This window comes from Acomys minous, assembly GCF_964271855.1.
Source record: "Acomys minous genome assembly, chromosome: 11".
Lineage (NCBI taxonomy): Eukaryota > Metazoa > Chordata > Mammalia > Rodentia > Muridae > Acomys > Acomys minous.
Genome location: NC_140492.1, coordinates 30,643,656 through 30,855,678, shown reverse-complemented (window position 1 = coordinate 30,855,678; position 212,023 = coordinate 30,643,656). Strand labels below are relative to the sequence as shown.

The window sequence follows — 212,023 nt, the reverse complement described above, 5'->3', positions numbered from 1 at the left end:
GAAGATCTCACATGCAGTCAATCGATAGACCCCCATCTTTATGGAAGATGTCCCTTGTCCTTTGCAAAGACGGGAGGTAGTCATGTTTTAAACTTTATTGTTCACATGAGATTGGGTTAATTATCATCAGGAAAGTTTACACTAAATTGTGTTGTGCTTACATGTGCCAAAAATAAACTACTCGGGGTGAAACTCTTGAAGTTCGAACCAACACAGGTTACTTAGCTGTGTTGAACTGAACTTTTTGCCCCTGAAAGATCATTACTCTCTCTGCTGGTTGAGGGGATGGCAGAGAACCCCACATTTACAGGATCATGGGTTCTCACCATGTTTGTTTATAGGAGCATGGGCATCTTATTAGTGTCTGAGGAAAATGTCTCTCTCCCATCAACCCTCAATTGCAGGTAAATCATCAGAGAGGAGCAGGGTCCCTCCAAGTCCTCTTCTTTCTATGGATGTTGATGGGGAATCTTGTGCAGATAGTTATAGTTTCTAGGAGTTCAAGAGTATAAGGGCCATGCCCTGCCAGGAAGTCTGCATTCCCTAAAGCTCTCCTCTCTTCCACCGACTCCTGCATTCTTTCTGCCCCTTCCATGATGTCCTTTGAGCCTTGGAAGAATGACATTGATGTCCTATTGGTGGGCTGGACATTTAATAATCACTTAATTTTGGTACTTTGTCTAATTGTGAATCTCTACAGTTGCTGCTGACCATTGTAAAAAGAAGTCTTTGTAAGCAAAGCTCCCAACGGCAGTACTCTGTGGTCATAAAGAGTGCTTTAGAACTCTGTTTGACTAGTATATCCTGTCCATTTACCAGTACAACAGTCGCAGCTTACCACTAGGGCTCCAGCCCCAGCCACAGGCTTTTGATGGGGTGCACAGTACCAAGAGGGAAATCACGTGTTGTATAGGTGGCATTAAATCCATCCAGAAATGGTTGCTTATCTTCTAGAGTCAATATTTCTTTGGGACAACTATCTTTTTCTAACAGAAATTTTTATTCTGTATTTTTTTTCCATCTTTATCCCAAAGTGGATCAACAAACTTAACTCTGTCTGTTTAGGTACAAAACTTGTTAGATTCTAAGACATTTCTTTTTCCAAAATCTGGCATTTAGACAAGGCAGCATCCCCTAAAAGACTTAAGCAGATAGTTCCTAGGCAGGTAGGAGTGGCACACACTTTTTTAAAATTTATTTTTATTTTTATTTTATTTATTTATTTATTTATTATTTATTTATTTATTTTTGGTTTTTTGAGACAGGGTTTCTCTGTGTCCCCGTGCCTGTCCTAGACTCACTTTATAGACCAGGATGGCCTTGAACTCACAGTGACCCACCTGCCTCTGCCTCCCCGAGTGCTGGGATTAAAGGCTTGCACCACCACGCCCAGAGGCACACACCTTTAATCTCAGCACTCAGGAGGCAAAGGCAGGTGGATCCCTGAGTTTGAGGCTACTCTGGTCTACAAAGCAAAATCCTGCCTCAAAACAAAACAAAACAAACAAACAAGCAAGCAAAATACTTCCTAGAGTCATTCTCCTTAGCTCTGGCAAAAAAAAAAAAAAAAAAAAAAAAAAAAGACCACATGGCTCCTTCAGTAAACTCTGCCTGTGACCCTCAGATGCTATGGAGCTCTATGCTGTCATCTAGGTCTATGTTAGCCCCTAGGCTACATAGTAGCCTACTCACTACTCACAAGTATTCATTATAAAGCCTCCTGGCTGACATACCCTGCTCCCTACCCTAAAACTAAACAGCCCCTGAACTTCCCTTCCCTTCCCCCCAGCTTCTGATTCCTATATAACTCAGCCATTTGGGTTACGCTCTTTCGTGGTACTTTTGCCCCCCTTTCTTCTCCTCCTCTCTCATTCCCTGGCCTTATGGTGTATGTAGCTCAATCTGGATCCTTCTAGATGCCTCTGGTTGTTTTCTTCCTTGTCTTAGTTAGGGTCCTTTTAAAAACTTGAAATTATAGCTGGGTGTTGGTGGTGTATGCCTTTAATCCCAGCACTCAGGAGACAGAGGCAGGAGGATCAATGTGAGTTCGAGGCCAGCCTGGTCTACTGAGAAAGTTCCAGGACAGCCAAGGCTACACAGAGAAACCCTATCTCAAAAAACCAACACACACACACACACACACACACACACACACACACACACACACACACACCACACACACAAAAAAAACCAACTGAGATTATCTGGGCCCAGCGGCACACACCTTTAATCCCAACACTCAGAGAGGCAGAGGAAGGCAGGATGCTATCATTATTAGCAGAGCCTGTTGGGTCTCAAGGAAGCCAGGAACAAATAGCTACTGAGGTGCCTATTGACATATTAAAGCTGACTGAAGCTGACCTCTGACTGCCAGGCCCTCGCCACACTCCTCACCTCCTATCCCATGGCAAACCTTTCCAGCCATTGAGCTTCGCTTCCCCAGCTTCTCTTTGCTGTATAACCCAACCATTTGGGCCATGCGTGCGCTCTCTTGGCTTCTTTGTCCTTCTTCTTCACTTGGTTCTTCTTGTGGTCCTCAGCTCCTCTCTTGGTCCACTTCCTCCCACCTCCCCCTCCCCATGTCATAGCCTGGCCTGTTATGCTGGTCATGTTCAGTTCTAGACTCTTCCAGATATTTCCGACTCGTCTCTTCCCTCATGTCTATAATAGAAACCTTCTTCCCAACCACACTTTGGATGGGTCACATCCTCAGTTTCACTCAGCCCTTCTCTTGTTTGTTTTTTTCCTCACCCAATTTTTATTTCTTTGTTCTTCATGTCCTCTTAACTCCTGCATTTGTTCTATCCCCACCCCCAATTTAAAGTATGTCTGAGAAGTATAAAAAAACAAAACCAAAAAACCTTAGTGTTTCATTGCTCTCATGGTAATTTACCCAAGTGATACTATACTAATTTTGTTTCTTCATCGCATGTTTGTAGGAGGTGTCTAGAGACACTGTTTCTAGCTCATTTTTTCCCTACTTCATAAGATTCTATAATAAATGTCATCAGATTTTACCTGTCTCTTATCTGGGTGATGAACAAAATGAGCACTGTACCTGTCTCTCGTTTGGGTGATGAACAAGTCAGCTGTCACCTCAAAGAATGTGATAAACTTGTATTGTTCCTTTATCGACCTAGTAAGATTGTCTTGGACTCTGAACAAGGAAACAGCTTATGTATTTGCCCGTTTTTATTACCTTTCCAAAGAAGCAGCTTTGCTTTGTTGATTTCTGCTTTATCCTTTGGTTTTTATTTACTTTTCATTGCTGTTTTCTGTTTGATCTATACTGCTTTGTTGTTGTTGTTGTTGTTGTTGTTGTTAACACCTTCGCCCCACCCTTTCCTCCTTTCCTATCACATTTACTCTATTCTTCCTTTTCTAGCTTCTTGGATTAAACTCAGCCTGTCTTTTTTTTTTTTTTTTCCTCCCTTTGGTTTTTCGAGACAGGGTCTCTCTGTGTTAGCCTTGGCTGTCCTGGACTCACTTTGTAGACCAGGCTGGCCTTGAACTCACAACGATCCGCCTGCCTCTGCCTCCCGAGTGCTGGGATTAAAGGCGTGCGCCACCACGCCCGGTAGCCTGTTATTTTTTAATTGTTCAAGTTTTCTGAAATGTATGTCCAAACTATAATGTTTCCTTTAAGCATTCGTTCAATAGTATTCCAAAGAGAACTAAGTGTTTCAAGTCCCCTGTAGTTTCTCTCTCCCTCTCTCTCTTTCTCTCTCTCTCTCTCTGTCTCTCTTTCTGTCTCTCACTCTGTCTGTCTCTCTGTCTCTCTGTCTCTCTCTCTCTGTCTTCCCAACCCTCCCACCCCTTTATGTTTCACCAACAGGCTAGTGATTGCAGGCCAGTGAAAGTCCTCCAGTGCACTGGCGTTCTAAGGTATTCCCATAGGCCTGATCATAAAGATAAACCAACACAATATGCTAGAGGGCTGTTGGGCTGTTGCTACTGCACTGAACCTACTCAGATGTGGTCCTGAAGGAGCATGCAGAAGGGAGGAGCCTCCCACAGGGCGAGGCTCCAACCAGAAAAAGGCCTTACGACCTGTGTAAATAGTGAAGTAATCTGAACGAAAGCTACAGATAAGATTTGAAAAGCTACTGAACTGTTTCCAGCCCCTCCAGTAAGTGTTTGTTGTGCCAGTCTCTGCCGCTGGTAGATCTGGAATTCCCCAGCACCAGCCAACTGCGGTTTGTCAGCTTGTTTTTCTATTGTGAGAACTCTTTCTCATTCTATTTCACTGCAATTAAGAATAATGACTAGACAACAGATTTTAATGTAGCATGAATAATAGTTCTGTGTTTTGCACGGGTTGATATGTTACAGAAATTTTAGTCACATCCCCTGTGCAAATTTCACATATGCTGTAGATCGGATATGATTTAAGTATTTGCCTCCAGTGTCCATGTCCTAAAGCCTTGGTCCCAGCATGACAATGTTTAAGAGGTAGAGTCTAGTAGAAGTGGTCATGGAGGTATTCCTAGATGGCATTAATGGAATATCTTTGGGACTTTCATTGGTTCTTGGGAGAATTTTTTGGAGACAAGGTCTCACTGTGTATCCCTGGCTGGCCTAGAATTTGTTTTATAGACTAGACTGGCCTTGAACTCACAGAGATCTGCCTTTCTTTGCCTACCACATGTTGAGACTAAAGAAAAACATATGCCTCCATGCCTGGCTGAGAGTGAGTTCTTATAGAGTCAGAAGCGAGCCTTTGAGTCTTCCTACTTTTTCTGTCTTACCACATGACCACTTTCAGTATGATGTCACTTGTCTGTATAGGCAGTTACTTTAGGTGCTAATACTAGAGACTATTTGACCTTGGACTTTCCGTCCTCAAACTACGAGCTACAGTAATAAGGAATAGGCAGTCTAGATTTTAGGGGACTCACTGGGTAACACAGCAGCAGAAAGCAGGGTAAGGAAACCACATGTGGTAATAACTGCTAATTTGGAGCATCCATAGCCTTTAACCAGAGGACTTCTAGTTTCTCAGTAGGCCGTGTGGCATAAGTGAGCATAGGTGGCATACTGAAATCTCCACAGAGTAACTGTCCATGGAAGAAGCTCTTCATCAATAAGGGATACATGGCCATGATTGTCCCAGCCTAGAACAAATCTGAAACATGCTCTGTGTCTCCCAGAGGACCCCAGGGAGAGTTATTTCCAAGTGATAACTTGCTCACAGTTACAGTTTGGCATGATTGTCACTTAAATGTATTGAAAGCAGTTGGTAGATCTGAGTGGTGACTGGCTCATGAAAGCTCTGACCTAAATCAGTGAATCACCACATGGAGAGAGTCAGGATTGGATGGCATACTTAGGAGGAAGGGGTGGGGCCAAGATAGAGGAGTAGGCCGTGGAAAACAGGTCCTTATAGTGTTATACCACGTTCATTGTGTGCCACAAGGAAATGGGCTTGTGAAACAACAAAATCGATGATGATGATGATGATGATGCAGAGTCACTAATCTATCAGGGCCACCAGACAGGGACTTGGGAGCCTTGTTTTTCTGGCAGCACTGAGCAGGGGCTGGGCTAGAGTTTATATGTCTAAAGGCTGCAAACATCTGAGCCAATTTACAGTTATAATTTTTACCAATTAGAACTCAGGGCTTAGGGACTTTCCAAGTGTTCCATCATTGCTAACTGAGTGAGTGGTTTTGACCAACCAATCAAATTCACTTGTTCTTTCTGATGTCAGAAAAAGCCATTATATTTGGGTGACTATTGTTGCTTACAGAGGGGGGTGGTAATAGGTATGTTTGGGGGTACTATTGTTGCTTAGGTAAAATGGAGTCTGAAGTCAAAATGGCAAGTTCCTTTTCTCTGCTCCCAACAACAGCAGCGTTCTCTTCAACCTAGGCTCTTCTCTGTGTTTCTGCTTCCCAGCTGCCACGAAATGACCAGGTCAGCTACACTGTGATGCTCTGCCTACATAAGTTCAAAGCAATCAAAGACTGAAACCCTTTAAACAGTGAGCACAAATAGATTGTGCCCACCCTTTAAGTTGGTGATGGGAGGTATTTTGTCACAGTGACTAACAAACTCATTAGCATGCTCTGAGTCTTTCTTCCTTTCGGCACCTCTCACTTCAGCCAGTCCTTTGTACATGTTCTTGGAATCAGCCACAAATTTAAATGTCTATATTCAAATTCTAAGCTCAGATTGTATTTCTGGGAAAATCCAGCCGAATCCCAAGTGAGTATGTTCTCTTCATAGAAGATCCCCATCCTAGCCTCTTCCAGCACCCACCAATGTTTCCTTCCTTTCCTTGTGGGGCTGTCTACCTCAGAATCATTACTGTCATTACTTCTATTTTGTATTGTCCTTCCAGAACGGGCTCTGTTCAGTCCTAGCATGGCAAATGTGGCTCTGGCAGGCTTTGCCTTTCTCCCCATTTCCTCTGCCTTGCCTTTTTTCTGTTTTTCAAGACAGTGTTTCTCTGTGTAAACTTGGCTGTCCTAGACTCACTTTGTAGACCAGGCTAGCCTCGAACCTCCTGTGATCCACTTGCCTCTGCTTCCCAAGTGCTGGGTGGGATTAAAGGTGTGGGCCACGACCGCCAGGCTTGTTACATTACATTCTAAAGCTAGCCACCAAGGTCTATTCTCTTATTTGACTACTTCCTTTTCTTGAGGCTGACTATCAAGGTACAGCTATCAAAGTATTGAAGTCCAACAATCAGAAACCCGTTTTGGCTCACATAATTAACACGCCCAATTAAAATTAACCGCTGCATCCTTACATGGGGTTTCTCCATTTACCTTTATAAAGCACCATTTTACTGTGGTCTACATCTACCTCTTGTCTATGCAGTTTCAGTCCTTTGTCCCACTCCAGGACAAATATCCCTTCCCCCTCTTGCTTGTTCCCCTCCCTTTCTCTTTTGTCCCTATCTCCTGTCTTTGTCCCTCTGGGGAAAAGAACTCTCCTTTGTGCTGAGATCTTGGTCTTGGGGGTCTTGAGCAGATACCATTCTTTTACACCGCCCCCTTTGATATTGTTTATATAAAATAGTCATGTTATTGCTTACTACCTTCTCTTCTTTTTGGAATGCATCTGAGTGAAAAAATGAAATAAAAGGAGGAGGACATGACTACTCCTAAAGGATGGGGAAGATTTTTTTATTGTAGAGAAGGAAGAAAGCAAAGGTGGGAGGGGTGGGCAGAAAGGAAGGGAAGAGTCCAGACTAAACACGGCCAGCAGATAAGACCTGACCAGGAGAGGAGCCAAGAGACTAAGAGAGCAGGGTAGCCCAAAGGGCTGAGTTATATAAGGATTGGGCTAGGGGGAAGGGAAGCCCTTGGGAGGGAGAGGGTTAGAGTAGGTGGAGAGGGGTGGTGGAAAGTTGCTGGGAGAAGCAACTGGTACTCTGTGATGCTGGGAGAACTGGAAGGAGCCATAGGTACTGATCAATAGATGCTTGGAGAGATCTGCCTGTCTCTGCTTGCCAAGACAGGGCTTCTCTGTGTAACAGCCCTGGATGTCCTGGAACTCCCTCCGTAGAACAAGCTGGACTCCAAGTCACAGAGCTCCTCCTGTCTCTGCCTCCAGAGTGCTAGGATCCACGCCCAGTGGAATGACTATAGTCTAAAGAGACACTTAAGTTCACACTTTGGCTAAAATAGAGTATAAAAATTATAATTTCCCCAAGAATCTCCTGCTAGGAGAGGAAATGGCTGGAGCCCTGGAGGGCATCCAAGAGGTAAAACTTAACCTTCTGGAGAACCATTTAGAACCAGTCAGACGCTCTTGCAGCTGGGGACTGACCTTGAAGGGGAGAATTGGAACACATATTTGTGGGCAGGACGCTGTACTTCATTATAGTTATGTAGATCTCTTCCTGTCTATTTAAACCCTACTCTTCCAGGACCTTGCAAATGACTTTAGGGAGTTGTTGGATGCCTATGTCATTCTTCTCGATGTGGCCATTTGAATAGTAATCTCCCTTCTCTTCCTTTCTCTCCCTCCCTCCCTCTCTTTCTCCCCTCCCCTCCCCCCCCCTCTCTCTCTCTCTCTCTCTCTCTCTCTCTCTCTCTCTCTCTCTCGCCTTTAAACCACGTGGTATAGAGGCAGAGGCAGGGAGGTCTCTATGGGTTCAAGGACAGCCTGATCAGTGCCTTGCTCACCCCTCCCCCAAAGGGGAAAATACCAAAATTATATCAGTGTTCTAGGAGTAGTTTGGGAAAGGTGATAGCAAGTATGTTGAACATGAACTCATGGCTTTTTTTATAAGATTTTTTTTTTCAAGACAGGGTTTCTCTGTGTCGCCTTGATTGTCCTGGACTCTCATTATAGACCAGGCCGGCCTTGAACTCATAGCAATCCAACTGCCTCTGCTTCTCAAGAGGGTTTTTTTTTTTTTTTTTTGAGATGAGTGTTTGCCTGCATATATGTGTGCCTGATGTGCATTTCTGGTGCCTATATTGGCCAGAAGAGGGCATTAGATCCCCTGAGAACTGAAATTACAGATGGTTGTTAGTTATGATGTGGATCCTGGGAACTGCAGCCACGTCCTCTGAAAGAGAATTGAGTGCTCTTAACCTCTGAACCTTCTCTTCGGGCCTACCTAAATCCTTTTCAGATTCATTGTGGCATTGAGTGGAAGTATTAAAGGACTAATGGGGCATACTCCTTTTCTTGTTATTTTTGTTTGGTTTTTAGTATTTTGTTTTTGTTTTTATGATACAGGGTTTCTCTGTGTAGCCTTTGCTGTCCTGGACTCACTTTATAGACCAGGCTGGCCTCTGCCTCTGAGTGCTGGGATTAAAGGCTTGCACCGCCACACCCAGCTTGTTTGTTTGTTTGGTTTTTTGAGACAAAGTTTCTCTGTGTACCCTTGACTGTCCTGGACTGGCTTTGTAGACCAGGCTGGTCTAGAACTCACAGGGATCCTCCTGCTTCTGCTTCCCAAGTGCTGGGAATAAAGGTGTGCGCCACCACGTCTGGCCTCCAATTTTTTCTTTTCTTTTCTTTTTTCTTTTTCTTTTCTTTCTTTCTTTCTTTCTTTTTTTTTAAGATTTTTGAGACAGGGTTTCAGAGTTTCTCTGTGTAACCTTGGCTGGCCTAGACTCACTTTGTAGACCAGGCTGGCCTCAAACTCACAGTGATCCTCCTGCCTCTGCCTCCCGAGTGCGCCTGGCCTGGCTTCCATCTTAAAAAAAAAAAAAACAGGAAGAAGTGTCTGTACTATTGTTTCAGTATAGTACTCTAACAAAACAGAATTGTTTTCTAATTATTCCCTACAATGTTTATTTTAGAACTATGGTAGGTTGCAAGCTAAGAAGAAAGAAAGAAATAGAGGGAAAAATGGCATAATGAGCTACTTTAGTTTCTATTGCTGTGATAAGCACCATCACCAGAAGAAACTCTGGGAGGGAAGCATTTGTTTAGCTTGTGTTTCCAAGTCACTCATTGAGGGCAGCCAAGGGAGGAACCTGGAGGCAGAAACTAAGGGCAGAGACCACGGAGAAACGCTGTCTCCCAGCTTGCTCCCCATAATTTGCTTGGCTACATTTATTAAATATCCCAGGGCTCCCTGTGACATTACCACTGTCCCTCACAGTGGGCTGGGACCTCCTACATCAATTAGGAATCAAGAGGATGGTCTCCTCCCCCAGACATACTCAAGGGCCAATCTGATGGAGGTAGTTCTCCATGGAAGTTTGGTTCCCTCTTCCCATGTGGTTTGATTTGTGTCACATTGATAAAAACTAAACAACACACATACAGTGTAGTATTAAGGAGTAAGGAAGTCTAGAGATGAGGTGGCACACACCAGTAATCCTAGCACTGGGTGGATGAGGTGCAGAGGCAGGCAGATCTCTGTGAGTTCAAGGTTAACCTGGTCTACAAAGTGAGTCCAGGATAGCCAGAGCTACACGAGGAAACCCTGTCTCAAAAAACAAAACTAACCAACCAACCAAACAAACAAGCAAAAAAATGAGCTATATGAGAAGGTGCCGTGTTGAAGGGAAAAAAAGACTTTAGAAGGAGAGCCAGGTAATCATTTGGAGGGAGCCAAAAGAGATTTATAGAGTAAGTATTGTGGAATTTACTGGCCCCATCCCACCCTACTTGGAATTTACCACCTCAGACCCCCATTCACCTAAAAGGTCACCTATTGTTAGCCTAACCACAGTTGCTGAGTTCTGCTTCTGTAAAGGGTATTTTCTTCTTCTTTTTTTATTTTATTAATTTATTCATATTACATCTTAATTGTCAGCCTATGCCTTATATCCTCTCATTCTTCTCTCCCTCCCACTTTCCCCCTACTCCCCTCCCCTATGTCTGTGACTGGGAGGGACTTCCTCCCCCTGTATATGCTCATAGGGTATGAAGTCTCTTCTTGGTAGCCTGCTATCCTTCCTCTGAGTACCACCAGGCCTCCCATCCAGGGGATGTGGTCAAATATGAGGCACTAGAGTTCTTGTGAAAGTTAGTCCCCATTCTCTACTCAATTGTGGAGAATGTCCTGTCTATTGGCTAGATCTGGGTAGGGGTTCGAAGTTTACTTCACGTATTGTCCTTGGCTGGTGCCATAGTTTGAGCAGGACCCCTGGGCCCGGTTCCGACTGAGTGAGTTCACCCAGAAGCAGAAAGAGTCAAATGGTATATACTCACTTATATCTGGACACTAGCCCAAGGGGCATGTCCCATGAAAGTCTTCAATTCCCAGGAAAGTGGGTCAGAGGGGAGGACATCCTATTGGGACTCTAGGTGAGAGTAGCATGGGAGAACGTGTAAAAGGTATTTAAACCCTCCGCTTTTACAGAATAGTGTCTTCCATGTCCTCGGGGCTTGGTAGACCCCAGCGTGTCGGCTCAATAAAATTCCTTTGCTTTTGCATCAACTCTGGATTCTGGCTCTCAATTGGGCTTCCAGGAATAGACTCTGGCGATCAGAGCCTAGTAGTATCACTTCAGCTGAGTGCAAGACAACCACAAAAACTGAACAGGGACTCTGAAAATGTAATTGACTGGAGTATTAAGTGTAGGAATTAATTTCACCATATGAAAATGAAGTTGGAGAGCAAGGTGGGACTAGCATTTTATACCTTGCTGAACAGTGAAGATGCCTCACAGTGATGGGAGCCAGTAAAGGATATAAACCAGAGAAGGACTGGATTCACACCGAAGTTTAAAAGGTAACTTCAATAGTTGTGGAGGACAGGCTGCATTTAGATGAAACCCAATGGAGAAAGAACACACCAGAGAAGAGAAGAGAAGAGAAGAGAAGAGGAGAGGAGAGGAGAGGAGAGGAGAGGAGGGAAGAGTGCCGCACTGAGCCGTCATTAAGCAGGGTTTTTATTGTCCTTACAGAAAGGAATAAGGGTTTCCAGTCTGGCAGTTATAGGACTGGGTTGGAACTAGGGGATTGGTTGAGCCTACCCTAAAATTCTTTTTTTTTGTTTTTTGTTTTGTTTTTTTGTGTAGCCTTAGCTTTGTAGACCAGGCTGGCCTCGAACTCACAGCGATTCGCCTGCCTCTGCCTCCTGAGTGCACCCTAAAATTCTTAAGCGATCTATCTATAACATCTGAGGATGTTAGGTACTTTCCTGCTGTCCCCTGATTGGCTCAGGCCTAGGGTGTTGTTTTTTTTTTTTTCCTGGAAAAGTTTGTGTTTTTCCCAGCAATAGAGGTGAATTTAGGGACAGGCTCATGAGGTGCCTAGTGACAAGACGGAGTCTCATTAGAAAGGGCTCTTCATTGGGAGCCATTGTCACAACAGCAACGGGACTGTTGTCCTCTTGTCTATGCAGAGGACAACCTGTTCTCCACATGAGAGTTGTACATCTACAGTTGCAGACAGGGAATGAAAAGTTCACTTTTACCAGCAGTTTCTCATTTTCGAGACAGGGTTTCTTTGTGTGGCCTTGGCTGTCCTGGACTCCCTTTGTAGACCCTTTGTAGACCAGGCTGGCCTTGAACTCACAAGGATCCACCTGTCTCTGCCTCCCTAGTGATGGGATTAAAGGCATGGGCCACCACACCCAGTTTTTTTATCAGCAATTTGAAAGTCCATGATTATATACACATAGTAGATTGATAGATTTGTTTTATCCTTGTGTCCTATAGGTTTGGGGGATTACTATCTAGATTTTGATCAATGTCTAATTAAGAAAATTGAGCTGAGTGTGGTGGCGTGTGCCTTTAATCCCAGCACTTGGGAGACAGAGGCAGGAGGATTGCTGTGAGTTCAAGGCCAGCCTGATCTACAAAGCAACTCCAGGACAGCCAATGCTACATAGAGAAACTCTGTCTCGAAAAACCAGGAAATAAAAAAACAACAAAACAAAACAAACAAAACAGAACAAATGAAGAAGAAAATTGTATTCTCTTTTCAAACCATCTTTTTTTCGTTCCTTCTTCTTTTCTTTCTTTCTCTTTTGGTTTTTTGAGACAGGGTTTCTCTGTTTAACAAATCCTGACTGTCCAGGCTTCCTTTGTAGACCAGGCTGGCCTCAAACTCACAGAGACTCGGCTGCCTCTGCCTTCCAAGTGCTGGGATTAAAGGTATGTGCCATCATGCCTGGCCCTCCATGCTCCTTAAAAAAAAAAAATATTTTTTTTCTTGACATTTTATATTGGCCAGAACTTTTAGTACAGTGGTCAAAAGAAGTTCTGATTCTATATCTTTGGTATTATTTTATTTTCGGATCCTAGATGGTTGGCATTTGATAATTAACCTTTAAGAGTCTTGCTAACTGGAGGTTTTTCACACATCTTTATTGTTAGCTGAAGATGTCCCATCTCCATTTGACTAAAACTTTTTGTTTTGAATTGATAGTGGTGTTGGATTTTGTTAAATAGTTATTCCATCTCTACTGAGGCAATACAGCTTTTTTTTTTTAGTTTATCAATATAGTAACTGCTTGACATTTGAATGTTAAATAAACTTGATATACCTGGAATAAGCTATACTTAAGGAAATAAGATACACATTCAGTACAAAATAATTGTTGCTTTTCTTCAGGTTTCTTTGACTTAAATTATTTAGAAGCCCACCAATTAGTTTCTAAATGCTTGGGGATCTTTAAAATAGTTTTTGACCTGGACTTTCTATTTCACTGTGATTAGGGAACTCACTGTGTATAAATATGAGTGCTTCTGAATCAAATGAGAGTCCTTTACAGTTCAGAAAATGGCTAAGTATTCCTCATGTGCTTAGTAGAGCTGTGAATTATGCTGGCGTTGAAGGTAAACTTCTGTATCTGCACCTCAAACTGGTCATGCTCTTCTGACCCGTATCACGTGTCAGCGAACTTGAAACAGAAAAATAGCATATATCCTGGGCCCCAGTGCCTCTGTCATAATTACACAACTCTCAAGGCAGAAACATTTATAGAGTTTTTTTCCTTAAATTTCCTGTTAAGTTGTTTTAGTGGTGTTTGTTCTTGTCTTTATTCAGCAAAAGCTGGTTCATCGCACTGCCGGTTTCCTCCTGAACTCTTCCATGGCAGCGTGAAAGCTTTCACGTTACCTAAGCGGGCCCGCCTCTTTCTGCTTCAATAAAATATTTACAAAGACAGGTGGGAACTGGAGAGGGATAGATTCCGCTTTCCGCCTGTAGCTGGCTGATCCTTGCTCTAATTCTTCACCGATTTTTCCATCCACCTATTCATCAGTGACTTCTAGAGCAGCATTAGCAATGGCCCCGACATCTGTGGATGTGGTCAGTAATCTTCTGGTAGTTCTATGAACTTTGTCTCATATATTTGAAAGCTTTGCCACTGGATAAATAATCACATAGAGAAAAGTACGTTTACTAACCTTGATAAAAGGACCATTGTGAAAGAGCATTCTTTGTTGTAGATCCTTTTGCTTGGAAGCCTAATTGAGATGTTAGAGCAACCATCTCCACTTCTGGTGATGAGGGATAACAAGACAGTCATCTGTATTAGTTATCTCCCTAGTTGCTGTGAATAATTGTCTGACCAGAGGCAACTTGAAGGGGGAAAGACCGACTCTGGTACAGTCTGAGGGCATGACCCATTGTGGATGGGAACTCCTGGCAACCGGGGTGGGAATAATAGGTGGCTGGTCACGCTGAGTTTTTAAGCAGAGGATGGGCAGACACTGGGGTCAGGTTCTCAACCCTCGAGTCCTGTTCTCAGGGACTCGCTTCTTTCAGCAAGACTCCACTTCCCAAAGGTTCCACAAACTTTCAAAACAGTGACACCAACTGGAAACAACTTGTGTGTCCCAGCTGCTCTGGAATTCACTCTGTAGACAAGACTAGCCTTGAACTCAGAGATCCCCTGTGTCTCCTGAGTACTGGGATTAAAGACATGTGTCACCACTGCCTGATGGGACTTGAATTTTTAATCCAATCTGAAAAAATTTTTTTTTGCTTAGATTACTTGAAAAATGTAGATTGAGTATGTTTATTAACAAGGCTAAGCAACAGACACACACACACACACACACACACACACACACACACACACACACGGATACTACTCTGCTCAAATGTCTTTTTTTCCCCCCGAGACAGCTCTAACAGCTTTCCTGAACTCACTCTGTAGACTAGACTGGCCTCAAACTCACAGAGATCTGCCTGCCTCTACCTCCCAAGTGCTGGGATTAAAGACATTCACCACCATTGCCCGGCTCAAATGTCATCTTATTAATATTTCTTTTTTTTTTTTTTTTTTTTTTTTTGGTTTTTTGAGACAGGGTCTCTCTGTGTTAGCCTTGGCCGTCCTGGACTCACTTTGTAGACCAGGCTGGCCTCGAGCTCACAGCGATCTGCCTGCCTCTGCCTCCCAAGTGCTGGGATTAAAGCATGTGCCACCATGCCCGGCTTTAATATTTATTTCTATTTGCCAATGTATTTTTATTTTATTTGTTTTGTCTTTATTTTTTCTTCAATTTGGCTGAGGGTTTATGTGATTTTCTTTTACCTCTCCTCTTTAAATGATGACATGCCTGTTTTTCATCTTAGTGAGTGTTTTAAGGTTTACACTATGAACCTTTGCATTGTCATGCCTGCCTTTAAATAACATGCTACTTCAAGTACAGCATAAACCCTCCCAGTTTTATGTTATCAACTTCACATTACGCTGTGATTATTTTTGTTTAAAACCATTTATATTAAATCTTAAACACTTTCAATGATAGGAAAACACATATTCTGTAGCATACTTGTTATTTCTAGGGCTCTTTAGGTCTTGGGGAAGAATTTATTGCCATTTTTCTGTTCTAACTGAAAGGTTTCCTTTAATAACTCTGACAGTGTGAGCATATTGACATCTTTTAGCTTTTTGTATGTTGAAACATGTCTTTATTATTTTAAAAAAAGATTTACTTATTTATTTACTATGTATACAGTGTTCAGCCTGCATGCCAGAAGAGGGCACCAGATCTCATTATAGATGGTTGTGAGCCACCATGTGATTGCTGGGAATTGAACTCAGGACAAGAAACCAGGGCTTTTAACTACTGAGAAATCTCTCCAACCCTAAACATGTCTTTATCCTTATTTTAATAATAATTTTATTTAGCATATAATTAATTTTTTGTTCCTTCAAAGATTTAAAATTGTTGCTCTTTTGTCCTCTAGCTAGCTTGTCTTGTTTCTACCATTATGCGATTTTTTTTTTACCTCTATAAATACATTTATATATTTATTTGAGGGCAAGTCTGCCTGTGTAGCCTGGGTTGTCCTGAAGTTCTTCACATACCAAGCTGGCATTCAACTTGTCATAGGCATGTGTCGCCATATGCAGCTATTATTATGTCCTTTTTGTCTGCTCATTTAAGTCTGTCCTGGCCAGGGGCACTTTGATTATGATGTGCCTTGGTGTAGTTTTTATTCTGCTTCTTGTGTTTGAGTTTGTTGAGCTTCCTAGATTTGGGGCTTTATAATCTGTATCCAGTCTGGAAAACAAAATCAGCACTATTTCTTTAAAACAATTTTTCTTCCCTCCTCTTCTTCCTTCAGTGACTTAAAAGTATGTACAGATTAACCTGTGTTCCCTCAGCAATAATTTATATTTACATTTACTTTACATTTTAAAAGTATTCTGGGGTTAGAGAGGTGGCCCAGTGATTATGAGCATTCACTGCACCCATGTCTGGTAGCTCACACTGCCTCTAGGCTTTAGGAGGTTTGCTGCCCTCTTCTGACCTCTGTAATATACTACTATGCTATACTATACTATGCCATGCTATGCTTTGTTATGCTATGCATATATATATATATATATATATATATATATATATATATATATATATATATACTAATACCACCACCACTACTATTACACACACATCTAAAAAAATTTCACTCTTCTCTATGTGTATATTTTTAACAGTCTTCTAATTTCTTGTTCAGAATATTAATGATTCTATCTGTAAGTTTACTCAGTATGCTCATTTCACACACTAGGTTTTGTTGTTGTTGTTGTTGTTGTGTTGTTTTTTTGAGACAGGGTTTTACCGTGTAGCCTTGGCTGCCCTGGACTCACTATGTACACCAGGCTGGCCTCGAACTCACAGCAATCAGCTTGCCTCTGCCTCCCAAGTGCTGGAATTAAAAGCGTGTGCCACTACCGCCCGGCTCTCACACACTATTTTTAATCTCTAAAATCTCAGTGTAGTTCTTTCAAGTATTCTTCGTGTTCCTACTGATGGTTTTGAATGCACGGCACACAGTTGCATTTTAAAAAGTGACTTTGCTTATTAATTCTAACTTGTTTGTTCTTTGAAGGTTCATATCGGGCCACACTTTCTGCTTCCTTACAGGCTGGATCATTTGTGTCGGTGCATTTTACTTTGCTGGGTGGTGGATACATCTACAGTCCTATAAACATTTTCTGAGCTTTATGTTGCTCCAAAGAGTTTGGTCTTTATGCTCTTAAATTTAAGCTTACAGAGGATTTCGTAGCAGCTCAACACTTTGGAGAGTGTTGGGTAGTCCCTGTTGTTGAAATGAAAGCCCTGTTTCTACAACTCTGGGTGTTTATTGTGTTACTGGGTTTCTAATACCGCTCATGGGGACTACACTATTTCTGGGATTCTGTGAGTGTGGGTGGAACACTGCAGACTCAAGTATTTGAATTTACCCATAATAGAAACCCCAAAGGCATAATGCTGGGAAACATAGCAGAGTGGCAGTGAATATTTCAGTTACTATGGTCAGAACAAGTTGTTCTTATGATGGGGCTTTGAAAAAAAGTCTCAGTGGAAATAAGGTAGCAACATGAGGCCTCAAATAATTAAGTTTATAGCATGCTTCAGTTAGGAAGTCACTGATGACCTTTTCTATTTTCAGTAGGATGCAGTTGATGAAACTGGAGACCAAAAAAAAAAAAATGAGGAAGTGTATTTTCAATCACTTATTGTTAAGCACCAGGAAAGATAGGAGCCCCTCTAGGCTCTCAGACAGCAATGGATGCTGTACGATGCTAAAAGTGGGGGATTTGAAATGTATCTAAATGGAGTTGTTGGACTGCAGCTCCCTTCCCAGAGCCACCCTTTCTGATCCTGCTGGTTGTAGTGTGTGTGTGTGTGTGTGTGTGTGTGTGTAGTGTGTGTGTGTAAGAGAGAGGGAAGCGGTGATGGAGAGAGAGAGACAGAGAGCCCCTATTTGCTTGTTCTTTTAAATGTTGCACTTCAGGGAGCCAACACAAAGCTTCAAAGCATCCTGTTGCTGGTCAAAGTTCTCATTTCTTAAATTTTCACTCACACACACACACACACACACACACACACACACACACACTCACACACACACTTTCCTCCATTTTTTGTCTTACGTACTCTCTGCTCTTCCTAGTTTTTTTCATAGCTCACTTCCATTTCAATCTTGTCTTGTTTTCTAGATTTTCACCATTGTTTTCTTATCTGTAGTGTTTCTGCTTTTTTTTTTAAAGCAAAAATCAGGCCCTTTATGTATGCTTCCTAAGAGAACCCTAGGACCTGCCTTTTTCACTGATCTACACACTTTATGGAGCCCATCCACAGTGCTGTTTATGCACTATTCTGTGTCCCTTTCTGGGTAAAGCCATGGCCATTTCATTCCCAAATTCATGCCTTCCTGTAGTTAAACTGGAAGGCAGGAAGAGGTCCAGTACTTGATAGCCAGAATTCCCGACTCATAACCGAGGCCAATGTTATCCATTCACACCCAAATCAAACCCAGGAGCCTGGGAACCCTCCAGTGAGGTCATTCTCCCACACCTGTTGAGGCATTTTCCCTTGCCACTTCTCTTCCTTTCTGATGCTCTGCACCATGAAAAGTGAGTACGAAGCGCCTTTGCTTAATAATATATAGGTTAGAAAATGACCCGTCCTCCTGTTCTACCTGCAACTGAGCTAGCTTCTGCTCAGCATGGATCACCGTTTTATATTTGACCGAGTGACTGGCAGCCAAGCCACGAGAACTCAATGACAGTACCTGGCAGACAGTTGCTCAAAGATGAGTAAAGCAAGGTTGTCACGTCAAGAAATGTAGTTGACAACATTTACTGCCAGTATCAACTTCTAGGTTTTTGAGCAAAAGAGGCCAGGAGCCTTATATGGGACTTGCCTTTCAGGGCTTGTCTAAAGTAAACGTTCACGATGGTTATCTGGTCAGGGCCTTCCCCGAGTGACTCTTCTTAGATGGCCTTCGGTTACTTGAGACGACCTTTTATAATTCTCATAGTGGTTAATGATGTATTTCCATTAAAGTGAGATGTTAGTGCTAAGAACTGCACTTTGAGTATGTGATGTAGCAGTTTTACTGTTTTACCAGTAAGGGGCAGCAAATAACAGTGTTTGCTTGAAATATAAAAGCATTACTCTATGTAATGCTTTAATACTTCTTTCCGTGTTCTCTCTCCTTCTCTCCCTTCTCCCTCTCCCTCCCTTCTCCATTTCTTCCTTTTTTTCTTCTGCATTTCCTCAATGTGGCTCTGATTTTCCTGCTGTCTTTCTGTTTGGCTTTTCTATTCTTCCTAGCGATGTTAAGCCAGAACGACTGAGAATGACAACACTGTTCAAAAGGGAAAAGGATACATGGAAATGTTTACAAATACAACACCAAACAGGGCAAGGCCTACTGAAAAGAGATTGGTGTTGACAAGTGATAATTTGGAATTTCATTTGGGTCTTAGTAGGCACCACATAGCAAGTACTCCTTAAAATCAGCTGGAGTTCCGTCATGGTAAAGAACAGTTGACAGTACTGCCTGCCTTCAGGCTTGCATTCCTTTTAAGACACTGGCCTCTCATTTGAGTGTCTTCAGAGTGTCTTAATTGGCTGTCTCACATTTGTTTTGTTTTATGTTAATGAGCCTGGGTAGCTCAGCCACCGGAAGTCAGGGACTGCTACAGTGCTGGACCAGTGAGAACCAAAGTCAACACAATACTGTTATCCTGGTGCTAGTTTATAGTGGGGAAACTGTCTAACCAAAAAGCAGTGCTTGGAGTTACAGAGGAGCTGAGACATTACAACACTCAGTGCGAGCAGAGAGGAAGCTCCGTAAGGAGGTGGGTAGATGGCAGCATCTAGCTATGGCAGGGCGTCTCCAGAAACTTCTGAATTTTCCACTGTTTTTTCCCCCTTTATTTCTTTTTTTTGCCCCCTAGCCACTGGTGCTACTGTGGAAAATGTAACACACTTTCTCTTGTGTCTAGGTGAAATCTTTGTTTCCGTTTGAAGGCATAAAGCTTATTTTTTTTCAGATAATCATTATTCTTCAAAGATTCTTCAAATTCACAAATCGAAGATCTACTCCCCACCCACCCACCCCTCCCCCAAGACTTTTCCATTCTAGATTCTGGGAAAAGGCTCATTTTTATTATTTGAACTGCCTCTGTTTGGTGTAAGCTTTGACAGGTAGTTCATTTCACATGGTGCCAAGGGATTCTCTTTTCATCCTGACATCAGTATCAAGATGTGTTTGAGACCAGGATGTGACCCAGTGTAGTGACTTTCGCTTGTATCTCAAATGGCTCTTCCAGGGCAGCTGGTGTACATGCCCTTTGACCTCTCTCAGCTGTGCTCCTGTTGTGATCACTGTATCCTTTCCTGCTGCTGTAGACAGGAATACTCACTGGAGCTGTATCAGCACTGTCTGCTTTCAACACAGTACTCAGCTATAGTTCAGCTCGCACATTCTTCCTAAATAGAAAATTCTGTCTAGTACAAGATTTTTGGATGCTCAGGGTCTCAGAAAGAAAGATGCTCACTAACTCCATTTTCATGGCCAGCAATCCTTCTGAAGTTTTCCATTATCTGTCCTCAACACAATTTGATTTCTCAGCTGTTGGAGAATTTGAATCAGAAAAATGTTTCCTTACATTTCTACTGTGTCATTCTTGTATCATGGATTTTTTTTTTAACTTGAAAAATCAATGTTTATCGGGCTGGTGTGCACATCTAATTGCAGAATTTGGGAGGCAGAACCAGGCGTATATCGGTGAGTTTGAGGCCAGCCTGGTCTACAAAGGAAGTCCGGGAGAGCCAGAGCCTCACAGAGAAACTTTATCTCCAACAAAACAAAAGGAAGTCAATGTTTGCATTTGTTCTGGGGGAAATTACCTTAACTGAAAGATAATCAGCTAAAGATGACAGAGTGAAATTGTAATGAAGGGGGAACTAGATCTTATAGTGCATTAAATTGTTATTTAAAAATGAAAACTGGGGCTGGAGAGATGGCTCAGTGGTTAAGAGTACTGCCTGCTCTTCCAAAGGACCAGGGTACAATTCCCAGCAGCTACATGGCAGCTTACAACTGTCTGTAACACCAAGATCTGACACTCTCACACCAACGCACATAAATTAAAATAAAAAAAAAAAATTAAAACGAGGTCAATGCTTAACTTCTATCTCAATTGCAGTATAAATTTCCTTTTATTTCTCAACTACTAAAAAGGGAGAGGTCTCCATTTCTTAATCATCAAACACAGTATGTTTGAGTCACATGACATTAATGCAGAAGAAATAGAAAATTCTTTGCAGTTTCATACTATATTTCTGCTTCAAGTTTACAAGCACACATCTGCATTGTAGCATTATCACATGCCACACCATGAGGCTCCAGTCAGCAATGGGCCACATGTTCAAACGTGCCTTCATAGGGTTACAATGGAGTTGACACATTCTTATCCCTGAGTGAATGGCCTATATTCTGTTCTTCACTTTCTATGTTTAGGAGTGTTTAAATGTGAGCTTATCATGTGTTGCAGCTGCCTCTAGTTCTCACACTGTGCCTATTTTGTAGTGTAAAAGCAGTAGGTTGTACCACAGTCTCTCTCTGTAGTAGGATATACCACTGAGGTGTGTGTAGGTGCCCTCTGATAGCTGAGTGATGAAATTGTCTATATCTTACTTAGACCGGTTCCTCACTATTATACAGTGCATGTCTTCACACATGACATTCCCCCCGTGAATCTCCATGTGAGTTTTAGATTCGTCTGTAGAGGGCGGCAAATGCAGCTCAATTCCCCACTTAAAGCTTAAACCTTTAAGTATTAATGTTTGCATTATCTGAAATCAACAAGAAAGATTTGCTTAACACAAGGAAGATTTTTCTTTTTCTTTGTAGTGTGGCTGCTTTTTGTTATAGATAAAAATAAGTGTGAGACTGACAGGGAAAATAAAGTAGCTAAATTTATTTTTGTAGCTCTTACTCCTTGACACTTCTAGAGCTTTCTTCTAGACAAATAGAACTTGCTGCCTTTGAGTATGAGGCAATCTGGTTCTCCTCATGGACTGTCACATTAGCGCAACACTCAGAATTATATTCTCCTCTGAGGAAAACAATTGCTCAGCTTTCCACATTCCTACCTCTGTTCTCATCCCTAAATAATGATGATTTAAACAATAGCCGCGTTTGCCATGGTTACTTTCTCCTCCACAAATAGAACTATAGAGACATAATTATCTAAAATGAAACTACCCATGAAAAAGAGCAGGATGGTTGCCTTTGTTTCTTTGGTTTTGGTCTTCAGAGACAGGTTCTGGCCGTGCAGCCCAGGCTAGTTTTTTTTTTTTTGGTTTGTTTTTTCCAAGACAGGGGTTTCTCTGTGTAGCCTTGGCTGCCCTGGGCTGGCTTTGTAGACCAAACTGGCCTCAAACTCCCTCTGCCTTCTTGAGTGCTGGTATCAGCTCAGATTTGCTTTGACCTTGTCACTTTCCTGTCTTAGGTTCTGAGGGCTAGGATTAAGGCATGTCTCACCACACTTGGAGGCAGTATGATAATCTTTATCCCTTCATAAAAACATAAGAATTTAATGATTTTAGAATATTCATATTTGTGCAATGTTAGATTTTTTTTCTGCTCATTTCCGAAAGAAACCACTGACTGTTAGCTATTTCTACTTATGCTCTCTGACCTTACACTTTCTCTCTGTACAGATATTTTTCTTTTCTTTTCTTTCTTTTTTTTTTTTTTTTTTTTTTTTTTTTGGTTTTTCGAGTCAGAGTCTCTTTGTAGCCTTGGCTGTTCTGGACTCACTTTGTAGACCAGGCTGGCCTCGAACTCACAGCGATCCGCCCAACTCTGCCTCCCGAGTGCTGGGATTAAAGGCGTGCGCCACCACGCCCGGCCCAGATATTTTTCTTTATAGAAATTTCTAAATTACATAAAACATGAACATTTGATAATGACAATATTTTAGCATTCATTCATGTTAAGGCAGTTATCATTTCTTTTTTATTAATTTCATTTCTAGATACTACACAGTTTCATATATGGATGCAATGCATTCTGATTACTTTTCCTTCCAATTGTTCTGTGTTTCATCAGCTTATCAGTGAGGTAGATGTTGGGGTGGCCCAATTCAGAGCCTTTGATCTGGGCCTAAGAGGTGTCTGAGCTGGTCAGCCCACCAGCTTTCCCACTCTCCTGCCCTTGGGGCAGCTCATCAGCAAAGTCCAGCTAGCTACCAGGGCCAGCTCTCCTGTGCTGCCCAGGCAAATTGCAGGACCTATTCTCCCAATAGGTGCTACAGCAGATGAAGGCCAAGGTCAGCTCTCCCAGGATGCCCAGGAGAAGAGTGGGGACAGTTCTGCTGACAACAGCATGTCCCCTGGCAGCAGTCCTGATCAGGGATGTTCACCTGGCCTTTGGTAGTAATAGACCCCTGCTGCTCCAGGGCCACAGACCGAGACACGCACCCCCCACCCGACCCCACCCCACCCCACCCCAGCAGCACAGACCAGGATCCCACCATGGTCCCAGGTGACATCTCTGGCTACTCTCACATCAGGCTGTTCCTCACTACCCTCAAGTCTCCAGCTCCGCCTCTTTTCACTGTGCCTATTATCCATCCTTCCATTTTCTTTCTCTTCCATTTCTCCACCACTTACTTGCTCCTCTCAGTGGCACCCAGGACCAGGAGTGGGTCTCAGGAGCGCCACGCTTCCTTTGAGCCTTAATGGCACCAGGCAGGGGCTATCTCGGACATAGTCTACCTACTTCCTCCCAGGCCTGTGCTGCGCCTGCCTGGTGGTTGTCTCAGGCTGCCTCCTTGTCTGGCCCTCCCTGGTGGCCACATGTGAGAGGTGTTTGTCTTGGGCTTAGTCCTGCCTCAGGGCCTTTAGTCTCAGGCACGGTTCTTCTAGTCTTAGGCTTGCTCTCAGGGCCTGCATAGCACCAGACTGACTGGTGGTCATCTCAGGCTCCCCTTTTTTCAGGGAATGTTAGGCTACTAGTCATTCAGAAATTCATAGGTCAGGACACTGAGCATAGACATAGCCTATCTCCTCTCTGCCACCTGCTGATGCACATGTGACACAGCAGCCACACCTGCAACACATCTAGGGGCAGGGATTTTTTTTTTTTAAAGGAAAACTTTATCCAAATACCATTTCTTGGTTTGCTGGTGAGAAGTACTTTATCTTTTTCTTTCCCCAAATAGTTGGAAAAGCACAAGAAATATCCATCCCGTATATCCTATTTCTGAATAAAAGGAAATGACAGCTTTCTTGGGAGTGGGTTCCACTGGAAAAGTTTCACTTTGACAACTGTGCTGAAGAGTTTTCTATCACCTTAACGCGATGTAAAGTCATCTGGGAGGAGGGAGAAAAATGCCTCCATAAGATCTGGCTGAAGGCAAGCCTGTAGGACATTTTCTTAGCGATCGATGAGGGAGTGAGTGCCCAGTTCATTATGTGTGAGGCCTCCATTGGTCCTGGTTTTTTATTTATTTATTTATTTATTAACACACATTTTTGTTGAAAAATAAAATAATTCGTATTACATCTTATTTTCTATCCCATGCCATGCATCTTCCCATTCCTCCCTCCCTCCCACTTTTACCCCAATCCCCCTTCCCTATGACTGTGACCCATATTTGGTCCTGGGTTTTATATTTTATAAGAAAGCAGGCTTAGCAAGCCACGGAGGGAGCAAGCCAGTGTGCAGCAGCATACCTTCATGGCCTCGCCATCAGCTTCCTGTTTCTGATTCCACTTAACATGGTGGCAGTGAGGTGACTGAAATTGGCAATGAGTCCCTCTCTACAGCACAGCTGTGCATTATAGTGGAATGCGAGAGGGAAGAGGAGAAGGCGGGGGTGGGGGGGGGGGGAGCCAACCAACCAAACACCTGTGAAATTTTCCTCCAGAAAGTCCAATCACTTGTTCACAAATATGTGAGAATAGGTGCAAACGTCTGATCCAAATTTTTTCCTCCAGAACATGTAGTTCTCTCAAGAACTAATGAAAACATTTCTTCTTCATGGGATGTGTGAAAACATACTTGAAGGATAATAGAACACACACACACACACACACACACACACACACACACACACACACACAAATGCCAATATTCTTCCCTCTTTTAAAAAAAGATGTATTATTTATGCAGCATTACGCCTCATGTGTGCCTGCACACCGGAAGAGGGCACCAGATCACATTATAGAAGGTTGTGAGCCACTACGTGGTTGCTGGGAATTGAACTCAGGACCTTTGGAAAAGCAGCCAGTGCCATCTCTCCAGCATCCCCCTGCCTTTTTTTTTTTTTTTTTTAAATCAAGATTTATTTTGGGGAAAGGATGTCAAAAGGTTTTTTTGGTTTGTTTGTTTGTTTAATATACATTACAGTCAAAAATGCTTTTGAAAGCCTGGCTCTCAGAATACATCATATCTCAGCTTGAACATTATCTAGTAATTATTTCAAAACCCAATTTTACTGATGTATATTTTGTGGTTGTTTAGCAAAACTGATTGTGCTTGTCCTGAATTGAGATTTCAAAATTCAAATTCCAGGTCTTTAATTTTGTTGAGGTAAGAGGGAGAACCAGAGAGTGGTAAAGTGATTATAGGTTTTACAGGTAATTAAGGAAGATTCCCTTACACCTGGATCACCACAGATACGATGGAAAATATCAGATGCTTAAAACATATATTAGCTGCACATTGGGTTTTTTATCTGTAGGTTTCTATGTTAATTTTCAAAGCAATTCAATTTAAATAGTGGTTTTTACTGTGTGCATAGGCATATATGATGTCTGCATGTGGTTATGCAAAAGGAGAGGGGGAGTTGAGGGTTGCATGTATCGCACGACATGTGTGGAGATCAGAGGCAACTTTGTAGATTTAGTTTTCTTTTTCTATGTTTTCATGGGTTTAGAGATGAAACTCTGAACTCAGAGATGAAAGGTCATCAGGCTTGCACCATCAGGCATCATACACTTTGCCTGCTGAGCCATTTTGCTGTTCCACATTTCTTTTAAAAAAAAAAAACCCAATATATATATATATATTTATATATGTTTGTGTGTGTGTGTGTGTGTGTGTGTGTGTGTGTGTGTGTGTGTGTGTGTACAGGAGCACATGTACATGTGTACCTGAAAATGTGTGTGTGTGTGTGTAGATACCAGAGGCCAGTTCCCTGGGGGTTGTCCACTTTGATTTTTGGCAGAGTCTCTTACCAGAACCTGGGTTTCACAGGCTGATCTAGGCTATCTTTTCAGAAAACCCCAGAGATCCCTCCTTTCCGCCCCTCCAGCACGGTGATTACAGATGGGTCTCGCCATGCCTGATGGCTCATGTGGGCACTGAGACTTGAACTCGGGTCCTCAAGCTTCTGCAGCAAGCACTTTATTGACTGAGCCATCTCGCCTCCCTCTTCAGATAGTCTTTAGTAGAATGATATAGGATATCATTAATGAAATCATTAAGTGAAACCCAGCGCAAATTATTTAAAGAATATGGTTTTTATTTCACATTTTTGTATGTGTTCTGCTAAGTAGCATCAGATTACAGCATATGTTTATTTAACGTTGTTTTTAATAACAGCAACAAATCAAGCAGATTTTTGTATTTGGTGTGTTGTTACAAGTTGATTACAATAGTGAAACATTTTTCATGTCTTTTAAAAAAAAATCAAAGTAGCCATTGCATAGGGACATTATATTCCTGTGTTTGCAAGTATTTACGACTGTGGGTTTTAAACATATAAGTATAATAAATAGCATGGACAGGATTTAAACCTTTAAACTTATAAAGATATTAAAAAAAGAAAAATCAAGCTTAACATAAAAAGATACTGTTCAATTCAGTTTCCTATTTCTAAAAATAAGTAAAATTAGAAATATAGTAGATTATTAATTTGTAATTAATCATTTTCTCCATCTTTTTAGGGGCACACAATTAATACTTAAGTTTGAGGGTTAGTGGACAGCTAAGGCATTTGAAGAATAAGAAGAAAGCAATTTGGTAGTCAGAGTTAAAACATTGTACCTTCCCCGAGATTGGCCAGATTTTTCAGGTGCTTGTAGAGGAGTTGGGCGGGTTTTTGTTTGTATGTTTGATTTTGTTTTTTGAGACAGGGTTTCTCTGTGTAGCTTTGGCTGTCCTAGATTCACTTTGTAGACCAAGCTGGCCTCGAGCTCACACCAATACCTCAAGGCTGTACCACCACGCCTAGCTGAGCCGGGGGGCAGGGTGTGTGTGCAGTTTTAAGAGTTGCCACGTTTGTATTTGGGCAGCTGTTTATCTCTCAGACCATAAGCATGTAAAATGGGGAAGTGGGCTGGGCGGTGGTGGCACACGCCTTTAATCCCAGCACTTGAGAGGCAAAGGCAGGCAGATTACTATGAGTTCGAGGCCAGCCTGGTCTACAAAGTAAGTCTAAGACAGCCAAGGATACACAGAGAAACCCTATCTCAAAAACCAAAAAGAAGAAGAGGAAGAGGAAGAAGAAGATGAAGAAGAAGAAGAAGAAGAAGAAGAAGAAGAAGAAGAAGAAGAAGAAGAAGAAGAAAGATGGGGAAGTGGCCGCAGACCTCAAGGGTTATCTGTGTTAAGATGGTTGAGCTAAGTAAAACTGATGAAGTTCTTCCTCCTTGAGTTTTAAAGCTAGTGACGTCACTTCTAGAATTCCCGTGGAGAGAACTATTTCCTTCAAAACTGAAGAACTCTTGGTATCCTCGACGTCACGCCAGAGGTCGCTCCTCCTGTAAGAAACCGTTGCCACTGAAAAGAAGGTGTGATGCGTGATTTCATGTGAATTGGGCGGATGTCAATACCTTAATTTTGAGATAACAAGTGTATTTATTTATTTATTTATTTATTTTTGTTTGTTTTTTAAGACAGGTTTTCTCTGTGCATACTCGGCTGTCCTGGATTCACTTTGTAGACCACGCTGGCCTTGAACTCACAGAAACCACCTGCCTTTGCCTCCTGAGTGCTGGGATTAAAGGGGTGGGCCACCATGTCCTGCTGTATATTTATTTTTTTACATCCATTTCAAAGTAGTAATAAAAATATTACATTTAGGAATAGGCAATTTGTACTTACATATTGAATATATAATTAATAATGATTCCCAGTGGTAAATAATAAATACCATTGACATCATCATGTGTTAGAAAATTGTTGTCCTTTGAATTTCACATATTTCATTGTCAGTAAGATATCCCCTAATAACTGAAAAATGGAGACTCCCTTTCTAATGTTAGTCAACTTTTAGCCTCTTCCTTGTAATAACATACTTGTATTTCTTTATTAAACACAAATGTAAAGCAAAACCAGCAGTTTAAGTCAGTTATGTAAGTCAGAACACAGCGCAATGGACCGGGCTTACGTAGAAAGGAGGTTGCCGTTGATGTTTATTTGGGACCATGTGGATATGGTTAGAAACACGAACAGTTCCAACACCCAGGAATCTCAGGCAGGAGGATCTCCAGTTTGTGGCCCACAGTTTTTGTTTTTTGGTTTTTTGAGCCAGGGTTTCTCTGTGTAGCCTTGGCTGTCCTGGCCTCGCTTTGTAGACCAGGCTGGCCTCGAACTCACAGAGATCACCTGCCTCTGCCTCCTAGTGTGGGGATTACAGGTGTGCGCCACCACTCTCTGCAAACCATGGGGTTTTTATAGTGAGACCATGTTCCAAAACAAAAGCTAAGTAAGATGGCCCAGGTGTGGTGGGACATGCCTTTGCTCTTAGCCCTGGGAAAGCAGAGGCAGACAGGTCTCTGAGTTTGAGGCCAGCCTGGTCTACAAAGCACGTTCCAGAACATCCAGGGCCACATAGAGAGATTTTGTCTCAAAAAAAGCAAACAGCCAGTAGGGCAGTGGTGGCACAGGGCAGGAGGAGGCAGAGGCAGGAGGATCTTTGTGAGTTTAAGGCCAAAGCAAACACAAGCTCACGTGTCCCCAAAACCTTCAAAGAAACAAGCACACATCTTTTAAGTAACTTAAAATTACCATTTTAGTAATTATGAAAACTAAATATTCATAAAGAAAGTTGGAATATTTAATGGGAATAAGGAGTAAATGGAAATAATGCTCTGTGTCACTGACTTAAGTACAAAAGGAAGTCCAGGTTCAAACAGTAAAATGTGATCTGTGCTTAACAGCAAGGAATGGAAGGTATTTGAGGAGGAAGATGAAGGCTGGAAAAGCTATGTTCATGATATAAGGGCATGGGAGAGAGGGACCAGACCTGAGCAGACAGCATTCATTAGGACCAAGGACGATAGTGGGAGGTGACATTTTCCAGAGTTTTCTTTTCTTATTAATACCAAGACTAAAAGCCACAGTAGAGTCTGTATGTACTGGAATCAGCAATAGAGATACAATACGACTTTCTTCAAAAATTAATCTATTTGGGCTGGAGAGATGGCCCAGAGGTTAAGAGCACTGTTGGTTCTTCCAAAGGTCCTGAGTTCAATTCCCAGTAACCACATGGTGCCTGACAACCATCTGTAATGTGATCTGGTTCCTCTTCTGGTGTGCAGGCATACATGTGGGCAGAATGCTGTATAAATAATAAATAAATATTAAAAAATCAATCTATTTATATAATTTAGTAGTAATTTAATCTTTGTAAACCTAAAATCTGGGATTCTGGTTCAGTTTTGTTTGTTTTTTGGTTTTGGTTATTTTGAGACAGGGTTTCTCTATGTAGTCTTGGCTGTCCTAGACTAACTTTGTAGACCAGGCTGGCCTCGAACTCACAGCGATCCATTTGCCTCTGCCTCCAGAGTGCTGGGATTAAAGACATGTGCCACCATGCCAGCTCCCGGTTCTGTTTTAATCATCAGAATTTTCATTTCACATGAAAATTCTTTTAACCATTTAATGGATAAAAGCAAAGCCACAATCCTAAAACATATGGGAAATCAGCTCTGAATGCACCAACATTGAGAATTAATGCAGGAGTTGGGTGGGGGAGTGCTTGATTACAAGTTTAATAGGGCAGACAAATTGTATTACATCTTTCTACAAAGATAAATGAGATAGCCGCAGGTGTGTGGGGGGCATGGGTGGTGGCGTATGCCTTTAATCCCAGCACTCGGGAGCAGAGGCAGGCGGATCTCTGTGAGTTCTAGGCCAGCCTGGTCTTTCTGCTTTGCTGGGCATGGCGCTTCCAGGAGAGGGAGGAGTTTCCCAGTGCTGTTGACTTGCTTCTCTCCAGACTCAAAGACTCCCACCGAGGGTCTGCAAGTTCAAAGTGTGGCCTTACTCATTTGTTACATTAAAACTGTTTTGGTTAGGCCTAAGAAGCAAATAACTGACATTGGGAGACTGAAACGTATTTTAAGGCTGCCAGCACTACGAGCTGGGCAGAATCTAAACTGATTCTAATCTACTTTTGACCTAACATAAACTACTCTAAACCTCATAACATACATACATCCCAAGCACTTGCCACTATGATACTTGGGCCATTTGTCTCCTCCTCGTTGTCCACCTTCAACTCTGCCAAATTTGCTCTTCCTCTCCCAGCTAGCCCCGCCTTCCACTTCCTGTCCTTCTGCCCAGCTGATTGGCTAACCAGCGCTTTATTGACCATTGATATATCCACTCAGCATTCCTCCACACATTCCAGACTTACGGATCCAAGGAATAATTATGGTGACTTAACATTTCGTAGCCTTTTTAGCCTTTGAATGTGTTTGCCTGCTCTCACTATCTCCTTATTCTTTCAACCCTACTCTGAGGGAAGGAGGATTGCACGGTATTAAGTTAATGGTTGTCAGAAGAATGGAGACTCCAATTTTGCCTTTTCAGATTTTAAATGTGGAACATCATATGTCCAAAAAGCTATTTCCTATGTCATGAAGAATTTTCTCTATGCCGTAGAGAATTTAAACAACATTGTCACTGAGAATAGAATATATTTTATTTTGATTTATTTTTAACTAAATGTGTTATCCTTTACAATGCTTTTGGTTTTGACCTCAACTTGGGCAGTTTTACTTTTGTAGTAGTGGCAAGTCTTTTACTAAACTGTTAGACTAATCTCACTTTCAGTTCCTATAGCCACAGTGCCACACTTAACTACTAGGGTCTTTTACAGCACTGCTGTCCAGAACTGAAGCCCCAGGCTCCACCTTCATTGGAATAATCTAAGAGAAGTGCTGAGTGCTTGGGATGAGGGCTGAATTCATAGACCTACATGCCTGTGTATGTAACAAGCACCAAAGGTGATGTTTACTCACTCAGATTTTAAAAAATCTGAAATCAAATGTTCTCCTGAAAGAAATTCTCTTCTTCTTACTTCATCTTCAAACTCAGTGGTGTTTTAAGCTAAGATGATTTTTCCTCCTAGTTTACTTCTTAACAACTCTTTGCTTTGCAAAAGATAAAAGGGCGTGTGTTTGCACATTCCTGTCCCCTCTGCTAGGGTTAGAGTTGACTCATAGCCAAGCCCAACAGTACTAGGCAAACATTGTTATTATGTGTGTATGCAGAGGGAGAGGGAAGAGAAGATAAATACTATGTGTGCATGTAGAGGGAGGGGAGTGGATACAGTGGTTTTTACATTAATTGTGTTAAGGTGGGAGAACCTCACAGCACATCTTCAGCCACAGAGGAGAATTACATAATAACAATACACCACATCAACTGTAAGTTTGATTTTGGCATACATATTGAGTGTACATGTTTTAGGAATATTAATACGATGTGAAGCTACTGGGGACAAATCTAGCTTCACTGTGTCCACATAGGACAGAAGTTCCTGCGGAAGTGGGAGAGTCCATGGAAAAAACTAGAACCAACACTGCACACAAGCTTTAGTGAGAAACTACTTGAACATGATTTGTGGTTCTTTTTGATAAAAAGAATAGTATACATTTTTCTTAAAGAGGAGATTTTATGATTACTATCCTTTTTATTTTTTAAGACAGAGTTTCTCCTTGTAGCCTCATTTATTGTTTTTTTTTTTTTTAATTTTTGTTTGTTTGCTTTTTTTTTTTGAGACTGGGTTTCCCTGTGTAGCCTTGACTGTCCTATACTGGTTTTGTAGACCAAGCTAGCCTTCAACTCACAGAGATCCACCTGCCTCTGCTTCTCTGACTGCTGGGATTACAGGCGTGGGCTACCATGCTCAGCATTATTTATTTATTTATCTATCTATTTATTTATTTATTTTTTGGTTTTTGAGACAGGGTTTCTCTGTGTAGCCTTGGCTGCCCTGGACTCATTTTGTAGACAAGGCTGGCCTTGAACTCACAGCGATCCTCCTGCCTCTGCCTCCCAAGTGCTGGGATTAAAGGCGTGCGCCACCACGCCCAGCCTATTTATTTATTTTTTTATGCCACTCTTTCTAGGTAGATTTTAAACACTTCTATGCTTTGGAGAAGATGTTCCATATCAATAGCCAGACATTATTGCAATGTTAGCTGATGTTTCTCTCAGTAACAAGTTCTTCATTTTAAATAATGGAAGGAAGTCAACTGATTCAAAAGACCAAGACAAGTCATTATAAAATATGAACTTTATTCATGACAAAATATCAGTTTGGTTTTAGAGACATTTAATGGCAAGTTAAGGGTGTAAGCATGATGAATTGTTACTAGGAAGACACTAGAAGCACATCTGTGACAGATCACTTTAGTAGGGTTGCATCTTAAAGCGAGCACTATTGTTTTTGAAGGACTTTGGGATGTATTAGGAAAAAAATCTTTCTTGTTCCTACTGCATAATTTAGGAAATTCTGACCTAGAATTCAAAAATAGTCTATAAATTCATGACAAAATGGTGTTTTACTTGAAGTAGAGATGCATACCAATGATGAGTTTATGATTATGTCTGCCTTCGTGACATATGAGGGAAATCAATACATTTCGTAACAACTGGTTTAAACACTTTCCCACTGATTTCTATTTAAAGAATCTTGGTAAAAGGCACAAGATTAGAATGAAAGGTGTGACTATGGGGTTTAGGCTATGGCAAGGGGATGAATTTGTTACTGGCATAGTAAGCAAGAAAGATGCTTAGCCTAGGTAGGTCAGGTGCACATAGCTGGGGAATCAAACTCTTCAGTGAATCAAAAGTAAGAATGATCTTTCTAAATTCATAAGGAAGGCTGCTCTTTAGCATGGGCTCATCACTTTCTACTTACTGGATATTTGTAACAGGCCTTGTAAAACAAAATAAAAACAAAACAAAACAAAGCAAAACACATTGGCTGAGGCAGTTCATTTTCTTAAACTAAACTGAAAGCTCACATTTCATAAGCATGTGACACTTAAACACAGTCTGTATGTAGCTGTGTGTATGGACATATTGAACTAATGTTGATATCCACTCATTTAACTTTCTTATTTCCCTAGTCTCTTGTTTTTGTTTTTAATATAACTTTTACTTGAAGAGATTTAGATGTATAATAAAATAAAGCCTTTGATTGATTTTATGGTACCACTGTATTAAGATTGTAATAGGAAGTAACCTTAATCTTGTATTTAATCACCTCTGATGATACTTAATGTTTTCATCTTCTGTCTTATTTGCTTAAAAAAGAAGCCACTACCTTGTATTATTTTTCCTTTGTGACAGCTCTTAGCTACACAGAAATTTTTTATTCTAAGGATAAAGTGTTTACATTTTGAGAAGCTGGTCTTGTCAACTGTAATGTGTTCTCCACACATTTCAAAGAAAATGCAAATTTGAGGTTTCAAGCTCCTACATTGCCACCATTTAAAGACATTGAGGGGGTATCACTGACACTTATTCATTAGTGATGGCAACGCTTGCGGGGCAGATGAGGATGAGCTGATACTGCTCTGTGTTGCAGCAGCTTTCAATCAAATGATGATGCTACAACACGGACAAGGGGAATTTGCTTCTCCTCTGAGCTCTCAAGGGAGATTGGTGCAACTCCTTTGTCACTTGTGACACTATTTTTCTTGATCTGAAATTTGGTCTAACTCAGATCCAAGGGCAATATTTGTACTCGGGGTTATTTCGCTTGAAATTGTTAGTGGTTTGCATCTCTTGAGAGTTTTCCCAGCAAGGCAGAGGTGGCACACAGCCATAATTCCAATGCTTGGGAGGCAGGGGCAGGCAGTGGAAAGGTGTTTGGTTGAATAAGTCACAGAATCAAACGTTGTCAAGTGAGAGGCTAAAGGGGAAGAGAGCAGAGAATGTTAGGGGAGACACAAGGCATGAGAGTGGAGTATAGTGGAGTGAGGACAAAACACATGCCTGGGAGCCTCGTTTGCTTAAAAATACTGAGGACAGAGAGCAATCTAATCTCATCTATACGTCAGTTTTGCTTAGTCCGGAAGTGGTCAGTAGTGCCTATGCATGTGGGCACATCTGAACTTTGCATACTTCAGGAAAAAGTCCTGTCAGTTAGTCGCCTTATTTCTGGTAAAGGTCCTTTTAGGAGCTCAGCCCATCCTACTGTCTTGTTGCAGTACATGTTGTAATCTACAGACTCCATTTTCACGTCATCTCTTACCTTTTCCTTACTTTTATTTCCACTGCCAGAACCAAGTGCAGCATTTCACCACCCATTACGTGGACTATTGGCTTGGTTTCTGGTAAGAAGCCAGCATCTTGTGTATTCTCCCTGTTTTTCAGATCTCTTCAGAGAAGCTTTTCCTCTGTACCCCTTTGCTTCAGATTTTCCCCAAGCTTGTAATACTTTGAAAATCATCATTGAGAATTCAACGGTAGTAACAGAATCGACAGCACATTACTTTTCTTGGCATTAAAGTCAGTCTTATTTCCTTTGTTGCCGTAAATGGCTAGCAACTCTTGGCATGTCCCACAACCCTAGAGTGATAAAGCCTGAGCTCTTTATGTTGTCACCACACGGACCACGCCCCTTTATTTACACATGCTCTAATACGGCTTTATTTGATACACATTTGAGATATACTGCTTATGAAAATGTTATTTAGCTAGATGTCATCAGTTTTATTTATGTACAACCACAACTATGTAAATAACTCACTTGCTAGATCCTTGTTTATTATCTTCCAGTTTAATTTTAATTCTGTATTGTTTTTCCTTTACATTGATGGAATAATTTGTGTTTCATTTCCTCTGTATCTTCTGTCTAGTACATGTCTCATTGCCATATATATACAAATATATATATATATATATATATGTATGTATGTATATATATATAATCACACCTCTAGATATCTGTTACACCAAGGGCAGTGCCTCACAGACATATAAAAAGTGATGTAATGTACTCTTAAACACTCCACAAAGAAAGAATATTTTATAATGTACACAAAGTTGCAACTTAAGGAAGCGTGTTTTTCTTCAAATATATTGTTTTTTAAAATGGTCTTGATTTGTAAAAGTTGTCCTAGTCATAATAAACAGATTTTTCATGAAGTCAAAGTTTTAATAATTCCTATTATATTCTCTACAATAAAAAGGAAATAACGTTCAGTTCTTAAGATATGGAGATATATTATAAAAACTGGGCTTACTAACATTAGTAGAGGGGAAATAAATTTTATGTTAGTATGTTAGGTTTAGTAAGTAACTTAAGGTACTTAGTGTTTAAAGTTTGATTCCTAAACAATGGACAATGTATATTACACTTATACAATAATTGTATAATAAACCTTTCTAAGCTTGGGAATTTGATATCAAATACTGATATTATGAACAAAATAATATTATTCTAAAACTTGATAATAAACAAAGTGAAGATAGCAAATGTGCAGAACATTCGGGATGTTGAAATATTTTTCCATATTTAGCCCACTGTATATGATGCTTTTGACTGTCCAAATAGGAGGACCATATCAAAGCCCCTGAGTTTAGTTTCTGTTGCCTTCTCTTCAGCTTTGCTAAGATAAGATGGGGAAGCAGTAAGAGTAGTATTGTAGTGAATAATATTTCTTATATGAATTAATAAGCAATGAGATGACATATAAATTATCCATGGAAGTGTGTTAATTGAGAGATCCTCTAGTTGTAAAATATACACCAGAAAAACATTGTAATTAGTAGTATGTGTATACATATATATATTTCCAGTTAGGTTTTTAGGTATATTGCATAGAAAAAATATTACTTATAAGCTGCATAAATTATTTCCTAATTTTGATAACACTAGAATGATGATCAAATTAATACATCTTCTTCTTTTGTGCTATTAAAAATAAATTTATGTTTAGCAGTCTTAATATATTTTCTCTAAAAATTTAAATGTTTTATTACTTTACATTCATTTAGCTATTTCCCCCTAAACACATAGGGCCTCCACCTTTTAAAAATAGGCTTCTTTTAACCTAATATCGACACCGTACAAGTTTTTGGAAGGCTTTCTTGAAATCTTCATTAAAGATGGTATAAATCATTGGATTTATAAGGGAATTCAGGTAACCAAGCCATGCCAAAAAATTTGACATTTCTTCAGAAATTTTACATTTGTCACAGACATTAACAACCAATTCTTTTACAAAAAAGGGCAGCCAACATATTACAAACGCACCCAGGATCAACCCTAGGGTAGTGGCTGCTTTGCGTTCTCTAGTGCCTGAGATTTTCTGTCTTCTCCAAGATTTCTCATGCTTCAACTCAGATCTGGGGCTCTTCACTGTGCTATGAATTCTATCGAAGTCTGTTGACGGATCAGATAAGGATTTTTCTAGCATGTACGATGTGGAGACCAGTTTAAAGCTCCTCTCACTACTCTCCAAAAGGACTTGGCCATTCAGTTCCTCCTTCACCATGCGGCTGGCTTGTCTCTTGTGGTACAGTGTCCTTGCTGCCCTATATATTTTGTAGTAGAGAATCAGTATCAATACAAGTGGGATGTAGAAAGCTCCAAACGTGGAGTAAATCGTGGAAACAATGTGGTCATGCTTGATGACGCACTCATCATCTCGGTTGGTTCCTTGGTGCCTCCAGAAGAGAGGAGGCATAGAGATGAAGACAGATATAACCCACACTATTGTAATCATGATGCCAGCATGCCTGGGAGTCCTCTTCCTGGCATATTCAACAGCGTCTGTGATTGCTCGGTACCTATCCAAGGCTATAGCTGACAGATGCAAAATGGAACATGTACAGCAGATGATGTCAACGCTCAGCCAAATGTCACAGAATACTTGTCCCATAATCCAACTCTCTCTTACAATGTACACAATGCTGAAGGGCATCACCAGGACAGCTACAAGAAAATCGGTAACTGCCAAAGAACAAATTAAATAGTTGGCTGGGTGGTGCAGCTTCCGTGTCACAATGATTGCAGCTATCACGAGGGAGTTGATGGTGGTTGTCATCAGTGCCAGCCCGGACAGTGTGAGGGATACCAGAATTTTGGATGGCATTCGGTTTAACAGTTCCTCGGAGGTCAAATTTTGATCTGATGAGTTTAAAAAATCCATTTTTTTTGTTTAAAAGATTAATATAGTTGAAAAGATGAATACCTGTAACAAAGGAGGGGGAAACACAGTTCAGAGAAGGTTTTAAGAAATTTTCTCTGTTTTGTTGAACACTTTAAAGAATATGTGCATGTTTTTCTAGAGCATTCAATGGACTAAATATTGGAGTTCAGATTTTTCCCCTAACTTAATTTCTTAAGAAATTACAATGAGAACACTAACAAATAGTAACTTTTGAAACATTTATTAAAGTGGTCTCACATAAGGCAGTTTTTATGAGTAAACTAACCAATTATCCAATAAATTCTCCATGATTATGAAATTGTTTTAAAAAACTCTATTAGTTCTATCTTTATGTTAATATTTTGTATATGCATATTTAGTAATGTGACAACATTAGAGGCAGCACTTAAAAATGGTAAATGTATTTGTATTTAATTTAAAGTTACTTGAGAACATCATCACTGGGTATTTATAATGTATTTCATGCTATGATATAGAGGCTACATAGAGAGAAATAAAAATATTATATGTAGCATTTTATAAAATTTTAAAAAATGTTAGTAGTCTTTGGGAATGAAGTAGTTAATTTGGTTTGAAAAGATAAAATAAGATTAGTTGGAGTCACATAACCTGACATTATCTATTATAACTATGGTATACACGAACAAATAGCCCTTTTACCAAGCGAACTGCCAGTTAGGAGAGCTCATAATGGCAGTCACCCTGACAGTAATGTTGTTTTCTTTGTAAATCACTCTTACATTGATTACATTACATTGCTGCTTAAGGAGGACCCTGTATCCGTGGTTTATAATTGTTGTTTTAGTCTGTTATTTAATTTAGCTGGAAGTCAAATAAGGGCTGAGAATGTATGTAGCTAGCTCAATGGTAAAACTCTTGCCTAGCATGTGTAAAGCATTTGAGTCTCAGTATGAAAAGAGTCAAAGAACAGTAATTGGAGTATACTCAACTCAGATATTTGTAAACCAGGCACCCAGTTCAGCTCAGGTAATTGTAATATATATATATTTTTCATAAGATGTTTCTTTATTTCCCATTAATTCCCTTCTTTTTCTTCCATAAGTTTTAGTGACTACTTGGATCTCAGTGAAGGATGGTCAGGAAGTAGAAATTGAGATTTTTATTATTTAGTTGTAATTGCTACTTTATAAGCATATCTTAACATTATATTTACTTAAAGGTGAAAATACTTCTGTTGTTAGAACTGGACTGATAACATAGCTTTAAAATCTTAATATTTGTATGTTCAGTATTTCATAAGGATATGAAAGATCATGTATTTCTCTTGCTGTTTTAAATCTGTCTGTGTTTGGGTACCAGAACAAAATTTAATTTTGATTTTCAGGTACTCGTGAAGCCAACTGCAGTGAAGCAAATTGGATGCCAGAAAATACATGCATACCCACCACCTAGATTAGTGATAGGCCATTTTGTAGTTGAGAAATTGTCTCCTTTCTACAGAATGCCCATCCCTATAGAGAAACTAAGGTCTACATATCTACATAACGCTTACTGTATAGGGCAACACAGACAAGTCCAGAGAAACAATGACATATAAGTCCTCCCTAGAAATTCTAACCCAAAAGTTATTAAATCCAGCAGCTCTCAGAATAGCACTGAAGGCTTTTTAGGCCCTATTCCAGGGTCTAAGCTTTGGAGTCTGATTCAGTACGTCCTGTGTGAGGCTCTAAGATCCACATTTCAGACATGTTTCCAGGTGACAGGGATGCTAAAGCAGCAGAGTCTGTCTCTGGGTTTAATCATCCTGGCTGTTTTCCATAATTGTCTATTTTTTTATAAAATTTCTCTCAAGTGATAGCATCTACAATATTTCAAAATTTCTTCAACCCATTTTTTTCCCCTCACATTCTTACCCATTCAAGACTCTCAAATAAATGACATCACTATTTTCATTGCTGTATCAGTGGAGCCTTTGGACTTCCTGGTCTAGGGCTATTATGTCCTCTTCCCCCACATTCTCCCCATGTCCTCCATTCTTTCCTGAGAGAATATTGGCTCAGATGACCTGAGATGTACAGAACTCACAGGCACCATCAGGATAGGCACAAAACACTTGCATGCATTTTTCATAACACAGGACCTCCTATTCTTTCTTTTTTGTGTGTCATTTTGTTTATTATTTTCAACTTTTCAAAAATTTTATTCTTTTTTTTTTAACATTTGTTTGGTGTGTGTGTGTGTGTGTGTACATGCATATCAAGGTGTATCTATGGAGGGCAACTTTGAGGAGTCAATTCTTTCCTTCCACCATGTGAGCTTCAGCGATCAAACTCTTGTTGACAGCCTTGCTGGCAAGAGCCTTTACTTGCTAAGCTTTCTTGCTCGCCCTCCATTTCAGTTCGTATGTATTCTCCCTGCAACCATTTTCAGTAAGGTCAGTGATCTTTTATGAAAAGCTCATTCAAAATCCAGTGACACATTTGGGAAATACGACAGATTAATTAATTTCTGCTTTCCTTCCAATTCCCTCTATTCTCTCATCATATGTTTTATGCTATGGATTCAATTAAAAAACTCAAAACTCTGCCGGGAATGGTGGCACATGCTTTTAAACCCAGCACTTGGGAGGCAGAGGCAGGCGGATCTCTGTGAGTTCAAAGCCAGTCTGGTCTACAAAGTGAATCCCAGGACAGCCAGGGCTACACAGAGAAATCCTGTCTTTTTTTGTTTGTTTGTTTTTCGAGACAGGGTTTCTCTGTGTAGCCTTGACTGTCCTGGACTCGCTTTGTAGACCAGGCTGGCCTCGAACTCACAGAGACCCGCCTGCCTCTGCCTCCCGAGTGCTGGGATTAAAGGCGTGCGCCACCATAGCCAGGCAAGAAACCCTGTCTTGAAAAACCAAAAGCAAAGCAAAGCAAACCAAACCCTCAAAACACTCTCTCTCTCTCTCTCTCTCTCTCTCTCTCTCTCTCTCTCTCTCCCTCTCTCTCTCTCGTGTGTGTGTGTGTGTGTGTGTGTGTGTGTGTGTGTGTGTGCATGTCTGTCTACATGTTATCTCATAGTGGGCTCGGAGACCAGAGGAGGTATCCTGTTGTATAACTCTCCTTATTCCTTTGAGACAGAGTCTCTCCCTGAACTTGGAGCTTACTGTTTTTTGACTTGGCTGGTGGCCAGCAAACCACCACTAACCTTTTGTTTCTGCCTCCCACAGTGTTGGAGTTATTCATACGTACAGCCATCGCTGGCTTTCTATATAAGTGCTGAGACTTGAACTCAGGGCTGCCTGCATATGCAGCAAGTGAGCCATCTTCAGTAAGAGCCAAGGCCTTGCCCACTGAGTCATCTCTCTAGCCCTCTGCATAGTTTCTTAATGGGTTATTTTTTGCAATGCTGTTTACTTAGTCTTATGAGAATAGATTTAAAAGTACTAACATTTACTATATTTTAAACTAAAATAACTTTCCACTTTAGTTTGCCTGATTTTGGCATAAGAAATTGTCCTGAAATTTCATTTTGAGTAGAGTATAAAATGAGACAAACTGTCTGGAAGTAGCTACATGGGCTTTCATAATAAAAGTAAATGCCATAGGAAAGAGGACCAGCTAAAAATTAGGAGAGTTATTGAATAATTCAACTGATTTCTCTCCATGTCACCCTGTGGCATTTAAATGACCCTTAACAAAATGGTACTTAATGATAAAAAAAATCCTCTCAAAATTTAATCATATTTTATAACTACATGACATTTAAATATGAATTATAAATATATCAAGTAAACTATATTTCAGTTTACCAGAACCCTGCCCAATATGAATTTAGAAAGCTAATTAATCTTCCACAGTTATATTCACAGACAACAAAGAAGACAGGAAAACAAATAGAGCCAATCACAGTAGGGTTTTAATTTTATTATTTTTTTCTTGCCACCTATATGCAGAAGTTCAACAAATCATTTACTCTGCCCAATTTAGACATGGCCTTTCACTAGACTCTTCACCCTCACTCTTATTCACGTTGCCAGCGTATGACCTTGTTGAGCTAGGGGCATCTATCGGTTACCTGACACAGACCTCACATCGGATGCCTCTTCTATCCTAGAATACATGCTGCTTTCTGTATTTCAAATATTTTTCCTGGGAAAATTAGTCTAGCAAGACCTTCAATCTCATCAGTAAAAGACCAAAAGCTTCTCACACTTCAGTCAGCATAAAAATTGGACAACTTGTTGTTGATCTAGTCACGTGATGCATTAAAAAACTCCTGATTACAAACAATATTTTTAATCTAATGATTATTTATATTTTGTTTGGCCATGTTTTCATAACTTTATTGTCCTCAGGCTAAACTATCAGCTCCTAGGGGAATAGTTTATTTTTTCATGTAAATAATATTAATGAGGGACGAGCTGGGTCATAGTGGAACTCTGTTGGATAAGGTTGAACTCTGACATCTGTGCACCGCCATTTGCACTTGGTCTATGTTGTTGGTGGACTCCCTTTTCTCATCGAGGGTTCTCACTCCACCTGATCTGGTAACCCCAGATCTTGTAAGAAGTTTCACATAGCCCTCAGGGGAGATTGCAGGCCTGACCCTTTTCTGATAAGAAACCAGTTTTTAGCAAACACCTGGGTATTCCTGGAGTACTCCACCCTACGCTAAGAAGAACCTAGCCTTAAGCAAATGGCCTTTAATTGTAAGAAGTTCTTCCCCTACCCATTGGATAATTAATACTATGTTTTCCTTCTTGTGATAGGAGCCTTTGCTACTACATGTAAATGAGGTACTGTACCGCTGTCTGTAGATTAAGTATCCTGGTAACGTAGCCACCGCAAATCAGAGGTTTATAAATAAAGGCTGGCTGGTATGCTCTCTCTTGAGTGCTCACCATCTCCGCCATGACTGTCTGAGACTCCATTAATTCTGGGGGAGAGCTGCTGCTGGATGCCCTGGGGGTCAAGTAGCAATGCCAGAACTGTCATGGCAGCTGAGAAACCACTACTGCCAGCTCAGTCAGTGCTGACCACCTGGTGAAGCATCTGCTGGAGCCTACATCTCACCAGACCTGCCTGCTGGAAGGGTTGTAACACTTTGGTATCATCTCTGGCTTGTGGAACTCCAGAGTCTCCATGGCCATCTGACACCAGCAATCTCATTCTAAAAGAGCTAAATTGTAACACTTGGTGGTGGAAAGTAATTTCCGATCCCCACCCCCTCACCTCCTAACCCCTGTGACCCCCAGTAGCCTGTCCTAGTGCCCAGGCCCAGGGCCCTCATCTTGAGTGCTCTGAGCCTTAGACTGAGTGAGAAATGGGAACTTGGGACCTCTTGGGACCTTTGATCTTAAGTCTCATCAGTTCTCGTTTGTACAAGAGCAGCACCTGGACCCACCCTCCAGATGTGGAACCCAAGACACCACCAGCCTCTGAATATCGTACACAGCTTTCTTAAATAGACAAGATTCCAAATTCAATTCTATCAAGACCTTATGAAAACCTTCATGTTGGATATTTAAGTTAGATTAATAACAACAATATCTTTTTTGAGTCTTTGTTTTGTAGGTGCTGAATTATTTTATGCATATCAAGGCATTTATTGCTTAAAGTTGCTCCATGAGATAAGAGCAGTCACTATGTTTCTTCATAGATAAGGAAACAGAGGCACAGAAACATCACAAACATCCCTATAATGAAACACAGCAAGCAAGTGATGGGAACAAACGCACATTCTTAACTACCATTCACTCTGAGCGACATGAGTTCATTCCCAGCTGCATGCCAGTATTTGTCTCTGAAATAAAGAATTTGTTATGTAGCACATGTGAGTTCAGATGGTTGCAAATAGCCCATAGGATGAATGCTTAAGATGTGGGTGTGGGCCAGGTCTACGTGCGGGAATTGAAATAGCTGCAATTATTCACACCACTTGCTAATTTCTCTTATTGTCAGGACAATGCAGAGCCTTTATTTCTTTGCTCTTATTTCTCTGTTCCTGCTTATTCCTTTAAGAACCATTTGTTGGGTGCTTTTTTTTTTTTTTAAAAAAAAGCCCCGATTAAACTCTTTTACATAAATAATATATAATTCACACATATAAGACATTTATAAAATAGTAGGTTTCTGTAAGTTTTTTTTCAAACATCCTCAATGTTACTTATCCCCCCCACCAGCCCCTCCTCCCGCCTCAGTCCTGCCCCCTCCATTCCTCCCTCTGCCTAAACCCTCTCCCCATTTTTTCCCTTTTACCTTCATATCACTTGTGCTTTACGGTTCCCCCTCCTTTAAGGTCTCTCTTCCTTCTCCCAACCAACAATCCCTTTTTAGTTTCCTGGATTGTACAGATATTGCAAATCAGATATTCATATTTGGAGACACATGAGTGAGAGCATGCAGCGTCTGCCTTTCTGGGTCTGGGTCATTTCGCTCAGTATGTTTTCCAGTCCCATCCATTTACCTGCAAAGTCCCTGATTTCATTTTTCTTTGAGCTGAATAAAATTGCACTGTCTGTAGGTACCACACCATAAGCTTCATATAGGTATTTGTATGCATATATGTATCGCATGCACACACACACACACACACACACACACACACACACACACACACACTCACACACACACACACACACGTATTTATCTGCTTGTTCTTTTTCCAGTTTTCTCATGCTACCTGGTCCCCCACGCCAATGTGTGATCCAGTACCCGGCAGGCGGACCTGGCAGAGGTGCGGTCAGGTGTGGACTGCAGCCCAGCAGTGTGTGTGAGCCTCTGGGAAACACCTCCCCTGAGGATCTGGGGGCAAGTTTTTCAGAGTGCGCTTCTTTGACTTTTGGTGGCAGACTGCGCGTAAGTTTTAACTTCCCCGGTCTTTACATTTTAGCTTAAAAACTGATATTAACTCTAACACCTTAATTAAACCTCTTTAATCCGGCGATATTCTGAGTGATTCATTCCCTAACCAGTCCCCGATGCCAGCAAGCGTGCTTGAAGAGCCTACTTGAAATTATTTCCTCATCCTTCTTTTCTCTTTGTGACTTATTATTAGAGGGGAGATGCTAATGTTTGAGGAGGATTTATGTAATCAGCCGCGGCAATGGCTTTTGTTCCGCACTGAACACTTGTCTCGATCTATCAAGAGGCAAAATGAGTCATTGAAAAATGACTTTCCCCAAAATAAATATGGCTGCACAGAGGACTGTGCTCTGAGAACACTGCCATTCTCTGCTGGTTACTGATACCAACTTGTTGATTCATCAGACAGACCTAGCCAAAATTTAAAAAACATTAACAACACGTTTTTTTTTTAATCGTATTCCATCTGTTTATTATTTATTTATTTATGTGTATGTATATGTGTATGTGTGTGGGAGCACATGTGCCGTGCTGTGCATGTGGAGGTATGGAGACAGCTTGTGGGAGTAAGTGCTCTATTTCAACCACATAGGTCTCAAGAGGTTGAACTGAGGTGACCAGCCTTCATGGCGGGTCCTTTTAACCACTGAGCCATTTCATCACCCCCTAAATTTGTAAGTATTTAGAAGGAAGATACTAAAGAGGTCTTTACACATTATGCACATTACATCGCTCAAATTGTTCCGAGTATTATTTTCAAGGGACACCCACTTACTGGTCTGATGTACTAGTTAGTGTGTGGGGGATTAACTTGCAAGTCTGTTGGGGAAAACTTTAGCACAGACACTAGATGTGGAAGCGTTTGCTGCAGGAAAGAAGGAGAACAGGCACATTTCCACAGAGCACAATGTGTACTGTTGCTTTGACTCTTGCTGAAACTCAAAGGAGGAGGAAGCTAAGCGTGTGGGAGGCTGGAGGAGAAGGAGGAAGGTAGGACAGAGGTAGGGGTGTGGAGGCAGTAAGGGCCCCTGTTTATGCCTAAGACCGGGACTTCAGCTCATTACGGCACTGTTGTTATAGTCTGTTCTGTGCTCCTATAACAGAATGCGGCAGAGTAGGCAATTTTAATCACGTGTATCTGTATCTCTCTATCATCTCTGTCTATCATCTATCTATCTATCTATCTATCTATCTATCGCTATCATTTATCTGTCATCTATTATCATGAACATATCTGAGAAATCTAAGGTCAAAGGGCTGTTGTCTCTCAGGAGCCTGTTACTGCATCATCCTGTGGCAGAAGACAGAAAGGCCAAACTGAGTGAGTGGACAAAATTCACTTTTATAACAACCTGTTCTGGCAATTGTGCCATTAATACTTTCATGAGAGCAGGAAAACCACAACCAACATACTTTTTTCTAGGACCCACTTCCCAGCATTGTTCCACTGGGGATTAAGCTTCTAACATAAAACTTTATGAGACCCATTCAAACCGCAGCAACGCCAAGGACAACACTGTGAGATGAACCCAAAGTTCGACAGAACTTCCTCATTTACTGGTACAAGCTCAGGGAAGTTCCACAACTTTCAAAGACCCAGCTTCATTATTTTAATGCAGAGATAACACACCGCACAAATTGTTGCTGACGATTTATTATAAATCCTTTAGAAACCACCTCCCCCAGTAAAGTTTATGTATAGATGGTGTAGTATAAGGCTAGACACCCCTATTTTTAGACTTGGGATATGCATTGGAGAGGTGATATTGTGAGTCTTAACAGGCAAGCAGTGGTATTTATTTTTACTGCATCTCTCATTTTAGTATTCTCATTGCTTCATATTGCATGTAAGGAGGTGTTGAGATGCAATAATGTACAGTTGCCATGGATGAGCAATGTTGCATTTCCCTAGTAGCCAAGGTAAAATGGAGACCACCGTACACTTGGCAAGTTAGGAATGGAAATTTTGGAAGAACACACTCAAAGACCCTGTCCTCTGCATGTTTAACACTCCCTCTTGTTGAGGGCTTGAGAAATCAAACAGTTCACTACATATGACAATTGAGTTAAGGCCACCTTATGTATGCAGAACCCGAAAATGCCATACCTTTTCTAGAATGTTGTTGAAAAGTTGTCATTTAACTAAATGCATATATGAAGAGTATTTTTAAAAATCTAGGATTAATTACTAACAATCTAGTATGTATCTTAATCTAGGTAATAAAGTATTTGATTGAACAAAGTCCACTTTTTTTTCTTTTGTTTTTTTGAGACAGGGTAACCTTGGCTGTCTTGGACTCACTTTGTAGACCAGGCTGGCCTTGAACTCAGAGAGATACGCCTGCCTCTGCCTCCTAAGTGCTGGGAATAAAGGCGTGCACCACCTCACCCAGCTGAACAAGGTCTACTTTTAAAAGGAGTGTCAATAATGAAAAATATTTTTTTCTGTGAATAAACATCATGGTAAAACATTTTTTAGGCTATAATGAATAGCCTCCAAGTGAGTGATTGGAAAATAAATAGTGGTTTTTTTGCTTGGGGACAATTTAATGAAACTTTTAAATGAATGTTTGGGAACGGGATGTGGTAAGGGGCTTACTCATTATTTAGATCTTGGCTTCATAAATAAAATAAACACAGATGCATCTTGACTTACTCTACATAGAGGGCTTCTTTTAAAAATTATGTGAAAATTAGCATGGAAGAGCTCTCACATATGGGAAGTTTTCTCTTATTTTGGTTTTTCGAGACAAGAGTTTCTCTGTGTAGCCTTGGCTGTCATGGCCTCACTTGATAGACCAGGCTGGTCTTGAACTCTCAGAGATCTGCCTGCTTCTGCTTTCTTAGTGCTGGGATCGAATGTGTATGCCACCACCCCTGGCTTCCATATGGGAATTTGTAAAGAAGTCCATCTTGGAGCTTGGTATGGTGGCACATTCCTTTAATCCCAGTACTTGGGAAGTAGAAGCAAGCAGATCTCTGTGAGTTCAAGACCACCCTAATCTGAAAGGAAGTTACAGAACACCCAGGGCTGATACATAGAGAAACCCTTTCTCAAAACAAAACAACAACAACAACAACAACATCCATCTTATAGTTGAGTGGAGAATAGTGAACACCAGAGGCCACTGAGAGTAGTAAGGGGTGGGAAGGAAAGAGAAGATTAGCCAGTGGTTACTACGTTATAGTTAGATAAGAGCAAGAGGCTGGTAGACTGTAGTATTTCACAACAGGGCAACCAAATGCAACAGTGACATCTATTTAATCCTTGGCATTTTGTGTTAAGTCTTTGCCTATTCAGTGTCTTCAAAGTGTCTTGCAAAAGTGATTATTCATAGGTGTGCTTTTCAATATTCTAAAAAATTATCATTATCTGGTGGTCTTGACATATACCAATTGAATTTATTTTAAGGAATGCTGTATATTATCAAAATGCTTTTTAAAAAAATCTATGCAGAGTAAAATATGAAATAACACATCTCCCAAAATTTTCTGTGGTTTTATCTGAGCAACTTCAGTCCTCTAACTTCCATTGTTTTATTTATAATTTGGTATAGTTTTTTTTTCTTTTGGATAGAAGTTAAGTATCATCTGTCCAATTTTATTGCTTATTTCCCATTAATTCTCTCTAAAATGTTTCAACTCTTTCCTTTATTTATTTATGTTTGTGTGTGTATTATTGGGAGGAAGCATAACTATTAGAAACAATTCTAAAAAAAGTCATATGTTCACATGATTTTTTGAAGCTTCCTAAACACACCACACACACCACACACACACACACACACACACACACACACACACACACACACACACACACACACAGAGACAAGCTCAATTTAATTGGAGGCGCCTTACACAGGGGATAATGCTCTTTTCTGAAGTTGCCAAATAAAACCCCAGTGCCCAGTATGTGATACTTGGGATACCTGTCATATATATACTGTGAACCCTCAAACAATACTCTGGATTGCACACAAGAACATGACAAGTTCCTGTTGCTAAACATGCCACATACTTCAGACATAGGATATAGAAGAATCAAACAGGTACTGGCTACGAATCTTCATCACCACTCCCTACCTTTATTTTATTTTTTTAATGTTCCAAAAGGTGCTATGCGAGTTGCTGAGGGATAACTAAAAAAATAGCATAACTATTACTGTTTATTGGAAGCCATTTTCATTGGGTATCCTCTATATGTTAATTCCAAGTGGATGAAACATGAAGACATTCCATCTTGCCCAGCTAATGGCCGTCTGTGACAAGCAGATCTGGATAACAAGGATGCTTTAGTGAATACAGACAATGATTCATTCATGGGGATTCACTTGGATAGCAATGTCAAATGTGGTGCTAACCCATGACTAAGATATTAATTTTCTGCTTATGACAGTTTAACTAAGTATCAGTATCAGAGTATAACTAAGTGGTTTTTAAAAATTTATTTATTTATTTTATTTGCATTGGTGTTTTGCCTACATGTATGCCTGTGAGACGTTGTCAGATCCTCTGCAACTGGGGTTCTAGACAGCTGTGAGCTGCCATGTGATTGCTGGGACTTGAACTCAGCACCTCTGGAAGACTACCAGTGCTCTTAACCTCTGAGCCATCTCTCCAGCTCCCCTAAGTGTTTTTAAATCTTGGGCAAATGACAGAAGTTTAAATTACATAGCGCTATACAGCATATTAGGAATTTATCAAGAAAGGAAAAAGATCATAAGTCAAACATAAAGGAAAAAAAGTAATTGGCAGAGCCAGAGTGGCTCCTAGCGCCAACTTCCAGCAGCTATGACTGTCTGTAACTCTAGCTCCAGCATATAACAGCTTGTTCTGGACTCTATGGCACCTGCACTTTGTGTATACACTCACATCTATATACACATATTCACCTTTAAAAATATATATATTATATGTAATAGGTTTACATAGCTATTGTATGTTAGGATCAGTAGGTTAAATTATAGATCTGGAGAGATAATTGAAGATGGTTGCCTGAATTGTCTCAGGAGGTAGCAAAGGTTAAGTAACAAAGTTTGCTTGTTTTCAAAATGACCTCTCAAAGACAAACACATTTTCAGTTGTATCTGTGTTTTTGTTTTATTGTTGTTGTTGTTGTTATTGTGTGTGAGTGTGATGTATGCATGTGGCCGTGACTGTGGGTACAGGCGCACCGTGTGTATAGAAATTAGAGGAAAGTTTTCACTGGTTCATTTTCTTCTTCACCTTGTTGAGGCAGCATCTCTCTTGCTTCTGCTGCTGTGTGGTGTGCTCCAGGGTAGCAGCAGGGTTGATGTCTGCTTCACAGTGTTGCCTTAGGATTGTGGGGATCATAGGTGTGTGCCACTGCATCTGGCTAGCTTTGCTTTAATGTGTGTTTCAGAAATCCAATTATCAGTCTTGCATGGCAGATTTTTTAGTCAATGGCCTGGTATGTATGTATGTATGTATGTATGTATGTATGTATGTATGTATGTATGTATTTTTATTAGATATGTTAAAATTTTGAGTATATAAAACAACAGACAAATACTGAAATAAATTGCTAAGCTATGCTACAGATATAGCTTAGTTTCTGCAGCATTTCTGATTATTTTATATTTTGCTGATGTAAACAGAAAATCCCTGTTTTATAATGAATGAACTCATAGTACACATATTCTTTTCGTTTCCTTTTTGTTTTTGGAAGTAGCCCTCTGACTTTAGTTTTGTAATTATTGATTAAAACATTCACGTTTTCTTTTTGCTCATGAATTTTAATCTTGGATCATCTTTAGTTTTATGGTGAAGACAGTTTAAATTTGTTTGAATCACTGTTGTCTGCATTTTTTAAGGCTGAAAAATGAGCTGTAGTTTAAAATAATGAGTGGCCACTTGAATTCTATCCATCTTCATTTTCCACAGTTGTTAATACAAAGTATAAGGAGGCATCCTTATAGGATTTGCATCCTTATTGGAGTTGGATATTCTCCTCAAATGTCATTAATGATCCTAAGACACTACCAACCAGCTATCATGACTTCTTAGACAGGCTCTAATTTTTATCTTTTTACAAAAACCCCAAGTTGCCTCCTGTGGTTTCTCCTTTTCTTTTTGTCACTGTGGCATGTTAATATCTAAAAGGGAAAAATATCACCATTCATACTTACATTAAATGTATGTCTTTTTAATGCAATTTGTATATTCAGCATATTGAGCCTGCATATCTAACATGCTAAAGTCATTCAGAGTGTTAAGTTAAAAGTGAATTTCTTATAAACAACAAACAAAGTCATAGATAAATTGTTGCACAGGTTATGTCTATACTGATAAAAATAATATTGCTAGCATAAAATTCAGTGATAACTTGGTATCTTTTAAGAATTCTAGCATGCTTAATGTCTATTAGCATAATTGGTAGGATCTGGATATATTTTACCTTCCTTCTCTGGCTTTACCTCCTTATTATGCAATTTGTTCTATTCCCTATTTTTACATAAAAACACAAATAATAGTGCATTTAATGATATAATTATATGAAATGCAAAGAACATTTTTGTTTCATAATATACTAGATAATGTGTTTACATTAACTTATATAAAACAATTCATAAGCAGCCACAATTGTATTGGCAATTCTCAATAATAATGTTCTAATTTATCATGTCATCTCAGAATTTTCTTTAAAATTTGTGTGATGGCTTTTAGATGCTCTCTATTGTTGAGGGTTTGTCTAGTGACAGGCTTTCTTCCAGTGGTAAAAAAAAGAACAGGTATGTTGTTTATTTACTGTGTTGTATTTTGTTGAGACGAAGTTTAACTCTGTAGCTCAAGCTGCCCTGTAACTCACAATGTAGCAGTTGGCCTCGAACCTGGGGAAATAGGAAGAACATGTCAAACTCGACTAGTTTGAGGCTCTCAACAAATTTAGGCTGTTTTTTTTTTTTTTTTAGAGGGGAGGGACAGGGTTTCCCTGTGTAGACCAGGCTTGAACTCACAGAACCTTGCCTGCCTCTGCCTCCAAACCTGGTTTAGAGTAGTGTGTGTGTAGAAGAAGAAAAAGTCGATTATTATTCAGATGGCTACATTGCGAAGAATGACAAAGGCATCCAACAACTCCCCAAAGTCATCTGCAGGGGTCCTGGAAGAGTAAAGTTTAAATAGGAAGAGATCTACACAACTATAATTAAGTGCAGCATCCTGCCCACAAATATGTGTTCCAATTCTCCCTTTCAAGGTCAGTCCCCAGCTGCAAGACCTTCTGTCTGACAGGTTCTAAATGTTTCTCCAGAAGGTTAAGTTTTACCTCTTGGATGCCCTCCAGGGCTCCAGCCACTTTCTCATCTAGCAGGAGATTCCTGAGAAAATTCTAAGTTTTAAGACACTATTTTTTTAATAGCCTGATAGCCAAAGCGAGAACTTGTCATTCCTTGGCCAGGCAGTGGCGGCCTTCCATCTCAGCATTCTGGAAGCACAGGCAGCATCCTCCAGCATCAGTACCTGTGGCTCCTCTCAGCACTCCCGCACCACGCCCCCCCCCCCCCATCCAAGCACCTCCCTCCCAAGGCCTTCTCTTCTCCCTAGCCCAATCCTTTATATAACTCAGCCCTTTGGCTACCCTGCTCTCTTAGTCTCTTGGGCCAGGCTGCTTCTCTTGATCAGTGGCTCCTCTCCTGGTCCAGTCGTATCTGCTGGCCGTGTTTAGTTTGGACTGTTCCCTTCCTTTTTGGCCCCCTGCTTTCTTCCTTCTCTACAATAAAAATCTTCTCCATGCTTTAGGAGTAGTCATGCCCTTCTCCTTTTATTTCATTTTTTTCATTCGGATGCATTCCACAAAGAAGAGAAGGGAGTAAGTAATGACATTATCGTTTTATATAAACAATATCAAAAAGGGGCAGTGTGAAAGAATGATACCTGCTCAGAACCTACAAGACCAAGATCTCAGCACAAAGGAGATTTCTTTTTCTCAGAGGGACAAACACAGGAGATAGAGGACAAGGGAGAAGGGGAGGGGAACAAGGAAGAGGGGCTGGAGTGGGACAAAGTACTGTGTCTGGATGGACAGGAGGCAGATGTAAAATGGTGGGTTATAAAGGTAAAGGGGGAAACCCCGTGTTAGGATGCGGTATTTCATTTTAATTTAATTCATTTAATTGGGCGTGTTAATTTAGATGAGCCAAAGGGGACTTTTGATCGCTGGACTTCAATACTTTGATAGCTGCGCCTTGGTAGTCAGCATCAGAAGCAGGAAGTGGCCTTAACCAACCCTTGTGTCTATGCGCGGTCACACTGACTGGAAAGAGGCTTCCCTCCATCCTCCCGCCTGCTTCCAGAGCCTTCCTCCGCAAGTTGGAACATTCCTCTCTCCTGGCGCTGGCGCTATCTCTCAGCCGTGGACGGAAGCATCCGTTTAGTCCTAAGCTTGTGCAACTAGGAGACATAATGCGTGATCTCAAGAGAAGTGTGAAGAGTGAACCTTGCTTACTAGCTTAGTGATCCCTGTGGGGCATTCAGGTCGTTAAGAAATGTCACCCATAGCAGGATATCTACACGGGTCGGGAATCCCATCTCAGTCCCTCCAACCTATCAGTTCCGGGGGAAGAATAGGTCTGATTTAATATTTGAGCTTCCTTTTGAAACCGTTCTTAAATTCATTTACTAGTGAGGCTAAGAACTCCAATAGCCCCCCACCCCCGCAACTTCCAAGGTAACAGCCACGGTGTATTATTTTTCTCTGGGTTTTTCAGAGGGGATTCGTCACCCTGCCTTTCTGTAATTGATGAGACCATACACATTTGTCCTGCTGGTTCCTATAATGGGACCCTGGAGTTCTAGAAAACAACGTTTGGGGATGCTTAGGAAGGTTCCAGGTCCTTCTGGTTTAGTATCAGCATTACCTGGTGACAATGAGGAACTGCCTACCCCAGTATCAGGGACGCCACATCAGAAGCACAGATTTCAAACAGTCCACTCTGTTTATGCATGCGGTAATTTAAACTTAATAAAACGTGGGCCCAAGAAATCGACAGAGGAAGGGGACACTGGAAATAACCTGTCACGTGGTTGCACTAGAACGGCAAGAGGAATCACACAGAGGCTTTATAGACATTACTCACATGCCTTTTTCATAATGTCCTCATAAAAAAAATATTATAGCCGTTTACAGCTGAGGAAAGAGAGGCCCAGAGAGGTCTCGTGATTTCATTTATTGGTCCATAGACAGTTAAGGTGGCACAATTGGGATTCAGTACTGGTTGGGTCTTCAGGCTTCTGCCTAAACCCATATTCTTTATTCAGAAGAAGGCATTTAAAATCAGTTTCGTTACCTCTCTAAACCAGAAATGCTCTTTTTCTTTATTTCCCACAGGGATGCCTATTGTTGCTTAATACTTGAACCACTGCTTTCTCTCCTGCATCTAGGATGTTTTCGAAACTGCCACTTGGTAACCACGCACAGGGGTATGGAGCCTCAGGAAGGGTGGGTGGCAGCCTCTCAATTTGCGGCCTGATCCTAGGACTCCCCGTGGACCTCTAAAAAGGTTAGTGCTTGCTCCTCAGCTCTGGAAATTCCACTGTAATTAATCCGGGGGCATGGTGAGGACACAGAGGTTTTGTTTTTGTTTTCTTGTTTTTTGGTTCTACCTTAAGTGAAGGATGCTGGGAACACCTAAAACAGACACATAGACATTTCCATAGAGAAGTGACACAGATGTGTCGGTGCTGGTTCTTTGACGAATTTACTTTGTGAAAATAGCTGCTGAATCAGAGACATTTTTTTCAGATGGAACCTGAGCAAGTTAAAACTTGCTCATGTCTCCTATTTAAAGGATGTTTGTAATCAGCCAGGGTACCGTGCTGTAAAATATGTACTTCCTTCCTTAGTTAGGTTACTCAAGCTTTCCTATTATGTAAAACTCATAATCCATGCAGAAACTGTGGTGGTCTCACGTCACACTGCAGTATAGATTTAATTATTCTACTAGAAAGCCATATTATCAAAAACAGCATGACATATCCTCAAATCAGTATCTTAATCCTTTCACTAATGCTTTTTTATTTTTTACGTTTGCTTCTCTTGTCACTAACACTATTGATGTCTCATAACATGAACCTCAGCAGGCTCTTGTTGCCACTGCAATATTCTTTATTTTGGAAAATTAACTTTTTGAAATATGCAAAGTAGAAGGAAAAAAGGCTTTACTAAATTTGTTCTAGAAACAATATATTATAATCCTATTTAAAAAAAAACATTAAAATGACAGAGGAGAAAATAGCAGTGCTCAAGTTGTTAGGCATCAGCACTGAAGGCATGCAGGAAACCAAGATACATTTACATGTGACAGAGCTGGTAAAACTTAACAATATATGTGTATATATATGTACACACACACACATAACTATAGTGACAGTCTTGTTGAATCCTCTTGATACTAGAGTTTCAGCACTATTGCTGTCCCACCCTACCCATAGAGATGGAAGAATCAGCACACGGCAGACATTAAACACTAGACCTAATCAGAATGCAGAGTTTGCAGTAGCAACCATGACACACTGTTGCCTTCTTTGTAAGGGTAATATTTTCAGTTTGAGTTCCTAAGAGATTGGTTATGTGAGACTACACAACACACACATAGCTAAACTAACTCCTACACTGCCCTACACATATCTCAAGTCAGTACTCAGGGTGAGGTATCAAGTTAATAAGTTTGCCCCTAGAGAGCTCATTTGGGGAATTAGAATTAGGTGGAGGAAATGTTTGTCTGACAGAATATGAACCTGAGATTTTGCAGACAGTTTAGAGCTAGAAATATTTGGATATCAAATCCTTGGAGACATTGTAAAATAAGTAATTATAGCTAAAATGAAGGAGGAAATAAAAAAGCAAGAAGTTTTAACACTGTGTGCTACGAGGATACCTATCTGTCTGCAAAGCAGATAGTGCTCACACTGATTACACAGAGAGAAAGCAAAAACCAAAGAATGTGTCACTGAAACCCAGGGAAGGAAAATGTTGGTCTTGACTAGCAGCATCAACCACTGTGGAAATGTAATAGAATGTGGTAGTGGTGAAGAGACTGTGGGTTTGTCATTAGCAGTCTTCATAGGAATGACTTTAGTATCATCTTCGGGCTGAGATTCAGTTTGTATGAGCTCATTGCATAATGAAAAGTGTTTAGAGGAAGTATAGTGTGTTGAAATGCTTCCTAGGGGCCCTGCACTATATTTTAAAATGGAAGTGCTTCTACTTGGTGACTCAGTGTTCTCAAGGGCACACAGAAATAAAGGAGATAAGAGTGTCTCAAATACAGTAGAATTTTAAAATTTGTTTCAGCAAGTGATAATACAATTAGACAAATGAAGGAAATTGACAAGGAAGTTTCTTAAAATAGATCAATAGAAGGGATAAAATTATTTTAAAATGGTCAATTAAGAAGATAAAAGTTGAGTGAGACTAAATTAGAAGACTCATCAATATAGACTGGGTTTCCATATACATCATGCCTATACCAGCAAAGCAGGTCGTGTCCACACCATCAGGATGCTAGAAGAGTGATAGGTGCATATCAAAGCAGGTTGTGTCCACACCATCAGGATGATAAGAGAGAGTTAGGAAGAGGAGTGAACACCAACAAATTAAGTAACATATAAAAAACAGACAATTTTCTTGAATAACACAAATGACCATAGTTTTCTAAAACATACAAACAAATCCCAACCATCCCGAAATACAATAGATGACAAGAAGAGTCTTATTACAATGAAAGAAATTGAGTTAGTTATTATTACTTTCTCATAAGGAAGATTGTAGCTACATATGATCTCAATGATAAATTCTACCAAATATTTCAAAAGAGAAAAATCATAAATTTAAAATCAAACCTTATATGAATGCTTTGAGTAGAAGAAGTAAATATTTTAAACTAATTTAATTTAACATGGGGGTAATTCAACATTATCCTCCTACCCAAACCAGAAAAGACAACAAAGAAAAGAAATTCCTATTAATATCCTTTCCAAAATGTTACTGGCCAAACCCTACAATGTTTATAAAGACTGACACACTAGAACCAATTGAAATTTTTGTATGTGTGACTATGTGTATATGTATGTGTGTGTGTTGTGTGTATGTGTGTGTCTCTCTAAGTGTATATATTCCTGGAAGCCAGAAGAAGGAATCACTCTTTGCTTCAGTCCTTTGAGACAGGATCTCTCCCTGAACCTAGAGCTTGCATTTCTTTCTTTCTTTTTTTATTCAAGACAGGGGTTCGCTGTGTAGCCTTGACTGTCCTGGACTCACTTTGTAGACCAGGCTGGTCTCAAACTCACAGCGATCTGCCTGGCTATCTCCCAAGTGCTGAGATTAAAGGTGTGCGCCACCACTGCCTGGCTGCATTTCTCATTTCTTTTTTTAAAACTAGTCTGGCAACAGTCTCTGGTATTTCCATTAGTGGTGTATGTATGTAGGACTATGCTGACTTGTTACATGGGTGCTAGAATTCAAACTCTGGTCCATATGCTTCATGTTAGAACTCTTAACTTCTGAGCTAAGTCTCTAGTCCTCAACGTGACAATAACATCACAAAATCACTCTAGGTAATTTAACATTAATAGAAGAAAGGAGAAAAAGCATGTCACCATTTTAGTAGCCTCAGAAATAAATATTTGCCAGAACTTAACATTCGTTTATGACAACAAGAGTTGGGCTAGAAGATGCAGTCCATTTGAGAAGAGGCATATAGAAGCTGAGCATGGTGGCACATGCCTTTAATCCCATCACTCTGGAGGCAGAGGCAGACAGATCTCTCAGTTCAAGGTCAGCCTGGTCTACATAGTGAGTTCTAGGACAGCCAGGACTACACAGAGAAATTCTGTCTTGAAAAACGAACAAACAAACAAGCAAGCAAACAAACAAACCAAACCTAACTCACTCCAACAACAAAAATGGAGGCATCTATAAAAATATGTGTACTAAACATCCGACTTCTCTGGTAAAGTCTCAGTGTTATATCCCTAAGACTGAGAACAAGAAGGGACCCTTATCCCTATTGCATGTCACAGATGTTGGGGAAATACACACCTAATAGGCAGAGATAAAGCTATCTGTATTCGCTGATGACATATTTATTTACAGAGCACCTCTATAAGAATCAGAAAGTGACTTAAAATTGGTGAATTTTGCCACACTTTTAAAAAGATCAAGTTTAGTGTCCTATACTAACATCAAGTGACTGATAAAACACAATTTAAAAGTCCTATCTAAGAACACAAACAACATAAAGTACTTGGAAATTAATTTCACAAGACATATGCAGATAATCTGCTTTGAAAATTATAGAACATTCTAGAGAGAAATTTGAAGATGACCTAAAAAATGGAGAGACATGTTTTTGAAGACTGAGTGAAAAATTAAGATGTCAACTATTCCAAAATTTATTTCTGGTGTCAATATAGTCCCAGGCAAGATATAAGAGAGTCTATTTTTAGAAACTGTTAAGTTGGCTCTAAAACTTGCATGAAGAGATGAACCTGTTTTTAGAAGAACAGTTTCAGAATGTTAAGTTTGACTCTAAGACTTACCCTAGAGTTATTGTACTGAAGGCTGTGTGGCATTGGTAGCAGACTATATATATGAATTATGTTTTATAGCTAAATAAGAGACATGCAAATGGTTATTTTAGAGTCTAGAAATAGAGCCCTGCTTGTCTTCAGTTTATTTTTTTGAAGATGTTAGTGTAATCCTACAAGAGACTAGAGAGTCTTTGAAATGTCAGATTATCCATGTGAAAGCATTGGCAGGTGACCCTTCAGGTACGTGGACAAATTTGTCATATGAATGACAGGGCGTGAAAACAAAGTCAAAGCTACAAAACGTCTTATGTGGAACACAGAAGAAAGTCCTAGCCACTGCAGGCAAAGCAAAGTTTTCTTAGGCTAAAAAATTCAAGCTACAGAAGGGAAAAATTAGGACATTTAATTTAATCAAAGATTAAATCCTCGTATGGAAGAATGAGGGAAAGGAAGGACCCAGAAGGTTCAGGAGCTATACAAGGAGACTATCAAGCTGGAGGATCTGGACCCATGGGGGCCTGCACAGACTATTACACCAACCAAGGACAATGCATGCAGCAAACCTAGACCCCCTATTCAGATCTAGCCAATGGACAGTTCATTCTCCAAGGTTGTGGGGAGAACAGATACTGCCTCTAACATGAACTCTGGTGGCCCCAATTTGATGGACTCCCCTAGTTGGGGAGGCCTGGTGGCACACAGAGGAAGGGGAAACAGGCTATGTGGATGAGACCTGATAGGCTGTAGTCATATAGTAGGGGAGGAAGTCCCCTTCTGTCAGAGGTCTAGGGGAGGGAAATAAGGCAGAAGAGGGAGGGAGGGTGGGAACTGGAAGATACAAGCGAAGGAATAACAATTGGGACATAATCTGAATAAATTATAGTAAAATTTTAAAAATCACTATTAAGGTAGAAAAAGCCAAACTACAGAATGGCAATGGGAGGAAATACTTATGGCATATTAATGATGGTGATGTAAATCGTTGAAGGAAGACTCCAGACTCAAATAGTATTTTTGACTCAAACAAAGCGTTTATTCTGCAGAAACAGCCTGCATGCAGGGGTCAGCCATCCATACAAAATGGTGGTGACCCGGAGGAAGAGCCTGCAGGCTCTGTTTAAAGGCTGCTAGGGGAATCCTATCTGTGGCTATGTGATTCTAACTGGAATTGACCAGAGTCCAGGGAGGTTAGGTGACTCCAGCTGGGATTGGCCAGTGACTAGAGAGGCTACTTGGTGCTTGGGGGAGGCTATATGACTCTAGCTATGCTTGCCATGGGTCTTTTTAGCAATGTCCAGTCCCCTCAGAGGACTTTTAGCTAGAGTAGGCAAAGGCCTTTTTTGTTTTGTTTTGATTTTTTGTTTTTCTTTTTCTTTTTGAGTTTCTTTGTGTAGCCTGGGTTGCCCTGGACTTGCTTTGTAAACCAGGCTGGCCTCAACCATCTGCCTCTGTCTCCTCAAGAACAAGGATTACAGGCATGTGCCACCATGACCAGGATAGTATAGGACTTCTACAAGTCAAAATTAAGGAAATGAACATTTTTAAAATATAAAATTCAAATTGATATCTCTCTCTGTCTCTGTCTGTCTGTCTGTCTGTCTCTCTCTCTGTCTCTGTCTCTGTCTCTCTGTCTCTCTGTCTCTCTCTCTCATACACACACACACACACACACACACACACACACACACACACAATGCTTGACCAGGCAGAATCTAAGAGTGTATGGTTAACATCAAGGTTATCATGGAAATCTAACATAAAATGACAAAATGCTATCCACACATTAAAATGGCTAATATTAAAAGTATGGAAAATACTAGTTTTTAGTGAGGATATAGAACAATTGTATTCCTCCTGTGTAATTAATGGAGGTATAAAATGTCAATTATATTGGAAAATAATTCAGCAGTGTGAAATAAAAGATTAAGGTTGAGGTGTAGCTCAGTGGTAGAATACTTGTGTAGCATAATCAAAGCCCTTGGTTTGATCAAGCACCAATGAGAAATAGAAACTGATGTCCACATAGAGCCAAACACGTGTATGCCAAATCTGTTTAACTCATGATAATCTCAGGTTACAAACAAGCAAGATATGCACCCATAGACAAAATGGATCAGCTTGCTCTGCCATTCATGCAGTTGTCTGCCACTTATCAATATAAAAGCAGGAAGCAGATACATGCGACATGGATGAATCTCAAAATTCATTATCAAATAAGAGGCTCCAGGCATAATGTGGGTATTTTGTCTTACAGTGTTAGCACAAAATGCTGACTCATTTAGATGTCACAAACAGATTAGCGCCTGCCTGGGTACAGGGACAAAGGAAAGGGACTGCAAAGAGGCACGAGAAATCTTCTGAATGTGGATTACATGTGCCTTTTGATGCTGGTTGTGGTTTCAAGGGGGCACACAGCCATTAAAATCAGAGGGTTTGCATTTTAAATCAATGTCTTATTCAATTTGTTCCTTAAGAAAATAGATGAAACAAATCCTCCCCTAACACACACACACACACACACACACACACACACACACACACACACACACAAAGACACATGTTAATAACTGGGACCAGGTTGAGGACCTTCAACCCAGGAGAATGGTCCAGAAGAACATAACATAGACAAGAGCTGCTCTCTGAAACCCTAGAGAGAGAGACTGAAGATCTGAAAGTACTGAAAGTAGTGTGGAATGGGGCCCAAAAGGAGAAACCAAATGGAATAGTCAATAAACGCCATTTCACTGCTCTTGGGAACATTTCTGAAACCATCTTGTATAATTTACAAAAACTTGGGAAAAGGTGATATCTCAGCTTGTCACCAGGTAGCTCTGATAAGAGCTAGGCCTCAGAAGCAGGACGCCCAGCTGCTCCGCTAGTAGCCTAGCCTAGGACAGGACTTAATAAGCTGATCCACTAATCACCTTGGGGTTGTGAGCCCCAGTAGTGCAAAGCTCATGCCAATGAAATTACTCAGAAATTGGAACTTTGGGAACAGTCACCAGAATCCCACTGTCACGTTCCCAAGACACAGCTGGCTTGAGGACCCGAGACTGTGCATGGCTCCGGCTTTAGTGGCCTTTGGACTTCCAGCACTGTCTCTGAGCTCATACAGGCCTGTTTGACAGTCTTAGCTGATGGCCAGTGCTCTCACTGGACCTCCATCAGTGTCATCCCTACAGCCTGTCACATCTGAAGGCCTTCACAGTGCACGTGGATCAAGCATGCAAGTTTCTGAAGCACCCTCATCCATCCTAAGGGAAGAGTCTCCAGTGGAACCCTGCAGAAGTGATTGCGCCCGAACAGATGCTCCCTGCTTGGTGGGATGGCTGTTTAACTTTTATATTAGCATAGAATTATCAGGAATGTTTGTGTATGATAAACTGGGCATATTTGAAAGATAAGTCCTGTGGACATCCTAATTACTGACTGCCTTATAGCCCATAGGTTATGCCCTGTGCAACCGATTCAAAGAACTTCAGTCTTTAGTTAATGATTGATGACTTAAGGATATAGATTATTTTTTCTCAGAAGCTAAGTTCAAAGTTCCCTATATATCTATATCAGGATTTAAAATGTTAAAATATTACTTTTAATGCTTCCATTTGGTTGGTTTTTTAGCTTTTGTAATAGAATATAATATCACTAACAATAAACAACTGTTGTTAACACCCTACTATGTAAAAGGAATTTTCAACTCCTGATAACTTAGATTTCTCTTGCCATGTGCTTCTGAATTTCTTCTTTCATATTTTTGAACTTAATACCATTTTAACTTCACTTAAAATTATTAATTTGACTAGAGTAAGGTGATTTTATTTATTTATTTATCTATCTATATCATCTATGTATTTATTATCTATCTATCTATCTATCTATCTATCTATCTATCTATCTATCTATGCATCTTTCTACCTATCTATTTACAGGGTTTCCCTTTGTAGCCCTGGCTGTCCTGGAACTAGCTTTATAGACCAAGCTGGCCTCGGACTCAGAGATGTGTCTTCCGCTGCTTCCAGAGTGCTAGAATTAAAGATGTGCACACTACGGTAGGAAAGAGTAGGTTGATTTAAAAAGCTGTAAATCAAACAAACAACTGTGGCTGTAAAAATATCTTTTGCATCATTAGCTGACACTGCATGTGTTTTTTTCTTTCCTTTCTTTTAAAAAATTTTCAGTTTTTGCTTCTGAAATTGGATTCCCTATGTTTAGCTTATAAAATTTATTGTATGATAGCCTTCTGTTTTGGGACCTATCCATATAATCAAGTTTTTGTGCTACATCATTTTGTTCCTGCACTGAGACATCTATGAATTACACATCCACAAGCTCCAGTTGGGCATATTTGTCCATTAATTTTGCTATAAATTGTTACTACAGGCCTTCCAGTAACTGCTTCTAAAGCTTGCTTATATGGTTTCTGCTGACTTTGGTGGAGAGTATACTCAAATAATAAGAAAATACACATGAGAGGCAATTTTTATGTGTAACTAGAAATGTCCTCTGGTGATATTTGCAGGATATTAGTTAGCAAAATCTGCAAATGCTCAGGCCCTGTATATCACATAAGTGGCTGGCAATAACCCAAGCACATTATTCCATCAACTTGAAAGCATTGCTATATTTCTTATGTACCTATAATGCTTATGTACAATATAATGCTATGGAATGGTTATTACATTGCATTGTTTAGATAATAAAAATAAGAAATGTTTGCATATGTTTGGTACAGATTTGTCATCCCCCCTTTCCCGCCCCACCATGTGGCTGATTGAATCTGTGGGTATGGAATATATGGCTATGGAAGGCCAATTCTATACCACAACCATTCAATCCCTCTCTCTCTCTCTCTCTCTCTCTCTCTCTCTCTCTCTCTCTCCCTCCCTCTCTCTCTCTCTCTCTCTCTCTCTCTCTCTCTCTCTCTCTCTCTCTCTCTCTCACACACACACACACACACACACACATACGTGTTGTGTCCAGCTTTGTTTCTGTTTCTCTGATAAAACATCCTAACCAACAGCAACTTTGGGTAGAAAGGATTTATTTTACTTGCCAATTCCAGGCTACATGTGGAGCTAGTAAGATGACAAGAGTTTGAGGGAACTGGTCATACCCACAGTTAAAAGCAGAGAGAAAATGAATGCATCATATCTGTTTGCTTGTTCTTGATCCCTCCACAAGTGCCTTGGGAATGGTGCCACCCACAGTGGGCTGGATCTTTCCACACCAATTATCTTAATTAAGGCATTTCTGACAGACGCACCCATAGTCTAATCCAATGTAGACAATTGTTCATTGAGAATCTCTTTGTGGGCAGTTGATTTTAGATTGTGTGTCAACTTGACAAAGCTATCGCATGTTGGGTGTGGTGGTACATGCCTGTAATCCCAGCACTCGGTGAGACAGAGGCAGGTAGATCTTTCTGAGTTTGAGGCCAGCCTGGTCTACAAAGTGAGTCCAGGACAGCCAAGGCTACACAGAGAAACCTTCTTGCCAAAAAAACCCAAAAAGAACAAAAGAACAACAAACTGAAAAAAGTAATTGGGATTGAGAAGACAGGTGATAATCAGTGATTTTCACTCTGCTTCCATTTGCTTTAGGCTGATTATAAGTTTAAAAAGCAATTCTTGGTACCTGGCTCTTTTTTTTTTTTTTTTTTTTTTTTTTTTTTTTTTTAGCAGCTCATCAGAGACTGCATGAAAAATGCAAAATATGCAAAATAAATTCAGAAATAGTTTTAACCTTTTATTTGGAAATATTAGGGGAGCTAAAGAGATGGCCACATAAGAGCATGCTGTCTGTAAGCATACAGGTCTGAATTAAATTCTACAACACCCACTAAAAATCTGGACATGGGCGATTGTCTATAACCCCAGCATTAAGGTTGAAGGCAGGTCAATCCTGAAAGCTTTGTGATCAGTCTAACTTAAATACTAAACCCTGTCTCAAGGCAATAAAGCAGAGCCCAACAGAAGACACAAAATATCTTATTCTGCTCCTCATGTGTGCTCATGTGTGCTCATGCTCCTGCACACTCATATGCATACCCACACCTGTGTGCACATGCGCGCACACACACACATTCACAAATAAATAAACAGAAGAAAGTATTATTAATAATAGCAGCTGCTGGTGGGCTGACCAGGTCAGATACCACTCAGGCCCAGATTCACAGCTTTGTATTGGCCCACAGCAACAACTACCCCACCAATAACAGCTGTAGTAGATGAAAGGGCCAATCTTACAGATCCAAAACTACAGGATTGCCATGACACAGGAGAACAACAGGCTATCTGAGAAGAGTTCCAGTTAGGTTCCGTTATTGATAGAGTAGTGGAAGCCACTCTCATACCAGACCAAGAAGTCATTGCGATGAACATTGACAAACAAAGACATGTGGACAAAAGGGACAAGAATATTGTGGGTCACACTGTGACACACTATGGCTTCCATAGCCACATTCTTTTCCTCTGTTGTGGGGGAGGTTGCAAGGCTGAAGGGTGGGTATGAAAGGATGGAGAAAGGAGTGCTGATGGGGTGCATGATGGGAAATTCACAAAGAACTAATAAAAAGTTTAAAAAAAAAAGCAAAAGCAACTACAAAGTATGAATCGGAGTCTCAAAAAACCAGTCATTTAAAAAACATAAACCCATGTTTCTTCCAGCCAGCCCATTGAGAAAGAGAACTCTTACTTTGTCATAGAGAGTTGTTGGAGGATTAATTAAAACAATACATCTTAATAGGAGAGTGCCCAGCACAGCACGGATTTTAATATGTTGTTGTTCGTGATGGTGTTATAAATTTAGTACTGTGATGTATGTCTTAGAAAAAAGTTATCTGTGATGCTTGTAGTCTACGATCAGGAGAGTGTTGTATGAAATAATTCCTTTTGCCAAAAGTAGCAGCAGCAGCAGCAGCACAGACAATTGGTAGCATTTCCAGATCAGGGCTTCCCTGGCCAGGGGGGATCTGAAGACGGTGGCAGTTTGTGAAATTATAACTCACATGACTGACTCTTGGGTCACTTCTTTCTGGAAGAAAGTGAAACCAGAGGCATCTTGGTGACCTGAAAGCCAAGAGCAGGTTATTGAAGAAAAACGAGATGAAAAAGGAAAGGAAATGTGGGTCAGAGGACCAGCTTTTGGAATTAGGATTTCCAGTGGATTTGGTTGACCAAGTATGAGAAGTGAAAGGTGTGGCAGGATTTGTGAGAGTTGATCGTCCCTCAAGAAATCAAACAAGAGTCATCCCAACTGGACACTGTGAGGCTGCAGGGCCTTATGTTTGGAAACCCAAAGGCCCTTGATGAGGAAGAAGAAAAAAGACCCAACTTAAAATCTATGGCCCATCACTAGGGTAGAACTGCTAGTGTTATTTTGCTTAATAGTCACGCTGTCAAGTTGTGTTCTAAATGTTTATCCTTATGCCCATAAACGTTAGCTGCTCTCAGTGTTCATCAGAGAAGCTTCCCCTGCGGTGGGTAACAGTAAATGAAATGAGCGACAACTGCTCACAGGACTGAGGACAACAGAGGGCGTGTTCATCCCTAAACAAGATCTATATTGGTAATGTCCCCCTCCCTACAAGGCTCAGGGAGAATTGTGGGAGAGGAAGTGGAGAGCATGTAAAAGTTGGATGATAGTAAGGAATGCTATGAAATACAGTCTCTGGACATGGCACAGCTATCACATACATGAAGTTGTAGTAGCTATAGTTACAGCTATCACATACATGAAGTTGTAGTAGCTGTAGTTACCGGCACAAGACCTGCACAAGATCAGGCCCATCAAAACTCCACAATGGATAAGAACTATAGGCAGTGGGTAGTTGCTGGAATAGAAAGAATACTTTTTCTTTCTTTTCTTTTTTATTTTTTTTCGAGAATTTGACCACTTTTTAGATTTCCTATGCTCCAGTGCATGGCTCTATTCTGATCCACATATGGACAACACTAACTAGATTTTTATTTTAAAAAGACATGAATATTTCATGTTGGGGCATTTTTTAAAATAGAGAGGCACACTGGGGGATATAGGGAAAGATGAAATGGGGAAAGGAGTTAAATATTATTATACTTCACTGTATACACGTGTGAAGTGTTCAAAAATAAAGAAAAAGAATTTTAAAAATCTATGGCAGTCAAACACAGTATCAGAGATAACAATGCTGTGGTCTTCAGAAAAGGTGAATCAGGTGGTGTAGATTTCAAGGCAGGAGTTCTGAAGTCACAGTGGGAAAGAAAAGTCTAGAAGTCTGGATGTGCCCATAAAAAACTAGGAGAATGTTGTCTGGCTTTCATGGATGTGTGAGTTTCAGAGGAGAGATGACTAAAGCTCTCATGGGGATGTTATAACCTGTCTTGAGACTCTTTCCCCTCCTCAATGTCAGTTCTTTCCCTGAGATGCTAGACTGGCCTTGAAGGAACCTGGCAGTCCTCCACAGAGCAAAACTTCCCGAAGGAGTCATTTCCTGAAGCCTGTGTGATGGAAGCATGGAATTATATCCCCAAATGACCTTCTTTTCTCAAGAAGGAAACTCATCCTTTGAAGCTGCTATCAGTAATTGAACGAGTTGTCAGAGGTAGAGGCACTTAAGTGATGAATCATTCCCTAAATAATTAGAATGGGATTATTAGTAGGGCAGTGTTAATAATAGCCCTATAAAGGATATTTCGTCTCCATGGGGTATGATCAACTGTGTGTGTGTGTGTGTGTGTGTGTGTGTGTGTGTGTGTGTGTGGTGTGTGTGTATGTGTGTGTGGTGTGTGTATGTGTGTGTGTCTGTGTCTGAAGGACAAATATACTCACATTCTATCAAGCTGGAAAGTTGGTTTGAAAATTCCCTTTAAAAATTATTGTTTTCACCCGGGTGTAGTGGCGCACGCCTTTAATCCCAGCACTCAGAGGCAGAGGCAGGTGGATCTCTGTGAGTTCAAGGCCAGCCGGGTCTACAAAGACAGTCCAGGGCAGCCAGAGCTCTGTTACACAGAGAAACTCTGTCTCGAAAAACCAAAAAGAAAAAAAAAGTGTCATTTTCATTTTTGAGCTGATATTGCTTTCTTGAACGTGGTGAACGATCCTAAGACCTGCTGGACATTCTGCACATGTGACAAGCACTAAACCCACAAAGTGACCCAGTACAAGAAAGGCAAGGATCCTTTGTATGCCCAGGGAAAGTGGCGTTATGACTAAGCCTGTTTTCCTCAAAAAGGCTAACACTACAAAGAAGATTGTGCTGAGACTGGAGTGTCTCGAGCCCAACTGCAGATCTAAGAGAATGCTGGCTATTAAGAGATGCGAGCATTTTGAACTGGGAGACAATAAGAAGAGAAAGGGCCAAGCGATCCAGTTCTAAGGTGATGTCGTTATGAAGACAATAAATCATGAGCTTTGATTCACCTCATTTGATTGCAGTTGGTCTTTTGGGAGGGAATAAAACTGAAGCTTTCAAGAAAAAAAAATATGTCAGTTTCTAAACCTAAGCTGTGTGGAGATAAACAGGCATAGAATCTAAATAAATATGTTTCTTTTTGCAGATCTTAGTAAATTTACTCAGTTTTAAGTTTTAGAGTTTAGCATTGCCGAAAAGTTTGATGTTGTAGTTTAGTTTAGTCATGATTCAAGCACAGTTCTAAAGTACTGCTATCTGTGTGGATACTATGGTACTGCTATTGAAAAGCACAAATAATGTTAAAAATTAAAATCTTTCTGGAATGGTACCCAAATAGTAATATGAAAAGAATAATACAAAAAGGAAGATACTGGCTGCCAAGAGAATGAAAATTTAACTTCTCTAAATCCAAAGCTTCCTTCAGTGTTTCAATTTATATATAAACAGATGTAATGAATAAGTAATTTGGACAAAGACAAAAATTCTAGGTTACAATGCAATATCCTGGATCATCTTTATTTTAGTGACTAGTTCCTTACTGAAGAGGGGTCAAACTGCTTTTTTCCTTTCAGTTTCATTTGGATCACAATAAGTATTATAACCATACAATGCTGAAAATTAGAGGCAGGATTGCTGAATGAGCCAGTGGAAGTAGTCACGCTAAAACTGAACCTTGAGGTGGGCGGTGGTGGCTGCCTCTGCCTCCTGAATCCTGGGATTTAAGATGTGTGCCACCATGCCTGGCTTAAAGTATGATTTTTCAATGAAATAAAGATCTACAAATATTAATAATATCAGGTAGAAATCTTCATTTTGACAAAACATTTTATCTTCATGATAGTAAAAATTTAAAAATAGCAGCTTTGGGCCTGCAAGATGGCTCAGAGGGTGAAGACACACACTGTGTAAGCCTAGTGATCTGAGTTCAATTCCTGGAAGTTGAGGAAATGAAAGGAGTGAGCCAACTGCCCAGTGCTGTCCTCTGGCGGGTGGTGGGTGATTCACACAGACAACATGCAAACACAGAAGATAAATAAACAAGCATGATAAAAATACCACATTTGGTTTTGACATTCTCAAACCTTACACCAAGGCGAATTTACTTTGTCATTTGTTCTACATAAATCTTATTACGTATGGATTTATTTGAGGAAGACATTATCATTTTATTTATGAAGTACAACCATTCTTGCTGATAAGCATAATAATGATGTTAGTACAAATTTGTGTAAGATATTTTTGAACAGTTACTTCATGTCAAAGTTTAATTTTCATGTACATTAGCGTAACTAATCTTTATCAAAATCCCAGATAGTAATACAATTATTAACCTTCGTTGTCAACTGGATTTGGACTCTCCTTGGAGACATACCTTTGGGCTTGTCTGGGAGGACATTTCCAGAAAGATTTAATTAAAGAAGGTAGATTCTTCCTTGATATGAACAGCGCCATTCACAGCCTGGGCCTGGGCTGAATAAAGGAACAAAGGAGACAGTAAGTTGCACACCAGTGTTTATGTCTTTGGCTTTCTGCCTGAGAATGCACTGTGTCCAGCTGCCTCATGCTCCTGTGCCATGCTTCCTGCCATAGTGGTCTTGTCCCCTCACAGCATGTGGCAAACAAGCCCTTCCTTCATTAAGTTGCTCTTAACAGGAATTTTGTCAAAGCAAAGAGAAAATAACTAACATAATAAGTAGGTATTATTACCGTATGTTAGACAAACATAAACATCTTTAAATAGGAGGTAACAACTGATGGCTTTCTTGGCTTCAAATTTTAATTTAAAAATAAATAAAATTACATTTGTTTATTTATTTCTCATATGCTCGGGCAAGAGCACTACAGGGCCGGTGTTATAGAGGTCCAAGATAACTTTTGAAAACTGGTCCTCTGTTTATACTATGTGGGTTCTGGAGAACAAACTAAGGTTGTCAGGCTTGGTGACAGGTCCCCTGATAAAATGGGCTATTTCATCATCCCCAAAAGTTAAGCTAAGAAATTAGAAAGTATTTTGTGTATATACTTGGCGAGGCCAAGAGCTCGGGTGCACTGTTTAACAAAGTTCCTTTTACTGCCCTTGGTTCGTATTTCTTACTGTTAAAGGCCTCTCTCTCTCACCCTAAAGGCTAGGGTGGGAGTTAGTGTAACAAAAGCTGGCATTAATACAAAAATAATAAAACTAATGGAAGTTCCCTGGGAAAAAACACTATGTGAAAAATTGTTTTCCGTAGAACGTATTTAGATTTACTTTTAGATTATTAATAAATGATATTAGTAAGCATGATATAGAGAATTGAGAAACATTGTTAAAGAAGAAAAACTTAGGGAAATTTTAGAAGCTGACAAACTGTAATTGGATCATTAGGTTTTCATGTTCAGCTTCAGAAATAAAAAAACTAGCATGGACAGGAAAGGATTTTGATCAGGCTGCTGTTGACAGACCGTGGTACCTTCCTGAGGGCAAAGTAAAAGGCTTTAAGAATCCTGATGTTCTTCTACTCTTTACAGAATCATAATAAAGATAGGAATCATATTGAAACCAGGGTTCATGGCAGAGACACAGAGGAAACCAGTGAACTGCCTGCTTTCCTGAACAGACTTGTCAGATGAGTACTTTTCTAATATTGTGGGAAAACAAAGAACAGACTGCCTTTGCTTAAACAAGGGCCTGCATGATATTTTAACAAAGAATAAGAATGGTGGACTTATGTCAAATATAAAAGAAAAATAGAGGAAGGAGAGGAAGAATTAACAAGGGTCAGAGAGATTAGACTTCTCTAGAGAGATAAGTTTGATGGAGCAGGGAGTAGGGACTAACTTCTGATTCTATTAGTGCTGTGCCCAACTGAAGCAGGATCAAACTCACATAGCCCATCCTGTGAGCCCAGCAGTTCTGTAACCAGTCTTCAGGAAGAAAACTTTGAGTCAAGAGAAAACTGACTTTATCATAATGTTAATTTTTAGTTCTTATGAAATGTGCTATCTGCTCACTTTCTTTCCCTGGTTCCTATATACTAAAGTAACCAAGGAAAATGTAAGGCTGTGTAATCAATAATGAAAGTTTCTGAGGAAATGATTTTGTGTATGAACAAGGCTCGCAGGAGACACAGGTCGTCAGAGCAGGTAAAGCCACACCGAGGTGTGCTTCCTCTCCGTCTGCCTCTCATGAAATGAAACAGAACGGAGTCCGTGTCTGATCCTTCCCTTGCCGTTCTTGCTCCACCCTCTTCAAGCCCTTCCCTCGTCCCGGGCCAGGACTCTGGCATATACTCATATACATGAGTGGGTATATGCACCTTTTCCCCTCTGCATGTGTGTCTGTGCACTATGCGCATGCCTGATACACTCATAGGCCAGAAGAGGCCATCGAATCCTCTGGGACTGGAGTTGGAGACAATTGTGGGCCACCGTGGGTGCTGGAAATTGAATCTGAGTCCTCAGGGAAGAGATTTTTTTTTTAAACAAAAGGATTTATTTATTTATTTAATGTATTATGAGTACTTATTTGCATGTACACACACATGCCAGAAGAGGGCATCAGATCCCAGTAGAGACGGCCTGGAATTGAACTCAGGATTTCTGGAAGAGGAGACAGGGCTTTTAACCACTGAGCCATTTCTCCAGCCCCCACCCAGTGAGTCATTTTAATTCATTTACCCAAGTGACCCATCTCTCCAGTTTCCACAGCTAAGGTTGTAAACGCTATGCTCTAAAGTTTCCTTTATAATGCTTATTCCTTTCACAGTGTGGCTATGGATAACACAAATATTTCTCCTTCTAAAGATTATTTTACACAATAGCATCTCTGGAAATTGTTATAATTTACTGAATGGAAAGCAATTGTAAATAGCCAGGCTTGACCTTTAATGTCAGTATTTGGGAGGTAGAGACACGCGGATCTCTGTGAGTTTGAGGCCAGCATGGCCTATAGTGAATTCCAGGATAGTCAGGACTACATAGAAACCCTGTCTCAACTCCTGTACTAAAAAGAAAAAAAAAAGCAAGAAAATTGACAGTTTTCTTTTAATCTTGCAGTTATAACTTAAGGCTCTCATAGAATAGATTCATTTGTTAATAAAATGAAAGATTCATCTGAAAAATTTGTATGTCATTGTGCCATCTCAGATTATCTACTCAACCCTCCCCCCACTATTTTAAAGACATTTTGAGAGTAAAATATTTCCATTTATCATGGTTCTTCCTGTAATTAAAAATCAAATTAATCTCAGTGAATGGCATGGAGACAACATGATGTCATTTGCATCTCTGTAAATGCAGAGGTAACTGTATAGGCCGGACATGTGCTCAGTCTTAGGCTGGCTTGTCCAAGGCTCTGGCTTCAACACCAGCACCATCAAATACACACACACACACACACATACACACACACACACACACACACACACACACACACACACACACACACTCACTACCAAGCTGAAACTACTGTACGAACGCCCTTGAACACCTACTGAAAGTTGTGGTTGGGCATTAATTGGCTGTTTAACCTATGAGTAAGTGACTTATTGGGAAGTGTTTGCTCTTCTCTGCCCCTTAGTGTCACAAGAGGGTGTTGTATGTCGATGAGCAAAGATCACCATCCTACATTTTGAGAAGGATTCCTACTGAATGTGTATCGTATTATTTCCATTGTAAAGGAAAGCAACAGCAGCAACAAATCCCAAACAGTCGTCATAAGCATGTTGGAACCATTTGGGTTACACAATATTGTAAACTGCCAACTTAAAAACACTGATTTGCTTTCTAAAAGTTAAGAAGTACTTAGAGAAATGTTTGAAAACAAAGACAAAAATATGCTCCTTGGCACAAATACATCCACAATAATTTTCTTTCTTTTAAAAAATTTTTTATTTAATTAATTTATTCAGATTACAACTCAGTTGCTATCCCTTCACTTGTATCCACAGTAATTTTCATTGTAGCCATTTTATTTAATAAAATAATAAATATATAGCAGTATCTAGGGATAGAATTATTTGTTTCTTTTAACCTCCTTCCACAGGAATATGTGTATGTATACTTGTAAGTTGTATCTTGTCTTTTTATTCACATATAGTTTCAATAAGAAGGACCCCATTGGCTCATATATTTGAATATATGCTTAGGGAGTGGTCCTATTTGAAAAGGATTAGGAGGTGTGGCCTTGTTGAAGGAGACAGGGCCTTGTTGGAGGAAGTGTGTCACTTGGGGAGGGCTTTGGAGTTTCAAAAGGACATGCCAGACTCAGTCTCTCTTAATGAAGATGAAATGGAGCTCTCAGCTATGGCTCCAATGCCATGCACCCCACCATGAAGATAATGGGATAAGCTCCTGAAACTGTAAGCAATGCACCAATTTAATGCTTTTTTTTTTTTTAAATAATAGTTGCCTTGGTCATGTTGTCTCTTCTTAGCAGTATAACAGTGACAATGACAAAGTAAAACCAACTTTTACTTCACAGTATGTATTAACACCCAACATTAGAAAAATGACAGTCTTAGGTTTATTCTTGTCAGGCAATAATCAACTACTTTTAATTACTTTTCTCTTATACTCATTGGGTGACAAGGCTACAAGTCCTTTACTTGATTGTACTTCCTTATTACTAAAATTTTTTCTTGAAACTTAAATTAAGAATAAAGAAAAACAATGGACAGGAAAAGTGAAATATTGTCGTTTTAGTAAATAGCATGTTTATAATAATAGCCAGAGGCATTTCCAAAGTCTAAGGAGATCATTAAACAGTGTATTTATTGTGTTGGACTAATGATAACCCACTGAATCCCTCTGAGGCTAATTTCAAGTTTCATTTTCCATATATAGTCTACTTTTATTAAAATGTCAATACTTGCATAATTTATATGTACAAATATATGCCAGTACTGACCCAAATACTAATAAATTAAGGTGCTATGAGGCCTTTTTTGAGTCATGTTTTACATTTTTGAAACATTTTTTCTGGTTATTAAAGACACTTATTACAAAAATATGGAAACCAGAGGTCATGTAGAAGAAATATAAACTACATAATACCATCTTTTATTGCATGATGTATTTCACTGGGCAGATTGACTGTGTGCTGAGGTAAATGCAAGATCAGTTTTTCACCTCTGTGAAACTGCATGCATGCTGCCCACTTTATGTACTTCTGTGAAAACTACATGCATGCTGCTTATTTTGTGCACTTCCATGAAAACTGCATACATGCTGCCCACTTTATGCACTTCCATGAAAACTGCATACATGCTGCCCACCTTATGCACTTCCATGAAAACTGCATACATGCTGCCCACTTTATGTACATCTGTGAAAACTACATGCATGCTGCCCACTTTATGCACTTCCATGAAAACTGCATACATACTGCCCACCTTATGCACTTCTTGTGCTTTGAGATTTCCCATGGGGTTTATTTATTTTGCACAGTGTTTTGTAACCTGCTAATTTTTGGGAAAATTTGTGGCAACATTGGTCAGAACCATTATAGATTCGAACTCCAGTTTGTGACTAGAATTTTGCTAAAAAATTTTTTTAGTAGAAAAGATAAAAATTAATTTATTTAAAAATAAATTCCATTGTATATTATGGTCACATTACTGAGTAGATAATTTTTTTGATTCTTTGTTTGTTTGTTTGTTTGTTTGTTTTGAGATAGGGCTTTTCCGTGCCTTGGCTGTCCTGGCACTCACTCTGTAGGCCAGGCTGACCTTGAACTCACAAAGATCCACATGCTTCTGCCTCTGAGAGTACTGGGATTAAAGGTGTGCACCACCTGTGCCCTGCTCAATTTTGAGAGGTTCCAATGTTGAAATTCCACAAGTGAGAACTCATGGAAATTTAGGCTTATGAAACGAAGAAAGATAATTAATTGTTTGTCAAAATTCAGTATATTTTATATTATTTGCATGTTATTGTTGTTTGAGTTGGTGTCTCACGATGTAGCCCAGGCTAGCCTATTAATTTGTTTTTATTTAGTTACATTTTCACATTAAAATCTATAATATAGATTGTGGCATGTTGCATTTACAACTGTATTTAAAAGTCTCCTGCCGGAAGGTGGTAGCGTACGCCTTTAATCCTAGCACTCAGGACGCAGAGGCACATGGATATCTGTAAGTTCGAGGCCAGCCTGGTCTACAAAATGAGTTCAGGACAGCCAAGGCTACACAGAAAAACTCTGTCTATAAAAAAAAAACCAACCAAACAAACAAACCCAAAAATCTTAACATAGTTGATCTCTCTGCTCCTACCTCCTGGTGTCTGATATTACATATGGCTGTGTAGTTCTACATTTTAACTTGATTTAGTTATTGTCTTACAGGACAAAAAAGCACATGATAAAAGATAAAACTTTTAGTAGAAGAATGAAATTTTACAAGATCCATGCCAGTCAAGAGAAGAGAGTCGTGTGGGGCGTGGGAAGCTGTGGTGCATGGGTCAGTGCACTAATGTTCCTACTGGGTGGTGAGCTGTAAAACTGGGCTCTTATTTCTGGTCCATGGGGTAGTGACTCTTTCATTTCAAGTGACAATGGTTATTTTGGGAGTAGATTTCAATTTTAGTCAGGAAATTAAAAAAATGTCAAATAATAGAAGAACAACCTATATTATTATTATTTTAAAATAGTTATAGTCACTCAATAGAGCATTTCTGATTTATAAATTTCACCACATAGATAAAAATGTATACATACTTTTCAATTAAAAGTTAATGAAGATTATTTAAATTACTGATATTTGTACACACAATGTAAGGCACTGCATATAATTAATAAAGTCATTTATTAAGGAGCTAGTGGAAATTATTTATACATTTCATAATCATCTGTGATATGAACTTTCAAAATAAGCATCTGAATTTCATTAATGCATTGTGAAATCACATTAAATATTAATTATTTAATAGATACAATAATATCTACTCTGGATGTACTGTTTTTTGTGTGAGCAATGATCTATGTACTTTGTTTACTTGAGCATCTCTAGTATGCTTTCATGAGGTAGGCAAAAATAAATATTTGTTTCATATACAAAAATAAATGCAATCATTAAGTTGAAATACCTAAAACTTTTGGCTTATATGTCTAGAAATGCATAAGTTATTTATTATAAAGAAAATCAGAACAAATTCACATAACACTAATTCACATTCCTTTTTCTTTCACTATTAAAAGATCAGGCAGTTCACTGGATCGTGGTGGTGCACACTTGTAACACCAGTCTTTGGGTAGTGAAGGTAGAAGGATTCCTGTGATTTCAAGGCCAGCCTTGTCTACAGAGTGAGTTCTAGGGCAACCAAGGCCACATAAAGACATAAAAAGGCTCTGTTCCTAAAACAAAAACAAAAACAAAAACAAACAAACAAACAAACAAACCCACAAAAACCCTCAGAACCAGTAGTTGTAGAAAATACATTATTTAAGGTCTCCAAACAGCAGAGATATTATTTGTGGCTTCTACATGCTGTAGATTGTTTTTCCAATCTACATGCTGTAGATTGTAGATTGTAGATTGTTTTCTACATGCTACAGATTGTTTTTGCCTTTGTGACTATAGCGGACACACACAATGTTCTAGTTAGCTTCTGTGTTGCTGTGGTAAACACCACAACTAAAAATCAACTTGGGGGGAAAGGGCATTTTCATCGTACAGCTTGCAGTTCACAATGAGGGGAAGCTAACATAGGAGTTCAAAACAGGACATTTACGGCAAGAGCTGAGGCAGGGGTCCTGTAGGGAGTCTGCTAACTGTCTTGCTCTCCAGGGCTTGTTCAGCCTGCTTGCTCATACACCACAGGGCCATCTGCCCAAGGATGGCCCGACCCCACAGTGGGCTGAGTCCTTTGACATCGACCATTAATCAAAAAAATGTCCCAAAGACATGCCCAGCGGCCAACCTGGTGGGGGCTATTTCTTGATTGAGTTTTCCTCTTTCCAGGTGACTCTAGTTTCTGTCATGTTGTAAAAAAAACAACTAATTAGCAATAATGCCTAGTTTTTTTTTCAGTTGCAATTTTGGGCCTCAAACACAAGGCTTTACATGCTAGGTAATCGACTATGTCTGTAACTCAAAACCTGATAATTCTGTGTTGGAAAATTGGGAGTGTTCACAATGTAGACCAGTGAATGCGGTTTAAAATTTTCAATAATCTGTTTTTATATATAGAAGCAAGGCATGTAAGTATTTTCCCGTAACTATCATAAAGGATAGTTTTCCTTTCTTTCAATCTTCTGTGTACCAGATAATGCTACAGTTAACTTGGAAATGCAGTGATCCCCCGATACTGATTTCATTAACTTCTGCCATATATCTCAGTGATATTGGTAAATAATAGATGGCTTATAGTTAACGTTTTCAGGTACCCTATATCATTTCTTAGGATGACTGTATTAGTTGATGTTCCCCAAAATAGTGGGCCCAAATTCCCTTTGCTCTACAGTCTCACCAAACACATTTAAAAAATTTTTTTTAAAACATAAAAGCTGTAATTATATAGTATTTTGAAGGAGGAATTCCTCCATAGGCTCAAGTATTTGAACACTTGCTCCCCAGTTGATGGTGCTATCTGGGGAGGTTTAGGAGGTGCAACCTTGCTGGATGTCACTGGAATGAGGCTGTGAGATTAAAAGCCTTGCACCAATTTGAGTTTGCACTCTCTGCTTCTTGCTTATAGTTGTGAATGTGAGTTTTCAGCTTCCTGTTTCTGACGCCATACCTGCTGCTGCTTCCTACCGTACTTTCGCACCATGATTGAATCCTATCTCTCTAGAACCATAAGCCCAAACAGATTTTTTTCTATAAGTTGCTTGATCATGTGTTTTACCACAGCAACAGAAAAGCATCTAGACTGTGACACAATAAACCAAATGTTAGTATGTATATATATGCATATATATTGTGTAGTTTATATATATGTATATGTGTATATATATATTAGTTTAATTATTACCTGTCTTTTCCCATGAAAAGACATCTGTTTATAAATCTTTTTGTAAACTGTGAAAGATAAACGTACTCAGTTGAGTATGTTATGGATACGATTACACCAAAGACCAAGTATTGAGCTTTGGAGGATCCCAAAGAAGACAGGAAAACATTAAATTAAAGCACAAAGCATAATCAGTAAGGAAGAGAAGAAACAGGTGGGCATAGTATAATTTCCTTGTGGAAGCATTTAAAGTTATAATTACTAAAATGATCTAGAAGATAAAAGAATCATAAAAATGATCAAATAAAGAGAAATGTGTGTGCTTTAAGAGAATGTCAATATGTATTCAAGGAATAAGAAGAAATGGAAGTTAACTTTCAAAGAAGTCTAAAGAATACTTACACTAAAAGTTACCAAGCAACATAGGACAGTTGCCAGGGCAGGGAGCATAGGAAAAAATGTCTTTGCCTCTATGCTCATCTCCCTCTTACTCTAGCTTCTGAAAGGCAACATTTCTAAAGCACATTTGCAGGTCTGTGAGGTTGAGTTCTAGCTAATGAAGCGCTGATTGGAGTTTCAAGGGCAGTTTCCAGGAAGAAGAAAGTGTGTGTTTAGTTATCTCTTGGAGTTTTTCTTTCTCTGACTGTGGGCCTGGATACCAATAACAAACAGAATGGCTGAAGTGACAGAAACTATTTAGTCAAATTCGATGATCTTAAAGATAAAGTAATGGACTATGTATGGAAGGAAAAAGAGAAAGAAAGATAGATTTCTGCAGATACTGTGGAGTTGACCATATTAGGCCTCTGTTCTAAGCTCAGCTTCTTCTTTTTAAACTTTTTTTTATTTATTATAATTTATTGACATTATATCCCAATTGTTATCTCCTCACTCTTATTTTCCGGTTACCACCCTCCTTCCCTCTTTCTCCCTATTCCCCTCCCCTAGATCTCTGACAGAAGGGGACCTCCTCCTGCACCATAGGACCACAGCCTATCAAGTCTCATTAGGATAGCCTGCTTCCCCTTCCTTTGTGTGCCCACAAGGCAGTCCTGCCAATGGGCAGTGATCAAATCGGGGACACCAGAGTTCATTAATATCAGAAGAAGTCCCCTGTTCACCCCTTCTCTCCATGGGGAGAGTGAGCTGTCCATCAGGGTCTAGGTTTTCTGCTTGCAATGTCCTTCGTTGGTGCATCAGTTTGTGCAGGCCCCCTAAGTTCAGCTTTTTTAGAGAAAAAGAAAACCAAGCTTATATAATGTTTAAAAAAAGTTCTTCTGTTTTATACAGATGAACTTGCTCCTTCCAAGCGATGGCAATTCTGTATCCCCAGGGTCCCTTAAGCTCCAAACTGATCTAGTAAGCCTCTAAAAGCAAAGAGCAGGAGAAGAACAGTTTGGTGCAGCCTTTTAAGCATGTACCAAGCCAGGCTTTGTGGCACAGGCCTTTAACCCCACCATTCTGGGAGGCAGAGGCAGGTGTATCTCTGTGAGTTCGAGGCCAGCCTCATCTAAATACAAAGCGAGTCCAGGACAGCCAAGGCTAGACAGAGAAACACTGTCTCAAAAACAAACAAACAAACAAACAGAATCATATCATGAGCATACATTTGGCTGTTACTTTCCCCATTGTTAGTGAAAGTCAGTGCAATCTTACACATCTTGTAAATAGCATCTAGTCGGATATCTATAGAAGCATATGGATTTGGTTATACTATGGCAACAGGCAATACCATGAAGGGATAAAGTTTATTGTTTATTAACATTTAACACAGGCTAACTTAGGCTCTGTTCTGTGTAACCACTTCATATCACATGACAATTCATTTGCACAGGATGAGCGGTTTGAACAGGTTGCATGATCAACCTTGCTGCTCTTGTCCTCATTCACAGAAGCAGGAGGAAGCAAGACAGTAGAGAAAACAGACTCTGCTACTAGACAGAATCTATGTGAACAGCTTCAAGGTGCAATAATATTTTTACTTTTTGGATAGGAAGTTTCACTTAATTAATTTTGTTTCTTTAGCAAAGCTTTCTCTTTAAAGGACAAAATAAAATATTTCCTGATGATAGTTTCCAGGAGACTAATTTCTTCTTAGCAAGTGAAAGGTAATTTAGCTGAGAGATAAGTCTCTGCTTGAAGAGGATTGTACTTCCATTTAAAGATTCATGAACACCCACACACGTTTACTCATGCACTCTCCTGCAGACACTGGCTGAGCATCTGCTAAGCGCCATTTACGTGAGGCCCACTGAAGTCAAGGCACAGGGGGAGGAAGCAGAGAGAACCAGACGTTACTCTGAGCACTTCTAAAATTCTTTCTCAATCTATACTTTTATTCTGAACACAGCAACCATGTTATAGATAGTTGTTGGAAACTAATGACATAGTTATGATTAATATGTCTCTGTGACATGTATCTCAGTGCGAAATGGCAAAACAAAATCTATTGTATTACTCTGGGGTCTAGAGACAAAGTGCCCTGTGAAGATCTGATGGGAAGATGGCAGTGGCGATGGTTTTGGAAAACTGAAGCATCATGTGAGGACCAGCAGCTTTAGGACTTCTGGGATGCTACAGGATTGCTGTGACCCCTAGCTGTGATTAGCAACTACCTGGATCTTTGCTCTACAGTGACATAGAAAAATTCAAGAGCTCATTGGAAACATGCATCATAGTTTATAAAACCTGTACATTCTAAACTTGGGGGATTTTGCCAGTAGGACAATAAATCTAGAAGAAAAAGTGTCCGGCTACCACTGCTGACTAAGAGGATTTAAGATGACTCAGCTAACCATAGCAGCATTTAGACACATTAAGAACAGAGCTTTAGGTTTGTTCCCAAGCACATGTCTCAATATTGATGTTAATGTTCCTAGCCTTTGTTAGATTTCCAACAGCAGAACTTATGAACAATACAGTAGAGCAAAGATGGCAAGCTAACATCATGATGAGAATGGTTCTGCCCAGAAACCAGTAAGGGCAGCTCTTGATGTTTTCTTTAACAGCTTTAATTGCTTATTAGACCTGTCCTAACACTCCCAGTGACCAGCACTTAGGCAATCTGACCTATTATGTCCCTTCCTGGATGTATTAGTTACTTTTTTGTTGATGTGATAAGATACCATGACCAAAAGCATCTTAAGGAAGTTGTCAGTGTTTTGTTGCTATGAAGAGACACCATGACCATGGCAACTCATAAAGGAAAACGTTTAATTGAGGCTGGCTTACACTTTCAGAAGTCCATTATTATCATGGTGGAAAGCATGGCAGCACACAGGTAGACATGGTGTCAGAGAAGGAGCTGAGAGTTCCACATCTGGATCTTGAGGCAGCAGGGGAGAGAGAGAGAGAGAGAGAGAGAGAGAGAGAGAGAGAGAGAGAGAGAGAGAGAGAGAGAGAGAGAGAGAGAGAGAGAGACAGACAGAGAGAGACAGACAGAGAGAGACAGAGAGAGAGAGAGACAGAGAGAGACAGAGACAGAGACAGAGACAGAGACAGAGAGACAGAGAGAGAGAGACAGAGAGAGACAGAGACAGAGACAGAGAGACAGACAGAGAGAGAGAGACACAGAGACAGAGAGACAGAGAGAGAGAGACAGAGAGAGAGAGAGACAGAGAGAGAGAGAGACAGAGAGAGAGAGAGAGACAGACAGACAGACATAGACACAGAGAGAGACAGAGAGGAGAGAGACAGAGAGAGATAGAGAGAGACAGAGACAGACACACACACAGAGACAGAGACACAGAGAGAGACAAAGACAGAGGAGACAGACAGAGGCAGAGAGACAGACCTCAAAGCCCATCCCTCAGTGACATACTTCCTTAACTAATGCCCTTCTTATGAGTCTACAGGGGCCATTTTCATTCAAACCAGCACAGAAGTGAAAGAGTTTATTTTTACTTATGCTTCCAAAGGGATGGTCCATCAATGTGGAGGCAGGGGCAGGAAGCCTGGCTGATCACATTTTTATCCACATACAGGAAACAGAGTGAGAGTACCCAAGTAAGGGAAAGATACAAACTTTCAAAGCATTCCTTCAGTGACATACTTTTCCAGCAAGATCTCACCTCCTAAAGGTTCCATAACTTTCTCTGGTGTTCAAATATGTTTACTCCTATACATAAAATAGGAAAGTGAGCTTTTGCTCATAGATCATTTAGAGTATAACCTGAAAATAGTGGAAATCAGTGGATGAGTCCAGCTGTGATAACAAATACAGCTCCATAGCACATAATGGAAATAGGCAACTACATAATATGTGTCATGAAAGGCAATATCAAGTGAAGAATTTGATAATAATTTCCGGTTTTTCTTTACAGGGAACATTTATCATTTACAGCACAATACTTGGCAACTGAACTACTACCTTGAGTTTAACGTTCAACTCAGAAAATCCTCTACACAGACATGTACAGAAATATGAAGTTGTTTCTTCCATTTTACTGGATGGATTAAGTACTTCACACTTTTATAAAATATGTGATAAGATACATATACAGTATGGAGTATATCTATGTCTATATGTTTACATTAATTTTCATAAACATATAAAATAAGTAAGAACCTCCTTATGGAGGTGACTTCAAATGTGGCAAACAAGCCACTGGGAAAAATGTCCTCATTTCTACCACAGATAGAATTCTGCTTAAAAAAGGACAAACTTGGATGCAGGCAGAGTTGATGGCCAAATTCTGCCAAGACAGGGTAAGCAAGTCCTCAATAGTTCCTGCTTCACAAATATGTCTGTCAAATATATTGGGCCAGAAGGCTGAAGAAGATGCTCCAATGTTGTAGAGAATTTTGGGCAACTGTTCAGGTTGCAAACTGTCTCTTTCATGTTTTCATTTGGAAAGCTACTAATCTGCACTGCTGGCAAAGTCAGGAGTTCCTTCTCAAGTCTCTGATGGGGTTGAAGACAAGATAAGTTCAATTTTACAATGAAGCTTGGTTGTTTAGGAGTTAAGAACTTTTTAGGTCTAGATAGAAGTTTTAAGTTGATAATGATGAGATATGATAGGTATTGGTTTACAGTCAGAATTTTAGATGCACGGAGATAGGAAAGATGTTGTCTTCAAGGCTGCCAAATACAAATAGCCAAAACTCTAAGAATGTAACACTTATATAATTCCTGACTGTTTCATGGTTCTTCTTGCTGTAGGTATTTTGTTGTATATATGTGTAATAATATAAATGTATATGTGAAAAATAAGAAGTATTTAATAAAAAAAGAAAATAAATAAGTTAGAGGTTACCTGCCTTCCATGCAATGACAAGTGAAATGGATTTTGAGAAACTGATGCCCAAGATTAGGTAAGTGTGGACATTAGGATGGGTTAATGTGTGAGTTCTGAGGAAGGAATTAAAGCTAAAGTGCACTGACAATGCTGATGACACAGAAGCACTGGAGGCATTTCCCCTTAGTGTCTCAGACTCAGGAAATCAGTTGCTTTGCTTGCGTAACATATTTGGCTTGCTTGGTGCTGCCAAAGGGCAACGTTTGCCAGCTATTTATATTAGTTTAGAGAAATGAAGAATTCAGAATGCTGAAATCAGGCCACAGAAGATACAAATTAGTTCTGTTACAGAAAGCTTAATGTCAGTGCTCATTTCCTGGAACACGGCAAATATATCCAACCATTTGTTTCTCGTAGGAGAATATTGCCACAGCTTCAGAGCAAATGGGAAACATCTTTGTGAGCAGCCTGAGTAGACTTCTTGGTGCAGAAAAACACGCACAAAAGTAACCGTTATGCCTCAGAAGTAACTTCTGAATCAGGCTTCTAATATTCAATCATCTAATTTTAAAAACAGAATCAGAATTTCCTTGAGTTATTTGCAATCAACTTTTTTCTTTTCTCTCTTCTTCCGTCCCCTCCTTTCTCTTCTTTTTCCTCCCTCTTCCCTTTCTCTTCCCTTCTCTCTACTCTCCTTCTCTTCCTTCCCCTTCCCTTCCCTTCCTTACTTTCCCTCCATCTATATTTCCTTCCTGCTTTTCACTTTTTTGGGGGTTGGGGAGGTGACAGGGACTTATGTCCCCATGCCAAGGCTGAGCTTATTATGTAGCTGAGGTGAGGCTTGACCTCCTGATACTCCCGTTTCTATGAAAAGTGCTAGGATGTCATCCATCTGCCACCATACTTGGCCTAAGCAAATTTTCTAATGGGAATCATTTCAGGAGACAAATAACTGTCCTCCCAATAAATAAAATAGTATGCAAATCAAAAGTATTAAAAATAGGTAATTAGGGGCTGGAGAGATGGCTCAGAGGTTTGTCTGCTCTTCCAGAGGTTCTGAGTTCACTTCCCAGCAACCACATGGTGGCTCACAACCACCTATAATGTGATCTGATGCCCCCTTCTGGCCTGCAGGTGTACATGCAGGCAGAGCACTGTATACATAATGATAAATAAATAAATCTTTTTAAAAAAATAGGTAAACAGAAGGTTGGAGAGATGGCTCAGTAGTTAAGAGCACTGGCTGGTCTTGTAGGACACCAGGGTTCGATTTCTAGCACTAATCTGGTAGCTCACAACTTTCTGTTGGCTACAGTTTCAAGGTATCCTATGCTTTCTTGCCCTCTTCCGGCTTCTGTGGGCAACAGGTACTCAAATGTTGCACAGACACACATGCAGACAAAATAGGTGCACACATAAAATAAAGTAAGAGTAAAAAATAGATAACTAAGCCATTCTACTTTCATCTTTACAACACTGTCACGAGCCATGAATTATTACCGAGTTTCAGGAGGTATGCCAGCTTACCTATGTCCGTTCTTTCTGTGCTTATAGGAAAAACATTATGTTGAGGTGAAGGCTCTAAAGGTCACATGGATCACTAAATGCCTTCAGCCATTTTAGACTTTTTTTGCTTCATTTCCTATACCTATAACGCATGTGGCTAAAACTAGAAGAAGTAACATGAGTGACTGCTTTACCCTTCCACAACCCTGAGACTGCACCCCCAAACCAGCTGCTGTAGGTCTGTAAACAAGAGACTCTGTGTCACCATCCCACGACTCTGAGATTGTACTCCCAAATCAATTGGAATAGATCTGTAAACGAGAGACTATTTCACTATTCCACAATCCTGAGCATCTCAAAGTCAACTGGGGCAGATCTGTAGTATTTTCTGTCAAAGCCCTGTCACACCATCCTGTAACTTGCGCTCTTACCATATTTAACACTTTTTTTGTTCCCTTGGTAAAAATTTTAGACAATTCCTTCACCTTATCTATACACCCACCAACTTTCGACCTACTCACCCGGGCACCGATTTTCATCTATTGAGCTATCCACCTATCAGCATCTACTGATCTGCCCACGTACTCACTCATTCTTCAACTCATTTAATCTGTGCCAGGCTTGCAGTGATGAAGAAACATACATACAATCCCACCATAACCCACTAAGTCACAGAAAGTTTCATACAAGTGTACACAACATATTAAAATGTTGGTTTGTGGAACAGAGAGGGAAATGTTTCCAATATGCAGTAAAGGAAGATTGTCAGGGTGGAGACAAATGGGATGAAAAGATGGAATCTAAGAGACAAAATGACACCTGCTCAGAGTAAAAGAACATAAGGAGTGGGGAAAGAAACGTGTTTGCTTCTGATGAAGTTTCCGTGTGTGCCTCTCCCTTCCTTAAGTGGTGGTTAGGGAGAGGGAGGACAGAAAAATGTATGCCTGGACAATTGTGTTCATAAATGGTTCTATATATTATATGAAGTATGTCAAAGTTTGGGCAAAGCTGTTATAGAGAATAAATGGGTTGGTGTGTTTGAATGTAATAAATGAAGATTAAAAAGTGTTTCATTCTTTGTAAATTTTATTCGTGTGTCTAATATATTCTACTTAGCCCCTTCCCACCCTTTCTAATCTCTCTTTCCCATTCTATCACTCCTCTTTCACATCTATCATTACCTTTTCAAGATTCACGATGTCTGGGTTTGTTTTGTGACCCATTTAACTTTACCAGGGCATTTGTATGATGATAGGATTTGAACTGTCCATTGGAGCCTGGTGAGGTCACCTGTGAGTGCACACAAATCGATCCATAGCAAATAGCTCAGTCGTTATAGATAGGACCCTTAGGGCCAGTCCTCATCCACGCCTGACTATTGACAAGCCACTATTGTGTAGACTATGCATATATCTCTAAATGCTGTGAGTTTGTGATATCAATGGCTGTGTCATGTGCAGAGGATGACATTTAGTTTGACATTCCAGCTCTTAACATTCTTTCTGCCCCCTCTTCTGCAACCTTTCCCAAGTCTCAGAGGGGGTGGTGTAAATGCCTTGTTAAGGATGCATAGTCATCTCTCACTTATCCTTAGCACTTTGTGCAATGCAGCTAGGAGTGTCTTCATTTACTGCAAAGAGGTTTCTCTGATTAAGGTTAAGAGTTAAGCTAATATTTTTATGGGGCCATTGTATCTATTATGACCTACAAATGCCAGGCAGTGGTGGCCCACTAGCATTTGAGAGACAGAGGCAGGATCTTTGAGTACAATGCCAACTTTGTCTACAGAGCAAGTACCAGGACATCCAAAGACTACATAAAGAAACCTTGTGTTGAAAAACAAACAAACAAGCTTACTGCCACCTCCACCATCATGAACAAAAGACTCCAAGAAATAAAAAGACATGAAAGGTGTCCTCAACTTTTTAAACAATTATTTAAAATGTTTATGAGTGAGTGTAGGTGCCCAAGGAGGTCAGAGGCGTTGCGTCCCTTGGATCTGAAGTTACAGGCTGTTATGAGCTGCCCAGCATGCGAACTGGGAATTGAACTTGGGTTTACTGGAAGAACAGTGTGTGTGTATACTCTTAGCCATGGAGCCCTCTCATCTTGTCTGAAAAGATGACATTGACATGTGATATAAAACTTGAAAAAGATTATTTAAAATACAATTCACATACTAAGTTGAGAGATTTAAGTAATAGAAAGAAATTCTGTGACTATTAAGTAAAAAAGATTGATTAACAATGATTATTTCTCTGGGGGTAGTCTGTCACATATTCTTATGCACACATCTATACAACATTCATATTTTATGCCTACATACTATTATTTTGATTTATAATTCAAGAAATGAAAAATACTCTCATTTGAAGAAAATCTTAAAAGAAAAATGATAGTACCACACAGCAATATGCTAAAATAAAAAATGCCAACATAGGCAAATTTTAAAGAAAGTGGCTTGCTGACTTCTGACCTCCTCACAGCTTTCCTCAGTTTCAGCGGCATCATGTCCAGGAGGATCCTCTTTGCAATTGAGCAAGGCTCAAGCAAATTCATTAACATTCGCTGTGGAGAACATTCAATGTTATTTGGCTATCGAGATAACTTGAGAATCTAAAGGCGCAACATAAATCCTTAACTTAATTAAATGATGTCTATAAACAGCCCTGATATTATGAGCAGCACAGACACAAGCAACTTAAGCAAAATTCTTGCTTGTTTCATGGGAAACAGGCTGCCATCTAAATCCTGTTCAGATGAATAACCCTCTCCATGACAGGCTGTTCTAAAATAGATGTGTAATGAAGTGGGGGACACATTCCAGTTTTATCCTTACAATTTTCAGGCCACAGAGTTTTATACCATTCCCAAAATGAAGTTAAGGAGATGTGCTCCTCACTTTTGCAATAGTGTTTGGCTCATAAAAATAGTGAGAGTGGTGTGGAAGAATGGGGAGATGGAAGGTCCCACAGGGCTCAGGAGACCATCAAGGCTACTGGCCTGAGGGTGCCCTGCACAAACTGTTGCACCAACCAAGGGCAGTGTTTGTAGTAAACCCAACCTCTCTGTTCATATCTACCCAGTGGACAGCTCATTCTCTGCAATTGTTGGGGGAGCAGGGAACTGCCTCTGACATGAACTCTGGGGGTCCCGCCTCCCCATTTGACCACTTCTCCTTGGCGGGGAGGCCAAGCAGGCACACAGAGGAAGGAGAAGCAGGCTATCCAGGTGAGACCTGATAGGCTGTGGTCCTATGGTGGGGAAGGAGGTCTCATTCTGTCAGAGGTCTAGGGGAGGGGAAAAAGGCAGAAGAGGGAGGGAGGGTAAGATACAAGTGAGGGGATAACAACTGGGATGTAATCTGAATAAATTATAATACATTAAAATAAAAACTTCACTGCATATATTTAAGGTGTACAACAGGATGTTGAGATAAAGATAAAATGAGGGGGTTATTAAAGGATGAACATATCATCTCACACGATCACCTACTTTATGCCATTATTGTCTAGAACAGATAGATTTAATCTACTCATGTCATAGAAATTGTGAGCACACAACACTGCCATGAACTCTAATATTCAATTTGTCTCAAGGTCTTTTAGACTTCTTTATCCTGTATATCTGCTATTTTGTATCCTTTGGCCCATATAGTCCCATTTCCTCCCATTCACTATTATCTGCGTATTTGTACTTTTTTGCTTTGGTTTTTTAGATTTTGCATATCACTATGATCATGCTAGCTTTTTTTGTTCTTTTTCTTTTCTGATCTGCTACTGCACTTAGCATAAAATTCTTCTTGCATACCTTTTGATTGGAACATTTACCATTCATTTTCCTGCCTTAAAAAAAAAAAAAGCCCTGAATAATACCCCAGTATATTTTCTTTCTCTCAGTCTGTCTCTCTCCTCACAGTTTGTTTACCCACCTATTGATGGACACCTGGGTGACTTTATCTTGACTATTGTGAGTCACACTGCAATGAACTGGGGAGTGTTGTTATCGCTCCCAGATAACTGACTTCGTTTCCTTAGGGCGAGTCCTCAGAAAAGGACATTTTAATTTCTTCAGGAACTTCTGCACTCTTTTGCATCATGTTTGTCTCTGTCTAGCTCCTTCCAGTAGCGTGCAAGGGCCCTTGTTCTCTGTGTCCTCACCAACACGTAGCTCCCATTTTCTGTGTGGTGACAGCCACCCTAATGCCTGTGAGGTTGTATGGTGATTTGGATTTACATTTCTCTGAGTTTGAATGATGAGGTTATGTTCATATACTCCTTGGCCATTTTTATAACATCTTCCAAGCGATGTCTACCCATGGCCTTTGTCTACGTTTTAATTGTACTGTATATTATCTTGATGTTGTGTTTATGAATTCCTTATATACTTTGGGTGCTGATACTCTATTAGATAATGCAGTTAGCAGACATTTATCTCGGTCGGTAAGCTGGCATTTCATTCCATTCCTTGATTATCTTATTAACAAATTAGTATTAACTAAAATCCCATGTTTGATTTTTGTCATGCTGATTTTACTTTGATGTAGCCTTCTTATTTATTTTTGATGTTTTAGCCAGAGCTCTTGCCATATGTAAGTAATCCTTGTGAAGGACAGAAAAAAAAAAGCCATTTTTAAAAGTAAATAACTTGTATTCATTCAGTGAACCAATATGAATAAGGATGCAGGGACTGTTTTATCTCAGGCATCGCAGGCAATAGAGTGATAGAAAGATAAATGCCTGACATAGGCCGTGTGAGGAGAAACTCCAGTAAAAGGCCAGCTGGATTCTGTAAGCCCTATCTCAGTACTACAGAGGTATGTCAAGCCATATGCGGGTAGCAGGCAAAGGCTCTTGCAGTTTACATCCCAGCCTGAAGTTTCATAGGTTAGCTGGGAAATAGTCAGAGGGTTCAGCTGAGCTGTGCAGGGGAAGAACACTGCTCTCAGACAAGGGAAGCATCTATAGCTCCCAGCAATGTCATTGACCCAACATGGAGGAAACTGATGATTCCGGGAGTTTCTCTGTCCTGTTTTACTTGAAAAAGTATTTATAATTTAGCATTAAAGGTGGCATTTTAAGACACTCTCCTTGGAGATTCGCCTTTGGAAGGGCTTCAGTTCATCACTACCATAATTCAGTTACTCGTTACTCCACCTGTCAGCGTTTCTCCTCCAGTGTTTCCTGCTGTCAGTACAATTAACCCCCATCTTACTGTTAGCACCTGTTGTAAATTCTTTGAAAGATGTCAAAAATTCACCAACGCCAATTTCCTTATGAGGAACAAAAAAACACACAAATGCGCACTAAAAAAAGGTTCAAAAATTATACATGTAATCTGTTAAATAACAATCAATTTAAAGATAAATCTGTGCTTAGAAATGTTTAGGAAGAATGACTTAGCTTAGCTGGACTCAGTTCCTATGAAATGAATTTACTATTATTCTTTTTTTCTTTTTTCATGTTGTCCCTCCGCCAACCCCCTCCAGATTTTCAAGACAGGATTTTTCTGTGCAGCCCTGGTTGTCCTGGAACTCACTCTGTAGACAGGGTTGGCTTTGAACTAAGGAACTCTGAATGTTGGGATTAAAAGTATGTGCCACTCCACTTAGCTATGCTGTTATTTCAGTAAAATCCAAGTGTACTTCTCATAGTAGGGAAAACAGCTTCAATAGTCAAATAACTTTTGTTAGAATTCGATCTGATTGGAAATAATTTAATTAATAGTTAAGGAAAATGAAGATGGGAGCTGGAGAGACGCGTCAGCTGTTAAGAGCACTGGCTGCCCTTCCGTGTTTGATTTCCAACAACCAAAGCACTGCTCACAACAGTCTGCAACTCCAGTTCCAGGAGATCTACTGGCTTTTCCTGGCCTCTCAGCCAATATTGCGGGTGGTTGGAACAGTCTAAGGAGATTGAACAGGGCTGCAGATTGATGTGTATGCTCACTGTAGTGTTTATCTGGTGCAAGAATGCTTGAACAAAATGGTGTGAAGTATCATTCAGTGTTCACAGCAGGGGAATGCCTCCGGAGGCTTATTATTTTTAAATAAAAATGAGAACATGAGATGCCACTTTCAACTCAATTAGCGCTTTCTGTTTGTCTTTGTTGCATACTGTCTGAACAAGTTAGAGAAGACTGTTTCTAAAGTCAAACCAAATTACAGATAAATCTGAAATTAGACATAGGGCTTGATCTGTGTTCTTGAATACACGAGTATTTAAAAAAGAACAGTCAGGTTTAATAAGAGCTGGAGTTAAAAGGTCTGCTAGTTAGACACTGATCAGCACAGTTCTAGTCTGACGAAAGCATTTTTATCAAGATTGTGTGGCTTAATCCAGTTGAAGCCAGAAAACTCCTACTGATCATTGGAAATAGAAGTGCTACTTTAAAGGATTTATGTACTTAAATATTCTAGGGAAAGTACTGATAACAAACTTAGATAAACTTTGGATGTTCACAGAATATTGTATTACATCCATATGTATGTACATATGTATGCACATATGTATGTATGTATGTATGTACACACACGTATTACTGTTTTTCAAAACTTTTCATCTATTGTAACAACATTTCCCCTGGTCATAAATCTTTGGTTTACTCGTAATTAAATAAAATTTTATGAATTAAATAAAATTTATTCCTTTCCAGTCATCAGTTATACAAGCTGAAGTCACAGTTCTATTGATGAATTCTGATGTCAATGAAGGGGTTGAAACACCTACGTGAGTTCAATGTCATTCTTCCCCTTTCAATTTCTACAGGATTTAGGAAGAAGCTAAGATACTGTGTGGGATACTGAAAATATTTTGAGCTGGTAGCCTGACAGGAACATGGGCTTGATGTAAATTGTCTCTCCCTGCCCTTGAATCATCCCCACCCAGGTATTTTATAGCAGTCAGAGAGATTGATTGCAGTCAGAATTGTAAAGTTGACAAGTGACTTGGAAATATCCCTGAAATAATTATGTCTGAATGAAGTGAACAAGAAATTTGACATTCATGGCAAAAGTGACTAATTGGAGACTGGAACAGCTGACATTATGGTCATTCTTTCATAAGAAAGGTCTAAAGAGTGAGACATGTTAAGAGAGGAAGATACCATTCAAATGACCTAAATGGTGTGTCTAACAGAGGAGAGTCGTGTGCAGGAGTTCAGAAGCCAAGTAGGTAAGAAGCTGGTTGTTTTCAGTCCGTGTAAGGATACTGACTTCAATTCTACTCAGGTAGTTAAAGTCATGTGAGGCTTTTGCAAGAAAAGGACAGCGTTTGGCAAGTTTCTTCACTGTAAGAAATGATTCACAAACGAGTTCTAGGTGAACGATCTTGAAGAAAACTCAAATTTCCCTCGTGCTTATGACATTAGTCATCCTTAGTCTTGTTTGAGACACCATTTTGCTTCACAAGTCATTTTGCAAGAAAGAAATATTAGTACATCAGTAAGAGAAAACATGGAAACCAGGATTAGGGTGTGCAATGTTTAGCAATGCACCCAACCATGTTTATGCTCACTTAGGTGTGTTTGTGTACCAAGTTTGTAGGTGCTAAAGGTAATTTGACAAGATGATTTATCATTTCAAAAGTGTCTAAGCAGTCTGATACTAAACTTGGAAGCTTTAATTTGGAGGCTCAAGATTAGTTGATGTTGATATGGTGATGCTAAAATGAAATGATACAGTGACATGTTTTGTACTTGTAATGTTAAGTGGATGACTTGAGAGAGGAAAGGTTTTCTCTGTGTCATACAAGATGATTTGAAATAAAGCCTTACCATTCTGGAATCAGCCTTTTCAGGCTCCTAAGTACTTGGTTGACTGTCGAAGGAGCTTGTTGTTTGTTAGATTTGTAAATTATTCTTAGTAGCTATTTGAAATGCTTGAGAAATTAGATTGTGTTAAATTTGCAATTGTCATTTGAAGTGTCTAAGGGAATTGAATTAATTGTGTTTATAGGTGGTGGTAAATGCTTAGGGAAAATTAATCTGTCAAAATTATGAGTCAATTGAGGACCTAATCAAAGATGAAAGAAGTAAAAATTTGCATTTCAACAAAATATTAGCCTAGACAGACATTGATTACATAGAATTTATGTGAAGATTTGAGGATGAAAATATAATTTTGAAAAATTAAGATGTCAATAAGTAGACATTCTTGTGTGTATGTTTCTCTGTGTGTGAATATATAGACACAACATTTTCCTCTCGGACATTAAAGAAAGATTTGAGAAAGATTTTTGAACTTTTGCTCAAGGTATATTCCTATACTACCATCAATGTAAGTGTGTTTTTAAAAATAATGTGGGTGTGTTGTGTTGTAGATGCATGTGTGCACATGTGCTTATCGATTCATTATTTAGTCTGTGCATACACATGTAGAGGCCAGAGTCATCATTAGATGACAATCTTCTTCTATTGCTCACCATCAAGAAGGTGATTTCATTAAACCCAGAGATGATGACTTAGTTTTGACTGGTTGACCTGCAAACCCCAAGGGACCTTCCTGTCATTGTCCACTTACCACTGGTGTTATAGACACTGCCGCTTTGCTCAGCTTCTTAGGAGGCATTCAAGCTCAGGTCTTTATGTTTGTGGGACAAACCCTTTGCCCACTGGACCGTCTCCATAGCCTTATGGTGTGTGTATTTTAAGATGTAGTAGTATTTTTAAAAACTGTGTGTGTATGTGTGAGTGCCTGCATGTTTACCATATGTGTGCTGGGGCCCTCAAAGTCCAGAAGAGGGAGACTAGTACTATGGAACTGGAGTCACAGGAGATTGTAAGCTGCTGTGTGGTTTCTGGAAACCAAACTGGGATCCAATGAAGGAACAGGCAGTGTTCTTAAGTGCTGAGCCATCACTCCAGCTCCTATATGTCTCTTAAAAAATTTTTTTTAATGATTATTTGGGAATCTCACATCAATGCATCCTGATCATGCTCACCTCCCAGTCCTCCCATGTCAGCCTCCAAACCCCGCCTTGTGACCCCACCCTCAAGAAAATGGAAAAAAATCAAGTCCATTTTGTGATGTTCATATACTCACTGGAGCATGGTCAAATTCCTAGTGGCTATTCCACCCAAGGAGGTTGTCTTCCTCTGTCTGTATTCAGGACAGAAATCTTTGCTGAGAAGAGTCCTCTGGTGGCCAGAGAGGGACAGGGTCAGCTCTCCTTCCCCCACAGCACCATGAGGATCCCTACTCTCTATTTTATGTATGTAAGTGTTTCGTATGTCTTTTTATCACATTCATGCTTGATGCCCTAGGAGATGTTGAGCCTCTGTGTGGGTGCTGGTAATCTATCTCTGGTCTTTTACAACAACAAGAAATTCCCTTAACAACTGAGCCAACTCTCCAGCTGAAAGAAGTACCTTTCTTATCACTTTAAGAGGTACATGATAGCCCTAGAATGCGGCTATTATCCTGGATTCTTTAAGGTATTTTTGGAAAATTTCCCCTTGTATAAAGGCTATCCTTTCCTTTTGGTATTTCTCCCCTTATTGTTGAACACAGTCCAGTCCATACTCAGAGAAAGAGGGGAGGGGGTCAGCAGCCAAGCCCCTCCTTTACCTGCATATGCAGTTATAAATCTTTCTAGAAAGAATGTTTGTGTCCTTTCCCATTTATTGGATCTCGTAAAAATTCCAGCCTCCAAAATTCCTTGTTTATGATTTAACAGTAATTTGGACATGATAGCTGTTAAATCCAGGGCACAGATCTTACACCAGGCACCTTTGTTGAAACTATAATTTGCATTCCGATAAACTAAGAAATATAATTAAAAATAACTGGTCTTTTTTTTTCTGGTTTTGAGAATTTGATACCAGGAAAATGTTTATATAGGACTTTATGATATTTATATAGTATTTTTAGACAAAATTGTATTCACTATTCCCTGAAAACTAAAGAGATCTTTGCAGTAGAATCGTATGATTTGTAATCAAAATCCAAAAGCTACCATGTCTGAACCACTGTTGAGTTGCTGAGTTCATTTTTCCTTGTCAGGCAGCAAATTAGCAAGTATAGGAAGAAATTTTTTTCTAGTCATTAATGATCAGGTGGCAAATGCCAAATTCAACATGGTTCACTTAAAGAAGACAAGAAGGCAAGTTTTTTGGTAGTCTGTACCATGAGACAGGACAGTCTTCATCCGAAAGGACCTTTTAAATCCTCTGTATTTGTTGTCTTTGTAGCTTCTCAAAGTTTGATAGATAATTTTTGTTTGTTTGTTTGTTTGTTTTGGTTTTTTGAGACAGGGTTTCTCTGTGTAGCCTTGGCTGTCCTAGACTCACTTTGTAGACCAGGCTGGCCTTGAATTCACAGTGATCTACCTGCCTCTGCCTCCTGAGTGCTGGGATTAAAGGCGTGTGCCACCATGCATGGCTAGGCAAGTTTATTTATTTCTATTTATTTATTTATTTTTTAAAGAACCTTCAAATCATAGTGAAAACTTTCCATAATTTGGGGGAAAAAAGATGTATTTTAAGCTCAGGATGATAAAATTAGGTCTTTTGTGTTTTAGAAACCTGAGACTGTTCTCTGAGCATCCTAAACTCGACAAATCAGCCTTCCATTATAATTGAGAAATGGCAGGTGGTTAGAAGGAAAATATGAATTTTTTTGTATTGTAACATCAGTCATCTAAACTTTTATGAATGCACCTTCTGTTCTTTCTAAAATAATAGTAATTATAGTGCTTACTGTGAAGATGTGCTATGCTAGGGACTGAAAGCTCAGCCCCTTATTTATCTTATTGAAACTTTGTAACACTCTTGAAGCACAGTACTTTTATTGTCCTAATTTTACATAAAAGATGCTTGAGATTAGTATAAATCAGGAACGGACATGAAGAGATACGCAAAGCCTTTTCTCCCAGTTACATTTATGTGGTCTGCTTCTAACATAATCCAGCAGCCAGGTTTCTTGATATGAACAATTTTGAGATTATATATAATTTTTGACAATCCACTGAATTCACATCCTTTGCCTCTCAGTGTTCTCTCCATACTGGAAGGACACTTCACTTCTTTTTTTTTTTTTAATGGCCTGTAAAGTCTATACCCACACCAATGCTACTGTTCAGGCAATTCAGTTTCAATGGATTTTATTTTCAAATTTAATGTCTTTGGTTAAATTTTCCCTCAGTTTGTTTGCTTTGGAAATTTCAAAACTAAAGTAGAATTGGAAATATAGTCAAATGCAAACCAATATATGCTTAGTTTTTCTCTTTTTTTTTCTGTTCCCTTTATCCATGCCATCCTCATGTCTCTCCTTTTGTGTCATCTCTGAAATCTTCTGCAATATGTATGAGTGTACATGGGTGTGCTTTGTACCTGAGCTATCTAAGATAGCCTGGAATTTTAGGTACCAATGAATAAGCTACATGCTTTGCTGAGTTTATTTGTAATAGTAGAGTAACCCAGGTAAGTTATTTCTGAATTTTTTGTCAGGTTTTCTTTTCCTTTCTTTCTTTCTTTTTGATTGTAATTTTTATTGAGAAATACCTACCTAGTCCTTATTTGGGGAGTAGTTACACATTCCTCAGAGGTCACGTCTAAATTATCTTTATATCTCTAGTGAATGTGCTACCGTAGACTACCTTGTTACTGAACATTTACTGGGAAACAGCACAGGAGTGTTTATGACTCTCCAGGTCTGGGAGTTTAGTCCTTTTATATCTTAGCCTCCACCACTTTCTCTTTCCTTTCTTTGAATCTGGGTTTATTTGTGATCCTGTCACTTTAGTGATTCTAAAATTGAGACTTATATAAAGCCCTTTACAAATGCATCCTCTTCCTCCTGTCCCATGTGCTTCCTCAACCTTTGAAATTATTAGTATGTGTTCTCTAAAATTTATCACTTCAAAAATTATCACAGCAATGCTATTACAGAGATTTTAACTTTCTGGTTTCTATCTTTCTTTTAAAAATATTTTATTATGTTTCTTTTTTAACATGTATATTTATATTACTACACATGAGTAAAATATACTACATACAGCAGGAAGAACCATGAGATAATCAGGAATTTATAAATGTTATGTTCATAGTGATTTGGCTATTTGAATTTGGCAAAATTGAAGTAAAGATCTTTCCTATCTTGTTAGGTCTAAATTTTTGAATGGAGATTAATATCTATCATATCTCATATCTATTAACTTAAACCATCTATCTTGATCTAAAAACATCTTAACCCCTAACCTACTAAGCTTAATTGAAAGACTAAACTATCTGGTCTCCAAAGCCATCAGAGACTTGAGAAGGGATAAAACTTAAATGCCTTTCTCCCACAACTCCATTCCTGATCTCAAACTGTACTATAGAGCAATAGTAATCAAAACAACATGGTACTGGCACAGCAATAGGCTGGTTGATCAATGGAGTTGAATTGAAGACACAGAAATGAATCCACACACATATAGTCACTTGATTTTTGACAAAGAAGCCAAATCTATTCAATGGAAAAAGGATAGGATCTTCAACAAATGGTGCTGGTCCAACAAATGTCTACATGTAGAAAGATGCAATTAGACCCATCTTTGTCACCATGCACAAAACTCAAGTCCAAGTGGATTAAAGACATCAACATAAAACCAGAGACACTAAATTGGTTAGAAGAAACAGTGGGGAAGAGCCTGGAACACATAGGCACAGGAGAAAACTTCCTGAACAGAACTCCAACAGCCCAGGCCTTAAGGTCAATAATTAATAAATGGGACCTCATGAGGCTGAGAAGCTTCTGTAAGGCAGGAGACACTGTCAACAGGACAAAGTGACAACCTACAGACTAGGAAAATCTTCACCAACCCTTAATCTGACAAAGGTCTAATATCCAAAATATATAAAGAACTCAAGAAATTAAACACCACAAAACCAAACCAACCAATTGAGAAATGGGGCTCAGAATTAAACAGAGAATTCTTTTTTTTTTTTGAAGTTAAGAAAAAGTACATTCTTTATTTTTTTTTTTAAAACAGAGAATTCTTAACAAAGGAATATTGAATGGCTGAGAAACACTTAAAGAAATGCTCAACATCTTTAGCCATCAGAGAAATGCAAATCAAAATGACTCTGAGATTCCATCTTATACCCATCAGAATGGCTAAGATCAAAAATTCAAGTGACACCACATGCTAGCGAGGATGTGGAGAAAGAGGAACTTTTTATTTTTTACACTTTTAATTGTGTGTGTGTACAGAAGTTTGAAGACAATGTCAGTTCATTTGGCACTGGACTTAGAAGCACCAGTGAGCTGTGGTGTGGCTGTTGGGATTTGAATGTAGGTCCTCTGGAAAAATAGCAAGTGCCTTTAACTGTCCATCTTTCTTTTCTCTTTCTTTTAATCAACTTTATTAAGCTGTGGTTTATATGTTATATAACAAAGCACATTCATTTAAAGTGTTCAATCTTTTCTTAAAACAAAATTAGTTTACAGATTAATACGTTTCCACATGAATTTACTTTCTTTTTAAAATTAAATTAAATTAAAATTATTTTTTATATTTAATTAATTTATTCAGATTAAAACTCAATTGTTATCTCATCACTTGTATCCTCCAATTCTTCCCTCCCTCCTGTTTTTACCCCATTCCCCTCCCTTAGGTCTATGTCTGAGGGGGACCTCCTCCCCCTCCTTATGGTCATAGGCTATCAAGTCTCATCTTGGTAGTTTGCTTATTCTTTCTTTGAGTGCCACCAGGCTTCCCCACCAAGGGGAGGTCATCAAATATGGGGCACCCAAGTTCATGTCTGAGTCAGTCCCTGCTCTCCACATAACTGTGGAGAATTTCCTGTCCATTGGGTAGATCAGGGTAGGGGTTCGATGTTTACTACTTGTATTGTCCTAAATTAGTGAAATAGTTTGAACAGACACCCCTGTGCCTTGATCCACCCATTATGATCTTCCTCTTGTAGGTTTCTAAGACCCTCTGGATCCTTCTATTTCCCCATCTCCTATAGTTCTCTTATCTAGAGTCCCAGTAGGATGTCCTCACATCTATCCCAATCTCTTGGTAAGTGGAGACTTTCATGGGACATGTCTTTTGGGCTAGTGCTCAATTATAAGTGAGTATATATCATGTGAGTCTTTCTGCTTTTGGGTTAACTCACTCAGTATGATCGTTTGTAGTTTCTTTCATTTGTCCATAAGTTTTGGGATGTCCTTGTTTTTTATAGCTGAATAGTATTCCATAGTGTAAATGTACCACAGTTTCTTCATCCATTCTCTAACTGAGGGACATTTAGGCTGTTTTCAGGTTCCGGCTATTATGAATAAGGCTGCTATGAACATGGTTGAGCATATGTCCTTGTTGTGTGGTGGAACATTTTATGGGTATATTCCAAGGAATGGAACAGCTGGGTCTTGAGGAAGCCCTACTCCCAGTTTTCTGAGATAGCACCATATAGATTTCCAAAGTGGTTGAACAAGTTTGCATTTCCACCAGCAATGAAGGAGTGTTCCTCAACAAATGGTACTAGTCTAACTGGATGTCTACATGTAGAAAAATACAGTTAGACCCATATTTGTCACCATGTACAAAACTCAACATAAAACCAGAGACACTAAAAAGGTTAGAAGAAAAAGTAGAGAAGAGCCTGGAACACATTGGCACAGGAGATAACTTCCTGAACAGAACACCAACAGCCCAGGCCTTAAGGTCAACAATTCATAAATGGGACCTCATGAGGCTGAAAAGCTTCTGTAAGGCAGGAGACACTGTCAACAGAACAAAGCGACAGCCTACAGACTGGAAAAAGATCTTCACCAACCCTTCATCTGACAAAGGTCTAATATCCAAAATTTATAAAGAACTTACGAAATTAAACATGACCAAACCAAATAACCCAATTAAGAAATGGAGCTCATAACTAAACAGAATTCTCAACAGAGGAATATCGAATGGCTCAGAAACACTTAAAGAAATGTTCAATGTCTTTAGTCATCAGAGAAATGCAAATCAAAATGATTCTGGGATTCCATCTTACACCCATCAGAATAGCTAAGATCAAAATTCAAGTGACACCACATGCTAGTGAGGATGTGGAGAGAGAGGAACACTCCTTCATGGCTGGTGGGAATGAATTTACTTTCACATGCAGTTTTTAATAGTCATTTGACTGAAAATCATGCTACAAAAAGAATCTTAGATTGAAATGCTTTTCTATGAGTCTTTCAAGTTCCTTCCTATCATTTTGCAGTTCATCGGGCCTTTTCCCTGGACTTAAAAAGCAATTCACTTTTTATCATCACTGCCATTTACATCTTTTATAATTTATAAATAGTTTCATACTGTATCAAAATTTGGTGCCAACTTCTGCACTAGAAAGAAAAGTTAATCTTAACTGGCCTTAATTCCTATTTTGCATTTTATCTTTTGTTTTACACGCTCGATTCCCGTCTCTTTCAAACAGGAAAGAAGTCAGTAGAATCACTAAGAAGAGATTTTTTTTAATGGAAACTAAAGAAAATAATACCAGGCATTATCACCATTGGCTAGAAACATGAAATGGTCATGTACAAGACTGAAGACAGAGTAGGGGAGAATGAGGAGTTCTTACACACATGAAGACATAGCCTTGGTAAAAGCTAATTCTGAGGGATGTGGTATTTTTTCTAAACTATAGGTCATTCATGAAAGGTAGTAATTATTTGATTATTAAATCTTGGTTAACACACATTTATGTATTTTACATTTGCATGACTAGAAATTTGATGACTAATGGAAATTGTTAAATGATTTCAGTCTTGTCTATTAAAAGGACCAATCTCTCTCCCTCTCTCCCTCCCCCTCCCTCCCTCCCTCCCTCTCTCTCTCTCTCTCTCTCTCTCTCTCTCTCTCTCTCTCTCTCTCTCTCTCTCTGTCTCTGTCTCTCCCCCTCTCATGTGTGTGTGTGTGTGTGTGTGTGTGTGTGTGTGTGTGTGTGTGTGTGTATGCCTGCAGGCACAAACACAAAACAAAGCATGCAACTGACCAGTGTTAAGTCTGGAAACAGAAAAATATAAGGGCATGATTAAAAACATACTTCTTCTGTCACATGCTATACTTAGAAGTGAAATAAGAGTAGGAGGAGAATCCAGGCGTGGTGCACACCTTTAATTCCAGCACTCAGGAAGCAGAAAGCAGAGGCAGGCAGAGCACTGTGAGTTCGAGGCCAGCCTGGTCTACAAAGTGAGTCCAGGACAGCCAAGGCTACACAGGGAAACCCTGTCTCAGAAAAAAAAAAGAGCAATTTAGCTGAGGGTGGACAGAAATTCTCTTTGCTATCACTTTTCTGGTGGAAATCATCATGAATGTTGTACAACTACGTATCTCATACATAGGTCAGATGATTTATTATCTATTTCCCAGATCTTCATGGTCCTTCTGAGACTGTTACTCATGAAACTTGAAGCTAGGACAAAAGTCTTAAGCAATATCTATCCTTCTCCAAGGTGATTTGACAGTTAATGATCTGGGTCATGAGTGGCCTAAATTTGTACCCTGGACTCTTTCCATATTTCAATTTAGTATTTCAAAACCCAACCTCTGTTCTAGAAAGTCAAATTTTATTATCGTTCATACAGCAATTCTCCTCTGTCTACCGCAGAGCCCACACTTACATGCTCAGTCTATTTAAACTCAAGTCATTTCTCAGGACCCACTTTATTTCCATTCTTCAGTAAAGCCAATATCAATAACTCAACCTATGCTTGCTTCCTTCTGAGAGAATCTTTTAAAGTCCTAAGTATTAAGGTATCATAATTGAGAGAAAAATGAGAAATATTATTTATACCCTGAAACAAGGTGACAATGCCGCAATATATAGGAGAAGAAGGATCCTTGCTAAGCATCTGTTTTTCCATTTCTTTTCTTGCCATCTCCCCTGAGAAAGATAAGCTCACTCTGAAGTTTAGTGATTGCCTGCTCTGTGTAAGCCTGCTTTACACATGTAAGCTCAGCTTCCATGCACCGTATAGCACAGGGGTTAGTTATAAGTTTGTGCCATTTGTGCATTTACTAGCCGGGTCCTTGGTTGTTATTTGGGTTCCCAATCTCAGATAGCTCATTGGAAGTAGAAAGAGCAGCGACGCTCTCCTCATGTCTGATATCAAGGATATATCACATAAGAATATGACACGTCTGACACGCACAGCACATCGTAATAGCTTTACCACTATTACTTTTTACATTAAAATTAATATTTTGAAACCCTTTGCTAAGTAATTAAGAAAACCTTCTCTTAAGAGTTCTGGAGTGATTTTCTGGTACCTGCATCATGGGGATGCAAACAATGTTTAGTGAATTGATAGGAGAAAAAAAAGCATTGCCTATCATCAGGTGAGACAACTCAGAGATCTCATCTCATGTGGAGGTAAACACCATCCTATCTATTATAGAAACAAAACGACCATACCACCCCTATCATCATCAACATTATCATCAACAACCAATGTGAAATGACCTTGGAAAAGTGATGTCAATTGATTAATGTTATAGAACTTGTGTGTGGCACAATTTTGATTTGAGACTGTATGTTGCTTGGGCATTGTAGACATTTCAACAGTATAGATACAGCTCCTGATTGACTGGGATAGGACGTCTTTCCATATTTACAGCTTAGAAATGCCTTTAGAAATATTTTGTAGTTTTCTTTGTACAAGTCTGTTGCCTTTCAAAGATATGCTTGTTAAATTGTATTTTATTCTTTTGTGATGCTGTTGTGGGACTGTTTTCTTAATTTCAGCTTCAGATTGCTAGTGTTGTTAAATTTCTTTGTATGTAGAATTTGTATCTCATAATTTTGTTGAATTCAACATTTTAAAAAATGGTATATTTTAACTCATGTATATGTAATCACGTTATCTGTGGAAAAATATGTTACATCTTCTCTCCAGTTTGGTTGCTTTTTTTCCTTGCCTAATTGCTCTGGTTCATTAATCTGCTATAATACTGAGTAAAAGCAGCAAGAGTGCATATTTCTTGCATTGGACACAATATCCATGAATTTACTTTCTACTTTATTTAATGTTTTTATAACACAAGATTACTGAAGTTAGTCACCTGCACTTTTTGTGTCTACTGACATGTAGTATTTTTATTTAGCATTATGTATTACATTGATTAAAATTTGTGTTGAATCATCCATGCATTCTAGGAAGAAAGCCAACTTGTGATGGTATATAATAATTTTAATATGCTGGTAAATCCAGCTTGCAGTATTTTGTTGAGATTTTTTGCATCAATATTTATGATGATTAATTTTTATGTGTCAACCTGATGGGATAAAAGATGCTCACATAACTGCGAAAATCCTATCCCTCAGTATTTCTGTGAGGATAATATGGTCCAGATGAACATCGGAATTGAGGAACTGACTGTAGTAAATTGCTTTAGTCAATGTAGGCAGGCACAATCCATTCATGGTTAAATGAAACAAAAAAATGGAAGAAAATAAAAATAATAAGAAAGTAAAAGAAAAAAATGGAGCAATCTTTCTATACCTTGGACATTCCTATTCAATCAGCTTCTATAAGGTGAGCTAAATACATAGCTTTAATTTTTTTTTAGTTTAAAAGTTTTAAAAAATAGCTTTTATTTTTGAGATTCCATATACTTCTTTTTACCCTCTTTCAGATTCGTGGCCACTGTTATAACTGAATATATATGTATATATATAATTTATATGTACATATATTCCTAAATACATAAATATAACCTGTTCAGTCTGCATCATGTTTCTTGCATGTATGTTTTCATAGGTCAACATTTGCTGTGCTCTTTCCTGGGTAAGAACATTCCTGCCATCTCTGAGCAGTTCTCAGTTGCCTTAGTTCTTTGTACATGGCTGAGGCCCCTGGTCTTTCTCATGCCCACTTTGGCATGTCTCTTGTTGTCCTTAATCAGCTCATGTTTTAATCTTAAACTATGAACATTTGACGAGAGAGAGAGAGAGAGAGAGAGAGAGAGAGAGAGAGAGAGAGAGAGAGAGAGTGTCTATGTGCTGCTTAAAGCAGCCAATAGGTTGTAAACAACCCTAAACCAAACAACTCATGTTAGATATAGGTTGATAACATATGTGTGTGGCTTTGAGTGTTGTTCTGGGTTAGTTGAGGTCGGAAAGTAACTCCTTCCCTTGAGAAAGAGAATGTTTCCTTATATTCCTCTCACACACAGCCACTCTAAGGCATTGAACTGCATTCTCTTTCATGTCAAGTTTCTGATTTTCATTGTATAGAGGGCTGATTGTCTAGATTTGCTTTAGGAGTTTTTATGTATTCTCAAATAACGAACATTAAAAAACTTCCATAGAAATACAGATTACTGACTAAAATGAGAGAAAAATTCTGGATTAAAGACAGTAGAATAAGAAAACAAATGAAAATAAATCTCTTGGTTTTCCTCTTAAAATAAAAAAATAAATTAAAAAAAAAGATGCCATATCTGAACACACATGTGGCTTGATGTCAGAATTGAAAAAATTCACAAAGCAAAGTGGAAAAAATTTTAAACTCATCTCATTCTACAGAGTTTGTCACAGTTATATTTGCTATGTCTCACTTAAATAACAAAAAGGTAGCCTTGTTCTCCAATGTAACGTGTGGACCTATGTATTTTAGACATATCCTTATACTTATTGACTGGTAGTGTAAATTAAAAAGTGTGGCTATTGTTTTCAATCTTGATGAAAGAATGATAAGTTCCTTTACAATTGTCTGCTTTAAACTGTTATAAAGACAAGCTACCTAAAATATTTCTAATGCTAAATAATAATAGTCATATTATTATGAGACAATTCTTAACAAAGTTTTATTTAATAAACATTTTGAAGTATTTTTAAGTGACTACTGTGTATTTTTCCTAAGCAGTCAATTTTGAAAGGTTATGTCTTTATGGATTACATTTTTACTGAACATTTATATGAAAATATTTATATTCTTTCTGTTATTGTCATCTTTGGAGTTTTGGCCTGGAATCTATTGGCTTTTTCATGGGGCACCAATACAGGCATGATATAAATATTCATAATTTTGATGGCAGTATGAGAACACACAGAATGAAATATTTACTCCCAACCCCCACTATGAGCTTTGAATTTGAATTGAGTTTATCGCAGATACAATCCAGCATCTGCTTGTATTCATCAGGATATGGCTGAGGTGGGTGGAATATAAGCTCAGTGGTGCTTGTCTGTGTAAAGATGTGAGGGGGAGGCAGAACTCCAGTGGGGGGCTGGGGAACAGCCAGCCTGCTCTGCTGGGTAGCTACTTCTTGGCGCACGGTAGATGTCACCTCTCCAGCATGCTGAATCACAGGCCATATGCTGGACTGTTGCAGCCTGTTCATGGTGTACAAAGACATCAAATTTCTTCTCTGAGACACTTACAGTTTTTTTCCTAAACATGCTTTTCATTGAATGGTAATACAAATTATACTTGGGATATATTAAGTGCATTAGTATGGCCAAAGCATGAAGCAGTATTTAAAGATGAAAGTTATGGACGTCCTTCCTAACGAGCTGCCAAACCACTGAGAACTGTTACACAAGGTGAGCTTGTGAAAGTTAGTGACATGGCCAGCAAGATGGATCAGTAGGCAAAAGCAATCTCTGTGCAAGCCTGGCGACTGTAGTTCAAGCTCCATGATACACAAGTGATGGGAGAGATCAATTCCTCAAAGCTGCTCTCTGATAGCAATAGATGTGCATGAGCACCCCCAACCCCCACACAATGATTAAAATGTTTAAAAAGAAAAAAAAGATGCAAGTTACAGCAGAGTTTAAAAGCAGTATAAACTTAGCTTCATGTGAATTAGATCGCTAATTGTATAGTTCATTAATACTGTCTAACTAATATAATTTATGCAGTATCTTTGAGAAATTATGTCAGTTTTTAAAAACAGGTGTATATGAAAGATGTAAAAATAGCAGAATAGCATGCAAGGGACTTACAAAATTAATTGTGCACAAAATAACTAAAAAATAGAACTTTAAAGAAAGGTGTATTCTTTTGGGACAAGTACAAGTGACACAATGCTTGTTTTCTCTGGTGGAACAACATGGAGTGTATGTCCAGATTTTCCAATACAGGTCATCAGTTTTTAATGTACATATAATTGTATATATTTAAAGAGTTCAATGTGACATTTCAGTGTGTGTGTGTATGTGTGTGTGTGTTTGTGTGATAATCAGATCAGAGTAATAACATATGTGTCGCCTCAGATATATCACTTTTTATATTGGGCTAATTTAAATGGACCAAACAGACAGAACTCTCGGGGATCTTGTGATAACATAGATTCTGATTTCATATATCTGCATTGCTACAGAGATCTCAACTCTAAAGAGCTCCAGCTGATATCAATGGTGTGTGACCCACACATCACACTGTAAGCAACTCCTCTGAAAGCAGTCCCCGTCCCTGGACTTCACAACGTGTCTAGAGTATTGATGATGTTTTAGGTAGGAACTTTTCACTTAGGGGTAAATAAAAAGGCAGCAGGTGACCTTGACTACTGCAATGACTTTGATCGACAATGGTGACCTGCCTGAAATGATATGCTGGGGAAACAGTGGCACAAACAATGTGGGAACAACAGGCACTATTTGACTAGACTTAAGGCCTATTCCATGAGATGGAACCTATATCTGGTACTACTTAGTGGCCAAGAATCTTGAGAGTAGATAGGGGAACATCAAATGCTATTATTCTGCTAAAGGAAATAAGCAATAGAATGACTCCCAGTGGCATTCTTCTATGGCCGCAGATCACTCAGCCATCATGAGAGAAGCTTTCTCGTACAGTAGTTAGGAACTAATACAGAGACCCACAGCTAAGCAACGTGCTTGGAACAATTTGTCCCAAATGGGAAGACTTTATCAATCTCTTTCCTCAGGTCTCCAGAAACTCTGTGGAAAAGGAGGCAGGGGGTGGAGGGGATGGATGATACCCAGGAAACCATGTCTTCCATTGCACCAGAACTGATGCACATATGAACTCACAGAGGCCATGGCAGCAAGCCTGAACAGATCCAACCTAGACAGGCTCCCAGCACTGAGGAGGGAAGTGAACATGAGCTCCTTTCCTAACTAAGAAGCTATCTTCTATCAACAACCACTCACAAAGGGAAAACTAGTCTCCTCAAGGGAGTCTCACTGGGTATTCAAACTATACTTAAGGGCTGGCCCCATGTCCTGCAGATGAGGAATACAAACTGTACTCAAAGAGCTTTTTTTTTTTTTTTTTTGAGATTGCATTTTTTAGTTTTGTAATGGTTTGGAGGAATGGCTCGCATAGCCTCATAGGGAGTAGTGCTATTAGGAGGAAGTGTGTTTCACTCTCTTCCTGCTGCCTGCAGATCAGATTGTAGATTTCTGAGCTGCCTCTCCAGCACCATGTCTGCCTGGGTACCATCATGATTCCTGCCATCAAGATAATGGACTAAGCCTCTAAACTATAAGCCAGCCCCAATGAAATGTTTTCCTTTATCAGGGTTGCTGTAGTGACGGTGTCTCATCACAGCAATAAAACCCTAAGATAGTTTCTGTTTCATGTTACTTAAAACTCTTTACTGGCATTTTGCTCGTATATTATGACTTTCGATTTTGTATTTTCTGGGTTGTGTGTATGTGTCTGCATATCTCATGCTCTTTCGTTGTTTTCCTTCTTTCTTTCTTTGTTAGTTTATTCAGTTATTATTTCTTTGTTAGTTTATTGTTATGTTATATTCTTGTGCATTTTTTTTTGTTTTTATTTGGCTGTTTATTTACTTGAGAGGAAAAGAAGGTGTGGAGTTGGAAGGGTGGTGAGGTGGAGAGGATGTGAGAAGAGATGAAGGAGAGGAAACTATGATTAGAATATATTGCTTGAAAATAACCTTATTTTTGATACAAGTAAAATAAAATAAAGCATTAGGAGAAACAGTGCCTCACTTGCTGAACACAAGGGAGAGTTTCCACCCCCCCCCTTTGAATTTATAACACCAGTGATCACTTAGGATCTTGGCTGAAAACAACCAGTCACCGTCGCATGTCTTTAAAGGAAGAATTTTGTGGTTCCACTGCAGAAGTAGCATTCTATTAGTATCTCATTCGTATTGGTGTCTGTGAAATGACATCCTGCAGACTAAGAAACCATCTGGCCTGATTGGCCTGTCTCCAGAAATCTGGTTCAAGCTAATTTAGTAGTGTGCGGTACCCTTTTAGACTGATTGACCATTTAGTCAGGACTAATGTGCTACTGTGATGAGCAGCGGTAATAAACTCTTGTGCCAGAATTTCTTGAACTCAGTGAAAGAAATGCATTGTTGGAGAAAGTGGCTCACAAAAATCTATTTTGTTACTGCTTGTGTCAGATCCATGATTTTTTTTTTTTTTTGCAGTCCAGGCAAAGGAACTAGATACAGTTAGCTATCAAATTTAGTTTTAGTAAAAAAAGGCTATAAATGAAGGCTACTCAAAATCACCATTGAGGAAAACAAAAGATGCCTGTATAAAAACACAAGATGTCTGTATTTCTCAGATAAATATTAACTGTGGAAATAAGTATGGATGCTTGCAAAAACCAAACCACATCTACAAATATGGGTAACATTATTTGGTATTTGAAGATATATGTTATAGTATTCAATAAAGAGCTCAAGGAACATAGGGCTGGAGAGATGGCTCAGCTGTTAAAGAGCTGATGGAACACATGACACTGGTATGAATCTTTCAGAAAAAATACAAACCACTATTGTTATTATTATTATTACTTTCTGCATTAGTAAGCCATATAGTGAATTGATATGAAAGGTCTATGAAGCTGATAGAACAAGCTGATGAAGCAGAAAATCACTGGTCAAACCAATATGGCTTTTTGGCTGACACTGAAGTTCTATTGACCTTCATTGGCAATCATGTCTCTTCAGACACATAAAACATCATAGCAGCTCCCCAAAACTAATTAGAATAGGGTCTGAGTTAGGAGCAGGATGGGGCATGATAGGTTATATGCCCCTTTCTCCTTTTACAACCTCACACTATTGCAGAGTTTAGATCAAGTAGACACTTCATTACTTGTAAATATTATTGTTGTTATTTTATTTCACAGCATTAGTTCACGCAAGAAATTTATTTGGATAATAAGAACAGTAGTGATATTATTACTGGAATTTGAGTAGCAATCACATTTATCTTAAGCTAGTCTAGCATTTGGTGGATTTCATCAATGTGTAGACTATCCTGACCAAATAAGTTGAAGGTCAGTGGTCCCTGCCTGTGTAAATGTACCTTGTAGTAGGAGAGCAGTACCTCTCTCCAATGACAAGTCCATGTGTTGTATCTTATGACATAAGAGATTTGCATAATGGATAGGATAGTGGTATAAGTTACAAATCTTGAGATGGGACAGCTATGATGTGTTACCTAAGTGGGCCCAGATTTATTAAATATTTTTTGTCATTGTGATACAAAAGGCAGGAGGAGAAAGTTGGGTGTGGAAAGGCTACTGCCTGCTGTTGCCTTGTAGATGCAGGAAGAAGGACACAAAGCAGATGACTTTTATCATGTGGAAAAGTTGAGGATACGGACATATGTTCTCTCCTAGAATCTTCAGAGGTCAAGCAGCTCCAAATATTACTTTAGTTTAGTGAAACTTAAAATTCTGAGTTTTGTGTAAAAGGATTTTAATCCAGCAACATGGCTGCTCAGGCAAGGGATCACATCCAAAGGCCTTGTAGATCTATGTGATCTGCTGGAGTGCATTCACCCTAGGTTACTGTATGATCTGGCTAGAACGCTGACAAACCCTTAGTACACACCTTTATTCCCAAACAGTAATGAAAGTAAGGCTCATTTTTAGAAGGAAGCAGCCGTATTTAAAAGTGATGTCTAATTGAGGGGCAGAGAAAGTGACAAATCAGAGAAAGATTTGACAGACCAAGAAGAGAGAGGATATACCTAACTCTCACGAGAACAGGACAGGAAAGAGAGGCTATTTAAAAACAGTGCAGAGAGAGAGAGAGAGAGAGAGAGAGAGAGAGAGAGAGAGAGAGAGAGAGAGAGAGAGAGAGAGAGAAGAGTTTTGTTTTGTTTTTTAACCACGAATTTTTTCCCAAGAAAGTTTTACAGAGGCAGGTTGAAGAAAAAACAAGCTAGACAAAGGTGAAGACAGAACAAAGCAGAGAATGAGAACATTAAACATATTTCCAGAATTAGTTTGAGCCAAGACAGAGCAATTCAATCAGAATCCAAGAGAAGGCACTTTGAATCAGTCAATTTGGAGAGGAGTTTAGGCCAGAAAGTTGAGTTGAACCAATCAGCAAGAGATCAGAAAGCACTAGGAAGGTTGGGGAATGACTCTTATCTCATCCTCTTATCCGAGGAAAGAAAAACAACTGTAGTAACAACTCCCATAGATAGTCTAAAAAGAATAAATTTATATTCTTCCAAAATTATATTTTCTTAAAGATATTTAATTTTATGTGTGTGTTTGTCTGCATGTAAGTACGTGTAGCACATGCGTTCTTGGTGCTCATGGAGATTTGAAGACAGTTCTGAATGACAACAGAAGCTTGTTAACTGCCATGTGGGTGTTGAGAATAGAAGTTAGGTTCTGAGTGAGAGTTACAAGTGCTTTTAACATCTGAGCTGTATCTCCAGTCTCTAAAATTGTATTTTCTTAACTATGCCCTTTACTCTGACCTTTTTATAGTGATCCTACAAGATATATATTAAGAACTATAATTTAAAGATTAAATATGCTAGTAATTTGTCTAGCTTTCATCTGCCAATTCATTTATTCATTTACTCCATAAAATTAATAGTCTATAATCTATAAGATGCTCTGCTAAGTATTTCAGAAATATAGCAGCATTGTTTCTTCTCATTGCCATTGAATTTTCTGGTAAAGAAGTGCCCTGAACATGTGATAAAGCAAGAAGACAAGGAGAAGAAACAAAAAGTTTTGGCTTTTTCCACAGATGACTTGTTATCCCATGTAAACAATCTGAAACTTTTAAAAACTTTTAAAAAATGCAAGGTTGTAAGACACAGGTTATGTACATAAATTAATAACTTTCTTGTACAAGAGCAATGAACTAGTTTAACTCAAAATTTAAAGCAAAATGAGATTTATATTAATGCCACCCTAGTTTAAATAGTTTTGGTATAATTCTAACAGAATATGCATGAGGTAGATATGACTTAAACTTCAAATCTATGATGAAGAAAATTAAATAAAAAGTAGAGATACTTTATATTCACAAACAGGAAGTTTCTTTATTGACAAGTTTTATTTCATTTCAAATTATTTATTAAGTCAATACAATCCCAGAAAATAATTTTTGTTGTTGGTGACAAACTGATTCTAAAGTGTATGTGGGTACATAAAAGTCACAAAGGAGCTAACAGAATACTGAATAAGAGTTCCATTGAAGGGATAACACTACTTGACTTCCATGTTTATTATAATCAACAGTAGAAAAACAATGTGGTATTAGTAAAACAACAACAACAACAACAACAACAACAGCAATGGATGAATAATTTTCTTTTAAAAATATTTATCTTGGGCTGGGGAATAACTCAGTTAGGCCACTGTCTGTTCTTCATAAGTCCTGAGTTCAATTCCCAGCACCTATATGGAGGCTTACAACCATGGGCTCCAATGTCCTCTTCTATTGTACATACATGTAGACAAAATGCCCATATACATAAAATATCTAAGTTAATAAATCTTTAGAAATATTTATCTTAATCTCTCTCTCTCTCTGTCTCTCTGTGTTCTCTCTCTCTCTCTCTCTCTCTCTCTCTCTCTCTCTCTCTCTCTCTCTCTCTGTGTGTGTGTGTGTGTGTGTGTGTGCTTGTGCATATGGGTGTTGGTAGAGGCCATAAGAACATCTCTGAATTCCTGGAGTCACAGTTACAGGTGGTTGTGAGAAGTCTTCTAAAGATGCTGAGACACCTTTTATAGGGTAGAATTTGAACTCTAGGCTTTGAGGGTAATATTTGGGAGTCACTGGCAAATAAGGCAATGCTGTGCCTGTGAGAAACCCAGAGGAACGGCATTTCAGGGACAGTTGCGTGGAGGGGATGCTGTCAGTTTAACAAAACAGCGCCTTACAGATTGAGAAAAGATCTTCACCAACCCTACATCTGACAGATGGCTAACATCCAAAATATATAAAGAACTCAAGAAATTAAACACCAACAAACCAAACAATCCAATAATAATTTAAAAGAAAAAAGGGATACACAGCTAAACAGAATTCTCAAAAGAGGAAACTCAAAGGGTGAAGAAGGACTTAAAGAAATGCTCAACATCTTTAGCCATCAGGGAAATGTAAATCAAAATGACTCTGAGATTCCATCTTACACCCATCAGAATGTCTAAGATTAAAAACTCAAGTGACAGCACATGCTGGCAAGGATGTGGAGAAAGGGGAACACTCCTCCAGTGCTTGTGGGAGAGCAAACTTGTACAACCACTTTGGAAATCAATCTGGCACTTTCTCAGAAAATTGGGAATAATTCTACCTCAAGACCCAGCCATACCACTCCTAGGCATATACCTGAAAGATGCTCCATCATATAACAACGACATTTGCTCAACTATATTCATAGGAGCTTTATTCATAATAGCAAGCATCTGGAAACAGACTAGATATCCCTCAACTGGAAAATGGATAAAGAAAATGTGGTACATTTTCACAACGAAACACTTCTCTGCTACTAAAAACAAAGAAATCATGAAATTTGCAACCAAATGGATGGAACTAGAAAAGTTCATCCTGAGTGAGGTAACCCAGTCCCAGAAAGACACACATGGTGTGTACACACTTTTAAGCAGGTTTTAGCCATATAGTACAGAATAAGCACACTACAACCCACAGACTCAAAGAATATTAAGTAACAAGGTTGACCCAAGGGAAGATGCTTAAATCTCATTCAGAAAGGGAAGTAGAATAGACAGCCTCTGAATTCCATGAATAATTTGTTATAAACTGTTATAAACTCAACTCCTGCACTCTCAACTCACTTACTGAACCAAATTGACTGAACCTATCTGACTAGAACTCCAAGATGTGCATGCCTTTGTCTCCTCAGTGCTGGGAATAAAGGCGTGTGTCACCACACCTACACCTAAGCTGTTCTTTACCTGAACTTGCTCTATACAAGGCTGGGCTTGAACTCAGAGATCTGCTTGCCTCTGTCTCTTGGTATTAGAGGAGTGTCTGTCTGTATTCCAGCTAGAGTAGCCACGCTGCTGGATTAAGATTCCTCTCCACACAAACATCTAGATTTACAACACAGAGTGTAGAATTCTCAACTGCAGAATTCCATGTCTAACTATTACCCTGTTTAACGTTCTGGAAGGCTTTCAGAGATTCTGTGTGGAATGACATAGACATCATGGGCATTTAAAATATCATTTGAAATTTTGATATGTGTTTGATATTTTAAAATATCAAAATACTTTCTTCCACAAAGATTCCTCACTTTTCTGTTTTTGGTTTATCTATTATTGTGGGTAATAAATTAGCATTGGAGTCATTTTTAGAAGGTATTTACCAGATGCGATGACCTTTTTTTATTTTTATTTTATTTATTTATTTATTTTTTTTAGCTTTGCTAGGGAAATGTCAATTTAAAAAACTGGACTTATCCTACACAGCACAGTCAGCATTTTCAACTAGAACTCCAGTGACTTAGTCATCTGTGGCCGTCCCTTTCCGTAACCACAAAACTTTCCTTGGGCTTTTCTCACTGTACTGGAAAACATTTTAATTTGGCACAACATCAAGTGGTTTGCTGGTTTGTTTTTTCTTCTCATAATCTACAATCTTCTCCTCTTGTCTCATATCTGACTGATATTAATTGTTCTCTTTAAGAAATAAGAGTTAGAACGGGGAAATAATTGCTTCATTTCACAAAATAGTTCCCAATAGAGCAATATCATGAAAAATAGCATAAGACATAAAAATGCTAATGAGTGTGGAGAGACATAGGGTAAGACAGACGGTATATCTAGTGGAGTCAGTATCCGTCGAAACTGATACATCAGCCCCATAACTGTGTTCTGAGACCTTTTCAGGGTAAAAGCTAATGAGGAGACATACAGGTCAAATTCCACAAGAGCAGTCTATGGGACTTCTATTCTATTCTTGGAGGAAGGGGTGGGTGAAGGCTGAATCGTTTTCTACCACATAACATCTGTCTAAATACAAATATTTGTATTGCACATGTTTAGGGGAAAATGCTTAGTTGCATATTATGAATATTTCTTTTAAAAATATGTGTTTTGGTTTATTATTAGCAATTGATTTAAGATTTGCCTTTTTTAGTAAGCACTGGAAGAAATTCTTTGCTGAAAGCAGTTTTGTGCATGTTCTAAGGACAGATATAAATCTGTGCTATACAGACCAACTAATGATTATAATTGACAAATGAATGGAAAAGATAATTTTAAAGATGTGGAAGCCTAATATACTCTGTTTTTCTTCCATTTTGTCTATCAAAACAGATTCACTCTCTTTTCTGAATTCCCCACACAGACTGTGGACAGTGGGTAATTCACTTCTTCTGGGGAAAGTCTTGTGTGTCTGTGGAGGGATGAGCTGATCAGAGTGGTTTTAGGAAGTGTTTGATGCATCTGTGTTCCTGAACAGAAGAGTGATGTTTGAGGAAAGAAATAATCAGATGTCTAAAGTTTTGTTTGCCCAGAGAGCGAAAAGGATGCTAGGCAGTGTCCTTTGTGCCTAAGACTGGGTAAACTCATGGGGGAATAGACAACCATCTCTAGATGCTGAGGAAAAAAATTCAAGCTGGTCGCTGGACTGTTGATGTAACGTTGTTTAGGACTGACCAGCCAGCCAATCAAGTGTGTGAGATTTCAGCACTGGGGTGGATGTTTTGTGGTGTGTAAAAAGTACTTGTGATAGGCCTGGAGAGATGACTCAGAGGTTAAGAGCTGGCTGCTCTTCCAAAGGTCCTGAGTTCAATTTCCAGCAACCACATAATGGCTCACAACCATGTATAATGGGTTGAACTGGGGCCTGCTGAATGCCTGAGAAAATATAGCAACATACTAAAGAAAAGAGCAGGGCGTGAAGGAGTGAGAGGAGGAAGGGATAGAGAGCCCACCCAAAGAGTGAGGAGGAGGTAGGGATAGAGAGTCCACCCAAAGAGTGAGGAGGAGGTAGGGATAGAGAGTCCACCCAAAGAGTGAGGAGGAGGTAGGGATAGAGAGTCCACCCAAAGAGTGAGGAGGAGGTAGGGATAGAGAGTCCACCCAAAGAGTGAGGAGGAGGTAGGGATAGAGAGTCCACCCAAAGAGTGAGGAGGAGGTAGGGATAGAGAGTCCACCCAAAGAGTGAGGAGGAGGTAGGGATAGAGAGTCCACCCAAAGAGTGAGGAGGAGGTAGGGATAGAGAGTCCACCCAAAGAGTGAGGAGGAGGTAGGGATAGAGAGCCCACCCAAAGAGTGAGGAGGAGGTAGGGATAGAGAGTCCACCTAAAGAGTGAGGAGGAGGTAGGGATAGAGAGTCCACCCAAAGAACAGCAATGCAGGAAAAAGCATAGTTTTTTGTTTTGTTTTGTTTTGTTTTTTGCTTTTTGTTTGAGTGCAAGAAAATTAGTCATTGGTTGAATAGTAAGTAGTGGGATAATTAGCTAATTTGGTGGGTAGAATTTCAGGAGGAAGATGGTGCTAAGCCACAAAAAAAAAAAATAAAAAATGATGTATTTAATAGTTAAATTCCATTTTTAAATAAATGTTTATTTTTTCATATTACAAATAAGAAAATTTGAAAATTGTTTTTTCCAAATCTTTGCTACTTAGAACATAAGAGTCATCATTGAGGATTACTTGGGGCACTAGTGGAATTAATGAAATACTTAACCCTTTACATAAAAATGAAACCAAATTTGGAATCCAAAGACGAAAACAAAGCTGTACCCAGAAAAGAGATAAGGATATGTTTATTCTACTTAAGAAAAGATGAACAAACAAAGAATGATGGATTTCAAGAAGAATGATAAAACAAATAATCAGTAAAAAGAAGAAAATGAATAGAAAAAGAAGTTCTAAAAATGAAGACTGAATGCTAAATGTGATTCTTAAAAGTAAAAGTTAAAGTACATAAACATTAATAAATATCTCTAAGAATAGAGACATTAGAATATTGCTCAAATCATGTCGTAGTATAGAAAATTAGACCAATAAAGAATATAAAAATATGAATAATTTTAAAAATGCATTTTTGAAGGAAATTACAATTTGGACCAAGGGTTTAAGTTTTTGCTGTTTAAAACACCTAAATAAAAAAATAAAATTCTTAAAGAAATTTTTCTTCAACAAACAGCTCTTTATAAAAAATAGATCAACTGTGCAGTAAGACTGAGAGAAAAAGGCCGGGTGTGGTGGCACATGCCTTTAATTCCAGCACTCAGGAGGCAGAGGGAAGTGGATTGCTGTGGTTTCGAGGCCAGCCTTGTCTACAGTGTGAATCCAGGACAGCCAAGGCTACACACAGAGAAACTCTGTTTCAAAAAACCAAAAAAGAAAAAAAAAAGATTGAGAGAAAGATCAATACAATAATAATAATCCTACAGATTTGATAACACACAAAGATTTAATGTATTATATATGTAACATCAATTTGGTGGGGGAATATATGACTTATTTAATAGAGATAGTTGATTATTATATTAGGAGGAAATCTAGCTTGCCCTCTACTTCACATCATGGACAAAACAAATTCCAGATGTCTTAACAAATTGACAGAAGTCCAACAAGTCCCAGGAAGAATGGGAGGATGTAAGGACTCAGAAGGTTCAGGAGCCAGACAAGGAGACCATCAAGGCTGAAGGATCCAGACCCAGGGTGGCTGCACAAATTGTTACAGCAGCCAAGGACAATGCACGCAGTAAACCTAGATAGACCCCTGCCCAGAGCTAGCCAATGGACGATCATTCTTCACATTTGTGTGGAGAGCAGGGACTGCCTCTGACATGAACTCTGGTGCTAACTGCCCCCCTGCCCTTCTCCTCTTTGATCACTTCTCCTTAATGGGGAGGCCCTGCAGGCACATGGAGGAAGGGAAAGCAGGCCATCTGGATGAGACCTTATAGGCTGTGGTCATATGGTGGGGGAGGATGTCCCCTTCTGTCAGAGGTCTAGGGGAGGGGATTAGGGCAGAAGAGGGAGGAAGGGAGGGAACAGGGAGATAAGAGCAAGCAGATAACAATCAGGATGTAATGTGAATAAATTACAATATATAAAAATTTGAAAAGAAAAGAAATTGACAGAAGCATTGACCTACCAAAGGCACAAGCAGTAATGGGGGACAAGAAGCAAGAAGAACAAACAAAAAAAGAAACAACCCAGGGCTAGAATGCTATGTCAAGAGAATGGAATCACTCTGTAACCCAGCAGGAAACTCAGGGGCTTGAAGATAGATCTTCTGAAACAAACAACCAAACAAACAGCCAGGTTTTATTTTGAAAAAAAAAAAAAAAGAAAGAAAAGAATTTTAAAAGATCATTCAAGACAGATGGTATAGTATTAAGCTCATTACAAAGTGAAAAAAAAAAAGAAAAGAAAAGAAAAGAAAAGAGATAAGGGAGCAAATGTCTGAAACAAAGTAGTTTTAGTTCTAACAGAAAGGACAAACTCTAGCATAATAATATTTGGGGACTCCAGCCTCCTATTTTCATCAATGGACAGAATGTTGCTGACAGAAAGTCCAGTTTGCACTCCCACCAGCGATGGAGGAGTGTTCTCCTTTCTCCACATCCTCGCCAGCATGTGCTGTCACTTGAGTTTTTGATCTTAGCTATTCTGACAGGTGTAAGATGGAATCTCAGAGTCATTTTGATTTGCGTTTCCCTGATGGCTATGGACTTTGAACATTTCTTTAAGTGTTTCTCAACCATTCAATATTCCTCTGTTAAGAATTTTCTGTTTAGCTCTGTACCCCCATTTTTAATTAGGTTATTTGGTTTGGTCGTGTTTAATTATCAACTTTCCCTCCCAGAGCTCCTCCCTTACACAGTCGTATGAGATGCCACAAGGGTTAGCTGTGGCTGCCCATGCTTCTGTGTCATGACTACCCCCACCCACACCCGCAATTTCCCCTCTTCTGTCTTTTTTCTTTTGAATCCTAACTGGAGTCTAAGCATTCCTTCCCTAGTTCTCTGGTCATCCTTTCTCTACTTAAGTGCTTCCTCATGTGACTGCACACCTCAGTGTGCCTAACTTTTACAGTTTTTCTGTCTTTTTTTCTTTATTAAAACTACTAAGAACCCCAAGAGTTCTGATTCCTGAGTATCAATGGGACTCTCCAACAGGACTTCCCCAAATTTCCAGTAACTATTCATTTTTGCACTTTTATTTGTGGAGACAAAGAACCCTTTCTTTCACCACAAGGCGGCATCAGTACCATCTTCAATAAGATTAGGAAAGATACTCTCTATTCCATTCAGGTTACAGTATGTACACTCTCCTCTGGAAACTGAGTAGTCCTTAAATATTAACTATTCAAAATAAAAACTGAAATGATTCAACAAATTATAAAATACCTTTAATTTCACATGGAGTTTTTTCCTCCTAGGAAAAAATACATGTTTAGAAGCGAGTCTTCATTCCAATCTGTGAACATTTTAAGATATGTGGCTATGTAGTGTAAGGTAAAAAAAAAATCTAATAAATTTGTGCCAATTAACCCACTGGTTAACAAAAGCTTTAAAATCAAAGCGCCTGTCTCAAGTCATTGTTTCCTTCTCTAAATTCTTTTTTTCCTTTTTTTATTAATTTATTTTTGTTACATCTCAATGGTTATCCCATCCCTTGTATCCTCCCCTTCTTCCCTCCCTCCCATTTTCCTCTTATTCCCCTCCCCTATGACTGTTCCTGAGGGGGATTACCTCCCCCTCTATATGCTCATAGGGTATCAAGTCTCTTCTCGGTAACCTGCTGTCCTTCCTCTGAGTGCCACCAGGTCTCCCCCTCCAGGGGACATGGTCAAAGGTGAGGCACCAGAGTACGTGAGAAAGTAATATCCCACTCTCCACTCTACTGTGGAGAATGTTCTGACCATTGGCTAGATCTGGGTAGGGGTTTAAAGTTTTACGGCCTGCAAGGACAATACAGGCGGTAAACCTTAAGCCCCTACCCAGATCTAGCCAATGGACAGAACACTCCCCATAGTAGAGTGGGGAGTGGGATATGACTTTCTCACATACTCTGGTGCCTCACCTTTGACCATGTCCCCTGGACGGGGAGACCTGGTGGCAATCAGAGGAAGGACAGCAAGTTACCAAGAAGAGACTTGATACCCTATGAGCATATAGAGGGGGAGGTAATCCCCCTCAGGAACAGTCATAGGGGAGTGGAATAAGGGGAAATTGGGAGGGAGGGAAGAATGGGAGGATTCAAGGGATGGGATAACCATTGAGATGTAACAAGAATAAATTAATAAAGGAGGAAAAAAAATAAAAAATTAAAAAAAAAACCTAAATAAATAAAAAATAAAAAATAAAGTTTTACGGCCTGTATTGTCCTTGGCTGGTGCCTTAGTTTGAGCAATTCAACAACAACAGAAATAACAAAAAGCCTACACGTATGTGGAAACTAAACAACTCTCTGCTAAATGACACCTGGGTCAGGGAAGAAATAAAGAAAGAAATCAAGGAGTTTCTGAAATTCAATGAAAATGAGGGAGCAACATACCCAAATTTGTGGGATACAGTGAAAGCAGTGCTAAGAGAAAAATTCATAGCACTAAGTGCCTTTAAAAAGAAATTGGAAGCATCGCACATAAGCACCTTAACGACACAACTGGAAGCCCTAGAAAAAAAAAGAAGAAGCAGAAACAACCAAAAGGAGTAGACGTCTGGAAATAATCAAACTCAGAGGTGAAATTAACAAATTAGAAACTAATAAAACAGTTCAAAGAATCAACAAAACCAAGAGCTCGTTCTTTGAGAAAATCTAAATTCTTGTTTATGTTTTTTCCTTTTGTTTATTTTACTTTTTAAAATATTTTATTAATTTATTCATATTACATCTCAATGGTTATCCCATCCCTTGTATCCTCCCATTCCTCCCTCCCTCCCATTTTTCTCCTTACTCTCTTCCCCTATGACTGTGACTGAGGGGGACTTCCTCCCTCTGTATATGCTCATAGGGTATCAAGTCTCTTCTTGGTAGCCTGCTCTGGGACAGAGGGGAGGACATCCTATTGGGACTCTAGATGAGAGAAGCATGGGAGGATGGCAAAGTAAAAGGATCCAGAGGGTCCTAGAAACCTACAAGGAGAACATTATGATAGGCAGATTTGGGCCCAGGGGTCCTGCTCAAACTATGGCACCAGCCAAGGACAATACATGCAGTAAACTTTAAACCCCTACCCAGATCTAGCCAATGGACAGGACATTCTCCACAGTTGAGTGGAGAGTGGGGTCTGACTTTCACACGAACTCTGGTGCCCCATATTTGACCATATCCTCTGGATGGGGAGACCTGGTAGCACTCAGAGAATTTTTGTTAATGTTAATGACTAATCCCAAAATGTAGTTAATTAATATATGAATGGTAATTTCTTTGATTTTGATTGACATTTTAAATATTTTACAAGTTAAACGACTGGTCTTATTTTATCTATTTTGTATTCTTGTGTTTCCTCCATTTTGTTAAACACTGTGCTGTTTTTTTCTTGTGGTTTTTTTTTTGTCTGCTATATACAGAATAACAACAATTATTTGGAAAGTTGACATTTTTGAATATAGCAACTAACGAGCCATTTTAAATTTAATGACAAGAAAGTAGCAGAGCAATTGGTAATAAAATGACTTTTCATTATCTGTTAGAAGTTCCTGTACAATCACTTTAAAATTAGAGCTGTGCCAGGAAACCATGGAAGTTTCTTGCAAAGGCTGTACATCTTCATATGTAATTAAGACATGGTTATTGCCCTTAAAGAATTTGAATCAAAACAAGGTCATATTCACAAACATTACGCCTAAGTGGAATTTATGATTGCTGCTGGGCAGTTGTCTTTCATTTCTACCATCAAAAGCCCGTACTGAATTGTGAAAACAACACTGGATCTATTACTCAAAAAACAAATCGAAGGCTGATAATGTGGCCCTTTAATTGAGTGCCTTGGGAAAGTCACTTGCCAGGTTTGCGGCTTCTTCATGCCATTTATTAAACCGCAATGTTGTATAAAGTTAGGACTCTCTGTCCTTTGTCCTCTTACCATTTTAATATGACACAATATCTGTTTACTGTCCAGTACCCTGGAGAATATTACCTTGTCTAGAAGAAGGCTAGAACATGCTAAGCCCTCCCTTTGAAAAGGCCCAATGAACCAGTTGCCTATTTTAGCCAGGTGCTAGCATTTTGATGGATAAACATGTGTTTTCTGAGGATATAACCATGAGGTAATATTTTCTGATCAAAACTGTCAATATAATATAATTTTCTGAGGGTATATATCTCATGCCATGTAAAAATTAGTATTTTAAAAGCAGAAGTAAAAAGATATTTAAAAATATGAGAAAAGTATATTTATGCAAGTATCAGTGACTTGGAAACACCTAATTTACAAAGCAAGCATGAATGAAGAAGGCCAGTGATTTGCAGGGCAAGATACTGATTACACTTTGTCACAACACACGGCAAGATGACATGAGGAATATAAACACCGGAAATTCTGTAAAATATACTCAGGGGAATCACATATACTATCCTAGAATGCAAAACATGAAATATTAAATAATAGCACACCAAACAAGAAAACATATAAACATACCAACGTATCATCAAAGGACAAAAGTAGCTCTAGTCTCTGTGACTGAGACAACAAAAAGAGTTTTCAAGTTATTTTCACTTTTGTTTTTTAAACAGGGTTTCACTAGGTAGCCTAACTGGCCAGAATTTTTCCATCAAATAGAATTCTAGATTTATATAAAGTAATTCTTACTATTAATTATTTCCATACTCCATGTGAACAGCTCGATTGCTTTTTATTTTAGTTCATCAGTCATATAGCAACAATATCAATGTAAAACTCTTGAACTACAAAGCCACGAGTAGTCACCCAGCAACAAAAATAGGTGCACCCTATTGATGCAAACAAAACCTTGGCTGGATCTGAAATACACTATGCTGAGTGAGAAAACCTAACCTCAAATTCTTACATGCAGCACTGTTCCTGTTAGAGAGCCCTGATGAACTGGAGAAAGCTATGAGATGGAAGACAGAGCAGGGTTCATGGCTTGGGGAGGGGGGCAGAAGAACAGGTGTCATTGCGAATGGGAGGGCAACACCGGCTCATGCTGATGTAGCAGCTCTGTGTCCCATGAGCAGGGGTTACATGTGCCCACACACCTGAAAGAGACGGCAGAACTCTGAAAGCACACTTGATGGAAGCTCACCTTCTGCTTCTGCTACTGCCCTGTAGCTTCACAGTGCACAGTTGTCAAGGGAGCCTGGTAAGATGTGCAAGAAACCTCCTTCGCATTATTTTGCAACTTTCATGAAAATTTTTTATTTTAAAGTTTGAAAGAGAATAGCAGTATTAACAAACCATCATTGTCTTTTCATCACGTGTAACTCTCTCCAGTGAATGCCATCCATTTTAAGGAAGATTTTTAATTTAATTTAACTTTTTTGTACATGTTCTTTCACTTATCAAAGATACCAAATAAAGATACCACACTTATTAAAGATACTCAAATTGGAAGTCTTGTATTATAGTTTTCTTTCATAAAAGCCTTCACTGTTCAATAACCTCCCATATAAATTATATTCTTGTAACAAATAAAAAATTAAAAATGCAAAAGACATAAAGTGCATAGTTGTTTCCAACAAATGCACTAGTTACCATGGTGTGAGGAACTGTGGGAACAGGAAAGAAGGAAAGGACGCGGTTGTATTATGACTTCTGTAAGACTTCCTGCTTAGCCATAAGTGTCTCTGTGTCAGGAAGGGACCAATAGAGCATTTCTTTTAATGCCTCTATACAGACTGAAGGTGTGGGATGATGAATATGATAACAGATTTCCTATAGATGACGTAATAGAGCAGCATCCATCCTGGATGAGAAAACCTGTGCTCTGCTTCTGTCTGTGTGATGTGCTAGCTGGAAAATTCAGCTGGACATATCACGTAGAAATCCCTTCAGAGTGGATGGAGGGCATTAGGACATAAACAAACAAACAAACAAAACAAAACTAGTGCGTTAGAGTTAGTAATTCCATTTCTATGGAAATCGGTAATGAAAATACATGAGTGGACCAAGAAAATGTAACACACACACACACACACACACACACACACACACACACACACACACAGTGGAGTTCAAATCAGCCATAAAGAATGAAATCATGCTTTTTTTTTTTTCTTCCTCCCTGGCCATCTTGGTGGCTGATCTTGGTTGGGGATTTTCCCACACCTAAGACAGGAAGATGGTGGCTGCAAAGAAGACAAAAAAGTCTCTGGAGTTGAAAACTCTAGGCTCCAGCTTGTCATGAAAAATGGAAAGTATGTCCTGGGATACAAACAGACTCTGAAGATGATCAGACCAAGCAAAGCAAAATTGGTTATCCTCACCAACTACTGCCCAGCTGTGAGGAAATCTGAAATAGAATACTCTGCCATGTTGGCTAAAACTGATGTCCATCACTACAGTGGCAATAATATTGAATTGGGCATGGCATGTGGAAAATACTAGAGTACGCACACTGGGTGTCATTGACCTAAGGGATTCTGATATTATTGGAAGCATGCCAGAACAGACTAGTGAAAAGTAAACCAGGAAAGTTTTCCTTTAATAAAACTTTGCCAGAGCTCCTTTTGAAAAACATTGTGTCTATATGGGTTGTTTTCTTCCGTTTGGTTCTCTTACACTTGAAAGTAGGATTAAAGTCCTTGAAACCATGTTTAAAAAAAAGAGAGAATGGAATCATGCCATTTGTAGAAAATTGGATGTAATTGGACAGTGCCATACTAAGTGAAATAAGTCAGACTCCAAAAAGCAAGTATGTTTTTTTTGTAACTTGTGGATCCTAGAGATATTGTGTAGTTGCATAAAATCATATCTGTATGTAGGACATGCAAGGAGAGGTGAGATAAAAGGAGGCAATAAACAGGAGTAATGGGAAGGGGAAAGGGGAAAAACTGAGTGGGAATGAATATGATCAAAGTGATGTCAAAATATAACAAACAGTGTAAAAAAGGCCTCTGTGAAACCCATGACTGTGCACAGCATATATGCTGTTTTAATATTAAGAGTACATCAGGAACAAGGACGAAGAGTCGTGTATCTGAGGAGTTCAAATGGTTCACGGACTCAGCATCTGCAGCCACTGGCAAATTTATAATTTGTAACCAGAGTTGTTATTTTGATTAAAGTGATTTGATTTTAATAGTGATAAAAACTGGTTAACAATAAATGAACGATGAAAAAGTGAACTACATTCCATGAAACCACTCTTATGGCTATAGATGCCAATGAAAGGAGACACATTGGGAAGAATTTGCACAATGCTAGGCATGGTGGCATGTACCTTTAATCTGAACACTGGGTAAGCAGAGGCAGCAAGATCACTGAACTGGGAGGCCAGCGTGGTCTGTAGAGTGCGTTCTGTGCCAGCCAAGGTTCTATAGTGAGGCTCAGTGTTAAAAACAAAAAGTGTAAATGTATCTATTTTTGCCTATCTTTTCTACAAGGCTTGTGTGTAGTTCATCACAGTCCATCAATGAATATTACCCTAAAAATGTAAAGGTGTGCTTGCTTCGGTAGCACATATACTAAAATTGGAATGATACAGAGAAGATTAGCGTGGCCCCTGTGCAAGAGTGACATGCAAATTCGTGAAGTGTTCCACATTTTTTTGGACAGATGGATTGAACTAGAAATGATCATAATGAGTGAGCTAACCCAGAAGCAGAGAGTCTTAAATAGTATATACTCACTTATAACTGGACACTAGCCCAAGGGGTATGTCTCATGAAAGTCTTCACTTACCAGGAAAATGGGATAGAGGTGAGGACATCCTACTGGGACTCTAGGTGACAGAAATATAGGAGATAGGGAAATAGATTGATCCAGAGGGTCCTAGAAACTTACAAGAAGAACACTATGATGGGTGGAATTGGGCCCAGGGGTTCTGCTAGATCTATGGCACCAACCAAGGACAATACGTGCAGTCATCATCAAACCCCTACCCAGATCTAGCCAAGGGACAGAACATGCTCCACAGTTAAGTGGAGACTGGGGACTGACTTTCACATGATATCTGGTGTCCCATATTTGGCCATGTCCCCTTGATGGGGAGGCCCAATGGCACTCGGAGGAAGGATAGCAGGCTATCAAGAGGAGACTTGATACCCTAGCATCATATTCAGGGGGCAGAGGTCCCACTCAGTCACAGTCATAGCGAAGTGGAATTGGTTGAAAGTGGGAGGCAGGGAGGAATGGGAGGATGCATGGGATGGGATAGCAAATGAGATGTAATATGAATGATTTTATTTTTCAATAAAAATAAATAAAAATGTAAAGGTACAGCAATTCGACTAGAAAATGTCACTCTAACAGCAAAGAGAACAAAGCATTGGCATAAACAATAACTGGGATGCTCTTATGGGCATTGCATTGAGTTAAAAAAATCTCAAAATTTATGTCCTGTGCTATTTACTCCATATAAATGTATTTGAATGAAAAAAAAAAAGGATAAGGCTTGAAACAGGAACAGTTTTCAGTAGCAAGGAAAATTCATGCAGGGAGACCAAATGCAGAGATGGGGGACAGAAAGAAGACTAAGTGCTGCCGTGGCTAGAAGGGTCTGGCTTCAAAGCCAAGGAGCTACAAGGATCTCTGCCAGTGAGAGAGACAGAAAACTGGAAGGACGGTGTTCTGACCAGAAGTGTCTTGCTCTGTCATTTATCCCAGCTAACTCAGCCATTCCCCTTGAATGGACAGACTGATGAGGAATTGCTACATCACCAAGCATCTTTGAAACTGGGTTACATCTGGCCGTTTCATGAGGGTAGATTATGTACTCTCTGCGTCGCTTCTTCCCCTTTCTCGCCACTTGTGCCCATTAGTCTCCTTTGATCCCTAAGATAAATTCCACTTTCATGTCCTGCGCACATATGTAAGTGTATGTGGCTTATAAAATCTAGTTGCAAGAGGCAGAGGGTCAGGGATTTGGCTGGCAGGTTGTGTCTTCTAGTCACATCCCACCAACATGATTACCCGAACGTGAGCTGAACAAAAAAGACGTCAGCAAACAGGCTAGACTGTAGGGGGGAAGCCCACGGGCCCCCAGCTGCACAGCAGGAACTGTAGGAAACCGAGTAAAGCTGGGAGTGGGAGAGGTGGTGCTCCCCAGAGAGGAGCACACCAATTGGTTATACTGTGCCAAATGGTCAGCCATGAAAACGTACATGCAAATAACATTGTGTAAACCCAACGGGGGTTGGATTTGAGAATATAAATGTGCATACAAATACACGTATGCATACGGTAACAACTAATAAAAAGAGAGCCAGGAATTTGAAGGAGAGCAGGGAGGGGCTCATGGGAGGGTTTGGAAAGAGGGAAAAAAGGGAGAAATGTTATAATTAAAATACAATCTTAAAATGAAACAAACAAACAAACAAAGGATCTAGTACGTATAACATGTTATGACTGTCTTTCTGAGAGTGATTTAATTCAACTAATATGAATATCTCGTATTGAATCCACTTTCCTGAAAATAATTTCATTCTTCACTCCTTTTAGGGCTGAAAAACACTCCATTGTGTATACATATCAGATTTTCTTTATTAGTTTTATTTGGTGAGGGACATAGCTGCATTCTTTACTGAGGGAACCTTTTTTGAAGTTTGAATCCAGAGATTTCAGGTGAATATATTTCTTTTTTTTTCTCCTTTATTAATTTATTCTTGTTACATCTCAATGGTTATCCCATCCCTTGTATCCTCCCATTCTTCCCTCCCTCCCAATTTCCCCTTATTCCACTCCCCTATGACTGTTCCTGAGGGGGATTACCTCCCCCTCTATATGCTCATAGGGTATCAAGTCTCTTCTTGGTAACTTGCTGTCCTTCCTCTGATTGCCACCAGGTCTCCCCGTCCAGGGGACATGGTCAAAGGTGAGGCACCAGAGTATGTGAGAAAGTCATATCCCACTCTCCACTCTACTGTGGAGAGTATTCTGTCCATTGGCTAGATCTGGGTAGGGGCTTAAGGTTTACAGCCTGTATTGTCCTTGGCTGGCGCCTTAGTTTGAGCGGGACCCCTGGGCCCAAATCTGCCTATCATAATGTTCTACTTGTAGGCTTCTAGGACCCTCTGGATCCTTCTACTTTGCCTTTCTCCCATGATTCTCTCATCTAGAGTCCCACTAGAATGTTCTCTCCTCTGTCTCAGTTTCCTGGTAAGTGAAGGCTTTCGTGGGACATGCCCCTTGGGCTAATATGCAGATATAAGTGAGTATATACCATTTGAGTCTTTCTGCTTCTGGGTTAACTCACTCATTATGATCATTTCTAGCTCAATCCATTTATCCACAAATTTCGGGAATTCCTTGTTTTTAATAGCTGAATAGTATTCCATAGTGTATATGTACCACAGTTTCTTTATCCATTCTTCTATTGAGGGACACTTAGGCTATTTCCATGTTCTGGCTATTATGAATAAGGCTGCTATGAACATGGTTGAGCAAATTTTCTTGCTGTGTGCTGGAGCATCTTCTGGGTATATTCCAAGGAGTGGAATAGCTGGGTCTTGAGGAAGCCGTATTCCCATTTTTCTGAGATAGCACCAGATAGATTTCCAAAGTGGTTGTACTAGTTTGCATTCCCACCAGCAATGAAGGAGTGTTCCTCTCTCCCCACATCCTCGCCAGCATGTGGTGTCGCTTGAATTTTTGATCTTAGCCATCCTGATGGGTGTAAGATGGAATCTCAGCGTTGTTTTGATTTGCATTTCCCTGGTGAATATATTTCTTACTGTCTCAAGGAAATGTCCCACAGTCTGAATCAGTTTTGTGAAAATATTAATAATCAAACAGAAATGCACAGTTAATTCTGGCTTGGAGATAAAGCATTTTCTAATAGTAATAACTATAATGTGATAAAATAATATTTAATCTCCTTTAAGTCACAGAGGTATAAATTCAGAATAGTTTAATAAAAGTTAAGGTAAGTATCAGTTAAAGGAAAGATATGCAGCATTTCCAAAGGAAATTAGAAGGCAAAGTTGTATAAATAGTTATACAACATGTAACATGTTTTCAACAAGAAAAAAAAAAATAAAAATAAGTTATCTAGATGGGTTGGGTCCTTTTAGAGTCATTATTTTCTGCTGTTAAATTTAAGAGGCCAAGTCACTGTCCTTCTCTGTGCACAGTTCAGTTTCCTCCCTACCAGTGACATGCTCAGATTTCCCTCAGGGAGCTGTGTCCTCTTTCATCCTTTTCCCCAGAGCCTGACCTTGCACTCCTGGCTTCTGGGCGGTGAACATGCCACGGGCTGACCAATCAGGAAGACTCAATCATGCTCACTTGCAGGTCTTTGTTTTCTCTGTTGGAAAAGACGTTTCTCTCCTCTTGGCATTGCTAAACTGTAGTTCAAAGAGAACAAAGGGCTGTAATTTGATGGAGAATGTCAAGCGGCCTTGACTTGTTGCTGTGATGTGATCGGCAATGTTATGAAAGCCTGACTTGCCGGGAACTGCCTTATTTCTACAAAGACAATGAAGCTTTGATCACAAAACTCATGTAGAAGCATAGATAAAAAGACTGTGATATTGTGGGCGATTCTAAAACTCTTTTTCAAATTAATTAATTTTTTTTTTTTTTTTTTTTTACAATTTCCTAAGATATTTAATGGGCTGTGATTGCATTTGCCATTGGCTACCCTTGTTGGGAGCAGATAAATGGGAACTTGTCACAAGTACTGCCGTTTTGACTTCAGACTCCGTTTTACGTAAGCAGACCAACTCCCTCCCTAAGGCACAGTAGTCATCCAAAACACAATCCCTGTTCCTAACAACAGTCTTCCTTGTTCTTCCACAAGTGAATTTGGCTGGGAAAAACCATTTACACTCAATGCCGGTTGGCAATGATTGAACACTTTGAAAAGTCCCTAAGCCCAGAGTTACCATTGGTAAAAATTATGATTGTAACTTGGCTCTGATACTTGCAGTTTTTATGCATACAAAGCCCACTTCAGCCCTTGCTGGGGCTGCCCGTGGAAACAAGGCCCCTGAGTCAAGTCCTTGTCTGGTGGCCCCAATCCATCAGTAACTATGCTTACATGGTGAGAATAATAAAAAATGTTGTTGCTTCATGAGCCCACTGGTGTTTTCTCTCCCCTTCCCCTTGGGGCACCACTACCTGGGTGTAACACCCTCCTCTACCCTTTCCCTTGGTCTCTGAAGCTTTTCTTCTTCCTAGCCACAGACTCTTGTGCAGTGCAGTTGCTAAAGTCAAATCCCTTTCCTTCTTTCTTAAAACAAGATAATTTGATTGGTTAGAATTTATAACTAAAATTCTATTGGTATTTAATACCATAGGAAGTGAATATCCAATTATGAATTACTAAAACTTATAATCTGTGCTAAGGAACCCATGCCATGCTGAATTCTTTAGAAATATGATAAACCTGAAAAAGGGTTTTGTGTTACAAAATAAATGAAGCCACACATTCCACTGATTTAGTATGACTTTCTCCTAGTAAAAATTCTTTTATTGTAGTGATTCTGCATTAAAAATGTAAATGTAAAACTTAAGATGGGCATGGTGATGCAGCCCTTGGGTGTTGCCTAGTCACTGCCAACTCCAGAGGCAGGCTCCAGCAGTGGGCTCTCTTTGAATGTAAACCCTCAAGACAGGAAAATGACCAGGTCTCCAACTTGAGGAGTTTCAGTGGCCAGCCCTCTCCAATACTTTGCTAATGGCCCTAATGGTAGTTTTCTAAAAGCTGTAACAGCTGTTCCCAGCCCCTAGATAGGAGAGTCGCTAGGCCCCGCCCTACAAGAAAAAAAACTCCCTCCAATCCCTGAACAATACACCAATCTCTGAGTTCCTTCAGGCTCAGGACTTGAAGTCCTACTAATACTTATCCTGGAAATCTTAACCCTTCAAGAAAACCTATGTAAAGCCTGTGTCTGCTCAGTTCCCTGCTGTTTCTCACCCCGGCAGAGGCAGCCATCTTCCTGTGTTTTTACCATCCTAATAAATCTCTTGTGTGAGGTTTGTTGTATGGTGTGACTTTGTGAGATATTCTTTGGCTCTGACTGCAAGGATACCTTTCTCTTCAGAGCTACAACACTTATATTGGGTGGCAGAGGCAGGTGGATCTCTGTGAGCTTCAGGCAGTCTAGTGTATGTGGTGGCGTGTAGGACAGCCAGGGCTATGTAGAGAGACATTGTATCTAAACAGTTAACCAATTAACAAACAAACACACTCTTAAAATAGCATCATTAACATATGAATACAGAATTGGAGACAGAAATAGGTAGATACTGAAGTACAAAAAGAATAAATGAACCCCAAGGGGCTTTGTTTTCTTCTTCTTTTTTTAAAATAGACACCTATTTGAGGCCCTTTGCCTTTCAGCTGTAGAAGCTATAAGGTAGAATTGATTCACATACTGAATTGGTTTTTAATCAGAGATGTATCTAGGAGATCAGAGGATTGCTTCTGTACAGCTGTTGTTTTCTTTGCAATGGGGCATCACTAAGAGAACTTGGAGTTATAATCTGATAGGAGATGTTGGCAGTCCTAAATACCAGTCCTTGATAAGTTCCAAAGTAATTAAAATTAAAATGTTAAAGGATTCCATATGTTCACTTTAAATACTTTTGCCTCTATTCTTTTACTTCTATTACTTACAACAAATGACAGGGATATATATATATATAAAATAATATACCTCTTGTAGAAAATAAATCACTTTCTAAATAATTGATATTGATTCCAAGTGCAGAAAAATATAATCTTCTGGGAGATCATTATTCACCAGGATCCATTATTATGTAACTCTTAAAGCAAAATGCAAAGGCAGAAATCCCATCCGTAAATAAAATATAACTACAATTTCAATGAGTAAAATCTAATCTGCAACAGGGGTTCCGATTACTTAGTGTTTATTTCCAATATTATTTCTTTGTTAGCAGAACTATTGACCTCTCTATCCAAGCTGTGAATTGGCTGCCCAGAATCACAACTACCCTCCCAAGAAGCTGAACTTGAATATTAAAAAACCTTGCAAAGTGGTCAGTATATTCTTTGCAGGGAATGCATGTAGCAGAATATTTTCTTTTTTTTTTTCAGAATATTTTCTAAAGTGATAGGGATATTGGATACCACCTTTACTGATGGCAGAGTCCTGGAAAGCGATTTCTATGAATATCATAGGTTCTAAGAAGTTTCTGTGTATATTTGGTGTAGCCTTGGTGCGTCGATCACAAAATTATCAAGCCAGGATCCTTTGCCCAGTCAACAGAACAAGCAATATGAGGCTCTGAAAGTGCCTTGAGTATCGCCTCTATTTTTGCAAGGTGCAGAGCAGGAGGGCGCATGCTAGCTAGTGAGCGCTCTGGCAAAGACTTAATTCTGAAGAAGCCACATGACTGTGTCTGATATGGCTCTTTTTATGATAGGAATAGCAATGCCTGACTTACTCCTGGAAGGATGAGCACTGATAATTGCTATGTTTGTAAGGTCTTCTGGGATTTGAAGTCTTTGTTGTTTGTTCACTTAGAATATTTATTTTTAATTGGCATATATTCATTGTGCGTGGTAGTCGGTTTCATAGCAATGTTTATAGACAACTACATAATACACCTTGACCATGTTTCTCTCTGTGCCCCTCCCCCTATCCCCTTTCTTCCTTTCCTCTATTTAGTCTTGCTTGTTCTCATTTCACTTTGCTTTTCAGGTCATGCATACATAAACGGTTTTATGTATCATCATCAAGTCTACAGACAGTGAAAATATTTGTCTTGCGGGGCCTGATTTGCTTTCCTTATTCTGATATGCATCCGTCCAACTGGAAGCTGTTTGAAGGAGACGTTCCTAGCTCCTGTGTTTAATTGTGTAAACAGGGGCTCATACCCCACTATGAAGGCATCATACTCCAGCACGTCGTGGCCAAGGCTGCCTTCATAGGATGCATTACCGGTGCAATCAAACACAAAGAAGCCCTAGAGCTTGGATTTATTGCTCTGTAGTTGTTGTCCTGAGATTCTCGGCTATTTTGTCTTTGAACAAGGGACCTGGGGCTTAGTCTCTTCAGTGCTACTTAAACCTTCCAGGCTACTTACCTCTCCCTCCCTTCTTGGTTACTGCTGCCCTCTGCTGGTGACTATAATCTGGTATGTAAGTGAACATGTACATATATAGACACACAGGACGTCTTACAGTGCCTCTGTTTATATAGTAATGTACATAGGAAGTCACATTTTGTAGAGGAATCCCAACCTGAGTTTTAAATTCAAATACAGTTGTCCCTTGGAATGTAGAGGGGGTGAGTTCTAATACTCCCATAGATACCAAAATTCCCAGATGTTCCAGCCTTTTAGTAAATGGAATTATATATGTCTATGACCTACACATATTCTCCTATGCATTAATCATCTTTAGGATATGTATAATACTTCATAAAATATAAATGCTTTGTAAATATTTGTTATACAGTATTGCGTAAAGAATGACAGGAAGAGTCTGTACATATTTACTACAGATGCATTTTGTTTGTTCGTTTTTGGGAGAAATTCTCATGATTTTCTCAGGCGATCCTGGAACTCATTATGTAGACCAGGCTGTCCTTGAAATCACAGAGATCCACCTGCCTCTGTCTCACCAGTGCTGGGATTAAAGGGGTGTGCCACCATGCCTGGCTACAGATGTAATTTTAAAGGAGTATTTTCAGTCTACAGACACAAAACCTATGGATGCAGAATCTAGACCATAGATTGCATTTGTTTGAGAATTACAGTTACTGAAATAAATGAGGAAGGTGGCTATCAGGTACTCTGCAACATTTAGCATATTAATTTAAGGCAGTTTTTTGCATATATAAAACAAGATAATACTCCCAAGTAAAGCAGCCAATCTGTAAAGTTAGAAGATAGAATAAAATATTTTTCCTTCTTCGATCATAATCGTTAAACACATAAATATCAATTCTAAACTTATTTAGTGAAATGAAAAGTATGCTTTGTTCAGAGTAAGAAATTAAGTCAGTGTCCAAGTATCAATTACATAAAAATTCAAAGAGGATTCTATTTAAAAGTGCTTTATAATAAGTAGGAGTCACTTGAGTTACTTTTTAAAATCCCATTTTCCTGGATCCAGGGCTATAATTCAGAAGGCTGGGAGCAAAGCTAAGAATTCTGGTTTTTGGAGCATAAATTAGGCTATTTTGCTCTGGCAGGCTCAGGGACAGCACTTGTAAAATCTCTTCACGAAGAAAACAGTTAAAGATTTAATCTTTCTAGTTTCAGTACGGGAGCAGTCTATGCAGTTAAGGGAGGCAGGAGCGCCCGGCCTATCCTCCTTTACTGAAAATAACCTGCAAAGGAAGCAAAGGAAGCTAGCAGCAACGGTAGTGAAACTGCAGGCAGACTTGGGGCCAGAAAGGAAGATTGCAGACGAAGACAAATGGGTCTCCTTTTCAGCTTAAGAATTCTAAACAAGAGGCCCAAATCCATGTATCTGATTACTCCTGGACAGCTGGAGAGGCCGCAGCTGCTGGGACCTCCCAGTGAAAAGAAGCTCTCAATAAGGAAATGGTGTCCAGACACTGAGCCCAGTCAGTTTGAAGATAACAAAGCGCTGAAGAAATATTTGCTCTGTTCACCCAGGATTCAGAGGGTTATTTGTTTCTGGAGCTCTATTAGCATATATTGATTATAAATAATGGGCTTCGTTATGATATTTTTGTATATGTATATAAAGCATTCTTATCATAGATACCCTATTAACCTCTCTGGTACCCTCATTTTTGGGTCGATGTCACATGTCTTCTTCTATCATTCTGTATCATCATCACCACTACCACCAGTCATGATCTTTTTTGTTTCGTTTTGTTTTTTTGAGACAGGGTCTCTCATTGAGCCTGGTGCTCACTGATTGGCTAGACTGGCTGGGTAGTGAGCTCACCTCCATCCCCTGGACTTTCCTTTTCCTGCTCCCCTGTCCTGGGTTTACAGCCATATGCTGTCACACTATGTAAAATCAGTGGTTTACGTCAGAGCCTGGCCTCCCAGCATAGACCTGCATACATATAGAACAAACATTTTAGCCACGGAGCTACCCCTCAAACCCTCAAAGCTATCATTTAAGTAGCAGTATTTTATTAACATGGTTTCTTCATATTGTCGATGGCAAAGCAAGGCTGACAGAGATGCAGCTCGATTCTCACGAAGAGGCGATGCTCTCTTGCCATTATTATGGATTCAATAATGGAACACGCAATACGCCTTGTATTTCATTCTGTCTTAGAATGACTAGGACTATGGTAAAAACTCAAGGGAAGGTTTACTTGTAGATGAGTCATGTCTTTGGTTTTTGGTGGCACACTTTCAGCTACTTGCTACTTAGTGTTTACTTCACTGGTGATCATTCAGGGAAGAGTTACCATAAGTGCAAAGGACAGAAAAAAGCTCAAATGAATTCTCCACTCTAAGGAAAGTTAAGAAGGTCATTCAGAACAAACGTTTAATATGCTTCTAAAGTAGAATTTTAGATTATCTGTAGATCCTAATTTTCTATTCTCCATTGTTATAGATAATTAAGCGATGTATTTATCTATAATCTGAATTTGTGAGAAAATTCATCTTTTAAAGCAATGGAAAGAAGCTAAAAATACTCTTATCTTCCCCCAGGGCACGATAGTAATATATTTTTATGCTTAGCTAATAGAACCTGAATGACACTCCCTGCTCAGGTTGTCAGGAGGTACAAGTTCCAACTTTGTCAGTTTTTTTTAAAAACAAGGTTAGGGTTTGAAAAGTCATATATAAGACATAGAGTGAGAAGACATATTTCATACCACCAGATTATTGAGAGCAGGACGTAAGATATGAGGCTGTTCTAGTGATGTGAATAATAAGGACACATCATAAGCGAGGAAGGAAATCAGTCAGTTACATTCCTCTTCCCAGAAAGAACCATAGGAAAGCCTAACTCACCACAGAAGCCAACTGCTTAGCCTCTACCTGCTGTGCTGGCCCCTGGCCTTATCTCAGAGTGGTGGGTCCTGTGCAGGCTGCAGTAGCTCAAAGTGAATCCATGCTGCCCTTTTGCCTGGTTTTACCAAAGTTAAATACCACATATCAGCTGGATGCCAAATACACTTAGATTGCTCAGGTTTTTCCAAATGGGGGAGTCTTTCTCAGGGCCATGATGCTGGATGTATTTATTTTTATTTATTTATTTAATTTGGTCACCAACTGGGGATACAAAAGAACACTGGGAAGAAATTGTAAGGTTTATTTTGAAAATTGTTCTTATGATTGATTGCTTTTCAATTTATTTATTCAACAAACTTGCAAAATATGATTAATTCTGCTAAGATCTTTCATTCTACAAGGGCTTTGAAATTTCTCAACTTTGAAATATCAATTACAGAGTGCTATTTTCATGCAAATAAGAGTATGTATACTCAAGTATTCCTCCTGGTTTTTAAGCCTTGGTATTCAGGAATATGTGAAAACAGTGCTTTGCATAAAAATCAAAGTTGTTCATGAAACAGAATACAAAGCAATAACAGTGTGACAAAGACAACTCAGATGAGAACGTGACTGTCTAGAAAAAGAAAAATAGTTAAGGGCAAAAAGGATAACGATGACCCCACCCATGATTTATTACTTACTACAGACCTTCAAACACACTCTTAACCATTCAGGAAATTTATGTGGCAGAGACTCAGGCAGATGTATGAAGACATATCAGTATGCACTGGTTAACACTAAGACAGGAAACACAAACTTCCGGAGAGGACGGCAAGTTTCGCAGTTTCTGAAGAGGGATTCTTTTAGAAAATTGAAAATTTACTGAAATTGCAGGCAGGAAAAGGTATTCTAATAAAAGAAATTGGCCATTGGGAACTTTATGAGAAGACCAAGTAAGCATATAGGAGAAAAGATGGGGAAAGCTAAGTAAGAAACACATCTTTAGTTTTACTTATGAACCAAGGGGTTTTGTTCAATAAAAATGACATGATGGAAAGCAGATTACTGTATTGGAGAATTAGGATCTGGAGAAGAGTGGAGGCAAACAGATACCATAAGACACAGCATAAAGCCTCATCAACAGTACAAGGTGTCCTTGTACTGTTTGAGAAATATGGAAATCCTTGGTCCCCACATAATGGTAGTGCCAGAGGGCTAGGAGAGCATGCAAGGTTCTGAGTTGCATTTGCTGCTGCCCAGAAGTGGTAAGAGACTCCAAGAAGGACACAATGTTCTTTTGCGCGTCCAAACAAGTCAGGTAGCATCTCCTAGGCGTATGACCCTCATTAGTCCTCACAACCACTCTATGTCATCTGAATTATTACCTCCAAGTCAAATGTGATTTATGTGTAGTTCTAGAAAGGTGAATTCCCCCAGGGTCATGCCACTAGAACAAACCAAGGAGAAACCCAAACCTCTGCCTGCCTGGCATCACCAGCTAATTCTTTTTTGCTTGCATCCCCGACCACAAGTAGTTCCCCTGTGGCCCAGTACACATCAACAAGATGACTATGTCCATTTCCCAGTACCTTTCAGAGACAAGACGTTGGGACCTGCCTCTGGGCTGACCCCTCTCTGGTTTTACATCAGAGGAAAATGCATTCAGAAGCCAAGACTATGTACCTCTTTGAGGCTAAATGTCCTCCACCTGAACATGAAGATATGATGCTAAAACAAGGAGATTGGATGCCAGGGACACTTTGTATGCAGAACTGAGAGGATGCAGTGACTCATTTGATATATGACATGAAGCAAAGCAGGCATTAAGGAGTGACTCTTCTGGCATGAAAGAATGGATGCAAGAAGGAGCTGTCAACAGCATAGAAAATATGAGAGGAGGAGCAACTGTCACGAGAATAAATCTCGCCTGGAAATAATGAGATGCGTTTTAGTAATCATTAGATGCAGTAGCAAGAAACCAAAATATTACTATAGCTCATTTTTTTTTGTCATTAACTTGTTGTAGGACCAACTAACACAGCGGGCTACAAATTCATGACTGGTCAAGCAAGATTGTTTCTGAGAACTATAATTTAAAATCATTTAAATATTTCAAACAGTACTTTGAGTTGTAAAAGAGATTCCACTTTTCTGCTGAGAGATGTAAATTACACCAGAGAGTTCATTTATTATGTCTAAGGGTCAAATAGTTAGTTGTTTGGGCAAACAAGAAGCAACTCAGAAGGATAGTGGATCTAATACTGTGACAGATTTTCACCTTCTCTTGCCATGACACAATTTGAAATCATTTGAGGTGTTGATACTTATACTGCTCACTATTATGAATCTGAACATCATTGTTTCAGTGTTGGGGGAAACAACAAAAAATATCTCCAAGCATTAGATTTCAGAAGGGTGATTAGAGTGGATAGCTCAAAACAGAAGCAAAGGCACTGCCTTGCTTTGCTGACCAATGCACTTGCTTCTATACAGCTAACTTTTCAGTGACAACAGGCAGACTGGCTTATTTGAATCAATATAACAGGCCATTTGTAGCAGTCGCAGCAACAACAACAACAACAACAGTGGATAACAGTGTGTTTTACAAACATGGAATCTATTTGCTAAAACACCTGCATACACCTCCTCAGCTAGCCCACTGATAGCCACACACAGTTGCAAGCCTGAGTCCCCACAGGTTCCAGGCCTGTTTCTGTTTGAGGAATTTTGTTAAAGCTATACATTCACTCATTTACCACTTTTACTGAGTTTTTCATTGTATATTTATACTTATCTAGGCATGGATCTGAAAAGAGAACCCAAAACCATTCTTTAGGAGCAAGAGAGTGAGAATAGATTAAAAGACAAATGTGATTTGTTAGAGGGTTGTGTTCTACAAGGGAACATATGTATGTTTTGTGAGATAAAGTTGAAATAGGGGCCAGAGGTCCAAGTAGATACTTTATAAAGGTGATGGGCAATGTACATTGGTGCAACACCACTGGGCCTTGCTGACGGGCTGAAGGTTCAGGAAGCAGAGAAACAAGTGGCAAAAATTGTGCTTAATTTTGAGCAATAAAGAGTTGAGATGGAAGACGGAGAAGTTGATTTGGTACATATTTATTTGGATGTATTGATTAGACATACAAAAGGAGCTGCCTATATGTTTTAATATATAAGTCCAGAAGTTTTGACAGCTTGAGGGATGGAGGTATAAATCTCATGGATATCTCCATTTTTAATTTATAACCATTAGTCCAATTAGGAAAACTTCAGTGTGGAGAATGAAGTGAGAGAGTGGAAAATGAACTCAAGTGTCCAACATGCAGAGGTCTTTGGACATGAGGTAAGATGAGAGGCCGGCTGCACAGGACCTTCTAGAATCAGGAACATCATATCTGCCACAATGAGGAGCAACGCAGTATGAAAAGGAAAATGTGTGTAAACTGTCTCAAGGAGAATGCTGCCCACTGGGCTTTTCCAAATTTGTTATCTAGAACTGTGATGGTGGAAACTGTTGAAGATATTTGTCACAGACAACACAATATGGCCATCCACTTGAGTAGACATCATTTAAGTGTAATGTGAGTTTACATAATATGGCATGTATTAAAATATGTACAGGACAGCGTGAATATTCTAAGGTTGCACTAATTTTTAAGTTAATTTTTGTTATTTGACGATTTCATACACGTATATAGTGTATTACGGTTACTCTCTACTTGGCCCACTCTTATCTCCCACACCTTCTCTACAACCCCACCCCCCTCCTTTTGCTAGCAGATGCTTTCTGAGATTCGTGACTTTGCTTTTGTTTTGTGACATATTTGCTTTAACCAGGGCCATCTGTGGCCCTTGGATTCAAATGAACTGGTTTTTTTTCTTTAATTAGTTTATTTACTTACTTTACATCCTGATTGCAGCCCTTTCCCTCCTCTCCTCCCAATCTCACCCTCCCCACTTCCCTCATTCTCTCCTCCTCTTCTTCTCAGAGAAGGGAATCCCCCACTCCTGGAAGCACTATTATTATTATTATTATTATTATTATTATTATTATTATTATTATTATATAATTAATAATAATGTACATAATTGTAGATATGGCTTAATAAATCTCTAACTCCCATTCAAGGCCAGCCTAGGTGACATACTGAGTTCTTGGCTATCCTGAACTATATTGTGAGATCTTGCTATAATGTAATGTAATACACACATACATAAAACTTTTTTTTTTTTTACAAAGAATTATTCAGTGAATCCAGACAACTGTGTATGGTTTGGTAGGTGAATGTTCTCTTCACTATTTTGCTAATAAATACAACAGATACTGAAAAGCTTATTTGATTTGAATAACATCATCCATCAGGGTGTCTAACAGACCTGAACAATAGGACTCCTAAACTCTACTGCTTCCCAAGCTAAGGATGTGCCATGAGGCTAGAATTCTAATGCACATTTAGATTTACAGGCGGTGTAAAGAGGTTGCACTGGCTGTACATTAGAGAGGCTCTGAATCATCTCTTTACAATGTGCAGTATGCAACATGAGCAACACATACATGGCTGGGTTTAGTGCAGTTGTTTGAAAAGTCCTGTGAGGATATGAGCTATGAACTATAATTGAGATTTAATTCCACCAGGGGTAACTATCATCTTTCAAAATGATGTCAAACTAACAGTTTCTAAATCATGATTATTATTGATGACTCTTAAATTAAATTTTCAGTAGTCTTTCTTCCTCACACTGTATGCTGTCACTTTTCATCTTCTATAAATATTTCACAAAATATACACACTCTTTATGTCCATTCACCCAAATGTTCCCATAGCCTCATTTCCAAGTTTCTCCCATTTTCTTCTGATAGGCTCCAGCTGACGTGTTTTTGTTTACTGTTAAAGACTACTGAAATTGAACAGTAACCTGAGGTTCTTGGATGGAGCCCCATCTACTTCATTTTCTCGTATTTTTGGAAGTGGGAACTCCCTCTGTAAACCAGACTCATTTGGACTCACTATGTAGCCCCAGCTGGTTTTAATCTCAAGTCAATTCTCTTGTCCCAAGCCCCTAAGTCCTGGGGTTACAGATATGAGCCACCTCTCTTTCTAAAGCATATTTTAATATACTATTAAAAACTTTTTAAATATTTATTTTTAAGTGTGTGTGTGTGTGTGTGTGTATGTGTGTGTGTGTGTGTAAAGGTCTCTGATATTCTTGATCTGGAGTTACAGGCAGTTGTGAGCCATGTGATGTGGGTTCTGCAAACCAAATTTTTGTCCTCTACAAGAAGAGTAAACACTGGTAGCTGTAGAGCCGTCTTTCCAGCCCCATTGTAATTTTTTTGGTTGTTTGGTGTTTTCTTTTTCGAGACAGGGTTTCTCTATATAGTCTTGGGTGTCCTGGACTCACTTTGTTGTCCAGGCTGGCCTTGAACTCACAGAGAACTGCCTGCTTCTGCCGCCCCTAGAGCTGGGATTACAGGTGTGCGTTACCATTCCTGGCTTCCCTTTGCAATTTTTTAAAAACAAAAGTACTTGTTTATCTATTTTTACTTTTTTGCTATGCTTGGTATGGAAGTCAGGGTTTTTACATCCATGGAAAGCACACTATCACTGAGCCACATTCCCTGTCCTTTGCATTTGTATCAAAGATCGTGTAAGACTGATTAACTTTGGAGAAGCAGAACATCACAGCTATGTAGTGAAGAAATGTTGCAAGTAGAGATTCAGAATGATCTCGGCTATTGTTAAGCTCCCAAACACCTGTGTATCTTAACTTTTGTGTCTGGTTTAACATTCTCATGACTGTTGTGTAAACTTCCAGAAATGTACAACTAAGTCCAGCTGCCCTATAGGTTACAACAACCCTAACTATGAGTATAAGGAGCCAAAGATGACACCTGAGACCTGTGGAAGAGACCCCATTTTGCATTGACCTGCCCACTTGAGGCTCCTACCAGTGAGATCAATAAGATATTGAATTATGACTTTGTATGTATGGCTTTGTTTGTGTGGCTTTGTTCTCTGGTATTTTACAAGTTCACAGAACATGGTGAGCTTGTATGGTGAAATATGTCATTCAACATCACTTGAGTCTTTGGAAAACTCACATTTGACTCAGAATAAAGTATTTATATTTCCTTCTCATGCTTTTTAAAACTGTAATAGAACCCATTAATGAATAGGCAGGCCTCACAGCTCTTCTCGCCCCTTTCCTGTCAATTCGCTCTGGTTTCTTGATCTGCTAGTTTTTATTCCTCATTCTCCAGCAATTCATAGCTTCCCCCCTAATTTACTTCTGCGAATGCTTACCATGGTGTGGAGGGTTCAACTGCTAGTTTCCATCCTCATTTCACTTCCTGATCTTGTAAGAAATGAGTGAGCTGTTTACAATCCAACTCCATCTCAACTCAGCTTCCTCTAAAATTAAATATACACACAAACAAACAACAAAAAGAAACAATTTCCTTTTTATTCTCCTGAAAATTTTCCACCCACAATAAATTGTTGCCTTCTTTGTCCTTTCCAATAAACATCCTTTAAAGTGAAATATAATATCAATTTGAGAAGTAAAAAATATAATAAACACATAGATATTATCTTCAATCATAAGACAATTAGTTTATTGCACATAGCCATAAATGCTTACAATGAATTTTGACTTAGTCACACTTGCTATATTTTGAGTTAAATTTAAATTACAGTTTTAAATTAAATTAAATTAAATTAAATCAAACCTGAGTTAGTATGCAAACAAACTTCACAATACCTAAATGGATAATAAATATAGCTTTTCAAGTCTATAAATCTTAGCCATTCCTCTGAGTTGGTAATAATGTAAATATAATACTAATTAAAATTTTCATCATGATATGCCTAGGCCTGCTTGCAACTTGATGTGCCATGGTGGGTTGGTACCCATGGAGGAGGGTGTCTCTCCTTCTCTGAGAAGAATGAAAGATACTGTGGAGGGAGGGGGTGTGATGTTAGGACTGGGAGGAGAGGAGGGTCACAATCAGGATGCAAAATGAGTAACTGAATGAATTAATGAAAAACAAACAAACAAATTGCATCATGATGATACTGAAGAATAGCCAAACAAGAAGAGACAATCAAAGGCAGAATAATTAACATGATTCAGTTTACTAAAAGTTCTAGCCTTTTTCCATGAATGTATTTCACAGACATGAGGTTAGGTTGTAGAGGCTTTGCTTGACAAAGTTCCAGAGACCTCCGACTGTCCAGCATGATCTCTAGACATCCAGAGCAGATGTTCAGGTGTTGCTTGACAAAGTTCCAAAGATCTCTGGCTGATCACCACTGCCATAAAAATATTATGTATGGTCCAGGTGTAGTGTTGTTTAGAAATCTGCTATTTCTCCTAAAACTGTTTTTTCTCTCTATTTCTCAGCCCTTAGGAAATTCATACAGGGAAAACTTTTTTTTCCCCCACAGAGAGTGTTGAAGGAGGGCATCTGGTCAAAGGCTTGAGACAATGATAAAGTTTTTTGCTCTGATTGTGAGCACCCAAGCAGAACCTGCATGAAAGAAAGCTAAGACCTTGACATAGCAGTACCTGGCTAGATACTATTAGCCGTCGAAAAGTTTCTTTAGAATCTGCTTTAAGAGCAATAGAAGGTGGGCTTGGAACATCACGCTTTATAGAAATTTTACAATAGAGACAGTTAGTTTAGGCTTGGATAAGACACCTCTTGCTTTGGAACTGGAAATAGGTCAAGTTTTTTTTCTTTAGAGAACATTTAGCTCAAACTATGTTGCTATGACCACCTTGTAAACACATTGGCTTTAGCCTGGGGAATTTTATGATTAAACTGTCCTGTGTATTATTTAAAAAATAACGATCAGGTCATGTTGACCATTGCTTGAAAATTGATTTTTGTTTTATGCTTTGTTGTAGGTTACAGAACTTTTGTATTTCCTTGTTACTCTGTTGATTTTGGATTGCCCTAGTGATTGTAATGATGACAAAAAAAAAACATGGTGTAATCTGTAATGAAAAAAATTGAACTTCATTTCAATTAAACACTGGGGTTGGCCCAAGGAGAGAGGGAAAGCACATGACAGACATGAGAGAGTAAACGAGAGAGACGGATGGGGAACAGCAAGAGAGATGGATAGATGGGGAATGGCAGGAGAGATAGGTAGATGGGTAACAGCAATCAAGAAGAAAATTAGAAAGATGAGGACCAGCAAGAAAGGAGGTAGAAAGATGGGTAACAGCAAGCAATAAGATAGTTGGACAGACAGACAGCAAGTGAGTCAGAAATGAAGACAGAAAAGTTCTCCAGGGCTTTAAGACCTTTAGCTTGTACCACATATACCTGAGTCTTTGAGTATTTCTTTTTCCTCCATTCCTCAACCTCTCAACAACTGGTTCCTCTAGCTAGTTGTTCAACCAACGGTTTGTTTCCCTTAACCAGCCATTCACCGCCTGCTCAATTCTCCCTACTGCAGAGCTACCTCGCTTCTCTCCTCTTCGCCATTCCTGGAGCTGGTCTTGGGGAGCATCAAATGTAGATGGTATATACACTGGCGTAGTGGATTTAAACAGGTTTTTGTTTTGATCCCAAGTGTGGGATGGGAAACAGACTTGTGAGAGAACAGGTGATGTTTATCTACTTAGAACTCGAACCACTCCTTGGGGAGTGGGGCTTGGCTTTTGCCAGCTGAAAATATCCTAGTACAGACTCTGAGAGGAGATACATATACACGAGCCCACAATAGAAGGTTGGGACTTTTGGGGTCTTGGTATTGTTTGGCTATTTATTGCTCTACTTCCAGAGGCTCCTTAGAGAGACTGCTCCAGAGAATGCTTTAGAGTTCTGGGTTCTGGCTTTTCTTCCACGTTCCAGCAGCAACTTTGGTGGAATTTCGGGCCTGCTGAGATCCTGATGACTATGCCAGGGGAATCGCTTTCAGGAACTGAATTCAACAAGGTCTGCTTCCCCTGTTTTCATGAACATCCTTTATTTCCTATCTAGGGTAGGTGGGTTAGAACGGAGGTATGAGCATTTAAAGAACCCCAAATAAAGTAAGTTTGAAAAAGGTAAAGCCTACACACAGGTTTGATTTTGAGTATGAAAATAAGCAAAAGATACTATGATTGGTTATATAGATATTCAAGAACTAAGCCAAGAAATAATAACATTTTCTACCACTTTGATGAAAAATTCGAATGCTTTCAGACTGTCCCACACAGGACTACTATTAAGCTTGGAATTCCTCAACATTTAGAAAGTGGACCACAACTGCTATTCCTGGCTTGATTAACCATGTTCCCCGATTTTGTTCAGGCCCCTACAAAGGTACTATTCACCCCAAATCAGGCGAAAGAAACCTTAAGAGAATGATGCTCCATTTCCCCTCAGAGAGGTTGGATAGGTTTTTGTTTGCTCTCTTGAGCTACAGATGCTTACTTTTATTGGGAGTTGCTTATATGTTATCATTGGTTTTATTCAGACAGAAAATGAGGCTGGATATAGGGATATCTCTCTTTTCCTTTATCCTTCTTTCATAGATATGGAGATAGGGATTGAAAAGAAAGAAGAGGGGATATAGAAATACATAGGGATGATAGGATAAAAATTATATTATTTAATCTACTCTTCAACCTAAGGCCTTATTTGTTACTAACAAATAAGGTTATTTTTAATTCATTGGTTAGAATTTTGTATATTAACACAAAGTAAGTTTAATTTTGATACATTGGTATAGAACTCAAATTCAAGATCATTCTCCATACATATTATATATATTTCTACTCTAATATGAGGTATTGAACCCATACAACTCAGTCATAGTACAAAGCTTATTTCCAATACCTTGAAGTGCTATTGCAGGCTGTTTAGGATAATTAAGTAATACAAGATATTTGTTAGTTGATCAAATCATGGTCATGCCAACTACCAGTCAATTTTTATAACAAGAATATATATCCTAGATTTAACAGATAGATATGATCTATAGATAGATAATGTAAAATAGTTAGATAAGGTCTTCAAAGCATCAGAGACCTACAGAATATGGCAGTTAAAGATGCTTATAATATTTTAAAGATTCTTTGACAACAAGACAGGTTAACTCTTGGCAACACCCAGCCTACCTCAAGAAGATGATGAACATCAAAGAACCTCCTTTCAAATATGGCAGACCAATCACTGGTCAAAACATCCTCATTTCTGCCATAGGCAGAGTTCTGACTAAAAATGGACAAGCTTGGATACAAGCAGAGTCGACTGCCAAACTTTGCCAAGACAAGGTAAGCATGTCCTCAATAGTTCCTGCCTCACAAATATGTCTGTGGGATATATTGGGCCAGAAGGCTGAAGAAGATGCTCCAGTGTTATAGAGCGTTTGAGCGACTGTTCAGGCAACCATCTCTGTCATTTTTTTTTTCTCATATTGAAAGCTGCTAATCTGCAGTTCTGATCATTCATGTAATTAGGTTTCATTCCTTCCCAAGTCTCTGATGGGGTTAAAAACCACATAATTTAGTCTTACAATTAACCTTAGTTGTTTAGGGGTGAAGTTGTTTTTAGGTCTAGATAAATGTTTTAAGTTGACAGAGATGAGATATGATATTGATTCTCATTCAGAATTTTGGACTCACTAAGATAGGAAAGATGTTTTCTACAAGGTTACCAAATACAATTAGCCAAAACACCATGAGTATAACATTCATATAATCCCTGATTGTTTCATGGTTCTTCTTGCTGTATGTAATTTTTTATTTATGTGTAATAATATAAATGTATATGCCCAACAAATAAAATAGAATCTTTAGAAAAAAATTTAAATGCTTGTATACATACTAGATTTAGGAAAATGAATAACATCACACAAATTAAAGTTTAAAAGGAACTTCTTATGATGCGACATATTCCCCAAACTTTCATGTCATTTGACTAGTAAGTATATTATTATTATTTCTTATGTAGTGTAATTTAATGAAATAAAACTGTGATCACCTAGGACAATTCACTGAGGTAGTTACAGTAGTCAAATGTGGAAATAAACTTTATTGTTTCACATGCTGGAATTTCATGCTCAAGTTACAAAACAGAAAGTAGCCAATACACAAGTTTATAATTTCCCCAGTTAATTTTTTGTTGAAGTTAGTCAAGTTCTTGAAGAGCTTAAGGGGAGGGTTGTAAGTCTGCTTAGGTGTACTATTTGTTCCTGCCTGCTGATGTCTGCTGTGCTGTGATGAAAACTCATGGCCCAAGTCACAAAGTTTAGAGAGGCCCTCGCACAACCCTGAGAGTAAATGTCTCCTGAAATGTGCTCTAGGCTTTATTCTCACTGGATTCAGACTTACTTGTAGGCTGTAGATGGTGCCTGTGGGACACATGAACAGAAAAGCATAGTAACATAGAGGTAGGGACAGGGAAGAAGTGTGGAGATCTGAAATGTGGTATCAGGGAGCCTTAAAAAATGCTACCACTTCAGGCTCAGTCTGTGGACAAGAGTCTCTAGGAAGATACTTAGACCTGAGGCAGTCTCCCTTGCGCTTTTTCTCCCAGCTGCCTTGCTGTTGGAAATGCCTTAGTTTTGGTGCTACCACCTCCCTCAGTGGTCTGCTGATGAGAAGGGTCAAATATGGGGTTATTTCTAGGGTTTCCACATGCCTAGGAAACGTGTAACCTTGCCAGGTCAAACAGGAGGCTCATGAAGTGTCTCAGTTGTCTTTCTTCCTTTAGTACATTCCAGTCAGGAAGAGTTGCGCTTATTTCTTGGTATCCAAGGAGATTTGTTACAGGACCAACAGTGCATACCAAAACCCATGAACATTCAAGTTAGTTATTTAAAGTACTGTCAAGTTTGTCTGTAACCTATGAAGTTCCTGCTGTGTACTTAAAATAACCTCCAAATCACAGTACCTGGTGTCTGTCTATCTGTCTGTCTGTCTATCTATCTATCTATCTATCTATCATCTATTTGTTATCTGTCTATATAATCTATCATCTACCATCTATAATACATGTCATTCTATAGAAATAACAGTCACATTATAAACAGTTATGTTTATGGCATAATAAAAGGAAAGGGGCCGTGGTGTATAGTACAACCACATTTCCCATGAATATTGCTGATGTAACTGGTTAAACCCAGCTAAGATAAAGCAAGAGCTACAGAGGGAAATGACTTTGAAGTTGCTACCAAAAACTCACAGTCTACTTATATCAATAATGTCAATAAAACCACACCTGAAGCTTTCCAGATCTATTAAGTGAGTTCTTCACAAGGTGTGACCTGTTCACTGCGATCGATACTTGATGTTTTCGCCAGTGTCTATCTTTGCGAGCTCTTCAAATGAGCAGCAACTGATCTATGCAGTCACCCTACAGCTTGACCATATTTGTAGATTTCTCTAGCACAACCAAGAATAAGCCTCAAGTACTCTCCTTCTTGGAGACTGGCTGACTTTTTGGACGCCTGGAAAAGTAGAGTGCCATTTCTGAAGGTTCTGATGAGTTTTTGCTTGACAGTTCCAACTCTGACGATGAATACCTTTCTCTCAACTCTCCTGAATTTGACAGAGCTGTGCTTTATTTAGCATACATCAGCAACATGAGCAAGAATATCAAGGCAGCATTTGCAAAATCGGTGAGTGATAAGAGCATTGGCACACATTTAAAGCACATTGGTACCTTTACCTTTTGGTTTATTTACCTTCTTGTGTTTAAACTTCCTGCATGTCACTGAGAGTAACATCACTGGAAAAGCTGCTAGCCATAAAGGACAAGCCCTGCTCTGGCCACACACAGCTGTGATGATTTTCAGTGTGTAGAATCATGTAAAAAGCATTGCTTAGTTCACAGTCAGAGCCAGGGCTCTCAGCACTGTGGCAAGTGAATCTTTCTCAACTGGTACAGCACTGGGAATTCACAAAGCTTTGCTAGTTAACATGCAAATCCTTGTGTGGAGGAATTTTGGGATGTGATTAGAAAGAAGGATTGATTATTATTTTTTTTTGTAGGACACACATTTTCTCTTGCTTTCTATCTTGCTTATAAATAGTCAGCAAGTCTCTGTCGATATCAAAGATATTTTTGAGTGACTGTATCATTATACCGTATACAAATTTGTGTCTTAGCTTTCAGGAATGTAAAACTTAACTTAATAATAATGATAGGCAATGCTTCAGAAAGCTATCACATTAAATAAAGTATCCATGTCCTTGATAGCATTCAAATGTGTGATCACCAAACTAGCAAGGATGATATTTTTCTTATCTCTTCGGAAATATAGGAATTAGTAAAGGTAAAAGCATGGGAGAGCTTGATTTAATTTATCACATTTCATTTCATTCCATTCAGTATGTGTGTGTGTGTGTGTGTGTGTGTGTGTGTGTATGTGTGTATGTGTGTGTGTGTATACATGCATGTATGTGCAACACACCCACCCAAAAGCACGTTTGGCAATTTGAAAGTTCAGCAAAGCAACAGGCCCATAATGTCTAATTAGTCTACTTAATGTGCATAAAATCTTTGCTGACAAAAATAACTTTGCAATCAATTTTGTTTTGTTGTAAAGCAAAACATTATATGATTTCAAGTAAAAAAGTGATGTAAAAATTATTACCTTCCATTTTGAGATAAATTATTAAACTTAAAGGTGGGCATGGTTTTAGACTAAGCTTCTACAGCAGAACACCAGGCTAAAAATAACGGTGGAGCTATCTATCCATATCACCAAGTAGATACTAAGCTGTTTATATGGGCTCCTGAGCAATCTACATTATAAAGATGACGGCCAAATTTCCCCAACTAGCCAGCTTTACAGCATGATTATGAAGTTCTCTCTGTTATAATCCTCATACAAAAGAAGTAGCTTGCCAGAACAAACATGTCCTTACCTAATCCGTAACATTGCCAGTGCTCTGACTCCCTGTCTCGCTTTATAAGAAGATAATTCAGAGCCAATATATTAGTTGTTCTTTTGTTTTTACTATTTTTAGCTTTGATTCATTTACAGACCTCAACTACTGCTGAACCATCAGAACACGTCTACTTTATACAGTGCTATATTATTGAAAAATAAAGTTAATTGTCATTAAGCTTTCTGTCCTTTAATAACAACAGTAACAAACTCAAAAACAAAAAACAAAAAACCATACACACACACACACAGACACACACACACACAGAATCTTAGAGACTCAACCAAGACATTACTAAGAGTGAGTCAGCATTTATTAAGTTTCTGCATTTGTTTGTTTTTTTAGAGTTTGTTTTATTCACTCATTACATAGGGTCATAGGCATATTCTCTGCCATTCAGAAGCCTATGGCATAGTGAAAAAGGTGAGATATTTTTCATACATGATCAGTACATACTTGCAATAAATTTAACCATAAATGTACAAATAAGAGTCACAGAAACACAGGGGGAAAAAAAGCCTCTGAGAAGATTTTGTATAGGATGTGATTGCCAAGACGTCCTGCACTGAGAAAGTCAGAATCGCAAATGAATCTAGTCTAGACATGAAGTTGGAAAAGGAGAAGGAAAGTGAAGAGTTCCAACATTGAGTGAAAGACACTAGATTCCATCACTCCTCCATTCTCTTGCTTTATCACACCCCACTGGTTTCCCAGTACTATAAAACTGAAATCAAATTATGTAAAGTATGAAAACAAGAGTTTAAATGTCAAAAAGATCAAGAGAGATTTATCAAAGAAAGTAATTGAAAAGAACTGGAGAAATTGTGTGAGTGACGTTATAGCCGCAAGCTGCCCCGGGATAGTGCAGGGTGGGAGTTAATGATTGTTTGGGGGGGGGACAATGGTGATTTTAATAATAACCACTAGAGGGGAGTGATATATCCCCCAGATGCTCCAGCTAAGCCCTCCTTCTTGATTGCAGTTGCTTGTTAGCAAATTTATCTTTTTCTTAATCATGGCTTCCTGTCATGTTTCGGATTCCAGCAGATTATCTGCAAGTGGAACTGAGGCGATAATTCAAGGTAATGCATTTCATAGCACTTAGTAGGGTAACTTACTCTTTAATGAAAACATGATCATTACCTAATGTTTTGCATATTAGAAAGGACAGCGTACTTTCTCTGGATCATTGAAATCTTGCAGGCATCATGCTTGCTTTAATAAGGAAAGCTGCTAGGGCAATGAACATGCATCACAAAGGACAGTTCTTTGGTGTCTGTGGGCATCAGTGATTTCTAATTTTGCTGAGGCATATGGTAAGTTATGAATTTGAATTAATGGCAGTTATAATGGTAGGAAAGTATATCTATTATCATATTATTCTTCTTGTCCAAGGGTTTCAATGTCTTGAGAGATAATTTGTATAACTTAGATCATTCTTCTGTGAAGAAGGGCCATGTTTTCTCTTCACTGTTGTTTTGGGTTTGTCTGCAAAGCAACTGCTATAGTGTATGCATCTTCAAAAATGATAACTAAACAGAAAATTTTAGACAATATGATTCTATTGGTTAGGGGTACCCAACTACTTTAGTGTGTTTGCTGATAAAACTGCATTCAGTCTTAACTTTAAAAAATCATAAAGAATTTGCTTCATTCTAAATGTCTTAAATATGGTTATCTTCTTCAAAATACTTCATACACCATGTCAAAAGTCAGGCTTATACACCTTCCTTGTTTCTTACACACCAAAAGCTGTTTTATCTCATGGGTTCCTATAGTTCACTATTTCTACCTTTTCCAGAACAGTCTTCTTGTGGCAGATTGCACAGACCAGTTCATGTCTCTTCTGCAATCCCTGACTTGGTTTTCCTCAGTCTTGGAGGCTGCAGGTTGATGTGGCGGAATCAAGTCAGGAAGGTGACTGCCTGGTCACACATGTTTCAATCCTTTTTTCTTATTTTGACACTTCAGTAGAAAGAAAAGCACATTTTGTAATAGTGTTCCTCCCAAGTGCCTGCATCTCTCTGCAACTATCACTCCTACATAATGGAGTCATTAAGGTGGCTGCACAGGTGTACAAACACTGAACTCATAGTAATCTCTTTCCTAATTGGGCTCCATCTTCTGACCTCATTACAAATTTCTGAAGAGTCAGGACAGGAAGAAAGAAAGAAATGAGTAATACAGAAGCCAAAGCAAAGATAATTTATAGTCTATTTATATGCCAGATATTCTCATATTTTAAATCATTACATGATGCTTGATAAATCTTTCTGATATCTTAGAGTCTTATCCATGAATCAATTAGGTATAGGAATGTAGGACTCATCAAAACAGAGTAGAATAGTGATTACAAAGATGGCATGGAGGGCTAATAAAGTGATCTGTCCAAGGACACAGCATTTCCGTGAGACAGGAGCAATAGGTTCCACAGAACTACTTATTATATAGCATGGGCATTGTAGCAGGTAATAATGTATTGCATATTTGATTATGGCTAGATTTTAAATATCCTCACCCCCAATAATTATGTCAGGTAAATCATATATTAATTAGGTTTGCTTAGCAACCTAAATGCATATCTCAAAACATGGTCCACATTCCAAATATTTATATCTTTTATGACCAAGAAAAAAATAACTAGCTAAATACCTATGCCAAAGGCATACAGTGGGTGGTAGTACTGGGTTTCAAGGAGAACCCTGATCCTATAGTGCTCAGTCATTTTAGAAGTGAAAGCTGGGTTGACAGGACAACCCAGTGAGTAAAGTTAGCCACTGCCAAGTTGGACATACCTGAGGTCAATCTTTGGCACCAACATGACTCCTCACTCCATATAAAAATGAAAAATCCACCCCTCACTGGTGTGCTTGTTATTTTAGGCACAAAAGTGCATTTCTGTAACCACAAGGCATCTTTTATCAGCTTCAGATTGCCTCCATAGACCTGGGTAGCCATAGAAAAAGTGGCACAAAGATTATTACAGTCGTTTTCTGGCTCTTGCTGGCTCAAGGGAGTCGCTGGGCATGTTTCATCCTGAGCCTTTTCAGCAGCTTTACAGGAGCAGTTTGAAACTGGCTACAATGAGAGGTATTTTCTCTCTCCTTGTATCATATTCACCAGAGCACCACCAGCCAAAGGACTTTCATGAAGACTTTAAATCTTCTCTTCAGGGGTTAAGTGTTAAAACTGGGCTTTTCGCTTATTGTTCAGAGTTGAGTTTTCACCACTTGGTGGTGTTTGAAAGACCCTGGGCCACTTGCTTCCTAGTAGGAGCCACTTCAGCTTTCCTTTTCCTTTCTGTTATCCATAAGTTTTCCACTCTTCTTTGTAAGACTATCATTTAAATTAGTTATGCCAAGGATGACCACACGCCAAGCTATTTGTGTGCTTATTTGTTGGGATATTTCTTTTTCTAAACAGAGCTCCACTGAACGTCTCCCAGGTAAGTAACTAAAAGATCTAAGGTCAATCATTTAGAGTCCCCGGTAAGATTGAAAATTGGAGAAGGTACAGTTTTGTAAGTATGGTTCGTGTTTTAAGTTTAGGCAGTTTCTAAACGAGAGTCTAATGGAAGATGGAGGAAGGTGCGTCTGTGAGCAATGGTGAAACTCGTGTCGATGAATTGACTCAGATCAGGATGATTGATAAATATTTATTCTAGAACTTGCTGGTACCTTAAAAAGAAAGACACTATTTATTTGGAAGAGAGAAAGAGAATGTTTTAATGTTCTAAGATTAAGACCTGGTACAATATTTATTTCAGGAGATGAGTCAGTATACACACATACTGGCTCAGATTCCGAAAAAATAACTCCTGTGTGTGGTTTCCACCTTCCCTTCTCCTTATGGTAGACAAACTAGGTTAAAAGCTGCAATTCAGGGCCTTTCCAAGATTGTATATAGTAGCTCATCCATCTAACTTTATACTGAAGTTACTTATAAATGAGTAAAAAAAAGGTAATAACTGAGTCATCAAAGAAATTAGGTCTGATATCATCTTGACCAAATTTTGAGGATGCTTTGGTTGGAATAGTATGAGCCAGCTTAATGGGAAGTGCAGAGATAGAAACATGGCAGCTGTCAATTTATCTCTTTCTGCAAGGTTGAAACGTGGGACGTAAGTGACAACCATTCTGGCAACTCAACCAGCCACATCTGGAGAGCTGCAGAAACAATAGCTTTATCTCAACCTGGCGGCAGCATTAATGCAGCACTATTCCCAGGTCTGTTGTCTGTCTGGGACCTCGGGAGATTGCTAAGGAAGACAGGCATAGTCGGGCTTCACAGAGACCAGCTAGGCACCTGTGAGTGGAGTATGGGGATGGTGGCAGGAATTGAACAGGTGAGGGCATTTTGCTAAGAAAGGCGCTTTTGTAACTCTTTGCTCTTTCCACTTCTTGATTGGCTGTAGGAGGTCAGAAACCACAAGGAATTAAAATAGAAGAAGCTGAACTAATTTCTAAAAGAAAACATATAAACTCTATTTGACTGTAAATACAAAATTTCAAAATGGATTTTCACCCAAGAGAATAAGAAAGCAACATTAATATCCCCCCCCCCCCTTAAAAAAGAAAATGTTGAAAGTTGCTTGGTTTAGGTGAAATGGAATCTGATACTTACAGTAGCTAGTTAAAAGCAAAGTTGAACTAACTTAGTATAATGGAAAATGATCAAATTTTATATTCAGATTGGGTAAAAATAAAATTTAATACTATTTTGGATACAAGAAAAATCAAAAAGTAAAGTAATTCAGGCCAACAAATTTTAGGCAAACCTAAAAAAGGAAGGCTAAAAAGCCAATTTAAGCTAGTCTTAGACAAGACAAATTCTGGTTAAGAAGTAAATCTCACATATGGAATTGCATCTTGACTTTTAAATGCCCCATTACCGACACCACAATAGACAATTGCCTGTAAATTGAATAGGTCCAATGGAAAATAGGTAAATACAATTATAGAAAGTGGCTTTAGTGCAAACAGTGTATCTACATGTAAAATAAGATGACAAGTACCGAGTGCAATTCTGGACTTCAGTGCTGTCACTCAGGATCTGGGTCACTGTCTTTCAGCCGTATAATAGGGTTTTATCAAAGTTAACCATGTGTGAACAGAAAGGAAATCTCAGTTAAGCATCTCAAAATTATGCTGATTAAAATGTAGTAAGGATAAACATTAATTGAAAACTTGTAAACAGAAAGCCTCAAAAGTTTGAGATTTAAAACAATTTCTGGGGTTAGAAATATGGCTCATTAATAAGGAATGCTTGCTGCTCTTCCAGAGGACCCAGGCTGGGTTTCTTTTCTTTTCTTTTTTTTTTTTTCCGCTTATTTTTTTTTTATTTAATTAATTTATTATTTTGCTCTTTAGTTCTTTTTTTTATTATTATTAATTTATTCTTGTTACATCTCAATGGTTATCCCCTCCCTTGTATCCTCCCATTCTTCCCTCCCTCCCATTTTCCCCTTATTCCCCTCCCCTATGACTGTTCCTGAGGGGGATTACCTCCCCCTCTATATGTTCATAGGGTATCAAGTCTCCTCTTGGTAACCTGCTGTCCTTCCTCTGAGTGCCATCAGGTCTCCCCCTCCAGGGGACACGGTCAAAGGTGAGGCACCAGAGTATGTGAGAAAGTAATATCCCACTCTCCACTCTACTGTGGAGAGTGTTCTGTCCATTGGCTAGATCTGGGTAGGGGCTTAAGGTTTACCGCCTGTATTGTCCTTGGCTGGTGCCTTAGTTTGAGCGGGACCCCTGTGCCCAAATCTGCCTATCATAATGTTCTACTTGTAGGCTTCTAGGACCCTCTGGGTCCTTCTACTTTGCCATTCTCCCATGATTCTCTCATCTAGAATCCCACTAGAATGTCCTCTCCTCTGTCTCAGTTTCCTGGTAAGTGAAGGCTTTCGTGGGACATGCCCCTTGGGCTAATATGCAGATATAAGTGAGTATATACCATTTGAGTCTTTCTGCTTCTGGGTTAACTCATGCCAGGCCAGACTACTTTACCCAGCAAAACTATCAATAAACATTGATGGAGAAAACAAAATATTTCATGACAAAACCAAATTCAAACAGTACCTATCCACAAATCCAGCTTTACAGAAGATACTAGAAGGAAAACTCCATCCCAAAGGGGCAAGCTACAACCAAAACTACTCAGGAAATAGATAACTATACCATGGCAAAAACACAACTACACAAACGCTCAACTGGAACCAACATCAAAATTAAGACTCTTAATAGTAACTGGTCGTTAATATCTCTCAGGCTGGGTTTCAAGCACCCACATGGAAGCTCACAGGCACGTGTTATTTAGTTCTAGGGAATCTGATGCCCTGTTCTGGTCTTTGAAGGCACCACATATTACGTGTGCACTCAAATACATCAAATAAAAACAAGTAAATCTTTAAAATAATGTTTTCCAAATCACTTTGGGAACAAAGCATAATGAAGGCATGTTTGTAACTAAGCAGGAGGTTGAGACAGGATAATCTCCTTAAACTTTAGCCCAGAAACACAATGTAAGCCTAAGCAACATAGTTAGACACCGTTAGAAACACAGAGAAAAACAAAATACATACAGAGTAAAGAAAATAAAAACAATAAAATGAGCTTCTGGAGCAAAAGGAAAAATATTAAAATTCAGGGCTGAACTATTTAATTATCATTGTTGAGAACCATAGGCACATAGTGAGTCTGATGAAAGTGTTCTGTAAATATAGTTCTATTGTTTAGAACATAAAACAAAAATACTGCTAAGGAACACTTCAGACAGAAATAGTTGGTAGATAATATAATCTCATACTAAGAATGAAACAACGTATCTTGAAAGAATTGGAATGAAGAAGGCAAGATGACATTTTTCGCAAAACAAAATGAAAGTAGCAGCTGGCTGTGCTGGTGCACACCTGTGACCGCAGCACATGGGAGATGGATACAGCAAGGTTAGAATCTGAAGTCATCCTCTGCTACTGTGATGGCTGCTCTTGGTTTTCACCTGACTACATCTGGGATGAACTAAAAATCCAAAGTTCAGGTACACCTGTGAGGGATTTTTTTTTCTTACTAGACCAATGAAGTGGGAGGACCCACATCTAACCCAGATATTATTGGTCGGCTGATCCTCCTGAAATCTAGGCCACACCTTCTATGGCAGCCTATATAAAGGATATGAAAGAAGGAAGCTTGCCCTCTTCGCCTGCTTGCTCCAGCTCTCACTGGCAAGTCCATTTCTGCACTGGCATTAGAGCTTATTTCTGGATCTGGCATATATTGACGACCAAATGAGACATCTAAGCTCACGGACTGAACAACTATTGGATTCTTGGACAATGGTAGGCAGCCATTGTTAGACTAGCTGGACCACAGCCTGTAAGCCATCCTAATACATCATCTATCTATCTATCTATCTATCTATCTATCTATCTACCTACCTACCTATCTGTTCTGTTTCTTCCTGACTAATACAGCTACAAGCAAGTTTGAGGGAGGCCAGCTTGGGATGGATGAAAGCTTGCCTCAAACAAATGTATTAAAGTAAAAACTGTCACATATGAAATATAAAGATGAGTATCATATGTGTAAAAAACAAATAACATCACTGAAGCATGAGTATCTAGGTAATCTCATAAATTTCCATTAAACTATAGTAAACACAAAGGTAAATGACATAATTTAAGCTTAGGTCCTTTTACTATATCTCAAGGAATGAGTTCAACAAGGCTGCAACATTATACCAAAGTTTGGGGAAGCATAAATATCTAGAATAATACAAGCAAAACCACCAAAACAAAAACAAAACTGCTAAATAATTCAAATTAGAGATATTCAAATGATCATAAAAGTGATCTCAACCTTAAAAGTAATCCTGCGAAGAAGTTAACAGTAGTCTCAGAAGAACTGAAATACATACTTTTTTAGCACCAGCAAAACATAAAAAACACCAAGATATAATATTTAATTTTTATGAGGATACTCTTACAGCACTATGAAGATTTTAATTTTATCCTTTAAAACATATATATTTGGTTTTAGGTATAACAGCAATTATTTTCTCTCTTCTCTTCTTCACCTTCACTTACTTGGTGTGTGTGTATGTGTGTGCACATGCAGTGGTCATCTTCCTCCCTCTTTGTCTCCCTCTGTCTCCCTCCCTCCCCCACCTCTCACTTTTCCTGACATCATCTCCTTGGCCAGGAACTCACCAAACAGGCTATCCAGCAGCTTGCCTGCCCCCTGCCCAGATCTTCCAGTCTCTGCTTCCCCACTCATCACCATGCTGTCTTTTAAAAGAAAGCATGAGTTCTGGCAATAGAATTAAGGTCCTCATGATTGCAAAAAACTTACTGAAAGTTGTTTCCTAATGCATATGATTTCCTTACATCTAGCTGTCAGTGAGCTGTGCAAACACATAGTAAAGCGGAATGCGGGGAGCGTGTGTTTCCTCTCATATAGCAAAGATCTAAAGTTAAAAGGTGATTGGACCAAGTAGAAATGATAAATTATGCCCCAAGTTTAACTATTCCTCAGCCCTCCTCTGTGAAGTGAACTGTTTATTCTCCGGAATCCTGTCGCTCTTTTGCAAAATGAAGATAATTAGGCCGGTCGTGCTCGGAAGATAAAATGTAATAATATATTTGGATGCAGCTTCCAACCACCCCAAGCATGATTTTTCTCACGATACTATGTATGTATTCATAGCTTCCCAGGTAGTATAATTCTAAATTCTTCCTGTGGTGATTCAGTTCTGTTCTATCCAGGGCAGGGTCAGCCTTCCCTTTTATGTGTTGGGATCTGAAACTATTTCTGTATGCCTCTCTCAGGAAGCGCATACTTCCTTATCTTTCAATAGGAATTTTACATACTTACATGTTGCCACAAGTTCGTTGTTTCCAGACAAGCATCACATTCCTGCAAGTGATGTTGGTTTTAGTATGAACATCCTTAGGCTCCGCCATATTGCTTATTTACAATGTAAAAACATTGTGATTAATTTACATGCTTTGAAAAGAATGTGGCAATTCTACCAGATTCTTCTCTATAGCCTCAGGGCCTGAGGGTAGCAATAATGTTCAATGAGAATTTGTATTTACTTTTAATGTGAGAACTGACTTGGGAGAAAGGCAAATGTACATAGAATTGAGCTTAGTCTCGATGAAATTGTCTGGATTTTAACCCTTCATTTGATGGTCCTTTCTTGTATTACAACTATAAAGTAAAAAATTAATTTCTTCTAATATTTCAAAAAAAAAATGGATTGATTGTGATTGTTTGAACCAATTCGAGAACTAAAGAAGAGGGAGCCATAGATGAATTTCAGAGAAAATGATTCTTTGGCCACCAAAGTTCAGGATTTTCTTGTCAAAATAGAAACTCCCCGTAACATTCAAGCCAGACGTAGTTATAAAAGGTAAAGGAGAAGGCGCCACTGCTTTTACTTCAACCAGAATGATGAAGATGAAAGGATCCTTGGCTTGTCAAACACAGCTGCCTGCACTCCAAAGAAGATTAAAAGGAGGCTTGAATTGTCAGTGCTGTGCTGCAGCGGCTGAGCTGGAGGCCCTGGCAGAGCACTGCCAGGTCTGCCTTCCCAACCTGTAGTCTATTTATACTGTAACCGCATAAGAAAATCCTCAAGAAGATGCACCTAACTCGTTCACTGTTGCCCCTTTAAACTTGCTTATGGGGCTGGAGAGATGGCTCAGAGGTTAAGAGCACTGTCTGCTCTTCCAAAGGTTCTGAGTTCAATTCCCAGCAACCACATGGTGGCTCACAACTATCTAAAATGAGATCAGGTGTCCCTTTCTGGCTCTGGTGTGCAGGCAGAACACTGTATACATAATAAATATATAAATCTTTAAAAAAATAAACTTGCTTATGGGTATGAGACTGGTCTCTTCTAAAGTCATTTGGCTGTTGAGGCAGTACACAGAAACCTTGCTTACAAGGCTAGCTAGAAAACAAAGTCATTTACTATATATTTGATAAAGTATTAAAAATGCTTAAAAATTAAAGCATTAGAATATCAAAGCATAATTATAAAATTCTGTAAGGGCATTTTAAATATAAATTATAAATATAAAATGCTGGCACACAAACCTTGACTTTTAATCTTCATATACTAATCTCCAATTACTTAAATTACTCCCCAAGCCTTTATTTCATTAATTCTCAGTATGTGTGCTTGTACTCTAATATATTACTTACAAGATAAAAGGTAATAAATAAACAACTATAGGCAGAGCTTTTGGGTAAAGTAGAAAGTTGGATATTTGTAAAAGATATATATTAGTAACTCCTTACTTAATTGACATATTTTGTTTAATATTATTTTCAAACAGATGAAATATTGATTCAAAAAGTAGTCTTGTTTTCATTTCAAGATTAGAATAACTATAGAAATTTCAGCTTCATATATATGTATGAAATAAAATAAATATATATTTCACATATGTATGAAATAAAATAAACATGTATTTCATATATATGAAATAAAATAAGTATATATTTTATATATATATGAAATAAAGGCTGTAGAACACTCAAGTGCTTTATTGAGAGAGTTTTTAAAATTTTCTTCCCTTAAGATTTTGTTATATAAAAGAACTGGCCATCTGGCTTGGAGATGGTAGGCACAGAAGATCCTGTAACGAAGCTTCTGAGGTTTTTTTTTTTCTTTTTCCTCTTAATTTCATGAACGAGTTTGAGAGAACTGAAATGATATAGTGACAGTTGCCCCTGCACAGAGGAAACAGAAACATTTCAGAAACTTCTAGAAAATCATTCCCACCCAGAGAGTGGGTTGTGACATAGTCAGTGATGTCGTTTGTTGATGGATGTTGGAGGAGTTTCTCTCGGACACTGTGCAGAGTTCTGTCTCCTGATCCTCTGAGGTGGGGGAAGAACTGGGGGAGTATGAAGGGGGAGAGTACTGGCAGAGACAGCTGGATTGGGGAGGGCATCTCTGGGATGAGCTAGAAACCTACTGCAATGGAAACTCCCAGGAATCTATGAGGATGACACTAGCTAAGACTCCTAGCAATGGGGGATATGGACCCTGAACCAGCCATCTTCTGTAGCCAAGCAAGACTTCCAATGAAGGGATTGGGACACCAACCCAGCCAAAAAACCTTAGACCCACAGTTTGTCCTGCCTACAAAATGTGCAGAGGTAAAAGATGGAGCAGGACCTTTTCTCCTTTTTCCATTCTCCCTTCCTCCCTCCCTCTCTCATTCTCTCCCTCCCTCCCTCCTCCTCCTCTTCCTCCTCTCTGTCTCTGTCTCTATCTCTGTCTCTGTCTCTCTCTTTTTCTTTCCTTTCTTCACTTTTCTGGGAGTTTCCTTGATGCCATACAAGGGGTTTAAATGCTGAAAAGAGTCAGGGGAACATAATTATGATCCTGTAGACTGGAGGTCACTAGCTGGCCATCTTTTGATCTCCAGTGGTTTTAACTTAATGAGGTTTGTGATAGGCAGAAGACAGGACACTTTACTCAAACGCAGGACATGGACCATTGATGCTACTCAGGGTAACTACCTGGCACAGCACTAAGGGACACTGTTGGAAAGTGGGAAACTTACTCTCTTTTGAAATTTCTTGCTTTTTGTTTACATCCTGGGTTGCTTATAGTTTGGTGGGACATTTTTGTTTTCAGCTAATCTTTATTTTTAAGCTAAAATAAGGAGTCAAACTTAATTTCAAGTCTTTTAGCTGATACTAAATATATAAATAAAATTAACAGCTGTAATGTGTCTTTCTTTTACATGTCTTGCTCTCAGTAGTATCAGTTTTTCATTAATAAAAGTGCCAGGAATTTTATTTCTTATTTACTTATCAAAAGATTACTAAGTTTAAGGAGAAATGAGGAAGAATCAATGAAAGACTCAGATATGAAAACCATAAAGCAGCTTGTATCAGCACCCAGGACATCTTAATCAGAAGTATACAATTAAAAACAGATACGGAGAGCCAGGCAGTGGTGATGCATTGCATGGCTTTTTTTTTTTTTAATGCATGGCTTTAATTTCCTCACTGAGAGAGACAAACATTTCTCCGAGTGAAGGAAATGAGTTAGAATGGTGCCATTTCTGCTTGGAAGGGAAGAGATGAATCTCAGAGCCTATTGGAGAAGCATCCTCCAATGGTTCCCTTTCTTAAATTTCATTAAGCAGTCTGCAGATACAAGGGTTGTGGGGCGGTTGGATTACAAACGAGACAGTGGTGCAAAAGAAATTAATAGCAAGATGGTGACACAAGTGTGAATTAGTTTCCCTGCATTTAATGCTGGCTGACAAAGAGAAGAGCAGACTGGCTAGGATTGTAGCTGAGGAGCTTTGTATCACGTGAAGCTTCTCTGCTCGTCTGAGTGGCTTAAGCATGGTCCCATGTTAATAGCACAGGTACACAATGGAATCACTAATGAAGAAGAGGCTAAAGTTTGGAGGGCTTTCAAGTAAGATTATTGTGGGACTCAGGCCATAGAGGGAGGGGAGACTTAGGGGACGGAAAACAGCTTAGCAGACAAACTGACAGGGCCTGGAAGTAGTGTGGGAGATTCATGACTCAATTCAGTGTACAGAAGAATCCTGCCGAAGGTGAAGGAGACTGGAGAAAAGGAGCTACTTTATAAACCAACTAAATCTCTACTGAGGGCACCGGCTGCTGGCCAGATGCTAAGCAGCAACCAAGGATAAGAAAAACCTTGATAAGAGGCTTATGAGGGAGATGGCATTAGAAGTGGAGACTATGGAACCATTTATACAGATGGCCCAGGCAGCACTGGGCTTGGGCATGTGGCATGGTCCACACCTGAAGGTTTCTAGAAAATGCCTTTCTCAGTGTTCCTAGCCATGGAAGCTTTTTCTTATAAATGCCTGAAATGCCACCCCTACTATGTGCTAAAGGATCTTCTTGCCTGTTGTCTTTTTCATTATTGTTTTTTAAAGTCAGTTGTTCACTCTGTTGTAGTTTAATTTAGGCATTAACAGCTCCCATTTTAAAGCCATACCCCCATGGCTCCCTCCAACCCACCTTTAATGTTCTTTTTGAAAACTTTTCAGAGATTTGTGCTATATATAGTATTCATTTTTCACCACCACATATTTTCTTTCCTCGTATTATTTTAAATGACATGTTTCAGAATTATGCGTAAAATTTTATTTAGGGTTTTGAATAGGTAACCGTGTGCCGATAATTCAAAGGCATTAAGTGTTGCTCAGGTTGCCTAGCAAGTACAAGATGCTGTGTTCACTGCCCCTCCCCCCAGAATTGAGTATAAAATAAAACGGAACAAAGCAAAAGCCCCTTTCCTCACATTGTCAGCCTTCCGTTATGCTCTACCACAAACTTCCTCTCCCTTCAAGCAGCCACACCATTTTTGTCTCTTGATTTGCACACAGGTTTTCGTGCATAACCTTATTTTTCTTTATTAGTAATAAGCCACAAAGTCTAATTCTTTTCTTCATGCCCAATGTGCTCAGAAGAGCTTTCATTTTAATACTGCCTTAATTTTAACTGTTGGATGGTTTTCCATTGAATGGGTAGTCATAATTTATTTTGCTTCTTTAATATTTATAGACATTTATGTTTTTTCAATTGTTTGCTTAACTTTGAACAAATATTCATTTACCTAAATATAACTGCATGCCAAAGAAAGATTCCTGGAATTGTAAGCAGTAGGTTTACAATTTTTGTTCAGTGTTATGAATCAATATTTAATCATCATTATGATCATCATGATTTTGACTGAAATGACTCATGTGAACATTTCCGTAAGTACTGCAGGAGGAAGGGGAGAGAGAAGGGTAGAAGTAATGTAAATGCAGCACTCATATATGAGATTCTCAAAAATTAAACAAAATAAAGAGCACCATAGCCTGATCTCGAGTTCTCTGTGGGTTAGGCTTGAGCTCACCACTATTCTGTGTCAGCTGAGATAGTTTTAATCTTGAATGTCCCTTAAGACATGTCTAGGTGTTGAGGGCTATTGTGAGGCAGTGCAGCCTTGAGAAGGTGGGCAGAGTAGAAATTAAGTCAGGAGCAGTGTGCCCTTCCTTGCATGGGGTATTGATGCCCTACCTCTTTCCCTGTCTGCTGCTGTATTACCACAAGGGCTCTCCACCCTCAGCGATGCACTGCGCCGTCACAGGCCCAAAGCAACAGGGCCCAGTTACCAGGCACTGACACCTCTGAAAATTGATTTTTCTCAGACATTTTGATACAGTCATGGAAAGCGGACTAACCTGAGGGTCATTTAAGTTCTGAAATAATTGTTTGTCCTCGCATCACTGGACCCTTCAGCAGCCATGGACATAGCTAATAACTTTCTTCCTTCTTAACACACTTTTTCTCTTTTGATGTCTCTGGTCCCACACATTTCGGCATTTCTCCTGACTCCTGTGATCACTACTACCTAATTTCTTTTCCTTGCTCCTACAGTCTTCAGCATTCATGTTTTGGATCGTTCTAGATTGTGTGGTCCTCTACATGTGTTGTCTTCTGGTTTCTACCCCACCTCAATCCCAGTGTTTGGAATGTAATTTATATATGGGTGACTCAGATCTTCATGTCCAACTCCGTCTCTTCCCTGAGCTCTGTCCCCGCTATCTCCACGAAGCCTCTGTTCAGAGGTCTAATAAGCTGTATGGAACCAACTTGTCCCTGCCAGTCTCTCATGCTGCCCAGTGACAACTGTATCCTTCCAGATGCTCTACCCATAAGCCTAGGCGTGAACTATGTATGATCCCTTTCCTTTCATCACCAACCATATCAGTCTGTCAATTCTTGCCTCTTTCCCCTCCAAATACATCCCAAACCCGACTGCTTCTCATCATTTTTCTGTTGTCACTGCTGGTTAAAGACTATGCTAAGAAACCCTTGCAGGTTCTATGTCCCCACAGATAAGCTTTGCGTCACAGCAACCGTAACCTGGTTTAAAAAAAAAAACTTTCTGATGTAAAAAAAGAAAAATGATTTCTTCCCACATACACAGACACAAAGCGACATTTCATACTGTGCGTTAAAGGGCCACAAGTCACAGCTGAGAGAAGATAAGACCCAGGAGGAACTGGGAGATTGTCCGATCCGAACAGCCTCGGCTTTCAAATACTCAAGTGTACTTGTTGATGTCATTTTGGCCTACTTATGTGCCTCCCTCGGCTCAGAAACATTTCTTGTTACATTTTCAAGTGGATAGATCATTTTTAGCACAGGGACTAAGTGTCTAGGTGCGTCTGTGTTGGATGACTACAGATGCCACCTTAGGGATCTCTCGACCTGGTAGCAACCATTGTATCACATTTTCTCAACTTAGAAAAGCATCCTCCCACTTATGAAATTAACGATGAATAAGAGAATCCTGCCATCGATTTAAAAACGCTATGTTCAGGGCTTGGAGAGATGGCCTAGCAGTTAAGAGCAGTGGTTGCTCTTTCAGAGGATTTATGTTTCAATTCCCAGTATGGCAGCTCAAAAACTTCTGTCAATCCAGCCCCAGGGGATCTGACGCTCCCTCTGCTGGCCTCTGTGGGTATTGCATTCCCATTATGAACAGACACCCATGCACATAAAATAAACGGGGAAAAGAATTTCCAACTTGTTTTACATTGCTTCTTTAGTAGTCATATACTCGAATGGGCCCTCCAAGCATTCCTTAAAATGTTTCAGTAATAGCCACGTCAAAAAGCACCATCTTTACTAGAAGAGAACTTTTGATATCTTCTTACTGTCAGTGAATATGCTATAATCTTGAAAGCCTATATAAAAAAAAGCACACATGCCAAACTTTAAATGAAAACAAAATGTTTCCTTACAGGGATTGCTGTCACGATCAGTAGTTCTGTGATTATATTTATAACAACAACGTGTCTAAGAACTTCTAAGAAAAGTAATTGAGTGTTTTAAAATTTATTTTAAAGGAGCTTGTTCAATATTCTGCATGAAGATTGCCCGAAGAGACCAGGGCAAACACTGCAGTGTTCCTTAGGTCTTCATCCTAATAAGCAAACCCTTGGTTTGCTGTCAGAGTGGAACACTTTCTGTAGAACACACAGCCTTTAGCTCTTTAATAAGCCTAAGTGAATGAAGCTTGAACCAATGACACATCTGAACCACGGAATAAGAAAGTAAGTTACTTGGTCCATTTGGGAGCTCATTACGAATGCTAGGCAGGCACAATATCAATATCTGTCCTGAAACATCTGAGTTCTTTGAAGAGCACCCAATACAAAGAGGAGTAGATCATCTTTGAAACAACTCAAGAGAAGAACAATTTTCCTTTATGGAACTGACCTTGAGCAGACATGAATGGGATGGACAGAGGCAAGAATTACTTTGTCTCATGAGGAAACCGGAAATGATGATATTAGTATTTGCTTTTAGGTTTACAGAGTGGGGGACAGAGGAGGAGGAGGACTACTTGAAAGCCATGGAGAAGGACTGTTTCCTCAGTCTCCGTTGGCTGTTTGGGACTGCCATTCCTTCAGGGGAAGACAGCCAAGTTCAGTCTGTCGTCCCATAAACAGACATTTAGGGCAAATCAAATGTAAATATCACTATGATGTTCATCAGCAATTCTAAGTTCACAGATTCGTATGCAAATGGAACAGACACAAAATTCATTGGAAAACATATAATTTTCTTCGTCTGGGCACTAGTAGCTTCTAAAATGCAGTCTAAGGACAATTACCTAGATCCTCCAGAAAAACCCGAGGGAAAGCTACCTGCTTATGTCTTCTTAAATGGTCACAGATCATCTTGTATTAATCACTGAGGTGTTTAGGAACTATTTAGCTGCAGGAGAAAAAAAAAACAAGCGAACAAACAAACGAAGTCTCTATCTCACTGTCTTTTCTCAAATGCGTGGCAGTACATGTTGTTGACCAAAACAAATTGTATACAGAAGGCAGCGCAAATAATGCCTTCAGTATACAAGCTCCCTATCCTTCCGGTTCATTCCTTAACTTCTGACATGCAGCTGAGGTTCTTTCAGCCCCTCTAAGGTACATGAACATATACCCTTGCTCTGCTACCTTTTCCAGTAAACAAGAAGAGACCAACAAACCCTTCTTAGGTAAGCCCCCCGCAGCAGCTAGGAAGTTTGTGGAGGCGAGGTGAGGGGATGTTTGGAGCTTTACTTCACTAATCCCGACCCAAGGGAAGTAAAGTTGGAAAACTACCAGTGCTTTCTTGTTTACACCCTTCCGGAACTCCTACACAGATCTTATCATTTTCATTTTGATCATCTCCAGATAGGACCAAGTGATGTATTCAATGACATTCCCGACCTCTAGTTGGGTGCCTGCACATCCTAGCCTCTACACTTGGCAAGCTCACTAGGTACCCGCACCCTACCTGGGGTGTTGGTGCTACCATCAAGAATCCACATATCTTCCCAGGGTCAGGCACCAGGTCCCTCTGTGCACTGGAGACCACCTGCTCCTCCCAGGATCTTGCCTGCTCCTCTAAGTTAGCCCTAGGGAAGCAGAGGCTGCAGGCTTCAGTTCTGCATGGATTCATCAAAGTAACAGGGGGAAAGAATTGTCACCACCCTCCTCTGCCTCCAGGCCCTGACCTCCAGGCTTGCCAGGCTAGGGACACCACCATCCCCATCCGATTGTCTCCAGAGGTCTGCCGCCACCGCGCGCGCTCTCTCGGGTGCCCAGGGCAGCTCCGCATAGCATACTCACCAGAGCGAAGCTCAGGGGCACTGGTCCCTAGCCCCAGCGATTGTGCCCTGGCGACAAAAGGCGCGTCCGGGCCGCTCTTGGGCGGCGAGCAGACTGCGCGCTGCAGCTTGGGGCGCAGCTCCAAGGAGGGTTTCAGACGCCAGTTAGCCCGAGGACCTACGCCCCGGGGGTTCCTCTCAGCACCCGGCTCTTCTAGCTTTTTGCACTTTTCCTCCTCCCAGTCTCTTCTTTCGTCCCCTCCCTTCCCACGGACTGATGCTTGGAGAAGGGAGGGGGAGGGAAAAAGTCCCGTCCCTTTAACTCCACTGATACCTTGGAGATTATCTGTTCGTGGAATCTGGAAATGACGCGGATCACCTTTCTGCGAACAGCTTAAAGAAAACGATCTTGTTTCCCTTAACTTTTCATCCTTGGGTGGACTCCTTTCTAGGCTTGCATTTTAAAACCTCTTTGGATGGGTAGCAATAAATGAGGGTCAGAGGAAGTGTACACAGGGACATTTTAGGCATCAGTCTTGGAGAGTGCCTTACTGGGTGGAAACTGTTTACCCACAATTTCACGAAGTAGGTGTTTCTTGAAAAAGAATTGGAGTTGGGGGGCAAAGGAATGAGGACAGGAGATAAGGTACTAAATTCAAGGTTTATTAAATTTCCTTCTAAAGTAGCTCAGGTGGTTTATGCCAAAGACATCTTAGAATACTGTTTTTCCGGGATGTGACCTTGAAAGGGTATTTGACCTTTTCTGTTGTTTGTCTGTTTTGTTTTTTGTTTTTGTTTTTGTTTTTCTTCCAGACTCCTGTTTCACAGACCTTTACAGGGGTTTCATCAGCCTGCCAGGAGTTACCAAAATTTGTCTTGCCTGACCTTGGAATGTGCCTGTTTCCTGGAATGTAGACAGTTTGCAGGATTTATGCAGGTCCCTATTGGTAGCAGATAAGGAACAGACCTTTTTTTTGGGGGGGGGGCAGAGGTACACCCACTATCCTTTAGAGGACCCAACCAGGACAGAGTTGCACCCTGGGGCTGACTGTAGCTTTATCTTTCTGGGAAAACCCTGTCACAGAGATATCATACTTTGTGCTCTCTCACGTGCCAGCACTTCCTATGATCCAAAGAGAATTTTTAGAAATCTGCCTTATAAACCGAGCCTGTGATTTCCAGCCCATGTTCCTTCTGTTGGTGACGCCAACTTTGTTCCCTGGCATCGTACATTTAAATAAGATGCTGTCTATAGGCAAGGTGCCTGGCACTTAGCTCTCAGTAAATGTTGGCTGACTTGTGGCAATTTCAGATCAACATTGGCATTTATTTCACATTTTTATTCCTTCATATATTTCTCAACGCTCACTTCCCTGTGTTGTGAATTGCACAGTTCTAACCCCTGTCCCTTATAAGTATGTGTTATTATAAATATATGGCTACTAACTCAGGAAATACAGTGGAAAGATTTCCATAGGAAGTCGAGACTTAGAACACAGTCATTTCCCTTGCTATTGTGTTGACCACGTTGGCTTTACCTCCAGCATATTGTACAGCACATCTTGTCAGTGATAGCTGTAAAGTCCAAGGTTAAATCACCCCAACAAGCAGGTTCAGAGTGTCTCTAATGTTGGCAGTTTCTGTAGTGACATTGCCCTCAAGATACATGAAGATTTTCTGAACATGTACGAATCAAATAGGTTTGCCCTTCAATTTGAGAATGCAATGGGAACCAGCTTGAAATATGAAAAGTCGAAGACCTCAAGTTTAAGCGTATTTTCAGATGACACACTCGGACTTGTACAATTGGAAACAGCAATTTGATAACAAATCTCCGGTAACAGATTGTACTAAATGAAGGTATAGAAAAGCTCACACCTATAAAACAAAAGGGCTCTAAGTTTGCAGATGCTCCATTGCTGTTACTGCAAGAAAGGGATTTGCTTGGGTTCTGTGATGAAGATGCACCTTGCACACTGCAGTAGGACCATGTGCCCTAGAGGGATTCCATTGTTATTCAGTGCACAGATATTTAAGCCAGCACTCAGGACAGCATCCTAGCCCTCAGCAAGGTTTCTCTGGGTAAATGGAATATAATGTAGCAGGAGCACCTTAGATGGCTTCAACAGATATTGAACTACACTGGAAAGGTCTGGATCTCCATGTGTATCCCATCAGAATCAGTTTTTAAGTTCAAGACTGGTTACAAGTTTTTTTGTTTTAAATAGATGCTTCTATTAGTGTATATTTATTCCCTATACATTTCATACATGTCTATAAAATGCTCTGATTGTATGTATATCCACGATTACCTGATACCTTGTCCATCCTCTGTCTTGTGAATCTACTTTCTTTTCTGTGTACTTGTTCCTTCTATTTTCCAGACTCTCATCTTTTTAATTCATAGAGCAAATGTGTAATGTCTGTCTTTCTGAGTCTCCTTTGTATCAAATAACATGGTGACTTCCCTGCCACCACTTCCGGAAGCAAGTTCTTTTTGAAGGTTTATGTTTGAAATCAAAGTCTAACAAGCTATCTCAGTTAGCAGAATGGAAGGACCTAGATTCTGTATCTACTACTAGAAAAAAAAAACAAGGACTAAACTCCCGTAAGTACAACTAGCCAGGATATGTGGATCCATGCCTATAAGCCTAGCACTCAGGAATTGAAGATATGTGGTAGATAACTTTGAAGCTAACCTAAGCAAAACAGTAAAGTCGTATGTCAAAAAAAAAAAAAAAATCGAACTCCTACAGAAACTATCACTACACGTTTATTTTTAATCTTAAACATGAGTTGCGAGAGGCATATACTTTTGAGTAAGATGCTATTTCTTGATCTTTTGACAGAGGGAGATTTTCACCAAGGTCAAATTACACTATTTCAGTAATATTGATCTCAATTTAAAGCTCTGTCATTTCTTTCAATTAAGCTGACTACAACCGTGAGATAACTGTAAAATCCAGGCACAATTAGCACAGAGAGTGCAGGCATAAGTGACAGAACCTTTTCAGAAATGGGTAATATTTTCCAGGGTTATTTGTCTAAGGGCAGACGATTTACCCAAGTTTTATGCCTCCCGAGTAAGGAAAATGGACTATTTCCATGATATCACAAGGTCAAGTTATGAAAGATTATTTTATTTTTTTTTATTTTGAGTTGTTTACTTTACATCCTGATTGTATCCTTGTACCCCTCCATCATTGCTTCTCAGTCTCTGCCTCTGTTCCTCATATTCCCCTACTCCTCAGAAATGGGAGCCCTCCTCCCCTAACATCTGACCTCATCCTATCAAGTCTCATCTGGACTGCCTGTATCCTCCTCCTCTGTGGCCCGGCAAGGCCACCCCGCCAGGGGAAATGATCAATGTGTGGGGCCAGAATCATGTCAGAAATAGTCCCTGCACCCATATGATGAGACCCACAAGGAGACTTTGCTGTCTATCTACTACATCTGAGCAGAAGGTCTAAGTCCTCATCATGCACAGTCCTCGGTTGCTGCATCAGTCTCTGCAGCCCCCACCTCCTCTGCCTGGATTTCTTGGCTCCATTGGTCTCCATGTGGAGATCCTGGCCCCTCCAGGTCCTTCTATTTCCCAATGGAAGATTATTTTATTTTATTTTATTTTTTGGAAGATCATTTTAAATACCATATTCTGTTTTGGAAAAAGCAGAGTGTAATAAAGACTTATCATGCAAATAAAATCAATCAAAAAGCAACTTTCCCCCAAGTTTATGAGAACAACAATTTGTATGATGGTTTCATGCCATTATATCCATTAAGTGGTGACTTCCTTCTTTTTTTGTGTGTGTAGAAGAAAGTAAAACATAAACCCAAGAGACTGTTGAGCACATGTAAACCAACATTTCTACAATAGACAGAAGACTAGATAGGAAACAATCCTTATGATAAGATGTTTACTTTCTCAGAGATAAAAAATATTTCGAGGCTACTCTCCAGAGTATTATATGCAAAGAACTGACCAGAACTTCAGATTCATGAGCTGGACTGGTTGGTGGTGTAAATAATTACAATTTCCATGGCAGATAAACTCATGCTTTCTACTAGACACCAACAACGTGATGCAAGGAAGACGGGTAAAGAGGATGTTTCCATATCTGTCACTGTGGACAATTAAGCCACGGATAGCTCACCGTTGACTCTAAGCTGACCAGTAGTGAACAAAATGAACAGAGACCTCAGCAAAGTTTCTTACCCGTAGCCTCTGAGCCTTGGGAGGAAAAGGTGTAGACTATATGTTCCGTTTAGTATTGAGTGTTCTGCAGTTTCTTATTCTTTTCCCATTATCTAAGAATGATTTTCCATATTAATCATCAGCTACTGCAAACAGAAGCTTCTCAGGTGAGGGCTGAGAAAAGCATTGACATATGGGTATAGCAATAAGTCCTGAGGAGTTGGTTTACATTTAGCAAAATAATAGCAGTAGTTTCTCTCTTAGGGTCCATAGACTGTATAGCTATATTACTTGGTCCGATAATGGTGCCAGGTATGGGATTCACTTTGTGGAGTGATACTTAAATCCAATGAGAAAGTAGTTGGTCATCCCCACATGGTTGTGTCACTACAGCAACGCTGGGCATGTTTTGCTAGGCGAGTCAGTACTGTAGCTTTCAAGGTTTATAGCTGGGTATGACTGCCGGTTACTTTTCTCCTTTGGTGATGTGCATGGCACCTTGTAGCACTATGAAAAGTAGCCAGTATGGATGGTGCTTCCAGGTGAGTACCAGCTTGATTTCTCTGTGTTTTATGACTCAAGTATGGGGTACCCTCAGCATAGGTGGGGTCTGTATAAAGGGTATATCGAAGAGCAATGGCAGTAGCTGTGTTTAGAGCTCCATGGAATCTCACTGGGGCAATGACTCCAAAAGAAGTAACCCATTTCTGGCTTTCTGTTAATTAGCATCTGATGTCCAATAGAGGCATTGTTGCCCTGTTATAGTATAAATCCACTTTAACTCTTTGTGTGTGAGTGTATATGCAAGTATTTGAGCCTGCTCTTTGTATATTTTAAGCAGGCTTTTTACAGGTTCCCATATGACTTTTTTTTTTTAAATGTGTCTTTAGTGTTATTTATTCCTTTTCACACTCTCTTCCTTCCTCCTCAGCACTATTTAACTTTTCCTGTTCCGGTATTCACCTTTAATCCTTGATACCATCATCTTTTCCTTTACAAAGACTCTGCATGATGCCTTAGCAATTTTTTGACCTCTGGGGGCATTCTTAATGAAACACACGAATCTGAAAATTCAAAGCCAACACTTATAGATGAGAGAAAACATGTGATATTTTTCTTTGGGTCTGGTCTGGGTTATCTCACTCAAAATGATTGGTTCCAGTTCTATCCATTTACTTATGAATTTCATAATTTTACCCTTAATACTGAGTAATAATCAACTATGTATTTATACCACATTTTCATTATACAACCACCAGTTTATGAACATCTTGGCAGTTTCCATTTCCTGGCTACTGTGAATAGAGCCGCAATAAACACGGATGAGCAGGTGTCTCAAGTAGAGTATGGAGTCCTCTCTCCCTCCCTCCCTCTCTCTCTCTCTCTCTCTCTCTCTCTCTCTCTCTCTCTCTCTCTCTCTCTCTCTCTCACACACACACACACACACACACACACGAGTCATGGGAGATCTAGTTTTAGCTTTCTGAGAAACCTTCATAATGGCACTAGTTTTCACTTCCACTGGCAAAGAATTAGTGTTCTCCTTTCACCACATCTACGCCAGCATTTGTTGTTGTTGTTGTTGTTATTATTATTATTATTAATTATTTTACCTTTGCCGTCTGACTAGGGTGAGATAAAATCTCAAAGTAGTTTTAATTTGTATTTCTTCAATGGTTAAGGATTTTGAACATTAAAAAAATGTTTCTCGGCCGTCTGTATTTCAGCTTTTGAGAATGCTTTGTCCTATGGCCCTTTTTAAACTAAGTATTTTGCTTTCTTGTTCTCTCTCTCTCTCTCTCTCTCTCTCTCTCTCTCTCTCTCTCTCCTTTAAGGTACTAACACATAGGTGATAAGGATGTTTTCTCATTCTACAGGCAGCCTCTTCACTTGTATGATGGTATTCCCTACTGTGCAAAACTTTTAGTTTTGTGAAGTTACATTTATTAATTCTTTTTAATGCCTGCACCATCAGGGTACCTGTCCAGAAAGTCCTTTCCTATGCCAGTGGTTTCACAAATATACCTGGTTTTCTCCTCCCATACTCAGGGCATCAGGTCTTATGATGAGGTCCTTGATTCAAGAAAATCAGGGTGAGAGAGAAGAATCCAGTTTCATTTTTCTTTGTCGAGTTATCCAGTTTGCCTAGGATCTTTGATGGAAACATTGTCCATTTTCCCCATGTGTTGGCTCCTTTGTCAAAAATCAGCTGGCTGTTAAGAATGTGGCTCTTAAATTATATTCTACTAATCAATGACTCTGTTTCTATGCCAGATTGATGCTCTTTTTCATCATTTTATTTTAGCTCTGTAGTATAACTTGAAATATGGCATAGTGATACTCCTGCAGTTGTTATTTAAGATTTTTTTTTGCTATTTTGCATCATTTTTATTTTCACATGAAATGTAAGATTCTTTTTTTCATTTTCAGTGGAGAACTGCATTGGAATTTTGGTAAAGATTGTATTGAGTCTGCTGCTGATTTTGGTAGAATGGCCATTTTTGCAATATTAATCCTTCCAATCCCCAAGACCATATTCTTAAATTTCTCTTTTAGTGTTTCAATAGTTTCTTTTCTTTTCTTTTCTTTCTTTCTTTCTTTCTTTCTTTCTTTCTTTTTTTCTTCCTTTCTTTCTCTCTTTCTTTTAGCCAGAATTTCTCTGTATTACCTTGGCCATCCTGGACTCACTTTGTAGACAAGGCTGGCCTTGAACTCACAGTGATCCATCTGCCTCTGCCTTCCAAGTGCTGGGATTAAAAGCATGCATCACCACACTCGGCAATATTTTCATTGTATAAGTCACTTTATTTGTTAGATTTCTTACAACATGCTTAAAAATTTTGAGGCTGTTGCAAATGAAATTGCTTCCTTAATTTCTTTTTTAATGTGTTTGTCATTTGCCTACAGGAAGACTACTGATTTTTTCATGTTAATTTTATATTCTGTTCTTTGCTGAAATTATTTATAATTTGAGGAGTGGGATCTTTAGCATCTTTTATAGATAGAATCACATCATCTCCAAATAAAGATAATTTGAGTTTTTCTTCCTATTTTCATCTCCCTTTATCTGTTACTTGTCTTTCCATGCTCGTCTTTAATACAGTGTTGAAAAGGAGCTGGGAGAGTGAACATCCTTATTTTATTGCAATTTTATTAGAAACACCTTCTATTTTCCTCCATTTGGTTTGATGTTGGGCATGGACTTCCTGTAAATTGCCTTTATTGTGTTGTATCTTGATATTCTTAGCAAAGTTAGAGATAAGGATAGGGTTAGAGAGATGGCTCAGAGCTTAAGAGCACTGTATGCTCTTCTAAAGTTCCTGGGTTCAATTCCCAGCAACCACATGGTGGCTCACAACCATCTATAATGAGATCTGGTGCCCTCTTCTGGTCTGCAGGCAGACACTGTATACATAATAAATAAATAAATCTTAAAAAAAAAGCTTTGAAGGAACTTGCATCAAAATGTAATTAACCAGGCAGATGTAGTGATGCATGCCTGCAATCTAAATATGTGTGAAAGCGAAGCAGGAGGATCAAAAATTTTAGGTTGGTCCTCATTATATATTAAGTGCCAACCCATTGTGGGCTATCATCACCAGACTTTGTATCATGAAGAAGGAAACACAAGAAATGGCAGGAAAAAAAAAGGACTTGAATTTGGCTTTTAATTTCATCTATTCATTAATCTGTTTGACGATTTAAAGAGGGGATCATCTGTACTGCAGGTACTTAATCAATTGGAGTATGATGAAAAATTAAAAAAATAAAAATAAAAACAGTGTCTACTTAACATGAGCAGATTTTTCCTTCTTGTCTTCCTAATAAGCCTTTATTGTCTACACAGATGTGGTCAGATAAGGGCAATAAACACAAACTTGATTTTAAAAATCAAGGTGAACAAGACACCAGGTGCTGACTCACTGCCAGCTCATAGTAACATATGTAAAATAGGCTCGAGTGCAATGAGCGTCTGGCCATGGAATTTTACTAGGATGAAAAGAGTTGAAATTAAACTCTGAGTGTTTAATATGGCACATATTTGTTTAGAATCTTTATCATTTAAGAAACTAATATATGTCCTTGGTGGAAAAAAAACTGTGATTATTTTAAAAAATAATGTTCATTATATCTCCATACACATGCTGCTCATGAATATGAAATGAGACAAATTAACAGCTTCATAAAGCTGTTGATGTATTGCTGGTGCTTATTTAAGTGCAACTCGTTTAGGCTTTTAATGAAACTTGTCCAAAGGCCCATGATTCTCCTCCTCCTCATCCTCATTCTCCTCCTCGTCCTCCTCCTCCTCCATCTTTGAAACAGACTTAATTCACTTTATTTTTCTCCTGTAAAAACCCTTATGTGGTAGACACTGCTGGAACCCCATGTTCAGACTCTGGTATGGGTTTTCACAAAAATAGTCAGTGATTTCCTCATAAGGAGACTTGGTTGAACATTGTCTCTTTCCAGAGATCAAGAGTCAGATATGGGATAATGTATCACATATATGAATATAGCGTATCACACACACACACACACACACACACACACACACACACACACACACACACACAGGTCAGGATATAATGCCCAAATTATATCTATTTCATTATATTGTGATATATCATATCACTACAGTTAGGGTGTGTGTGGGGAGGGGACTGTGTACTCACTAGGTCTTGAAGATGGCATCAATGATGGTCTTGACAAAGTTGCTCAAGAGGGCTGCTGGCCCTGGGTGATTGTAGCAGTTATTAATTCTTTAATCACTGTCTTAGGGTTTTAATGCTGTGAAGCTACATCATGACCTTGGCAACTCTTATAAAGGAAAACATTTAATTCAGGCTAGTTTACAGTTTCAGAGGTTTAGTCCGCTATCAACATGGTGGGAAACATGGCAGTGTGCAGGCAGACATGGTGCTGGAGAAGGAGCTGAGAGTTCTCCATCCTGATCAGCAGGCAGCAAAGAGAGACCGTGTTCCACAGTGAGCATAGCTTGAACATATCAGACCTCAAAGGTGGCTTCTCCAGTGACACTCTTCCTCCATCAAGGCCACTCCCTATGGGCAAGCATTCAAACAAGAGTCTATTTCTACTCTAACCACCCAACTACTTAAATGACCTTCCCAGTATAGCCCAGATCAGGAACACGAATCACTGTGACTGTGGGTCACCAGGAGTAAGCTCTCTTGGTACAGCTAGAGTCTTACAATGAATGCTTAATGAGTAGCCATTGAAACAGGGTACATATAAAAATTTCAAAGAGAAACTTCCTCAATAGCTTTAATTTACAAATTTTCTCCTCTCTTACTTTAGAAAGTGTACATGTGCGCATGCACTTGTATTAGTGACTCTTTTAAAGATCTTGATGTTGTTTTGGGAACCAGACTCTTCTAGACATTTAATCTTTCTCTAAATAATGCTCCAATGATATCCATTTCATTACGATATCATTTATCATATCACTGTAATTATGGTGTATGTGTGGGGAAGGGACTGTGCATCTGCTGATTTTCCTATAGACTGAGCTGCTTTAAGAAGCCATTTTATTTAGCATTAGTAATTTGCCTAATTAGAAGATGTGGTATGATTGTTGTGATACATGCATAAGTAAATATACATATATTTAAATTGCAAATTCAATGAAACCCATCATTTACTGTTCTAAAAAAAATGACATTTATCTCATGATAGAAGTTGTTCAACATCTACCATGTCATGCAATGGTACTGTGTAAAATATGCTTTCTGCCTTACATATTAAAGACGTCTTCAAGCACCTGCTATTCCTAGATGCCCTTTAGTGGCCACAAAGATGGCAACAAAGCTAATTTTTCCAGATGTTTCTCCCAACAAATGGCCTTTACTGAAGCATTACTCCACCACATGGGTATTCTGTGAAGAGAGAGAACATCCACTCTGGTGTTGTTCAATTAGGAACTAACTACAAAGAAGATTTTTTTCAGTTCTTTTCCTGGAAGCCTTCTGATAGTAGTCAAGGATAATGAAACTGCAGATGCCAGTCTTCATTATTACATAGATTTAAAAAAATCTTCCTGTTATTTTGTGCCTGCTCCTGAAAGCTCTACTGGAGTAAGGGTAGAGAAGTTATCACCTGCCTACAAGAAATGCGACAGAACCTAGCCTTTCAGAACCTTCTTTCATTACTTGTAGAAGAGTTACTGGTAATAAATTTGAGGTCAGATGCTTCATCTGCCTGTTAAAAATGTCTTGTGCCTTCTAGTGCCAAGGATCTCATAGGCACCAGGGCTGTTTACCACTCATTTATTTCCTTTCTTTCATTGCACACATTTCCCAAACCTCAGCAAATATGGTACGTCTGCTCCTCTACTGGCTTATTCCTTTAAGCGTAATGTCATTTTATTTCTTGACTGCCATTTTAGCAAAAATGTTCTGGACAAATGCACAGAAAGTAATATTTAATTAACCTGTCAAAGTTAAAGGAGAAGCTCTTCATATAATAGGCGAGTGTTAGAGCATAATTATGTGTTATTATGTACTGTAATGCACTGTGATATGACATTGCCACATACACAGTTTATATGTCAATTTTGCATTTTTAGTGTCCATTTTAAAATGGACAGAAGAAGAATGAATTTCTCTCAAGTGCATATTGTCTCATTTTTCCTCACTTTTTCTTCTATTAACCTCAAATTTCCTGTACATCCATTTTTATTTTTCAGTGCTCTGAAATTGTTTTTAGTAGTGAAACTACTGCTACAGCTGTCATCACTGGAAGATTTGAAGGGTGCACTTACGACCAGATATTTATGATTACTTTTTCCCATATTTTTTATGTATATAATGAGAAATGTTTGCTATTTGTTAAATACTTCATATAAGACTGGTTAGATCCCAGATTTAGAAACAATACACAAGTAATCAAATTTGATAATGTTACTGTAGAACTTTCAGTAGAAATCCACCTGTTGGCAGAAATCATCACAGCAAATAAAAGTGATGCTCTTGCCTCTGCCTTTTCCTGCTGGGATTGCAGCTGCCACACCTGGCTTTTATGTGAATGCTAGGAAAGCCAGGAATGCTAGGGATCCAACTCAGGTCCCTCTGCTTTCATGACAAGCAATTTCCTGGTTGTGTCATCTCCCATGACCCTGCTGACACCTTGGTGTCTTGGTGAGTAGTTGTGTGGTACTGTGTTACAAATATTTACTTTTATTGCTACTTTGTTATATACTTATTTTAGTACTAGGAGTTGAATGTTCATGATCCTCATGAATGTTAGGCAAGCAGTCCACTGTTGAGCTACATCCTCAGGCATTGCTAAAGTTTCTGTTCAGTATTTACACAATTTCCAGATAATCTTACCAGTTAAAATCCCTGGATGCTCAGCCTCATGACCAGTTGTGCTGTTTTCATGCATTTCCTAATTCTTTACTTCTTGACTGATATAATGCATTCATATCTCAGGTATAGCTTTTTTTGCTTAACAAGTATGTTGGGCCGTAATTCATATACTATAATATTCAGACATTTAAAACTCAGTTCAGTGGATTTCAGGATGTGCAGAGTTATACAACCACCTTCTCAACCAACCTTATAATATCTTTATCATTCCTGAAAGAAATCCAAGATCTATTAACAGTCACTGCCTATCTTGCCTGCTTTAATCTCCTGTACCAGGCAACCATTAATCTATTTCCTATTGCTATAGATTTGCCTATGATAGACAGTTTATGTAATGAGAACTACATCATCTTCAGCACTTTATTAATGGCTTCTTTTATTTAGCAAATTTTAAGGTTTATCCACTTTGAGACATTTATCCATACTTCAGTCCTTTTTATTGTATAATTTTATTTTTTCTACTCTGTGGTTATACCTAACATTACTTAAGCATTTATCAAGTGAAGAACAGAAATATTTCCAGCTTTTTACTTCTATTAGTAATATATAGACTATAGAATATATTATATATAAATAAACAAAACATATACTTTTTTGTATAATCAAGTATTTTTGTTTATATCTGAATGTTGAAATTACTGTTCACATGCCACTCTGCATCAGAGTTTTGCTAAATCTTTTGCACTATATTTTATTTAATATGAAGGCTCCAATTCCTGTACATCCTTGTAAACACTCTTGTCTGCTTTATTTTTCTTAGACAGGCTCTCTCTACATCATCTTCATTGGCCTGCAACTCACTCTGTGGATCAAGCTGACCTCAAGCTCACAGGGATCCACCTGCCTCTGCCTCTGGAGTACTGGAATTAAAGGTATGTGCCACCATATCTGGCTCTCCTGTCTGTATTTTGAATATCTATCTTAGTGGTGCTTCATTGGTGTTTTGGTTTGTGTGTCTGTGATGACAAATGACCCTAAACATATTTTGGTGTCTGGACATCTGCATCTTAGACAAGGCATATGTGCATCTTGGACATCTGTACGATTGGAGAATAGTCCAGTTCCTTAGATAATTTTCAATTGTGTCATTTCTTCTCTTGTTACTAAGTTTCAAAAGTGTTTATATGGTCTAGATATAAGTCTTTCATTGGCTATGCGATTTGCAAAGGTTTTCTCCAATGCTATGGCCTGCCCTTTACAAAACAAGTTGCTTTTAAATGGCAGAATTATAATTGAGTATGTGTATGATAAAAGTGATGTTATAGTTCATGAATTTCATGTAGTATTAAATCAAGCTAATTAACATATTCATCACCTCAAATGCTTTTCTTTCTGTGATGACAATTTTAGAAATTTACTTTTGGCAATTTGGAAATATATCATGCACTACTGCTAACTATATTCATCACACTGTGAAATTTGCAATAGACTTTAAAAAAACCTTATTTCTTCTGTCAAATTGATGCGCTGTACTATTTAGCTATCATCTCCCGCAGGCCTGAGTTGGAGCCTCTAGTAACAGATCTCTTCTCTCTCTGCTGAAACAAATAATTCAATTGTGTTTAATTTCAAATATAGGTGAGACACTGATGTTTCTACTTATTTAACTTAGAAGGATGTTTTCCAGTTTCTTTCTGTTGTACATGACAGATTTTATATATGTGGATGGTGTGAAGGTATATGAATAATGTGTGTCCACATTAGTGTGTGTGTGTGTGATTGTGAATACACAACATATGTGTGGAGGTCAGAAGACAATCCTGGGTTTTTGTCCTCTTTTTCTACTTTGTTTGAGATAATGACTCTTGGTTGTTAGCTGCTGTGTTCTCTAGGCTATGAGATTCTGGGGATTCTCCTGTCTCCGTTTCTTATACCCCTAGGAATACTGGAACTGTGCTATGTGTCTGGACTTTTACATGAGTTGTTGGGATTTGAACTCAGGACTTCATGCTTGCCTATAAACTACTTTACCCACTGAGCTATCTTCTTTGCCCATAAAGAATTGTCACTGCAAACTCAGTTAAATATTATTATATTTGTTAGCTTAAGATGTTTTTATCTGATATTGTTAAGGTGTTATCTGTTTTCATAATTTCACTTTTAAATTATATTTGTTTCAGATCTAAAACATAACTCCTATATGCAACATCAATTTAGATATTATTTTTATATAAGCTGTTTAATTTCTGCATTTAGGTACATTTAATTCTCAGGTCATATGTGATACAAATGGATGTAATTTTAAAAATATTATGTAACAAGAACATCAATATTTGATAGATATTCATAGCTTAGTAAGACAAGGTATTCCAAAGAAATAATTGCAGAAAACTTCAGAGTGTTGACTAGTTTTTGTGACAATTGGATACAAACTACAGTCATCTGGCAACAGGGATTGCTTTTTTATGACTGGCATGTGGGAAAGTCTGTAGTGCATTTTCTTGACTGATGACTAATATGTGAGGGTCCATGCTACCATATGCAGTTCTGTCCATGGGCAGTTGGTCCTGGCTTGTATAGGAATGTGGCCAATACAAGTCAGTAAACAGCTTCCCTCTATGGCTGGTGTCCCTGCTCCTGCTTGGTTTCTTACGCTGATATATCTCAATGATGGAGTATGATGGGACATCTAAGCCACACCCTTTCCTTCACATGCTTTGGGTCATGGTGTTTATCACAAGAATAGAAATCAATTAGGACAAAATGTATATAAATGTATGTGTGAGGAAGATGACTATTAAAGTGTAAGGCAGGCTTGTAAATTTTGATGTAGCAGAGGTTAAGTTTATGTGTCTTCTGATTCTACAACCTATGTTTAAGAAACTATCACATGTTGGATATTTATAAAGAACATTTATAGCTATCCCCAAAAGGCTACCAAATATTATTCCTTTTTCAACCATTTGCCTATGTGAGCCTTTTTTTTTTTTTTACCAGAGTTAGATGAAGAAAATAATCACAGTATATAGACTGGAGAAGCTCACATGGGAATTTGCTTACAGGTAAAATTCTGCCCTTAGCCTCCAGCCTGCTTTTGTATTTCCATGAAAGTAATTGTATTTTTTTTTTTTACATTTTATAAAAACTATAACTAAGATAAAGCAAACCAAAACAAACACAAAGACAAGAGAAAAAAACAAACAAACAGGAGAGCCATGGATGGCTGCAGGGCCTTCTACACCTATTATCTAAGATATTTACAGAAAAGTTTGTCAACCTCTTCAATCCATTTTTACAGTATCACTTCCTTCGGCTTCATGTTTTGTCTTGACCTTTGCTTCTTCTGAACTTAAGTCCTTAATATTTTATGCCTTGAGTTCTTTGTTACTTATAAGAAGGTCTATTCTGACTAAAGGGCATTCTGTTATTTGTCATTGCTTTAAATTTGAGGGTTTTTTGTTTGTTTGTTTGTTTGTTTTTTGTTTTGACTTTTCCGTTCACAAGGAAGGGAAACAGCTACCAAGAGGATGTAGTTGGGATTCTTTTTTTTTTTTCTGTTTTTCCCGAGACAGAGTTTCTCTGTGTAGCCTTGGCTGTCCTGTCCTGGACTCACTTTGTAGACCAGGCTGGCCTCGAACTTACAGCCATCCGCCTGCCTCTGCCTCCTGAGTGCTAGGATTAAAGTCGTGCGCCACCATGCCCGGCATAGCTGGGATTCTAATGGCCCTGCTTTGAACATATCTGCCTAATGCTAGAGCAAATGGTCTCATACTTGACTTTTTAAACCTTCTCCAGACATCTATTTAATTTGAGCACACATTGCAGTGAGAATACAGTCCTGTTTACTTATTAAACAAACCTTTGTGTACAGGCTGAATTACTCAGAAATACATTATTATGTATTTGTGGATACCATTCCCTCATGTATAATTTATGCAACCATTTAACATATTTATTAATTTATAAATTGTGAGTTATTTGAGGTTCTGGAAATGAATATATTAAGAGAGAAAGACAACCTGTCTTAATGGAGAAAATGTACAAACAAGAGCAGCATAGTTTCAGTTATGCAGAGATAATAAACAACACAACAGAAGTTTACTTCTTACTTGGTGATACAATACGTAATCATGGGTTTTAAAGTTGATGGTCCTCACAAGTGGCTCCAGTTGACAGAAGCTCTTTTAGTCAGTAACTATCCCTTTCAGAATATGTAGCCTCTTTCTTGACCACATGGGCAATGCAAGAGACTCTGCTAAGTTTTTTATGACTTATTATTTAGCCAGAATGCAGGGCATGGACTTTGAGTAATAGGACAAATCGTGTATTTGAAGATGGTATACCCGAATTGGCCTCACCTAAATTCAAATGATATGAAAAATCAGCAAGAGCATATAAAAACATGCTAGGTCACAACATCCCAGTCATATATGAAATAAATTATTGCATAATCAGAAACTTCTCACTTGCTGTGGAGAAAAACAAAAGGGAAGGTTGGCATGAGTAGGTAATGCGATGGGAAGAGTTAGACCTTTAAATGCAAGATAAGACCTCACAACAAAGGTAATAGCAGCAAAGCTTTGAGTAAGGCAAAAGTAAATTATGCTTCTACCTGAGAAAATGCATCACATTCAGGAGTCTGTCATTCAGTCTCCAAGTATGTTATTGATTTCCAGTTTTATTACTGTCATCTGAAAATGTACAGAAAATCATTTTCAGTTATTTGGTATTTGTTACTACTTATGTTGGGACCAAAATACTTTATTTAATGCAGCGTCCATGAGCTACAAAGGAGAGTGTGTCTTCTGTAGCTGCTGGATGGAATATTCTGTAGGTGTCTGATATGACCGTATAATCTATGGTGCTGTTCAACTCTAAAGATTCCTTGCTGGTTTCTTATTAGATAGTCTACTTATTGAAGATGGTGGAGTATTAAGGTCGCTCTTTTATCTTACCCCGCCTACCTTTTTATTTTCACTATTAAAAAAATCTTATTAGGTACAACAATGTCTGGCACATATATATCTACAGTTGTTTTATTTTCATGATTGTTTTTGTAGTAATATACAGTAACCTTTATCTTTTTTGACTAGTTTTGGTCTGATGTCTACTTTACCCATTGTAAATATAACTACCCCTGCTTTGTTTTGGTTTCTATTTTCTTGGTATATTGGCTTTCTTTTTAAAATATCTCTGTCAGGTGTACCTTTGACATTGAAGAAAGTTTGTTTTCTTATATTAAGTGATTAATATTAATTATTTATTCACTTTATATCCTGATTGCAGCCCTGCTCCCTTTTCTCCTCCCAGTACCATCCTACCCCTACCCCCATCTTACCCCAGTGATACCAACCCATGCATCAAGTCACAGCAGGACTAATTACATCGTCTTCCACTGAGTCCAGACAAGGCAGCCCAGCTAAAGGAAAGGAATTCAAAGGCAGACAATGAGTCAGAGACAGTCCTTGCTCTGATTGTTAGGAAACACACATGATGATCAAGCTGCACATGTGCTACATATGTGCAGGGAGCCTACCTCCAGCCCTCTCATGCTCTTTGGCTGGTGGTTCAGTCTCTCAGCCCCCATTGGCCCTGATTAATTTACTCTGTCTTTTTATTTTTTGTTTTTTGTTTTTTTACTTATTCTTTCTTTTTTCTACATATCCACTTATATTATAATATATGATAAACTACCTACATCAAGAAGAACCATGAAACAATCAGGAATTATATAAATGTTACATTCATAGTGTTTTGGCTATTTGTATTTGGCAACCTTGAGGAAAACATCCTTTCTATCTTAGTGCATCTAAGATTCTGAATGTAAATCAATATCTATCATATCTTATCATTATCAACATAAAACATCTATCTAGACCTAAAAAACATCTTAAACCCTAAACATCTAAGCTTAATTGTAAAGCTAAACTATCTAGTCTTCAACACCATCAGAGATTTGAAAAGGAATAAAATTAATTATCTGAGAAAACAGGAAGGGCAGTTTATCAGATTCCAAAATGAAAAAATGACAGTTTGCTGTCTGAACAGTCACCCAAAATTCTCTATAACATTGGAGCATTATCTTCAGCTTTCTGGCCCAATATATTGGACAGACATATTTGTGAGGCAAGAACTGTTGGGGACTTGCTTACCCAGTCTTGGCTATTGACTCTGCCTGCATTCAAGCTTGCCCATTTTTAGTCAGAATTCTGTCTGTGGCAGAAATGAGGACATTTTTGCCCAGTGGCTTGTTTGCCACATTGAATCCATCTCCGTAAGGAGGTTCTCTGATGCTCATCATCTTCATTGAGGTAGGCTGGGTGTTGCCAGGAGTTAAACTCTCTTATTGTCAAAGAATCTTTAAATAATGAAAAAATCTTTAAAGCCATATTCTCTAGGTCCCTGAGGTTTTTGAAGACCTTATCTAACGATTTTACCTTGTCTATCTATAGAATCATATCTATCTGTTAAACCTAGGATATATATTCCTGTGATAAAATAGACTAGTAATTGACATAACCCAGATTTGTTCAGCTAACAATTGAGTTGTATTACTTAATTATCCTAAGCAGCCTGCAATAGCACTTTCAAAGTATTGGAAGTAAGCCTCTTATTATAGTTGAATCGTATGGGTACAATACATCATATTAGAGTAGAAATATATACATATATATGTGTATATAATGTGTGTGAAGAATAATATTAAATTTGAATTCTATACAATGTATCAAAATTAGACTCATTTTACATCAATATACAAAATTCTATACCAATGAATTAAAAATAAACTTGTGAGTAACAATTAAGGCATTAATTTGAGGAGTAGATTCAATAATCTACTTTTTGTCCTAGCATTTGTATGCATTTCTTTATTTCCCCTCCTGTCTTTTCAACCTCTATCTCCAAACCTAAGAAAGAAAGATAAAGGAATAGAGGGACGTCCCTAAGTCCAACCTTATTTTCTCTCTGAATAAGACCAATCTGCTTTTGGCTGCCATGATGGTCCCAAGTGTCTGCTACCATATCTTCCCCAGTGTGACAGACTGTATAGAACTCTTAGCCAAAATAAGCCCTTTTCTCCCTAACTTGCTTGTTGTCAGAGTATCCTGTCATAGCCAACAGAAAAATAACCATCATAATTAGTTTTATTGTTGTTTATTCCTGGTTAGACTAAGGATTTGTTGGTGTACTGAGTTAGACTCTATTGATGTTTTTCTTAGCACTTTCTCTGGAATGAAATGCATTCTTTCTTGTGAAAATGTCTTTCTATTCTTTATGCAGAATTTAGTTATTTTCTGCATTGTTAAATTTGTGGTTGTGAATTGCAGTAGCCTGTGATTATTTTGAAATATGTTTATTTCTCCATTAATTTCAAAGATAACTTTGCTAAACACAGTAAATTTGGTCAGCAGGTATTTAGTCTGAGGGCTTAGAAACCCTGGGTTGTAGGTCTCCTGCTAAGAGGTCTGAGGTTGCTCTGATGAGTTGCCACTGCAAGTGAACTGGCATTTTTCTCTTAGAACTTTTAGAATGGTTTCTTTGTATTTTGGGCATGATAAATATAATTGAGTTGTGAAGAGGTTTTTCTCTGTCTATTTTAGATTCTAAATACCTCTTGGAGTTGAATGTCCATTTATTTCCCCAGATTTGGGAAATTTTCTGCTATAATTTCATTAAGTAGACTTTTTAAATAACTTTAGGAATAAATGCCAGTTTCATGTTCCACACCATAGAATCTCAGGGTTCATACTTTCAATATTGTCTCATGGTTCTTGTAACTAGGGTCTTTCTTGTTCATTTTTCCTATTGATTTCTAAATATAGTCTTCCCTCAATCTTGTCTTCCATTCCAGCATTCTGTCTTCTACCTGTCTACTGGAGATACTTTCCAATGTATTCTTATTTGAATAGCTGAGCTTTCTAATTCCAATGTTTCTCTTTGATTTTTTAAAAATCACAATCACATTTTTCTTTTTCTTTTAATTTATTTATTTATTTATTTATTTATTTATTTATTTATTAACCCCAAACCAACTAATTTTATTTTTTTAAATTAATTTATTCATATTACATCTTGATTGTTAGCCCTTCCCCTGTTTCCTCCCATTCCTCCCTCCCTCCCACTTCCCCCCTTCTCCCCTCCCCTATGTCTGTGATTGAGGGAGACTTCTTCCCCCTATGTATGCTCTAAGATTATTGAGTCTCTTCTTGGTAACTTGCTATCCTTCTTCTGAGTGCCACCAGGCCTCCCCATCCAGGGGACATGAATTCCCGAAATTTGTGGACAAATGGATTGACCTAGAAATTATCATAATGAGTGAGTTCACCCAGAAGCAAAAAGAGACAAACGGTATATACTCACTTATATCAAAACACTAGTCCAAGGGATACGTCCCATGAAAAACCTTACTTACCAAGAAAGTGGGTCAGAGGAGAGGACATCCTATTGAGACTTTAGGCGAGAGTAGCATGGAAGAATGGGGAAATAATAGGACCCACAGGGTCCTGGAAACCTACAAGAAGAACTTTATGACAGGCAGATCTGGGTCCCGGGGTCCTCCTCAAACTAAGGCACCAGCCAAGGAGAAATAGGCAGTAAACTTCGAACCCCTACCAAGACCTAGCCGACGAACACGATATTCTCCACTGTTGAGTGGAGAGTGAGATCTGATTCTCACGTGAACTCTGGTGCCCCTTTTCTGACATTTTTCTTTTTAAATTTATTATGCGTGTTCCTGAATTTCTCCTTTGCATTTGTGCTTTCTTCTCTGTGTCCTGGGTTGTTTGTTGATGTTTCGTTCATTCATCTGCTTGTTTGGTTTCTCCGAAATCATTGATTTTTAGAAGTAGACTTTGGATTAAGTAATTGAGCAAGATTTCTTGTAGATATCAGATTGCCTTTTATTTTCATCCTTCTTGTTTGTGTGTGTGTCATACTCCGTGCATCTGTTGTTTTGGATACCTTTTCCAACTTTATTTGGGGCTATTCCTAGTGTAGATACTACTCTTGTTGGCTCATTCATGAAAGGAAAAACACAAGGAGCCAAAACCAAAGATGGATGAAGTTTTAAAGCAGCTTGTTCTGGGCCTTCTAAAATCGGAGTGTGCCAGGTGGAGGTGGGAGGGGAAGTGGAAACTGGTGCCTTGTGTTTCTATTTAGGTTGTTGCTGAACCAGGGCCAGTGAAGTGCCAGATGTTTCACGGGAATTTCTTCCTTCTAGAAGCCGTCTTCTCGTTGTATCAGGAGAGTTTGCTGGCCACATTTAACTGTGCAGTCTGTGGCTTGGGGAGGCTCTGTTACACTCTCAAGATTTTTCCCATTCTATATTTTTGGGGGAGGATGATGCTGTAATCTGCGGTTTTTCCTGGGTGTATTTAGAACAGGTAAAACAAATTCAATTTTGAGATCTATATAGGCTGTCTCATACTTTAAAGACCTAATTAGCATAAAGCGCAACACTAGGATGAGACTGGACAGACAGTTCTTCTGTAGACGAATCCATTTTTCTGTTTTCCGAGATGTTTTCCTTTTAAGGCTTTACTATCATTTATGATTCTTATTTTAGATTTTTAAAAAATGTCTACAGATATGACTATTATGTACACAAGTGGCTAACTTATCCATGAGACACTGTCTCATTCTTTAAAATTTTTATTGAGACTTAATTATAAGGAAAGTAAAGAATGGATATTTTTTGTTGTTGCTGTTCTGTTGTTTGTTTGTTTGTTTTAGAGCAAGAATCGTTTTAGCTGAGTGACTGGGAAATGGTACAATTACTCCCAGCTTTCCTGTGTTATAACTGATAGGAAAGGCCATTACCCGAATTTGAATTTTAAAATAGTCTCCATAATTCATCTTGAGATTTAATTTGGTCTGTTTATTCAAGTTCTTGTGTCTTGATTCTTGAATCTATTCAATTAAAATAGCATCTTTTCCATTGTATGAGTTTAAAGAAGTTGAATGATTAATAAATGGTAAGTAAATTAATTAATATACAGAACTGAGGACAGTGTCTAGTATGTATAAAACTCCCATTAAATATTAAGTACCATTCTTGTTATCTTAAATACATTAGGTCGTTGAAAACTGCTTTTTCATTATTTTATTAAGAACCACATTTCTGTATTCATCAAAAGGATTATTTGTATGATCAACATTGCATTTTCTAGAGTTCTTCACCTTTCTACTTTTGTTATAAACCTTACTAGAGGTCCATGTCAACAAATTGGGCATGTAACTTTTAATTAACTCATAAATCAGCTTATCAAAAGGTGGGAGGACATAAAATCTATCCCAGTGTTTCTTAAACTTTAAAATGCGCAAGAATCATTTGAGGTTCTTTTTTTTTTAAAGGTCGACACTGATCTGTTTGCTAAAAGAGGAAAGACTTTGGTTTTCAGTTTGAGAACTTAATGAGTTAGAGAGGATTGGAAGAGGGGCTATGACCAGGATGTAAAATAAATTAATTAAAAAAAAAAAGAAATTGCAGCACACAGTTTTCAACTTCCTTGTTGGGTTTGTAGTGAGGCATGGTGATGGAAGTGGTGGAGTAGTGGAGGCAGGGACAGCACCAAGAGGGACTCTGCTCCTGGTCATCTATTGTTCCCTCCTCCTCAGCTCTCTCACAATAATCTCAGCAAAGTATGGATTTGTTAAAAGACTAAAGCACAGCTTTCAGAATCCAATCACTTTCCTGAAGCCCACCATCTTAGGTCACTGTGCTATTAGCGCAGGCGTCTTTAGGGAACAATGCAGAACAGCTGGTTTAGAATGAAGCCTAGCTCCTGGGAGAATTCGGGAGTGACTCTGGCAAAGGCTCCTAGTAGCAGAGGTTATAGAGACCGTAGAGGACACCCTCTAAGTAGACAAGTCTCCTAGTAGAGGGAGAGGAACACCAACTCACCCATAAAAATTTCAACCCTAAACTTACCGTGTCTATAAGATGTGCAGGGATAAAGATAGAGAGGCTAGAGCAGAGATGGAGGGAAAGCCCAACCAATGCCTGGCCCAACCCAAGACTCACCCCATGGGAGAGAGTCAACCCCTGACAGTATTAACAATATTCCACTATGCTTCCAGACAGGAGCTTAGCAGAGTTGTCCTCTGAGGAGCTCCACCCAGCAGGGGTTTGAAACAGATGCTGAAACTCACAGCCAAAGATTAGGCAATGTGTAGGGAGTGTTGTGAAAAAGTAGGGGGAAAGAAAAAAGGACCTGGAGATGACAGAAGGTCCACCAGAAGACCAACAAAGCCAACTAACCAGGGCCCAGAGGGGCTTGCTAAATTTAAAGCATCACTCAAGGACCATGCATGGACTGGACCTAGGTCCCCTACAAAGATGTAGCCAATGGGCAGCTCAGGCTTCATGTGGGTCCTCTAGTAAGGGGAGTAGGGAATTTCTCTGATATGGACTGTTACCGGGCTTTTGATCACTTCCCCCTGGAGGGATTGCCTTGTCAGGAAGTCTTGATGCAACTTGATGAGCTGGGGTGGGTTGGAAGTGGGGCTCCCCTTCTCTGAGGAACAGGGGAAGGGGAGGAGGGAGGGAAAGAGAGTGGAACTGAGAGGTGAGGAGGGATGGAGCTCTGGCCAGGATGTAAAGTGAATAAATAAATAATATAAATAAAATAAAATAAAATAAAATAGAATGAAGGCTGAAAGTGAATTGCTAGCAAGCATAAGGACAGCTTCAGTCCTCCTGGTACTGGAACTGTATCTTGTGTAACATGGCTCTGACCTTTATCTCAGCAATTAATAAAACCTCATTCTTTTCTCCAAACATTCATACATGATATAATTATGAAGAGCGGCTTATGGCCAGCTATTACACAGCTACCTAAGGCTACAGTGGTGAGCCGGATCCCCAGAAACTGATATTAACTAAAGAATCACAAAGATATAGGGAAAAGTTTCATCATAAGATGTGTGTGTCCCTAGAGGATGCTCATCATACCTACTTCTCCACTGCCATCACACTGCTGACATCTTTACCTTTGTCACAGAGCTCGCTTACATGCTCCTTTCTACATGTCTCTGCATTCCATCCCATCTTTTACTTTCTTTTCTTAAAATGTAGCATGTCTTCCTTCTGATAACACCTCTAAGCTTTGCTTTTCGTACTACATGAGACCACCACCTGCTTTACTTTTTGTACAAAAAAAGCAACGGTGAGTTTCTGTCACCTCATTAAACCTATTCTTTAAGGTATTCATTTTTTATTTTAGCATTAAAAGGATTTAAAAGAAGTAAATTATTGGTTTTTGGTACTATATAAAAATTTAGAGTGGTGCACATGGTAACATAAAACTATTTAACACTGAATTTTTAGAAAAGCCCATGACTTCACAAATACAGCAGTTGTGATTTCATAACAATATCTTATCTCAAGTTAGCTTTTATGTGTCCAAAATGGTAGCAGTCAGGCAATTTTGTAAATAAAACATTTAGAGACATAATAGTAAAATAAACTCTACTTAATTTGTAGTAAATTGTAAATCACTAATTACATAGACCCATGTTATATCTTTTGTCACCCTCTTTATATAGTGCCATATAATTTGGAAGAGGTTTGATGAGCAATTATAGAAGTTGGCATGGTGGCACAATATTTCAGATGATTAGCACATAGCATTTCAATGGAAACATTAACTTTTTCACCTAAGTCTGTGGCAACCACATATGCCATTTGGACCAGTTTTAAATGGCTGTGAAGCTATAGCAATCTTTGGCTCTAGATGAAAGTTATTTGCAATTAATGCGAAGGCAAAGAGGCATGTCTTCGTTAGTCACCAGCTGCAGCTTAACTTCAACAGACTTTATGAGTTTAATGTCTACATTATGCATATTGTAATTTAATAGGCAAGTATGTAAACTTTTGTAAGTTAATTTTGATGCAAATAACATTTTATGCATAATAAAAACCACATACTCTGACTTACTGTGGGCATTTTAAAATTCATAATACTGTTAGCCAGCAGGCAAGTTAGAGTAATTGCAAATCAGTCAAACTGGCTTTTGAAGTGACTTAAATTTTTTATATAAATATTTGTCCTCATAGGCAGTGATCATTATGTTAAGCCCAGACAAGAGAGATATGTATTTTCTAAAACCGTACAGCAAAAATAAAGTGGATTAACACACTACACTGGAACACCTCTGTGTACTCTGACCTTTGCCATTCAGAAATATAGTCTTAGATATTGGATTATTCCTAATTAAACTGAGAAGTAAATTCAGTGTTCTCTCAGGTCTATTCTTCCTTTAAATTTTTATAATTTATTGAATTTTTTCTTGCCTTAATGGCTTGTATTTGCAAAGTATTATACTAGACTATTTATTGTCTCCTACTGTTTGTCTTGCCATGACACTAGGAGAGTGTCATTCCATCAGCTAAACAAGTCTCTTTGTGCGTGCTTAAGACTAAGATAGGCTGTAGGGAACCTTTCAACTTGTTTTTCATGTAAAAATTAAAATCTTGGAAAAATTAGCTCCTCCAAAATGTAGCTCTTCATGTGCACAGTCTACAAGGTCGTGCAGACAAATTATTCCCTTGAAGAAAGCATTCTTATTAGCATGTCAGAGGCTTACAAGGAGTCCAAAAAAAATGGTGAACTCTTTCCCTATCTTTCCTGCTGAGAATCTTTTATTTTGGCGCTTTGTAGTCTAGGAGCCTCTTTCCAGTCTAACCAGTAATTACCTCCTTTTTCAGAAGATGAAACAATGAGAGAGCTCGGCAAAAAAGAAAAGGATTAATAAGGAAAAGAGAATATTGGCCTGCTTCATGCAAATTAATACTGTTAAAAAGGTGTACTCTAATTTAAGCATTATGCTTCTGTGTAATTAAGAGCCTTCCTATTAAACGCTGTTGTACAAATACTTTTTTCTTTTTTATTATTAAATATTTTTAATTTTTTATGTATACATTTATATTATTATACATATATACAATAAACTAACTACAGCAAGAAGGACCATGACATAATCAGGAATTATATAAATGTTGCATTCTGAGTGTTTTGGCTATTTATACTTGACAGCCTTGAAGAAAACATTTTTCTTATCTTCGGGTCTAAAGTTCTGAATGTAAATCTATATCTATCATATCTCATCTTTATCAATGTAAAACATCTATCTAGATATAAAAACATCTTAATCCCTAAACAACTAAGCTTAATTGTAAAACTACATTATCTGGTCTTCAACCTCATCAGAGACTTGAGAAGGAATAAACTTGATTGCCTGAGTATGCCAGGAGTACAGGTTAGCAGATTCCCAAAAGAGAAGATGAAAGAGACAGTTAGCAACCTAAGCAGTCACCAAAACTCTCTATGATGTTGGAGCATCATCTTCATCCTTCTGGCCCAATATATCTGACAGACACATTTGTGAGGCAGGAACTATTGAGGACTTGCTTACCCTGTCTTGGCAGAATTTTGCCATTGACTCTGGCTGCATCCAAGCTTGCCCTTTTTAAGGCAGAAATCTATCTGTGGTAGAAATGAAGACATTTTGCACAGTGGCTTGTTTGCCACATTTGAAGCAATATCCATAAGGATGTTCATCATTCTCTTTGAGGTAGGCTGGGTGTTGCCAAGAGTTAGTCTGTCTCCTTGTCAGTGAATCTTTAAAATAATAAAAGCATTTTAAATGCCATATTCTGTAGGTCTCTGAGGTTTTGAAGACCTTATCTATTTTGCCTTATCTTTTTCCTATACAATCTTATCTATCTGTTGCATCTAAGAGGTTCTGTTTGTTGATCTCAGAAGGCACAGTTCAACAAACTGAGGCATTTTTTTTTTTCTGTAAGAATTTTGATGATGCTTACTTATCTTTCAAGCTTTAATCTGACATCCCAAACCTAGAAATCTCTTGATAGTTTGAATCTTGGTTTGTTCCTTTCTGCTTTCCTTTTCTCTGACTTTGTTTTATTATTGCCATTAGATTTTTTTTTGTCTTGTTTTGTGACAACATCTCACCTTGAATTTACTGCATAGTTTTAAGGATGAATCTGGACTCTTGGTCTTCTTCTTCCTCCCAAGTGCTGGTGTAGGTTTTCATCACTGTACTCAGTTGGCATTTTATTTTTACAAATTGTAACAGTTAAGTATTTTACCTGGCACATTAAAATAACAGACATTACACTTTACTCATAGTTGCTCCCTACTATTCTACCCCCACACTGATCCCTTTATTCAAGTATTCTTAACGTTGACAATGTATGCATAATTTGTGTTTAGATCTGCTTAGGAAGAGAAACCACATCATATGCTGTGCTCTTAGCCTCCATTATCATCTCTTGCTCACTTCATTAGACCATTTCCCATCTGTTTTCTTTCATTATATACATTTAGTGTATATAGTTTATATAATATATGCATATACTATCTGCCTATCATTATGTCTATTATCTATGTCTATTTATATTTATCTCTATCATATATATATATATATATATATATATATATATATATATATATATACACACACACAGAGACAGATATATATGCATATGTAAAATAGTAGAGCCCAGAGGACAGTATTTGATCCATTGGTGACACTGGTCCCAGAGTTATAGGCAGTAGTAAGCTGCCGAATGTGGGTACTGGGAACTGAACTTGGGTCTTCTGTGTAAGAGCAGTACATGTTTTTAACCACTGAGCTTGCTCTCTAGACAGGATTACTTTATTTAACATGATGATCTCCTGGTGCACACATTTTCTTGCATGCAGAGAAAATAACTTCTTTATTGCTAAATAAAATGGACACACACACACACACACACACACACACACACACACACACACACATTGTTTCAACAAAGTATAAGGGAACCTTAATCCTTTCTTTTGAGCTTATAGTAGAGCTGCTACTTCTTACACTTTTTAACTAGAAAAAAAAATTGACATTTAGTCTTGAATCATGATAGAGAATGGCTTGTTTTGTGCAGTTATTATTGCCCACTAAAAATCTATCCCCCTTTTTTCCCTTATCATTTCATTCTTACTTTGTTTGAAACAAAAACTGACATAGTCCTGGGAAATAATGATGTACGACTTAATCAGCACAAGATTTCTGTTCTTTGTTCTCTTAATCTTTCTTGCTACTGAAGACCAATGAGATCTAAATGAGCCTGTATACAGGAGCTTTGCTTCTTGGCTAATGCCAAGGGGTGGCTAGGATCTTTGCCCATTCCTCTTCCAGTCTCTTCATCTCAAACAGGCAGAATACTCTCAGAGAAATTGTTACCTTTATCTAGTATTTATAAGATAAATTAATGTGCTAAAGATGGTAGAGTGGAAAAGACAGGAAACAATTCTTTGATAATATTTTATTTCAGCTGATTGAACTGCAGTCATTTCTTGTTGTACACTTCCCTTATGAGGCATTTTATTACTATTCACTGTGGGGAGCCATGCTAGAAAAAATCAGCCATGCTAGAAATCCTGTGCTTAGGCTATATGCTGTGACCTTCAAGTTGTCAACCTTTGCTGAAGGAGGTCGCTGTGTTTAGGTTATCTTTGAATCGTATAAGTAAATTTTTTTTTATACTTTTATTTTATTACACATGTATAAAAACAAACTACATACAGCAGGGAGAGCCATGTGACAATCATGAGAATAATGAGTTCTATACATGTTACATTCATAGTGAATTGGCCATCTGCATTCGTCCCATTTGAAGTAAGTGTCTTTCCTATCTTGTTGAGTCTAAATTTTCTATCTCAACTCTAATAGCTTAACTTCTTCATCTTAATGTAAGATGATCTTGGCCCCTAATCAACTAAGCTTGCTTGTAAAACTATACTATCTTGTCTTCAATGCTCCTTAGAGACTTGAGAAGAAATAAAACTTAAATTCCTGAGTGAATCAGCAGTGTGGGCTAGCAGCTTCCAAAATGTACAAATTGACTTAAGACAGTTTACTGCCTGACCAGTCACCCAATACACTTTCTAATGTTGGAGCCTCATCTTCAGCTTTCAGGCCTAATATCTCTGCCAGACTTGTTTTCAGGGCAGGAACTATTGACGACTTGCTTACCCTCACTTGGCAGAGTGTGGCCGTCAACTCTGCTTGCATCTAAGTTACCCATTTTTAGGCAGATTCTGTTTGTGGCAGGAATGAGGACATTTTGCCCAATGGCTTGTTTGCCACCTTTGAAGCCATCTCCATAAGGAGGTTCTTTGATGCTCATCATCTTCTTTGAGGTTGGCTGGGTGTTGTCAGGTGTTAACTTGTCTTGTCGAAACTGAACCACAAATACAATCACTAGATTGCTTAACCATTCTCTCCAATTTTGGGAGGCCCATTCCAAGGTATTATGTGCCCCAATTGAACCTGAAGAAACCTTAAGAGAATGATGCCCCATTCCCTCAAAGGGGGAGGGGGTTGTATAGGTTGCTGTTTGCTCGCTTGATCTACAAATGCTTATTCTCATTGGGAGGTGGTCATAAGTCATTATTGGTCTTATACAGAGAAAAAATTAGGGGAAAAGCAGGAATGTCTCTCTTTGCCTTTATCTTGCATATGTAGGCAAGGAGATGGGAGCTGAAAGGAAAGAAAGGGAGATTTAGGAACACAGAGTGAGGATAGAACGAAAGCTAGATGATTGAACCTACTCTTTAACTCAAGGCCTTAATTGTTACTTATAATGAAGGTTTGGTCTAAGTCATTGCTATAGAATTTAGGATACTGACACAAAACATGAGCATGTCAAAAATTTGGCAGATTTCAACACAAGAATATATATCCTAAGTCTAACAGATAGATATGACTCTATCAATATATGTGGTAAATTAGTTGAATAAGGTCTTCAAAAGCCTCAGAGACACACAGAATATGGCATTTAAAGTTGTTCTTACAATCCCAAATTTCTTCAACAATAAGAAAACTTTTAAAGGGAACTACTCAGAGGACTGTATTCTTGCCTGGGAGAAAGGGGGAAGTGAGACTGTAATGGAGCTTGTGCTGTTCTTGCTTATAAGCCACCTTGCATGGAATAAAGAAAGCCTTGATCAGGATTTAATGTCTTTGCTCCATATTTCTCATGCCTCTGTTCCCCCTCTTTCCATCCACACCCCTTCTTTCAGGTGGACCCTGATCGACTTGTCCCACAGGACCAGGCAATTCACTGAATCATAAGCTGCAATTTCACATATATGATTACGGGACATTTTAGAAGAAAAAGACAGTGGGTAAGAATAGTGACTGCAATAATGTCCTTATATAAAAGCAAAGACTCAGTTTATAAGCTAATCCCATTTCATCATAAGACATTGATCAACTGAGTTATTGAAGAGCCCTTGCTTGAATAAAAGGTTGTTCTGATTTTAACAACTGATAGGAGCCTATGCGATATCCAAATAATTATTTGTGTTTTCAGGAAATCGAGATTGTACCAAATCTATCTGGTTGTGTTAATTGTGAGGCCTAGTAACATGCTTCATAGATTTAAAAGATTTACTTCTGAAAGTAAGAAGTTTATTCTTGGAGGACCTTTATTCAATGAGAGCAGATGGTGATTGTCAGTGCAAGGCGAAAACATATGGAGATGCTTGTATGTGTTATTTACAGCTATTATGGAAAGCAAAATCAATAGAGCTGCAAGGAACCTCATGATGGTTCAAAATGTATTTTATTTATGGCACAGAACCATTGGCACCTCATGGAAATAAACTGAGAGCCAACTGAAGTGTTTGGAAGCCCTTCATCTTTGAGAATGGGGTCCTTCATGTCAGGAATACTTGCTTCTGCTCTGTGAGTAACTTTGTTATTAGTATACAATCGTTAAACTTAGAATGTGTAGCAGGTATTGCTCATGTTTAAAAGTTCAGAGTCTCAGTGCTGTTGCTGACTGTTTAGAGTTTACAATTCTGTTTTCTCAAACTTGCTTTTAGTTTATTTTATGCCTGTGAATGTTTTGCCTGCATGTTAGTTTTTGCACTCTCTGTATTCCTGGTGCCTTTTGGAGATCAGAAGAAGGGTTGGATCCCCTGGAACCGGAGTTACAGGTGGTTGTTAGCTATCCTGTGGGTACTGGGACTTGAACTCCTGTCCTCTTCAGGAGCAGTAAGTGCTCTTAAGCACCCAACCACTAATACTTCTTTGAAAAGCTTTTTAAAGTTTTTCTTTTCAAAGACTTTGCGTGTGCACATGTGGAGGTTGGGGCAATATCAAGAATCACTTTTCTTTTTCTACCATGTGGCTTCTGGGAGCTGAACTCATGTCTGCAGGCTTGGTAGTAAGAACCCTAACCCCCTGAGCAATCTTGCACTCCCATCATTCTTGTCTTCAAAATACGAGTCTTGGGAAAGGACACTTCTGAACTACTTGTTCTTCATTTGGTCATGAGATTTTGAAATTCTTTCTACTCTTATAGCTTGGGTAAATTTCTAGAACATACAAATGATGAAATCACATCTTTCCCTGAAACTTTTAAATGACACTTATAGGGTACTATATCTCAGTATTCAATGAAAGTTGTTTCTAAATTGACTAGGTCATATTACCAAAATATTTATTAATACTTTCCCTTAATTTTTAAATAGCGTCCTTTCTGTCCTACCAACTTGGATAATAAAGATCAATTTTCCTAAACTGTGATAGCTTCTTTTATGTAGAAAAAACAGTAAGAATCAATGGGCATAATTTTTCAGGTAACTTTATGGTTTTATGTTGAGCCACATTCACCCACAAGATGCAGGTTGGAGCAGCCAGCATCAATTTAAGCATAAGAACAGAAAAGAATATATTTTCCAGTGAAAATAGTTTGACTCTAGCTTTGAGTGCATGACAAAATCTGTCAGAAAAGACTTTTTAGAATGCAGAACACAGATGAAAATATAAACTGGATGGCCAATAAAATAAAAAACACTTTAAAATAAAGGAGCAAAACAAAAAGGATGTTTTAGAAAACTCTGACATATCCTTTTGCAGTTTCTCTCTTGTGTAGAGAGAAGTCTCGGTAAGTGTCCTGAACCCTATGCTGGCAGCAAACCTGTCGATAAGGAGTCTGTGCAGCACATTGCTCACATGTGCAAGAGGAAAAACCCCACTGAAATATCCACCAATCACCTATCTCTTCAGACTCTGGCTCTCTAAACTCTACTTTCTCCCTTGCTCTGATAGCAAAGACATCCTTGGGTTCTACTGACTCTTCCTTTGAAATACCTCTCATGTACGTGCTTGACAAACAAAATCCTGTGAAGGGATCGTGGGAACAGGATGGAGGTTTTCTTCAGATAAATAAACAAGAAGCTGGCAGAAAGTTTAGAAATAGCTTAAGTGGAGAAAGCAGTGAGGATATTTGGAGGGCAGATTTAAGGGGAGAAAATATAATCGATGATTTATTGGTAGTTCTGTCTTCTTTACAGAAATTCCCTGCAGGCTTATTTTAAGAGGCTGACCCCTTACTTTTTCCCCAAATATTGAAATCATATCCCAGGTGTATGGGGCTTATGTTAGTGAGGCCAGAGCACCTTCTTCAAATTCTTATTGATGGCTTCTTTGGTTTTATGCAGATAAGCAAAACCATTACCCAATGCAACTGGTGTGGAGTCACAACTCAAAGATTGTTTATAATTTTTGAAAGATTGTCATTTTCAGTTAATAGGACTAAAACCATGACAGAAATAGAGGGTTCTTTCAGTGACTACACCTACTTAACTCCATGGGGACAGGCATGAAGGACACTGCATTTTCCAGAAAATGGACACTGTGTAAATACAGATTAGTGAGTGCCTGCCTCACTGCACAACCTTAGTGCAGAACTATTAATTACTACTAGCAACACTGAAATGGTCCATCTGAAAATGTCTGTCTTGTGCTGGACAGACAATTCAAAGCGTCACCTCTCCATCTTTCCCATTCTAGTCTCTTAATCTCTCCAATGACAAGCCATTGAAGTGGAAACTAAAGTTTAGGTCACTGAAATGCTGGTGGCATCATGCCATGGCCTGGGTCCCACACAAAATGAAAGGGGTGGGGGAGAGAAAGCCAGATCAATTCCAGGTAGATGTTCTGTCACTGTCTCTCAAATGCCATGGCAACGGTGAACAGAATTTTTGTTTTAGAAATTGAGATTATAGCTTCTGGAATGACTCTGAATAATAAATGGTGAGCCAGTAGGATGAAATGAAGTATCATATCGTATTTGTTGTTTCCTTTCCTTTTCTTTCAAAGACCCACAGAATTCTAGACCTGAATTTCATAACCTGGTTCTATACTTGTAAAGAACTAAGAGAATACACTTTCTCCACAAACACATTGCTCTGTGCACGCCTTTGTAGGAGACTGAGATCTGTGTGAGTTCATAGCTATGTCCACTTAATCTCCTGACCAAGGCTTTTCAAATCTTAAAGTGATGATACCCTTAGGGTCCATTAACAAGGATCTCACTGTATTTTGTATAACTTTATTTAATTAATTTAAATTTTATGTATGTGAGTATTTGGCTTGCATGTGTGTCTGTGCACCATATGCATGCCTGGTGCCTGTGGAGGCCAGAGAGGTTGAGTTAGGGGCCTGGGAATTAAACCAGGGCCCTCTCTAAGAGCAGCCAGTGCTCTTAACTGCTGAGCCATCACTCCCGTCTCTTGCTGTATAAATTTAAAAATAGGTGAGATAAATTTTGGGCAACTATTTTTTTCCAAACTTTTTGTTTGTTTATTTCTTGAGACAGGGTTTGACACCATACCCCAAGGCTGACTTTAAATTCTTTACCATACTTCTGTGTCTTGCTTCCTGAGTGCTTCAAGGTCAGGCGGGAGCCACCAGGCTTTGCCCAAGTTTGTTTTGAAAGAACAAGAATTTGTACTTTTTTAGATTTGAAGAGGTGTTTAAATCTTGAGGCTTTAAATCTAAGAATGCCCAACTGTAGTAGTTGCTTCTGTAGTTGCTGTGACCAAACACTCAGCAAAAAGCAATCCAATGGTGGAAGGGTTTCTCCTGCTCATACTTTGAAGGTGCAGTGTAGAATAGCAGCAAGGGCAGCATGGCACTGTGGCTACAGGAACACAGGCTACTTGCTCATATCTTGGCAGGCCAGGAAGCAGAGGGAGATGAGAGACGCAACCTAACTCCATTTTGAAGCAGGGTCAAAAAGGGGACAGGCCCTGAGGAATTCCATCCTGCAGAACTGACAGTCCTAGCCTGCACAAACAGGAACTTACCCTACTCACCCCCACCCTGAGACAGTTAAACCAAGCTCCCCTCTGGCCCTGAACAACTCCCGAGGCATAGTTTTAGAACTACCCAATAGAATTAAAGCTCATGTTAAGTAGCCAATAGGATTGTTTACAAATGTGACTTTAAGAGAAGTATAAGAACTCAGAGCTCTTGTTTCTAGGGTCGCCTCTCTCTCAGGTGAAGGTGGACCCTGTAACCTCTCATAGGACCAATAAACTTCCTCTTGCATTTGCATCAAACCAGCCTCACAGAGATACATTCCAGCACTCGCCTAGCTTTCTCCATTTTTCTCCTTTCCTTCTGCCTGGGACGCAGTCCATTGGGTAGTGCCACCAACATTCAGAGCGCGTGTTTCTCTTCAGTTAATCCTGTCTGTAAAAGTCCCCACAGTGTGCTTCACTATTATTTTAGACCTTTCTTAATCAAACCATGTTGACAAAATTACTCACAACATGTGTTATATAAGTGTTATGAAACATTAGGATATTTAATGACCACAATACTACTCATGATTTATGAATAAATAATAAAATGTAAACAGAATATGTCTTAAGGAACAAGAATATGAACAATGCATTTCTAAAGGAGGGTATTGCTAAGGTCACTGAGATGGTCCAGGAGATAAAGGGATATGACGAGCAGAGTCCAGCTCCTGGGACTGATGTAGAAGCAGAGAATAGAGTTGGACTCTGACATCCGCATGCACACAAGTGCACACAAGCACACACACATACACAAGTGTGGTGAAGGATGGGATGCCTAAGACTCACAGTAATATCCTCAAGGCTTTCCACAGACATGGTTACAGTGTTACATAGCATTAATAAAATAAATTTATTCTTTTAGGGGCTTATAGCACCTTAAGGGTCACAAAGTTCAAACTCTTCATTTGATGTGTGTGTGTGTGTGTGTGTGTGTGTGTGTGTGTGTGTGTGTATGTGTGTGTGTGTGCGTGCGTGTGTGTAAGTTAAGTGTTTAAGCATACTCAGAAAATAATGATGGAATCTTGATTTTGGGGTAGGTTTATAGATTCCCCAGTTGAGTTTATTTTTAGAGGGTTAGACTCACATAGGAGAGAAGAGATTTTCATTTTTTTCTCTCTCTTAAAGATAAATATTTACAGTCTCAAATACCTAGTGAACAAAATCCTCAAATCCCTCCCCTTGGGGCTCAGAGAACTCTGTGAAAGAGAAGGGGAAAATACTGTGAGGAACAGAGGAGATGGATGATACCGAGGAGACAGTGTCTTCCGGACACGACAGAAGTGATATGCGTACAGATGAACTCACAGAGACTGCCACAGTGTGAATAGGGCCTGAGCAGGCACACTAACTTGGGGACACAGTCACAGGTTCCTGTCACCAAACTACCAGGCTATCTCCAATGAACAAGCCCCTCCAAAGGACAAATGATTGTCTCCAGCGGAGTTTCAGTGGGTACAAAAGCTACACTCAAATGCAGTCTCAATGCACATCAGTAGATAGCCAAGACAAAATAAACTCAATGGTATTTCTGGAGTTTTTTTCTTTTCTGTCTCATATTCCTTTGTTTGGGCATTTGTTTTTTAAGCTTACTGGTCTTTTGCTTATCCATTATAATTTCCAATTTTGAGGGTTTTAAAAAAATTTAAATTTGTTCTCTCATAAACTCCATCTCCGCTACAGTTTCTCCTTCTTCTTCTCCTCCCAGTCCCTGACTCAACCCCTATCCACTCCTCTTTTTCTTCCCTTCAGAAAAGGGTAGGACTCTCAGGAATATTAAACATGGCATGTCAAGTTGCAATAAGCTTAGGCACATAGCGTCATATTAATAAGGAGGTAACCCAGTAGGAGGAAAAGGCTCTCCAAAGCAGGCAAAACTGTTAGAGATACCCTCACTCCAACTGTTAGGAGCTCCACAAGAAGACCAAGCTACACAAGCATATGCAGAAGGCCGAGGGCAGACTGACACAGACTCCCCGATGGTCAACTTAGTATCTGTGAGCACCTAGGAGCTTAGGTTACTTAATTCTGTGTGTTTTCTCATGGTGTCAGCTGCTAAGATGCTTAGTTTACAACCATGAGGACTTGAGTTCTGATCCAGCACTCACAAGACAAGCTGGCCATGCTATGTGGGCTTGAAACTGTAGCTCTGAGCTGAACAGAGACAGCAGGATCCCTGGGTCTTGCTGGCTTCCTGTCTAGGCAAGAAAATACAAAACCCTTAGTTCAAGCCCAAGTTTTGCTATCTTCTGTTGCCTCAAAGCAACAGAGGATGGCAGAGGAGGGCCCTTACATCATCTCTGTCCCCCACACCCACACACAAATATACACACCCTTCACACCACAGACACATGTAGACAAATCTTTACAGAAATCTAGACGAAGCAATGAAAAGAACTACCCACTTACTTTTCTGTTTTTATCATGTGTCAAGACTTTGTAAACATGTTGATATTATTCTTTAACTTTAGCAGTAGTGTTCACATTCACAGTTTAAAATCTAAAGCAGGGAAGTATTGTGACTTTCTCAAGGTCATTCAGTTCCAAAGTGACTTTCAGGCAGACTCACTGTGATTGCAAAACCTGTGTCAGTGACGTAACAAAATCAATGGTACCCCGTTTCAGAAACTGTCCGTGCCTCATGAGAAGATCTGAGTAATAAACGGCCCACAGTAGTTTAATTTTTATCAATTTGTACACCTTTTTTCCCAATCAAATGACTCCATTCTCAGGTAAAACTGCCCACATGATACTTCTGGAGGATGAGTCAGTTGTTTCTTCTAGGAGCTCTCCGTCATAGAGATAGCTACAGGTATAGAGGTGGGCAAGGGTTCTTGACAAATGCTATGTGACAGACATGTGAAGAAGAGTTCTATTCTGACCTACAGTAGAGGGGTGGTCATCAAGCGATCATTGGACCTTTCTGGTTAGAGAGAAAAACATTCTGCCTTTTTCAGTTTCAGGTGCTGGAAACCTCTGCATATTGTTGCTGATCATGGATAAAAGATATGTGTTTCTCTGCAGTTATGTGACAATCTGGGCAGTCCAGGCTTGAAATTAGGGTCGCAGTGGGGTTGGTTTGTCTGACCACCTTGAGAAGAAAACATTTCATCCACCTTGCCTGCCTAGCTTTGGGTGGCTACAGACAGTCTCTGTTTATCATGATTTAACTTTAATGTTTGGCTTACACATGGTTTTAATGTATAGCTCTATATTTGTATGGAACTTCTGCCCCCCTATGCATCTCCACATCTAAAGGCTCCTTTCCTTTAATGAAAAGGATTTTCCATGGCTTACGGCTCATCTTAAGGAAGTGTAACAGCATCTTAGCTTGATTACATCTGCATGACCCTATTTCCAAGTGGGGCCACATTTGCATGTTCTAAGGGGGGACATAAACTTCAGGGAGGCATTAATCAACCCAGTAAATGTTTGATTTAGGAAGGTTCAGCAAAGTTTCATAATCTGGGTAGCTCACACAGAAATTCATTTCTTACTGTTGTTGATGCTGAGAAACCTACCATGAAGGTACTGGGAAATTCCATCCAGCTGTGTACCCCTTCCTGGCTCATTGGTGGTACATCTCACTATGTTCTTATATGGTGGAGGAGACAGGGCAATTGTTTGGGGCTGTTTTATGAGGGGCTGTAACACCAGTGATGACCCTCCACTCTCACAATCTACTCACTTTCCCAGGCACCCCACGGCCTAATGTGATAACTTCTGGCTAAAAGTTCAACACACAAAATTTGGGGTAACACAAACATTCAAAACGTGGAAACTGTTAGATCACAGGGCCAGTCCCCCAATGGCAGTGCTGATGTTAGTATTTTAGAGTAACAGCTTGATATCCACCTTAGTTAGTTAGTTTGTTTGTTTTTCTTCCAGGAAACAGAAACTTAAGCATTTCTCAAAAGTCCTTAGAGGCTGCCTGAATGCTGCTAAGCACAGCTGTCAGCACCTCACCTGCCCGACACAGTCCCTGAACAACTTTGCTGTACCAGCGTTTGAGCAGCCTCCCCCTGCTATAGACCCATATAAAAACCTAACAAGCTTTGCAGCTGTTTCTGTCCTCCACTGTCCTAGGCAGCTGGATAGGCTTGTTGTTTGTTTGTTTTTAATTAAATTGCTCTTTCTACACTGTGGCTATAATTGGGAGTTTCTTAGTGTACCTGTTACAGTAACCTTCCTAGCGTCTTTGATTTTAATGATCAGCAAGACATGAATTATCTATGAATAATATTATCCTATAGGAAAGCCACAGTTAAAGCAACAGCATGCCACTGGATAGTTAATAAGAGTTTTTAGGATGTGCTTCCAACTGTATTTTTTTCACTGTCTGTTTATAGCATAATAACAAGTCATTTCACATTCATTGTTTCAGTAAATAACGGAAGAAATTGAAATAAATAGAAAATACGTTGTTTTCACATGTTCATGGCATTGACCGAGCACTCCTCTGATTCCAGAGGCAAACTCCTCCAGTTTGAAAGGGCATATTTCAGTCTGCATTACTGCTAAAAACCTCACTGGACAGCTTTCTCAGTGGCAAGTTTACAAGCTGAAGGCTCTGAAGTTGCTGGGGTTGTCATGTGAAAACGCTGCATGTGGCATTTACTCTAAATCACACTTTACTGTGTCTGCTTCCAGATAGAACGTAAGCCTATTTGAAGGCGCTCCTGGCTACATTTACACAATGATTATTTTCACCCTGTCCTGTTAGAAAAGGGAAACATTCTACTGTGGTGATAATTTGAACTTTTGAGAATATTCAAAGATAACAATCTTTCTTGAAAGTATCTTCTTTTATTTACTTTTAGGGGAAAACTGGACATCAGGGATGCTAATTACGACTGTGTGTTACTTACTTGTGTATGCACCATATAAAAGACCTGTAAAGAATTGTCATGGGAGGCTGGGGAGATGGCTCTGCAGTCAAGCACACTTGCTCTTCTGTGGCACCTAAATTCACTTCCCAGCTTTTATGTCAAGTGACTATGTCAACTGCTTGTAACTCAAGCCTCCATGTAATCTGACACCTTATACTGTCTTCTGAAGGCCCTCAAACAAAGGTGGTGTACAATCACGTAGATACGCACATTCATATAAATAAAAATAAACCTGGAGCCGGGCGTGGTGGCGCACGCCTTTAATCCCAGCACTCGGGAGGCAGAGGCAGGCGGATCGCTGTGAGTTCGAGGCCAGCCTGGTCTACAAAGTGAGTCCAGGCCAGCCAAGGCTACACAGAGAAACCCTGTCTCGAAAAACCAAAAAAAAAAAAAAAAAAAAAAAAACCCAAACTAACTTGGTAACATAACTATAATATCCCAGGCCTGTCTTACTCTAATAAGAAATATTACTGTTGCATGAAATTATTTGCATAAAATTGCTTTGAAAGGGTAAAGCAATTAGAGAAATAGTCTGAAACCAATAACAGAAAAACCATGAAAAAAACATCCCAGATTTAAGTATATTCTGCACAAGCTTCTCTGACTTTAATGAAATGGAATTTTAAGACATTTAGAAAATTAATAGTCAACAATGTATAAGGTAACAGATATGCATGTACATTGTGTGTACAGTTAGTGGTATATTTTCCTTTTGTACAGCGTTCTACCTCATATACCCACATGCCATACACGTTCTTCTCTTGAAATGTGTTTGAAGCAAAACAGTGTCTTCGTGAAAAGACAGAATCAATTATTTCATGGATTAACCAGCTAATATTTTATACCATTTTTATTATGGAAAATTAAATGCTATTTCTTAGAAAGATAGGCCTTAAAAACCTGAGTTTTAGGCTGAATATGTGTGCACAAGTCAAATGTCATTGATACAGACTCTCACAGTGAAATAGCACTCAACCTGGTCAAGAAGCAAAGCTTCAAAGCTAATTGGAATAGATTAATACACAAGTATGGTTACATTTAACTAATATTAATAAAATATATTCAACTCATCACTTTAATTTTTTTGTCTGAGGCAAATATTTAATATAAGCAAATTATTCAACCAATTAAAATTCCTAGATAAGAGATGAAGTTCTAAAAATGGTTAATTCCTCACTGAAAAAGCATGCACAATGGTTACAAAGCAGCAGCCATACTCCTGATAATTGCATCACTCACAATCTCTGCACTGCCAAATAGCTTTAACAGCTTTTTCAATGTTATTATTAAATGATGCTTTCGAAGATGCTTATTTTGTGATGGCATTAGGAGATTCTTAATCAAACCTGAGCTGGCCATTCGTGCCCCAGGACAACTGCTCCCTCTCCAGAAGTCAGCCACCCTAAAAGTTAACCCCGGCAAGTGATCTGAGTATACATTCTGTGTGGACCCTAGTACTCGCCTTGTCTGAGCCTAAATGTCTACAACAGTCCCAGAGCACAATAAGGCAGCCGTGTAGTCTACTTGTTCCCAGCCTGACTCATTCTATGCATTGCCTTGGCCATCGTGTCTCTTTACAGCAATAGAAAATAACTGACAGAGGATACTATGTACTAACTGTTCTCTACTAACTAGAAGCTAAAATTCATCTTTTAGCTCACTTTGAAGTCTTATTAGAGCATGCCTTGTTTGGAGATATGTAATTAGCATAAATAATTTAGGTGTAACATAACTGTAAACATCACATATGCTTTTGATGTTTGATCCGTGAGTTCCAGCTCCTGTGAGGAAGGAGAATGCTCCTGTTTTCCCATTATATATTGAATTATTCTTAATATTCACTGGCTTGAAGTTGGATGAAAGCTATTTATGAATGCTATAGCCTCCAAGAGGAAAATCAAACCATTCAAGAGACACATAGTAGCTTTTTAAAAAAAATCATATTGTGCTTTTACAGATTTTTTATATTCCTAAATGTGTTTATGGAATATACACAGTTTTAATATTACTGCTGCATATGGTAATTTTATATTTAAACCATTTACACATATTATATATTATCATTAAATTTTTATCTCTATTTTTCTTTTGAAATCTTTTTTTTTCCTGAAATGATATTTTATCATGATAATACATTTTCTATTTATTATTAACATTTCTTTCTTATGATGTTTTGATCATGTTTTTCCCCTACCCCAACTGCTCCAGGTCCTCCCTGCCTCCCTACTCACCCAATTTCATGAGGAAAATCAATTTCACCAAATCGGATGCCACTGTGTATATTATGATAATTTTGCCTGTATTTTATTTATTTGACCTCATTATTTTCATTTCTAACCATTTATTACTGCTCAATATAAATTGTTTATGAGCAAATATAAGTAAAGTTCACCATTAATTTTTTGATATTATTATGTCTCTAAAACCGGAAGTGTTCACTCAGGAAACAGGTAGCGTCCTGGCCTACATCTTTGGCCCCATATAGCCTAGAGAAGAGCATTTAGAGTTCTATAATCTTGTTTTGACTTCAAAACCCTGTCTCAAAACTCAAAATAAAAGTTGAAAATAAATACCAGAAAGAAAAAACAAAATTACTTAATTACTACCTACCTAGAACTTAGGGTTCAGATGCAATCAACTATTAATAGCACTAATAAAGGTTCAAGTTAATTGCAACATTTCCCCCTTTCTAAAACCTCTCCAGTCTCCTTAAAACTGATGGCTTTTTAAAAACACTAATTGCTAATTGCATGTGTATATACATTTACATGTATGTACATTCTCAAGTATAACCTGTTGAGTCCATATGATGCTGTTGGCACATATACTTTGAGGGATAACCATTTGGTATCGGAGTTTACCTGTTGGTTTGTTTGTTGTTTTGTTTTGAAACACAGTCTTTCTATGTAGTCCTGGCTGTTCTGGAGCTCACTGTGTAGAAGAGGTTGGCCTCAAACTCACAGAGATCCACTTGCCTCTGCCTCCTGAGTTGGTGAGATTAAAGGTGTGCACCACCACCACTCCTGGCTGCAGCTCACCTTTTAAAATCAGTCAATAGTTTGATTTTTATAGCCTAATTGTTTTCTTTTGCTTCATTGTAGACTAATTGGTGTGATTGTATTGATTCCTTTTCTGCTTATAATTTTCATTGGTTTTATTGTTTTAACTCAAACAGTTTTATAATTTTCTTTTTGAGGATTTCAGCCATGTGTTTTGCAACCATGTAATTTACATCACGGTCCCTCCTTCATCTCCCTCCAACTCCTCCAACATCTACTTGATGCCTCCTGGAATTCCTGATCTCTCCTTTAATTGTTGTTACATGTATTCATATGTATGTATATGTATACACACATCATGCCAATTCCACTTTGTGTTGCATGTCTGTGTTAGGGCTGACAGCTTGGGACTGGATAAGCTATCCGAGAATTCATCCAGGAGAAGACTGATTCCGCTCCCCCAATCTTTTCTACAGTTTTGTTTCCCTGCCTCCTTTACTACAAAGATATCTAATGCTACAGGTCTCTAGGACTGTTGAGATTCTGCAGCAGAAACTATACTATGTTAGTTTTCTTAACTTGATGCATACGTGCTTTGTTTTCTCAGATAATCTCTGCTGGTCATGTGACGTTTCTTTTGCTCTCTGCTGTGACCTTTGCTGTTCGCTGTGCTTACCAGGTTATGCGTTAAAGATCCTCTACTTGCAGATTCGCTGGCCCTTCAGGAGACCATGACACTGTACATGTACTTGGTGCAGAAACTCATAGTTTAATGTAAATGTAGTCTTATCAAGGGATCTAGAGGAGATTTGTGCTTCCTCGGTCAGTTCAGCAAAATGCTCACTGTACACTTCAGAGTAGAAGCACTGCTGTGTTTATTAAGAATGCTCTCATATACAGGGGGAAGAGGTCTCCCTCAGTCACAGTCATACGGGAAAGGAGTAAGGGGAAAATGGGAGGCGGGGAGGAATGGGAGGATAGAAGGGATGGGATAACAATTGAGATGTAATATGAATAAATTAATAAAATATATTTAAAAAAAAGAATGCTCTCTCTCTCTTTACTTTACTTCCTTGCCTTCCAGCCCCTGGCCACTGCCACCACCACGTTTTCCTCTACAAGTCTTTGAAATGAATCTTCTGGCTACATTAGTGTGCAGTGTTTCTAATCAATCATTACATGATCAATGTAATAATGGCTGTAAAACTTAGAACAGATGAATGTCAGCATTAGAATCCTAGCCTTGAGTGCCAAGGACAGTGAGATAAAGTTCATGTCAGTGTCTTTTCAGTTATGGGAAGCCAGCTAACTTTTCATGAGAACACCTGCTTGTGCAGGTTTGCATGTTGTCAGCTTCCTTTCTGTATGTATGTATTGGTGACATTCTACTTACTTCCTTCTCTTCTTTTCCTCCTTCCACATTGGTCTAACCTTACATGCACATTGTGTGTGTTGACATAAAACATGCTTGTCCAGTTAGAAATATTCAAAGGGAATTCTGATACGTTTAAACATATATCTGAATAGATAATTTAAAAGCATCTTTTCTCTGATTCAGTCTTCTGACTTAATGTCCAGATGAGTCTTGTAATGTGTAGAGAAGGAGTTGCCACAAGCTCTCTAAATCTGCCTGCAACAATGTTGAGTTCTGAGATCATCACTGAGGTGGGAAAAGCCAGGCAGAGAACAGGTGTCATGACCTGCCACATGTCCCTGTACACAAAGACCTCCACAGATGTGAGCTGAGCCAAAGCTGTCCTTGCCGACAACCCAGTGTGGCCCTACTGAATCATGTGCTAATTGTGAGACATTTTCTGCTCATAATACTGCAGTACAGAGGCAGCAACAAAATTTCAGTCTAGGAAGCCTGTGCTTCTAGTGTTGTATCTAGAACACATTGGTTATAGAAATATTAGTGCAGTAACACAGATTAATTTTTTTTGATATGGGGTTTCTCTATGTAGCCTTGGCTGTCTTGAACTTGCTTTGTAGGCCAGGCTGGATTTGAAGTCACAGAGATCCACCTGCCTCTGCTTGCCAGAGTGTTAAGATTACAGGCACGCACTTTTTTAAATATACAGAACTGGTTATATCTTCATTTTGTTAAGATACTGAGCACCTCATTTTAAAAAATAAATGTCCATCACAGTGAAATTCATCCTACTATTCATCTACTACCCCCTTTTCAAACTTATTATTTCCTTTTTGCAAACCACTGGAGGCAGCTTCTCTTTAGCTTATGCTTTCTACTTTAGTGTATTATAACAAATCTTATTCTGAAAAATCCTTCTCTATAAAGTTCTGTGGGTCTATTGTCTCTCCACAGTTTGCTGCAACTACAGCTATGTCTTTCATCCAAACCCCACTTTACTCTTTATCTAGAAATGACAGAGCTGTATTGGGATTAGCTATAGGACTTATTTAGATACAATTTAATTAATTAATAAATTATTTCATTAAGTGTGTGTGTGTGTGTGTGTGTGTGTGTGTGTGTGTGTGTATGTGCATACATGTGTTAAGTGTGGGTCAGGAGTTAAATTCTGGCATTGTTCTTGAGAAGATGCCCTTCTTGGTTTTTGAGACATGATCTCACAGTAGCCTGGGCCTCCCTGACTCAGCTAGACTGGCTGGCCAGTGAGCCGAAGCGACCCAGCTGTTTTCAACTTCCTGGCATTGGGAGTGCTTGCCATGATGGCTAGCTTTTACTTGTACTTTGTGTTTCTGGGGGTTGAATAAGCGTCCCTATGCCTACATTTGCAAACACCTTAGTGACAGAGCTGTCTTCTGCCATTGTCATTGTTTCTTGATCATTTAATATATTATAAATATTAGTGTAATTATTGTAGCTATCTAATCAGTGTTTAAGTTTCAAAAATAATGTCATATGCCCACTCTTAATCTTCTGAGCTTCTAGTAATGTCTAACACCTTCAGAACAGTAATTCTTCAAGTACAGGCTGTGGACTAACAGCATCACTGAGTCTTGAGTACCTGTCAGAACATTAAGTATCAGAAGGTTTGAGAAATGGGGACCAGCAGTCCGTAGCTCAGTAAGCCCTTCAGTTACTATTTAAAAAGTAGCTAAACTTTGGAAACGACTCTTGCGAGCATTCAGAAAATATTTGTTGAACGAATAAAATCACAATGAGATGATGAATACATTTGATTTTAAGTAAAACGTGGCGATGTAATTATCTTTGCTGCTGAAGCAATGGTGATGTGCCAGGGACCAAACGGCCCGTGGCCGACCCCCACCCATTCAGCATCTGCAGCAAACATCCTGCTTGGCCACTCACTAGGCATGCTAGGCATCCGGCTTAGCCCTGAGAAGAGAGCGATTCCGATCCTGAGATAACCACAGAGACATCCTGCTTTGCCCCACCTAGGAAAACCCCTCACCCTGCAGATGTTCCCGGGGCTCAACCCCAGAAGATTTTGTACTTTTCCATTACTCTCCTTGCTTACCCCCGCCCTCCCTAAAGCAGGTTTTAAAAAGCCTGCCCTTACCCTCAATAAACGGCTCTTGACAAGCTACTGTTTCCTTGAGCCACACCTCTCTCTCGCCCATTACTTTATCCACAGGTTGCGACCCCCCTCGGCCCCCCAATAACTGACCAGCTGGACTGGTTAGTGATGAGATTTGGGCTTTATGGAACACTTGAATCATGATGAGAAGAAATATGATACCCTCCACTTGCTAGCCATGCTTCTAGAAGGCTTCCTTTCAGGAACACTTAGGAAGCATGGATGCTGCAGTTCTTCATGCATGTTTACAAATAAATCACACAGAGAGGAGAGAGATTCGCAGTGTTCAGTTGATTTTTCTCCTGTGTAAAATAAAATCTGAATTGAACCTACATGCAACTCATATAAGTTCTTTTCGAATCCAGGGTTGATTGACATATCTATGGGGGTGTCTGGATTTCGAATGTCTATCAAGCTTTCAATGGGTGTCTCTGTTCCTGGCACCGGGGTTACTGTCCTAGGCAAAGGGTTATAACACTGGGGGTTTGAAATTAACGGGCCCACTCAAACCACTGTGCAAATGTGGAAGGTACTTGAAGAGGTTGTATTTGTTCTCCTCTAAGCTTCCAGATCGTTAGCTGTGAAATACAGGTAAAATGTAAACATCCACATATGTACCAGACAGTAAAAGGTTGCTTAGTAGTCAAATAAAAATCTGCTCTTCCAGGGATTCTGCATTCAATTCCTAGCAACCACATGCTGACTTACAACCATCTGTAATGTGATCTGATGCCCTCTTCTGCAGATAAAGTACTCATATACAATAAATAAAGAAATTAAAAAACAAAAAATAAAAAATAAAAAATAAAAGTATGCACCAAAAAAAAAATCTAATAACACAAGTGAAAAGAAGTGCCAGAGTATTGTGGCTTCATGTTCCTGCTGTCTCTACAGACTGGGATGTAAGTGGTTAACCCTTCTTTCATGTATTCACTTGGACTGTGAAAGCAATAAAATCAAGTTCTGCTGTCGACAGTTTTACAGCTTCTGTGATTTTAGTTCCAGTGTCTGCCGTTGACCTGCAGCAGCTGAAATCACAGGTGCAACTTTTTGAAAATTAAGCCTATCTTCTGGCATCGCCCTGATTATCAGTTACCCCCTGACAGAAAGGAAGAAATCTGCAACCCACAGACTAAGCACATTTTGTTTTCTATATTGTATATTAAGTGCAGCGTGTCCCATTGAGTCATCTCTCTTACGGCGTTTGGATCTCATCACCAGACATTTAAATAGCTCATCTGCCTTTCAGGGATATGTTACAGACATCACACATTACCTGAAGAGTTTGGTCTGCTTGTCACGTGACAGTTAGCTTCTATGGGAAGCTAGTTATTTAAATTATTTAACAGAACCTTCCATTTTATCTATCAGAAGTCATGCAATAAGCTATTTTTACTGTTTGCCGAAGGAGAGTTAGCACCCGTAAAGGCGAGTTTCTGAGTGGCTGTCAGATCACATTCTGAGTAGTTCTTTGGGAGTTTCTTACATTTCAATATAACAACTAAATATTCAAACTAAAATATAGAGATTCTTCTAATAAATACATGCTTCAAATCCAAAGGATCATAGAGCTATCCCTAGGGAATGTTTTGAATGACAATAGTTTAAACATAAGGGAAGATATGTAGAAAATATGACATATTTTTTATGAAATTGAGAAAGAATAGAAATGCAATTTTATGGATCTGAGGTGCTGACAAGGTTTGGGAACAGAGAAA

At 39.0% G+C, this 212,023-nt stretch overlaps 1 protein-coding gene, 1 long non-coding RNA gene and 1 pseudogene across 5 annotated transcripts; 2 read left to right on the top strand and 1 right to left on the bottom strand.

The window, feature by feature from the left end:
* Positions 1 to 27,156: 27,156 nt before the first annotated feature.
* LOC311608357 lies at positions 27,157 to 27,806 on the top strand. The gene is made up of 2 exons (XR_014782922.1): positions 27,157 to 27,440; positions 27,550 to 27,806. It is a non-coding gene; the product is annotated as an uncharacterized lncRNA (long non-coding RNA).
* A 4,355-nt stretch (positions 27,807 to 32,161) lies between these two features.
* On the bottom strand, positions 32,162 to 165,496 carry HTR1F (5-hydroxytryptamine receptor 1F). Of its 3 annotated transcripts, none has more exons than XM_084800366.1 (4): positions 165,230 to 165,496; positions 139,953 to 140,060; positions 68,194 to 68,291; positions 32,162 to 37,094 (listed from the first exon to the last, which is right to left on the bottom strand). In XM_084800366.1, exon 4 carries the CDS (start codon positions 37,050 to 37,052, stop codon positions 35,952 to 35,954), a length of 1,101 nt encoding a protein of 366 aa, XP_084656492.1. In that variant the 5' UTR covers positions 37,053 to 37,094; positions 68,194 to 68,291; positions 139,953 to 140,060; positions 165,230 to 165,496; the 3' UTR covers positions 32,162 to 35,951. The 3 variants fall into 3 exon arrangements, with proteins under 3 accessions (XP_084656492.1, XP_084656494.1, XP_084656493.1); XM_084800368.1 differs by having other exon boundaries at positions 68,194 to 68,286; XM_084800367.1 differs by lacking the exon at positions 165,230 to 165,496 and having other exon boundaries at positions 139,953 to 140,115.
* Positions 121,919 to 122,263, top strand: LOC311608436 (large ribosomal subunit protein eL30-like; annotated as a pseudogene). Its single transcript has one exon. The product of its transcript is annotated as a large ribosomal subunit protein eL30-like (transcript).
* Positions 165,497 to 212,023: the final 46,527 nt, after the last annotated feature.

Coding starts and splice junctions, on each gene's coding strand:
- HTR1F (XM_084800366.1), bottom strand. CDS start 37,052: ATGGATTTTTTAAACTCATCAGATCAAAATTTGACCTCCGAGGAACTG.